Genomic DNA, 288,358 nt, shown 5'->3' on the forward strand with positions numbered 1-288,358 from the left:
TTATGATTCTTAGTTGTTTCCTGAAACAGAAATCAAAGCCCAGAGCCTTCCCATAACACTGTCACCAAAAAAAAATTTGTGTAGCTTTATTTTTTAAAAACTATTCTGGACTTTACCTCAGGAACAGAAACCAGGATGCTGTACCTGTTCTAGAAGGACTGGTATAGATGTGTTTGAGACCACGTATCCATTGCCATTTCAAATTTTCTGCACTTTTGTTGTGATACTGGGGATAGGGACATGAAAAATAAGATGACAAGTATACTTAAGATATGAGGACAGATGTGTCTCCTGTTTGTGTTAAGAAGGCTTTAACAAGAGCAGAGCAAGCATCTATAGTGCCTGCACTAGTGGCAGCAGAGGAACAAATTACTGTCAGCAGCAGTAGCCTGAGCCACTGCAGCCACAGCAGGCTCCACTTTCCACCTGCTGCGTCCTGCAGCCACTGATCCTGGCTGCTTGCTACCTCCTTTTGTACACAAAGCACCTAATGACCTCCTTTGGGCTCTCTGCAAATCCACTGGCATTTTCAAGTGCTTCCTGATGCAGCTATGGTTGTAAACACCTAAGGATAGATGAATTTTCATAGTAACTCATCATCACAAGGCATGAAATGGAAATGAATACTATCCAGCCCTTCAGGTTCACATTAAATAAGATCATACCGCTAGTACCTTTCTATAATAGAAGTGAGATATATGTGGCAAAAACAAGAAAAGGGACATGCTGTGGTAAGATATCTAAGTAGTGTGGGTTTTATGCTTCACAACTAATATAAAATATTGCAAGAAATACTTCAATAAGTCATGTTTTGTGCATGTAAATGAAATAGATGTCAGCTCTCAAGGAAGTGCTGGCAGGGAAGGGTCTGTGGGAAAAGGCTTGTTCTCCTGCCTCTCACCATATAAAAGCTAACCAAGGTCACAGACAGCTGCTTTCTTACCTGGCAGCACCTTCCTGGCTGTCTGGCAGGGACAGAATAATCACACTGCTCATGCCACCCTCTTGCTCAGCACTTGCCAGAAGAAATGAGAGCTGTCATGCGTGCGGGACTTTGAAGGACAGCCCACACACTGTTCAGATATCCAATTGCAGTGCCAGCCAACCTAGCAACATCCAAATGGCAAGGACAGGGGAATAATACCACCTACAACAGCCTTGTACTAGCAAGCTGGGTGATCACAAGTAATGGGACAGGTTCTGCTGATTGGTTTTGGTAGTGTTTTGTTATTTCAGAGATCCTATTGAAGAAGAAGAAGTAAGTAAAATAGAAGTTTTACGAGTAAATTAGTGTATAAGGTCAGATCCAATTCTGTCTCAGTGTCCATTGTATTTCAGAGTGCAAGGGTGGATTTAACTTTTTTTCCTCTTCTTGCAATTGCTGCTATGTCCCGTGTTGGGAATATCTAACAACATTAATTTCTCTGTTTCAGGAACAATTCCCAGGAATTCCTGATCTTAGACAACATCCCGATCACTATAAAATAGTTGTGTAAACCATATGCAAAATACAAGGTGTTTCCTAACAATCAGCCCAGGGACATTAGTCCTTTCTTTAGTGTGCAGTAATGGAACATGGAGATCTGAAGATCCAGCAGTCCATCTCTGCTGTTCAATTACATGAAAGATATTGTAGCTATATAAGATAGAATTTATTCTGCTTTGTCACTTCTTTTAGTCTATTTTCTTAAGGTAATGAGTTTTGTGTAATAACATTCTGTATGTGTGTGTGTTTCAAAGGGCTTGTTGAAAACTTATAATTTATTTCACAGAATCACAAAATCAGTAAGGTTGGAAAAGACCTCAAGGATCATCAAGTCCAACCTGTCACCCAAGACCTCATGACCACTAAACCATGTCACCAAGTGCCACGTCCAATCCCCTCTTGAACACCTCCAGGGATGGTGACTCCACCACCTCCCTGGGCAGCACATTCCAATGTCTAACAACTCTCTCCGTGAGGAACTTTCTCCTCACCTCGGGCCTAAACTTCCCCTGGCGCAGCTTGAGACTGTGTCCTCTTGTTCTGGTGCTGATTGCCTGGGAGAAGAGACCAACCCCCTCCTGGCTACAACCTCCCTTCAGGTAGTTGTAGACAGCAATGAGGTCTCCCCTGAGCCTCCTCTTCTCCAGGCTAAGCAACCCCAGCTCCTTCAGCCTCTCCTCGGAGGGTTTGTGTTTGAGGCCTCTCCCCAGCCTCGTTGCCCTTCTCTGGACGCGTTCAAGTATCTCAGTGTCTTTCTTAAACTGAGGGGCCCAGGTGTGGCCTAACCAGTGCTGTGTACAGGGGCACAATGACCTCCCTGCTCCTGCTGGCCACACTATTTCTGATGCAGGCCAGGATGCCATTGGCCTTCTTGGCCACCTGGGCACACTGCTGGCTCATGTTCAGGCGGCTGTCGACCAGTACCCCCAGGTCCCTTTCCACCTGGCTGCTCTCCAGCCACTCCGACCCCAGCCTGTAGCTCTGCATGGGGTTGTTGTGGCCAAAGTGCAGCACCTGGCACTTGTACTTGTTGAATGCCATCCTGTTGGACTCTGCCCATCTGTCTAGATGGTCAAGGTCCCTCTGCAGAGCCCTTCTACCTTCTAACCAATCAACACCTGCTCCCAACTTGGTGTCATCCAGAAATTTACTGATAACTGACTCAATCTCCTCATCCAGATCATCAATAAAGATATTGAACAGGATGGGGCCCAGCACTGATCCCTGGGGGACACCACTAGTGACAGGCTGCCAGCTGGATGTGGCACCATTCACCACCACTCTCTGGGCTCGGCCCTCCAGCCAGTTCCTAACCCAGCGCAGAGTGCTGCTGTCCAAGCCACAGGCTGCCAGCTTGGCCAGGAGTTTGCTGTGGGGGACAGTGTCAAAGGCCTTGCTGAAGTCCAGGTAGACTACATCCACAGCCTGCCACACATCCACCAGGTGGGTAACCTGATCATAGAAGGAGATCAGGTTGGTGAGGCAGGACCCGCCCTTCATAAATCCATGTTGGCTGCACCGGTTCGCTTGGCCATCCTTCAGGTACGCAGTGATTGCCCCCAAGATTATCTGCTCCATAATTTTCCCTGGCACTGAGATCAGGCTGACAGGCCTGTAGTTTCCAGGTTCATATCTCCGGCCCTTCTTGTGGATGGGCATCACATTGGCCTCCAGCTTCCAGTCATCTGGGACCTCTCCAGTGAGCCAGGACTGGTGGAAAATTATTTCAACTGATTGATACCACATTAAAAAAAAAAAAAAAATCAGAGAGCCCAGAGAGGTGAAGTCCTGTTTATATTTTGCCAAGTGAGCTGGCTGGGACGATAGATTCAGCTAACGTTCCTGCAGAAGGCAAAAAAGTGGGAAAGAATGCAGGCTGGCATGAGTGATTACTAGACATCAGAAAATCCACCTGGGAGAAACTGTCACAGATTGTTTAAACACAAATATATATAATTCATAAAGTATCTGCTTTACTACAGGAGGAATTATGACTGAAAAATAGAGCAGGACTGTAGAATCTGTCACAGGTCACACAGGCCTTATGTATCTTATAGATAAATATCTTATCAACATAGCAATGGCATATACTGATTATAATAGTCATAATCACATTAATAATACCAGCATTTCACAGGAAGCAGACATGTCTTATAACTGTCATGGATATACAGAAAATTTGGATTGTATAAGCTGCTCAAAGTGTATGTCCCTTGCAGGCATATGCATTTTATTACTTGTATTTTGCATGTAGTTATGCCTTTGCTGACAGATCTCCACATGCAAAATACTGTCAAGCTGTGTGTATGACATCTAGATTTTATTTCCCTGTTTTGTTATTGCTAAAATTAAAGTACTATGGCAATGACCCCAAAGCTGACAAAAAAAACTCCACAGTACAGAGTGTGTGTCCTGTAGTTCTTGAAAGGATTGACCAATTTGGAAAGCAGAGGAATCTGTCTTAGAATACAGATATACATAAGTTGTATGGAAAGACCAAACAGGAAGGTGTATGTGAATACACATGTAGTTGATTCTACAGTTCTCAGATATAATTCCTGAGGAGATTAAAGTTTAAGATCAGGTCACCCAAGTCAGTAAGATTTGCATTGCTGATATCAGTGGGTGAAAAACTTTTATAGAGGTTTCAACATAAAACCCAGTCTCTAAAGTGATTAAATTCATAGTTCCTGTTGTTATACAACAGGACTCAGAACATAGGATTAATAGTATGGCTATGTGAAGTTCTGCATGTTCCTAAAAGACAATTTAATCATTATGAGAACTGTATTAACTGCCAAAAAAAAAAAAAAAAAAAAAGGTGGGGTTTAATCTGAAACACTTTTGCTAGTGACAGTGAAAGAACGTATTGAAACTTATAACACCCAGAGTCAGTGTAATACTTTAAAAAAAAAAAGTTTTGCACAAAATCTTATATTTATAGTAGTGTTAGAAGACCAGCTAAATCTGTCTTTAAAATTATCCAGGCTCATTTTCTACATGTAAGATAATCAACCTTAGGTAATTCAGGAAGGTTGTCCCTGAAGTGTTCTGGGGAAAAAAAATTAAATCAAAAGATGACTATTTGTATGCATACACATTTAACCCATATGCTCATATTTAACCCCTATGTTTCAACAAAACTGTATGGCTGTGTAATTAATTGGCTGAACAACTTTAGTGCCAGCATAATTTCTTTTGTGGATTATACTGTCATTTAAGAATTGAGATAGAAGTCAGCAGTTAAAAGGATTAGCCTGTCAGTTTCAAAGTTCTTAGAGGCAGTGTTTGTTCATGCATAAATGGCAGATGTAAATGACTTGTGAAGAGTTAATACATGATTAGTAATTGTTATCAGTATGCTACAGGCATGATCTGAATGCCTCATGAAATTACTGTACTACAGCTCTATCTATAGAAATCAATAAAGCATATAGCTGTACCTGCTGCAATATAGACTCATAAACATTTTCTAAAGGCACTTACTGCATGCAAAGTACCACAGAGGATTAAGTACCTTTCTTTATTTCTTCTTATATTATAAAAAGAGGAGACAGATGCCTTGCTGTGCAAGTCAAGGCAATTCCAGCTAATAAGAGTTTTTAGTGTGATTTGAGATTCTTCCTGGCTGACTATGCTGGAAATTCCTCAGGATAAAAGTGAACAGCTCACCATAGTGCATGCATTCTGCCTCAGTCACACTGCTGATGTGCTTTACTGTAATATCTGCATTTTACTTAAATTCTTCTTGATTTACACTCATTCTGAACAGCTGTCAGCTACCTGCTAGACATACGGTGCCATAGGCCCACAGGGCAAATTTCTTACAATCCACAAGATGCTCAGTTGCAGTATTTGGAACATTTCTAGCACACTGTAATGGTGTTGTAAGGAATTGTGCCTATCCCAGCTTCCGACTCCAAACTGGGCTTGAATCCCCTAATTAATCATTTGCCTGATATCTAAAGAAAAACCTATCCTTTTTGCCTTTCAGGCAGCTATTTCAGCAGATTCTCAAGATTAGCTCTTAGTTTGGTTCTTAGTCTAAAAATCTGATATTCTTTACATTTGTGCTATAGTAAGTCATAACCTCAGGACCTATTTCCTTATCCAGATTTAGCAATTCAGAGAAGGGACACCATCATAATAAATGCATTGTCAAGGAGAATGTGTGGATTTTCACACTTAACACCACCGTGAGAGATCCATGCAGGTTAAAGATCCTGCTTTAGAAGATCCTACAAGGCACTATTAAATTCACCCTGAAATAAAAGTCTTGCTACTTTTCTTTCAGAAAACCCAATGAACTGGTGATGCCTGACTGCTGATTCTTTGGGTAAGGAGTGAAATGAAGACTGTTAAATGTGGAAGAGCTATTATCTGTACAGCAGTGGAAGTCCTGGAGAATGAATGTATTCAGCAAGAATAGGTGCCTGAGGCACAAATGCAGGTATGTGACAAACTGTTTAAGGAGAGATTTTTAAAAGGGAATATTGGAGAAAATTAGGGGTTAGATCCATCACTGCAACATGAACCCTCTTGATGGAACATACTTCTGAGTGGTTTGAATATGATTAGGCATACAAGAAAGGCCATGTCCTCCTAGCTTGAAAAACACACTTCACAGTAATCATAATTATATACTTGGTGCCTAGTTATTACACCACATGGGTTCTCGGAAATTATAATAGCAACTAATAATTTCCAGAATAGAAACTTCCAAAAACATGTTAGCCAGAAATCCCTGTAGAAATCCCATTCATCCTACAGTGACAGCTTGTTATGAAAATTAGTATTTTACACATTATGCCCAAAATGTACAGTGTAAATTAAGTACCTTACATCAACATTAAAGATAAATCCAGCACTGAAAGTTCAAGAAGCTGTGGTTAAAGTTTTGTGCTGATAATTTTTTCTTTTATGTCTAACTGCAAACAGAGATACCAGAGGGTTTAGCATTTGTGGTCATTTGGTATTTAAGAACATACTGACCTTTTACTGCATCCTTAGTATAGTTTTCTCTCCTCTAAGACATAGGATCATAGAATCATAGAATAGTTTGGGTTGGAAGGGACCTTAAACATCATCTGGTTTCAGTCCAGGAAGACAAATCATAGGAGACATTTTGCTGCCATTTGCTGCCATTTTGCTACTCCTTTCGAGTGTTTTGCTGTGGTTCTTCAATGGTGGCATGCTGCAGCAAGGTGTGACACAAACACAGCAGTCTATTGTCCAGAGCTGTTTCCAGCCTCTACATCTCCACATCTCACACATACATCCCTAGCTAGACCCTGGTCTGTCTGACCCCATATTGCCTGGACCTTATCTACTACACAAACTGTCCTTACTTTACTATGTCATTCACTATGGCCTCACTATATTCCTCACTCAATTCCTGTTATGGAGTTTCCCAGTCCAGTCTCTCAGCACCTGCTCTAATCTAACCTTAACAACTGCTGTCAGCTAGCCCAATACCACTCTCTGATTCTTGTACAAGGGCCTGGCCACTAACACACAGCATGTGGGAGATGTCAGGACTCTCTCACTCATTGTCAGCATGTAGGACTCTGTTCCAAACTGCCTGGGTGGGCTCATCACTAAAGCTTCAGTTGGAATTAAGGGCCTCTAGATAAAATAGTTTTAGACAACTGGCATAAAGGAGTTGAGTAACACCGCTTAGGTTAGATGTTTAGGCTGGCAGTCATAAGCTAAAGACCTTCCCAGCTGAATTGTGACTCAAGTGCACCGGACACCAGGAATGCTGCTTAAGGGAGAGGGAATAAATTGTGGTGTTATGTTGAGCTAAAACCTGACGATAAGGAAGTTAAATTAGCACCAATAAGGTTCAAAGTAGACCACATTTCCATGTTTGCTTATGCTGAGATAGATAATAAAGCCTAGCCTTACTAATGACAAATTATTTCACAACTACTTTATTCACTTATAGAGTAGGCTAGCTGCACTGTCAAAGAAGGGTTGGCTTGGTGTGTTTTGACAAGCCCATATTGCATGTTTTCTTAGCACCTCATCTTTAGGTGTATACAATTTGATGAAACAAACATGTTATGCTCTCTCCCTTTCTAAAATTTCACATGCCTCCTTTCTTTTCATGATAGCTTCATAAAATTGAATAGGCATCAGGTTCACAGTTCCAATGTTGTAACTAGCCCACTTCACTCCTGTCTCTAAATTTTTGTTTAAATTTTGCAAATACTAATAATCAGGGAATTCTCTGAATTTTCAGATCAGTAACAAGATTAGTCACTTCAAATATGAAGTCACTTCAAAAATGAAGTAACTTTCTCTTCATGGTCATCTTAAATCCTCTTCAGGTACTGAGTCTTTTGCATAAGATGGATTTAAGAACTGTGTAACTCTGCTCTTTGTTTTATTAAAGACATTAAAAATCAACCAAACAATTCCCTTTAATAAGTACCTTGTCTTGGAGCTTTATAGAGATATAGATCACAGGAAAACACAGAAATATTGAGATGTTCATTGTGATTTACCAAGAATGAAAAAGCCGTGTTTCTTTATGCAACGTTACCATTATCCCCGAAATGCTCCAGTGAACTTTCTTAACAAACCGAACAAAAAAAGAGACCTGTTGACTAGTTCAAAAGCATGGACAGTCCTTGCTCAGCCACAGTTCATGTGGAAAAAATAAAAAATAAAAGTTCATGTGAACCAGAATTTCAAGGTCTAGTTATGGAATATCATTGTCAGTGTAGATTAAAGGATTTTTTTAATTGCTGTTTTTCTTGTCTTTCAAAACAACTTTGTTGCTAGTTAGCTATTTACAACACAAATTCAAAGCAGCAGTGTTGTTTTTAAAGTGGTAAAAAATAAACAAATGTAAACACAGGAGTGTAAAAAAGTGTAGCCAAAAGCTTTTATTAGAATAACCATAAAATAGGCAACATCAAATATGAGCTGCATTTGAATTTCAGTTGACAAAACACCCGAACCTAGGCAATGCCATGGCCTGTGCTGACCACGTAACAATTGTGTGGAAGGAGATCCAATCCAGCCATCCAAAGCAGCTCCAGTTCTTTCCACCCTGGCATCTCCCATTCAGATCTTCTGGGAGACAGTGCTGCTGGCCATTGATTTTTAACAAGAGGTCAGCTCTGAAAGCAGTGCTTCCTTCTTGAGTCCCAGGGAAAACCACACAAAGCTAAGCTGTTTGATTTTGCCTTGGGACAGAATTGCAATGCTCATGCATCCCAGAAGTGAATTCAACTCAGATGTGAGGTCAGGTTTTGTCATCTCCTGAATGAATTGGCCTGTTTGTGCATTCTTTTCCTGAGATGAACTAGCAGTGAAGTTACACTTAGCATTTTCTCTGCTAAAATCTCCCCAAAATTTCCAGGAGACTCACCTTGCTTTCACTTCCTCAGTAAGCATAAATTTTTCAAAAGCCAGTAAACACAGTGTGTCATAAAAGCATTGTATTGCTGGAGAAAAAAAAAATTAAAATCTTACCTTTCCTGTAATACACCTCTTGCTCTCTTTAAGGAGCAGAGGCATTTCCTTAAATCTGAAAAAAAGCATAGATATCCATTCATGGGCATGGACTAGGCTGAGATTTGGGCTTTACTAGTTAGTCTTATGCAAATTGGTGACACTTTTTAGATGCGTTGTACCTTTCTGGTGTCTGAAGAGGTGATCCTATTTTAAGGAGCACTAGGTTTGCATTGACATTGCTATGTGGTGCAATGCAAAACAGAAAGAACAGACATTTGATGTGTTTCAATTCTGTATGGTCCTAGGACTATATATGCACATGGTGTCTGCCAAAAAATTATACATAAGCAAATACTTGACTTGCTCCATACATGCAAGAAGAGGCAATGTTGCAAGTGAGGTAAATCAGGGACACTCCGATGTGTGTCTTCAACCTTAATTCCACCAGGAGAGAAATCATTTCCCACCACAGTACTCACACTGGCACATCCTGCAATATTCCAATTCTAAGTGCAAATCAAATTCAACCCCTCTAGTTCTCTAAATAAAAAATGTGCAGCTATTCTTTCCCCAGAGCTAAACAGTCATTTTGAGTTAACTTCATATTAGCCATTTAGTGTCAGGAAAAGATAATACCAGGTTTTTATCTGTTTCTCCCTAGACTGTGGAAGAGGAATAATCTGTTGGAAGCATACCACAGGTTATAATTTTCTCTTTAAAGTTAGTGCAGTCACGGTGACTGATTGGTTGGGAATACAATCGCAGCCTTTTCACATACTTTTCTTTACCTTTTGGTGGGTAACCAAGAGATACATTATACTCTGCCAGCAGTATTGCTCAGTAAGACAAACATGACAATGCACAGGCACTAGCTTAATTGTGAATTACTTCTCAACAATTCCTTTTGTTGTTCAGAATTCATATTGAAGTTCTGAAAACGTGTTCTTTTGGTCTACAAAGGATTACATCATTTCCAGTCTACATAGAAACTGTCAGTAGTCTGATGATAAACTCATTTTTCTTAATGGGCCCGATCCACTGTCAGTGAAATCAATGAAGTGCACTTTTCATTAGTCTTAATGGTATCTGAATGAGGGCCTGTGTTTCTAAATAAAGACAAATCTGAGCTGACTCTGTAATTAGTTATACCCATGTAAACTGGAAATCAGCCAGTTTGCAACTTCTTCTTCCCTCCATCCCTCCCTTCCTTCCCTCCTTCCTTCCCTCCTCCCTTTGTTCTTTCCTCCCTCTTTCCCTTCCTCCCTCCCTTTCTTCCTGTCACACACATCACACTCGTCACACACACATCACACGTATCACACACATCACCTTTCTTTCTTTCTCTCTCTCTTTCTCTCTTTCTGTCTTTCTCTTGTGTTTTTCAGTGGAGAAAAAAAGAATCTCACTTTACTAGATGAAAGACTACAAGTATGAAACTGCAATTCTGTTTTCAAGTGATGTTAAACTTATGAGTATGCCTCAACTGAAAAAAAAAAGTAAATTATCCTGTTTGTCATCTTGTATAATTTGCAGGAGCCTTGGGATTTATATGACTTAAATTCAGCTGCTCACATATGAAAATATACTTCTCTGTAGCAGACTATTGATTAAGTATAAAAACACTGAAACTATACCTCTTATGTAGTACGTGTGTATGAGGCAGAGTGAACATGAAGTTAAGTTATCACAGAGTGAATGTGAAATAAAGTTATCACACCTGTTCCATTCACCTCTTACCCTCAGGGATTTCCCTTCATTTATTTGCTCTGGCAAAGTAAAGAGATTTTTGCACAATCCCTGGCATCTCCATGTGTCTAAGGATATTATAATGCAATCCCTGAATTTGACATGCAGGTGGATGATGAGAATAGCTTACACAGTGGATAGTTTTAAAAGCAAGAATGACAATCTGCTTAGATCTCAAATAATGCCAGTTTTCTAGACAATACCTCACACATAAAAATGACAGAAAAAAAACTGTGCTTGAAAACATGATGAGCATTTCCAGTGCTTTACAAAATGTCTGCCTACAGGACTGAAGGCAGAGAAAGACATTTTCAGGCAGCTGTGATGATGGTGATATGTCACTGATCATTGAAATGGAAGTTTACCAGTTCAGGTTACCAAATTTTCTGACTTCTGTCTTGAATGGAATTCCAAAGAAACTAGACTCCAATTAGAGGTAAGTCCTACTCAGTCAGAAAGCATTATTGTTGGAGCTGTCATCCTAGCTGATGTGTTTTCTCACTTGCAAGAGCTAGTCTCACTTTCATCAGCTAGTTTAATTCTTGCAGTTATAATTCACTGGAAAGTGTTAAATCTTCTTTTAACTCACTAACTGGTTGTCCTTGATTTCTAACCTATTTCTTTTGCTTAAATTAAAACATTTTTCTTGCTGCTAGGACTGACTTTGGCTGCACATATTTAATAGGCAATACGTATTAAATAGTACAGATTCTATCAGTATATGTCCCACCTCTTTCTTATCTGGGGGATTACAGAACGATAGAATCAATCACAGAATGGTAGAGCTTGGAACTGCCCTCTGGGGATCTAGTCCATCTAGTCCAACCCTAACGCTAAAGCAAGTTCACCTGCACATGAACAAATCCAGGCAGATTTTTAGCGATTCCAGAAGAAGAGACTCCACAACCTCTCCAGGCAGCTTGTTACAGTGCTCCACCAGCCTCAAAATAAAGAAGTTTTTCCTCATGTTCAGATGGAATTTCCTGCATTCTAGTTTGTGCCTTTTGCCCCTTGTCCTGTTGCTGAGCATCACTGAAAAGATTACACTTACCTTTCCTCCTATCCAGACCAGTCAACCCCCCTTACCTCTTCTGGTTTTCCACCAAAAAGAAGTGATGAAAGATGCAAGGCCCCACCAGTGACAGAATTTTCCATATGGAAATGCTACCCCATTCCAGTGCCTTCTAAGCTACAAGATAATATTTTCAAAGCCATGCAGAGAATTTATTCACACATTTTCTGTGTTTTATAACCTAAAAGACTTTTTGAAAGATCACAGTAATAGAAATATCCCTTGTGAAGTCTAATGCTTCATTGAACACAAGTTGATTTTCTTTATTCAAAACCTTACAATGTCTACTGATATGGGAACTTAAAGTATCTTTTTCTCTATATCTTCATGATTATCTTTAGTTGAGATCATATCCATAAATGATAAAATAATGATTCAGTACTTAAAATCTGTTAGAATTAGTTCTTTTTAAACTAACAAACCAAAACCAAAACCAACCAACCAACCAAAACCCCCCAAAAAACCCAAACCCACAACAAATTAAAAAAACCCCACAGGGTCACTTTTATCATGTATGTATTTTTTATATCCTCATTTGCATAAATGTTTGAATTTAAATTTTTTGAAGCTGATAGATGAAAGTATAATCTCAGATTCCTGTTATACTGGAGCCTGGCTGTCTTTGTAAGCTTGAATAATAGCAGTGTGCACTGAGCAGTCCATTCTTGTATCCATTATTGGTCCTGGACTTGATGCCAAGCATAACCTTTAATCCAAATTGAAATTTTCTGAGGGACTTCAGGGAATTTCTTCCTGGAGTTCTTTATGAGCAAGTCCCAAAGGAACATCATGAAAGGAAAAGGATGTGAGAAAAATGAAAACTGTTTGCCAAATTCCTGTTACTACCAACTAAAACTGCATATATTCCTGATATCCATGCAGACAAGTACTCTGCTCTTCCCTACTTTTGGTACTGAACTTCTGCACTGTTGTCCTTACACAAATAATTATTATTTACTTGCTGGTCTGAAAAGACAAAAGGATATACAAAATGAAAATAAATCTCGCAGTCAAGTTTTCTCCCAACACGAGTAACACTGGCTACATGAAGCCTCATGAAAGGTTACCATAAAAGCTAAAAACAAACAAGGATTACTTGAAAATGCAGTTGCTCAATATACCCAGAATTTCCAGCAGCAGTTTCCTCTTTAGGCTGATGACTTCATAATCTTATGCAACCCTTCAGAAATTTCCTGGTCAACAAGACTTTTCAGAAGCTTTGTAAAAAAACCAACAAAACAACAAAAAACCGCACTGGTTTTAACCAGTTTCCTTAAGAATGCATCACTTTACAAGAACTCAGACTAAATAATTGTAAAAGTGAACTAAAAGTAAACCTATTTATCCCTGTTGAGCAATAAAGGCAAATAAGCAGACAGGAAAGTTAGTTGGAAACAACCTCTTTAGACTACCAATTTGAAGGAACATTCAGATATCTACTGAATATCTGGTTTTTGTGTATCGGAAAAAAAGGTATTACAACACTTTTTTTCTTTTTCTTTTTTTTTTTCCCCAAGTAAATATTTCAGAGATACCAATATAAAATAAGTGAAAATTTTCAGGCTGAAAGGATTAATTCTTATTGAAAGTTTGGGTCATGGTTATTCCTTTTCTAATCAAGTACTATATTTACAATTGTGAATATTTAAACTTGTGAAAGTGATTCTCAATGTAAATGCACAAAATGCATTTTTAAAAAGTATATTCAAATCAGGAAGGACAGATATTTTGTGAGAATACATTGACTCTGCATTCACTGCTGTTAGGATATTCCTGTCCTCAGTGATGACCTTGCTGGGATTATTTACATGAATGAGTTCAGACACACAAGTCAATATTAGCACTACCAGACTATATGTCTGTAACAAACTGAACCCCATCTCACTCACTGTTATAGTAGGTGATTAGTATTTCAAAGAGAGACAGAAATTAACAAAGAAGTGTCCAGAGGATTATAAAGAATTAGATGGGAAAGTTGGGCTTCCCTCCAAGTAAGAATGCTGTTATATTTCTGTTTACATAGAAGCTTGGACAGCTGGCCCGGCTGCAACCTACTTTAGGGCTTTGAGGCACATTATACAAATAATATCCATAATTTCAGATCTAGGTCTTAGAAGATTAGCATCATGAGGTGCAATGAACAGGTCTACATGGAACAAGACACAGGAGTTACCTTCTGTTTGAAATACTAAAGTCATTTTTAAAAGCTTTCTCATTCTTTAATGAAAACCAGCACCTCAAATTAAAATAACTCACAGGTTCTTCTTTCTAGGCTTCAAAACTATAAGTTCAACTGAAATTTGACTTTAAAATGAAACAAAACAAAACAAATAAACCCCACAAACAAACAAAAACATTTACCACATAAAACTTTCCATTAGAAATGCTTGTTACCCAAGATATATTCAAGAGCATTATTTTCTTTCAGCAGAGGTTTACAGACCTTCAGTCATGGAAGAAGTCTTCACCATGCTGCATAGAAAATGCACCACCATACCATGCTTCAAGTCTAACAATGATGAAGTTTCTTTCTTTATCTTTTCCTATTTTAGTAGACTTTTGGAGGGATTGCAAAAGAATCAGTAGTTCAGTAGTGTGTTTCATGAAGAGCTGTGAGAGCAGATGATGCAAAACTTCCTTCTCCTCCACAAAATTATCTGTGAGCATCTGGCCAGGCCTTGACTCCCTGCTGAAAGTTGGATATAAATACATTCAGAAACACTGATTTTCAACCAAGTTCTCCCAACTGCTTTTTTTTTTTCTTTATTTTTTTGTTTCTGTACTAGAGTTCACTCTCTCTTATTTTACTTAAGTGAAAGTTTAGGATGTTTCTAAGCAAAGGAAATAGTCATTAAAATAAACATAAGTCAAGACCCTACCAGCAGCTTTCAAATAGAACTTGAAATAAATGTCAAATAGAACATGTTAAATCTGTGCATTTCTCTTACAAGTGCATGTCCTATTCTGACTCAGTTCAGTGAGCTTAGAAAACCTTAAAGTAGATAACTTCAGAGAGTTAAGTCCTGTACTCACTTTTTCGAAGATTTTCATTTAAGAAAATATTTGACATTGTGGTTTGAGAACACAAAGCAATTTTTTCCTGCTATTTCACATGACAGCATAGCTAATCTCTCTTTTCTGACTTCTCATTCCTCTCCCAACAGCAGGGATGGCTGCAGAGCTATCAACACTGAGAGTATTGATTGAGCTACAATAGGTGCTGCTCCTTAAAACACACTTCAAAATAGTTTTGTTTTTCTTGAATCTTTAAGTTCTTTTTCTTGCTGCTTCTGCTTTGATAGACTATTGCAAACTTCCTGTCTACCTGCCACAGGCATTTGATTATAGCTTTTCTACCCATCCAAAGTATAATGGAATTCCTGCCCTGAAATCCGGGGGTTTTAAGATGAAGGAAGAAAACAAGCTATTGTTTTCCTGCCTGGAAGTGGCTGCAGCCAAGAACAGCACAGACTTCTCTGGTGCCACATCTGTCACTAACGGCCACACTCCTTCCTATACCACACTAACCGCCTTGAGCTTTTACTTGTAACAGAGAGGCTCCTCAACAACTAAATGAACAGATGAAATCAGAGAGACAGTACTCACTCCAGGAGGTCAGAGAGGACCCTCCTGGCACATCAGACTGGACATGAATGAATGGGAGTAAGCAAATGTTACATAATCACAATTTTTCTAAAATTATTTTAGCAACACAGGGGAACCTTGGCAGTCCTAAGGCATTTAATCAATCAACATTTCTGTAAACAAATATGCAATTTAATTTTAAATGTAGTTTCATTCCAGGGCTCAGTTTCAAGTTGCTATCACACAGGCCTCTTCCTCAGGGAGATTTGTTCAAGGATGATTTCTAAATACACGAGAAGCAAAAAGGGACAAAAAGCTCACTCAATCCCAAAAAGAGCAGTTCTGCGTTGAATAGCAAACCTTGATAAACCAGAACTTTCTTTCAACAGTGATGAACTGAATGGCAAATGTTGCACTGCAGCTAAGTAAAACATTCCCTACAAAACTTTTAATTAGCCAGGCAATTAATTTTCTGTAGTCTTACAATTCCCCATTGCAGACGCAAGAACCTTTGAGGATTTGAATTACAAAATCTGGCAGAGTATAATAAAACATTGCAACTAGAATTATATCTCTTTGAATATGGAAGAGCAAATGCTAGTACGTAATCTGAGGCATCATAACCTGCTGAGAGAATGTCATCCACTAAGTCCAGTTTTAGAAATGCAAGGCTTCATACTTATACACACCCTTACCCTTTTTTCTTCCACTCTAGGGCAACACAAAGACTGAACGGATTTAATTTATCAGCCAGGAATTCCTACAACATACACTATTATTTGATGAGTCAAGGTTGGTTTTTCTTTACTTGCCTTTTGGAATGGAAACTCCTATTGAGCAACTAGAAACAGGCCACTGAAACTGAGATCTGATACCAAACCCCTTAGGGTCAACAGTCAGCTTGTCTCCCTCAGTGTGTGGCACTTGGCTGCAACTGTCCCCAAAAGCATTCATTCTGTGTAGGTTAAATTATCCTATAATGCAAAGTAAATTTTTACTGTGCAAAGCTAGAAAACAAGAAACAGATTACAAACACAACTAGATTTAAACAGCATGGCAGCCATCATGGAGATTGTTTACAAATTTTCACTCACATTATGTAAATCTATCCTGGAATTGTCACATCTCAGTAAAGTTTCTCTTTCCCAGCACAACTGGTTTTCAGGCACAGTTCAGGCACGTACCAAAGAAAAGTAAATGCATTTTCTAGTAACCTGGGTATCTTGATCCAAGAAGGGGAAAATAAGGAATAAAAACTCTGACTGCCACCTCTGTTAGTGCTTTTGTTTTTAAGATTTGTTACCATTTACATGTTATGTATGACCTCATTCTTTCACTGAGGGTTAGCACATAATTGTAATTATGTTTTACAGCTTCCCTCGATACACAGGGTAACTCAATATTGCTTCACAATCACTTCTTTTGGTGAAATTAGCAGATTCAGACAGGATTTAAGGATGCTATAATCAACTCTATAGCTGCAGGTGGAGAGGAAGGAAGTATGAAGATATTTTTAACATACCATGCCAAATTGAAGTTTTTGTGAGTGCAGAACTCTCACTGTACTACTGTTTGACTTGGATCAGAGCAGATTAAAAGTCTTTTCACTGGATATTGATCCGTGCAATCAATACCCTCAAAGAGAGAATCATGCAGTATTAGTTTCCAGGATATTTTTTTCTAGGCAGCTCTAAGGAAGTTCAAACTTGCATTTAATTTTAAGGAGTGGGTATATTTGAAGCTTACATGAATTAGTCAAAGGTCATGCAAACTGTTGTGGGCTAGGAAAATGTGGGAGCAGTCCTTCATTACCTCCTCAGCATTTATGCCACATTTCTCTGCCACAATTAGAATGTGTCTTTCTTATGGTTTTTCAGGGTAAGAAAATATAATTTAAGGATGGAAATGAAACAAGGTAAAAGAACTCATTTTAAACAAAAAGATTTAAATCCCAAATTATGCCCATCCATAATGCAAAGGGTATTTACAGACATATAAAATTTGCACCATAAAGGTGTATTCCCAGGTGTAATCAGAATTAAAACATACATTTACTTTTCTGTCTGCATGTTAATCTAGTCAGTACAGCACATCAATTTGAGGGAGTAAACTAGATTTCCCTCTGATATTTATTCCACCCATAGAATCAGTTTAACAGTACAACCATACTTACTCACACTTTAAACATGGAGATACTTCTATTTCGTTATGATGTCTGAGCTAAAAATACCACTTACCTTCAGTCTTTGAAGGGCTTTGTGAGAGGTTGAATGGGGAAATTCCTGTATTAGCAAACAGTTTGAACATGAAGCCACTGACATAGCAATTCATTATTGTAATTTGGACTCCATTCAGGTTCTACAGAATCCCCAAAATGTCAGAGCCATTCCCCTTGAGGCAGTTGTCCTATAGTGGACATAGTGGGAACTTCCTCAGCTCAGTTTGAAACAATGTTTTGTTCTCAATATAGGAAGGAACTTAGCAGCAGTGCATCATAAAGAAGCACTTTTATATCTCATATATATATATGTCAGTCCAGTCTACAAAGTCTAAAGTAACTTATTTTGTATACACAGAAAAAATCGCAACGCTTATACGTTAATTAAAAAACTTCTGATAGAAAAAAAAGACAATTTCTTCTATGTGAGATAGCAGTAGGTTTGCTAAAAAACAAGGTACCAGAATGTCAAGACTGAGGGTGCTTTTGTAGTTTAGAAAGAGGTCATATTAAAAACAACAACATCAACACCTTTTTAAAAGCCACTAACACTCATTTTACTTAGTCTTACTTCTCTTTTAAAATTCTGAAAAGGTCTGTCCAAAATTATTGCAGATCAGGATGCAATCAATGGGACTACTTGTCACATCTCTAAAGCATGTCAGATTCCTTTTAAGTACATAAATATGAGAGGGCCCTTTTAACTAGGAAAGCAAAAAGCAGAGCCAGTTAATATTAGTTTTGAACCTATTCTGGCAAGAAGTTAAGCCATTTCACTCTGGATATCTCTTTCTAGCCCAAGTAATAAAGACAAGTCTGGAAATCCAATTACTGTCTTCTGTCTGAAATGTTTTAAGGACTTAGGAAAAGGTCTCAATGAGAAACATACAGAAAATGTATCTTCAAAGTTTCTTATTTAAAGTTGATGCTTGTATCCTTAATATTTAGAGTTTAATTGATATGATCGCCAAAATAAGTGCACTAGATGTTACGATTCTTTAGTCAATTACTGGGTTTGGGGGGGGGGGTTGGCTGTAACACTGAAGAAATCATATATAGTATTTCTGCATTCTATTTGCAGCTCAGGGACAGACTTGCATCTCAGTTCAAACTGCAGTGGAAACAGTTATGTTTACCAAAAACCAAACAAATAAACAAACCCTACCCAAACAAAAATCTCTGTAAATAAAGGGAGAGATAAGCATTTTTTCACAAAATTAGTTTTGGCCATACTTATCTCTCTTTTGTTTTTATTCTTTCTAAAACAAGAATCAGAGTGTGTGGTAAGAACAAGTGTAGAAATGCAGGTTTTTAAAATGGGTATGGAAGGCCAGTTTCAAGTCACAGCAGGGAAAAATATCAGGATTGAGTAGCTTTTTCAGTCATAACAAATAGGTGCACTTTAAACACAGTATTTGCAAGAGCCATTTCATACACCACCTGGAGAAAAGGTCACTAGACTAATAAACTCACAGAAATATGCTATGCACAGAAAATGCAGAAAGAACAAATTAAGGAAAATTCATTGCATAAGAATACATCTCTTACTGATGTTTGTTAAACATCTGAAGGTGCTTTAGTAAAACATTCTGTGCTGGGGAAAATAATTCATGATTTATGGACTTAGACTTTGTGGTGAGGAGATGCAATATAAATCAAATTCAAGTATGCAAGTTAGTAGTTCACATAAGCTACCCATAGCCATGGCTTTAGTGGTTAGACAATTTATGTCTGTGTACAACTAGCTGGCACACATGATCCACTGTTCAGTGCTGTCATAATCTGTGTTTTGATGATTAAAGAAGAACTTATCACTCAGGCATTTTCTTATTACTTTTCTGATCAGTGGCATTGAATTTCAAAATAGAGACTTCCTAAATGACTCGTGCTCATTTTTCAAAATGAAATAGTGGCAGCATCAATGCTTCCTCTCCCAAGTAGTAGCGGTCATCACAGCTCTATCTCAAATCACTGATCACAGGTAGAACCAGTTTAATATAGTTTGTCATCAAACTTTATCAGGAGAGCACAAGTTTCAGCAAGATTTACGGTGAAGGAAATCTCAGAAGAGAATGTGCATGTTTGCACATCCATGGGAAACTCCAAGTCCATGTCACTCAACTGGGAAGGAAAGCACATAAATTCAGCTGCATCAGAAGACCTGTACCTATGTCTCTGAGATCACAAGGAAATGTCCAGTTATGAATTCCTGGAAAATCTGACAATTCAAAAAGCAGTCTCCAGAAACAGCAGGTTTAGTACTTGCAGATTTGCGAAACAGGGACAAATAAAACCAGACAGGGAAAGAAGGACAAGTCAAACAGGTCATCTTCTGCTCATTTGTATGGCTAACATTACTTACATGGATGGTGGAACAATTATAGTGTCTTGGTTTCACTGGAACAGAATCAGGGACCAGATATGGGCCTGCAGGCCCTTAACAGTTCCAAGTCAGCCAGGGCAGCTGACCTGAGTTCGCTCACACATGTATCCCAGACCATAAATGTCATGCTCATTACAAAGAGGGAAGTTTGTGGAGAATGGAAGGGTATATTCTTCTGCTCCTCTCAGCCCTGGAGGGGTTCCCTTACTGCTTATTGTGACTGCTGCACATATAACTTTGTAAGCCTTATATTGGCATTGCTATTAATTTTGCTGTTCCATTAAATCTGTTCTTATTTCAATATGGGCATCATGGGTCTCTTCTTTTCCCAGTCCCCCTTCACAGTGGGGGAAGGGTCATCAGGTGATAGAGCAACTGCTATATTTTAGCCCCAGCACAAGCTAGATGCAGACAAATAGATGCAGACACATGATAGATATTAACTAGGCAAAGGAGCCTGTACTGTGTCAGAAAGAGTACATTTTTAGTATTTGCACAAAACAGCTCTTTCTAGAGAACCCTGCCTTTTAAGCAAAAGCTACTCTGTCAGAAGACTCTTGATGACTTATAGGCATAATAAGGTTATTTGCAGTAGTCCCTAGCACCACTGTTCCCATAACCAGTCTTCCTCACTAGAGAGGTCCATTGCAGGATGCATTTTGTGCAAAGTAGAAAATTCCATAAATTTGAATCTTGAGGATTCTCACAGGATTGAGAAGTATTAGAAAAGCACCAGAAAATGCTATAAAGTTGTTTAACATAAAAATAAAAAAATACAGAAAAAGCTATCCTGGTTTATGTTTGAATCATACTACGCAATAGACAAAATCTTGAGCTCCTGCCTATAATTTTGGCCCATATGAAGGGAAATTAGCCAAAAATAAAATCCTGTATAAATGCATCCAAGAGTTGTCCACTTCTATGGCCCCAGGAGGCTTAGGGATGAATCCTGACATGTGGATAGTAACCCATTCTCCCTGTTTAGAATGGTGTTTGAGCTGGCACTCACATAACATTGCAATATCCTTTAACAGGTTACCTCACACGTGTGACAAACTACTTTTGTATTATTTCTAAATATGAATATTAAATTACACATTCTGTCATGTTAGGAGGGTTTTTTTCCACATTATCTTAACAGTGGGAAAAGTACACTTTTGGTTTAGAGAAATAAGAAACATTGAGGAGTGTCTAGGAAAGAAGGAATTCATCTTATATAAGGTTGACTGAATTTGATGATTGATGTTATTAAATTGAACATCTCAAAAAGAACAAAGGTGTGAGAAAATGTCAGCTGGACTGATATTATATGACTACAGAACTTGAGAATAAGAGAGCCAGGACTGCCTGGCTGTCAAGACACCATATAGATGCTAATGTGAGGCCTTAACTCATTAATCTTTTAGCTCCAGGTTTTGGGTAGCATTTTTATTTGTTGGAATTCTTGGAGGGGAAGTAGTCTTTAATAACAAGCACTGCAAAAGAGATTTCTTTCTCACTGCAAATTACATTGTACGCAGTTACTATCAATGTACTTTTAATATCCGCAATTTTAGCTGAGAATAATATATGGCTTTAAGTAACTTAGAATAATGCTAACTGGATAGGTGAGAAGTATGTTATTCACTAAACAAATTCAAAACTGCTAGTGCAGGCTGAAGTCAGATTTGTTGTATCAGTTAATTATTATGTGAATATTATGGTATTTACAATAGCTGCCCCACGGTGAAACACTGGAAAATTCTAAATGCTTTAAGAAAATCTGTTCCATTTCATTTTGCAAGGTTATTAGCTTAGATTTGTAGTTTTTTAACTAATAGTGAATTTTTTTTTCAGTACAAAGTGCTTTAATAGCTTAGGGCAGTATTATGAGTTATTTTAGGTAAATCTGCTCACAGAACAATGGTTACATTTGCTAAGTAATACCATGTTGATCTTCAAGGTTATTAAATCAGGTTTTAAATTGTAATGACACTATACAAAGAAAATAAGCAGTATAATCAACCATATAATATTTTGAAAATTAATAAGCTTGAGAATCTGTCAAGTATTCAGTACATAAACATTCAAACATTACTTTGCAGATATGAACTCTTTCATTTTAATATATAGCACAATGCAACATCCAGAAAGAAAAAAAAAAAAGAAAAATCAACACAACAATGGCAGCAAAAAACTTTCCAGCAACACGTTCCCTTTTCTGTAGTCACTCATCACTCATTCCTGGTATATCAGGAACAGAAACTGGAGTGAAGTGTAAGAACCACTAAGCGACATCAGACACGTAGTCACTAAGAACTGCTGAAACAGCTGCAAAAATGAACACAGAAAGGAAAATTTCGCTCCACGGAAATCACTGTGGAGATTAACCAAGTAGTAAATGATTGGTGTGCAAAGTTGTGCTAGCATGGCTATGCTACTTTCAGGATATCAGCTTGTATATCTCTGCAGTGCTGCATTCTGCCTTCAGGAGGTATCAGTCTTCTCAAATAGCTAGAGATTTTTCATCTGCCCCAGCTCAACCTATTCATGTGCTTCCCTACAACAGGCTCCTCTGGATCTTTGTTGCAGTGGAGATAGTTCATCAGAGAAGAGCATTGTGTTCTTAGGGCTGTACCTGCTAGTCTGGGTAGTTGACCTGTTTGGCTCTAGTTTAGGCTTTCTCACATGGTCCTTTGTTAACGGGATTTTAGAATCACACGTTTTGTCTATTTTATGTAGTTTTAATTTATGGTCATTTAAATTATCATAGAAACACAGAATCATAGAATGGTTTGGGTTGGAATGGACCTTAAATATATTCCAGCCTACCAAATTCTCCTGATACTCACATCAGCTGAAAAATAAACGTTTCTGTGGTTATGGAAAAGCCTGTGTTAATACAGCATCTCCTGTGAAGAGTATATATTGTCTATTCAAAAGTAATGGAGGTGACTGGTAAGCAGCATGCAGAAAGAATAACCATCTGAGGATGTAGGTCTTATTGCCTCACACTCAACCCAAGAAACTTACCTCAAGGGAATTTCTGCTAATTTTTGGTAAAACTTGGACTAATAGAGGAGTTTTGTAAAACTGGGAAAAGCAAGTAATTATAGCTCCACCTTAATGGGAGTGGGATATAACATAGTTGTTGGCACATCATGTCCTGAAGCAAATTAAATTTGAAGTTCTTATCAGTAAATCCACAGTTACTGAAAAAGGAGGATTAGAACGATCCAAGTCAGAAGAGATGTGTTAGTGTGACTTTGATAAATTAACACAGAACTAAACGTTATTATACTTCTATCCGTTAATTGAAATCATTCATCAGTGTTTATGGCAGATGGAATTTGACTTTTTTAAAAATGAGACTACACAGTTGCTAAAAGTAATAGTGTTGATGTAAAATGCCTCAAAGAAATGGGTGTATGACATGGTACAACATAACATATTGATTAAAAGACTGGAATGTAAAATCAACAAGGAACGGAAGGTAAAGCTGTTTGGAGCCATAAGGACAGAAGAACACTATCTTAGAATTAATACTTTGTGATTCAGCAGACATGTAAGAACTCAGAGGAGTAATACTACATGATGCCATTTAAAATCTGGCCACTGAAGGACTAGGAAAAGAACACTGCTTTCACTGATGCAACTAAAAAGCTACAACCGATTTATTTACAGCTGTGAAATGATGATAGGATATGTCTCAGAGCACATTTACAAATAGAATATAATAGGAACATGCAGTGAGGATGGCTCATATCCAACCAGCTGGCGAACTTTAATTAATTGGAATCACATTAACTCTCTAAATTAGGATAATATTAACGTGCATTGCTTCTCTGCAAATCAGGTGCACAAGACTTCCTACTAAAGGTCTACTCATCAAGACAGTGCCCTAAGAGAAAGCTGCCTCACCAGCAAATAGAAGGTATATTATGATGAAACACCTCTATTATTGTACACCCTTTGTGAAGTCCTTCAGACTTGACTTTGGCTGTATGAATGCTCATAGTGCTGTGAATGTGATGGTTTGGACTCAAAGAGTTCAACAATTAAAAAAATTCATGTCTGATGCCTGCTTTCTCACAATACCTAGAAGCCCTTTAGTTCAGAATACAAATTTGAACCTGCCTTTCAAGAGCACCTTCATAAGAAAAAATACTCCTTTGCAAAAAACCCCGTTGCCTACTATTTAAAGCTCTGTACTAGGAGGCATAGATCAAAACTCAGTAAGGCTGAGAAACATGGTGAGTCTGGGTCTCCATGTAGTGTATAGTGACAGTAACCACTGAGTTACCGAGTAGAAAGTAGAAACAACTGCACTCTGATCTATCGTTTAAACGAATGTGCAGTCAAACAAAGAGATTCGAGGCCCAAAGAAAACTTTCTTTTTATTTTCATATGTAAAGACACCTATCTTACATGCTATATCCAGACAGAGAGGAGATCAAATGTGACTCTATGGATTTACTTTCTAGCTATCTGTTGCAATTCATTTCTCAGAACATACACAGTTAAGAATTCAAATTTTGTGCAGCAATTCATATGCATCATGCAGGGGAGCCTTCAAACCTAACTGAGAGCTGTAAAGACCACTAGATGACAGAACATTTAAATAAGGTTCTGTAATATTCAATTCTATTAGGAATCTTTTCCTAAAAACAATGCTTTCTCTGATTAGGAGGTCATTTTAAGTTATATCACAATGTGACCATGGAGATCAGGCATCACGTGCTTATTAAAGCTGACATCTGAAGGCTTTGATAAAAATAAGCTCACCCTTTGCACAGAGGATTTTTCAATCACCTTAATCTTTTGTGGTATTTGGGGATAAAAAGTCTCTCCAATGCCTGGAAAATTTCCAAAAGGATGTCTACAATACTGCAGAATAGGTCATATATATGATTCGTGAATTGGCCATTCATTCAGGAGATTATCCTATCATAGTTTTTAGCTAAGGGCTGATGGAAACAGCCACTGTTTCATTCAACTTTCAGACTCTTTGTCTCTATATATTAAATCCGCCCCTAGTACATCAGAAGGTGTCATCCTACCATGTGGATTACCCATAAAGCCTGCCTGTCGATATGGAGCCCCCGTCACTGCTGATTTAGTCATTCCAGTACTTCATAAACAAAAAATTAGGGTTTAATTATCTTCTCAAGCTGATGGTGGCCTAATCACATCTCCTCCTGTGAAAGGCTGTGAGGAAGAAACATTCTCTATATGACCTGTGGAAGTGGTATTAGTGTTTAGCAGCAGATCCCAGTTTCACTGGATGAGAGGAGGAAAGCTTTGGCTACCTCAGTCTAGTTAACATTGATTAGGTTGGGCAAGGAAATAAGAAATTAAGCATCTACTTGCATATTTCTTGCTAGAGTTTAGTGGAAAACGTGAACAATAAACTAGGATTTCCCAACTCTTTGTCTCTTGAGTGCCCTAACAAACAGAGAGTAGAAATGTTTTCCTGGTTTTATTCTCTTGTATAATCTCGCATCCTTTGCACACTAACACAAACTCCACAGGAAAGACTTCGGATATTTCAACGTTTTTGTAGTTTTGTATTGGAGAGTACTCACATTGTAGGCATAGACTGGGAATTCCCTGAAGCAATTCTACGTATTGAGTTCCTTCCAGTTTTGTTGGAGAAGTACTTGGTCTCTTGATTGTTCTCCTGGGAGCCCAGCAATCTGCCCAGTCCAGAGTGGTTCTGGACAGAAACAGTGCTCTGGGAATCTGAAACATTTCAAAGGTTCATAAAAGGAGACAACATTAAGTTTAGGTTCTGCCAGTGCCTAGATTAAAGCTAGATGTTTTTGGTTTTTTCCATTGTAATATCAGGCAGAGACATCAGTCATAATATTGGACAGAGGCAGAGCAAAGTGCATTCAATTCATCATTCAGGCTGATGAGTATTGAATTGGCTTAATTACATTTACAAAATTGAGAAACTATGCTGTTTCTCAGCTTGGGAAACTGATGCATAAAGAAAATAATGAGTTACTTTAATATCAATGTTCCCTGATCCCTAGCTCAAGTCAGAGGGTCAAATGCATTTTTCCCTGCTTTTTTTGGGCAGGCTTTCATTGAAGATTAAATGCAATTATACACTGAAGTTTGCCAAGAAGCATAGAAATGCGTACCTGGAGGAGACTTCATGCATCATCAAGACCTTGTTACCTGAAGGTTGTATTTAGAACTACTTTTCTGGAAAATTGCCCATAGAATTCCAGATGATATTTTCATTTGTTTAATACTTCTTTATAACTGCTTGAAAAACTAAATCTAGTTAGAAACCTTATAAATTGCTAGTCCTCAATGTCACTAATGTATTCATATCTCTTCTGTGTTGAAAATTCTAATAGGCCTAATCCTAATAGGGTCATAGTAAAAATTCCTGTTAATATAATTTTCTCTGAGTTTAAGTTTCATACTATTTTCCATTTTACTGTTATTTTTCTAAGCCTCACAATCATTCTTCCTGTATAATAAGTTATACTCTCCTTTCTTGGTAATTTTTCCCAACTCCACCATCAGGAAATTTTGCTAACACATAGACAAAGTCATTACGGAAATAGAAATCACTTAAGAGAAGTACTAATTAAAAATCTGAAATTTAAGACAATGTAGGATAAATAATTATCTTTTTAACCTCTTGCTACTCACCAGCTTGTTCCACTTGTGGCATGGATTTAATCAGGAGCGTTGCAACCATATCTTGGAATCTTGGAATTAGCTAGACAATTAATATTCTATTAGCTCCATACTGTTATTTGGGAAGACATATTTGGACGCTTCTTGTTTGGGAGACTGAAAAAATCAAAACAAATCAAAACAATAAAACCCTAACCAAACACAATAGTATATATCATATGATGATGATGATGATGATGATTACTATGTTAAAAAAAATTAACTATAAAAACAGAAGAAGAAAAAAATGCTGGTTGTAAAGTCCTCACAATTTAATAAGAAGCAAAACTGGGTTAGATTAAAGTCTGGAAAAGTAGTGTCATAAATACCCCATGATACAGTCATTATTAAAAACCCAAGCCAATAATGAACTCATGTGCCTAGCTATTAACTCCCTGCTTATGCTACTGAAAAGGTGTTTTAAGGAAAACTGAAAGATGCCACGGGAATGCTTCTGTGAGAGCAAAGTTCTCTTTTATCCAGTATTTTGAAAAGAAGCACAGATATGATTTAGGTACTTAACTTAATCAGGTGGACTGATATTTTCTCACCAAAACAAAGCAGTTTTCCTAATTCCTTCTTGAAACTATACACACTTTACTGAACTTTAATCAAGTAGGTAGAGCTAATCGAGTTCTTACACGGCATGCCAGGCAGGCAGATTTGCAATAGCAATAAGTATCCCTGATGTTTTCAGAGGTGGCTTGGATTTCCACAGCTCAGGGGTCTGAAGCAGACTTGGCCAGGCTGTGTTTAAGCACTGCAGAGCAGTAAAACCTGACCACAACTGTTAATAGGTTCAAAATGGGAATCAAAAAGCTTTGTCTCACCGATGCAACCAGGTGACATTGAAAACTCATGCTAGCTTCATCTTCGGCTCTAATCTGCAGCAATCAAAAGTAGCTCTGCATTAAGGTTCAACCTCTTTGCTGCTTGTGAAAATGAGAAGAGGAGAAAGAGACTCTGTCACCTTTGCCTGTGAGAAACTGCTCTGAAAGCAGTGCAGTCAGGGAAGAAAAAATAGAGGGAATGCAGCTGGCTCACCTTGCATGGTGTTTTTTAATACCACAAACGCAGTTTCCAATAGAGAACAGTGCGATGAAACTGCACTTACAAAAGACTGGAATTTCCCAGGTTTGTTTTGGGGTTTGTTCGTTTGTTTGTTTGTTTGCTTGTTTGTTTCCAGAAACAGCACAGTGACTGCATGATCTTTTTTCAGTGGCTAGAGTAGTCCTAATTTGACTGAACTGCCCTCACAAACAGCTCTCCCATAAATATGAGGATCTAATAGTGCTGAAAGAACAAATATGATCCATGCCTATAAAACTGGTAGAAGAGACAGAGAATGACCTTAAAGTAATAGTTGCCACTAAAAAAGCAGCATTGATTTCTCCTTCCATAGCAGAATTCTGCTGCACTACAGTATTTACACTGGGATAAAAAAGATTGTTTACTGTCTGTCTTCTGCTGTCTTTACCAAAGCAAAATTCCTACTGCTTTTGTAAGATATGATGCTTGTGAAAAAGCTTCTTCTATAACCACTTGCTAGAATTTACTGCACACAAAACTGTTCTTTTCAAAATATACAAAACATGACAAATAAGTTCATATGGCAAAATATTTTTGTAGGTAGTGAAAAGTATATGAGCATGCAGTTAAGAAGAAGATGAGTGAAAAATAATAGAAATGTATGAGTCCTGAAGACTGAAGAAAGAGATAGAGACTGGACAACAATAAAGGCAATAACTCAGCTTCTGTAACTTTACACAGTTCTTAGAATGAACATACTCCTATAGTAAGACTTAGTTGCTCATGGCCAGGTATGGCACTGAAAATAGAGCTCTCATTATGTCCTTCACCAAAAAAGATCAAAATCCATTCATCAGGCTGTAAAAAGGACAGCTGAATTGAATGCAGACAACCCACTATTGAACTTTCCCATTAATTTCTAATTACATGAGGGACTGAGCACCCTTTCTTAGCTTTGTTTTTGATTTTTTAATGAATATAATGGAATTAACATTACTCAGTTCAGTGGTTCACAGGATTGAGCAGAAATGTGCTGAGCTACAGAGGATCAAGTCATATTTGCTTTATTTAAGCATGAACAGGCTTACTCATTTGATGTGTGTGATAGGAGTCATTGTGCAGAAGAGTTTTTAGGCTCTCATCCAGTAGTGTAGTGGGCAGGATTAGGAATCTGATCCTACAAATCCATTTAGATTAGCACCCTTTGTGTGGATTAAGCACTATCATCTCAAAACTGATTTACACTTTCAAAATGTCCCTGTAATAACATTCATATTTTTTATTGATTAAGGGCTTCTTCAAGTCCACTCTGAGTTAATTCTGGGTATTGCTGATGTGCTTTCTGAATGGCAGCCTAATCCTGTGAGGTCCTGAGTTCCACCCAAAAAGGTGCTGACAACTTTCAGTATCTTCAGCACCTTCAGCTCCTGGTTAAATTGCATGCTATTAAGAGTAACCAGCATGCTGGGGAGCACCAGGAAATTACAATATCACTGTTTATGTCTACAAATCCACTCTAAATATGTAACTAGACAAAGATTTTTGTCTAAAGAGAAAATAGTATTTTTTATAAATTTGAGCATTAATGGAGTGGTATTTTTTCAAAATGGATTGTGACAGGGCACAACATATAACAGTATCAGAAACAATATGAAATAAGTACTTCAAAGACTTACTGTCAACCTGAACATATTTTATGGGATGATCTGTGATCCAGATGGTAGCAAAATTAAAGTTCTTATTTTTTTGCAGTGCTGTGGGAATGAGATACTGTGATTCAATGCCAGTGTTTGATCAATAAAGAAAAATGTTGGCAATACTTTGGAATATTGTGCATTCTCAACTGGATGACGTGAACTCCAGTGATTAATAGTGGAATAGCTTTGAAAAATTACTGGAAAAAACTTTAAAAATACTTTCCTTTGTAGTATATTTCCATTCAGTGGATTGGCAAGAAATCACAATGAGAATTTACTGGTATGAACAATGTATCATTCGTATGTTCTTTATACTTATGTCCAACTGGCAGGCCCTGGTTCCTTTAAGTTTGCTGCAGCATTACCTGAATTTCCAGGTATAATAATATTAAATATTAATACTAAATAATTAAATATTAGATATTAATATTAAACTAGGCTTTTATCTATGTTCTTCTACTGTGTATCTACGTAAAAAATTAAATGCTCCTCAGTATCTCAGATTACTCTGAAATATTTATAGTCTGCAGAAATTCTACCTATATTTATGTAGGGAAGGGATAGAAAGAAATTTGCAGAATTAAGCTCCTAAACCCTTGGCAACAACTTTTTTTTTTTCATGACAAAAACTCTTGTAGAATTTATATCTGCTTTTAAAACATACAAATGAATGAAGGGATTAAATGAGATCTGGTCAAGAATTCTAAAAATATTAGAACTGTTGCCATCTACTAAAGTGACCTGATATTTTACATGATTCTTCCCATTTCTGAGTTCGGAAAAATGCACGGGATGAAAGCCTCCGTATTCCATCCTGAACCTTATTTATTCCAAAATAATTCGTATAGTTCTGAGAATTAGGTAACTGATGAGAAACTCAAGTGTTTACGACCTTCTATGCCCCTTATGTTAAAGCTTTTTTCAAAATTCTAATGAGCCCAGGTTTCAAAAAGTTATATTAACATTTTTGTCGAAAATGTGCCTGTCTGTTTTTTTGTTTTTTACAGAAATTACTCAAATTTAAGAAAATTGGAAAATTACAGTTTACATGTGATCAGTAAAGTCTTAAATTTTATGGATCATTTCCTTGGAAGCTCTTTATCTCTTCTCTGGGAAAGCTCCAGATGGCTTGAATAAAACTTTGGTGTGTTTCAAGCCAAGATTCAGCTGAATTGTCAGATTCAGGTAAGTCCATGCAATGTAGAACAGGGAAGCTGCTTCATTCAGAGGCAAGGAGATTCTGTTAATGAGAGGGTATACATACCATAGATTAAAATAAGAAATCTGGGAAAGACATCATAACTGATGGGGCAGACAAGAGAGTGGTTATGTTTATCTTAGGGCTTTAGTATGGATAAGAAAGACATCTTTTGAAGCACATCTCTTACCATTGATTATCACCTCCTAGTCGTCTTGCAGAATTTGAACTTTAGACATACACTGAACAATCTCCCCTAACACATCTATAGTGTGGATGCTGCATCTGTAGTACCAACTAATTCACTCTTCTGTCCTATGTCAAACAAATCAGTAAAGTGATACTCTGAGTTAAATTGTGGAAAAGACTCATTTTATGAGATGATAATGGGGAACAAGGTTTGCCATGGTAAGCAAACCTGGACTGGTGACTGAGAGGAAATAAGGCAGAACAAAGTACAAAGAGGAGACTGATCTGAGTGCAAGAGAGTATTGGGGACCAGTTATGATGACAAGGAGGTGGATTAGGAAAGCTAGTACTTCATGTGGAGAGAGAAGATTAAGAGGCCAAGACTTTAATTAAATAATTAGCACAGTAGAAGTGGTAAATAATTCACTGAGAAGGGTGAAAGAGAACCTGTGGAAGACAGGAATACTAGGAAAGAGATAGGACAAGGATAAATGAGATTAAACATAAGGTGGTGAGTTAGAGTTAGGGAGGACAGCTACTCCATACAGAGTAGAAGTACATTTGCTCCAGTGCCACCTCATTCCTGGGTGGCTGTATCTGTTCATCTGTTCTAAATTACTTCTGTTAGATATGACGTTCCTCTTACCTATTAACTTTCTTGAAATATCTTCTTAGATGGATTTCATTCACTAGTTAAACTTTAATCTCAGTTTAGCCTTAAGACAATGCTTTTTTGGAGGCTGATGTTGTCAATATGATTTCTGTTCTCTTCTGCTGAATTTGAATTTAAACAAAGGCTTATAGCTATATAATTGACTCAGCATTACTCCTGCTCTGTGTGGACTGGAATACCAGAACACTGAAACTGAAGTGCTATGGATACATTAAAAAATCTGTTTCAATTAGACATCCTCATGAGAGAAAGTTCTTAGTATCAGTAATACTCTTCAGCAAATATAAAATACTTTTGTACTCCAAACTCAAGAAATGTAAATATTCCTCTTGAACGATTATGTGACTGATCTTAGCATCTCTGTTTGATAGACAATATGCATTTAGGATGTTAACTGCTAGGTACCACTGCAAATACAAATAGCAAAATTATGCTGCCATAAGTATCCCACAAGCACCTTCAGCTGTGCTTCATTTCTCTGAAGAGCAGTTTCAAAGCCACAGAATATTAATACACAAATATCCTAGAAATATTTCAGTATGAAAATGGTGAAACCCAAAATAAGTAAGTTTTATATCTATGAAAATCTGACTTAAAAGCTGCCAGAAAGCTCATCTGGGTTCTGACATAAGCAAAGTCACTGCACACAGTCATAAGTACACAAACATTCATGTGTACCTGAACAAACCTGTCATTTGGCTATAATCCCTTAAGAGCATGTGGCATTTGAATGCTGAGGGGCATCTGAAGCGGGGTGTAAATGCTGGAGATCATAGGAGCATTCTCCTCTGAAAGCATATTACTATACATCTTGAGAGAGTACCCTCATACCCAGAATGCTTACGCAACCCGTAAGAAAACGCTGAATTCAAGACTGGCTACTGCCACTCTTTCAAACCTCAGTGTAGTCCACACTTAAGTTCAGCAAACATACAACAAGGCCTGAATGACATAGTTATGTTCCGCACTTGACATGTTGACTTTGGAAGCCCATCAAGACCCAAATGAGCTACTAGGTGCCAAAACTGGGTAGCATTCTTCGAAATAGTTTGGGAGACCTCTAGTGGGCCTCCTTCTTTGTCTCTTACAGTAGCTCCCACAGTCTACCCTAAAGCAAAAAACATGATATAGCTTGGAGTATGTACCTGTATGCAGTTGATAAAATAATTGGAAATATTAAATGTGACTGCTTTAAAACAATGTTCCTAAGTGGAAATCACTGAAATGTACAATGAGAATTTTGGTTCTCTAATGTTTGAGGCAATTTGAAAAATGGTTGTTTAATGCATTGTTTTATGCAACATTGAGCAGAATAAATGGATATGCTTAGAAATGTTCAAATGCTGTATTTGTTCAAAGGTGTATTTATAAGTCTCAAGTCTCATTTTAGGAGTTACAAAATAGAAGTCACACTTAATTTAGAGTTGTGATTGAAGTAACGAAAGTACATTTGGAGCTTCTTCTTGTCTAGTTGTGTCTGAGCAGTCCACACTGTGGGAGCATCAACATAATTGAAGCCTCTTTGGCCTTCACTCTTTTTATTCATTATATTTTTGAATGTAACATAGAAACAGGACTACAACTTGTTTACAAATTAATTAGGAATGGACAATAAAGCAGAAATACTAAAATTTAGTCCTACCTTGTTTACAGGAATACTCTCTAATGCAGGAATGATTTTCTGTTCATTTCCCACCTCTTTACCTCACAGTTGTAAGATTACAAAGGCCACGTTTATTTGTACAAATGCCTCTTTTCCTATTGCTCATTGATCATGATAGCAGAACACTGTATTGTTGTTTTTCTAACAGACAATTAGTGTCTCTGGTGCAATTTGTTTTCATATTTATCATTCAGCCATGAAAGATTTTGTACAAACATAATATTTAATAACTATTTAAGACTTCTTTGCAGAATTAAAAGTTACTCCATAATGTGGGTATAAACATTTAAACCTAAATCCTGGTATACTAGCAATAAATTCGTATGCAACTACACTGAAATCGTGAGCACCTTGGACCAAAGCACACATTTGCCTGATGCTTAGACAAACAGATCTTTATTAGGTTTTAAATTACCTGCTAAGTTTTGCAAAATACCTTTTTTCCCCCATTCAGCGTGGTCTCACAAAGATTATACAGGTATTTTCAGAATATATGGGACTACATAAGTACATATTAAGTATTAAGTCTTCTTTTTTCCCCCACTCATAATTGGAAATGAAGGAAGTTGTGGGGAGAAAAGGGAATCAATATTCTTTTCCTAACAGCAGGTCCTAACCTCACAATGACAGGTAAATGCCTAGCTCTAACTATTGCGAGATGTGAATTTCATAGAAGTAATTGTTTGTGGAGCTACACATCTCCTGGTGCATTTCCCTTTTGTTTCTACATCATGCCTGAAAATGGTTTACATCTCAACCTCTTCCATTTGCTCCAAAATATTGTATTCCTCACCCTATTCCTCCTCAGGACAGAAATGCTTCTTGCATTGCATCCCTTTTGAGAACGGGGAAAAGTCTTTGAAGATGGCATACAGGAAAAGTAAATAGCATGCTTCCTTGCAGAACTTGCTTGGGATATCTAGTGCCTGCTGAAGTCAGTCAGGATCTCCTGGGATCAGTTCAAATCATAAAGGGCAGTCTGTGAAGAGCTATGCATCTTGCCAATTCCAGACCATTTCCACAAGTAACCGTGGGGAATCTTTGTTGTTGTTGTAAAGTGCTGAAGGGGCAAGGGGTGGAGTGTGGGTGAACTGCCCACCTCTGTCGCTGCTGTGGTGTTATTTTGACTTTGCTAAATGGAATTCTTTCTGTTGATAGAGAGAAGCTTGTGAGACAAATGTGTATTTTAATGATAACTCTTAAAGTTAGTAATAATCACAGAGAAGTCTTTTCATTTCAAGGGTATTTACAGTTCAGGAGTGTAAAAGCTGTACACCACCACAGTAAGTCTCTGTAGTCGTAACAGGCCAAATTTCTATTGCCTTCTCTGGTGGCTGGGTCTCGATAAGAATAATTTCATGTGAGATAATCCAGAAATTCATATTTTATTCAAGTGCAAGAAAAACTGCTTCAGAAAGTTTGAAATGAGGATGATGGGGAAAAAAAACAAAACAAAACATGTAAAAAAACAGTATGAAAATATGTCAAATTAGTGTGGTTATTCTACAGAGCAAAGTCTGTATCCCAATGGAGATGCACTTGTTGCGATATTTAAATTCAAAAATACTTGATACACAATTTTGTAAACTATAAAGTCTGATACACTTTCAAAAAGACTACATAGTGTAAACTAAGTAGTTATGAGATGACTGAAACAAAAGACAAACTGAAGTACAAACTTCAGCATGGAAAAAAAGAATATAAAGCTTTGTATGGCTTAAAATATTTATTATGGATATAGACAAGAAAGTGAAAATTGTGGTAGCAAAATACAGATGAGTCTTAACAAGATCAGGCATTTATAAGGATAGGGATTACCACACACACTATTTTGGATGGGATAAGCAACAAAAGCATTTTTAAAAAAGTAAGTAGAGCCTTAATGATAAAAAATATACCCTAATCCTAAATTACAGTCTCCTCCCCGGGCAGTGTTATTCCGTATTCGTCCACTATGTGGGTTCTTGCATTTTCGTTTAAAAAGTCAGAGCCAGGATGACAAATGAAACACTGGTCTCATGCAGCCTGGATTTTCAAAGCTATGGGAGATGTTGGACACGTTACTTTTCACATACATGGTGTGAGATATTAGGTCCACGTTTCTCAGAGGGAACTTGCATTTTAGGGAACTGATTCAAAAAAATCCTCAGGCAATGAAGTTTACATTACAGTGTGATACTTATTTGATTAAAACTCCTCACTACTTTCAAACATCATTGAAGAAGACCTGGAAAACAGCATATGTTAACTTTGTTTCCGTTTAAAAATAACAACATTGAAACAAAAAAATAACAACATTGAAACAAAAAAATAAGAATTAATAATGGTAACAGTAATAAAAGTAACTACATAATCTGCTTTGTGCAGTACATTTCTTTCTTCATGCTCTGTAAGGGAAGGTTTGCTATTTATGGTATGCTCAGAGTCTGCCTTTCAGAAGACAGCCCATCTTGGCTGGAAAGTTTTCAGTTGCTACTGGAAATATGTCACTTATTAAAAACAGAGAAGATATTTATCACTGTCTCAAGGGTTACTTTGGCTGAGGCAAAGAAACAGCTCAGTTATATAATAAAAAGAGCTGGGTCAAAGAATAAGACATTTATATAGTGTGTGCTCAAGTCTCCAGCAGTGCAGAGTTAGTTTCTCTCTTGCCTATCTTGCACAGACAGTGAGTGAGATCATGACTCCACAGGTCTTCCCATCTGTCCCCCAAAACACCTCTGAGTTACATGGGCTGAAGTGATCATTGAAAAACTCTCCCAAAACTTCAGTCAAGAGCCGAAGATTTGGCCCTCCTACATCTACTTGGCACTCAGTTTTGTTACCAGACCAGTCACATAGTCATGGTTCAAACACTCTTCCAAGTGAGCTAAAAATGCCAGCTCTAGATGAGAAGCTTGAACAAAGCATCATATTAATGGGTGCTGAGTATCATCAATGCTTTCAATCCTCATCAGGGTTAGGGTGGAGGGGATACTCAGCACCACAAACTCAGTTCTGATTTCTGGTGAAAAGGCAAAAAGAAACCCAACTCTGCTGTATGGATATCACCTCACTGAGTACTGCATATTATTTCAGCAGGACAAAGACAGTTATAGAAAGTTGAGTCTATGTTTCCATCTATGTAAATGCTTGAGGTCTCATTTCAGGGTAGCCGAATCAGCAAGGGCTGTCACAAGAAAAATAATCTGCATCCAGAGCCCTTTTAAAGTTTCCTTTCCGTGTTTTAGTTCCCAGTACTTAACAGCATGCTTTAAATGAAATGTTTAACTATGCAGCAGATTTTCAAACACGAAGCCAATTACCATAATAACAACTCAGTAAACAAATACCGGTAAGTCAGCACAATGTTGCACCCTCATTACCAAAGCCAGAAATGGGCCTCGGACCACGATGACCTTGGTTCCTCAAAGTGGGGGAGGCAGCGCCCTTCCTGAAGCAACCGGGGTAGTGGTGTCGGTGCGCCGTGCGCAGTGAGCTGCAGGGCACGCTCCCCGTTGGGGCCAAGGGCGCCGCCACCGCCCCCGCACCTGTTGCGCCGCCATTTGGCCGTGAGAGTGGGGCAGCGGCGCAGGCTGCTCCGTTCGCCTCTTTCTCCTCCACCGACAACTTCCCGGGGCGTAAACAGCCGCACCAGGTGCCGCCCTCGCCTTGAGGGGACGGCGGGCGGGAGCGGAGTAGACGCAGCCCGGGCTGGCAGCGTGTCCACTGAGCGCGAGGGAAAGTATTTCTGTAGGAGCGCGGACGGCCTTGCCCGCCTGCCCTCTGCCCAGCCCTCCTTCCCTCCGCCCGCCTCCGCCTTGCCGCTGGTTGTCGGCTGACAGGTGCGCGCTCCTCCGCGGTAGCCCGCTCGCCCCCGCCTCTCCTGGCCCTCTGCATGTCCCGCGCCATCACCAGTCCCAGTTCCTGCAGCCCCCGCTCGGCACGGCCCCGGATTGTTTAGTCCTTGAGAAGCTGGTCTGGGTCCAGATTTTGCTTTGATTTTTTTTTTTTTTTAAGAGAGAAGGGAAAAAAAGCCTAAAGAAAACAAAACCTGGAGACGCAGAAAAGGGCTCTAGAAAAAAGTTTTGGATGGGATTATGTGGAAACTACCCTGCAATTCTCCGCTGCCAGAGCAGACTCAGTGCAGCCTTCTCCCCAGCGGCGCAGCCCGCGCCGGGCGCTGCTGAGAGACGCCCGGGCCTCGGTGCCGCGCCGCCAGTGCCTGCTGTGCCGCAGCCCCTCGCCCCGCCGGCCCAATGCTCCTCCTCGGGCTGCTCCTACTGACATCTGCTCTGGCCGGCCGGAGGCAAGGGGCCGCCGCCGAGTCTGACCTCAGCAGCAAGTTCGTCTTCTCCGGCGCCAAGGAGCAGAACGGTAAGAAGGAGCAGCAGCTCAAGCCGCCGCGCAGCCCGGGGCAGAGGCAGGGCGGGCGCCGGACCGGCGCGGAGTGCGGCGGGGCTGCCCGGCGCCGCGGAGGGAGAGCGGCCCTGCGCGGGGTGGCGGCCGCGGAGGTGTGGGGGGAAGCTCTGTGGTTCGGCCGGGGTGAATGGGGATCGACTGCTGGATGGGTGTTTGCCGGCCGCGTGCAGAGGAACTCTGTGGGTGAAAGGCAGCTACTGGGCTAGCAAGGAATCCAACGCTGGCTCGCAGGCTCTCTCTTCTGCGGTCCGAGGTGCAAACTGTATACCCTCCCTTGCGCCTCACTCCCCCCCCCCCCCCCAAAAAAAAAAAAAAAACAAACCAACAACAACAACAAAAAACACCAAACAAACCCAAACAAACCCCACAAACCCACAGGCAATGACTCACGCACCTTTGTACCCTTAATGCTTGACTCTTAGGGGGTTGGGGGTGAGTTTTTGTGTTTTTGCGTGAATGAGTGGTATTTTGTATGGACTGGAAACGACCTAATCTCGCATAGGAAATGGGAATTACTTTCAACTTTCAAGTGTACCTGAAATGTTTGGAAAACTCTCAAATGCAAGTTCCCTTGGGCTGGGGCTGTGCAGAGCTGGAGAAAGACTCCTTTCATACAGCAAGGGCAGCTTCGGGGTGTGTAATTTGCTTAGCCTCTGAACTACATATGATTTACATTATTCAGATTTTTAAGTGCCTTTCTTTTTGATGTGTTATTATGAAATAATTTTAAAGAATATTTTGCAAAATGAAACATTATAGACTGCATGAAACCAGACTTGGTGTAGAATCTCTAAAGCAGTTAGCATACAGTCATGGAAACCCTGGTGCTTAATCTATCAGGTTTTTGAAGAATTTAGTACTTTGCACGTCAGCTAGAACAAGCTTTCTCCTTGGGCACAAAAAAACACAAAAGGCTAAGTTTTCAAATTTATCTGAACTGTAATGAAGACAGAAATGCAGAGGTGAGGCTAATTGAAGTTTCTCAACTTTGAACTTGGGACTCCCCAGAATAAAGTATTCTATGTCATATCTTCAAATAGAAAGCAAAGTTTAAGAGACCTCTGCAAGTGTTCTGTGAATGGGCAGAATATGCAGTGTACTATTGAATTTAACAAGGGAGATTAATACTACCTGTGGCCTGTGATGAAATGTGGCACCTGTGGACTGCCAGAGCTACTGATAAGCATGAGGATCAGTCTCTAACCAAAGCAACTGTAAAGGGCCAGAGTGAAATGATCAAAAGACTGAGAGACCTGGCTGTTCTGACAGAAAACCAATCAGACTTTGTGCACAGTGCAGGAATTATCTTCCCTGTGTGAGAAATCATTCTCTATCCCATCCCAGTTTACCTGGTGGTTTAGAGGCTTTAGGGCACCAATTTGTGATGATGTAGACTTGTCACTAATATACTAAAGGCATGCAGTTACGCAGCCTTCTGTTACATTTGCATGGCATGCACACGAAGCATATTGACACACAGAAAAATTACCATTGCTTTGCTTCAGCTTTGTCAGGATTGGAAAGAAACCTGCTCACTCTGCTCTAAGAGGCTTGTTACAGGATAATGCATCTGGGCCTTGAAGGACCACCAGAGTTCTCCCATAACGGGAGAACAGTGTAAAAGGTAGATCATACAGTGTAGAAGCAAAATTGATGTAAATAGGTGTAAGTATACGTGACAAAAGAAACTAGGTTCTCTGCACATATACCAGAAATGCAGCTGCCTTAGGTCAGGCTTCAACTGGTTTGCAATACAGTTTGGCATGCTCTAAGATACAGTCACTGCATCTTAGAACAAATTGAAACCCAGGAGATTTAAAGTGCCCTGCAACTGTGTTCTGTGGTAGTTTGTACTTAAAAACAATATGGATATTTCTTGTAGCTTACCTGATTTTTTTTTTTTCTTGTGTTAACTGCAAAAGTAATTTTTAAAATTAATGCAAGTTTAGGTGCAGCTAAATACCAGCTCCTGACTTTTCTTAACTGATTTTAATTATTTGGGGGATCAGTAACACTGGTCAGACCAGTTCTTACTTGATTTAATTAGAGTGATTTTTACACTCTGCTGCAATCTAAAGATTGTATAGCTTTTAGCTAGAGGCAGGTTAAAACTCCTTGGAGTATGAGAATGAGATATTGCTGTTTGCATGCCAAATAATCTTTGGTCAGGAGAGAGGGAGATTTTTCACTCCCAGTCTACAAATAAAAATTCTGTCCTCTACTTGTAAGACTGCTAAATGGCCAAAAAGTTTTGCAGTATAGTGGATTACAGTGATTCAGCTACACACATGGGTGAGGTAGCTATTGCTTAAAGGTGATAATGAAGATGTCTATCAGTTACTAAATCAGTGGGACTGCTTGTATTAGAAAGGGTAAGAATGTGCTTAAGGATTTATTTTTTCATACTTGGCATTTATTTATTAGCTATGTTATTAACTTCAGAATTACGATTTAACTCTATTTACTAAATAGAGACATAGGAAGTTCTCTTGTGTCTGCTGCATAGTGAGTGTCATTTTAGGTGGCAATTTCCTAGTGTAAATATTTCTTTGAAATTGTGAATTAAATGTTTTTCAAACACAGGATTTTGCTGCTACCTCCAAAGAATTCAGTGTGGTAGTTCTTGTGGGGCCATTGTAGCTCCATTTGAAAACACTTAAACTACCTCTTTGTTTTTATTGGCTCTCTGTTATAGTCAGATTTTCTTTAAGAACAGGTTTTATTTCTGATTCTGCTTAGCAGTAAGGGGTTTTATGTGATTTCCTTGAAAAATTCATATTTATCCTTAATGTTTCTATTTTATTAAATTAAGTGAATGCTTATCTGGAAGATCAAAGAAGCTTGTGTGTAGTGTTGATTCCCGTTTATCTGGATGGACTTTATTTCCACAATTGTCATGTTGAAAAACAGATTATTCTTTGAAGGATTTCTCTTACTTAGGTGGCTTTATCAGTTCTCTTATGGTTGTCTGCTGTATTTATTACCATTTTTCCATACTGAAGTAAAGAGTCAAGAAAAATTGATTACTCAGTTTCTTCCGAGGAACAAAACTGAATTTCTTGCGTATTGAATTCGTTGAGTGGGATGTTTTACTTATTTCTTGTTTCTGTTATAGTTCTTGCTACTGTCTACACCCTGTTTCTGTAGCTTCAGCAATGTCTGAGAGAGCTATTGGTGGATTGAGTAATATGAATGACTTACAGTGATGTAACTCAGGTGGTCTGAGCGCACTTGCTTATGTGATATTATTAGTTTAATCTAGATTTAATTGCAACATGACATGGAATGAGAATCTAAGTATTGTTTTCTTGGATGTCTTAGGACAACATGTGATAAATATTTAAAGTAATTTTGCTAAGCTGTCAGCTGTTAAGATTTTTGTGAGAAATACAAGGATGTCTTACTAGAAAATAATGTAAAAGCTATGATTAGGTGCCACAAGCAAGGAAATAGGTAGCTTATATAGCTTGTGCGTTTAAAATATATTAATGAATGACTTAAAAAGGCCAAGAAACTAAGGTCAATTAACTCACCAGGGCCAACTAGTTAGAAATACTGATTTTCCTGCAGTCAGTTTCAAGTGTAAATGAACAGTACTAAGTAGAGTTGTAGAAGTAAATCTTAGAAAAACGAAGTACTTAATTTTATTTTCTTCCATCCTGCAGCACAGGTAATTTACTGGTGGTGATGTATCTTTTGATCAGTCTTAATTTCCTTTAAGACTGGTGGTAGTTGTTGTTTCTCCTGCTCCCCAAATAGAAACTGTAAATAATAACTTTCAAAAATCCTCTATAAAGAATAAGTTTCACAAACTGATCATATCATAATGCATTTCTGAAATCTTCTGAAACAGGCCCTCAAGCTGGAGTTCAAGACTTGGTTATTTCAGACTGTCCTTGGGAAAAGTTAATGGATGCAGCTGGAAGTGTGTGAGTGAATAGACAGAGGGAGCTTCTTTCATCACACACCGTCTCTCAACCACCTATTCCTCTTTTTGTGTCACTCCAAAGGGAGCTTCCAGCTTATTCAGGGACGGGAAGCAGGAATATGAAGTAGAATTTCTAATTAAGTCTGTTTAACTTGGGCTGAACACCTGAAATAAGGTGTGCTCATCCAAGTGCATCAAACTCTTGCAGATGGGACTTCTCAGTGCTTTTGCTTGAATGCTGTCATTTGACTGCAAAATACTCTCTTGTTAGCCAAGAGGCTTTAAAGCAGTGGGAATCTGCACCACTTTCACTGCCTTGTGGAATTGATGAGCGCCAGTATAGTCTGTTGACTAGTACTTGGTAGCAGAAATATTGTTTTGAGAAGATAAGGAAGTATACAACACGAACATGCGTCATCTAAAGGGAAACTTCATAGCAGTGCAATTTTTCTCAGGTTTAAACTACTGTTGTGTAGTCCAAGAATAGTTTTGATATGTTTTAAAGTGTTTTTCCTGGAGAGTGAAGAATTGTACCACATCCTCTTTCAACTTTAAACAAAAGACTGTGGCAAATTAGAGAAGTTCTTCAACACTGCAGTACATTGCAGTGGAAGAAAGTTTTAAAAACTGTTTTTGTCTTTAGGGTTATGTTGTTTTGTCTGCCATTCATCGGAGTGCTGCTTGGGACTTCTTATTCCTGCTATTTCTCTCAATTTCTTCTGTTAGGAAAAAAGTGAGGGTTTTAAAAGCAAAGATTTGCTACCTGTCTCTGATATGGAGGTGTTCTAGTTTTCCAATACTTTGTTAAATATTTTGAATGGAATTTAAGGGAGAAATTTAAGGTAAAGTCTTGTGTTTGCTCTAACTAGTTCTTACCAGGTTTGCAGATTAGACCTTGAAGGGTTTGTCATGTTGTTTGGGGGTAGTTTGTCTTTCAGTCAGAAACAGAGTTTTATAGTGGAGAAGAAACACAGGGCTGTCCTAGTTTGAGTTAGAACAGAATAAATTCTGTTCAGAGATTTTAGTTTTCAGCTCAGTCTCTTCTAAGTAAGGGCAGTTTCTGAAATTAAGAGCATGTTTTTGCAGTGTCTGCTTCCAACAGTGATAACCCTCAAAGTTTATAGTTAGTGCCAAGGATTGGTAAGCAGATCAAGGTCACTGCTAAATCTTATGTACTCTGTTGGGGGTGCAGAGTAAAAGGCTGCACCTGCAGGGAGGAGGAGTGGACAGTTCAGGTTACCCCAAACTGACTAATAAGTTATCCCATTCTATATACGTTGTATTTGGTATAAAGCTTAGAGATCATGAAGGTCAAGTTCTTTTCTTCCTCAGTGGCCAGCATATGAGGAGGACCCTATCTGTTCTGCCTTTGATCCTAATCCATGAGTTCTTGAATCTTTTTCCTGCCTGCTGCTGAGTCCAGGCTGGGACTTCTGCCACAGCATCAGTGGTGATGGTGACTAACTGCCATGCAGGGCAATTTGGTTTGATTCTGGTTTTATATGTATTTGTATATATTTCATTTTATTACTATTTTAGTTGAAGTAGTTTCAGTTTTCCAATTCATAAGACTCTCTTCCTTATTCCCTTTCTTTACCCCTTTGGGAAGGAAGAGGGGTTAAGAGAGAGCATCTGTCCCTTATTTAGTGGCTGGTCCAGCCCCAACCCTTGATGAGGACATATCTTGAGAAACTGACAACCCTATTAGCAAAGGGCTTATGTTGAGCTTTGTCTTCACTTAAACATAATGTCTTTAAGATTCCTGTAACTTTATTCAAACCCTTTGAATCTAATTAGTACATAGTGTACTTGTACTAGAAAAGTACTGGTTTGTGTCCTGCAACAGTTGTGCTCTATATCAGAGTGGGTTTGGGGGTCTTTGTTGCTATTGAGTAGTTGCTGGTTTCCATTTTTGCTGTATCTGGCAGTTCCTGATTACTAGAAAGAGGACACACTGTGCAAGCCTACTTCCCTTAGCTGGAAATGAGCCTCTTCAATGCTTTATAGATAGCTCTTGGCTTTACCCAAGAGCCATGCCTTTTCTTTTTATTCACAAACTGAATGCCACAGAAAAATGTGCTTCCTGGTGTATAAGGGCCTTAGGAATTGGCCTGTACATAAGCAGTCTTTTAGCAGAAACCTGTGGGACTTAGAAAAAAATTACATTACAGTAAATGAATAATCTAACATCTAGAAATGCAGTTATTTACTAACACTTGGCTATATGTATGAGTGTGTACTGGTTTTGGAGTTTGAGTTTCTGAGAAATTAATTGTACATTAAAGCTTACTCAGCCCCGCAATTCCCTTTTGCAGCTTGTATCTGAATGTAAAATGCTTTTATTCAGGTAGGCAAATGAAAATTCATGTGCTATTGTGAAGCAAAAATATGAATTTGGATTTTCTAGAGGCTTCATTAGATTGTAGGATATTATTTTAAGATGGCAATGCCAGAGAAATTTGTTCATGGATGTAGGCATCCAAGCCTTAGGGTTTACCTGTCTTCTGATCTTCTCAATAACCTTCTGCTGAGATTTTAGAAACATATCCCCAGTGTTAAGCTGGGTTATTTGTGCTTAATTTCATGATGCTACAACTGTGCAGTAAAGCAGTTTTCTTTTGTGTGAAGATACCTCGTCTTATAGAGCTTGTACATGTTTTCATAACCTGTTCAGTTTCTATAGAAATTGGTTGGCTGGGTGATACAAGGCAGGACTCTAGACTTTCATGAAGGAAGTCTATTACACAAAGACTATAAGAACTATTAAAAAAATTAATGTAAGGAGAGAGCCCAACTAATTTCTTGGTCTCCTTCAGGCCTTTTGCATTAGGGTTAGCAAGCTCTGTGTTTCTTCTGAGTTTAGTTAGTTCTATTCCAACTACCGTGTCTTTGTTAAGGATGCTCACAGTTTTGGACTTTGACATTCAACTTGCACGGGCATGACTGTACATTTACACTGGGCTTGTAGGCTGCTTAGCTTCTTGTCTCTCTTTCCTATGAAGTCCTCTGAGTGTGTGTACCCCTTGACCTCTGTCAATGTATTTTTAACCTTCACCAGCTAGACCATCAGGTGAGCTAGCTGGAACTCAAGTTAAAAGAATTAATCATCTGCTTAGGTAAGTATCTTTGAGCTGTTGGATTATTACTTTTCTGTGTGGCTGTTGCCATTCAAGATGGGCTAATTTGAGACTCTGCAGGTAAACTCTGCAGTTCACAGTGCTAGTCTCTGCTTCTCCCCTCCCCCCCCCCCCCCCCCCCCATTATTTTGCTGCCTTTTTTGTTTTTAATGCAGGTGTTTGTGTCTGAGAAAAAAGAACATGAAATTAACCTCCCATGTACAGGAACAGCGTTTGCACATGAAATAAGAAAATGTTCAAAAGTTATTTACCATGTCAGGGCATCCTTTTTTTTCAGTGGCAATGTACCTTTTTGTGAACTAATCCTCATAAATTATTCATTAATCTTATGCTTTATGGTAAATTCATTCAAGGTATCATTATAAACACAGAGATTATAAGGTGATTCTTTGAGGGTGAAGACCACTGCAGTTCCTCTACTTCCTGAAAGCCCTAAACACTGAAGTTTCCCCTTAGGTTTGTTAAAACTAATTACTAACCGCATTAAAATAGCGTGCAGTCATGGCTCACATAGATCACTCGTGTACTGATTTCTTTACATGAAGTGCAAGGCATGCGCTTGTTATGAATAAAGCCAGATAAAGGACCCGGTGGCAGTAGGGAGGCCAAGACTCTCCTTTTGTCATGCACCTTGCTAGCTGCAAGGTGACTGGAAATAGAAATTTTTGTTTTGAATGTTTTAGTACTCTGTTTTCCAGATGAGCAGTGGTGCTAGTTGGGTAGCTATCTTCTTACGTTCCTTATAATACTACAGTTCTATTAAAAGAAAATGAGGGTGGTCTCCTGTGCAGCTAGTGATAACTTTGAGTGCTGAAGTTAAACTCCTTTATCACCCTTATGTGGCTTCCCTTGAAATGTTCTCTATCCGTTTCAGAAAAAGCAAAGTACGTCTTGGGAAAAGGAGACTGTGCTGCTTGTGTTTCCTGTACATTTAATTCCTTTTTTGCATTGTTTCTGCTGCAATATTCTTATGAATGGGCAATAAATAATGTAAGAATGTGAGGAGCATGAGGTTAGGAAGGTTAATTAGAGAATGGGTCCTGTAATCTGATAGAATGGGCTTTGAACTAGATTCAGGCAGTAAAAAGTAAGAGTGTGATGCCCTTCTTGCAGTTTCAGTACTCTGCATCATTAAACCATTACTCTGTTTGGCACATTGGCAAAGTTGTAATTTCTGTGAAGGGAGAGTTGTAGTCTAAAATACTTGGGAGTGTCATGTTTGAAGAGTGGCTTTAGAGACACTCTTCAAACACCTTCCATGTCAATCTATAGGTGTTAATGTGTCTGTGCAACTTTTAAATCATCATTTGTGTAAAAGCTCATGAAGTGGGAATATGAGTTTGCTGGAAGAGGTACTGATTTGTGCAATAATGTGCAATACCTTGCTTCAAGTGATAGCTATATTCTTTTCTAAAGAATTCTGTTGTCTGGTATTTTATTAAACTATTGTTCCCAAAGCCTTGTTGGATGGCCCATTGCATGGTAGCAACTAGAATATCTAAGAAGTTTGATTTTTATTATTATTTTTCCCCTCAATGTACTTCACTGTGTAACCACCTGACTGCCTTCACCCTCCTTTGATAAAGAGGCACAAGTCCTAGGGGTACCATACTCCTCTTTGGACTGACAGGAAACCAGCACTTATTTTATACAATAGTTAAACATTAAAAAAAAACATATGGCACGGGAAATTCTTTTGCTGTGTGTGAAGGTATGGCATTTCCAAACTGAAAGTGTTGTTCTGACTGTTTCACCGGTAGTGGTGAGTTATATGAGGCCGCTTCCATCTGCAGAGAATCTGTTTCACTTGCTTGTGGTTCTGGGGCTCATTCAAATGCTCAAAAACAAAATAAAAGGAATGGATGTAATAATTTCTTTATGGAAAGTCATAAAAACCTACAGGACTGTGTAAACAAATTGAGTCATTTACAAGATTTTTAAGTGATGGATATTCGGTCCAAATTCGAAGGTGTGGATTAGGTTTTACAGTCATCTTGACTGAATTTTGCCCTCAACAAGACTTTCTTTTTTTGCCAGGAATGCCTTTGACACCACAGATAACAAATTCTCAGAAACTGTGTTTTCAAACATTTCAGAGCAAAGGTGAGAAACAGAAGAAGAAATCAGTAGTATAATTTGATCTTTTTTTTTCTAGGGGAGTGAGGGGCCTTTCTTGAGTCACCCTGTAAAGCTGTAGTGGAACTTTGTAGTGTTCCCCCGGGAAAATAAACTAAGAGTTTCCCTTCTGAAATCAAACATGCCTGAGCTAATTACAAAGCAACTGTTTTGGCTGTCTGCTCCATTTGTATAAATAGATTTGCACAGAACAGCAGCAACTGATCCAAGTTAAAGGTGCTAGCCATAGAAACTTATGTTGGATCTAGTTAAAGCATTGAACATTAAATCTGGTGTGTCAAACCACAAGACCCTCGTGACTTATATCATCATTTGTCAGAGTACTGAAAAAGAGGATAAAACATACTTTTGCATGTTAAGATACATTCAGCAGGGTTATTTATATGTTCTGATGTAAATGTATGGAACATTTTTCTCAAGTTTGGAGAGGGGGCATTTGTGTTAGCTACTATGGGGTGCTTTCCTTCTCATGAGATGCGGTTGCCCAGATCTGTTCTTATGAAGGCAATTTCAACTACCTTTCAGGATGAAAATAACTTTACTAAGCACAAGTTTGAAGTTATTTGTAATTAATTATACATTAGTGAAGATACTGATTTGTACTTATAGCCCTAAATAATGAGCTATCAACTCATCTTGCAGACATGATACTGTGCTGTGAAAACAGTCGTTGTTAATTGGGAAGTGTATATGTGTGATAGACAATATTTGAAGACCTTCAGAAAGGAATACAAATACATATCTGCATTGTAGTGTTGATTGTAAAAGGTTTGTATTTATATTATTCATAGAATCATTAAGGTTGGAAAAGACCTTTAAGATCATAGAGTCCAACCATAACCCAACTACTATGACCACTAAGCTATATCCTGAAGCACCACATCCACACGCTTCTTGAACACCTCCAGGGATGGTAACTTCACCATCTTCCTGGGAAACCTGTTCCAATGCCTCACCACTCTCTCAGTAAAGCAGTTTTTCCTAATGTCCAATCCAGAGCTTCTCTGGCACACCTTAAACCCATTTCTCTCATCCTATTACTAGTTACTTGAGAGAAGAGACCAACACCAGCCTCACTACTCGTTTCAGGTAGTTGTAGAGAGCAATAAGCTGTGTCTTCTTCACTAGAGGTCCTGGATCTTCCTTTTGTCTCTGTTTGTAGATGGGTGTCATGTTGGCAAGTCTCTGGTCATCTGGCACCTTCCCTGTTAACTAGGACTGCTGATAGATGATGGAGAGCAACTTGGCAAGCTCGTCTGCCAGCTTCCTCAGCACTCTTGGGTGAATCCCATCTGGCCCCACAGACGTGTGAGTGTCAAGTGGCATAACAGGTAAAAACTCTTTCCTCCTGGATTATGAGGAGTTGCTGCTGCTCTCCATCCCTATCAGTAGGCTGAATACCCTGAGGATAGTGGGTCTGACTATGAAAGACTGAGGCAAAGAAGGCAGTAAGTGCCTCAGCCTTTTCCTCATCCTTGATAGCAGTGTTCCCCCCCTGCATCCAATAAAGAGTGGATATTTTCCTTGGTTTTCTTTTTGTTGTTAGTATTGTCTCTGCATGACCTAACTAGGTCCGTGTACTCTTCTTGAGTTGCCTGCCCCCCTTCCCAAATGTGGTGAATTCTCTCTTTTTTTTTTTTTTTTTTTTTTTTCTGATTCTCTGCAAGAGCTCCCTGTTTAGCCAGGCTCATCATCTTCCCCAACAGTTTGTTTTATGGCACATGGGGACAGCTCCTTGCACCTCTAAGACTTTCTTCTTGAGGAATGTCCAGCCTTACTTCAGCAAGAATTGAGAATTCTATCATTTCATGATCACTACGCCCAAGATGGCCTTTGACCACCACATCATCCACCAGTCCTTCCCTGTTTGTAAACAGTAGGTCTAGTGATGCATCTCCTCTGGTAGGCTCATTTACCAGCTGTCAGGAAGCTCTCTTCCATACACTCCAGGAACCTCTTAGATTGTTTCTTCTTTACTGTATTTCAAGTAAAGTCCCTCTGTGAGAACAAGGGCTGGCGATTTGGAGACTTTTGCCAATCGCCTGTAGAATGCCTTATCAGCCTCCTCATACTGGTTGGGTGGTCTGTAACAGACTCCCAACAGGATATCTGCCTTGTTGGCCTTTTCCCTAATCCTTATCCATAAGCAGTCAACCTTACCATCACAGTTGTCCAGTTCTACGTGGTCAAAACACTCCCTAAAACACAGTGCCATTCCACCACCTCTTTTTCTCTGCGTATCACTTCCGAAGAGCTTATAGCCATTCAGTGCAGTATTCCAGTCATAACAGTCATCTCACCATGTTTCTGTGATGGCAACTATGTCATAGCTGTAGTGCTGCACAATAGCATGTAGTTCCTTCTGTTTGTTGCCCATGCTGTGTGCATTGGTATAGGTGCACTTGAATCGGGCTGTCAGTTTAACCCCTGATAATGCTGAATGAAATAGTTGTGATGTGTTTCTGTATTGTTATGGCTTTTAATGTAACCTGCGGCTCTTTAGCCTGGAGAAGACTGAGAGAAGATGTTGTCAATGCTTACAAATATTTAGAGGGTGTGTGTCAAGAGGTTGGGGCTAGACTCCTTTCACTAGAACACAAGAAGTTCAATTTAAAAATAGGGAAAACTTTCTTTGAGGGTGATGGCCTTTAATTAGTCTCATTTGTAGTTACATGCACTTGTGTGTGGTTTATTCTGACATTTTTATGTATGTGGATGCTTAATTTATATTCTGTTTATTGAGGTATGCTTTTGTGTTAGATTGGCTTGTTCCTTGCTCACGTTTTTTTTTGCTTTCAGGAAGTACTTGGTAAACTTTATGTTCAGTATTTGTATTTCAGATAACGGTGTATTCTCTGTGTTTTTTTTAAAATGCAAGAATCGTTTGTTTCAAGTTGACTTGGGCAAGCAGTAATAAATACTGGAACTAGATCTAGTCTGACAGAAATAAAGATGGATTAGGATTATGTTAAACAGGTTCCCCAGTGTTCAATAAATTAACTAGCAATCTTGTATGAAGAACAACTAATGCCAGCTAACATGACAAATAATGCTTACGTTTCTTTTTTCTGGATTTGGGAAGAAAGGAGTTTTACCTGCTCTTCTACATGTCAGCTATTGCATTCATTTAATTCCAGGCAGTAGGGGCTGTTGAACAAGTGGATCACAGCCCAACATGCAGCTTGGATGTGGCTGATAGGTTCCTCATAGGGATAGTGTCTCATCCGTGTGTTTGCAGCTGGTTGATGCCGTCTGATTTTTGGAATGTGCATGCGCACCCAGATGCTGCTACTGAATACAGCGTTGAGTAGCCATTGATTTCCAAGTCCTGTTACCTCAGCCTTTCTTCAGGATCTTAGAAAAAAACCTCTGTAATACCCTTTTTTTTTCCGAGTATTTTTTTATAAATGAGTCACAACACCTTTATTATTATTATGTTTTAAAATTGTTATTATTGCCTCTGCTGCTTTCCCTTGGGTGACTTCAGGGACAGCTACAATATAATGATGTTGGCTTTTAGTCACAAGTAGCAGTTTTACCAGTTATATTTACTCCTTTCAATCATCATTTTTCAGGATGATATAGAATCAGAGAATGTTGTTGCTTGGAAGGGACTTGTAAAGGCCATCTACTGAACCTGCTCTGTAGTGCTCAGAGCTTTTTCCAGCCTGACCTTGAATGCTTCTAAGGATAGAGCATCTTCTGTCTTTCTGGGCAACCGGTTCCAGTGCTTCACTGCCCTCATTATAGGAAGATTCTTCCTTATCTAATCTAAGTCTACTTTCTTATAGTTTAAGACCATTATCCCTTGTGCTATTGCAACAGGCCCTGCAAAAAGAATTGTTCTCATCTTTGTTTTAGGCCCCCTCTGCTGGGGAGAGTCTGACAGAGGGCTACAAAGATAATGAGAGAATTGGAGCATCTCTCTTAGGAGGAAAGGCTGAGAGACTAGAGAAGATTGAGAGGAGATCTTATTAAGGATTATCAGTACTTAAAACACAAATGTCAAGAGGATGGGGCTAGACTTTTTTTCAGTGCTGCCCAGTGATAGGGCAAGGGGCACTGGGCACAAACCAGAATAGAAGTTGTTCCACCTAAACAAAAAAAACGCCAGACAACAATTTCTTTACTTTGAGGGTGACAGAGCACTGGAACGGGCTGCCTAGAGAGGTTGTAGAGTCTCCTTCTGTGGAGGCTTTCAAAACCTGCCAGGACACCTTCCTGTGCAACCTGGTTTAGGTATACTTGTATTAGCAGTGGGATTGGACTAGATGATCTTCAGAGGTCCCTTCCAGCCCCTGCCATTCTGTGATTTTGAGCATAATTTTCTTTCCTAGTTCTTTTTTGTTCAGTGCCTTTCCTAAGCTAAAGAATCCAAGTTGCATGTAGAGCATCAGGACTTCTACCTTATTTACAGTAAAATGTCAATGGACAGATAGGGTAATCTGTGCTGTTGGTAAGAATTGTAAATTAATTTGATAAAAAGTACAGCAAAAAAAGTGCTTCTATTTTTATGCTGAGGGAGAAATGGTCTTTTCCACAGTTGACAGAATAGGTAGCAGAGACATGGTATGAATTGAGAGGTAAAGGCAGAAATGTGAAAAGGGAATCAGTCCTGAAAGCTATCTGTAGGGAAAATGTAGTTAGCACAGAAACTTTGTTTCTGTTTTTTATTCAACCTTCTACTACAGAAAGGAAAAAAAAAAAAGGGCTCCAGCACAGTAACTCTCTTTGATTACTGGATGTGGTGATTTTTTTCTTTCCATGTTGTTGTGCATGAGTTTATAAGTTTGCCAGATAGTTATCAACTGATTTTTATGTCATGTAGAGTTACTGGAAAAGGGGATTTAGAAGATTTGCCACTGCAACTATTGGGACATTGAGCCGTAAACAGCAAAGACAATCTAGTTTTCATTAACTTTGCAATATACTGGCTTGGTTTGACCTTCTACAGCATGACTGAGAGCTCTTTCTGAGGTGCTCCTCAAAATACTGGATGTGTTTGGTGTTGGTAGTAGTTGTTGGAACAGGTGGGTCTTTATTGTCATTCAGCTAAACTTCTGATAGACAAGCTTCTAATTCTTTAACTGCATCTTGAGGCTGTCTTGTTACCAAGCAATATTGGTAAGACATGTTGGCTTTTAATTTTTGTTATTAGCCGATAATGATCAGTGTAAGTGGAGGTTCACTTTTCCAGAGAACCAGAATGAATACTGAGCTATTTTCTCTCTTGCTTTACATTAATCAGAGTTCATACCCAGGGAGTGGAGAAAGAAACCGATACTTTCAGCTGTGATAGTTTTTCATGCTAAGACATTCTTCAGTGGCATGTAAACATTTATATGTCTGACGAAGGACCGATAAAAGTAGCAGATTCTTAGATTTTTTTTATCAATATTGTATTCTCAATTTAAAGCAATCTCTATTTTTCTCTGTTTTTGTCTTGTGCACCGAAATCAAAATCAGACATGGCCTTTTGTGTGGATAGCGAATATGGTTTTAAGAGACTGCTTTGTACCAGTAATGTCTGTTACTTTAAATGAGAGTGAGTAGTAGTACTTCTAAAAATCAAGATCAAAGCATTAAAAAAAAGTAACCTAATGGCAATGGAAAAATCCCATGTCTCTTTGAAAATTCTCAATGTGCTTTCTTTTCTGGCACAGGCTTTTGTTGCCACTGGGAACCTGATCCTTAAAGCAGGAAGAGAAAATGTAACAAACTGCACAGTGGCACCTTGGTGCCAAGAAAGATTCAGTGCAACCATTTTTTGTTGTTGTTATTCCTGGCACTTTTGGAAAGAATCATTTCATAATGCCTTACATGTTTCTGAAGAGAAACAAGTTTGCTGCCCAGACCAGTGGTATGCTTTGTCCCCTCTTTCTTCTTTGTCCCATCTTTAGCACTTTACGCTAGAACTTCTAGATACATAGGCAGCTAGTTGGTCCAATTCTTTATATTGTATCATGAAAGGAATGTGGGGTTTTTTTGGTGTGGGTTTTTTTTTTTTTTGTGGTTCATTTTGAATTTCTTTTCCAAAAGTATCAGGAATATCTAATAGAAGGTTTTAAATTAGGATGTCTTGAAGGAAGGGCAAATTTGAGTCTTTGTGATTGGAAGCTGTCTCTTGGTTGTGATGTAACAAACAACTATAAAAGTCAGTGAGTGGTTTGGTTAAAAAGGGAACAGTGGAAAACAAGTGCATTCCTGTGGTGAGATGATGGGAGGAGGAAAATGAAGTAGAAGTAGTGCAAGGGGAACCATTTTGTGGCTGTTGGGAAAAGAGTAGTTTTAGCCTTAATGAATTCTGCTTTTTTTTTTTTTTTTTTTTTTTTTGGAAAAGGGTGTGATCCAGACAGTGGCTGCAGTGTTAGTCTTTGAGTAGAAAGGTCTACCAACAAGATTTTGGTCAGAAATGGTTACATGTGTATTTACATATGGATAGGGAAAACGGGAGATAGAGGACCTTTGGAAATTTCTCTGTCTGTGAACAGTCCTGGATCCCTGGAATCACCTTTTCCAGAAATAAAAGTTACAATGGTGAACATGAGGCTTTGGGTGCTCAGCTAGCATCCACTTTCTGTTGCAGAAATCTTGTGTGTAGTGGGAGTGGTCTGTGAATTAGCTCTTGAAGACTCAACAACAATTTCCCCCCCACCCCCCCAAAAAACAAAAAAACCAACCAACCAAAAATCCCGTGAACCAATGACCAAAAAAATCCTCTACCCAACCAAAAAAGAAACCCCAACCAAATCCAAAGTAGTCCTTCCCTTGGAGACTACTTCATTACGTTGTTTTAGAGTAGCCACTAATTAGCTACTTTTTGAGTTGTTTACCTCCCATTTGGATATGTAAGAAGGTAATTGCCTTCCTGTTGCCTAGTCTTATGTAACATTGGTTATATTTTAGTACTGTTTGGATCTTTACATGAAAGATGTGACTACATGTCTGTATACTTAATTTTTTACTTGTGGAAGCTGTAACAAGAAAATGTGTAGCAGTTGTGGCACTGGGGCTTGAAAGCCCAGCTGAAACCTTTAAGAAAGAGAATGGAAACAGAACTCTTACGGGCAGAACAACTACAAGACATGACTTTTGTTTACCAAGAAAAAATCCATTAAGAATTAGCAAATTACCGTCTAAATTTGGAAACTTAAAGATATAAAATTTAAGACTAATTAGGTTGATAAATATTAGGTTGACGAGAATTCAAGAAAGATATTTTTGATTGTACTCAAAAAGTGCTTTGTGTTTGAGATGAAACAATTTTTTTGAAGGTAGGCAAGGAGAGGTAATTAAAGATATGGAATAATATGTGCATTTTGAATATAATCAATGGTAATGAGGCCAAAAGGAAGAGATAAGGTGAAGCGTAATGCTGTGATCTACACTACTGTAGATTAAAAGAAAGCAGTAGTAATGTAGCCTGTGTGCCAGGGCACCTCCCTGGGAAATATCTAGAAGGTAATAGCAGCCATTCCAGTCCAAATGAAAGGACTATTTAACTCTGTGTTGTCTGACAGTACTGATTAAGGAACAGAATGATGGTTCCCTGATCTGTTGTTCTGCCTTCTGTCATTCTAGTAGCCATATTTATTTATTTATTTATTTTTAGGCACAGGCAGAACTTTGAGTTTTTTTTTGAAATCTTACAAACTTTTGCTATCTGCAGTTCCTAGAAGTGAGATTTACCCACACAACACCTAAATATCTTCTTTTGGTTCTTCACATGCACTATTAGATCATTGTACACAATATAATCTAAATCTTTGGGTTTGCTTCTGGTATTTGGATTTGACCTGCTGTTGTAGGGCCTCACCTGAGAGCTACTGCAGGCTTTGAATTGCCACATTCTGTATAGTATTATTGTGTATGCCTGTAGTGCATATGCACAAATGTATGTGTGTAGGGACAGAAGATATGAATAAAAATGCATACAAATGTATCTTCTGGTATTCCAGGTATCAAAAAGTATTGACAGCAGTATTCGAGTTGTGAATACACCATGGATTTTCACAGTGGTAGTGTTTTTTCTGGTCCTCAGTGTTCTTGCTGCAGGTTCTTAATATTCAGGTTTTCTTCTTAACAGATTAATCCTGTCCCAGTAGGACAGACAGCAGCTGTCTGGGAAAATGCTGGCAAGATTTTGTGTGTTGTGCTGAGATCTAGGAGTAATTGGAACTCCAGTGAGATGAAGTCGTAAATTTCACAGGAGCAAGTAGTTTCCATGTTCCACTTCAAGTATATCATTGTTAATAAAGGTAAAGATGTTATCTTACAAGTGGTGACTGTAAAAATGACAAGTAAACTTTAAGTGTCCTTTCCTGAGCATTAGGTTGTGGTGTCAAGTGGTGTTTGGTTTGTTTTGGTCTTGATTTTCTTCCCATAGACGCTTTTTTTGGTTTGTAAATCTTCAGGACCAGAATCTACTTAGGCCTCTGTCTAAGATGAGGGAAGACTTTTTTTTCCTTACTGCGCTGCAAAAGGTACAGGTCTAGTTACTACACTTATATGAAGAGCATTTTTCACTGCCATCATCGGCAAACTCCACCTTTCTGAGGGCAGCTTGGAGGCTGTGAAGCAGTGGTCCATTCGCAATTTATGTGAGAGAAGGACATGTACATGTAGGAAAGTTTGTTTTGTGTTAGATCTAAAGATGTTTGTCTGAGCAAATTCTTTCCCAATTATTTTAGCCCTTTAGTTGAAGGGGAACCTGCTGTGGAAGTAAGCAGGTTCTTTGGCATAGCCAGTAATATTTAGATCTTGCAAAGCAGTTGCTGTCTCACATCCTTTTCCTTGCCTGATTTCTGACTTCAACCTTATTTGTAATGAAGTTTACTAGTGAGTTTCACAGGTAGCCTCTTTATCTTTGTCTACCTTGTATATGGTAGTGATTGATTTCCCCTTCTGTCTCCTTTTTAAACTATTTTCCAGGATTTATTAGTTATTTTTAGATAAAGAAAAATATCCTTCAAAATCCCAGATGCTTCAGCTGACTTCCTTTCTACTTTCTCTTGAGTCAGCATTTGGATGCCACTCTGCATGTATTAAGGTGTTTTTGACTACAACCAAAATAAAAAATATTTCTTCTTAGAAAAATATGTGGAAGAGAGAACTTGTGTACCTCCAAATGCTTCTATGCTCTGAAGTTCTACTTATTATGCACATAATAAATAACACCTACTTAGTTGATAATCCTCATTTTACCTCATGAGGTAGAGGTGACAGTGTAAGAACTGAGTAGTATCAGCAACTACTTGTTTTCTGGTAATAGTTTTAAATTCTGCATTTCTAGAGTTGATGACTTGGCACTGTTTTGTTTGAATTGTAGAATCAAAAGTCAGATTTAAATTTACCCTGGAAAATTATTCGGTAAGCATTTTTGTATTTTGAGAGGATTTATAAGAAATTTTCAAGACTGCCTTTGATGTTTATAGCAATGGAACTATTGATTGTCTTGGTAGGGTTTTTTTGTTTGTTTGTTTTTTATTCAATGAAATCCAAGAGGAGGAATGAATTCTGGAGCCCTGAACAGCCTAATGTATGTTCTGCTGAAACTGTTTTTTGTCTTCAGCAGTACTGGATGACCCTGTTTAGTAAATCCTGTAGTGATCCAAGCCTGGTGCTTCTTGAGCAGTGTTAGCAGCAGAGACCAGTGCCCATGAGGATGGTGCCAGTGGCATGCAGCTTGCCAGTGGTTCTTGTCTGCAGAAACCCTTTTAGAGGGAAAACGTACTTGCTGTGAGATGTGTTTCTGGTTGCTGCTGGATCCAGCGCTCATCACCTGGGCCTTTGTCGTGTGTTTCCTCTCTCTGCCGTAGGAAGGGCTGAAGGTACTGGGTGAGGAAAGAGGAGAAATGGATGTTTGGTGCATGAACTAAAAAATGCTTGTAAATACAGTTTGTATTTTTCTGTATTCAGATAATTTTATGTGGCTTTATTCACTAAAATAATTAGACTTTCATGAAAATACAGACTGAAGTGATACCATGCTAGGTGAAACATAGTAGAAATCTCGGATCAAGTTGCTAGTATTTCCTTTTCTGGCTTGCTTTCAACTGTGCCTGTGAGCGCAAAGGAATGGCATGTATTTATACATTTGTAAATAAGATCCCACACATTTTCCGCTTGAGAACATGTACTCGGGCCTTTTATGGTCAGGAAGGGGTGTTTCCCTCTGTGAGTTACCCACAGAAATACACATTTACAAGTATGCAGTTCAGAAACTTACAGCTTTGTAAACTTGAGTTTATTTAAAGAAGTCAGGGGCATTTAATGCAAAAAAGAGTAATTTTGCTCTTTTTCGTAGTAGAAATGTACTTTAGGATAAACAGGTTTTGAAGTTCACGTTCTTGCTAAGCTGAATTGCCTCATTCAGCTTTACTTCTAAAAATAACACTTAGATCAAGCTCTCATGACTGTGTTTCTTCATTTCAAAATGTCTCTTTATTAAGAGAGATTCAGCTGATGATGACTTATTAGGATATAAAGAACTTATGCAGAACTTTCTGCATGTTGTCAGTTGATCATAAAGGATCAACATTCTCTTAAATCAATATTCTTAGAATAATTCATTTTGTATTTGTTTTTTTTTTTTAAGCAAACAAACAAAACCCCACCTAGGTGACATTTGAAAATGCTTCAAAAACAGTAGCTACTTTCAGATCTATTATTTAGCTTATCAGATTTCCAATGCAGTTTAATTGATCTCCAACCCACAAGATGGATGCAGAACACTTGCACGTCACTACTATTAAAAACTACTTGGGTATTGAGTAATGCATAAAGCATAAATGCAATAGTTTACTTATGAAGCCATTTAGCATAATAAATTTCTTCTTTCTTTTATGTGAAGTGGTGAAGTGTTTTAGGAAAACAACAATGAGCAGTACAAAATATATATTCAGGTGGGATTTAGTTTTCTACTGACTGTATCACTTCTTGATCATCAAAGCCTTGAAGACTGCAAATAATCTGAAGTTGGACAGTTTGAAACATTTGAAATACACTGCAAGAGCTATAGTTTTTTTTTTTTTTAGCTATGAAAACGTTTTTTGTACTTATGCCATGATGCACACATTATTCTACCCTGGCTGTTGTATTAGAAGGTTTTAAAAAGCTTTTCTTTAAACCAGTTGTTTACTATCTTCAGATTAATCAGAAGAAACTTTAATACTTGCTGAAAAAGGACTTTTCTTACAGGAAAAAGAATAATTACTTGTTCATTAAGAAGAAGGGTAAGTTTCCCAAATTTCACTTAGTTTCTCAAAGATGCATTACACTGAAAGATCTGAGCTACTGATTTTTTTTTTTCAGTTTTTAGACTGTTTAATTAAGTCAAAATAAAATCCTATCAAGCTGAACGTTATAATAGCAGTATGGATCCTTACAGGTTACAGGACTATATTTTGAATGGTAATGTTTTTATTCATTTTACTATTTGGTTGCAATTTGAGATAAGCTTGAAGTGTTTGGGAAGGTTGTTTTTTGTACTCAGAAAGGATTCATTTTGTGTTAGCTGGTTCCCTTTCATTTAAAGACGGCCTTGGGTCTACAAGGACAGAATTGGTACTTTCTTCGACTTGGATCACAGAAGTCTTAATTTGCAGTCAGTGGAGATGTCCATAAAGGATTTGGATTAAAATTTTATGGGAGGGATGTGTGTAAATCCTCTGAATCAAGCTGTACAAGTAGGAATTCAAAGAAGAATTAAGATACTTTGCAGATGCTTTCTTCATATATGGAGCTTTCTCCCCAGGATCAGATTATTTCATTAACCGGTATTTATGTAATCTTTGAAAATATGTAGTAAAACAGTTTTCAAGATTTAGGTAGTACTTGTATTTATTAATTCTTGCATAGGCAAAAATCTTAAGTTTTGTGGTAGTGTATTTTTTTGTTTTTTGTTTTTTGTTTTTTTTTTTTCCTTACTAAAGGAATAAAGAATTGGCTGCGAAATTACCTTTCTTGGGTAATATACTACTAGGGTTTTATTGAATAAGGAGGGAGAAGTCAGGAGAGGCAGAGAAGTGATGATCTGACAAACAAGAATAACGAATTTGCCAAATCTATACTACTGATACTTTGTTTTCAGGTGAAGTTTAACCTGCCACTTGTCATATCTTGTTGATAAAGGAGCTGGTAATGCATATTCTTATGTTTGGAAGTCAGGGAAGTCTAATGAGCAAGTAAACAGTTAAGTGGTCATCTATTGCCTTAAGGTAAGCCAAGAAAATAATTTCTGTTCCAAATAAAAATCAATGGCATAATAGACTTTTGGCACTTTCTCAGCTTAGCTTTTCAGTATTTTGTGTAGGGCAAGACATATTCCAATGCCACTAGTTAATTAGTGGTGTAATCCTGACCTTTGTTCAGCCAGGGGCAAGCAGAGCTATTACTTAAGTAAAATAAGTGAACAGGATTAAAACAGAGAAGATTTGGCCTCAAGGGGATCAAGTGTATTCTTAGAACTCAATTGTTGTCACTTAATATGTCTAATTGTTTCTTGATTCTTGTGCAATTATCTGGATTTATAAATAACTAATCTACACTTTTTTTTTTTTAGTTAAAGCTGCCCTTTTATTAATTTTAGATTAAAATATGTCTTCTGTGAAATTTCACTCCACAAACTAGGGCACCATTTTGCTATTTTACTTTTTCTTTAGTTTTTTTTCTTACTTCCTCATATTGGATTAATTACCTTTTGTAGTACTCATCTTTTTCTAACCTTTTACAATTGTTATTGGTAGCCCTTTCTGAGTTATTTTATGTGTGATTTTGTAGTTGATGTTGGTTAATGATGTCATTACTGAGGGCAGGAGGATGACCTGAGTGACTTCTGTGAAGTCTTACTGATCTGTCTTTCCTGTGATTGCATATTAAACTTTCTCCTTAGTTAGGCATACACAGTATCATGGAACCAATGTTTTAGGTGACAATCACATCCATGACTTACTAAATAGGAGGTGATTCTTTTATGCTAGATGTAGTGAGCACTTTGATCCTGACCAGGAAGTTCTTCAGTGGGACTCTGTTACAGGAGTTCATCTGATGCTTGGGTGCTTTGCTAGATCAGGGTCAAAGTGTTGAGTAGGTTCAGGTCTTTAAAATCTAAAGGTTTATTAAAATAAGGTGTTTTGAAATAAATGTGTTTATTATACTCACATAGTCAAAGAAATCGCAATTTGAGGCTACAAAAGAGTGATTTGAACCTGACCAGCTGTGCAAAGTATCAGACTACTCATTAACCTGGAGAGCCATGCTGTTTTTGCATCTTATCTCTGCTTATTTATGAGTTTTCTGCATGCAACTTCAGCTGTTGCTCTGAACCACACAAAAGTGTTTGGTAACTTAAAGACCACCTCTTGCTTTGAATGATAATGAGGCAGATGGCATCCTCTATTACCACTGAAGCTGAAAACATGGTGTATAGAGAATAAAAGAACAAAACTCTGCAGTTGTGGAATCATCAATGAAAAGCTCCAAAGACAAAAACTTCTGTGATTCAAAGCCTTGTTAAAAATTCCAGTGGTTCTTTATAGCTTAAGCTGATAGGAAGGCTATATTTGTAAGCTGTATTTGTGGGAGCTGCAGTTGTGGTGGCACCAAAGGGTTAAAGTTCAGTCTTTATTTTCAGATCTCTTTACCTTTAAAGCAGCAGGTCACTAGTTTTTATGTTCCATGGCTGTTTTTTTTTTTTTCTTTTTTTTTTAACCTGAAATTAGGAGAGGGAAAATTCTTACCTGTTAGAGAACCCTGAAATAGTTTGCACCTTCAAAAAATGTCTAATTTAATTTTTTTGTTGGCCAGATGTGCAATTTTATTGTTCTTTCCAACAGCAATGTGATCTGCTTTTTGTTACAGCTTCAGGATAGTCTTACCAGTCTTTGTATTGTCATTGTGGTTAGTTATCAAGTCCTTTCAGATTAGAGTCAACCTCTTGCATTCCCAGCAGATAGTGATTGATTTTGGTTCTTCTGGTGTGGGTTGGCTTTTTTGTGTGTGTGTCTTTGTTTGTTTTTTTTTTTTTTTTTTTAATAGGGTATAGAAAAATGGTATGAAAATAGAAGGTTATGGACAGGAAGATTGAAGTACTGCTTCCAAACTGATGAGGCAGGGAATGTGATACTAAGCATAATAGTACTAGAATTTGTGATAGTGTCCTCAGGTGCTGCATAAATTCAGGACTGAGGTTATTAATTTATTCAAATTGTAATGAAATGAATGTGTTTGAATTGACGTAATTCAAGTTGAAGTAATTTTCTTTTTCTTTTGTTAAAGTGCATGCAGTACACAGAATGGACATGAGGAAAGGTGGGGTTTGGTTTTATTTAAGGCATTTGACATTGGTTTGGGAGTCTAGTTCAGTCTCTAGGTTTCTCAGGGTTTTCTTCCTATACTTATTGTTATTTTTTAATGTTACCTTCAGTCCGTAAAATTACTGTCTTTGTTTCCTGAGATAATCTCACACTAGAAAGAGCTAGCATCTCTTGTTACTCTTCTATTTATAGCTGCTGACTATCTAAAAAGCTCGTCTGTTGTGTATATCCAGAAGTACCTCCCTTCTGGCAAGCTGTGTTGATGCTTTGTCTTCACATGATCTGTCCCCAAACGCAGACTGACGTTCTTCTGTGGAACTTCCCAGCTGGGCTTTATTTGGGAATCAGGCTCTACTTTGTGCGCATTTACATAAATATACACCACACAAAACTCAGCAGCAGTGCCTCTTGCTTGTCATGAAGAAATCTGCTGTTCTTTCCTTGTGTTTAGCTCATGATGGGAAAGATACAGGATTTTTCCTTTTTATGAGGGATTTCAAATGTTGTTTCTAACAATCCTGAAGAACAGTTGTAGTGTGTCATTTAAGGAGGGTCCCTCCAGGAGTATGTCATTAGATGAATTTGAACACGTCTCTGATTGAATGGAATTGAACCAAGGCTTATGTAATTCACAGAATGGTTTGGGTTGGAAGGGACCTTAAAGATTATCAAGTTCCAGCCCCTGCGCTATGGGCAGAGTCACCATTCGCTAGATCAGGTTGCTGAAGGCCTCATTCTGGTCTTGAACACCTCTGGGGGAGAGCATCCATAGTGTTTGTTTAGTGATGAAGTTGTTGCTTAAGAAGCAGAGTAGCAGAGTTGCCTGTTTCTTTTTTGTCTGTTTATTTTTAAAAGCAATGAACTCCTCAGGACCTTCAGAAGCAAACACTTGACTGAATAGATCAGCCTTGAGTGGAGAACTGAGGCCTTTAATGGAAGAGGGACTTCTTAAAAAAATAATTAACCAGTAACAACAAATTAAAAAAAAAAAATCCCTAACCCCCCCCAACATTAAATGTCTGCTTTAAGATTTTCATTTGTACTGATTTGAACTGGTAGGTGTGGGGGTTCTTTTGTTGTTGTTGCTGTTTAAATCCCATTTTTTCTAATACAGGTTTCCAGATTTGCTTGGAAACAATACACCCAACATTTAGGCACGGCAGCACCTGTGGGATATTTTTTTTTTTAATTTTTTTTTAACTTTCCTTTTATATTTTCCTACTGTGAATTTCTCATTTTTGTATGGTTCTTCTGAAAAATTGGCAGTTGTTTCTTTAAAAAAAAAAAAAAACAACAAACCCACAACTCAATCAAACAATAACAAACAACCCCAAAACATGCACACTTGTCTGGCATTATTTCAGCTAAAATGAAAATTTGCACATTTCATTTATATTACTCTGTATTGGAAGAACAGACTGTGCTGAGGAAAGAAAAAGTGCAGATCTTGGTTTTCAAGGAGCTTGTGCAAATACACAGTAGGGCTTATTGTATTTAAAATTTTGGACTTTGATAATTATTATTTCAGTATCAATAGATAGGAAGTAAGCATTGCTGTTGATGTGCTGCATTTTTGATAATTTTGTTCCATCTGATAAATACAAACTTTGGAAAATGTGTGCTCTAGCTGGAGTTAGTTAATACAGCTTCTTGAATGCCTTCTTTAGCCATTATTTCTCTTCCCACCAGCACCCTTTATTTTGTTTTATTTTATTTTTTCTTTTCCCTCTTGTTTGAATAAAGCCTACAGTTAACTGTAACCTGAGGCCCACTGACTGGGAGAGTTCCAGAAATCTGTTTTACAGCTGATCCTTCATGCTTTATTAAAAAAAAAAAAGCTGAAGCACAAAACTTAAGAGCGTTTTGCCTGTGCAACAGGTAATGTAAACATTACTTAAAGATTTCTACTGTCTTCAGAGACTCAGTGTTTGTCTCAAGAGTTTGCAAGAGAATTTAACACAGCTTTGGTTTCTAGAAACACAAAAGCAAAATAAATCTATGAAGTACAGTAAGGGTATTTATAACAGTTCAAATACTACTATCAGAGTATGAATTAATCATGCTTAATATTAGGATGCATATAGCTTTTAAGGAGGTATTATAAATTTGAATGTAGAAGAATTTTAAGTTTGCCTTTGTTTAGACATTTAGTGGAGATAAAGCAGCAAATGTAGTCTTGTTTTTCTGTTGTATGAACATACTGTAATACCATGTGTGAGTCTTGTAAACTCACAAAAATAAATGTGGGTAAACAGCATTGTGCTTATTGACATGCATACCAGCTGGAGGACAGACCTATAAAAAGGATGTTCTGGAAGCTGTGACTTCATAGCTTTTCTTTTTCTGTTTTCATTCTGTAAAAACACATTTTTTTGGCCTTAAGTAAACTGAGGCAGTTCTGATTGGGGCTTTCAAGATTTTGATTTTTGTAGTCAATGAGAAGTCAGAAAATGCGGTCAGTTCAGTTGAACTCAGAATTGAGGTTGACTGTCATAGTATTATCTAATTTTCAAGTTGAAATTAATACTCAGAAGCTTTTAAAGCCCAGTGTATATTCAAATAAGGGAGTTGCAACTTCTGGTAAAGGTGATGTGTAACTCAACTTTCCATTTGTTCCTCTCAAATTGTCCAGTTTGCCTTGATACAAGCATCATAGACTTCTAGGATAATTCTATATATTTTTTTCTTTTTCGTTTTTTCCATTGTACTACTAGTGTTGTCTTGTTTAGTCTTTTAAGTAGAAAAGTTGACTGTTAGTATGATGGTCCTAATGACAACTGAAGTGTGGATAAACTTGTAGATCTTCACTGACCACAAAGCTCTAATTGCATGACAAGTATATAAAAAAATTGGATTTTCATGTAAGCAACTTGAAGGCCATTACAGCCAAGTTCGCACGAAAACCATCTATTACATAAACCCATTGTATCATACCATATAAGGAGAGTTCTCTTGCTTTAAAATGAGATTGTTAAATTGTTCCAGCTCATTACAGTGGAGTTGGACTAGATGACCTTTAATGGTCTCTTCCAGCCCAAAACATTCTATGATTTTAAATCAGAGAGATAAGAGATGTAAAATTGAAAAGTCTTTTAGTTTATCATGAAAGATGTGCTGTCAGTGCTAAAATATTGTGTTGACATCAGAGAAGGGTGAATATTCTCCCCTGCACGAGAAGCACTGTTCCATTCAACCTTTGTTCTCCTTCATAATAAAATGGAAATGAGATCCTGTTGGACATGCATATTTAGGCAGAACCAACCTCTGCTCTTTTGCATACAGCTTTATACAAGTAGTGGGACCGTTCACAGCCTATGGAGTTGATCCCAATGAAATATCTAGCAATGAGTTTATAGGATCAGTCTTAACGTTTAATTGCTGAACTGGTAAATTGTGGTCATGTTCTGTATCTGTGTATCTAGAAGGCACCTCATGTGTCTCATGCTCTGTAAGATCGTTTGTACCTTGCAAGATTAGGCTGTAAGTGAAGAAGTAGTTCACAATTCTTGCAGGTCTTAAAAGATCTGATGTTCGGTGTGAAATGAATTTCTTCTTCTGCAGGAAGGTGAATACCCTGAAGTGCTTCTTGACATTATTATTACTTTTTCTAAGTCAGTAGGCTTTACAGTATGATTGGAGTCTTGAAACCTTATCCTTTGCTTGTGACAAAACATTGAATAATTAGAGCTGATGACAAATTGGACTTTCTTTTTGCATCTACAGAACTAGTTGTAGGACTTTCTTCTTCTGTCCTTTGCCCATCCTGTCCCCCCCATGTTTCCTATCTTTCTTTCCCTGTATTTTTTTTAGTGCTAGTTTTATTACTAAAAGTTAAGCTCACACAGGTGGTCCTGTCAGGCTATAAAAGTGCTTACTTGAGCAACATGAGGAGACTGCCTGAATAATGCTGGTTTTTACATTTAGAGCTGATCTTGCTTAGAAATCCTCAGATAGGATGTATGCAAGAGAGTAATAAATTATATGTAACTTGTAAAAAATTCTGGGATACGCATGGGATACAAGATCAGTTGGCAGCACGGATTTTCCCATGAGGGGTACGTTTCTAAGGTATCTGGCAAATTGCTTCATCCATCTTTGCTGTTTACCCTTCAATAATGGTTGATAGTTTACTTTACATATTATTTCTTTGGGTAAAGCTTGTTGAATGATTCCAGGATCAAGTAACCAGTGGATCATGTAGTTCCATTTCCAGCCTTTCCTGGCCTAAAAGGAAAATTTGAATCTTGTGGAGATAGAAATTTCTGTTCCACAACTTCACTTTAAACTGTTGCTTTAATTAAAGACAGGCTTAAATTATTGCATGTATATTCTGTGGCCCATGAGCTTGTGTTAAAAATCTATTTTCGTGTTCCTAAATTTTTACTGTCAATGAAATTTACATTAAAAAAATTGGCTCAGTGTGGAAGAAACTATTTGGTACATTCTGAAAACTGTTCTTCATAAATGCTGAAAATAATGGGAAATTAAGAAACTGTGCTGTTGGGGTGGTCTTGCAATGCAGAATAGCTCAGACAAGTGAAAAATGGAAGACCAGTGGTCTGCAGATATGGAAAGTCCATGAAACTGGTAACAGAGCTCATTACTTTGCTTTTATGTGCAGCATCTCAACTTGATTGTAGGTACATCAGGAGGCACTGTTGCAGTTACCTGACTGTGGTGGAGATTGAGAGATGAAGATTAGTTCCATAGCTGACACCCAACAGAATATAAAGCAAGAAACGTTCTGCAGCATAACTGACCTCAAAACAAAACAAAACTAAAATCCATTTTTAGTTTGTTTGGAGGAAGCAATTTTTTTGTTTTGGACAAAAAGGTAATAAAACAAGGTCTGGACTTTTCTTCTTGTAGTGAGGAGTAGGTGCATGTATATTGTATATATTAATATTATGTATATTATGCATATTTAAAAAACCCCAAACCAACAACATACACCTATGTATATACAATATCTGCATAGAAAATGCTGCAACAGTTAAACCTTGGGGCTTAGCCGATGTTTTTGAAAGAAAACCTTTGAACATAATTTTCAACCAGGCAAAGTTCTCAGAAATAACAGATGTGGTGAAATCACAGGTGATGTGTGGTGTACTACAAATTTGGAGACACATAAACTTATATTTATTCATTTAGTTGAATCTTTATTCCTGTAAATATGTAAACACACACAAAATTACCAATACTTTTGAAATTGAAACATTGTAAGCCATTCCATTCCAGATTGGTCACAAAATACGGATCTCTATCCCTGTAAAAGTAGGAATTTACCCAAAGTACATGGACAAATCTTTTGCACTAGAAATCTGAGCAGTGTCCGTGTAATATTGTGCATGCTATTTAAATAATCCATCAATTAGTCACACATTTATCAATTTAACATAACTCTGTTCAAAACTTCACACTGGATTGGAAACACTGGATCCCATAAATGCATTTTTCCAAAAGCTAGTATAAGAAGACTGACTGACTTTTTTTTTTTCCTTTTCCTTTTTTTTGTTAAAAGGAAAAACAACAGCAACCCCAAAAAACCCCAAACCCAAAAAACAAAGCACAAAATCCAGCAAATAGTGAAAGATTTGTTAAGAATATTTTTAAGTGGTTTTAGGTTTTTATGTCTTCCTTAATCTCAGCTTTCATTAAAGTGCTGTTGTCGCATTATATACTCCATTACTTGGGATTTAGATACAATACTGATTTCATGTGGAAAATGTAGAGAGAACACTTTCCCAGGGAATGAGAGAGTAGAATTTTTTCCTTATCTGCTGCTTTATTTAAAATAGTTCTGTCTACAAAGCAGGTTCCCTGAATAATACTGATGTCATAATTAGTGTCTGTAAAGTAAAATCTGTGAAGCACACTGACACAATCTGTATTTACCTTTTTAGAGCTGGTACTATTGTGCCCTACTCCAGTTCCTAAGCACCCCTGCTCTGAAGGATTTAAATGGGAAAGGACAGAGGCAGAGCCAAGATCATTTTGCTGTCTCAGTAACTTAGTGAAAATTCAACATTCTGATCACTTCTGAAGAACCAAGCATGGAATTTGTATCTTGCTTTGATGCTTTGGGTTTGTTTTTGTCACTTTAGGGGTTAACTGGTGTTTCAAAATAATTATAGTCCTATTACAAGGATAAAGTTGTAATGTTTTGGATTTTTGGTTGTTTCGTTTTTTTTCTCTTTGGTTAGGTTTGTTTTTTTTTTTTTAACATAATGATTTGACTTCTGGAAGTAACAGGCATGATAATTTCTATGTCCTACATTGTAATGGTGCCTGTACTCTCTCTCCTGTGAATAAAACGCTCCAAACTGACGCTAGTCAAGTATACACAATTCCATCCTTGTAACAGAAGGATAACTCAGCCCCACAAATCCCTAACACTTAAAAGTTTAACTAATTTTAGGTAAGTTGACTAGAATGGGATGAGTACTAGTAGGGCAAAAGGCAGAAGAGGTTATTTGTTTTCCTTGTATTTGGATTCTTGGGGTTTTAATATGCAGTCTCCACATGTATTCTTAGGGCCTCTGCTCTAAATTATAGCTTCTTTGGGCAGGGATTCTCGATGATGCCTTTCATTATGGCATAGAGCAGTAAAAAAACTATTTCTAGTCATACAGCTACTCATTGTTTCTGTGGTTGGACATTTTCTGTCTCAATACTGAATGCTTTACCGTTGTAAATTTTAGTGTTTAAACAGTACTTATTTATATTGAAGCAAGGAAACTGATGCCCTCATTGTGCAATTTAGAGAGAAAAATAAAAAACAAAACAAAACATGTTTCATAAATTGATTGAGCTATGTTCACAGATTCACAAATTGCATTGGGCTGGAAGGGATCCTCAAGGGTCATCCTGTCCAATTCCCCTGCAGTGATCAGGAACACCTCCAACTAGACCAGCCTGTCCAGGGCCACATCAAGTCTGGTATTGAACATCCCCAGGGATGGGGCCTCAACCACATCGCTGGGCAGGCTCTTTAAAGGCATCAGATTGTGTTGGTTTTGTTTTTTTTTTTCCACTTGTTTGGGGGTCTTTGTTTGTAATTCATATTGGAGGACTAGAGGGACATGGAAAGTGTAGGGAAGAGGTGGTTAGGTGCATAAGTAAAGCACAGTAAAAGTTTGCTGCTGAGGTCTCTTTATGCAGTATTCGAATTAGGAGGCAATTCAGATTCAGAAGTCCTGACTTCGCTTGAAGCTGCAAAGGTTAAGGCTGAAAGACACTACTGTGTTATGGTTTCTTCATATTGATCTTTATCAGAAAAATGTGTGCTGCAAATTATGAAGACCACAAAAATTAAAATTTATACTGGAATCAAAACTGCACTTGATTAGCATTGCAAGGCTTGTTTAAGAGAGTTGCAAACACAAAAGCTTACACAGACATCTTTTAAAATGGGGAAAATACATCTTATTCAGAGTTTAAAGAAGTCCTGCATTATTATTTTTTTAAATAATTGTAGAGAACATTAAGCAGGTAGTGAAAATTGTCACTGCATTTTTTTTGGTTGGTTTGGTGGGTTTTTTTGTTTTGTTTTTTTCCCAAGAGTGATTTAAAATGAAGACTGTAACTTGACCTTACAGAGAATTTACTCCTCTTGTAAAGTAGTGGAATATACATCACCTTTCCCTTTTTATCAGCTGTTGCTTTCAGTGAAGCTGCTGATCATGAATTTAAGGATCTCATAGTAGCATTGGGGTATGTCATCTGAGAGGTTACTGGTTTATGTTCTCCCCTTGAGATTCCTGTTAATAATCAGAATAACCTAGCTTTCTACGTTAATATAAATTTTAGAAGCATAGAGTGTGAGAGTCTTCAAGAAAGAAAGCCCATACACAATTATGGTGAGTCCTTTGAATGCTATATTACAGTGTCTGGTCTAACAGGGATATTTTAGCCATGATCCTTCTAGAGTGTGGAAACTATATATCATGTTTATTAAACAGAATACAGAACGGTACCTGCACCTACACTGTAGGCTGTACAGGCAGCTGAGCATCTGCTAACCTATCCCATCTGGAGATTTGGTAGAAGGTGCTGTAGACTGTAAGAAAGCCCAATAATATTAAAAAAAAAACCCAAACCAAAACCCACCAAACAAAAAACCCCCCAAACAAACCAGTAGCAACAAGACACAGTATCTGAAGAGCCAACAGCTTTCCTTGCGGTGAAAGTCGTGTTCATTGAGGCCTTGGTCCCTAGAGCACTATGAAAGAATGACAACTTTCTGCTTACTTTAAGCTTATGTCACTCATAATGTTAAAATACAGTTAATTAGAAAAATGTAAAGTACTGTGCTGTTGCTTTTGGTATTCATCCTTGTTTCATGATAAGTCATCAGATTTTTGCAGGATCACAGGATGTTAGGGATTGGAGGGGTCTTCTGGAGATCGAGTCCAACCCTCCTGCCAGAGCAGGACCATATAACCACATAATCTGGTGCAGGTCACACAGGAACACGTCCAGATGGATCTTGAAAGTCTCCAGAGCTTTTACAGTGAGTGCTGCAATTTCAGTAGTCATCAGCTGATAAGGTTGGGACTACTCACGATCCAAGCAAGCAAGGCATTGTATTTTTGATGGAAAACAGTAGCAGAGAGAACTTAGCAATGTTCAGTCATGTGCACTATAACAAGGTGAATTTGAACCACTTGTTGAATATATTTATGCTCAAATTCACATCACAAGAAATCTTGCCTTAGAGAAACTGGCTACTGACAGTCCCATTTTGTAACCTGTAAGATGATTTCAGGAATCGTCAATTTGAAATTTCAAGTCAAGTACTTTATGAAACCTCAAGAGTAGCTGAATTGATGTGTACAAACGTTTTTCAAAAGTAATAGGTGAAATTGCGGCAGATTTAAAATCTGGTTCAGAAGGACTTAGTCTCTTTTCCTACTGCAAAAATAATTTAAAATTTTAAATATATGCATTATTATATATAAAGCCTACAATACAGCTATTAAAAGCACAGTCCTAAAATAAAGGTGAATTAACAAATGTATTTAGCATAAAGTGTAAGTTAGGTGTGTATTATAATTTAGACTGCATTAATTAAGAGTTTAGACTGTAATATAATGTTATTCCCTTACTGTCTGCTAAGTAAGCTGAAGCTTTCAATAAAGAAATTTGTGTCAGTATCCTAGTGAAGATTCCCTGTGTAGGAAACTTTATTGCAAAGCCTATACCTATAATAGCAACCATCAATATTTAGATTACCTCTTCACTACTTCTTCCCCTCCCCTCCTTTTCTATAGTAGTTGAGTTTATGGTCATTTTGAATAAATAATTCTGATATGGTTGTTTTATTATTCCAGCACTCAAATATGCATAGGAGAATTTTATCTTCCTCTTCTGAGCAATGTTGCCTTTAATTATGTCTTCAATAACATTGCAGGAAGAGTTTTCCTACTTTAATTGTGCTGTCAAGTAATATTATTAAGTAGTAAAATATATGTGTTGGATTATTTCAGTTTTGTGCTTTGAATTCTTATAAGCTGTTAACTAGTGGAGAAAATGCATTTTATTCTGCCTTTAAAGCTATATGTAGTTTAGGTGATTGCTTATGCTACATATGCAAGTGCATATTTAGATTCAAATCTACAAATTATTGGCTCTCTATTTCTGAGACATGAAGTTTTCTGAACTGGGTAGTTTGTGGCTAAAACTAGGAGGGTGACTATTGACATTGTAGTCAGCAAACGTATTCAGAAGGTTTTCAATCAGAAAGCCTTTTTAATGCTTGTTGTAGATGTTTACATTCTACTAATTAATAGATTTAAAGATGTTATTGCAAGAGACTGTTTTGTGAAATAGGTATTTAAATCACAAATCAAATTCACATGTAGAAACCATACTGTTTCATTTTCAAGACTTAAGTTTTTCTGTGTTTTATACTAACTTTAAGTAGATCTATTCACATCATTTTTTTTTTTTCCTGGTTTCAGGTTGGGTCTGGTTACTTTCTTATTCTGAATCTCTCTGAGACTTAAGAAGATTCTCACCATGTTTAATTATTCAGCTGAGTTTAAGAAATTTACCCTGCTTCTTACGTTTTCCATTTAGAAATGTGGGATGAGTGTGTGCAGTTTGGATAAAATCTGGATTGTTGTGTGAGGCTGCTTCTGTTTCAAGAACTAAAGAATTTGACAAAATGCTTGAAAACAGTAATGTAACACTTAAAAATACAAAAATCTTCGTGCCTCTCTCTCTCATATTTCTGATCCTAAGGAAAAAAATGGTAGTTGTGCACATTTTTTTTTTTTTCAATACAAAAATGTTAGAGGGATGAGCTGATATTCTCTGTGAAACATTCTGTCTTCCTGATAGTTAATTCTCTTGGTAATGCTGTAATCCTCGGAACTGATAATTCTGCAGAACAATTGTATTTTTCTTTCTGTGCATGAGACTGGCAGTGATTTTTAGACTATATCTCAAGTTGGTGGCACAAGGAGTGAGTGTTTTCAGCTTCTCAAAAGACTATCCTGCTTATAAAATGTTTCCTGTAAATTTTGAGGCTTCAAAATTTTGATGGGGGTTTACAACTAATTCCTGAATATCTTTATAGATGCTAAGATAAACATATGAGGGTAACAGACTTCAGATACGGCAAGATACTGTGCTTCAGCTAACGCTGGAAGTTACATCATTTTGACCAGTGAGTAGGACTGAAAGATCAGGGCCCTCGGTGAACTTGTTGTCAGGATGAAGGTGTGTGAAACACACCTCTCCCTTGAGAAATTGTATCCTTAAAGGGAAGCATTTCTTCAAATGTAGATGAAATAAAATGAATAAACAATATGGCTGATAACAGAGTGAGTCTGGGCTATAAGCAAATCAGTGAAGAATTCAAATGTGGAAACAAGCAGTTAAAAAGATGTTGTATTGGTATGTGGTTCAAAGTTGATAATCCAGCTCTAAAACTTGTAATAATACTGTATTTCTGTTTTTTGGTCTGTAACAACCATGTTTTGACTACTGTGACATAGTCAGTCCAGTATGTTTTCCAGGGTATTTGTTTTCCTTTTGCACTTAAAAGTTTAGCAGATACACTCTTTATTTATTAGTTTGGTTTTGTTTGTTTTTGTTTTTTTTTTCTTTCTCAAGTAAAGGAGAGGGGAAAACAAGTACTCAACACTTGATGTTTTCTGAATTATGTATATGTATGATATGTATGTTGTGGCAGAACAAGACACATTTCTTGAGAATAGGACTGGCAGGGTATGGTGACTATTTTGACAGAACACTTTTGATTGGAAAGGCTTTTAAAATACTTTTACCAGATGTTCACGTTTTGGTAAGGTACTTGGTGGCTACAACAAGGCACACTTCTTGAGACTTCTTTCTGTGGGGATTCTTTTAAGAATTTACAGATATTTGGGGATGATGAGGAAAATTGCAAATACTTGGTTTAGTGACTTGGCATTCTGTTGTGTGTCTTTCAATGAACTAATGAGATCAGTTTTTATATAGTGTCATGCCTTGCAAACAGAGGAGATAGAGCTTTTTAAACTTAAGTTATTGACTTGGCTGGAGGATGCAAGAGTTGTGGGCTCTGTCTGGAGGTGGTGGACATTGCTGGAATGCCCTTGAGGTCAGAATTACAATCTCCAACTCCAGTCTTCCTAGTTAAATTTAGACAGGAGCCTAGTTTTGTTCTGTAATTAGAAGTATCTGAGATGGATGAGTTTACTGTTTGAAGAGCATATGGTAATATAGTCATTGCTTATGGTGGGAAGGAGGACTTCAGTAGTATAGGCTAAGAATGGATGTTTGTGGTCAGAATGCACAGGTTTTTGATACATTTGGAAATGGCATGCTGATCCTTATGAGCTTCAAGGAGGACATTTATATTGAACAGCATTGGATGTGTTTATTCCAAATCTGAACTTGGTGCTTCATGTAACTTTAAATCAGAAAGTAAAATAATACATTGACATCAAAAATAACACTTTTGCTTTCTTCAAACTGTTTTTTGTGAATTCTTGAGAACATGTATATCATGTTCTTTAAGAAGAAAAATCTCCTTTTAGGGAGACAACAAAAAATGTGAAAGCGGTATTTCCCATGCGTATTGGCAAAGTTTTCAGTGTAGCTGGATGTCAGAATTGGTTTTGGAGTGTTTGGCGCTTTTTGTTTTGTTCCAAAGCAATGTGAATCTATGGAGTGCTTCAGGAGGGTTATAAGGGCTTTATTTCCACCCAGTGCAGTGCTATGAAGGAATCTGGCAACCAGGATTTCCCACATGGACTAATTTGCTCTTCTGAGAAGTTAATACAGGGCTCTGTATGCTCAACTACCAGAGCAGACCTAGTCTGTATAAAAGGAGCCCATGTAATTTGTGAGAATACTTTGAACCCAGGCTCAAATACTAAGTTTGCACAAGAGACCACCACCCCTATTAGTCAAACACTTCTTGAAAGAGAAGAGTTAAGATTGTTTGTTGTCACCCTTCCCCCATTCGGAGGAGGTTTGAAATACCCTTATCTTCAAAGCTTGGAATAGATTTGAGGCAAACTCTCTGAAGGGCTGTATTTCCATCTGCACTGTTCTTCAACACCTGAATTCCTCAGATTGCTACCAATCACTTGGTGCTACAGTAGTAAAATGTCACAGGTTGCAGGCCTGTGGGATTTATTTTTGATAGGTTTTGAATGAAATAATTTATTTTAAGCAACTGTTTTTAAAAATATTGATCTGGAGCCATCTGCCTAAAATTAATAAGCTTTGAATAAAATGTTTTTTTAACAGCTGTTTTCTAGGCTGCAGTCTCTCCAGGTAGCTTTTAGGACCTTTTCATGTACTGGCAGCAAAAGTCCATGAAGGAAGCCAAAGTCCTGTGTATTGCAAATTGTATCTCAGTTTATTGTCAACACTGGATGTATTTTTGTGGTTAAGTAATGTGGATTTTTTTTATCATAGGCAGCAGGAAATATGTAGTTAGTTTTCTGTATCAAACTGAAAAGGAACAGGCACAGTGTCTGCCCTGCCTGGGTAAAAATAGGACCAATCAATTATTTCTTTATGGTTTCTGATCTCCTTTCTTTGCAGATATAAAAACTTAGTGCTTTGATCTTCCAAGAACGATATCCTGTGTAGAACTTAGCAATGCCTGTATGCCTGTTTTGGCATGTGAGACGTTCTCATATGTAAGTTACTGCATTTTGTCCTGAAAGGGAGAAGACTGGAAGAAGTGGTAGTCCTGTATCTGATTTTTTGCCGTGGTGGTCTACTATTCAAAGTGTTCATCTGAGAAGGAGTGAAGTAGTTTTGAGCTCTCCTCAGATGTTTTTGCGTCCAAGAAGATACCAGTCTATGTACAAATAGGAATAGGAGCAGTCTTCATTTCTGTTCCTCAGAATGTGATAAAGGGAATAACAAATGCAACATTGCAGCACCTGAAGAGAGAACAGAGAAGGAGTTCTGCTGTGGGCGTGTATGGAACGTTACCCAGAGGAAGGGGTAAATAAACACACTTTGAAGGGAGTGTTAAGGGAATTTGTATTAAACTTAGTAGGCTAACTTTTACGTTTGAACATCCTGGGTTCATGTCAGAAACCTTAGACTGGAAAATACTTCTCTCAAAATACTCTTTTGGAGGCTTGGAGAGTGTCTCATCATACAGCTTGGGTAGACTAAGCTGTAGGTTCTGTCAGAGTATCAGAATGCAAATTTTTCATTTATTATTGTGAGCAGTGTAGTACTTTGTTTTGTTTAAAATATTTAAATTACTTCACTGCGTTTATTGTGGGAGGGTTATTTGTTTGCTTTAAATTTGTAGTGTGTGCATTGGGCAAATCAGGTATTTTTGATAATTCAAGACTAGATGGATTTGTGTGCTTTGGAGGAACTGCAACATGACTAGATATTAAATCTTTAACTGTGATGCAGTACAGAAGACATTATTTATTAACCTAATGTTTATCGTTATACTGAATTTTCCCATGTTATTGTGCACAAGGTGCTCTTTAATTACAACTGGATCTGAAACCATTACTAATGTAAAAATCCCTACAATTCGTGCTCATTGTGTTAGTCTGTCATTTAGGGTAATGTTTTTGATGATGGAAATGTGGAGTGTTGGAATAAATAAAAAGAAAAACCTTTAAAAACACACCCAACTTTTCTGTAAAATGTGGGCATAGCTGTGTTCCTGGGTCTATAAAAGCATCTTCCTTGTCTGAGCATTGGCCAAAGATAAGTAAATTTATAAATGTGTAAGAGAATAAGCATGTACTATCCATGAATTCTCTCCATCAGGTTGCAGTTGTCTGTTATTCTAAGATTTAATGAATCAGAGGCAGTTTCTGTTCACTGTGGATTTCTATTCTGGTAGCTTGTCCAGCTTCCACTTCAATCTGTATGTATTTTTAGTACTCACAGTCCCGTGTTGTTTAGTGTTTAGAGGTTAGCCAAATACTTTTGTGAATAATGACTTTCTTTTGTTTTGAGCCCACTATCTGTTGGCTGCACTTGTGGTTGGACCTCTCTTCACCCATTTTTCTGAACCCTCTGCTATGACAGAGGTGTGTGAAACTAACGTTTTACCATGCTGTTTCCAGGCTGAATAACTGTAGCTTTTTACTTACTGCTTCTGTAGAAGCTATTCCCTAGCTTTTACATTATTCTTGCCTTTTGTAAACCTCGTTGTGATGTTGAGGCACACTCGTGAGATAGTAGCCGTAATGGACTCTGGCTCCCAGCTGGGGATCTAGAGCCTTGGCACAAGCCACCAAGTATGCTCCTTGTATAGTCTGAAAGTACTCATGTGGTGGGTTGACCCTGGCAGGATGAAAGGTGCCAACCAAGCTGCTCTGTCACTCCCCCTTCTCAGCCAGATGGGTAGAAAAATATGAGAGGCTCCTGTGTCAAGATAAGGACAGGGGGAGATCACTCTCCAGTTACAATGAAAGGCAAAACAGACTTGACTTGGGGCAATTAAGTTTTGCTAATCAAAGTCAGAGTAGGGTAATCAGAAATAAAACCAAATCTTGAAACACTTTCCCCTTCCCCTCCCTAAAACCAAATCTTAAAACATCTTCTCCTTCTCCTCCCTGCTTCCTAGGCTCAAGTTACATTTTCTCTATCCCCTCCTCCTGAGTTGTGCAGGGGGATGAGGAATCGTGGTTGCAGTCAGTTCATCATGCTGTCTTTGCTGCTCCTTCCTTCTCACTCTCTCCACCTGCTCCAAAATGGGGTCCCTCCCACAGGAGATGGTCCTCCATGAACTGTTCCCACGAGTCCTTCCCATGGGCTGTAGTTCTTTGCAAACTTCAAGCATGGGTCCCTTCCACAGGCTGCAGTCTTTCAGGAACAGCATGCTCTAGTGTGGGTCCTCCATGGGGATACAAACCCTGCCAGAAGCTTTCTCCAGTGCGTATTCTCCATGGAGTAATGGTCTCCTTCGGGTGCATCCATGTGTTCCAGTGTAGGGTCCTTCACAGGCTGCAAGTGTATATTTGATCCACTGTTAACCTCCACATGCTGCAAGGGGACAGTGTGTCTCCTAATGGTCTTCACCAAAGGCTGGCTGTAGGGGAATCTCATCTCTGGTGCCTGAAACACCTCCTTCTCCTTCATCAACCTTTGTTGTCTGCAGAGTTGTTTGTCTCTTGGTTGCTGTTGTGCAGCAGTTTTTTCCCTTCTTAAATATGTTATCACAGAGATGCTGATGGATTCAGTCTTGGCCAACAGCACATGACTTGGAGTCAACTGGCATTGGCTCTGTGAAATGCATGAGAAGCTTCTAGCAGCTTCTCAAAGAAGCCGTCTCTGTATTTCCCTGCTACTAAACTTTTGCCATTTAAACCCAACACAGCTGTGGCTGTAGAAATGGGAATACCTGTAGGACACAAATCTTGCCATTTTCTTAGCTGCCAATGTGTTTTTGTATCTGGCCCTTCTCTGCGGTATTTTGGTGGCTTGCAGCTTAGCTTAAAAGTGATTGACCTACTGTGGCCATTGACAGGGATGAAAAAAAAGAGCCTTCCCAGCACCTCCTGGATTTTTTTTTTTTTTATGCAGACTTACTTGTCAGTCTGGTTGGATGTGCAGCTGTGAGTGAATGCTTTTTGTGAAGGCTCCCTGGGAAGAAATGTGAAGATAGTGAAAGTATATGTTAATTTAAGAAGTTGGGTTTGTGAAACAGCAAAAGGAGGCATGATGAAGAGTAAACGTAAGAATGAATATCCTTGAAAGCTTCCGGCTTACCTTGAGTGAGAACGATTGAAGCTCTATAGTGGTAATTTTGCAGAGAGTTGTTCTTGGGTTTGCAGTACACCTGTGTTTAAAGGTGGAGTTCATTAATGGTTTTGTAGGCTGGTCTGTTTCCTCAGCCATTCATATGAAAAAATTTGGTGGAAATGCTTTGGTTGTAGTGCTGGTCCCAGGAGCCATGAAGCCATGATCACAGCATGGGTTTTGGGGAGGCATCAAAGTTAGAGTCACTAATCTCATTTGGCCATCCCCACTGAAGGACAGCCTGAAGAGCTCTATGCTTTGTAGTGCTGTGAAATTGGAGTTTCCATCACTTTTCTCAGCCTTTTCAGTAGTGCAGTGTGAGTGCATTGAATGGCTGTGGGACAACAGATGCCTTCCTGTTATAATCCTTTAATGTTACCTCACTTTTTCTTTTTTATGGCCAATTTGATTTCAAGAAAGAAGAAATTTCACAAAAGTTTATTGAACAGCATTAAACTCTTTATGTGTTTAATGAAGTGTAGTTTACTATAGGTGCTTCCCTAAGCCAGTTTGTTTTGTCTACCTTTTGGAGTGCAACCCTGTAAAGAAATCTAACACTTTGCAATTTCTTGTTACTCATTTCATTTATCTTTGGCTATAAATTACCTTTGGCTCTATTACAAAGCTTTCAGAAGATAATTGGAAGAAAACAAGATTCAGGAAGAAGTAATACTGATTTGTTTTTATTCCATAAATCTGCTTTACTACCAGCTAGCTGGCTAGGGCATAGTGTAGGAAAAGAGATGCAAAGAGCGATGCTATTTCTCTTTGGCAGTACACAGGAGTTAATTTGGCATGGGCAGTCTAGAGGACTTCCCTGGCCACTATCGCCACCGAGTCTTCTGTACTGGCAAAGAGTCTCTGTTACTTGATATTTTTATTGCTATTTTCATTTTTCTTCAACCCTGTTTTCTGTATTTTCCATGCCTTTGATAAGTTGCATGGTTACTATTTTATTGGTTATTTCTAACATTGTCTAGAGAATCATAAAGTTTATGGCACTGTACAATTACTGTACAATTTATCATTGTTATCTAAGGACTTCTTCCTGTAGAAATTAACCTGTGAGAATAGTGTTGCAATAATTGCTGGCAGTAAGTGTTTGTGGTGGTAGGCGTTAAACTAGATATAAGCAATGGGAGGAAATAATGAGATAGAGAAGGTATATTCAAGATGTTTGAGCCACTGAATTTTGTAGATGATTCACTTAGAATCTGCTGGATTTGCATAGATTGCTTTGGTCACTGCTAGAGGCTATATGAAATAGTAAGTTAATATCTGTTATTGGGAAGTGAATGATACTTCCCAAATTCACAGCAAAAATTAGAGCATAGAAACAAGATTGTTATTTAATTCTTTTTTTTAAATAACTACTTATTTTCTCCTCATTTCAGCTCAGGAAGCTGCGTGCCTAATGAGGTAATAGAATAGAAATAGAACTATTTTGTCTCCTTGTATCACAGTATATCAGAGGTTGCAAGGGACCTCCAGACATCATTGGGTCCAACCCCCTGCCAGAGCAGGATCACTTAGGGTAGTCTGCACAGGAATGCATCCAGGTGGGTTTTGAAAGTCTCCAGAGAAGGAGACTCCACAACCCCCCTAGGGAGACTGTTCCAGTGCTCCATCACTCTCACTGTAAAGAAGTTTCTCCTCATGTTAAGGTGAAATCTTCTATGTTCAAGTTTGAACCCATTGTTCCTTGTCTTATCACTGTGAACCACCGAAAAGAGCCTGGCCCCCTCCACTTGACACTCACCCCTCAGATATTTATGCATATTGATGAGATCCCTTCTCAATATTCTCTTCTTCAGACTAAATAGCCCCTTATATGCTTTCGGATGCAACCAAATGGTCTCTTTTTGTGCTCAGGTCTGATTAAACAGAAAAAGTATGTAGAGCAGAAAAACATAACTTAAAGCATAATTAGATCACAAAAATATACATTTCCTTAATATATTTGTTCTTTTGGGTGGAGTTGGAGCGGTGAGAGGAAAGGGCAGGTTAGGCGCATGCATTTCTTCTGCAGTCCTACTGAATATCCATTTATATAATCAGCCTTTAGGGAATGTTTTAGTATTGCTGTGTAGGTAGAAGTTTTTTGTCTTGTGGCATTGATACAATCACCCTTTTGTTTCATTAAAACATTTCTGTAACACATACAGTCATGAATTCCTTATGATGTGCAAGTTACCTTGGTCCTAGCTGCAAACTTGATGAATGTGTCTCTGGCAGTTTAATGCCACATTCTCTGGGATGTTGCTGGTGTAAGGAACACTTATTTCTTGCAACTTACTGAAAGTATCATTTTCAGAGAAAGACTTATGTTCTTAAAGGATGTCTTTCAGAATACTTTCAGAATAACTTTGTAACCGTGATGAGTGTAGGTTGGCAGAATTGGTCAGAACTCTGAATCAAAGTGTGGTGTTTACTTAAATTCTGTGGGTTTTAATCATGAGGCTTCTGTTCACTGTTAAAACCTGTCTATGAAGTTCTAGAAATACATTCTTGAATTTATAAAGGAGAAATGTGGGTGCACATTTTATTATCCCTTTTCTTCTCTTCACATAAATTCTCTTCTCCATTCTAGAATTTGTGAAGCAGATTTCAAAAGTGTTGCACTTCAGTAATTTTTTAGCAGTTTCCTTACTGCATTGGGAAACTTTGTGGAATATTTTGCAGCACATCCATACATATTGTAGTATGAGATGGTATCTTAAATGGGAATGACTTTCCTGTACTTGCCATTTTAAGAGTTGTCTCTCTTTAGCATCTTTTTCTAACTCTCTCAGTATTTGGTCCTATTTTAAGTCCTGTTTGTGCAGAATTAAGGACACCAACACTGATCAGATTGCTGTTAATACAGGAAAATCCCATTCCACTGTCAGTCACATAGCATAAACAACACCTGCTTTTTTTCTCAAGAGGATCAGTTGTATTTGCTAATATACAATATTAAATAATAGTAAAAATATATTTACTGTTTGAGTGACAGCAGCTTGCTTATCCTTAGTTTACTTCCAAAAGCTGAATCAAATTTGTTGTTGTGTAGAGTTAGAAAATAGAGACAGAGTTTGGTTCCAATTTTTAAAAGAAGCTGGTCCTAAATTATGGAAAAAAAAATGTGCCGTTTTGTTTTTAAAAGGGACTTAAGGGGTACACACTCCCGAGTGAACACTTGCTGTTTCAGTGTTCAGTCAGATCTTTTCTTGACTGCACCTTGCAACCACTGGTATTTGTCCTGTTATTTTGCCCCAAGTTAGACTATCTGCTCTGTGACCCAGTTTAGGTGTTGAAAGTGCTATGGCATGCATCCTTAACCATCTCTTCTCCAGGTTTTTCAGTCTTTCCTCCTGCATCATTTGCTGCAGACACCTGAATACTTTGGATGGCCCTCCACTGCTCTGTCTCCAATTTGCCCACATCTCTCATGCTGGGGCTGGGTCTCTTGATGCTGCCTTAGGGGTGACCAGTTCCATCAGTTGGTGGCTTTTATAGATGGAGATGAGTTTAGCCCTCATTGCCGCAAGTTGTGCACCGCCGATTCATCCATTTTGCTTTTCACCAGGACCCCCAAGACTTTACCTGCAGAGCTGCCCCACCTGCCCTGATCCCTGCAGGTCACTGTATTTCCTTGGGCTGACTCTCTGCAGGCTCCTGTGAGGCCACTGAGGTACTCTGTGGAGGTCCCTCTTTGCCCTCCAGCCTGCCTATCATGCCCCCTTTTCCTTCTCACTTTCAAACATACTGTTTGCACTTCTTTCCTTTGCCTAGGTTATAGGTAGAAACAGACAGCATCAGCCCCAGTAGGAACTCTTTTAAACTATTGACCACTACCTTTTGAACCTGATGGGCCATCCAGTTTTTCACCCACCCACCTTGTAAAGTCCACCCATCAAATCCATATCTTCTTAGCTTGGCTATGAGAAGTGATGAGGTATTTGATGTGGAGTGTTGAAAACCTTGCTAAAATTAGATGGGCTACTGTTTGCTTATCCACAGAGCCAGTCATCTCGTTGTAGAAGATTGATTGCTCAAGAGCCAATAAGTGGCAGCTTCTGTATGTCACCTCTTGGCTCTTTTTGTGCAGTAGTGTTTCTGTTAGGACTTCATTAGCTGCGTGAGAATTGAATTAAGACTGACTGCCGTTCCCTGGATCTTCCTCATTACCTATTTTTTTCAGCGTAACAATTTTCAAGTTCTGTTTCTGATCATGGCTGAAGTTTGACCTTGTATTTTCAAAGGGTCTCAGTAGTGAAAGCAATGCTTTGATCCTCAGTGTGTCTTGGTGCTTGCAGCAGGTGTAGTTTTGTCAGTTGTTACTGTGAACTCTTCTGTCAGTTTTTCATGAGTTTTTTGTGTATGTGTTTTGTGTTTTTTTTTTTCTGAGATAACCATGTTATTTTTTTGTTGCTTCACTTTCTACTGCTTTCTAAAATCACTAATATCCCATCAACTGTAGTCCTGTTTATTGAAAGGCTACATTAATTTTCTCTTAATTAAAAAACATGAAAAAAAATCTCCCAAAACTCAAAGAAAACAAAATAGTTCTAAAATACATATGTGTCCTTTATTTTCTTTATTTTACCAGTTACTAAGCTTTGGGGAAACCACTTCTGACTTTAGGCACTCTTATAAATGTAATCTAAAAATAATAAAAAATAAAGGTTTCTGCCTAAATCCAATTAAAACAAAAATTTCATTAAAAACACTTCGCTCATTTATGTGCATTCTTTTTATGTAGATATAAATTTACTTGTATGATTTAATTGACTTTTGTGGTACTCACTGCAGTCTTTAACATTAAACACATGAGTAAGTGTTTTCAGTATTGATGTTGTAAAAAATAGCTGTTTCTCAGGGAGAAATGTCTCATTGATGTGGTTTTTTTTGTTTTGAGGAATTTTGTAAATTTACAGCTCACATAAATAACTTACTAGAGTTGCCATTAACATACCAAGGCATTGCAACAGTGTTTTCTTACTTCAGTGATCAAAATTAATAGTGCAGAATAGTCTTCAAAGAACAAAAATCTGCACTGCCTTTTGCTGGTGCTGACTATAGAGAAATAAGACCTGCCAATGGGAATCCCTTACTAAATACCAGACCTCCCCAGCTGCCACATGCCTCAATTTATTTCATTAACTTTCTAAAATGTTACTGGTTATTTTATATAAATAAGTGAAACATTTCCAGTAATGTGTAACATTTTTTGTTTAACTGTTGTCTGTCTGTGTTTTGGTCTCTTCTTAGTTGTTACCTGGTACTGGAGATGTTGCATTGCTGATTTGCCTCTACAGAGGCCTGCTGGTGGCAGCACAGTTGGTCTTGTGTACCAGTGTCTGTGTGGGGAAGTGGTGGGTGTGCTCACCTTCAGCCTTCTGGAGCCCAGATATTAGAAGATGTTTTCTCATTGTTCATCTGGCTTGCTAATTCTGATCTCAACTGTTGATCTGTGCTCTTCTGTACACGTCCACCAGAAATCTGAGCAAAGTAAAGTGAGAAATGTTGAAATAGGATCAGCAATGAGAGCGTAATTGCTGAAAGGTGAAACAAATCTTTTCACTTAAGTTGAAGGGGAAAGCGGAGGAGAAATGGGAAGTGAAATCCTTCATAACCAGAGCGTTGTCATTTACCTTTCTTTTTGTTGTCCTCTGTTGGTATAAAAGGCTCATTAAAAAATAATTGCTTATTAATGATGTTTGTGAATCAGGTGCACTTGAATTCTTTTGTGTGCTTATGTAGTGATTCTCAAAGATAATATTCAGCGTTATATCAATCCTTAGGATGAGGTAGTAGTAGGCTAGTACTATGGTAAGCCAGTAGCCTTAGTATTTATTATTTATTTATTATTATTATTACTATTATTATTATGCAATTCAACAGACCTCCCAAGAAAACAAGTTAAGATCAAGTTCTGCACCTCTTACTCTTACACCAGCCAGTCCCAATGAAGTGGGGTATGATACTATTTCCTTTGGTATTGAAAAGAAAAAAGAACTTGAAAGTGCTTCCTTTAAATAAGATACTAACATCCATTCAGTTATGCCCTGATGTGTTGAAAAAACTTAGATCTGTGTTGCCTGCAATGCAAACTCCTCATGTGCTTAAATTCTGGCTTTAGAACTTGATGTTCAGGCCCTCTGTAGATGGTATTTCTGATAACCTTTGGAGAATTTTTTTTATTGAAAATGGGATGATTTTCCTTAAAACTATGCTTACAAAAACGTAGATAGAATAAAGCGTTCTTGTGTAAAACTAGAAGCTCTCATGGTATTTAACTTAATCATCCTAGAACTTGAATTTTTCACGGTTGGAAATGTTAAGACAAGGTTGGGATGCAAGACCTAATTTTCAATTGTGTATTTATTTAGAATTTTACTGTAGACATGCTATTGATTTTAATTTACTATGCTGTCTAACTACATGCTAATTTCATTTGAAGGCTGGAGACATAGTAGACAAACACGATCTGCCTTGTGTCACCTCAAAGTAGGTAACCTTTTTGTAGTGGAAATACTACTTTGGTCAGAAGTAGGATTTCATATGAAAAATAACAAATTCTTAATGCCAATGAGCCAGCTGGTATGACCACAACTACAAGAACTTCTGAATATGCCATCTGGTACTCCTGAAGTCTGCCTCAGAAGTATTTGTCAGTTGACTTTATCAGATCATTATGTCATTCTTAGATCAGTAAAGTGGAAGAAAACTGGTGCCTCCCACTACAGTGGAAGCTTGGCAAATATTTAAAAATGGATTTTAATTCTAAAATTCTAAACATGTTCCCTGCCCCCTCCCCCCCCCCCTTGAACATGACCACTTGCACAATGAAGTATGGTCTTTGCAAGTAGAACATCTAAACATACTGTGGAAAAAAAAAAAACTGCAGTGGAAATCTGTAACTGGTTTAGTATATTTAGAAACAAGATTACAGGAGGAGGTGGTAGTTCCCTTCCCTTTGCCTTAACAGACTTGATGGGATTTAGGAAACTGATCAGTCTCTAGCCCAAGGAGATTTTCCCATGATGTTCAAACGTCTCATGCTCCCATGAGGAAGGTGGTAGCCCTTTGATGCTGATAGAAGTTCTTTATTCCTTGGGCTCCTGCTAGGACTAGAGCTTAAGTTTGGCTGCGCAACGGTATCCTCAGTGCCCCTGTTAGTGAGGTTTAGGAGGTGCCCTCCTCTGTGGGGCAGGACCACTCTTCAAAGCAGTCTGCTTTTCTCCATGGTCTTGTGCTTAGCGTCAGGGTACTGGGGCCTTTGGGCATTGCAATGTGTAAACTTGCATGAATCAAGTGGATAATGTGAGATTGCTCATGGCAGGTTTGTCTCATGGTGTTTGCTGTTGTCTTACCCCATGTCTGATATGTCTGGAGTCCTTGTGGGCAATGAGCCCAGCTCGCTATGGAGCCGAGGCACACACAGGAATTGCTGAATGAGTTGACTGAGGCTGGATCCAAAGTAGAACAATAGTACAGGGTTTAGAGCTAGAGCTTGTTTCTCATCTGTCATTGAGGAAAGAAATCTTTTAAATTTATTTTTATTTTGATCTTTCTCCCCCTTCTTCTCTTCTGAACTTGTGCTTTTTTTGTGACTTGGAAGCTCAAACCAGATGAATTACTCCAGCATGCTTACTCTTGGAAGCTTCAGCTGCTGTGGAGCGAATGCCAGCCTGTCTGCTGATGGGCACATCTGTTATATTTTATCTGTTTTGTAATCCAAATCTTTCTGAGACCGTTTCTGTCCATATACAGTCAATCCAGTTGCACCATTAGCGTTTGAGTACAGATGGCAAGTGTGCTCATAATAACATTCCTCACTGTAACTTGGATTCTGTGAGACAAAAGTTGACTCTTACCATTTGCCAGCCGTGCAAATGCAGAATTATTTTGCTTTGTTAGGATTACTCTGGGCTTTTGGCAGACTTTCCTCTTGAAGATGCTGCTAGTTCAGCCTGTCTCATATTCCTGAGGAGTGCATCCCACTAGACTTAATAGTTATCAACAATGTATTATTCTGAGAGGAGTCCCCAGGGAGATGGCAGAAGCTGTCTCCTCATGCATCATTTAGATCTTTGTGAGAATTGTAAGTTGCAAGAGTGATTACAGAAATCAGAGACCTCACAAATAGCAGTGAGAATAAATACTGGGGCAGTATTTAGACCGGAAAAGCTATCAGACATTTTATATTGTATCATTTTAAAAAATGTATTTACATAATACATCTATCAGAAATTATGAATCTTTACATGTAGTCTGACAGAAAAAAGGAGGTACCAGCAGGATGTTAGGATCTTACTAGGTTACCCCTTTTAGAGCATAGGAACAGTATCAATGTAGCGCAAGACATGAGTATCCTATAATTAATCCTGAAAACTTGGGACTTAAGGGTTTTGTTTCTGCTGGGAACAATTTTTCAGAAGAAAAAAGAAATACAAGTGATTGTTTTTATTCTGTAGTAATCCAGCCACAAGAGAAATGACATTTGCTTGTATGAGTTATCTACTGAGAGCAATTTGTCAATAGCAACAGACATAAGTTAACGCTGTAAGTGCTGCTATGGTTTTGGCTAAATAACACTTGTTAACTTTGGTTTAATTACTATGGTAGTAATTATACATCTGTATATTACAACCTTTGGGATAAAAGTGAGTGATGATGTGTTTTTTGTAGAGGAGATGAAAAGTGAAAACGATATAGTTTCTTACGATATAGACTTTTCATGGCTTGCACAGCTGTACTAAGAGCATGAAGACAGCTTCAAGAATAAGCATTACAAATAGGTTTTTTAGCTTGCCTGTTCCCTAACAACACACGTATGATAGCTTACTCTTCTGGAAGGAGGTACCTGGTACCAAAACGTTTCATCTTTCTATCTCCAAAAAGCACTCACAGAACTTTCTTGGTGGCTGCAGAAGCAACCAGATACTATTAAATTAAGAAATATTAAACACTTGTACACAAGTGCATAGTAATCCCCCATTCTGTAATGTAGACTGCAAGACATCCATGCTAATATTTCTTAATTCTTAGAAATTGTTTTGTTTCTCTACATTTATAGACCTGTCAGTAATAGTGGGAGTTACAGGTGCAGGAAAGAAGGTGAACTGTCTAAAACCATCTTTCTGAACTGTAGGCACAGTGAATAGACTTTTGGGTGTTGTTCTTTGAGACATAGTTCAAATTTGTTTATGACAGGGAAAAGCTTTCTGATCTTTTTTCTGCTGTTGACTAGATTTCTATTATTCTAGAGTTGAAAGTAGCTGCAACTAATCTCCTAGAAGAATGGAAAGAATGGAAATCTGCTAGAAGAATGATGGGGTTTTATTTTGTAAAATAGGATTTATCTGAAGAACGTAGATTAGTAGAAATCTCCCTTTGCATAAGTTTCTTTAAAGATAACAGGCCTTTAACCTTTGCTCTTAAGTGAGAATATCTGTGATTTTTTCCATTCTTTCTGCAGAAAACTTTTTATTTGTCTATGCAAGTGGGAAACAACAAATGTAATGGGAGTTATGTCTAAATTTTAAAGCACTCATCTTGAAAATCAGAAATGTTACAACTTGTGAAAATGAGGAATTGCTCCAGTTTACACCTGTTGCCCTTTGTCTTATCATTGGGCATCACTGAGAAGAGCCTGGCTCTGTCCTCCTTACACTTGCTGGCTCATGGTCATCCTTCTCTCCACCAGGACCCACAGGTCTGTCTTCTCTACACTCATTTTCCTTAGTCTCGTTTGCGCGAAACTAAAATAAAACCTATCCATGATTTTTGTTTGTTTCTTTTCTATAACTTGTGCTTAACGTGGTGGTATTCTAGGTACGTATTAGTACTTGGCTATTTTATTTTCTTTTTAAAAACTTTATTTATTTTTGTCTACAATCAATATTTCCACTTAGGTGACTTAAAAAAATGTGGTGTAAATAGGAGTAACGTGATTCTGTGTTAAAGCAACAGAATGGGAGAAATATTAGGACTTTTATTTTCACTAATGGAATAGGACTGCAGATTTAGATAAGACTTAGACAAACATTGGAAGAGAATAGATAAATAGCTATTATATAGTGCTATTATGTATCTGGATCAAAAAACAGAAGTAAGATGCAAAGAATAATGAAGTTATAAGTGAAAAAAGAAAGCTACAAACTGATATACAAAATAGTACATGTTATCTTGAATGAGTAATTGATAACCAACTGGTGCCCAAATTCAAGTCAAGAACTGAATTTGGGTGGGGAGTCTTTTCAAATGCAGTTAATGAGGCATAGCAGTTGACTTATTTTTTTTCCTCCCAGTGAACTGATTGCACAGACAATGATAGTAAAAGCATTTTCTAGGTATGAGTAAAAGCTACGGAGTTTTAGATAAAGCACATATTTGCAGCTGTTTTACATAACATCTGGGTTTCGTCCATGTTAGCAGCTGCAACGTACGTGGAATAAAAGAGGTAAAGAACAGATGAGAAGGATTCCAGTAAATTGTCATCAAGTGACTATGGCTAGTTTAAACATTCAGGTGTTAATAGTACAGAACTCCAGAACTCTAAAAAACCCCAAACAAAAACACAAACAAAAACCCAGCAAACAACACAAAGTCAAAACAAGCCGCAAGACAAATAAAACCAATCAGTTATCTGTTCCCACACACTAGTAATAAAGGAAAATTTAAAGAATTTCTGGTGTTCTAATGTTGAGGTAATAGGAAAATCTAGACTTTAAAGGTGAGCTGTTTAGGGCACTTTTAAAAAAGGCTGTTCAATGTGTTTTCTCTAGCTTTGGAGGTCATAGCATGTTTTGGGTTGATTTTTTTCACTTTGACAAGATAAATTCCATTGTACTAAGGGTATAAGATTTTGTTATGTTAGCGATCTAAAACCAGTCTTCTAGCTCAGACTGGTTGGTAATATGAACCTAGTGAGAAGATAATTACATACTCTGTTGAAATGGGGTGGTTCTCATCATCTTCCACGATTTTATTTCTATGAGTAGATAGGCACAATAATATAAGTTGCCTTTTAAAAAAATTATTTATATTTACACAAAATGCACTTAAACGTATTAACTTATGCCTTTTCACATCAAGACTCAATTATTTTGACTTGCTATCAGCTTTTGCATAAATATTACTAAAATGAAGTTTGTCACACAAGGAACTGGCTTTTTCTCTCCTCACAGTAACGGTAGAAGTTAAAACTTCAGAAGATGAATTAAACAGGCTCCTGGACTATTTAATTGAGAGTTGCTGATAGAATTGATGTTGCTCAATATTTATCATAGAATAGAATCATGGAATCAAGAAGATTGGAAGAGACCTCAAAGATCGAGTCCAACCTGTCACCCTAAACCTCATGACGATCTAAACCATGGCACCAAGTGCCACGTCCAATCCCGCCTTGAACACCTCCAGGGATGGTGACTCCACCACCTCCCTGGGCAGCCCATTCCAATGGCCAACCACTCTCTCTGTGAAGAACTTTCTCCTCACCTCCAGCCTAAACCTCCCCTGGTGCAGCTTGAGACTGTGTCCTCTTGTTCTGGTGCTGGTTACCTGGGAGAAGAGACCAACCCCCTCCTGGCTACAACCTCCCTTCAGGTAGTTGTAGACAGCAATGAGGTCACCCCTGAGCTTCCTCTTCTCCAGGCTAAACAGTCCCAGCTCCCTCAGCCTCTCCTCATAGGGCTTGTGCTCAGGGCCTCTCACCAGCCTCGTTGCCCTTCTCTGGACATGCTCCAGCAATTCAACATCTTTCCTAAACTGAGGGGCCCAGAACTGGACACAGTACTCAAGGTGTGGCCTAACCAGTGCTGTGTACAGGGGTACAATGACCTCCCTGCTCCTGCTGGCCACACTATGCCTGATGCAGGCCAGGATGCCATTGGCTCTCTTGGCCACCTGGGTGCACATATTTATGTAACATTATTTTCTAGTAGCACTAAAAGGAAACAAAGTTGTGCTGTGGAGGGAAGTATTAGAATAGGAAACTGGAATGAGTGACATTAAATGCCTCTGGTGAGTCTGAGAATACTGTCTGACTGAATGACTTAGGGCTGAGCTGTGAGTAGATGTTAAGTTTTGCCAAGTTAACCCTAGTGATCTCGTCCTGCAGTGGACATTAGAGCTTGAGGGTATGTGTTGTGGGAACTGTGAGTATGTCTGTGAGTAAGAGAGTGGTTTTGTTACCGGCCTGAATTTTCACAGCAATTGTAGGGAAATTAAGTGATTTTGCAAATGGATAAAGCAGGTTTACTGTCAGCTGCAGGATGTACCAGTAAATGGAATGAAACCAAATTTTCCTACCGTTGGGGGTTGGAGGGAGTTGTATGTGACAAAATGCCAAATTAAATAAAGAAACTTTGCTTCCATCCCCTTTGTTAATATGTACTATTTTTATTTTACAAAGGTTACTTTGTTTCAATTGGGCTTTTGCCTAACATTTTCCTAGACCAGTCTCTAGAAGTAATAGGGGTAATAAGTAACACTGGACAAAGTGCAAATGCAGTCCCTTGTGGAAACTTCTGGGAAGTCTCCCTAAAGAAATCCTATCAGTACACCAAATGTCTGAAATGCCTTTAATATACTTTCTTCTGTCTGTTATTCTACAGGTAAGCACTGTTGTTTTCATATATTAAATGGTTATGGTGTGGTTGAAAAAAACTGCTCCCATAATAGCTGATTTGCTCTGAGAGAGAATGAATACCTGTGTAAACATCTTGTTCTGTTTATTCCACTTCTACCAGCAAACTTAAACAAATTGCTTTTTTGCTAGCCTGTGAGAAAGAAGATCTTGACTACAATATTAGTAGCTTTCTGATGGTGTGCATATATGGTATTTCAAAGAAAGAGGAACTACTTTAAACCCAGAAGTCCCCTAAAACAACTGAGGCCAGGGTTGGTCCTAATAACAGTGACATCAGAAAGTAGTATCACCAGCACTGTGCTAGGGCAGAATTATGTCCCTCATCCTGGGGACAGGCTCCACCATTGGGATTCTTAGAGCTGCAGTGAATTCTGGTAGAATGATGAAGCGAATGAGAAATTAAACTTGTGATAGGCAAGAACAATATTTTCTGTGCTCCTGATTGATGGAATTGCTTTGGGCTCCTGGCAGTGAGATATTTACCTATTCTTCTTGCCAGTCCGTCTCTAAGTCCGTGCTAAACTGGAGCATATTTTTTGTGTCTTCATGCCAAGACAGTGAAATGATTACACTGGTTAACGATCTGAGGACATCCTTGGATTGTAATGCATCCTTGGACTGAAAAATGCTGAGGAATGTGCCTGTCTGAATCTGGCCATGTTTTTAATTTCTATCCTTAATTGTTTTTTTCTGCTGTTAATGATTCTAATGGTATGGACTCACTTTGACAGTGCTGTTAGCATTGGTGATTTCATGTATGCCTCTGACATTTGATATATTTTACATCCATCTCTTCTGAGGTGGGTACAAAGACTTTATTAGTTTTAGGCCTGCAGCTGATCTTCAAAGATATCAGAAGCAGTTTTTGCTCTCCTCTTCCAAATTGGAAAAACAAGAATCTTCCAAAAGCAAATCTGCATTCCCACGAGCTGAGAGTGTGTGATCACTGTAGCCTTCATCAGATCTGGCCAATTTCAAAATTAGATGATGACTTATTTTGTTGTTCTTTTTAATTATTTTCTCACTTTGACTTGTTCTGTGAACTCCCTGGATCTTACAAGTGGATTTGATGTTACTTGCAGAAGAGCAATTAGACATGCCATAAAAATTGAAAAGATTAGGGTAAGATCCTATTCCAAGAAAACTTTTTTTTTTTTTTGTAAACCACAGAGTAAGATCTGAAAAGGATTTGCAGAATGCAGAGCTACTTCTACTGAACTATGAACTAACAAATATTCTTCATTGGTGGAAGTGCTTAAAATTTTTTTTAAACAAGTTCTTCAATAAATGCCTGTGTATGGATGCATATGCACCGGTGAATGTCTGCATCAGTGAAACTTCTAATGCCTCCTGTTTGTCATCCAATAAAGTTTTAAATAGCCCAGGTAAAAGTTTTGTGCTCAAGGATTATTTTTTTCCACTTTGTAGAGTCTAATAATTAACAAAAACAGTTCTTTGTGGATCAGCATGTATATCCCATTGCAGCATAGTCCATAAAGAGTTCGATTTCTTTTAATAGACAGCAAACTCCAATTCTCTCTAAAATAATGTTTTGATGAAAATGGGATATGAAAATAAAGTTAGTACAATATGAAAGGAAATATTTCCATTGGCAAATCTGTACCAACTTTAAAAAAGAAGTCCTGGTTTAAGGTGAAATAAATAATTTTGTTTCCGTCCCATGTGGTCCAGCCTTTCTTTTTTTAACAGTGACCTCAACTTAAAAGTAGCTTTGAAAACTGTTCTCCCTGCAGAATAACTATTTCACTTGCAATCAAATCAACTGTTTCAGTAATATTTACTTCTATGTAAATAGGTAATACCAATCCTCCTTCTCTTCCTGCTCTTCACACTTTCATGCCCTAAGGCTTGCTGAAGACCTACACCGAAGTGAAGTGAATTTAAGACACATCTGCATCAAAAAATTAATTAAAACCTTGCTTGATTATTTTTATTTGTTTGAGCTTCCTCTGGGAAATTTCATGTAATGCCCATGTTTTAAAATCTTCTGAGACTCAGAAGCTAACTTTATTCTGTCACAATGCAAGCAAATTGTGTTCATGTAAATTGCAACCAGTAAAGGGAAAATCAATTACTTCTCTAAGATCTGGTCAGAGATATGTTTATCAAGGACATTGTTAAACTTGTCTACTTTACGGAAGACCAAGACTCTGCAGTGAGTTCCTGAAGTATTTTTAAAATGTTAATATGCTGTATTAAAGAAAAAACAAAACCAAACAAGCCAAACAACCCCAAAACAGACAACACCCCAAATGAAAAACAAACCACAACCAACACCAAAAAAAACAAACCCCAAACAAACAAAACAAAACCCAAGCAAGACCCCTCCAAAGCAAAACAAAAAACCCCAACCCAACACAACCCCCCCAAACACAACCATAAAAGCCAAACCAATCAAACAACAAAACACCTCAAAACCTGTTCTCAGTTGATTTTCACTCAGGAATCTTTGCTCTTTTACTCAGTTTCAGAGTGGAGGCAGTCACCATTTGGCATCCAGCACTTCATACTTCTTTACAGCAGTGGTGCTTTGATGTGCAGATAATGCTTTACCTGTGGCATATTATAATCTTGACTTTAAGGCTTCAGTTTCAAACAGCTGCAGTAGCACTTTGGACCTTTTTCTGTTCTTTTTTTTTTTGTTTTGTTTTGGTTTTTTTTTGCTTTTTTGTTTTTTTCCAGTTGTGCAAGTTATTCCTTAAATAGACTTCAGCTAAGGTTCCTAGAAATAAGAGGATAAGGTTAATTTGGCTGGAAATTTCAATAAGCACTGAATTAACACATGTCAGATTCATCTTAAACATACTATGTGTATAGAACTCATTTTTATGCAGTGCTATGGTGGGCTAAGTTAACAAAATAATGGACCATCAAAGTTTGTAGACACTGAAATTTTTACTGAAATTCTGTAGAGGGGAACTGATTAGATACGAAAAATATATACTTCTTCAGCCATCATGTGTTTGAGATATACCTATTTAGTTATTGTAGACCATTTGTTACCAAGTGATTCAAAGGCCCCATTAATTGTGGTGCTGGATTAGATTATGCATACAGTAGTTTTGTTGTTCGTTCTGATTTATATGAGACCATACGCTTGAGGGGTGATTTTCCTGTCTTGTTTGCTTTGTAATTGAATTACTGGCTTCACCTAGTAGTGTTGAAACCACTCATAAATCCATTGTGTTAGGAACACATTGGTAGGCCAAAATTCTAAGTGAAATGTGCATCAAGATGTGTTATTTTCTGTATAGCAACCTGCTGTTGTGCCCTGCAAAAATGTAGTGCCTCATATAAGGTACAAATTCATTCACTGAAATTACTACAGTTTTCTTCTATTTTAAAATATGTCATTCTTTTTTTACAGTTACAGCATGAAGATTAACACTCAAGCCATTCTGTAATAAATCCAAGTGTAATTAGGGCAAAATTGTTTTGGTTTTTTTTTTAAACTTGCATTTGATAAAAAGAGTTCTGGGATTCAATTTCTTTGTTACATTGAGACTTATGTGATGTGGTGTGAACTTTGAATTCAACTTATTCAAAGCTAAAGTTAACAAATGAAGTTCTATGCATATGAAATTAATGGTTCTATCTTCTACCACAAGATCTTCAAGTGACTACATAGATTCAGCCATAACAGGCACTCAAAACACCTTCCAGAAAGAGTGAAGAGACTGAAAAGTGATTTTCATCAAATATCCTGTCCTTATTTATAACCATAGCACAAATTACCAGTGAAGCAACTCTTACATATCGGTGGACAGATGGCCTTTCAAGATCTACGTTGGGCTAGAGAGCACTGCTGAAGTGTGTCAATGATTTGTTTTACCATTGAATCATAATTCAAAGCCATATTGTCTAAACTGAAGCCAGTCCTCTCAAGGCAGTTACCAGTGTGTGCTACGAAGACTAAAGGCTTGACTTAGTTTTAGACTATTTGCTTGTTCTCTAGAAGTGTACAATGCATTTTAACCATTGATTTCCCTCAACCTGCCCATATGCTTGTAAGTGTTTTCCAAAGAATTTGAAGAATGCTGAAGAATGTTGTGGATGGAATACATCTCTGTAACAACCTTTGGGAATACCATAGACAGTTTCCCTTTGTAGGGAAAGAAAGTAGACAAATGGTAAGCTTACCTGAAACTAAGGAAACTGGAGTGATTTACTAATGTCACTTTCATTTTAAAAGGCTGGAGTTTTTTTCGGATCATTCAATGTAAGATTTTTTTTATCTTGGGTTAAGTGTAATTTCTAGAAGATTTTGGTATTAAAGGCAGGCAGATAAAAATGTTAGAAGATCTAGTGAGCAAAGCTTGAGCTTCATGTCTGAAATAAGTAATAAATTATATGTGAATTAAGATGAACAACGGCACTAGCGGGGAATAAAGCCTAAATTTGTATACCAAAGGTTTCTGAAGGTTGGAACACTGCATGTAATCTTTTAGGTGGTATAAGCTGTGACTGCAATGGTCCTCAAGACCCTGATAATAGTTCTCAAGGACACTTGATATACTGGATTAGCAAAAGGAATTTTTGGAAGCAGTTATACTTAAAACAGGCTACTGTTTTGTACATGGGTGTAGGTCTCTTGTGGTCATTCTAGTATGTCTGTATGATCTGTCTTTGGAAATACAGAAAAGGTAGAGTAAAGTAAGAATAAATTATACAAGTTGTGAGATTTTTCATCTGTTTTCCATGAAGTCCTTAGTGTGAAGAATGGCTGAAGGATGAGGGATGCTCATGCCATTTGCATTTGACTGAAAACGGCATGGATTTTAGTTATCTGACGTTAGAGAGAACTTCCATTGAAGCTAGAAATTTTGTCATATCCTAAGAGAATTCTCATTAGTTATTGTAAATATTGATCACTTGTCACTGGAATCTGTCTGTAAAAGATATTTTGGTGTTTATGTACGTGTGAGTTCAGTAACACACATCTCTGATCCTGCTTGTTAACAAAGGCAGTTGTAGAAAGTGTTTCTTAATACGATGATTTTACACTGTACAAACCCCTATTTTGTCTTTGCAGAAAGACACACTGTCTATTGCAGGTGGACTTGCGCTTCTTTTCTGAATTGCTTCCAGGCATGCAAATCCTCTTCTGGAAGAGTGCTGTTCTCATGTTGCATGAACTAATCTTTCATGCAAAGATAATAGAAATGAGTGTTTTGAGTTTGATTTTTGTTCTATCTACTTGAAGTTCTTCTAGTTCATTAGCAGTTGCATTGCATTCATCTCTAGAGATCAGTATAAATACAGCATGACCACTTTCTGACAAATCATACTCTAACAATTAAGTTTCAATGAGGTGAAGGCATTATATTCTTCCCATAGCTTTGTTATAGCAGGTAAAACATTTTTGCTTTAATGGATGTTGAAGATCTAATGTTTTCTTTTGTGGTGGTGTGTTTTGGTGGGTTTTTTTTCTGTTGTTGTTTGCTTGTTATTTTTTCTCTGAGTTTGTATAGCATAGTCAAGTTCAGAAAATACATAAGCAGACACCAAATAATTTCCTTGCAGTACATGCTTTGTTTCTCTTGCCTTTTTAACATAAGGATATGCAGGAGGTACATTTTCTGTGTAAGTAATGCAGCCTGAGGCAGCTTCAAAACTAGCTTTTGGAGTCTCCAGTAGCAATGTTATTTCTTTAACAAGAGTTTGGCACAAACTTTGTAGTTTACCTAGGACCTTCTGTGTTTTTAACAGTGAACACAGTGAATGCCATGTTGGATTCATTGTTGTTGTTACCCTGGCTCTATAGTTATAACAAGCCATACATGCGCTGCTGTCGTTCTTTCAATTATGATGTATAAATCCTTAAAAATTTGCTTTTCCTTGTATGTCTCCTCTTACATAACTTCATCACTGTAATTTTCTGACTAAAAACATTTACCAGAGTTGTGTTTTCATATAACTAAGCAGTAACACTTTTGAAATTTGTCTTGAACACATTTTATTTTCAGAACTTGAAACGTGATTGATATCTTCATAAATGTTTGAAGTGCTGTCATTATGTGCTCTACTGTGTGAAGAATGAAAAAAGCCAAACAGAATCCACACAAACAGCAAAAACAATGGGAAAAGCAAACTGAAGTATTTCAAGACTGGCATTTCTAAAGATTATGGTAGTGCATTTAGATTTTTCTCTTTTTAATGTTTACCTCTTGAAACATAATCAGGACAGGATTCTATTTTTCATTGCGAATAACACCTTGAATGAGATCTAACTCTTCAGCACATGCGATATCCATGGAGTCTATTATAGACTGAATTCCACAGGGACCATGGATAGTGTTTTTCTCAAATGTTTACTAGTATCTGCTCTTGGTAAGTGCTGCACAACATAAACTGAAGGAACCATAAAGAAAAGGGGCATAATAAAATTAAACCTTGAAAATATTTGCTTACTTTTTTCCACACAGACTTCCCAGACATGTAATATTCTTAAAAAAAACCCCAAACAACAAAACAAAACAAAAACATTTATCTCTTCATAGGTATAAATATCTATAGCTGGGCAACTCTTTTCCTGGTTTCTTGGTTTTGTGTCCTAGTATGTCTCAACATTAAATCTTATAGCTTGTCTTTTCTATTGACAACATTTTTAATCTACAGTAAGTTGTATTTTTCCAAGGATATTTACAGTTCCTCCTGTCTCTATCCTATCATGTATTTCTTAAACCTGGATAAGTAACTTTCAAAAGCCCATCCCTTTCTGAGCTTCATTACTATCAAGGACTACTCATTTTACCTGTTGACTTCTAAATAAGGTTGAACCTCCTGCTGTTCTGGTCTTTCACAAGATACACCTGGAAAACTGATGCATTGCTGTATACTGTTAGGTTTTTGTTTCAGCTTTGATAGTTTTCAATATCTATTCACATCATTTTGTATAGAAGGACTTGAGTGTAGATGAGAAAACTTCTACCTCCTATAGGGGAGAAGAAAATAGGATACAGGAAACATCAAAAATATTATGTAGCGGACTGATGCTCTGGAATACAGTAGAAGAGAAAAATACTGAGAAATCTTGTAGGAAGATGAGGAAGTTGTGATGATCTCATACAGCTGATGGGTGAAGGTCAGGTATCTAGTGATAATGGAGCTATCTGCTATCTGCCAATCCTTGAAAAGACAGGGGGAGTGATTTACTCAAAATGATGTTATTTTCCTTTTCATCCCTTTTCCCTCTCATCTCTCTTTCCTTTCTGCTGTCTCCCTCCAACTCCCCCCATTAGGAATTAAAAAAATAATTCAATTAGTTGCAGATTACGTTATGATGCCTTTTTTGTCATCACAGTTCTAGAGACTACTTTAGGAATTAGAGCCTATACTGTCAACGATATGTATTATGAATCATTTGAACTGAAGACAAACAGGTGTATGAACAGCTATTCTTTTGCCGTGCATACAACAGGTACTTTTAGTTCTATTGAACTGTATCTATTATAGTAATGACATAGAGATGAGTCAAATGCCTAGCTGTTATTCAAACCATATGTGAATAATGAAAAATAGAGAATAAGAATTCTTTGTCTCTTGAAGAATATTTCTTCAGACAGAAGCATTAAAAATTAAAAGTTTTTTGCATCGGTGATAGCCTGATGTGTTTGGTTTTTTTGCTTACAAAGTACATATGTGGAATCAGATTAGCTTCTCAGTGTTTTTTTTTTTTTCTTTTCTGTCTGTATGTGACAAGGAAATTCTTTCATATGCAGTCTGTGATCTTCTAGATATGTGTTCTCTTACAGAAATGCCGAAGTATTGATAACTATCACAGTCTATCTACAGATAATTCAGTTCTTACTGGAATTAACTGTAACAGTGCATGTAAAACTTCCACAGCCCTTGTTATAGATGTCATTTGCATCTCCAGAAAAACTCATGATTCTGGATTAATTCCTTAAGTATCTGTGTTGTTTTGATTGAGTGAAGAGGCCCGAATTTTCTTGCCTTTTCTGTCTGAGATAACCCAGGTCACTCAAGCTTGCAATTGGATTGGAAGAGGACAAAGAGCAGTCCTTGGCTAGAGCCTGTATGTTATGGAATCATAGAATCAACCAGGTTGGAAGAGACCTCCAAGATCCATCTAGTCCAACCTATCACCCAGCCCTATCCAATCAACTAGACCATGGCACTAAGTGCCTCATCCAGTCTTCTCTTGAACATCTCCAAGGGCGGCGACTCCACCACCTTGCTGGGCAGCCCATTCCAATGGGCAATCACTCTCTCTGTGAAGAGCTTCCTCCTAATATCCAGCCTATAGCTCCCCTGGCACAACTTGAGACAATGCGATGATCACTATTTCATGATTACTTACTGTGTAATACGGTTATTGGGAAAAAACTGTGGCAAGAACAAATGTGAAAAAAAAATTATCAAAAGGCAAAGCTTGATGTTTGTTTTATCCATAAGAAAAAAGAAGGATATTGCTGTAATACATTGAACTGCTAATTATTGTATTGCAGAGCTTTGTGTTAATTGTTTAATTATAATACTGGAATGTATATTTATTTTATGGATATGCAACATTGTAATAATCCTGCTTATTTAATAAACGTAATTATTGGCCCTTGACTGAAAAAAGCAGATGATCATCTTACAAGTCCATTATAAATCACTCATTCCAACAGCTATATGTATTTTAACATAGATAAAATTCCTTTCATATTCAAGTCAGCAGGAGCTTTTAATATTCATTCCAGTGCAACCAAGACATTACCTGTGAATGTTGAAATAAATAAATATTGAAACAATCCAGTATAATTAGATCTTAGAGTATGTGATTACAAAAAAAAAATGACCTCAACTAACATTTAGCAAAAGGAATTCTTTTTCTTGGCTAAAATGTGTTATTTATCTACTTTTAAAAGATATTGAGAAGTTGGGACCAGGACTGCTTTCCGAAAGACTTTGTTCTGAAAACAGGTCTCAATAGAGGTTACTTTTATTACAAAAAGATTTACCATGCACAAAACCCCCTGTTTAATTGCCATCCTCTTCTTTGTGCAGAGGCCAGAGTACTAGGCAAAGTGCTGGCAGAATACTTGAAAGTTATACTTTTGCTTTACGCATTTAATACTTTATAAACTCATTTTTGTTTCTTGTTGCAATTTGGAATCAAAGGCTTGTTAGTGTATGATTAGGTGTGATTATCTTCAGCAAGATGTTAAGTCATGCAGCTGTTTGGAAACTGTATTAAATCTGTTACTACAGTTCCATGCTCTGTACTGCAATGATGTCTTCTTTTTTTTCTTTCTTTCTTAATTTTTTTTTTAAACTCTTTTTGTCCTTCCTTACTGGGCCAGCTGCCAAAACTGAGGGTTCCTGAATCAGCTTTTGCTTTTCTTCTCATTTCATCTGTGTGCAGTTCTTCACACAATGTGCCTTACCCAGCTTCAGCAGGAAGATTTTAGCCATCAGTTAAAGAACGCATAGTATTAAGTGCCTACTGTAACAATACAATTCTGAACTCAAAATAGTAACTGAATAGAAAAGGAACAGTTTAAACTGTGGGATTTGAAGGAAAACCCAACAAACAAATATAAGCCTCCATACATTAATCATGAGTTTTGTGAATTGGAATTTCTTTACATGTCTCCTTTAGTGTGTGACAGAGGGAGGAGTAAACCAAACATGATGCAGTATTTCTCCCAGGTTATTATTTTACTTTACAGCTGTATAAGACTTCATATGTTGTATTTGTTACATTTACTAATTTAAGTAACAAGTGCCTGTATAAATTAGTAGATTCCTTGTCAGAAGCTGAATTTCTCATTCTGTGCTAGTTGACAGGTCATACGTTGATATTGTGTGTGCGTACTATGGGTATGTGCACTTCTCTATTATTTATTACTAATACCTGAAGGATCATGTCAGTATGTCAAGTAGGTAGCTATTTCAGTGCATAGAAGCAACTCCAAGTGAAAAATCCACAGAAGGCAAATGTATCTCAGATGTTTAGCCCCCCCAAGCCAGAAACCATAGCTCTTTGTAAAGCTATCTTAGGAGATACTGCAAGCCTGTATGAAGTTTTCTTTTCTCACTACTTGAAAAGTTAACGATGAAACCAAACCATTGTGCTTTAAAAGCATTTCTTGCGGTGCTTGAGGCACAATGGTTGGAAAGAATAGACTGCTTGTTAGGTAGGTTGAAAATTGGCAGGACTGCCAGGTTTGAAGTCTCAGCAACTAGGTGGCAGGCAGTCAAGGATTGCTTAGTCTGAAGAAGAAAGGTCTGTGGAGCAGTCTAGTAGCAGGCCTGCAATTGTCTGAAGAGCTGTTGCAAGGGTCACCAAGTTAAGTTCATCCTGGTAGGGTCACAGACTATAAAAAAATAAACATTGAAAACCCTGTGGCTTTGAATTGCAGCCTGAGAAGTTTAGGCTGGACGTTAGTCAAAACATCTTATTTAGAGAGATGTTTTGGCGCTGGCACAGGTTATCCTGATGCCGTATCCATGAGTGGGTTTGAGTATTTCTTAGAAAATGCCAACAATCATATGGGTGACTGACTGTGGTGTGTAGTCCAAGCAAGAACTGGGACTGGAGTTCTCCAGAAGTTCCTTCAAAGCATCATTTGTATGATTTGGAGTGACTTTGGGCTGATACCCATTTTCTGTCCTAACAATACTGAACATAGTTACTGGTCTTCAATTTTCTGCCGCTAACAGATGATTTTTCCAGCTCTTCCTTTGTACCCTTTAAAAAGAGGTCATTTTCATTTTGATTATTACATTCAGATGATAGCTAAGAACTGCCGGGAGGCATAAGAAACAGGTTCCCCTGTATGCCTTGAGAGACTACTTTAGAAAGTAGACTTTCAAAAAGTCTGGTGAAAGAGGTAGAAATGCTAAGTTGTGTTACGTCTCAGTTGCTCTACATATGCAGTTTTAAAGCAGAGGACTCTCACATACTGCAACATTACTGTATATTTTAAAGAAGCTTTAATGTTAATTGCTAAATATTAAGAGTTAAAAGTTTTCTTATGTTTGAATTTTGTTTGGTTTGGGTTTTTTTGTTTTTTAAAAGCCACATATGATGTTTTTGAAGTTGATTTTTGTAATTAAGGGCTGTTGAATGAAATTAACCAAATAATAAAGTACCTGATTAGTAATACTCTCATCCTGTTGTGAAAGTAGTGTAGGTTGAGCAAAAAGCTTTAAAGATCTATTTTGACAATACTGGTGACCTCTTGAGCAAATGAAAGTGAATTGGTGCTGAGGCAGTTATTGTACCTCTGGTGCTCCTCTCTTCTTCTGCAGTTCCTTGCCTGTCTCCTGAAATGTATGTGATTTGTTGGAGTTTTACCCATGACCCTCACTAAAATGCAATAATTATGATGTACTAAGAAAGACGTATTTGCTATATTTAAGAAATGTCAGTGCTGATCTTTGTGAAATGTGTTGTGCCTATGGGGAAAGACACCGACTTTGAAGTAGGCCAGAATGATCTTGTCAAGTCAGGGGTTTTAATTTCAGTTTACAGTGGCATCTGCTGAATCTCTTTGGTGATACCCTGGTTTTTCATGTGCGTTACTGCATAGGTGGAGGGGTTAGGCACTGCTGTGCTTCAGAATGCCTGGAATTTTGTAATGTTCAAGGGCAGACTTTCCCTATTGATAGATTTATAAATCTGGTGATGGCATCTTTTGCACATCAAAGACAACTGTGGCAATTCATCCTTCAACTTCAGGGTACATGAAATGTGTGCTGTCTTTACCTAATAAGTGTAACCTTGTCATATCTCGGTTCAGCGTAGAGATTTTTTTTTTCCATTTCCTGTACCCCATTTCCCAGACTTTTCCTGCAGATGATCTCAGTTGCCCATCTTCTGAAGAACATTTTTTGCTGAACATGCCAATGCATTGCTTTGGTCCTTACTTGTCCCCATTCCCCTTCCATTTTATTGTTGCCCTCTGGCTGAGAAATTGCCTTGCCAGCATGAGTCCTTACATAAATGTCATGGTTGTACAATGCTGTCTCCAGTAATAATACTGTTTTTGCTTTTTCTGGGGAGAAGGAGGGTGAGGAGAATGGTTGTGAATAGAAAGGCAGACAGATAACAAGCAGCAATTTGTATACTTTTGGAGTTACACAGCTGACCTTGACTTTTAAGTGTAATTTGGACTTTTATCCTAAAATAAAGTCAGGAATTGCAAAATCATTCCACAAAGAATGGAGATTGTAGACTATTCAAGTTCACGTTCAAGTAGAAGTGTTCCTCCTGCAGATACTTAGAAGAGAATGTCAGAATGTGCATGAGCTCAGTAGGAAAAGGCTACCTTTTGAGGTAGAGTTTATGTAGAACAGATGAAAAGGAATATTGTGGCTTATCTGATGACAGCCATTTCACTCTCCAGTGACAAGCAACTACTTGCCTTTGTAGTCATACAAAACAATTCTTTTGTAAGAGAAAAAGTTCCACTGTGCTAGAGCAAATATTTGAAATGGATCAAGTGATGTGTGTGGGAATTTGATATGTTCATTGAACACTATTGTGTGCTGTAGTAAATAGATGTTTTTCCTTTACAAATGGAGTAGTTGAAGGTACTGGATATGTTGCAGCTTCTGTTCACTGAATTGCCACCTTCTTTTTCTTTGCTTTACCCCATTTTATTGACTTCTCATTTGATGTGCCTGGACAGTTTACAATCCTTACTTGCAGTGCTGTTGTTATTGTCCTGATAATACGAAAGAAACCCCTTTCTTAATGTGTGGTGGAATATACTCTGTAATTCTGTGTATGTTTTTAAAGGCAAAACAAAACACTGAATATAGTGTCATCAGACCACACATTTTGATATGTTTGTCTGAAATGGTAGTCCTTTGCATACTTTGGAAATAGCACTCTGACTTTCCGAGAGATCAGTAATTATTTTTATTATTTTTGGTTCCTGTGCTTAATGAGCAGCTCTTTGCTGATGTACTATGCAATACAGAAAAATGCTTCTGATTCAGCTAACAAAAACCCAGTGAAGTGTCCAAATTAGGAATCCATTTTTGGTGCCTTTTTGTGTGTGCTTTGTTTTCCTTATTATTGCATGCTGTTCTCTCTTGTACACAAGACAGTTAGTCCTCTGCAACTGTGAATGGGTACAGGAAAGAAAGACCATGCTCCCATCAGTTTTATAGGAACAGCAGCTCTACCTAAAAGAAAATTTAGCCATTTTCATACCATGAGTAAAAGGCACAAGTCTATCAGAATAGAAAGTGAAAGTCTGTCAGATTTAAGTTATATTTAAATATAAGTTGATTCTTTTAAAATATCACTCAAGTACATTTGCAGTGTATGTTTTCATTTCAGACTGCAACATAAACGTCTTACATAGCTTCAAATAAATGTTCATCACAATGTTGGTTATAAAACAATCAGAAAAGTGAAATAAAGGATCTGACTGAAGTAGGGAGTGAATTGTTGAAAACCAAAATAATAACTCACCAGTACAAAACTTCAAGCTTATTTTGTTATTAAAGATACCAATAATTAACTCTGGTAATTACTATGATTTACTGACCAATTTTTAGTCAAATGTGACTGCATACAGGTTTTTAGAAAAAGCTAAATATAGTGAAAGCCATATGCTATAGCATATGGGAGGTTTTTTTCATTTGATGTGCTTATGGAATTAGATTTTATAGTTTAGAGGTCTCTTCATTGCATGTGACAATGCTAGAATGTATCCAGATCAGATTAGTGCCTTTTTTTTTTTTTTTTTGGGCATCTGAATACCCATTGTGATCTGATTCTGTCAGCTGAATGTGAATTCCTGTGCACATGGGGCAGTTGAGAATGAGAATTCTTGAGTTACTGTGAGGACAGTTGTTGGGGCTGCTTCTCACCAGTGGAGTCCTTTTATTTTGGTAACTCCTCGTGGTTATGAATTCATAACCTGAAGAGGTCTTCAGTAGTTTCAGTGTTACTGTGTGCTTTAAAAATCAAGTGTATTTGGCTTGTTTCTTTTTGAATTAATTTTCTGCTGCATTGTAAAACAATAATTTAATTTTACATGTGTTTAGTATCAACAATGCTGTGAAGAATTTTGAGGAATGCCCTTGACTAAGGCATTAACTGCCAGTAAATGCCTAACTTCTTATATTTGGTGACTTTCCCAAGCATGTCCTAGTTTCATTCCTGTATTGAGATAACTTTGTTCTGATAAAGCCTTGATGAAGGAGGCAGCCATCAAAATCCTTATCACTGGACTCAATAAATGTAGGGCAATCTCCATTAACAAGAGAAAAATTTAAGCCACTCTTTTTGTATTAGGTGTAAGCAGACCTCTCCCTTTACCCTATGATCTCTCATCAATCTTCAGTAACAAAGAACTGAAGCCATCACAAGACTGTATGATCTAGTCCCTTGGACTGCTGAGCCTCTGTGGAGTCCAGCCTTGCATTCAGGTGTTTGCAGTTGCATTTCTTATCTCCACTTAAACTTCTGTTCTGTTTTCTGTACAGCAGTTGAAGCTTGCTAGCCTAGCTAGTAAAGAGATATTTAACACTTTTGGATTTTTGTTAATGTATAGATTCTCCAAGCAGAAATTTCTTGCAAGAGGAATATAAGCAAATAAAGCAAAAGTGTCTTGATCAGTGCATAATATACAAACACTTTAGGAAAAGGAAAATAAATTAATATTGACACATCTATTTTCTGTCTCTACTATAGGCGTGCAGGACCCTCAGCATGAGAAGATAATTACTGTGACTACTAATGGAAGTATTCACAGCCCCAAGTTTCCACACACATACCCACGCAATATTGTACTAGTGTGGAGATTAGTAGCAGTAGACGAGAATGTATGGATACAGCTTACTTTTGATGAAAGATTTGGGCTTGAGGACCCAGAAGATGACATTTGCAAGTAAGTTACTTTTCCTTTAACTTAGAAAATCAGAAGGGAGATGTGAGGGATGGAACAAAACTTACCTGTGTTTTGCAAAAGTGTGGCACCTGCATGTCAATATTAATAAAAGGCATCTTTAAAAGTATTAGTTTATGATTTTCTTCTGCAGTACTAGAGAAAGATTTCATGCTTGAAAGATTTGAGGTCCTCTGATTTTTCCTTCTGTATTTAGTACCTGGATCACAGGATACATTATGATACAAAATTACGAAATACTTAATTTCTCTCAAATAAAACTTCTGACATCTGGGAAAATATTGGTGACAGAATGTTAGAGGAATGAATGTCTAATATTTACAGAGAAAATTTGGGTAAGAAAGTTACCTGAAGTGGCATTCAGGTCACAACACAACGTGTTTTCCTATTTGTAATTTTATACACTTTCAATTCTTGCTTTCAGTTTTTCTAATTAAGTGACACTTGATTGCTTTTATATCTTGTATCAAATTTCAATATAAATTTGATTTTCTTAGAGGTTACTTTTGCACTTATTCTTGATTTAGGAGCTCAGGCTTACAACAGATGGGCAGATATCTTTCATAGTTCTGAAGGCAGTAATTGTCAAGGCCATGTTAAATATGATCAAAATACTAAGTAATCTAAACATATGTTTGCTCAGATGAGTGCGCTCCCATTGCACAATGATTATTTTCTTTAAATGAAAACTTAGCTTGCTTTTTTGTTTTCTTTGCATATGGCAGAATGAAGTGACAAGTGAAAGACAATCCAGGTAGGGTGACTCATTCATCCAGTTGCAAAGAAAAAAGTAAGATAAGTTAAAATATTTTTTAATAATGTAACTAGAATAATATTTTAATGGGAGTACATTTATTTTAAGCAAACAATGTGCTGAATAAAAAGGTACTGGTCAAATTAAGAAACAGTAATTAGTTGCTCATAATCTTCATTCAGTCGTAATCTTATCGCATTCGTGTTTGCACAGGGATAAGAGGAAGTTTTATGAATGCAACTCCTGATACGTGCACTTCTGAGGACTTTTGAGGCTTGGAAGATATGACCCTCTCTAAAAGAGTTGTTTTATTGTCATTCTTAACCAAAAGAAAAAAGCATAACTAGGGTTCCTATGAAATATAAATTCAGTAACAAACTCTGTAAAGGAAGAGGAAATGTATCTGGTTTGTGAAGAACCTATAAATAATTGACAAATTGAGGAAGTAACTAAAACACAGAGCACTTAACTATGTAAAACAATTCTGTACAGGTCAAGTAAGTTACCAGTTATCACAGTAATGTCTCTTTATAAGTAATGTCTCATGTTTCTTATAATTACTAATAAAATTATTTAATATTTTTCTCCAGTACCTTCAGTAAAAAAAGCTAAGGGGTTTTATTGTTGGCATATCATACTACTTACTGCTTCACTGTTTCCTCCATCTTGAAATGCACAAATCAGTGTTACTGATGTAGAGTACATGATGGTTTCTCCCAAAGCAGGTTTATATGACAAAGGACACAATAAAATGTGGCATGAAATGTAATATATTATAGCTCTATACCTTACAGTGACTTGTTCCTTTAGTTCTGACCTACGACTGAAACTAGGTGAAAACTGCAGCCACGTAACTTCAGACTTGATGCAACAGTTTGTAGCAGTATCTCTTTCTCTCCTTGCTCTAGTGTGTGAGTGGCTGTCATGAGCTACCTACGGTTGTCACTGTCACAATTTTCAGTTCCTCTACCTACTCCTGCATTTTTGGGCAGTGTCAGAGCTTTCTCCATCGTTGCTGTTGGCTGTAACACCCTGTAGTGCCAGCTCACTGGGCTGATAAGAGAATATACTGCAGTACATTAATTTAAGATAATTAACCGATTTTAAATCTCGTAGTAATTCAAATATTGCCCACACATTGGAAAAGAAACAAAACCAAAAGCATATCCAGCTATATAAGACTTTTTTGCTTAACATAGTTCTGTAATAGGAAAACAATGATAGTGGTGAGTGGATACATCTTGAAGCTATGGCAGGTTTTTGTCTGTATCTGACTAAGCTGAGCTCAACACCTGGGTTCCTTCAAAGCCAGTTCTGACATTTCAAGCTATTCTGTGAGGTCTTTTAATCTAGAATGAATATCACATTTTAGAGATAAATTGAGGGTACCAGTCTAGTCTCCAAGTATTTTCCTGAACCTGAATCAGTGATCTTGCATGGCTTTTTTTGTGCTCTGTTTCTACTTTCAATTCAACTTACAGTATTTACTAAGGTAGAGTATTTGTATTGCAGCTAATTATATATTTATGGACAGCCATCCTGATCCAGCATTCATGTGGGTAGTCCTAATTGTGCTGATTCTTACCAGTCTTAAGCGTATGTTCTGTGTATTTTGGATACAAAGTTTAACTTATAGAACTTCTAGAATAAACTTCTGTTATTTTGCCTGTATTTCTTGAGATTATTTTTGTCCTGTTTATGCAATTGTGATGCGATTGAACTTTGTGCAGTTCATCTCAGCGTTGCTTAAAATACGGCTAATGATATTTTAAAATATTTCTGCTTTGTGCTACATGCTTTCTGTGGGTAAGTTGTTAAAATTACCACTGTGTGTCTTTTCCAAGTGAACACAAACTCCATTTTACATGGGAATTAAACCCATGCACGTATCCCGGAAGAGATTTAGGTTATTTGGTTGGAAATAGAGATACATAAATCCCTGCAATATTGCAGTAATTTCCATCTTGTACACTTTGAATTCTGTTGTGACTTGCAAAAACAAAAGGATATAAATAAAAAATTCTGCCAGCAAACCAACAACAACAAAAAAAAAAACGAGGCAGCCTCCTGGATGCTTTTTGCAGTACTGTTCCAGATGATAGATCTGGCATTGAATTTTCCTTATGTAAGGGAATTTCTAACTAACAGGGACATAGTGGATTTACTTTATATATGCCCATTCTTTCTGACAAAGAAAAGAGACAGTTTTATTTCTGCTGATCTGATATTCACAGGTCATTGTTTTCATGATGCTACCTCCTCAATGCTGTTTTAATCATGGGGCTATTAGAGTTTTGTGCCTAACAGTTCCTATCATCAGGGAGATGCTGCAATTCTTCTTGACCAGGAGGGACTGATTTTTGCTCAGTTGTTGCTTGTCCGAATTTGTTGTTCTCCATCTCCTGAGAACACGCAATGGTTAACAGTTTTGTGATCAACTCCTCTGTGCTGGGAGGACACAGATTTATCTTTCTTCCAGGAAGAACATGAATTCTGCAGATTCCTTTAAAAGGCAGCTTGGTGCTCTGAGTAAGTTGGACGCTGGAACATTACAGCACAAAGCTGCAATAGGAAAAAAATGGCTCTAGTTGCTCATCTTCATGGTGATTGTAGCTGTTCTTTCTAATCATCAGGTAATTACAGTTTGGCTTTTATTGTATATAATAAAACACAAAAAAATGTGTCACAAATCCAGAGTGCAATTGCTGATGATAAAATCTGTGAGTAAAAGAATGTGGAACCAACTTATAGTTGAATAATAGATGCCTTTTGACCATCATCTTCATCTTAGGATAGCTATACTCATTTCAGCACTCTTCAGTCCTCTGATAATTTCAATTATGAGCTGTTCATGTAGCTGTATAAGTGGAGTATTTATTTTGAAATAACTCCCAAAGCTTATGTAGTTAATGTGCAATGTGTAGAACTTCTGACTGAAACAAATGAGTTAAGATGAAGGCAGCTGTCAGTACTAACATGGGATAAAATCTGTGAGTAGTACTATGACTTTTTTTTTCCTTCTTCACATTAAGTTAAACACTTTACTCTTAATATCAGGAATATTCTTCCTCTGAGGGTTCTTAGAATGATAGAGAGCTACATACACTGATGTCTGCTGTTGCCAGAGAACAATATAATGGACATTATTTCACAAGTAATTTAAAATCTATTTTCACAGCCCAGATGAGTTTTAAGAGAGTGATGGCTGACGAGTGGGCAGGTGACATAATCCCTTACTCCTGTTTCACACCAGAGAGTACACTCATTGACTTAGAAAACATTTTAGTCGTCTTAAAATTCCTTCCTGGTCCTCTCAAGCAAGCTGTTTGAATAATGTAAACTGTCTACAGTATCAAAATATTTTTGTAAATGGTCTTAATCCTAATTTATTACTTCTAAAATTGTTTTATGTTAGTGTAGTTGGCTGTGTTTCTAATGGTGTAGACTGAAGTTATGTTCTTTGAAAATGAGTGTGGCACTGCTTGGGTCTTGCTTCTGTCTAGGATACTCTGGGAGCTCCCAGTTACCGAGTTAGAAGTAAATGTCTGCTATATGGGGGCATAAAAACATGCTGTGACCCATCACCACCTGAGCTCAGGGATGTAGACAGAGCCTGTAACCATCTGCTGGTTTTGATATAGCTCTCTTAAATCCTGACAGCAAGAGCAAACTAAACTTTAAAGGCCCAGCAACATAATCTAAAGTTACCCTAACTATTCAAGTTTATGCACAGCACATACTTCTTCCCTGGTGTTTTCTGAAAATCCAAGGATAGTTGAGCCCGTAGGCTCACCATCAGCTTTATAAGCAAATTTCTCCTGCTTCATCAGCAGGAACAGCAGACATACCAACTGTTTTATTCTTGGACAGACCACTGTTTCTTCACCAATTACACAGCTTTTTTTTCTTCTTCCCCTTGTCCTCTTCCTTTCCTCTCTACCACTCACAAGTTATGTTGCTCACATGATATTGTAGCTAGACAGCATTACCAGCAAACATTATTGGTCAAACAAATCAGTAGCAGTCCTGTCTTCCACTTGATGGTGCTTCATTAGGATAAAGTAGAAGTGAAATATAATGCAGTTTATATTAATTCATTTGTATCTGATTATCAGGATATCTGAGGAAATGTATGTGCATGAGAAACCACAAAAAGGAAGATTACTTATTATAAAAGAGGTTAGATGGTCATGTGGGAGTGTCCTATGGGTTTTATAAGGTAAAATAAATAGATCTTTTCCTTTTCTGGCAGTAACATGAGAAAGAGAGAGACCAGTAAAACCAGGAGCAATTGTTACAAAGTGTTGCTTCAGACTAGCCTTTGATTCATATGCTGTGGCTGGATTAAAAATAGGTTTCCATAATTTTATGACCATTAGCTTGTAACTAGGTAAACTGAAGTGAGAGGAGGCTCTTTACACTGTTGAAGTGAAAATTGATCTCCTGCTAGGGTTGGGAACATATGTTTTCTGCCTCATGTGATGTTATGCAAGGGCTCAGTTACATTATAGGGATTTTTCACTTGATGTTCAAGAAGCAATTACTATCTGACCTGAAGCAGGATATTGGACTTCATGACAAATGGTCTGTCTTGAGTTGGTAAATTCTGTGTGGTAGTGCAACAGCCAAGAGACTATAAGTTATTTATCACTGGTCTAAAGAAATAAAGGTGTTTTCATTTAAATAATTATAGAGCCCAAGTCTCCACTGAGGTAGGCAGGAATGAGGGAAAAGGAAGTGAGGAAACTCGATCGTGTGCGCAATGCTGCCACATCATCAGAGGGTGCTTGAGGGGAAGAGATGGTGCTTCCACTGCCCTGGGTGGATCTTTGCATGCTGAAAACACCCCTTAGGAGTTTGTTTGCTTCTTTTCCAAAACATGCTTTTGAATATTGTTAGGAAATTGCTCAGCCAGTAGTTTTCATGTAGTTGACTGGAGCCATCACTACATTTCAGTATATAAGGAATGTATGTAAAGAAAAAATCATGATTTGGGATACTAGAACAAATTTTAAAATGCTGCTTGTAGAAATGTGGTTATGGATTAACCAGAAACAGATATATTGACCACTGTGAACAGTGTGAACAGACATAGAAATTCTGTAGTGGATTAGAAAGAGTACTTTACAACCTTGGCTGTTGATGCAAACTCTAAGCTCCACTATTTTTAGTTTTGTACAAAAATATTGATCTGTACAGTAGGAAAATGTATGACTTGTTATGATCGCTGTAATTCCCAAGGTAAAGTATACCAGACTTGACAGAGAAGTACTGGGAAAAATTTGGTAAGGCATTTCATTCTCCAAAATCTGCAGTGAACTGTATGATGCAGGATACTTACTGAGCTGGTGTGCTGTCTGGGAGCAATAGGTTGTCTTTTTATGAAGGGAAGTCTGCTTTGGAAACTAGTGTCTAGTGCAGCAGGACACTGTATTCTGATAGCCATTTCCATGTGGTATTGTACTGAAAATACATAATAATAAATTTTATGGGTTCTCCTTTGGTAGGGAGGGGGGAAGTGAGAGCTGGGGGCAGATAGAATGGGAAAGATAGCTATGAAGAATAGGGCTACCAGTGTGCAGCACAATAAGAATACCCTTTTTTGTTACCATTTTTGTTAACATGCATTATTATTTCAATTCAGAACTTGTGCAGGATAGTAAAGAAATCATGGGCCACACACAGTAACAGAAAGCAGGCAGATTGGAGGTGAAACAGATTAAGAAAATGTTTCATGTAGATGTTACCAGTTTTCTAGTTCTTGATAAATAATGTTTCCACAAATGTTAGTTTGTGGAAAATCCATTTTACTCACTGCATTTTATGTGGCTACAAGAGAGCCTGTAGTCCAGTAGTTAAAAGGTAAGCACAGCATCGTAAACCTGAGTGATGGAAATTCGTGGAGACTTACTCCCCATGAAACTTTGCATTTTAGGATGAAGGCTAAGGTAAGTAAGTTGACTTGCTAATAATTTTCAAGCTGGTTCACATGTTTTAGTATGTTTTTCCAAGCTCTCCAGGTTTTCCAAAATTAATCTGTCTTTGATATACAGTAAAAGTAATATTGGTATGAAATTTTCATGCATTTTTTAGCCTTGTATCCCTGTTCTACTCATAACATGCTGTTTCTATATCAAACTTATCCTTCCTGATTGGCACTGGCAATACCTGCTGTTCTTTGTTACAAAGATAACTCAGACTGCCTTCTAAGAAATTTGGCAGTTGGTCTTTTAAAAGCAGGATTTGGGGAAATCATCTTCTTCCCTTCTTACCTCTGCTTTTGATCTGCAGGAGTATAGTGTTTCTTTCTATAACATTCTTATGCAAGTGCTTGGAATAGTGTATCAATTGAACTTACACCAGTACAAATTAGTTCATAGCAGAGGCTACAAGGTGGGACTGAGTTCTGTGATTGCAGTATTACTGACAACACTTACATGCTTTATCCGTATCAGTAGTTTAATGTATGCTTAAATAATTAGAGTTGTTGTCAGAATATAGAATTGGGGTTTTTTTTAGAGCCTGAAGTACATTTATCAATGCATTTGATTTACAATTCTTCTGGAAAAGTTAGTGCCCCTCCCTCCCTACAAGGCAGAAGTTACTTTTGAAGACTACAGGATGTTCATGTGCTTAAGATGGAGATAATTAGTGTTTACCACTGTGTCTCGACACCAGTCATGATAATTTTTTTCCTAAATGTTTGTGTGTGCTAATTTACTAGTCATCAGGCAAAGGATATCTCAGTTTATCAGCTTGGCACCTAAGTGAGCTTTGATACAAAGGAGAGTTTGGTGGGAAAAGGGTGAAGAAATGCATTTCTTTATCTTTCTTAGTTTTACATGTATTGCTTTGACTCTAGTTCAGCATGTAAGGAAAGCTACTGCACAAAACATCTATGTTTCAGCTGCACGTGATGCAGATCCACAGGAAATGGTAGACTGTAGAGCAGTAATTCAACAGTTAATTTCTACACCATACAACCAGTACATCCTTTTCTTTTCATGAAAAGTGTTTGTTTGAAGAGTAGAATTTGGGGATTCGAACTCGGTCTTCATTTTCCCTTTCACTTGAAGTTGTATATTTATGATCAAAGTTGCTTGCAGTGAATGAAAGGGAAGAAAACTGAAATGAAAAGATATTTTGTGTGTGTGTGCACTCAATAGCAAGGTAGAAATATGGAGAATTGTGTGGTCATGTTAGAAGCCTCATGCTGTTACTAGTCAGTATAAAGAAAGATTAAGTAGAGAGAACCATGGCAACCATCTAACATTTGTGAATGAATCTGTGTTTCCATAAGGCAATTCCTAATACACAGCACTGCATATTCTAAAATACATGTATTTAAAGTAGGTTGGCACAGAAACTACAGTCCATATTTGGTGAATGGCAGTTAGAAATGTGCTGTTTATACCTTGAGTATCTTTATTTCATGGAAAATGTAGACACAGCAGGATACCTGGGGGGTGTGTGCTCATTTTCTGTACAGACTGGCAGTGATGTCTGTTGCTGGAAATGAAGTTTGTGTATAATAAAACATCATTTTTTGAGTACAAAAACTGACCTCATCAGTTATTTATTTGGATTATATCTGGGTATGCTGTTTCTTTCTAGTGACTGTTAAAACATAGTATGTGTAGGATCACAGGTACTGTTACGGAAATTTATTTCATGTCAAATCTTTGCTGTTCCATCATATATTCTCTGTATGCTAAAACATTAAGGATGATGGAAAACTTAGAATATGACTCTTTCTTTATTGTGGATAATCTATAATGATATCCAGAGGATTTCTTTCTTGTAATGGAAGGCAATGCCAAACCCTCCTAAAGGAGAGGAATGCTAGGGTATAATTGCCCATCCTCTGAGTCTCAGGAACTAAAGGCAGATGACTGAGTAACTTTATATGCAAAGGCAAAATCCAGAGGACATATTTTAAATACTGAAAATTTTATGTCGGGTAGTTTTCAAAAAACAGCATTGAGTCACAGTGAAGTCAGGATATTGGAACAAAGTAGCCTGAGTCAAATATTTGTGATAGTGTTGTCTAAATTTCTGCCCTGTGTGGAGAATTTGCTAGAGCTGCCACAGTCACCATTTCAGACAAAGTACCCTCTCCCTTCCCTTCCTCTAGGATATTTGCTTTATGTATCATGTGAGTTTTTTAATTTGCTACCTGGCTGGAAGGTTGCTTTGTTAATAGCTAAATTTTCCTGATGTGCACTGCTAGTGGTTTGTGATGAACCCTGTATCTACTGGGTTGAATGGAGGACTGTATTGAATAGGCCAGTCTTTCCCAGTCTGACCATACCAATACAAAACAGTATGATGTAAACTAATGCATTTTAAAGAGAGAGGAATTAGGTAAACAGCAATTCTGAAACTTGCAAACTCAGGTGATAGGTGTTTCTACTACCTAGACTTAGTGGAGAGGGAAAAAAAAATAATACCAGAAGTGAGATTTCCTCTTAATTGAAAAATAGTGCACAATTACCTGCAGTTTCATTATTACCAATTATTTAATTTTTGTGTAATTTTGATTTCCATCTCACATGATGTGCCTTTGGCCTCTGTGTCTTGATCTTGGAGGAAAACTTGGAGTCTCAATGAGAAGGGCAGTATTCATAATAGAAAAGGAGAAAGTTCTCCCCCATTGAATGAATGATGCAATAGACTCTTTTAGCAAACGTATTGCCCCACCTGTGGGTTTGCTTGAAATCTACTTGCTTCTCTAATCTAGCATGCCACTGTCTCCTCTTCTGCCTTCTTCCTTCTTGACGTTGGTCCATTTTCCCTCTGCCCTGTGTCAGTAGCTTTGCCTTCCCCTTGGTTTGTCATGCAGTTATGTTGGAGACTGTTGACCTGTGGAGAATAACAAGGGTGGTTAAACAGATTGGATCTGCCATTAGTTATCATGGACTCAAGTGCCTTCGTCGTGCTCCAGTGCTCACTTTTCCACTCAGATAAATATGAATCTGCCCTTTAGAGCATTACTGGGCAGAGCTGGGTTGACTGGAAAAGGCCTCCTGAATCTGTTGGAAGGGAGGCTGACAAGCTTTGAAAAAAATTTCTTTTAGTTAAACATTTGGCCTTCCTTTCCTCTATATATAAAGATAGTGTTTATTTCACAAAGAGCAGAATCATTACTTACAGATGTGATTTAAAACTGAGCTAAGAGGTGAAGACTATGTAAGGTGTCACCAGTATCCTTACTGTTTTAGCTATACAAATATGCAATTGAATCAAATTATGGAAACAAAAAATAGTAAGATTTATATATACTTCAGTAGCTAAATAGGAAGTTGTTTCAAATGGAGGTGGAAGAGGGAGAGAATTTTTCTTTGGAATGATGATGGTGCTAAAATTTTGCATAGAAAAGTTTTTTCCATGCTGACAATTTTTAGTAATTTCCAATGTTTCCAAATACAAACTGTCTTAAGTTCTATTCAACAACAATTTGGTGAATTGCCAACAGATCTGGAATGTTTTTGGTCTGTAGCTGAGGTAGGTATTTCGGTGTGCCCTAGTGATACCAGGAAAACTGTGAAATTCCATGTACTTTAAAACATGAAGCTGTCCAAAAAAAAAAAAAAAAAAAAGACAGGGATTGTTACCAAATTCCTATTCTGTTATTTCTAAAAAGTAAAAAAATCAAAATGGGTTCTTATCAAAGGGAGGAGGAAAAATACATTTGAAGTTTTGCAGCCTGTTTTAATGAATGTGCTACATTTTTGTCGACCATGCATCCATGGAAAGGTCCAAAATCACTCATACTACAAAGTGTTTTTCCCTGTGAATTTCTGCTTCTTACATTCATTGATACATTTGTGGAATTCTGAAGGCAGAGGGAAGCCACAAAAGGGTCACAAAACTGTAAGCCAAGGTAAACAATCTGTCAGACTATGTTTAGCAAATGACAGCGTAAACCATAGAGAAAATATGTTTTCTGGTTAGAAAGGCTTTTGTTGCTTCCTTGCTCTTGCCCAATAAATTGTCTTTATTAAGGTTATTAATTCATTCCCGTCTTAGGCACAAAGGCCATGTGGAAGAGGAATTCTGCAACAGGTGTAATAAAAGGCATTGCAGGTATCATAACTAAAGGAAAAGGCATCTTTCAGCCCAAGAAAGGAGATTGCACTACCTTTGTCATACATTTACTTAGTAACATTTTAATAATGTATTTGTGGTGGGTTGAAATTGCCCCCCAACTAATTTGGAGAAGCTATCCCCCAGAATAAAATTGCCAGACTAGCTCAGTTTGGGATGGAAGTGAAGGAAGCTATGTTTACAAGCAAACTACAATCTAGAAATATGAAATGCAATGTACATGTACAGAATATAATATGCCTCAGCTCTGTATCCCATTAGCAATACAATGAATTATATAGACCTTATCATTATTTTCCTCTTCCATTCAATGGTAATTTATTTTCAGTCTTTGCAGTTAGGGACTAAGGGTAAAGTTCTCCCTTCAAATTGTAATGATACTGAACATAGGTAGTAGTAGCACAGCGTTTCTTTAGACATTGGCAGAAGGTTGTGTTTTCACCTTTGTACACAGAATAGGAAAAAAGGATTCTTTGTTTGGTTCAACATGCATTTTAATGCTTTTTACTCCATTGCAGATGGGAAATAACTTCTTCATTCTTGATTATTTATCCTAGTTTTCTTTCTCTTTCATTTTAAGTACAAGCTTCTCTTGATGCGGAAATAATTTTGGATGAGTTTTCTACTGTCCCTGCCACTCTTCAGCCCTGGGATGTGGAGCCACACAATTATGTAGTGCAATCTTGTAAATGTTAAAGCATTTGGTTTTGTTAATTTTCACGACAATTTCTGACTTCAGTTGAGACGTGCAATGTGGTTTTAGTTGCACAGAAGACTTTTTTTGTCAGGAACTTGCAGCACATGCACTGTCGATAACTGACAGGCTACTGGCTAAAAGTGTCATGGCCAGCAAATTATGTCCTATCATTCTGTGATTCTGTAAAAGAGGAGGGACGTTTTTCTGATCATGTAGGCAGAATTTCCAGATTCCCCTTGCTGATTGTGCAGGGAGCTCCCCCTATATCTGTGTTTAGCAGTAAGAAACCAATATTCATATATTTTCTTATGAAAATGGGGATTTTTTTGTCTACAGCACCAGACTTGTTTGTTGAACACAGAAGAACAGAAGTCCTCTATGGGTCCTGAGGGAGATACTGCAGAAAGGGAGTAATCTTTATATCCCATGCCGTGTGTAGTGTACCATGTTGCAATGAGAAAGCTGCTTTCGATTAGCTTATAAAATAGGTTTTAGTAAATCCCTTAAGCAGTGATGTTGGTAACTGTGCACGCAGTACTAGTGAGTGCTATATAATGACCGGAGTGTTTCCAGATTGCTTACTTGGAAGCAAGTGGATTTCTGATGACCAGAATGAAATTAGGGTGGGGCAAGAGTGACTGAGAAACCTCTCAATCAAGGTAACATTGATAACACACAGGAAGACTATTTGATTACAAATGACAGGTTGTTTACAAATACCACATGCGAAGATCTAGGAGAACAGGAATGAATATAGAAGAAGCATCCCATCAAACAGAATTAACTGGATCTGTGTGTCAGAAAGCCGAATTGTATTTATATAGTTATTTCCCTGTATTTTAGCTTTTAACTAATGGATTCATAAATTGATAGATTCATAGAACACCAGTTTGGAAGTGACCTAAGGGATCATCTAGTGCAACCTTTCTGGGTAAGAATGTAGTTTAAATTGGATGGCCCAGCACTGTGTCAAGCTGGGCCTTGAAACTAACTGATACAGGAGAATCCACCACCTCCCTTAGGAGTTTATTCCAATGTCTAATAGTTTTAATGGTGAAATTTTTTTCTGGCATCCTGTCCAAATATCTGCAGTAGCAGCTCGTACCCACAGTGGAAATGATTAGCATTTATTTTAAGAGTCTAGTATTTAAACCATGAAATTTGAGTTTCTCCTTTACTTCAAAGGTATCAGGAGACCAAAGGTGCAATAGAAATCACCCTGCAGGCTTTGTAGAGACACTGAATGCCTCTGTTGTTGACTTCCATGACATCTTAAGCTTGTCAGTAAACGTAATGGTTAACTTGTTCACTCTTTACAAGTCAGAAAAGCTAATAGATAATAATTTCATATTCTTAACTGAGATCATGAGCTGATCTTTAAAAAATGAAACAAATCAGTGCTCAAAATCATTTTCATCAATGTGTTGAGGCCTGATATCTCAGTAAAATCAATGTATACGTTTCCTTTGTAATAAGTTTATATACTTGATCATAAACTAAAAACAGTTAAAGTGTTTGGGGGAAAAAAGTGATGGTAATAAAGTAATTAGTATCATAAGTTCAACAAAGATTTAAAACTGTGGTAGCTGGCAGTAAGGGATTTTGAACACAGTTAATGAGCATATTCATTGCATTCATTTTTAATTAAGTGGGAAAAAAATACTGGTTCTTTAAATGCAGATAATGAATATGCAAGTCAGTCTTGCACAAACAGGCAACACAAGAATTTATTGCCTGCTGTTGAACTAGGGAACTGGGAATCATTATAAAGATTAGCTTTGCTGAAAAAAAAATCCAGAAAAAGCTTTAGTAGAAAATGTTTATGAGGTAATAATTTTCACATGAAATATTGCTAGGCATATTTGGTAGAGTGTGTGTGTGTTTTTAAAATAGGAGTATTTTCTGTCATCAGAGGAAGAACTGTTTCTATCCTTAAAAAGGACTCAATGCCATTTTAGATTTACGTGAGATGTATTTAGTATATGACTGCATATGTAAGAGAATATAAAGACATCAGCAACCTTGAAACTTTCTCAGAAGTCTGTTTTGCTTGTGGTTTAAAAAGTAAAATGATGACTTGGGAAGCTGCAGCTGTGAACTTCCAGTGCTTGCTGTGCTTACACAACACTCTCTCACCTTCCTGAACAGCCAGGCTGTGCTGCTGCTGGGGCTCAGAGGGTTTCAGGCTTCAGCGGGGGAAGTCCAGCTGAAATGCTTAGTGTTTATTCTGTCAGTAGGCAGCTGGGGAACTGACATGAAACAGGTTAAAGCACTGAAACCAGACCTAACTTCTAGAGCCAGTGGCTTTCAATGTTTTTATGACTTGGGAACCCCCTAAACATTTCCAGGGAAAGCGAGGACCTTTGTGCAGCATATTGAATCTTATTGATGACAATTGACTGACGTTTCTTAATTACCTTTCATGGATATATTTGAAGTTCGCAGATCCCCAGAGATCCCCAGACCACTCATTAAAAACCAATGAAACTAAATAAAACTTAATATGTTTCATTCCCTCAAAGCTCCCAGGCTATATCTCTCTTGTCAATAATGCCAAAATATCAGATATTTTTCTGATGGAACAGTATGTTGGTATCTTTGCTCAACAAATCTCTCATTGGGATATGCATACACTCAAAATGTGCTTCCAGGTTTCCCTAAGTCACCTTAACCTTCAGGAGCTTATTCATCACTGGTATTACAAGAGGCCAAGCTTTCCATACCAAAGTGTCCTTGAACTTTTCACTGGTGACATGCAGTGCACTGCTAGCCATACTGCAGCACAAATCACTGTGCCACACTTAGGCAATTTCACTCTTTTGTTTTCTCTGACTTTTTTCTGCCCAATCCTACATGTTGTAATCACTCACCATAAAAGGAGCAAATACATGCAGGTCTTTTCAAAATGCTAACTCTGCTTTTATTTGTACAACCTTACTGCATGATTTTATTATGTATTCAAAGCCGGTAGCAACTTGGAAGCTAAGTTTAAGATAGATGGTTTTGGTACCATACTTTTAGCAGAATCAGTTTATTGATGAAAGCAGGAAGTTTATATAAATTTTATCAATAAATTAACATTTGGTTTTCTTTTCTGTTCAGGTATGACTTTGTAGAAGTTGAAGAGCCTAGTGATGGCACTGTTTTAGGGCGCTGGTGTGGTTCCAGTAGTGTGCCAAGCAGACAAATCTCCAAGGGAAACCAGATCAGAATAAGATTTGTGTCTGATGAGTATTTTCCTTCTGAACCTGGATTCTGCATTCATTATACAATTCTTATGCCAGTAAGTAATATGTTTCAGATTGGAACATTTCAGGAGAACAAAATCTTTGAAGTGGTACCTGAAAAGAATCTTTTAACATCTTAAAATTAATTACTGTTTATTTCCTAATGATAATAACAACGGGTAATTTGTCTTCCAGAATTGTACATTTTGATTCTGTTTTTTAACTAACTCAGTGTTCTTGTGGTTCTTCTTGGATGGCTTTGAATTGGGAAGTTGTAGGCTTGGTTGTTTGCATGGAAACTTAGCAAGATGTTTGCATTCCTAATACAGTAATGCAGAAAAAAAAAAAAAAAGAGCAAGCTTTGAGAAGTAATAAAATCAGCCTAAGAATCAGCTGTGTGATATTGAAAGAGTATTGAGAAGCTACAAAGAAAATTGAAGAAATTAATGTTTTTATTAGTCAGCTACTTTTAGACATACATGGAAAAAATACTATACCTAGTTCAAAACCAGAAAAATTCTTAGGCTTCTGGGTTTTTTTAATTCTAGTGACAAAGGAGAAAATGCATAATATTAATTTTCACTTTATTTTCCCAGGAAACTGTACTTTATACTTTTTTTTGAAAGTTGCTTAATTCTTGTAATCACAAGTATTAAACAATAGTAGTTGTCTTCAATATGACTATTTTCACTGTCAACACATTTCTTTTACCTTTTTCACCAAATCAAAGGTCTGTGATAGCAAACCAATGTTTATAGATTTTTAAGGATGAGACAATCTTCTGAAACATTAAAATAGAACAGAACAGGGGTTGACTTCTTCTAGAATAGGTATTCCATATTTGAAGAGAGTAAGCCGTATTTTTCTTAAATCCCTCATAATTCACTTTGTGAGTCTCCTGAGTAGTCTTGTGGTCTGTGGTATTTTGTTGGTGGAAAATATCTGCAAGCTCAATAAAATAGTGATCAAAAGCATCCGTGCTGTAACTCCACTGACATGTATTTCACACAGTGCCTTTGGCTTGCTTACTGCTTTTGGTGTTGTTGCCAGTTCTCCCCATTTGCAAAACTTCAATTACTGAGAAGCAGCAAAGGATAATTCCATGTGTCTTTTCAACAATGCATGATCATCTATGTAACATGTTCAGCATCATGGTGATGATGATGTCAGTGGTGCAGTAGTGTGTGTGAATAGGTGTGTATACGTGTATATGTATACATCCATTATTTTCAATTGTTTTCTTGGAAGCGTTTTTAAATATTTAGGCTTAACTAAGAAGTACTCTTAAGGTGATTGAATGTTTGATCTGCGTATTTGATTCTACTGTGAGTCAGATCCTTCTTTAGGAGAATAGTCTGACTTGATAATCATGAATTTTGAAATTAAATAAAATGCCAATCAGTCTCCAAACCAGTTTGAAACATGTTAAGGTTTGAACTTCTGTACACCCAAGGGCAAACTGTAATAAGCATGTTTACTTTTAGAAAATGGTATAAGAATCCATAAATAGATACATTTGTGGGCTAGTGCCAAATTTTGTTGTTGCAGCTCTGTTATTGCATCCTCTCTGCTACACAGATATCCAACTTATGTCTGATCCAATTTCTATGGAGTAGATGAAAGCCACCTAAAAATACCAGAGTATGTGTATAATGATCTTTATTCCATGCTATACAGATGAACTGAGTTTATTCTGTGACATTTGATGGGAAAACTGTTTATAACATGTAAGTTATGAACACTTACAGAACAATTATTGAATCTTCAAAATATTTGTGTCACTTAACAGAGAAAACCAGCGGACATCACAGAATGAATTTTTAGTTACCTGTTTTTTCTCCATTAACAAAGCTCTTACAGCATAAGAAGTGTACATACTGTTTTAGCAACTGAGCGTGCTCCCTCTCAGATATATGACAGGCAAGAGCAGCCCCCTTCATGTTATAGGAATTCAGAAATTGCCCCAAAAATGTGCAGTATGAAAAGTATTCATCAGTTTGTGAGGATGAATTGACAAATCTGTCTTTGAAAGAGAGAGTCATGAGCTTTTTCTTCAGAAATTACATCTTAAGCAATACAAAATACAATTACACATTTCAGACTGCAGGTTGTAAGTGAAATCTCCATTACTGAGTTTCAGGATTAGAATTGCTTTTTGTACCTAAAGCAGTTGAAAACTTTAAAATGTCATCTCATTCAGCACTGCAAGCAAAATTAAAATAGACAGCCCTTGCTTTTCTCCCACATTCCTGCATAAAATATGCCAGCTGTAGGAATGAGTGCAAATTTTAAATATTTCTTGTAACTGATTCACTTGAATGAATTGGTCCTCAACAGTTAAATATTTTTTTCTTCCCCTCATTTTTTGACAGGAGGGGGATGGGTAGATGCCTTGTAGACTAGCAATGAGAGATTGTTTGGGGAGAAATGAAGCAAAAGTGAAATAAAACAGTGCAAGCTTGTTTCTGTATTTGAAGGCCACACACAGAGAGGGGCACCGGACACATTTTCAGGTCCTTTAAAGAACAAGAGAAATGACTTTGTTTAAATCTGCTGTAATTTATTGGGATTTTTTGGTGTTGGTTTTGTCTTTTTTTTTTTTTTTTTTTACTTAGTATATTATCTTTCAAACTGACTTTTCACATGATGAATAAGTATGAGAAGAATGGCTATTGATCTGATTGGTTCTAAGATTTAGTCACTAAAAAGGGCTTGCAGCAGTTCCAATGTTAATAGATGCAACATCGTTTTCTAGAAAGGTTTACCATGGGGTTGTAAGGCACTGCAGAAAAGCAGTGTGTGTACTGTGTACAAGCAGTATGCTCTCCAAGAAAAACATGACTTTTTTTTGGTGGTTGTTCAGGTTATAGCTAGTTACAGTTTAATAGTTTGAATTTCTTCCATTTTAAATTGTGTACCCTGGGTACATGTAGAGCTTTCTGTAATTCTGGTCCATCTCCACTTTCCTTTTCTCTCTTATATAGCTGTAAGTTAATTTTTCCTGGAGTACCATAAAGTGGAAGGAAGAACTGAAAAGGTTTATTCTTACTAAGAAGATGTAGTTTGTGTTATTTCAAAATTATTATGCTCCTTTCAGCACAGCTGTTATTTTTAGTCACTCTTTTCATGCTCTGCCTTGTCACTTAGTCTATGCTTACTGGTGAGCTGCTTTATTCAATAAGGGCTTCTTAGTGGTTGTTCTGCATTTTGACTGTTCAGCTACGCATTTATTAAAAGTCATGATTCTGGCACCACTATACCACCATAAACTCTCCTAGAACTTTATATCAAAAAACAATTCATATTTAATTTCTTTTTCTCTTCTCACTTGCCCCCATTTGCAGTTTTAATTCATATACTAGCCACATGCAATTGAGGGAAACCTTATAAATTCATATGTTTGGACTTCAGTCTTTCTAGTGACTTGTGTAGTTTAAATTATATCAGTTATAACTTTGGCAGAGAAAACTTGATGTAATAAAGTTCATTGTTGCTTGGGGGAGTGGATGAATAGGATACTTGATGCCTGAGGTGCCATTAAAGAATGCATGACTGATTGCCAAAGTAGTTATTAATTATTCAGGGCACTCAGAACAAAGCAGCTCCAGTTAAAGTTGAAGCTAGTGGTGACTGTATTCCCCCTTTTTTTTGGCATATGGTAGCATGTCATTTGTCATCAAAGATCATGCCAAAGATTTTTGCAAAGAACAGACTTAACTATGCAAGTGCAGAATAAGAGGAAAATCCAAGAAGCTGCTTCAAGACTGACTTCTTGTAAAAGTGACTCAACAGGTGTTATGTGCTTTTGGTGCAGTACTGTATGGCTACCTGGATTTCAATACATGAGATTTGTTTTTTCCCTCTTTTGATACAGAGATGCAGTCAGTAGTCCTCTGCTATAAACAATAACAAAAATTAAATTTAATATTGCGCAGATAATCTGTTTAGAGCTAATTAGTAGTTGTTTCTTTGTTTCATCCAAATTGGCTCAGCCTTGCTCTGAGTTGACCGTGTTGATTTTGTTTGTGGAACATTTTAACTGAGCTTGCTTAATAAAAAGGCAAATAAAATTTAACTGCTAACACAAAAAGTGCATGCTAACAGAACACAGAAATGAAGCACTTACTTTGCATTCACTTCCTTTCAAAAGTAGAGAGATTTCCCAGATACCAAGTGTGTGTTTCACATGTCAGTACCAAAGCCCAAGAGAAGGCTGACTTTGTCTGCAATAATTGAAAATCTATCCAGAAACATCATAGAGGACATTACTGAACTCTTAAACAAAAGTTTTTCTACACTTTCTTAAGAAGTAGTCAAAAGATTTTGGAAATAACATGATTTCACGGTTGTTTGAGCCAAGGTGGTACAAAGCAGCAGGAGAGTGTTCTTTAGAGCTTTGCAATGCTACATGAAGTGAAAATATGCTGTGGAAATCCTTCATACAATGGGAAGGGCTCTTAAAACGTGTGGTCAGAGTTTCCACTGGTTAGGTGTAGTGAAACCTAAGCCTGTATAAATCAGCAGACTCCTAAAGATACTCCAGCATGCAAATGCAATCATTCAAATTTTTTTGTATGTCAAAAATTCATTGAGAGAGGTGTGTGGAATAATTTTTTCTTTTGAGATTTCATTTTGCATTAAATTTGTGATGAGCGCTAAAGACAAACTTCTTTTAAATTTCTTAAGTGAGACATTAAAGATGACCTGGAAAAAACATATATAAGCTTGAATTTTGTGTACTCTGTTCTCAAAAAGTCTGCAAGAGAAGTTAAAGACAGAAAAAGGATTGGTTTGGTCTTGTCTGGAACAATTTCGAAAGTTTCCTGGAATGTCATGACTCTGGGAGTGGTCTGGCTGGTGTGGGTGAGATCTTAGGTAACTTTATTTCTGTTTGAAAACTATCTGAAAGAACTCTATTTTGTGAATTGATAAGAAAACTGGGGGTGGGGGGGAAGGTGTAAAAATCCAGGAAATACAGTAATGTGGAAATTCTAATCTGCATTAATGATAAGAAGAAGACAATACAGGGTACATGGGAAAGGTGAACTGGGGTGAATTACCAGCCTTGGGCATAACCACAACAACATTTGATGCTGCTTTTGTCATTCAACTTGACTTAATGTTTATACTTGCTAATAATGAGGGAACACATCACTAATGAAAATAACTTCTAACATTTACGTTTTAGTATTGTACTCCTGAGTATATTCTTGGAGTTCTTGTTATGAGAGTGTATCCTTATAGTAAAACACAGTTAAATATCAAGACTAAAGATCTAAAAATAAGCCAATTGCATTTTAACAGCAGAGTTTGGAGGACATTTCAGATTTTGAGTCTTTTTCTTAATGAGATGGATAGCATTTTCTAGTAGCTGGTAAACCTTTCTTCAAGAGTATTTGAGGTTTGCATTGGGGGTTTTGTGTGGTTTTTGATGTTGTTTTTTTTTTTATTTCATTAAGGTCACTCAAGAAGGACTGAATTGGGTCTAGTCAGAGCAATTACAGAAGAAATTAACAAAAGAATAATACTGCCTTTTTGTAGCAACTAAAGATATTAGCCTAAGAAATACTATTCACTACTATTATAAACTTTCCAGATCTTCAGAGATTCTCTCCTCCTTCTCAATCTCATTCCTAAAACAGTTCTTTACAAATGAATGAGGATCAGATCAAGCTGGTAATACATTAAAGCATGTAACATGTATTGTGTACGTTGGCATGCGAATTTGGAAAATTTAGTCTTTATCAGCGTTAGCAGTAATGGCAAATTTCTAAGCCTTCCAGTTGCCTTTCTAGCTTCCCAAGTGTTAGGGCACCTTGAATCAACCTAAAGTTTGTCTAGCCTAGGATTCTGCAACCCATAGTGGTCATAAATGGATGGTAGGGAGCATTGGAGGAGGTCAAGATGATGTGATTCTTCACCCTTCTTGTACTCCCCGACTCAGTAGCTATTTTCTGCAGAAGAGGGAAATTCCTTGAGCCTGTGTGCTTTGTCCATTTAGTAATCTGTAACAGATGTTCCTTGCACCCCTTCAACCCAGGTGAACTTCCTGTCTTCAGAACATACTCTGCTAAAATCAGATTGTATAAGCACCTCATAGAAAAGAAACTTCAAACAACTCCTGTACTTGAGAAGAACCGTATCTATATACAACGGTGTCACTCTTAAACTGTAAACTCACTGATCTCATGTAAGTGGAGCTGATGAATGCTACCTTAACATAAATATTCCACAATGGTGTCTAAATGTTCCTTTATTTAAAAAAAAAAATTCTATAGTCATGGTTCAAAGTTATTTGTTCAATCTTATTGAGCATATTTTTTTCTAAAAAACGCAGTGTCTCAGTTATTTGTGTGGGGTTTTTATTAATACTTTACTAAATGTTATGTAAGTTACTTTTCACTTGATATATTCAGTTAAAAAAGCCAAAAACCACCCACCCAGACCCAAAACCCAAACAAACAAAAACCAGAATAAAAAAAAAAAACCAACACGTTCTTCTTCTCCCAAGCTCCCTTTAGCTCTGCTGGGTTTGTTGGGGTTTTTTTACTATCTTTAATTTTTTATGTTTTAAGTATTGCATAATTGTCTAGTTGACTATCCCTTTTCCAATTTCCAGGATCAACATGTTATTCACAGCTTTTTGAGAAAGCATGCTGATGGCTTCTTTACACATTCCAAAGCAAAGTGACTCTGTCCTATTCTCAAAGTAATCCCCTGTGTAGCTGGCACAGTCCTAGATTTTTTGTGCTTTCAAATACTGAAACGTTGTGTCTGACATGCTTGCTAGTGGAAAAAAAGGTAAGCAAATGTACCTTTGATACTAGGCTTCAGGCAGCACCATATTTTCAGTTGTACTCTTTCATCTGCATTCCTATTGTGTCCCTATGCAGTATCAATATATTAGCCGTGCCACTGTCTATCCATTGCCTCACCCCAACAAAACAGGTGGTAACTACTTGAAGTGGTGTCTACTGTGATAACTTTTCTTACCATAGTTCTGGTAGGAAAAAATGAAAGCAGGAATTAAAGGAAAGAATTTGTGACAGAACAGTAATTCAGTGCAAGTTCTCTCTCTCTCTTTTTTTTTTTTTAAGTATAGTTCAGATATGAAAGATTCTAAGGAATAGCAGAATTGCATGGAAAAATGGAATAATAAGTTCAGCTCTAGACATTTGAGATCAAATCAGATGTAGAGCAACTTCTGTAGATGACTGCACAGTCTAGCTCCACAGACTGGTAGAAACACCTCTTTAAATTCAGGAGAAAAATTTTTGTCAGAGTAATAAAACTGCATAGTAGCCTGAGGGCAAGAGTTTACTTGCAGAAAGATTAATGTGCGGTATTGGTAGTGGTGTTAAGATTAAATCCTCCTATTTCTAAAAAAAGGGGTAGATAATAAGCACTATGGGAATGCTGAAATTTGCACCTGTCTTGTATTTGTGGCCTCTGGTGTTACAGATGGGGATTATGAGCTGTCATTTGTTAGCTTCTCATAAGTACTCAAAACTTTTTTTAATGATGATGAAAGTAATGATTGAAGACACCAGGGTTTTTTGTTGAGAAGATTTTATTGTTTCTGTTGTTGTTTTGGGTTTTGATTTTTGTTTGTTTGTTTTTCTTTCATGGGAAAATCTAGATGGTCAAATCCTTTTGCATCTGTACTTAAATCCTTTTGCATCTGTACTTTTAATTATCTCTGGCTGGGATGGTGGAGAAGGAGTTCAGTAGGGTTGCTGCCATGTTCAGCCCTGATACCTGTTGTATGTTGTTGAAGAATTATAATAATGAAAAAAAAAATAAACAAAACCCTGCATGTGAAAATGGAGAGCAATTTGTTTGGCAAAAGACTTTTTCAGAGAAAGAATGCTCAGGCTGCTTGAGTATTAATTTCACTCTGCTTTTGAGCTAGGCAATAAATCGTAGGAAGGAAAGTAATATAACTCATAAGGAGAAATAAAATGCTAAGCTTTAAATTGAAGGGAGTGATTTAGTGCATGAAAGACTGTGTTCAAAGGCACTTGAAAAGTGGAGGTGTGAAAGCAGGTGGCATAGCCTTTGGAAGAAATTTTGCATGTAATCCTATAGACATTGTGAAGTTGGTGGTTCTTAAGAGCCCTTCCCTTTCAGTGCAAAAGGATTCCTTTGGGGAACTCCATAATAATTCTACCCTGATACCACATACAACAGTTCTCAGGTCTCATCTGAGTAAATCTCTTAGGTGGTTAGGGGAATTTCAGTGTATGGTGTAAATAAATCGGTCTAACGTTTTATTGTCTGGTGTCTTTTGTTAGCACTTAGTTAACTTAAGAGTTTCTCAGTAGACATACCTTACTCTAGATGATCTAGGAGCATGGCAAATACTCCTTAAAGCATGACTGTCTTTAACAAGAAAGACACTGTGCTATGGTAATTTTGATAGAAATCCAAATTGACATGGTTTCATGAATAGTTGGCATAGTAAATACAATTTCTTAAATCTTAAATGTTTTAATTTTAGTAATATTCTTTCAATTGTACCTGCATGTAAATGTAAAAAGATCACTGGTTTTGAAACTTCAAAACATCTAAAATTTATTTGTAGACAAATTTTGAAACTGACCCCAAACTTATCAACTGGCTGATGTGACCAAAATGGATAGTCAGCCAAAGAACAGTAAAATAACTGAGCTGAGCAAAATTATCCCTTGGACATCATCTGTATTTCTTGGGGGAAAGGGCCAAATGCCAAATCAGTTTTAACTTGCTAACTCTCAAGATAGTTAGCCCCCATGTATGTAGGCTTTTAATATGTAAGCTGTTAATAGGGTTGCCTTTGCTTATCTTCTGAAAATCACTCTGATCTTCTTAGCTTTTCTGACTTGTAGATGCTTATTTGTCTTCAGGCTTTTTGATGTGAGGTGTTCTGGCTAATCAAAAGTTAATAATAAAATACTTCCTATTATTGAGTCATCTCTGTAAGGCTTATTTGGCTTGGAATTCTTGTCTTCTACTCAAAATAAATTCTGTCCTTGATCTCTGCTTGTCATTGCACTCTATCAATATGCGTAACTTTAAATACCTTATTAATTTATTTTTAATTATTTTTGCCTAAAAAAGCCATAGACACCTTTCATGTAGAAAAAAATCTTGCAATTAGGTGCCTATAAAAGCAGCATGTCTTTTGATACAATGTGAATTAATTTCATAAGACTGTTTTGAAACTACTGGTGTAAAACACCTCCAAGTACAGCCCAGATTTTCACTAAAAATCAAAGCCAGTTAGTCAAGCCAACAGTACAAAATAAAAATGGAAAATTGTCACAGGATTTCTTTATTAACTTCCCAGTCACCATTAAGAATAAAAAAAAATGAGTTAGCTTTACAGCTAATACGTATTAAAGGCAATATAAAATTTGGAATTGAATTGCTACTTTGCTAACAAAGCTTATCTAAAAGTATTGGAACTTAAAGGACCAAGCTGCATATCATTGATGTCATACTGGTAATTGGATTGAATGCCCATTATCTTGCAAATGTGAGAGAGAGGGTACTTTGTACAAAGCTCCCTGTAAGGATGTGAAAGGCAAGTGCAGGTCTTTGGGCAGCCGTCAACCCCACAGGAGCCTGCTGCTCTGACATAGTAAACCAAACTGTTCTGGTTATGTACTGTAGAGCAGTACTATATTGCTGGTCAATTTAAAGCCTAACACCTTTGAGGTGATGTCATGATGGAAGAAGAGCTAAGTGACATCAACAGTTACTTTTGCAAGCTACTATCACATGTCTCTTCATAGTTAAGGATTCATTTATATGTTTTCTTTAAATTAAGACTAAACAGAAGAGAAATTAACATGTAACATTTGCATGTAAAAGTGCTAGCAAATAGTGAAGAGGATTTGTGGATTATGAATTAAATATTTAGAAAAAGTACTCTTCTAATCAGACAATTAGAGAATCCCCAAAGAGAACCAGGAAGAAACACATCTTGCAAATCTTGCACAGAGCACAGCACGTGTGCTTTTCAGTATGGATATTTTATGCCCTGCTCTGACTGTCACATACAGTCTCTTGTCTCCAGTAACAGTTTGTCACAGAGCATGGCTTCCTTGCAGTAAAGCATTTGTACCTTCCAGTGACATTTTCTGCTGCAAGAAAAGGATGCCTTTTCTGTTTTGGTGGGGTTTCCTTGGTTTTGTTGTTGTTTTCTGTATATTGAGGCTTAGAGGAGAAAAGAAAATAATAGTCAGGTTACCTAAGGGAGGATAACTGGCAATAGTTGTAGTGCCAAACTCATGTTTGGATCACTCTGTTTACAAATTATGTTCCTCTGGGGTTTTTGTCAGGAGAATAACTGTATTTTAAAGTTATTCTAAGAATCAACCTGTATTTATTATTGCATGCAATTTTAATGTTCATTATTTCCATTCATATATTGTCAAACACACTATTGAATTTGCCATAATAGATAACATTATATGTTCCAATGTATAGGCTTTTGAAATCTTTAGATGTTTTGATTCTAGCTCCTCTCTGTCATACAGATAGTGTGAATTATGACAGGCAGATTTTTAAACAAGTCATTTCAACAGGAAATAACCGGTATTGGAGTCTGACAAACGTTGACTAAATTGTCAAAATAATGACCACATTATTGAGTTTAAATAGATAACAGATTTTTTAAAATATAAATTAATTGGCAAATAATTGTTTCTCTATATTTATAGTGCTGAGAATAATGTTCTACCCCATGAGATCTTACTTCACACTTAATACCTATTCCTCTAATTTCCTAATTGAGTGAATTACACACCATGGACCAGTTTCAGCAATGAAGTAAAGACTGCCTTGAAGAATTTAACTTTTATGGTAGTTGGGTTAAAAACAGTATTGATGTTAACATTCTGAGATCATGGTCAGTATTTATCTCAAAAAAACAGTGCTTTGTCAAGCATTGAATTGAGCATTTTCAATCAGATGATTTTGAAGCACTTTCCATGTGGATCAAAAAATGAACTTGTGATTAGCCAGTACCTTTCAGTCTAGTAGGCTAATGCAGCAAATAACTTTGTTTAATGTTGGATTCAACAGAATGAAAACAATATCTGCATTTCACAGAAAATTGTATTTTTTTATGGATTGCTAAAAGTCAGGTGAAATGAATACCTCACACTTTAGCTCTTTTTTTAACCTAGTGAGCCCCACATCTAGCCACATATTGCAATGAATTTCAGCCTCTGAAAAAGCAATTAATTAAAGCTTAGAAAACCACAGTTTTTGTTGTCTGTCCATATATTCTACATGAAATCAACAGAAATACCAAGTACTCCTGAATCAATAAACAGGAAAATAAGAGACTGAGGGAGAAAATACTTAAATAAAGGCAGAAAAGGATGTTTCAGTGTGTAAATGCTCCTTTTCAAATGGTTGCTAAAAAAAGCTTTCATAAAAAGGGTACGTGTGAGAAACAGAAAGAGCAATGCCTTTTGTGGAAGGATTTGCAACTCTTAAAATTATGCTTTTGAGATAAAAAACAAACCATCTCACTTTCTTTAAATGCAATTGTAAGGCAGAACAGTAGATTGTAAATGGTTCAGATCAGTGCAGCATTAGTGTGTGGCACTTCCTTTCTTGTGCAGGTGAATGTTACAGCTTTGTAGCATGTACACAGCATGGTGAGTAAGCAAGAACAGAGAACTAATGTGAGAGACAGCGGCTGCACACAGAGGGAGATCCCTTTAAGTAGAGACAAGGTGTGAGCAGTTCTCATTGCAGGACTGAGGTCATAATCAATGCCTGATTGGACTTGTTTAAAAGATTCAAGGAAGATTAATGTCCTGGTTGAGAACATAAGTCACCATGAATTTGTTGCAGTTAATTATGTTAGCAAACCCATATATATATATATATGTTCAGAGAGAGAAATTGATCTTAAAATACCTGATCTATTTGACCAGATTAGTTAAAGATAATTTGGCCACATCTGTGGACAGTAGTAGTGCTGTAACTGAAACTCTGTCAGGCTTAGTGGAATCCAGTTGATTACTAGCAGTTTTTGGGAGATTTGTTCTGCATCACAGAATTGCAGAATATTAGGGGTTGGAAGGGACCTGCAGAGATCATTGAGTCCAAAGCAGGATCACCTAGTGCAGACTGGACAGCAATATATCCAGGTGGGTTTTGAAAGCCTCCGGAGAAAGAGATTCCACAACCTCTCTGGACAGCCTGTTCCAGTGCTCTGTCACCCTCACTGTAAGGAAGTGTCTCCTCATGTTGAGGTGGAACCTCCTGCGTTCTAGCTTGTACCTGTTATTCCTTGTCCTATCACTGGGTACCACTGAAAAGAGACTGATGCTATCATCTTGACCCCCATCCCTCAGATATTTACAAATGTTGACAAGATCCCCTTTCAGCCTTCTCTTCTCAAGACTAAACAGCCCCATTTCTCTCAGTCTTTCTTCACAGCAGAGATGTTCAAGTCCTGCAATAATCCTCATAGCTCTCCATTAGACTCTGTCTGGCAGATGCCTATCTCTCTTGAATTGGGGAGCCCAAAATTGGACACAGTATTACAGATGTAGTCTCACCAGGGCAGAGTAGAAGGAGAGCAGAACTTCCCTAGACCTGCTGGACACACTTTTCTTGATGCCCCCGAGGATACCATTGGCCTTCTTGGCCTCAAGGGCTCATTGCTGTCCAAGGGATAACTTGCTGTCCACGGTCTTTCTCCATGGAGCTGCTTACCAGCTGGATGAGCCCTAGTCTGTACTGCTGCGTGGTGTTATTCCTCCCCAGATGCAGGACTCTGCACTTGCCCTTACTGAACTTCATGAGGTTTGCCTTCGCCCAGCTCTCCAGCCTGTCCAGATCTCATTGGATGGCAGCACAGCCTTCCAGTGTGTCAGCCACACCCCTGTTTTCGTATCATCAGTGAACTTGCTGAGGGTACACTCAATCCTCTCATCCATGTCATCAATGAAGATATTGAACAAAACCGGACCCAGTACTGATTCCTGGGGAGCACTACTGGCCACAGGCTTCCAACTGGATACTGTGCTGCTGATTACAACTCTCTGAACTCTGTTGTTGAGCCCGTTACCAACCCACCCTATGGTCCAGTCATCTAACCTGTTTATCTTGAGTTTACGAGGATGTTATTTGGGACAGTATCAAAAGCCTTGCTGAAGTCAGCATAGACGATATCCACTGCTCTCCCTTCATCTATCCATTTGGTCATGCCTTCATAGGCAGCTATAGATTAGTCAAGCAAGATTTCCCCTTAGTGAATCCATGCTGAGACTCTTGATAATCCTCTTTTCTTTCATGTGGTTAGAAATGGCCTACTGGATTTGTTAATACTGTGGGTTTATTACTTGGCAGACTTCATCTTTCCTTCTTTTTTTTTATTCATTTTAGCTGTGTCAAGGAAGGGACTGAGAAGAAATTGCTTGTACAAAAACATATTTATTCGTTATAATAAAAGTAAATGGATTTTTTCAAAGATTTTTTTTCCTAGTAACAGCAAGAATCGTGCTGAGGTAATTACTTGTAGCGATGCCTTAAAATTCAGTCTGATTTATTTTAATAGCTTTGTTCATGCTTTAAGTAGTACAGAATTTCATGGGAGTCTACTGGAAATAGAAAGTAGTCTGCTTTCAAACTGTTTTTGAAGAATGCTTTTTAAATAGTGGTCATAGGGACAGAAAACAGAGCATGGCAGAAATACTTCAAAGAAAATGTAGATGATACTATCAAAGAACTAGCTTTTATTAAAAACTTGTGACTCCCTACTTTTCTTCAAAAAGAAGCAGCTAAATTGAAGTCCAGAATTGGAGTAATTTCATGAATTCTCATGTGAGTTAAGGGCTTGTGCATTGGCATGCAACAAAAAGACAAAAAAGCATTTATCTGCAAAATATATTTAAGTATACAGGTATACAGTTACTGATTTTTATTACAGCATTAATAAAATAAATATAAAGGGTTAAAATGTAGAAATTAAGAAGTATTCACTGAGGGAAAAGGTTTATTAGAATCTGATAATGTATATATAAGGATTTGGCATAGCTAATCAATGGCATAGGTTTTAAAATGATTTGGACTTAATAGTTTTCTAGAATTAAGCATTTCAATTTTATTATTTGAAGAAACAAGAAGGTTACCAGATAGAAGCTGTGCATGCAATCAGAGAAATGCAAGCTCATTCTTGCAAGATATTTGTAATGTTCCTGATATTCAGGGATGAAGATTTCAGAGATTTCCCTGATCATCTGTTGCACTGCTTGACATAATATGAAATCTTACTCTGATATATAACATAGATCTCTCCTATGATAGATGGGCTAGGGAAATGCTTATCATCTGATGCTCACTTACATTTTTGTTATTGCATCTCCTGTCGGCCTAGTCTTGTCAAGATTAAAGAAACTAGTATCACTCAATCTTTTATCATAGTTCATGTTTTCTTTTTCTTATTACTCTTTCCCCTGAGTGTTCCTTTTCTCTCTGCCTATACCTTACATTTGCTGGAGATAAATCTGTATTTCAGCTGAGACTTCTCTTGACAGCTCAGTAGTCTGGCTTTATCGTTGAGTTCTGAATATAACTGAATGAGATTTGCCTTGTCTCCTATTCTGGTTTCAGTCTCCTGTAACACTGTTTATGCTTCCGAATATAGTTCTGAGTATACTTGTTCTGAATACACTTCTATACTTACGATTTTGCTTGTATACTTTTAATGTTTTGCTCCTCGTCAACTGACAAGGTTTTATTTGTTTTTCTGAAGTTTCTCTTGCTAAGCATACTTTCCCAATTAATTTTGTCTTTTAGTTGTTGCTTTATCACATAGACTCTACTTGTGTGCATACTATAGATGAAACAAATAATGAGGCAAGATAAGAACTGAGATGCAGATAGCAGAAAATACATAGGTGGAAGTGGTACAACTGAATGTTAAGAGTGTCAGGACACCATCATTGTTAGCAGTATATGGCTGTAAAAACTCGCTCAAATTATAAATCTGACTAGCTCAAATGGTGTGAGGATCTTTATGTGGGCAATGTAGCCATAGTCTTTACCACGCTTTTTGGGTTGTGACGTGTATGCTACAAATAAAGCAAATTTAAACATTGCAAGTAAATAACAGGTTTTTTTCTAGAAAGTCTAAAATGTGATAAATCTCTGATAACTTTGGTGACATTAGAACAGATACATAAGGATAAAGCTGAGGTTTCTTCCCTGTAAATTGATGTTTTGTTCAAGGACTTTATACCTTCAAGGCAGGACAAGCTCTGATTTGCAGTGTCTGCTGTACAGGAACGTTGGGTGTGTTCCTTTTATTGTGATAGGAAATGAACAGAAACCTGTTGTGGAATGCAATTTAACATGTATACTGAATGATCAAATTAAAATAGCATGTACTGAAGAAGTAATTTTCATCATCCTTGCCAAATACACTTTTTTAGTTTAATAAACAGTCATTCCCAGTGTTTATTGTTTGGTGAACCTCCTAGGATAAATATTTTGCTAACAGCTACCCATTTCTGATACCTAAAGGGAACCTAGAGCAGTCCATTCCCTGATTCCAAACACGTGCTGCTGTTTAATTTGGTTGAGCTTTTTATAAATATTTGTGGATTTTGAGTAAAATGAGTAATTAAACAAACAAAAAGTCTGCAAACATGATGTTCTTTAATTATGGCTGACTGCATCCCTTGTCCTAGAAGAATGTACAAAAACTACTTGCTGTTTAGAACAGCTGCACTTAGGTTGATTGTTTATTCCTTTTAAACTACTGTCACTCTAGTAAGAACTGGAGCTGTGTGTACAGAACAAAATAAAAATCCTTCTGTAAGTCATAACTGTAACAGATGCAAGTGCAGTGACTAACAACCACAATCACCTCATGCGCAATTAGATCTGAGCAACCATTCCTTGGACGATATCTGTGTACTCACTGCAGTTTGGCTGTGGCAATCTCTTTTGCATTGACTCGTCACTGAGCACTGAGGCTCTGACGTTATTGCTTGGTGAATTACAATCATAATTCTCCTTTTAGAGCTGTTCTGTATTTTAGCCTACAACAGAGTTGTCTTTACAGGACTTGCATGGTGTCAAAGTTTCAGTGAATGATGTTAATCTATGGTTGTGGGTTTCTTTTTTTCCTCTCCTTCTGCTAATTTTCAGTTAAATCTTGGAGCCAGGGGTCTGTATGCTAAATACAACTTTGATCTGAACTGTAAAAAACATGTATTAGGATCTCATTAAAAATGCTGAGAAGAGATTCTCTTTCCTGCTCTCAGAGTTCGATATGTAATTCATTATAAAATTTATCTTCTGGAAAGTAATTGCAAATGTAACACACATTGATCAAAATAAGAGGTTCTAGAATCATAGAATCAGCGAGGTTGGAAGAGACCTCCAAGATCACTCAGTCCAACCTATCAACCAGCCCTATCCAATCAACTAGACCATGGCACTAAGTGCCTCATCCAGTCTTCTCTTGAATATCTCCAACCACCTCCCTGGGCAGTCCATTCCAATGGGCAATCACTCTCTCTGTGAAGAACTTCCTCCTAATATCCAGCCTATACCTCCTGTGTCGGTGAGAGCTGAAATTCCCCCCCCACCAACAATAACCAGGCTAGCCCAGTCTGGAAGCAAATGAAATGCTGTATTTACAAGCAAAGTCTAAAATCTACAATGAAATGCAATGAATATGTACAAATACACAAAATTCACGACATTCACAAATATATACAATCAACAGAAAAGCACAACCGATCTCCCTTTGCTTCCCCCCAAGGGGACCCTCCCAAAGGGGCCTCCCTCTCCCAGGAGCTTCCCCCCCAAACCCCCCTGGACAGAGAAGCAGAGTTTAGTTAGAGCAGAAAGTTGTTAACTTAGCTGCCAAGGTCAGTGTGTTATCTTCAGCCAGAAGAGAAGAAGAAACAGCAGCCAGACAGCCCAGCAACTGCCCCCACTGCCGAACGCAGAATGTGCAGAGTGCCTACTTTGTTTTGGGTAATAGTTCTTAAACATTTCTATCTATCCAATGGAAGTGTTTAGAACAATCGTTATTTTGCTTTCTTACACCCAATAGTGACTTATTTACATTCTTTCACTTTCTCTGTTCTGAACTTTGCAAGGAAAAATTAAAAAGACAGTTTCAAACCACCACACCTCCCCTGGCACAACTTGAGACTGTGTCCCCTCATTCTGCTGCTGGTTGCCTAGGAGAAGAGACCAACCCCCACCTGGCTACAACCTCCCTTCAACCTCCCTGTCATTTAGGGGACAAAAATATATTAATTGCAATACTACTGTACTATATATAAAGAACAAGTAATCAGATTCATTCAATGGAGTTATGTGTTGGATAGGGTATGTAATAAATATATATCTATTATTGAGCCTACACATCTTTGCACAGTATATAAATGTATTGCATATGTTTGGTTTGAGAATGTTATAAGGCAAGTTACTCTGCAGTTCAGAAATCAAAGTATTTTGTAGTTGTTACTAGGATACAAAAGGTAGACATACTTTTTTTAATGAGATATATATGTATACACTTGTATGGAGTGGGGAGAGCTCACTGTAAATTTTGTTTAAAGTCTCATTATGAAGAGAGGTGTATAAACAAGAAGACAGTGCTCACTAAAAATTAGGCATTTGGAATTAGTTATGGTTTAGCTATTACTCTGCCACGAGTAAACTTTATGGTGGAAACCAAAACTCAGGGGTTATGTACCTAAAATTAGTTTGCATATCTACAGTGATCTTTAAATAACAAAAAAGACAAATTATTTGAGGAAGGGGGCCCTAAATGACACTGGCATACTGATTTCACTTTTAAACTTCTTGTCAGGGAGACAGTCTGTACCATAGCTTGTTCTGCTTGCTTTTAAATGCTCCCTGTTCAACACAGCACATCAGGTCATGCTTTCAGATTGAGGCTGTTTGACTACTTAGTTGAGACATGTCCAAGTCATGAGAGGTCTTGCATTTCTTGAAGTATTTTGTGTAGAATCTTAGCATCCAGTACTACTGCCGCAAATTCCTAATGTAAGCAAATATTGTAAAAACCCATGGCAAAGAAAGGCAGGCATCACAACTTGACTTCTCCTGCAACTGTCAGGCTGAATCTACAAGCTTTTATGGATAATAGGCATTGCAAAGACAGTATGCTTCATGGTTTCTGCTGCCAGAGATGCTGGCAACACAGCTTTCAAGCAGAATTGCTTGTACTTCTTCTCTCATTAATTAACTGAAAGAAAAATCAGTGAATGAAAATCTCTTGCCCAAAGTATTACAAGCATCACTGTTTTCACAAATACTTTCAGTAGAATAGGGACAAGAAAGGGAATGCAACTACATCCAAGAAAGATAATTCTCTGTGTGTATGTATTTCCTAGAAACAGAAAACACTACAGCTATCATGATGAAGTGTATTGTCAGTATGGTTTTCCATACCACATAGTACTGCGAGCGTTTTCTTCTCTTTTCCACAAGTGAATTCTTGTGGATCATTACTGATAAGATCATAGGAAAAAAAAAAAAGGTATTTTTAGACATAGACAAACACGCACGTACAAATGTACACATACATGATTGTAGGTATAAAAATTATGCAATCACAGAACTATTTTTATGGCTTCCAGAGATTTTTGCTGTTGACGCCATCCTCTGAGATTTTATGAACTTGCTCTAGATATGTGTCATCTTTGTCTTCACAAGCGTGGCTCTCACACTTATGCTGCTTCTTTCAAAGCATGGTGCTCAGGCTTTAGGCAAAAAGCTGCAGTTTGTCAGAAGAATGGTGATGATTAGTAGCATCCTGTGCAATTTACATGTTGCTGATTTTTAGAGCATCTCCCAGTTGTTTTTAGCACAATTGTAATTCCAGGCCTTCTCTATGAACTGTGCAGAAACTCTGAGGGAATAGTTACAACTTTAAATCTCAGAACTTTAACTGAAGAAATGTTAGACTCCTCCTAACACTACTTTTACACATCTTTATTCAGGCAGGCAAAGACAGAAAGGCACTGTTCTCTTACAACCTTTCTCCTCTTGGCAGTTATGGAAAGGCAAATAGGAATGATGCACAATTTGGAAAGCAATCCTCAAAGTGTCATAGCAAAAAATACAGACATAGAGTTTAGAAAACCAACTTTGGCTTAAAAATGCAATTTAGTTCAAGTGCCTTGATACTCAGAAAATAAGGCCCTCATGAAATAAAAGGAAAGTCATGCATGCATATGAGGAGAGGCTGGACAAGCCTTTGGTAAAGGGCTGGAGCACAATATAAGAACAAAAAATATAGGGAGCCTTTGAAAGGTAGAGAACTGAAGGCCCAACAGGGGAAGGGGGGGGGGTGCTTCCCCCATTGTGGACCTCATGCTGATTAAATTGAGGAGGGTTGGTACCCCTATCAGTATGTCATTTGTTCTGCAGAAGTTACGTCCCTGAAGCGAGGATAGCTGAATGAGAGATGCATGTTTACTTCAGCACCACTAGAGCTTAATTTGTCAGACCTTCCTACTTAGCAGCCCTGGAGCTGCTCTGTCTCACGCAACCATCCTTGCTGCTGTGACCAGTCACTTCAGCTAAATAAGTTGCACAGTGGATGGGAATGGCACCGGCCTTTCTGACTGGCATCTCTGTCACATGTGAGTAAGCATCCCTGTGTTATTCCCCAGCTTTGGCAATCTAAATTCATTACCTGCTTTTGCTCCTTTTTCCCATGCCTTCACTAGAGGCACAAGAAGAGAATCCTGCAACTTGGTTTCTCTTCTTAGGTGATTGCATACAGGCCCAGCTACAGATCATCTCCACATGCTTTTACACTGCTGCTTGAACAGGACTAGCATTTTCCATAGTTGTGGTGCAGGTTAATGTCGCACAAAGATGTCTTTACAAGTGACAGACTTTCACAAATGGATTAACTTTTTTTTATGATGCATACACATGAGCAAGTCAAAGTTTGTGCTTTTTCAAGGTAGGTCAGGATTTCTAGAGGCTTTTCACAGTTACTACTGCATATACTTATGGGAGTAAAGAAAGTGCTATTACTATGCCAAGAACTATCTATGTCCTTAAGACAAACTTGGAAAGAGTTGGATATCTGCCGTCCCTCATAGCTTCTAATGATGCTAATAAGAGGGTTATTTGTGATTATAAGGGAAGAAAACAGGCTTGCTTTATTGTGTTACAAGAATGTGCAGGTAATGTGAATTTCAAGAGTGTTATCTCTAAACTGAAGATAATATTTTCTTGAAGACAGTAAATGAAAAAACAGGGATTTCTTTTGTGGGGATGGAATCTTAGACATGTTACTCACTACTTCTGAGTGTCCTGTTGTGCCAAGCAATTGATTCATTTTTTTTATTATTCCAGTCTTAACTCAGTGATTGCATTAAACATGAAGTTCCTCACTTGTGGCTGCAGCAAGCTGACAAAATTACTTCTAGCCTCTCCTTTAATTTGAAGAAAGTAATGTCAGTACCTTGACAATCCTATTCAGTGAGACAGGAACAAAAAGAAGGCTTTACTTAGTGACAGTGCTTAAGATCTGGTCTTGTGTAGGTTGTAGATCAGTGCTGCTTTATTCTGAATGGTTCAACGTTGGAGCAGGTTCATTGCAAGGAACAGATAGATAGTGGCAGAATGGGAAAGATTATAACATCCAGTCTCAGGAATTTTACCTTCATCTGTCTAAAATGCTTCTCGATTCTTCAGGTAAACCAATAATGAACATTTAATAAGTGTTTAATGTATTCATTCTCTCACAGAACTTATAAGATCAGGGATTTGCCTTTATGTTCATTTTACAGATTTCATAAGGCTGTGTTAGAAACCTGCATGCTAGGAATCTACTGGCACCAGAGTAAATCTAAAAATATTTTGTTAGCAGCCTCTCTGCTTTCTGTTGTGATGGCTTAGCTGTTGGAGCTCTGCACTGTGAGTAAGACTGCAGTTTAAGAAAAAAGAAAGGAAAAGATATATACTCTTTTTCAGAAAGATTTCTTCTTGTTTATGATACAGCCACAAATATAGTCATACTGGTGTAGCAAGGAGATGCTACTGCCAGATATTTTATGCCATGAGGCTGTGGCCAAAATACAATGCCCAGGATCACACAGGAAATGTGTCAGAAAAACAAATTAATCATAGCTCTTTAAATTAGGCTACATACTAAGCCATGCTTTATCTTTGAGCTTCATCTAGCTAATTTCAAAATCACTTATTGCAGTTTTTGTTGAGGTTTACTGCTTCACTGATGGTCACTTAGGTGTAAGGTGTGTCTTCCTTTTTTTTCTTTAAGAAAGAGGCTAGATGGAATAGCTTTGATTCCTTGTACAAATAACATTGTGAACAGTCTAAAATGCATATTACTTACTAAATTTCTTCTGTGGTAGTGTTGCTATGTATAATTTCCAGGGCTGGATAGTTTTGTGAAGTTAGTCTTTTTATTGTTTCCTTTTTTCCAAGCCCATAACTTGATCTGTTGACTAAATTTGGTCTATTTGCCTTTTATGCTTGTAAAAACACCTTAGGGGATTTCTAGAAGGCATTTGTTTTGTAAAGAGTGAAGTACACATAAAGAAATACAATATAAACAGACCTAGTGAGAATTCTATTTGATCCAACACTAATTGTCATTCTTGGCTGTTCTACAGGGCAGCAGAAGCCCTATGTTTTCTGCTCTGGTCTTTGTCCTAAATCATTTTTACTATCAGTAAAGATTCAACTGTTTAGGTCTATCTTGGTTTTAATCATGTTTATGCTTTTAAAAAGTCAATTGAAATTGTTTCCTGGGCACAAACCCAAAAACTATAGTGTTTTATTTACTAGAGGAATCACATTAACATACAGAACTTGTTGATATGTTTTTCAGATCTGTCTTGACAGCAATTGTGCATGCTCAGGAAAAAAAAACAGTCTCTAGTCTAAAAGTGGTCTTAATCGTGAATGTGCCACTATGACAGAAGCATTTACTGGCAGTTAATATCTATTGTAGAAAAGCTTGGAGAACATCACTTCCCCATATGTGTTCTCCATCAGGAAAGTTATTGTGGATAGCTGCTATACCTAAACAACTCTCTGCTGTCTTGGGTTGTCTCTCTTATCATAAAGATATATCTGTTATATTAAAGTGATTGATAGCTGACCTGATAGGGGATGCATTGTATTGTATCATGTATCATTCTGTGGAGTCAGTTAGGTGATGACAGACAGCTACTTCATTGTAAGATTGTTTTAATTGTCTCCATCAATATTATTGTGCAGTAAACCAGGTAGAGCTTACTCCTTTTGAGTCTTTTACACCACACTGTTCTGCATTGAATTGAGACTTACTGAGAAGGTAGCACTACATAGAGAGTAGCTTGCATGCAAGGATCGGAATAACAAGAGATATGTAGATTAAATTCTGGACACATGAATTTTTATCTGAGATTATTTAATTGGGAAGAATTGTAATAGAAGTCATGAACTTGCTCTAAAGTGATGAAAAGCCCATTTAAGTAATTTCTTCTGTTACTGTAGGTGTAAACATTGTCTACAGAACACCAAAAAGAATCAAGACAGCTGTGTGAAACTGTAAATTATATAAAATTCCAAGATACAATTTTAGTTAAAGGACTACCATTTATGCTGTCCTAGACATTCTGTCTAAAAAGTTTAAATTAGAAAATTAGTAGTTTTTAGCAAGTAAAAGCAAAGTATAGTTTAAATTAACATTTATATTAAGCAATTTATTGAATCGAGATTTCATAAATGTTAACGTTTTATAAATAAGTTATAGCATTTATAGGGTTTTTATATCAATTATATTTAATCTTTGGTACACTTAAATTTACTAAATTAAGCAATTATAGGGAAAAACTTTCTTAATCTTGAGATTTTAACAACTCTATTCTGAAACATTCGTCTTCAAAGTTGTGCAATTTTCTGTTTCAATTACTTTGTTTTGGTTTGCTGTAAGAATGATTAGAAAGTGATGACAACTTTAATTGTATCACTGTTAAGCTCAGTGATTCACCGTATTCTCATAGCATTTTAATTCAGGCAAATGCTTACTGAATCCAAAAGTACATAAATCAGTGGGTTAGTTCCGATGTGTGTACTGGTAAGCGTGCACGTTCTAAGTTGTAAATGTGGAAATAGATTCTAGACCAATGGATTTTCATCTGGAATCCATCTATTTGTTGGCACCAAAAATTCCCAGTAGAAGTGAGACACCAAAACAAATTCTTCATCTGGAGGCAGGATAGATATTTTTTTTCCTTCAAGTACTAGTTCTACCATTTGATCCTTATTTTGTTTTTTACCTTAGCAAAACCCTATATCTTCAAACCAGAAAACATGGCTGTTACAAATACATCATTATGGAGAAAATCCAGAAGAAAAATTCCATCACTTTTTTTTTTTTTTACCATCTGAATTGCAGTGTCACAGCACTATTTTGAAACTTGCTGAGCAGTATGTTTTGTTAAGAGGAAATATTTAAATTATAGACCAGAATCTGTTGATTTATTATCATAACTGAATAGGTGGGTCAACATGTTCTTATTTTTAGTGTGGGCAATGGAGAGAAGGAAAGAAATATTTCAACATTTTGAAATTCAGAGTTATCCAAAATGGAAAACAACTACTTCACTCCCTCTATTGGAAACTGTGCTAGATTAGCAAGATTGAAAATCTGGTGAAGTTAATAGCACACTAGATGTTTTGTATTATCTTTGCGAGATTCACAGTTAAAATCAGCACAACCATTCTAGTGACTGCATTTCTTGGTGGTGGAGAGAGAAAAACCTTCGAAGCAAAAAAAAAAGGGAGGGTTTGGTGGTTACTTTCATTTGCTACCCCTTCAACCACACATTTAGCTGAAACCAAAAATGGTTATTTAATAGAATTGAGAGCACAGAAAGGAAAATGTAATTACTGGTATGAAATGCAGCTGTTAGAGGCATATGTATTTTGGAAAAATTATGTCTAGCACATAGCGTTGTATGGATTATTTTATTATGTTTTTTTTGCTTGCGTAGTTGTTACATTTCTCAACAATTTGATTCTTTTTAAAAGGGAAATGAATACAATTCATCTGACATTTTAGATGAAAATATTACAATGTACAGCGTGCTGAGTATAGAGTACCGAGAGTGCAATTTTGACATGAGGCATAAGGATTTTTAAATATAAATATGCATGTTAATGAATATTTTTATATATATATATAAAAATATAAAAATATGAACAGACACTTAACAGGGAAGGAACAAGAAGCATGTTAGTTTACTTATTGGAGGAACATTCGGTTCTTCATTCTTAATATTGAATTGTAGGTTTGTTACAGGAAAATTGAGCAAAGGACCTCAGGCCTGGTCTAGTTTAACCTTCTGCTCAGGTAAGGTCAGTTCTGAGGTCAGACCATTGCTCAGGCTTTATCCAGTCAGGTACTGAATTCCTCCAGTGACGGATACTGTGCAGCCTCTCTGGGCAACCATTCACAAAACCCAACTGTACTTACAGTGAATAAATTTTCCGTAAGTCTTACAGAGACTACACTTGAGAGCAATGATGCATGTACCACTACTCATGTAAGGTCAAGATTTCTTGTCCTTTCTATTACACTAAGGTGTCATTATTTTCAAATCTTTCTTCATCTTCCTTAAAAGGTCCATGCTCTAGTGTAGTACTGTGGACATAACTTCTTTAGAATTGTCATTCTATATAAAAGCCTAAAATCACTTATGGTGATGCAGCATCAGCTTCCTGCTAGATTGCCCTTCCTGCGTTTTTTGTTATTTTGAAAATACAAATCAATGCATCATTTAAAATCAAATTTTAGAGCGAGCAAAAGCAGAAGTCCCTCTTTGTTTGAATTTCCTGTGACTGAAAATCTGTGACTCAGTGAGTTAGTCGGTGAGATGCGTGCTGCAGGAAAGTACACAGACTTTTGCAGTACGCAATTGCATCGTTGAAGTACTACTGATACCTTCAGAAAACTGGTGTGTGGGTTTTTTTCTTCTTAATAGGGAAATACTTACAGTAATGCTAAATGTTATTGTTACTCCGTTCACTATTGTTTAATCAGAAAGAGAATTCTTAGTGCTGTATGAAACACAACTGGTGCTTTTTTCTGTCTGTAGATAAGAGCTATCTCTGTATGAGGGTATGTTCATATTTTACATTGAAAAACAATAAGACAAAGATTGCGGCTAAGTTTCAGAGGAAAGGCAGGATATGAAATGTGTGTTTCTGCAGGTTTCTAGAGTGTTGCAGAAATTACCTGTAATGGGACCATATTTTCAAATCACTCCTTGTTCTATTTATAGAAGATTGTCACCCAGTGAGCTGCTTTGAAGGACAGGTATAATGGCATGCTGTTTCCAAGACTAGGAATGTAAGAGAGAAAGCTGTATAGTAGAAGTTCATTTACAATTGTTGCTGAAGAATAATTAGGTATTTTTTGACTCTTGTCATTAGTGTTATTAGTTAAACTTGTATGTTGGAAGCAAGCTGGCCACTTACAAACTTTTCCAGCTATGTAACTTCATAAAAGTGCTTCATCAAAGCAGATCCATTAACCCTCTGACCAGTACTCTTCTCTTGGCTTTGATTGCAGCACCACACAGAAGCACCTAGCCCATCATTGCTACCCCCATCATCTTTGCCATTAGATGTATTAAACAATGCTGTTGCTGGGTTCAGCACTGTGGAAGAACTTATCCGGTACCTTGAACCAGATCGGTGGCAACTGGATTTGGAAGATTTGTACAGGCCGACATGGCAGCTTCTTGGAAAAGCGTACATTCATGGGAGGAAATCAAGAGGTAAATTACTCTTCTGTCTGGCCTTGCAGCTTTCTATGGGTATGTTTTCTTATCAAAGAAACAGTAACTAAGAGCATTCTTCACTTTGAATTTTTGTTTGAAGAAAGGAATGTTAGAAATACAGCAGAGATCATTGTTGTTAGCCATACTCACAGGATCATAGAATGTTAGGGGTTGGAAGGGACCTCTGGAGATCTTCGAGTCCAACCCCCCCTGCCAGAGCAGGACCATGTAACCTAGTGTAGGTTGCACAGGAATGCATCTAGGTCTTAAAGGTCTCCAGTGAAGGAGACTCCACAACCTCTGGGGAGCCTGTTCCAGTGCTCTGTGACCCTCACAATGAAGTTCTTCCTCATGGTGAGGCAGAGCTTCCTGTGCTGTAGTTTATATCCCTTGCCCTTTGTCCTATCACAGAGAGCAAGTGAGAAGAGGCTATCCCTTCCTTCCTGACACCTAGCCTTCATATATTCATATGATTTATTAGATCCCCTCTCAGTCTTCTCTTCTCCAGACTAAAATGCTCCAGGTCTCTCACCTTTTCCTCATAAAGCATGTGCTCCAGTCCCTTAATCATCCTTGTAGCTCTCCATTGTACTCTCTCAAGTAGATGCCTGTCCTTCTTGAACTGGGGAGCCCAGAACTTGATGCAGTATTCTAGATGGGTCCTCACTAGGATATTATCTGTGAAGGACAATAACTAAACTTAAAAGTTAAAGGAATTTAGAAGGATAAAATAACAAAGGGAAAAAAACCCAAAGAACATAAAAACAAACCAGAAGCAGACAGGGTGGTTTTCTGAACCTGGGAGATCTTTATTCCCAAAAAGTAGAAGGGCATCTTGGCTGAATGAAATAATCTAACTTTCTGTGTTTCTTATATTAAGGAAGGCAAAACCATTTTTTGTTTGGGTTGGCTAATTTCTTAGACTTATTTTATCATGCAAGTTCTCTAGAACTCTTCCAGTCTCTGCACCATATGAACTGAGAGCAATTGGCTAAATGTTTTTCTTCCATGTTACTTCACAAAAATCCATGTGTCCATGTCCAGTTTTATCATACAGTTGTCAACTTAATCAGATGTAAAGCAGATTATGTATTTCAAGACTTGTGGGGCTATTTCTTGTTCAGCAAGTCATTTTCTAAATACATTTGACATTTATGAGTTTTCTACCACATATCATCCAAATGCTGCTCGCTCTTTCATGCTTATGGATTCCTTGTGGATGGATGGTATGCAGGCAATGCCTCCTTTATTATGCAGCATGAAAATGAAAATATATGAGCATAAATGAATAAACCCCTCTGACAAACACCAAATAGTTTATCATCTGATCAGCAAGAAAAGGGAGGAAGTAAAAGCTTTCATAGTTCAAAGCTTTTTGACAGCTAGTTTTTGGATCAGAGCCTAAAAATCAACCCTTTTACCCTACCTGTATTGTTACAGCTATGCACACAGCAATTAAATCAGGAGTTAGAGAGGAGGAAATCTCTTTAAAAGCTTTCAGGGATGTACTGTGCCTTTCATATACTCATTTAACACATTGATAATTAAAGAGATCCATTATTTGCCAAACGTATTCCATAAGCATGGAGTAAGTGGGAGAAAATAAAATTTAATTTGTGAAACCCTACTTAAACTAAAATGCAGGTGTTGGGTAACATCTGTATAGACAAAAACAACGCCCTGAAAGATGTATTTTAGAAAGAAACAAAGTAAATCTTTTAGAGACTTCTAATTAGAGTCTGAAAGAGATTATTTTTTTTCCCCACTGAATAAATATATTACAGTATTGCCACATTTATCTTTAAGAGACCACCCTCAGACTGCATTACTGAGTGTGTAATGTAATAGCCTGAGGTGGAAAATATATCTGTTTGAGATGACATAGTATTAACTGGTAGGTCTATTCAATAGATAGGGAAAGCAAAATGTTTTGGTTGGGGGGTTGGGGTTTTTTGTTTGTTTGTTTTTTACTTTTTTTTTTTTAATTCCTTCTAGTAGCATGTTTGCTGTATTTAACAACTTTTTAAAGAAATGTTTGGGAGAAGTGCATGCCCTAAAACATTTGGGTTTTTCAGACTCTTTGATTCTATAATTAGATCAGTCTTCTTTTTGTAGTATTTCAGTGTAAAAGCTAAATTACTGTCCTGCTTTCATAGGCAAACATCAGTTTACATCTAGATTAACTGCAAATGTAATTAAAAGTGTACATTACTTTATATAGAGAAGACTATTGTCCTTTACTCCTACTTAATAATTCATATGAAAAAGATTATATTTAGACAATGTAAATTCCAGAGAACTTCAGTGTCTGATGGTTTCTCTGGATAAAATGCTTTCAAAAACTTCTAGCCAGGAAAGGAGAAACACTACGTTCAGCGGCTTTGATGTCTAAATATAGTCCTAAATTCTTTTATAATATTAAGCATACTTAAATATAAAATATATTTTCCTGTCCAAAAAAAATTACTCCATCACTTCTCACATAATCATTACATGATATTCTGAAGTCTGCTTAAGAAGAGAGTCACAATCCAATCATAGGCCTTAGTAGACCCTTTTCCGTATAGTTATGTGGCTTTTTTTGTTTTATTATATATATTTCAATTCCTTTGTGCTTTTTTTAACAGCCCTGTCCTGTTACAGGAGCCATTAAGAAATTTGTATTCCCATAAACATCTCTAATGTGCTTAGGAATGAAAATGAGTGCTGCTATCTGTGCTGACACACAAGTGCCACAACCAGAATTTGTTTCGTTGACTTTGAAAGCAGCATCCAGCTGGAAAAATGTTTTGGAAAGAGGATTCCCCATGGTATTCCATACATATCCCAGAAGTTTCCAGGCAGTTGGATTGCCTGTTGCAGAACACTTACTTCCAGGCTGGTGTGAACATGTATTACTTCAGTTGAATGTGCCAGTGAAGGAACACTACTGAAATAGACTTTACTATAGACCTACTTGGATCTACATTTCTTTCTCCTTTTGTATCCTTCTCCTCTTATTTTTATTTTAGTGTTTCACATTCATGGGTTATTGCAGAGCCTTTAATTCCTCATGAGCTAGTGCTAGACAAAAGAACTTTGACTGTTGTGTCAAACATGATACATGAGTGGAAGTCAAGTTGAAGGAGTGTTTAAATGTTCACATTATAACAGGTACTGCAACTCAGTGCACTTGGGAAATCCACATAACCTTTTATTGTGGTTAAGTAAACAATTTTAAGGGAATATATACATTCTCTCATCTAGCTTCATGCCCACAGTGTGTTAAAATAAATTTTGGACAGACAGATACTCTTTGAAAAAATAACAGCTTCATTCACACACTTCAAAGAAGTGATTAAATAAGCACTAGATAAATTTACCATGGACTTTTTAATGAAATTGAATTACATAAGGTAGGGCAAGAGTTCATTGTGAGGTATAGCAGCCATATACCTTAGTACAGGGTAAAGCATAGAAACCAAAAAGGACATTTTTCATCTCAAAGACTGTTGTAACAGCAAGGCATACTAAAAGCTATCTGCTACAAACAAACTGCATGTTCTTCCACAGCACTTTTTAAAATTTAAGCCTGTAGGTCTAAGGGTTTCAGTTCAATTTTTTTCCAGTCTTCTGATAAGATACACTTGCAGCTCGTTGCCCTTTCCTCTATGATATAACTACAGCTAGGCTGGGAAATAGATGCATTCATCTATTGCTGCCAGTAGGCAGGAAGTAGCAGAGAAGCACAATGCTACATAGGCATCTCTCTCCCACTAGTTGATGGGCTTGCTGGAAGCATCATCAGTGCCTAGCCTCTGTTTTCCGTTTCTCATGGTGAAGGACTGAGCAGCAATTGTGTTCTGAATTGTGCACGGATTTAGCTTCTCAAACTGTTGTTGTACCAAACATGTCAGCCTCTGTAGAAACCTACCAGTAGAAAGTATTAGTAGAACTAGCAATTCTCTCATGCTTTAGGCATTTTATCCTCTTTCAGGCAGTTATCTTATGTTTAAAAACATAACAGAAGAAAGAAATACTCCATTCCTATCCACAGTCCTTGATTAATGGAGGTAGATATGTCCACCTTCTAAATGACTCAGCCTACAGCTATTAGCTGATCAGAAGAGCCTAAATCATTTCTAATTTCTCACAGTGAATCTCTCCCCTGGAAGTTGTGTCTTTCTTTTCTTCTGCTACCTTCTCAGCTTTCTCCAAGGAATGCTCTTGGAGTGTGGGAGGCAGGCAGGCATCCTATCAGTAACTTTATTGGAGTTGTTACACACTCCATGCTTTTAAAGATCAGATTGTTTATTTAGGAGCCTATGTTAACCTGATAGTGATGGAATGAAGTGCCCCAGCTTGGCACTCACTGTAAGTGCAAGCAGAGCAAAGGCTTCAGTGTGTTTAGCTGACCTTTCACAATAAACCCTTAATTATGAACGCCAGTATATGGATATGATCTGCAAAAGAAGTGTTTGAAAGCACATGAAATGAAATGAAATTGCTGCCCAAAGATCTGCTCCTGGTACAGTACTAGAGAAATGCAGGTTCTAAATTCTCTTTATTTTATTATTATATTATCTATATTATTTATAGAATATTATAATATAATATTTAAATTCTCTTTATTATCCTATTGTTTTATTTATCTTGTAATCATAGAATCAACCTGGTTGGAAGAGACCTCCAAGATCATCCAGTCCAACCTATCACCCAGCCCTATCCAATCAACTAGACCATGGCACTAAGTGCCTCATCCAGTCTTCTCTTGAATGTCTCCAGCTTATTTCATTTTATCTTTATTTCTCACATATTTAATAGAATTGAGAGGTATTATTTTGCCTTGATAGGCTGAAGTTCTTGGTGACCTTTAGAGACTCTTTACATAGTTAGAAGAGGGGGGGAAAAGAGTGTGGTTCAGATCAGGAACATATTTTAACTTTATTTTATATCTTTTTATTTACAAACTGCCAGAAAAGTTATACAGTATTTTCCAAATAATATGAATAGGGTTATTTTTCCCATTTTCTTCTTGAGAAACCCATTGGTTTAAAGCTCTTTGCTGCTTTGTTCAGTCATCTCAGTAGTCATATTATCATAGGGTTTGCTTTTTTAGTTGTTTTTGTGGTGGTGGTTTTGTGTTGTGGTTTGTTTTTTACCAGATGGGCTGCCTCTAGTTAGACATTCCTTAATGGTAGTAGGTTTGGAGAGAAATAATTCAGACAAAAGATCCCAGATCATGATCAACATGGTTTTACCAAGGGGAAGTGACGTTTGACCAACCTGATAGCTTTTTATGAGGACATAACCAGGTGGATAGATAATGGTAGAGCAGTGGATGTGTGTGGGTTTTTTTTATTTCAGTAAAGCATTTGACACTGTCTCCCACAGCATCTTTTCAGCTAAACTGAGAAAGTGTGCTCTGCATGATTAGGTAGTGAGGTGGATTGTGAACTGGTTGAAGCAAAGAAGTCAGAGAGTTGTGGTCAGTGTGATGGAGTCTAGTTGGAGGCCTCAGTGGCTGGTACTGGCACCAGTACTATTCAATATATTCCTTAACAACCTGAATGAGGGCAAGGAGTGCAATGTCAGCAAGTTTGCTGATGACACCAAACTGGGTAGAGTGACTGACACACTGCAGGATTGTGCTACCATTCAATGGGACTTAGGCTGGAGAGTTGGGCAGGGAGAAATTTGATAAAATTCAACAAGGGCAAGTATAGAGTCTTGCACCTGGAAAGGAATAACGCTATGTATCAGTATAGGTTGGGGACTGACCTGTTGGAGAGCAGTGAAGGGGAAAAGGACCTAGTGGATGGAAGAGTGACAATGTGCCACAATATGATCTTGTGGCCAAGAAGGCAAACGGTATTCTGGGGTATGTTAGAGGGGGTGTGGTTAGTAGGTCGAGAGAGGTTCTCCTGCCCCTCTGCTCTGCCCTGATGAGGCCACATCTGGAATATTGTGTCTAGTTCTGGGCCCTTCATTTCAAGAAGGACAGAGAACTGTTTGAAAGAGTCCAGCACAGAGTCACAAAAATGATTAAGGGAGTGGAACATCTTCCTTACAAGAAGGGAGCTAGGTCTCTTTAGTTTGGAGAAGAGGAAACTCATTAATGTTTATAAATACGTAGCGCCAAGAGGATGGAGTCAGGCTCTTCTTGGTGATGCCCAATGACAGGACAAGAGGCAGTGGTTGGAAGTTGAGGCATAGGAAGTTCCATGGAAAGATGAGGAAAAGCTTTCACTGTGAGGATGACAAAACACTGAAACAGGCTGCCCAGAGGGGTTATGGAGTCTCTCTCTATGTCTGTTACTTCTTGTCCAGGCAGCTAAGGTGAACCTAAAGAAGGTTGCCCTCTTTTAGCTCTTTGCATGAGCTTGTTGAACCAATGGTATAGTGAAACTTCAGTATGACACAATGGAACCAGTTTATAGGGAAACCGATGTCAAATATTAATATCTTTAAATATCTTAATATCTTTAAATTGCACTACAAGTTAGGTGCAGGAAGAATATATGAAATAGACTATCAAGTGAAAATGAAACTTGAAGAGCCACAGAACATGATACATATGCTGCTGTAATGTAGAAAGTGAAAAATGGAGTACGCTAATAGTTATATAGCGACGTGTACCTGTTTGTCTGTGCAGTATTCACAGATGATAACATAACTTCTTGAAGTTCTTAACACATGGAAGTCAGTTCCTCATAGATGTAAATAGTTTGATTTTTTTCTTATACTTGCATCACCCTTACAGAGAAGAAATAATTGAAATTCTAGCAGGGAAGAAGTTTGAATGCTTTATCCAAATGAATTAAAAATATGTTTGGATGTTTTCAGGATTCTTAGTTGCTGTCTGTATTTATCCAATCAAAATTTAGCATATAGAATGCTATATTAATGCTCTAGCAGTGCTCAAGAGTATGAGGGGGAACAAAGGGAACCCCAGTAGGATGTGATAAAACATTGATACATATCAGCCAAAACTTGCTCTGTTGATTTGAACCAGCTGTGCCAGACACAAAATAATTGCTGACTATTTCTATACAACGATCATTCCTTTTAGGTTTCATGGTATTCGTATAACTGCTCTGTTATACTTGTGTGCTGAACCTCTACCACCTACAAAAAAGTGATCTTTCCTCATGGCTTCTGCACTGCTGAAGTTGGTTTACCACCAATGAAGTGGGATTATGAATGAGAAAGTCACCAGTTTGTCTCTTTGCAGTGGTGGATCTCAACCTCCTAAAGGAAGAAGTGCGGCTGTATAGTTGTACTCCTCGCAACTTCTCAGTGTCACTAAGGGAGGAGCTGAAGCGAACCGACACCATCTTCTGGCCATTGTGTCTTCTGGTTAAGCGTTGTGGTGGAAACTGTGCCTGTTGTCATCAGAGCTGCAATGAGTGCCAATGTGTACCAACAAAAGTCACCAAAAAATACCACGAGGTATATGGGGTTTTTCAGATTTGCATGTTTGGAAATACTCAAAGCAAATTAGGGAATTTATTGTTGCTATAGAAATGCACCAGTATTCATATTTTTAAAACTTATGTATTGCTCTTGTAGTAATTTTTTTTTGCACAATTTTAATGAGGTGTTACATGAAAACATACTATCTTCCTTGGTGAAAGATGTTTTTGTGGAACTATTAAGTCATTCCTGAGGCATTTGTTTATTGGTGCAGTTCAGACACATCACTACTTGTTCATCTTTCTCTCTTGGTAGATGTGAACATTATGAAGGAACAGATATGTGTCCATTTCCATTGTTATAAATCTATGGCTAAATTTATTATAGAATTATCAAATAATTCCTTTGGGTTAGCTGTACTGGTATTAAATAAAATCAAATAGATATATGAAACTTCAAGACTTTTTTGGATAGAAGTAAGTATCTGTTCAACATATTTCAATTATTTTTTTAAAGGGCTTGAGGTAAAAACAGGTAATAATTAGGGCTGTAATACATGAAGAAATTTAGCTGGGAAAAGCTTTTTTTTTTCTTTTAATATGCTTCCATCACCCACTGTGTTTCCAGTGCAGTCTAGCTCATAGTCTGGATGTGTGATGAAACACTTGCTGTTTTCTTGATACTTGGCTTCTTCTCCTTCAGGTTCTTCAGCTGAAGCCAAGGATTGGTGTCCGGGGATTGCATAAATCTTTGACAGATGTACCCTTGGAACACCATGAGGAGTGTGACTGTGTGTGCAAAGGCAATACTGAAGGATAAACATGATTTAATTGTGCTGTTTTCTTTCAAAGCACATTCAATCAATGGCTGATTCTATTATGGGGCTTGTGCATTATCTCCTTCTGTAATCTCAGTTGTTTGCTTTGGGAATCTTCTGTCTTCAAGATTTAGAGAGAGCTCTAAAAAGAGAAGAAGCCAAACTGGGATTATATGTTGTGTGACAGCTCTGTTTGGAGGCCCAATGAAAGGACAGGAGAAAGTCATCAATGAGGGATTTAAAATATATGTATTGTTTTCTCCCCCACGATTTCCTTGGCAATACATGGATTTATAATTTAGGAGTAAGAACAAAGTTAGACGGCTCACATCATGGAGACTTGATCCTGCTGGCTGTCTCATTCCTACAGCTCCAGTACATCTGGCCTTGGGTCGAAAACATCTGAAATCTTTCTGTGTTTCACTACTTCTCTGTACTCTAAATTGAAGCATTCAGTGATGTATAAAGTTGGGTTAAAACAGACTGCCTTATTCTGAATTAAACTTAATTTGTCTGATGCTGATAGGAAGGACTGGATTTTTCCATATGCTCTGGTAAAGTTCCTGCCTTTTAGAAAGAAGACTGGACAATAATGTGAGCTAAGGAAACATACTGAAAAGAACAGTGCCTTTTTTCTTACTACTATGGCTGATGATCTTTGGTTGGTTGGTTGTTATTTTTGTATCGTGTACATTTTTATACTCTTCTTTTGACAATATAACTATTTGCTTTTCTAAACTTGTTAAATATATCTATTTTTACCAAAGGTATTTAATATTCTTTTTTTATTACAGTCTAGATCAATTATTTTTTAGTTTATGAGACTTTAAAGCCAGATCTACACAGATGCAGGGACTGAGATGTGGTTACAATGTGGAAGGAGCATGATCTCTGCAGTTTGTTGCTACACAGTGAAAAAATACATTTTGTTACCTGAATGTGCAGTAATGATAAGCAGAGGTGTGTGGATGAAGATCTAAGCTTGTCAGCTCCATAAAACTGAAAATATGAGACACAGCAGTTTCAGAAACTGACTTTAAAATTTCCTCTTTATTCAGGTAGAAAAGAAATGAGCATGGATAGATTCATTCTGGCTTGTTTAACTCTAATTTCTTTGAAGTAGGATGATCTACAACACAAGAAGCCCAGTGGCTTGCAGCCTTTGTGATGCATCATGGCCATGTGAAGGCAGCCTTGCTAATGTTGAAGTGTATGGTTTACCTTTGACATAGCTGTTTATATACTGTTCACTCACAGGACCGTAACACTCTTCAGTACAGTTTGATGAACTATGGCTTTGTTCTTCTGTACGTTATATTCTTTAACCAGTACACTTATCCCACTCTATGCAAATTGGAAAGGAAATAGTAAAGTATTTTGCTTGTAAAATGCTTTAACATTTTGCCTAGTTTATTTTTTTGACTATTGGATTTGAGATTGTAATGAATCACCAAATAAAGTAATAATGCTAATTTTGGAAGAATAAATGTTTCTGTGTGGTTGCATATTTGTATCTGTTCAATAGACAATAACAGGAAAAGTTAAGAGTATTATTTTCTACTTATCACTTTGAAAGTTAGTTATGAAAACAAGTCTTCTGTTACCAAGACTTGCAGTTGCTTTGTTAATTCTGCTCTACTATAAATCCACAAGAACAGAAAGAGGAAAGAATAATTGTGATGCTGTTTGTATAAATATTCACAATTAAGTAGACATGAAGCCGTTAAATTAAGATAACATCTTCTGTTATTGTTTCCAGGTGAAAATGAGTTCTGATGAAAATACACAGGTTTTTACAAGTTGCTATGACGTCCTGATATCAGTTCTGGTAAATTCTGAGATGGCTTCTCATTCTGTCTTAGCTGGTTTGTTTTGCCCTTCTCTCAACCTCCTACTGAACACGATAATTGTCTGGTGTAAACATTGCACACAATTATCCAGTTAGAGTATTAACCTTGTATCAGAATGCAGAAGTTATGGTCATGCAAGAGACTTGGTTTGCTGGAATAAAGAGTGTTTTGTGGAGCTGTTTGGGATCTTTGAAAAAATTAATATTGTGCCTTTTGTGATTAAACAGCTTTTGAAAAGGATGTCAAGATGCCTCTAGCATCATAATTCAGCAGAAGAATTGAAAAATGTAGTTCTATTACAGAAGGTGCTGCTGAAAGTGCAGGGGATTTCCTCCCCTTGGTAAGCGTGCCAGTGGAAGAAGGTATGACATTCATTTTGGGGTAGGTATTCAGAGGCAGCAGAGGAATGCAGAGTTTCTGGAACCATACAGAGTGTGGGGGGTAATGTCTACCAGAAGTCAAAAGTGTTTCTTCTATTAACCTCCTCTGACCGTGACTCACTTTCTTCCTTGCCAGTTTCTTGCACAAGTTTCTTTCCCAGGTGCTTGCTGTTGACCTTTATCTGAACTCCTTGTCTCTTTGCACATCTCCCTTCACAGCACTGTCTCTCTCATCCAAAATCACCATGCCTCCTGTTTGCCATCCTTATGCCAAGCATCATTAAACTCTTTCTGTCCTTGGCTCCATGCTGAAGCTGTGTCTTCGCACTACCACTGCCCAGGCTTTTCTTTTCCACCTCCCCTCAGATATTTGGGGGCTTTAGCACCCCATCTCTTCCCTAGCTTAAAGATTATGGACAGCCTCAATTGTTTTAAAGGACAAGATTTGGGAAGGAAACCAACCAAGCAAAGCAATGACTGGCGAGTGCAGTTCTGCTGACGGCTCTGTGCTGTGGCTGCTGCAAGTGGTGGGTAGCTTCTGCTGCTACTTGGTGGGCTGCATCCATGCCATATCCTGCCTGAGCACTGTAGGCTTGGTCTAGAGATCCTACTGAGTTTTCTGTGGTCTTTGCATCCAGAAGAGTCTTAAAAAATGTTTTAAAGATGTCCTTCTGACAGTGTAGGGCTGCTGCTGTCACAACAATAAATCATGTTGGTGACCTCCAGTTGGCAGGAAAGAATGAGGTGAGGTAAAACAACTGGGATGAGACAGAGAACAGTTGGGGTTTGCTCTTAGGCTGAGCTAGGCCACACATGAGAGAAACTGTGCCAGCGACCAGTACAGGCCTGAGTAAAGTATAATGGGGCTTGTAGTTTGGATTGCAATGTGAAAGGCTTCCTCTTCTGTTTGGTTCCAGTTTCCAGGTGTGGGGTGTTGGTCTTTTCTGCTGGGCTGGCAGTGGGCTTTGGTGGTGTGTGGTGGGGATGTTTTTTTATCACTGGCTTCTGCTGCTGCTTCTGCTTTTGCGGTACTTTCTGCAAAAAATAGGCTAAGGTAATTGTACACTCTGTTACATCAGCCCAGGGCTTTTTGTGTTACTCTTCCTCCTGTCCGTGTGTGTGGGGCTTGCTTGTGAGTACAGACTGTCTTACACCAGGACACCTTCCTCCCATGGGAGGCTTTGTCCTGAGGAGGTGGTGCAGGGATGGCTTCAGTCAGTGGAAGGGATGAAAAAGGGAGATGTCTGCATGGGTCTGGGTTTAAATGGGATGCCTTGAACATTGACAGTATTTGGTCTTCAGGTTCGAAAAATGCACCTGGCATAAAACTTCAGAATTACATTTAATAAATGCAGTAATTGTGGTAGGTAAGTTTTAGTGAAAACTGATTATTTCACACACTATACATGCAGAAATAATTGCCTAACTCTGCCTCTCCTAATTTTTTTAAATCCCCCCAATGAGAGTTTTTAATTTCTCCCTCTGAAGATTTTCTTACCCACAGATGAAATTTTTCAATCAGGCCTTGAGGTGAACCAAGGCTTGTTAAACCTACGTTACAGGCAGCATTCAGGAAATGCTTCTCTGAGAATTTTGTTTAATTATTATTATATTCTGTTGTTCTAACCAAAAGAGAGTAGTACAAAGTAACTGAAGATACTAATCATGACTTCTAACCATCAAAAAATGGTGCCTTTCAAAGTTAGAAGTCATGACAGCTGTATGCCAAGGATGCCATACATGTAGAAAAACATTGACAGAAGTCAGTAGAAAACCTATGATTTTCAACATGGAAAAGAAGCTGCGAGCTTTGATCTTACATCCCTGTTTTTTATTGTTGCTGGCTACTTTAAGCTGTGAGTTGCTGAACTGTATTAATGAAGCATCAGTGTTTGGGAATAAAGAGGCAAATGACCTTTTTCAGTGGGCCCAAGCAGCGGAAACAGCTGAGTGGAATAAAGTCTGCAAACAGACAAAATGAAAATAGCATAGGCCACATTTTATAGGTTTTATCATATCCCAGTAAATGGCTTTGGATAAAAGTAATTAGTCCCCTGAGGGGAATATGGATAAAAGCAATTATTCCCTTGAGAGGAATAGGTGGAGGACCACTGACAGTGAGCCTTGTTTTTATGTATCTGTAGATTTTCACATTCCTGGAACTCTCCTGTCATCTATGTCCAGCATGGGAGTGATGTGGAGCAACACCAAAACTTTAGTCATGAAGGGCGTTTACCGTGGATCTATTAGCTCTTAAAATCTCTTAAATTTCCTTACTCTTTGGCTCGTTGCATAGGCTCACATCTCATCTCCTTTTCAGTAGAAAAGGAGGAAAAAAAACATTGTGGATGATAACAACAGGATGTATGTAGGGGAAAACCAGAGAAAAGCATAAAGCTATGTTACTTAGTAGTTGCTGCGTCAGCTAGTGTAAGCTATTACCCAGTTTCCTTTCTAATGGAGAGCTGTGTTGAAACTTAAAAATTTTCAATTCAGACACTAGCTGCTTAAGTACTCTCATTCTGATTTCACCCGACTCTGGAAATCAAAATTAGAAACCTTCACTTTCTCTTTGACTTCTGAAGATACAGTGCTTGTACTGCTGTCAAAACCCAAAAGAATAATGACTGCAAGATTGTCATTCAAATTAAGCTCTGAAGCTAAGTAGACCAATTACTTTTCTGATGCTGTCTTTGATATGATGTAATACTGAAATTAGTTTGATTAAATTTGCTCTTCATATTGTTTCTTGCATGGAGTGCTTTATGAGAAAACTTGCCTTTCAAAGTCCTTTCATGCACCTTTTAAACACAGGGACAGTGGTTTAGTTTGTCTGCCAAACCAACAGATGGAAAATATGGCTACTTTTCAGCATAAATTGGACAAAGCTTCCAGAGAAGACAGTTTGCCTGCTGCCTCACTTGAATTCTCCTAGATTGTTGAAAGAAAAATAAATTTGTGGTTCAGTCATGGGAGAAAGATGACAATTTTATTGAAAGTATGTGTGGCAATTTAGGCTGGGTACCTCCTCTTACTGCCACATAAGTTACACCTCTGGTGTCCCGAGTGTCCAACCCAATAAGGTGGACACAGGAAATTGCGTATTTCTACCCATAAATCCTGCGCCCTGTAAATCCATCTGCAAAGTCATTCTCTTCCTCTTTCTTCCCTCTCTGCTCCTGTGGGAGATGCTCTCTTATCGGGTAAGGGTGGGGGAGTATCTCAAGGCCTCTTAGTCCTGTCTAGGCCCAATGCCAGGAGGAGAAAGGGGAGGAGGGGCAGTCTCAGACCTGGCCAGCCTGAGACTAGCCTAGCAGTAGGGGGGGAGAAAGAGCCCTGGGGGTTTTGGTGGGGAGAAGGGAAGAGTTGGGAGGTCTTTGGGTGTAGCATAAGGGACTCTCTATGCTTTGGGATATCTTTGCCGCTATGCTTGTAGCTTTGTAGTTTCACCAATTGCTTTTCCATTTAAACTTTCCATCACTCTTCAATCCCTTTGTGTGAGTGCCATTTTTTTGTCCCTCTCAGGGCAAGAGAGGATCTGTCTGGCCTCAAAACCAGCACAGTATGATTCAGAGCACATAAGCTAGATTCCTGCTTTGAATCGTGCTCGTTGTCAGTCTTCATTGATCTTGCTTCATCAGTATAGAGTCAAAGTATAGACTTCCCAATCAAGGCAGTTCTGTAAGACACAAGAGGTTAATCAATGGGAATTCCCCATTCACAGGCCTGTTTTCTGAACAAAATGTCTTTCTTAGAAGAAAAGTCTCATCAAATCCTGCAGCCTGGAATGGTTTTCCATAGAGATGATTTGGCAAGCTTTTGTTTTCTTTAGTGAAATAAAGACAAAAGTGCCAATTCAACTCAAGCTTGTGCTGCCTTCCTCAGGTTCTACAGTGCTCAAACCAGATCCAAACCAGGTTGGTTCTGATATCTCTCCTGTTCCAACCATGTCTCTTAGTAAACTTGCTTCTCATTCACTGTACAGAATCCTGAAAATTTAACAAGGGTGAGACTGGAGAAAGAGCAGCAAAAGTCCACTGAATTGATCAAAGACAGGAGAATCTTTCATATGAGAACAGGCCGAGAGCTAGGGTGGATCAACTTGGAGAATCAGGAGAGATATCAATGTGTATAAATATTTGAAGGGAAAGTGCAAAGAGGATGGAGCCAGACTCTTTCCAGTGTGGCCCAGTGATGGTGGGCACAAACTGAAAAGAAGGAGATTCCATCTGAACATCAGGAAACCGTTCTTATGTAAGACAGTAGCCTTATGTAAGACAGTAGTGAAGGTGACTGACTACTGGTAGAGTTTTGCCCAGATAGTTTGTGAAGTCTCCATCCTTGTAGGTATTCAAAACCTGTCTGGACATGGCCCTGAGCAGCTGGCTCAATGGGTCCCTTTCAACCTCAGCTGTTCTTTTTTTAGGACACATACAGTTTCCACCAATGCTAAATAACACTGAGATATTAAAATCATAATAGAACTAAGTATAAGCACAGAGTCAAATATTTCCTCATGACATAAAGGATATACCTAGGTGTCAAATTGCCTTGTAATGTTTTTGGTCTGATAGCTGACAAATTCTTTTACTTCAGTTTCTCCCAGAATAAGCTGCTAAGGATTCGTATCTCCGTTGTTAATCATTACTTTCAAGTTAAAAACTAAAGATAAGGATGTGAAGTAATCATATGTTATGTGATAGGAAAAGGCCTATATCTAGGCCAATATCCTGTGTGAAATCACACCTTTATTTTTCAAGTAAGATCAAGTTTCTTGTGCAAGTGATAGCCTTTGAACTCTTACCAAATTGCTTACCTAACAGTATTTCTGTGTCTTAGTTTTATTTTACATAGCACATAAGAACATAGCTATTTTCTTCTCAAAGTGGTAATTTACCCTGATAAAGTAAATCTCGTAAGTGCAAACAAAGATCAGGAGTAATGAGTCTTTTAGGGAACAACATCAGAGCAATTTTATGCCATTGTCCAGGGATAGCAATGCCAGGAATGGTGCCACACAGGACAACGATAATCACCAGCTCACAGATATGCCACTGTGTAAATACCCACAGGATGCAGGGTTGGGGACCAGTACCCTTGGGAATCAACTGTGGAAAGGATCCACTTCTTCAAAGACTGACTTGTCCTTGTTGTTCTGTTTGAGAGAATATGTAAAGGCAAATGACATCATCCTGGTATCTTCCTGGAAAATTTGACTGAAGAGCTAGTTAAACTACCCTGATGCTTAAGAATTCTTTTTGCCTCATGGGAATGTGAAACAACAAATAGAGCATTTCCTTAAGCAGTGCTGCAGTTCTCCTTACCCATACTGCAGGGTGGTATTTAAGTTAGTAAGAGCAGCATTCTTTCCATTCTGAAAGCACTGAACAAGGTCCTTTATATATATAATTTATTCTATAAAGTACCTGTATTAACATATCAGTGCTACACTAATCACACTTGATTGTGTCAGTCACTTCATGTCACGAGGTAAAATTATTTTAAGCAGTGTTAATGTATTTTAGAATTTCAGCTGCCCTTGTAGTCTTCTTGAAGGTCATTCTCAGTTGAAAAATTTCTTCTCTGTGACCTGTTGGGCAGTTTTAAGCAGTGAGGACATGAAAGTCCTTCTATTCAAGTGTAAGAGAGGGGGCCAGCCACACATTTAAGTTTCAGGAAAACAGCTAGAGAAATCATTCCCAACTGGCAGAAAGCAGACTCACATTCTTCAGCTAGGGTTATTTAAAACTTAAATTTTCTGCGCTCTCATAGGAAAATGTAAGATTAAAATAAGGATTCTATTATCTAATATTTAGCTTTATTCACTTTCATATATTCTTTTTGTACATGTCCTTCTGCAATACAAGCAGTGAATCCAGGCTGCCTGAGACTATACATTTTCTTCCTGCCTTCAAGCTGTGTTAATGGGCCTCAGAAAGCAGAAACACTCAAGTCTTTTTGGATGTTTCAGATCAGTGTCAGTGTAGTTAAGCAACAGAATTAGCAAGCAGAGAAGAGCAGTTAGTCAGTGCAAATAAAAAAATCTCTACAGATGAAAAATGAAAGAGTCTGAGGAACTCTTTTTATGGGCACAAATTTAAGGTAAGCAACTAGCAGCTCTTGGGAGACAGTGGGCTGGAGGGTCTCATTTTATTACTGCTTTTGAAAGTGTCCCCTCTGAGCAAAAGGAAAATGAGGGCTAGAACATACATTTGAGAAGCGGCGTGGGTGTGGGAAGACTGAGGAAACTAAGAGCAAGGCTAAGGGTGGTGTTTGCAAAGGAAGATAGCTGTGTTTGGGAACAGATGGCATTCATTGTTTGAGGAGCTCAGAAGGGCTAGGGTGTGTCTCTCAACTGCAGGCAGATGAGTTGACTTTACAGTGCTTTGAGTCTGCCTCGTAGTGTAACATGCTAAAAACAAGACCTGCCTTGACTCTGGCAGACTGAAGAAGGCTTACCTGTGCCAATGTAAAAGTCTTCATAAAGGCCACTAACACGAGCACTTGTGACTGGATTTGCAAGTGTACGCTCTCAGGAGTCCTAGCAGAGGATATGCTGTATGTATCTTAAACCATGCAATATGCAAAAAAACTTAGGATCAAGCCTGTGATACAAGTTTACTGTGACTTGAGCAACTGGCTAATATGTATCTTTAAACAAAAACATATTTCAGTATATTGGCTATTTGCTAATTCTTGTACCTGTCTTCGTCAGCTCCAGTCTCTTACTATTTATTCAGCAAATCCTGTAATTCTGCAGCTGGAGTGAGCTGCTGCAACTGCCATTTACGTGACATGAGTACTCAAGTACTTAAGACTCTAGCAAGCAGGAAATTAATTTTTAAAAAACAGCTTTGGTAGATGTCTTAGCAATCTTCTCCCACTGTACAATCGAGATTACCTTTACTTGGATAGTGTAGTCATCCATTTGCTGTGTTAAATTCCTTGGTGTTCCCTCAGCGTGTTGTGATTGATTTCATTTTTAGAGTGGGTGTACTGTTTTCAGTAATTTAAGGCATTATCTTTCATTTTCAACTGTTTTAGACTCTTTACTGGAGCTCCAGCAAAGTTGTTTACCAGAGGTACATACTGTGAAGTACATTTTCCTGAACATTCCATGGGTGAAATAAATTGCTTCATGTAAGAAGAACAGGAAAATAATGTGATGTATTCACTTTAGAACAGATCTTTACAGTTACTTTTTAATTAAGTGTGGAATATTCAGGTTTATTTCTGGTTTTTAAGGCCTATTTCTGAAGGAACTGGGAGAATTTTATCTTTCTTAGTTTTTGTAGACATGACAATGCTTCTTTCTCAACTAAACCATCTTATAGTGTTCAAATGCTTTTCTGAATATATTTTTTCTTTTTTTTCCTCACTCCTCATATTGCAATAAATCCAAATTTATACTCCATTTGGCAGCTAGATATATAAAAACTTACTTGTAAGAATAGGAAATGTTATGCTGATTATGTAAATTGGCATAATTTTAAAAAGGATGAAAAATACAAATATAACATGAAATTAGTAATGTGGCTCCAGATTGGCAATGAGATATTGAAAATCTCTGGAGTCTTCCTTATTTGTTCATTCACAGGCTAAACTTTGTTCGCTTCCCTGGCTGCATGTGTGTCTGTTTCAAGTGTTACCTTTTATATGAAATCAGCTTTGTCTTCGTACCATACATCCTATTGTGTCATATACTTATTTCTACTCATTTTCTATACTGTCACTCATGTCATATTGGCAGTTTCATAAAACCAAAAAACATATAAATATTAACAAAAGAATGAGTGGTAAAGAGTGCAAAGTAATGTCTTGAACGTGGAAGCCTTCAGTGCCGTATATTTTACACCTACACTCAGCAACAACTGGAAAGGTGCTCCCTTCCCCCAGTTTAATTACCATGGGCTTTATAGCTCGTACAACACCTGGTTTCTTCTCTCCTTTCAAAGTTAGGATTTCTGAAGTAAATCCATAAATCCAGCAACTATTAACTCAAAAGCTTTGAACATTGCTTTGTTCCTGTGCAACATCAGATTTTCTCGTCACAATGAATAGAAGGCACATAAGGATGGTACATCCGCTCTTGTAGCATTTAGGTCATTTAATCTGCTTCTGCAGATGTATGAGGCTGGTTTTCTCATTCTTCCCCCACACAAATTGTAGAGTCTTATTTTTCAAATTAGGACCAAAACATATTCATTTGGGGAAAATAAAACTCCAAACAATAGAAAAAACCCAACCTAATCTTCACAGAGAGAATCTCAGTGACGATGCATTAAATGATAAGATTAAAGAAAGCAACCACAAAACCCCCTCCAAACCAGTGATTTAGAATTCAGATGCACTGTTTCAAAAATGAACAGTTCAGTGATAAAGCAGTAAGGTCATTTTCCCCTCTTTCGTATTTGTTAATAAAGATCTTTGTTCATTTAAATCAGTAGTATCCCTGCAACAACGCTACACTGGGGGACAATATTTTGACTTATTCAGAAATTAAGTGGGGCATGTAGTATTTATGGAGACAAGTTATGGACTCCTAAACCCATGTTTTTATAATGAAAGTGTTGACAGAAGTTTAATTCTACTGGCATAAAAAATCCGTTATATTATTCGTTATAGGAATTTCCAGTCCTTTTATAGACTAGGCAGTCTCTGGAAAGCAAATGAAGTAAAAGTTCTCTAGGTGATTTCATGAGAAAATTTTCAAGAACAATCAGATGAGTCTGCTAAGTTAAAATCATACCAGTCTTTTTTTTTCCCCAGTCACTTATTTGACTGATGAGGTTCACATTTGTGCTAAGAAACTGATGAAAGGTGAATTCCAAAGACTGAAGCAAGCAAAACCATTTTCAGAAGTCAGATAAAGCTACATCCAGGAACAGATTCAGCATCAGGTCCTCAGCTTGACATTATCCATCCATTTTGTGATGACTTGTGGTGGGAAAAGACTCCTTAGGTCTGATTTAGTACCTAACTGGCTATATAATGTGGGTGCAGTCACTGCTATGGGTCTCAAAATGGTGTAACTGCATTAATGGTCAGAGGTCATGCGGATATGGCTATATTATTTTTGACTAAAGGCAGGTCATTCGACCAAATCATAAGAGCCTAGATCACACAGTTTCCCAAACATGGATAGTTTCAGCATTCTTGCCTATCTGCTTCTCTGAAGCTGCCTTAAATCCCCAGGCTAATGGCAGAAGCAGAGTGAAGTTAGATTCTGCTATTTCAGCTGAGTCCCTGTTCTCATTCAGTTAAAGAAAAATCTCATGGGCTCTAGGGTAAAATTAAAGAGAAGAGCAATGCTGGTGACATTTAACTAGGAAGTCCTGGTTTTGGACGTTTGACTTTTGTGAAATCACTCTCACCTCAAAGCACGCTGTGCACCTCACAGCCTTGCTAGGCTGAGCCTCCTGAGAAGCAGAGGAGCCAGAGCCCTTGTTTGTTAATCTGGTGAGGTCTGTGTGAGAGGGGCACCTGAAACTACTACTGTACCTGACCCACAGACTGCCATGTAGGCTCTCCACTGCCCCAGTAAGAGTCAAGTTTCTTTCATGTGAATTGCATTCTTTTATAATTAGGTCCTGAAATTTTGCCTAGTCCATGCACTTAGGAACCCAAATGCTTTTGCACACCTGAGTCTTCAGCATTTTGAAGTCTAAGGATGTGCCTGAGTCACCAGGGGCAGAAAGTTTTAAGTTGATCCCATCAAGCCATTTTAAACCTGGAACTGAACGTGCTAAGGAAGACACCGTAATTGATGGGAAATGTATTTTGAACCCATAAACATAGTGCTGTGTGAGAGGTAGTGAGTGCCTTCTCTCAACTGGTTAGTTCAGAAACAAGATGTTGTGACCTTGGTTATATTGCATCCAAACCTCAGCTAGTAAATCTTTGTGGTTCTGCAGATATTTGTCTTGTAAGTCTCTGGAAGCTTTGACACCTTAGGCAAAATCCATTGACTTCAAATTAAGGGTGGGATTTGTTTGAAGATATCTTTGCTTTAAAATAAAAGGAAAAAAAATGTTAAGTTATAGAATCCTATAGTACTTTTGGGGAGAACCCCAAAAAAAAAATACAAAAGCCTTATCTGAATAATAATTTTGATCTATTTCACAAATGTGAGACCTGAACTACATTTTTAATTTTTTTTAATCATTATTATTCTAATGGGTGCAATCTGTGAGCCCTCTTTCTTGTATAGATCATGGTGTACCACTTTCTTGAAGGGATTATACACATTTTCACCTCAAAGGAGTTTCACTGTATTTAAAAGCAACTCCAATATACTAGCCCTGTGCTCAGCTTTAACTGCTTGTGATTTGAATTAGTCACTTGCTAGAAGGAAGTGTTTCTTATCTTGTCTGAAAGCAGTTGCAGAAAATAAAAAATGACATTAATTAACATGTATTTTACTTGGCATTACAGGAGCATAATTTATGTTGCAGTTGTAACCATGAAATAAAGGGTATTTGTATTTGATTTATTTGCATTTAACATTTATTTACCTATTGATATACATTATATATTTTTCCCTTTTCAAAATAGAAAAGTTACTGAGAAATAAGAAATGGTACAGGCCAAGAGAAATGGAGGATTTTTTTTCAAATGGGTCAATATTCAATTATGTTATGATGAGATTGGACTTATTATAGAATTTTATCTGAGAACTCAGGAATTTGATAAGAATTTATGATGGATTTTTTTCTTTCTTCTCACATTTATTTTTATCACTCCTTCAAGAAATTACATTCAGAGAAAAGCCTGGATATAAGAGCTAAAAATCCTTCCATCTTTATCTATTCTGAGTTATGATTAGATTCTGCTGTGCCTACATGATGCATAAGTGCCATACCAGTGCCTTTTTCCTATCAAAGTGATTATACCAGACACAATTAATTTCTTCTGACTGCAGTATTTCAATATGCAATCCAGGCATTGAATATACCACCTACACCAAGGGCTTAATAGAATATCTGACTCATGCATAACCACGAACAGCAGGAATTAGATGCGAATACTTCCCCCACAGTTCTATTTATAGATTTACATGGGTTTGAGGAAATTGGATGGAAAGCACAGGGTCTGTACTGCAGTTTCTTTAATTTCTGTTCTACAAAATGTCAATATGTGATATAAGAAATTAGTGCCACATAACAATTATCATGTTCACATTTGTATTCCCTGCCCAATAACAGCATCAAATTAAGACTGAGTGTTTGCTGAGGTAACAATTATTCATGTTAAGATGTGATGTGTCACTGGGTGAGTCATAAAATCCTGGTGTTTTTATATCTATTTTCTACATTGAAGTTACTTAGAATTATTTGTAGCAGGGGGTGGTGGTACTGTTATTTGGTAAGTGACTGGAATATTTTGGTGAGGTTTATTTCTTGTAGCTGATCCCTGTAACACCTGAGCACCTTGCACAGTAAATTAATAAGGAAGTCTTGTGTGGACATTAAAATAATTTTGGTAGTCTTGGTAATTCCTAATATATTTATTGGTTTTCTTTAAAAGGCCTGTAACTGCTTGTCCTGAGGTGGAGGATGTTCAAAGTAGCCACCAATACCAGACTTCCCAGACCAGTTTTAAGTTCTTTCTAAGGATTATGTATGGGCTTCAGTGAACCTCTTTATACTGCAGTATTCTTGCAGCTCTATTAGCTTTATGAAGCTATTATTAGTGGAAGAATATGTTTACAAGATTGTCTACTCTGTTTCTTTTTGATATTTCTATCTGCATGCCAAGAGAAGGATGTTACAGCAGTAGCTGCCAAATACCTGCTTTTTGTACCAGGTGTCACCTTTGTCCGTGTTTGCTAGTTACTAGCAAATTGTGAAGGAATGAAAAAAAAACTTTTCACGTGAGGTCTTTGCTGTTTGTGCAAAACTTCATGACAACATCCTTTACTACTTTGCTTCTGTATTTTTGCTACCTGTGTCCCCTTTTTTGCCCCTGCTTCTTACTGTGGCATTTTAAAAGCTGCTTGGTGTGCCAGGACTGCTACTCCTCTGTAGCAGCTGGGAAGGATAGCATTGATCACCATTCCTTTCCCCAGAGAATTTCTTCTAATGCTTAGTTCTGATTTTTTTAAAGAACTTCACTCTTGACAGTTCGTTGTCACTGGCACATTTGCTACATTTCTTGTAGCAAAAGCTTACAGACGTGCTTGGTTGAACAGACATGAGTAGACTTACTATAGTCAATGAGACCTCGTGTGTGTGTGGTGCTCGTATAAGCTTTCAAAGATGGTTACTTTTAAAATTATCTGAATATACACATTTCTGTACAAATTATTTGTCTTTTAGGGACCAGTGTGAGGGAGTTTATGTGGCTCATGTTGCTTACTGAGACACCCAGATTTCTGTGTAATATATCTGCTCTTGTTCACACATATAGGTAATTGAGGTGTGTCTCCTTGCTGTTCAAATATTTCAGTGAGCTCTTCAAGGTGGATGAGCATTGTCAGGAGCTATTCTCAGGTCGCATATACTATGGACCTCCATGCCCACACATCTGTACACTTCATGTTAAAAGCCAGCATTCTGCTACCACACGTAATGTGTCCTACCTCAAGCCTGGTGTCCCTAGACTGTTGGCAAAAGGAGAAATATGAGCCACTGTCCCACTATTTCTTGGGAACCAGTGGCGGTTGTTCAGATTTTAATCTTTTCCAAATACTTTCCTCTACAAAAGTTCTGTAAGTCTTATATTCAAACATAGTTTGACCCTTTTTTTCCATTCAAATCTTCAGTTATTGCTTTTACTTTGGGAAAAAATGGTAACGTCACCTCAACATGGCCAAATATTGTCCAATTATTGTCTGCTCAAACACTAAGCAGAATGGATTAGATAAATTTGTCAAATTTACCATTTCTGGAGTAGAATATTCTTTCCAGACCAGACATAACAGCAAGCAAATCACTTTGTAATGAATACGTGTCCAAGCATTGATGATTAATTCCTCTTTGGGTCAGTAAGGTTTTCAAGGAAGCCCCTATAGTTCACTTGATATTATCAATGTAGATTGTGTTGATAATGTTTCTATAAAAAGTACCTATTAATAGTAATGACAAATAGTGAGAGCATAACTGTCCTCCAGAGCCTTGAAATATTTATTTCTTACACATCTGCTGAAATGCATTCCCAGAAGCCTGTAGTTGTAACACATTACTGGCAGAAGCCCATTTGTCCCTCCTTTTGCTGCCCCTAGTGTCACTCCTTTAGCTCTTTTATGTACCTGGTTTTTATGTATAGCTAATAAATGTCCACAAATATTTTCAGGCCTAACCTAAAATAGCTCACTGCTAAGAAAAATAGAAGCTACAGGCAACAAATTAGGATAAGTAAGGAGGACATAAAGAAGAACCAAAACTAAGGCAGTGTTCCATGCAGTGTAACCGAGTCTCACTTGAGGCTATTGCCATTCGTGTTTGCGCCTGCTGACAAACCAGCAACCCTCTTTTCACATTAGGTCTAAGGTCTGTCCAGCCTTGCTGTGGGCTTTTTCAGTGCCTTAAAACTATAGAAAAAGCTGGAAGGGTACGACAAGACCTTTTCATATAGCTTTTCAGACTGAAAAGGGGAAGTCAGGGTCAGAGCTGAGACATGGAGGATGGCAGGATTGAGGCAGCCAGCAGGCAGATCAGCTTTAGGAGCTACCACCTCAGGCAGAAAGGAGATTAGATAATGTGCTCTTTATCAGGTCTGCAACAGAGCCAAGAATGAATCAGAATCTGAGTCCAAGCTCACTGCCTAACGCATAGAAATAACTCACATCTTGATCTTTCCTTTTAGTGCTCTTTTTTGCTAACTGGTTTGACATTTTTCACTAACTGATTTGACATTTTTCACTAACTGATTTGAAATATGAATATATAACTGTGCCCAAGAAAAGCACCTTAGTTCTTTCTTTCTTACATTTGTATGCTTTCATTTTTATTTTTCTATATTTGCAAATTTATATTACAAAATAAGACATAAACATAAGTGTTCAGATGAAAAATGTAGTGTGTCATTCTTCAAGCACACAATAGACAGATTTGCTTTACAGTTTTTTTATAATGTTAGAAAAAATATGATAAAAATATGTTATTAAAATGGTAAAAAAAAAAGGATGAGATTCAGATTAAAAGGACTACTTTTGTTTAGAGAGAGGTTATGTCCAAATATATCGGAGGTGTAGAGGCAGCACATAAATGGCTATGTATGAAAGGAAACATGCTACATAATACACTTGTGAAAAAGAAAATACTGTCACTAGAAAGCTGATAATAAATGGCTGTCTGGAGTGTTTAAAAAGTGGAAGAGGTCTAGACTTCAAAAATATGTTAATTGAAACAGGATTTTTAAATTTTTTTTCAATATAGAAAAAAGTATAAGAAATAGAGTTCATAGCTGCTTGCAAAACAATGGTAAAAAGTATTCCAAGTGAAGTGATTTAGAAGAAGTGGCTCTGAGTTAGGTGGTTATCAGAGTAATAAAAGGAGAATATTAATTAGCATGCCAAACCTTTAATACCTTACCAATCCAATTATCTCCTTTGGTAATTCTTTATTGTAGCCATAGTAACAAAAGAAGGAAACAAATCACACAGACATTTCCATTTCCTTTTATTTTTCTTAAAGAAGTCTTAATTTCTCTATCTAAGAAGCTCTGTTTTCTACATGTAGCACTTGTAATTATACTTTCCTACGTTTAAACATGACAGAATATCCTTAGGCATTAATTCATTCCTTCATAGCTCATACAGATTTTGTTTTAAAAGGCTTGCTTTTACTTTCATTATTATGAAGAGGCCTTTAAAATAAGCTGCAATATTCAGAATGTAACTACAGATATAGATATAGATATAGATATAGATGATATAGATATAGATATAGATATAGATAGATACACACACACACATTGAAAGTACTTACCTGGAATAGAACAGATATTTTGAGGGATTTACTTTTAGAAATAATTTAAAAGATTTTCATGCTAAAGTTAAAGAAAATTAAAGACAGCAGTGATTAGAAAACTCCGCTAAAGTTTTTAAAACATGTAATGATCAACGATTACTTCATATTGGACATAGCCTCAGGAAGTCTCTAGAAACCTCCTGCTCAAAGCAGTCACTCCAGGCTGCTCAGGGCTTGATCCAGTTTAGTCTTGGAGGCCTCTGGCTTAAGACTTCACAACCTCTTTGGGCAGCCGGTTCCACTGCTTGACTGCCATCACAGTAAAAGAGTTGTTTCCTATTTCCAGTGGGATCTCCTCTGTTTCAGTTTGCGTCTGCCATCTCACACTTCTACCATGGTGTGTTGTGGTTACGTCTTCTTTCTAAACTCACCCTTGGCACTAAGAAACTGCCATTTACTCCCCCTGAAGCTATCCCTTCTTCCAGCTGAAAAAGACTCAGCCTCTTATCACAGGATACCTGCACACCTGCTCCAGATTCTAACCATGCTCATAACCCTCCACTGAACTTGCTTCAGTTTATCAGTGTTTTCTCTTGCTGTTCAAGAGGCCCCAAAATAAGACAGAGTATCGTATCTATGGTCTAATAAATGCCTAAGTAAATGGAGTAGACAACTCTCTCACCACCATGTGATGACACAGCCTCAAACACTTCTACTCTTATTTCCAGAACATGTTCATCTCTAGCTTATGGTCCACTAGGGTCTTCTCTACAGAGCTGCTCCACAGTCAGTCAGCCCCCAGGCTGTACTAGTCCAAGGGTTTCATCCATTCAAGGTGAACAACTTTGCGTTTGTCCTTGCTTTGTTTCTTATGGTTCCTGTCAGCCCATTCCTCCAACCTGCCTAGATGCTTCTGGATGGTGCCCATGCCTTCAAGCAGATTGGCTATGTCAGCATTGTGTCATCTGAAAGTTCAGTGAAGAGGAACTCTAACTTCTCCTCCTGGTCACTGGAAAAGATATTAGACAAGGGAGGTCCTAGGGTAAACCTCTGAAAAAAAAAAAAAACAGAACTGGTCTCCAGGTAGAGCATATACCATTAACCACCCACCATTTGGGCCTCAGGGCCCAGACAGGTTTTCACCCATCTAGTAGACCACCCATCCAGACCCACCACTAATAACGTTCCAACTTGGATACCAGGATGCTGTGGGAAAGGAAAGAGCACTTCTAGATATTTTTTTTTTAAACAGAATCTGTATTTTTGAACTACTGAAAACACTCTTTACTGAAATGATACTGCAGTATTTTAAAGTTATGGATCTATTTACTTATCTATTTACTCTGTCAAAAGTAATTCCCTTTTTTTGGTGAGTTGTATATAATAGAGTTTGTTGATTTCTATAGAGTAAATAACATAGTGCGTCTTCTCTTTCTACCTAGGATAGCAACAAAAGTGAAGAAGAACTGTATTCAAAACCCATGTATTTATCATAGTTTAGGACTACCATAATAAATGCATCATCCTGTCATTGATCATGATTGCTTTGAAAAATATTTCTATTAAAATCTATAAGTATGTGTAAGTGTGCAAAACAGAAGGGGTTAGGGAACAGGAGTTATGGACTGGGAGATAACCTGAGCAGTTTTTGAGGTGGGAGCCCTATAGCATGTAATATGAGAGGCAGAATGGGTTTTCCATGCTATAAAGAGGTGTCTCTCCTCCTTGTCTTCTTGATGGGTGGCATCCCTAACAGATCTGGTGTAAAGGATGCACAGAAATGTGTTCCTGTCAGATTTCAAGAAACATCTCCATCCTTATATAATTTATTGTACAATACAGTTGTGACCCAGACCCAGGCTGCAATGAGTTGCCCAAGAGTCAGCTTTCTCAGTGCAGACAAATAGATCTGGGACTCTGGACTATATCATATGTCCATACTAAGACCCTCATTCAATGTGCTTGTTTTAGAACAAGCAACTGGAAACATGGAAAATATCCTCTCTTCCCCACCCTCCCCCTAAAAGAAGAGCTGGTACTTGCATAGGTGAGTCATGTAGGTTTAACAGCATCCTTCAAACGAGAGGCACAAGAAGTGCTGCTACCCATCCATCGATGGTCAAAAATCACCAGTCTCAGATTTCAATTAGCTCAAACGTTTGGCTGCAACCAGCCACCATGCAATCCTCAGGAGAGGGATTTCTTAACATGGACCATGTTTTCTTTAATGTATCTCTTATTCTCCTTTTTCCAGAAGCATTTTCTATATTTGTCACTTGAAGCTTTTGTTTCTTTTCACATGAAATATGTTGCTACCTGAAATGGCTTTTCTTTTCTTAGTTCAGTTGGAGGAGCATAGCATATAAAACGTCACACAAATCATGTCAAAATGAAAGAATACAAAAGTACATGAGAAATCTAATGGGTATCTATTTAAAAATTGCCCAGTTTGAGGTTAAAAATTCTTTATATGAAAAAGCCTAAACAAAACCTTTCACTGGCAGATTAGGAATTGTATCAAAAGAAAAATCTTAATTTCCCATTCATGTATTTGTGTGTTTTGGGATTTTTAAAATATAGAGAAGCACTTCATTATTCTTCCTTATCACCGTTACCAATCTTATATTTGATTTTTTTAAAAAGCTTTCTAAATGTTGATACTCTCAGTTTTCACAGTGAACTCCATATAAATACTTTCACTGAGCCTTTTTACTGTTTCAGGCCTTCTCCTGTAAATTACTAGACAGAGTTTCTTTAGCTTTCAGCAGGTCTCTTCATTGCAGAAGCATGTATTTCTCTTTCTTTTACATTCTTTACTCACTTCTGATAGATTGTTCTATTCCACACCACCATCTTTTGTAGTGCTTCTGTGTAATTGTTCTCAGTCATTTGAAGCTGTGAAGTTTTCCTCCCTAAAATATTTAATTTCATCTAAGAGGATTTTTCTGCATATAAATAATCTGAAGAAAGTGAAGCGAAGACAAATTTGAAAGAACAAAGGTGCCTAATACTTGCTTTTAAGTCTCTGTGTCCCAGACTGCAACCTTTAAGCTACCACATAACTTTGGAGCCTCCTGAATTCAGTTATATTTGTTTTTCTGAGCCTTCAGTGTGTTGCCACACTGGCATGGCTGTCCATCTTCTCAAGTGGAACAGGTTTAGGTGGAGCTGGATTGGAGAGTAGCCTGGACCTGCAGCTGTCGTCAGCCACCCATCCGTGTTTAACCCCCCTCCCCCCTCCCAGTGTTTCCTGAGGGCTTTAAAGTCTTTTTTCCTGCACATCCCAGAATTAACTTAGTGTGGAGTGGCCCAACCATAATTTATACTCAAGCTTAATTTGGAGTCATAAGTAAGGCATTCCTCAGTCTGTTTCACCTGAGGGGCACTATCCAGCTGGCAAGCTTTTACCATGACTAATGGTGCAGGCTATGCGTGAAGCACGGCAGCAGGAGGTGATGAGAGTCCTCATTCATTCTTCCAACAGAAGTATGAGTAGGTGGTGTGGGCAGGCTGGGTTCAATGTTTCTCTAATCTTCCACTTATTAGAATAGCTTTTATGACTTTTCTCTGTGAAGCAGTAATTCATTTTAAAGCAATACATACTTATTCCCATAAACAAATTAGAGGAGGTAGGAAGGAACATATACAGAATATGTGCCAGAACAGTGCTGTGATTTTGCTGTCCTGGGGCAGTTAGTGCTTTTGCCTGGGAAATTGAAAGAGCTGACTTGTAGTCCTTGCTAGTGGTTACTTAAAAGCTTTACCTGATGACTGATTAACAAAAAAATCCATGAACATTAGCCTCCTGGCTGTTGTAAATCTCAACTGGGTGCATGATGCTACTCACAAGTTGAAGAGGAAAGGGATGTACCTGCTCTGGTAGTAAGTGTACTTACCTGTTAGCTCTTCTTTCATGTCCTCCAACAGGTCTTTCATGTCTTTTCCTGAATTTAGACCCTGAATTCAGGATTCAGTCCTTGCATTCCCAAAATATATTGATGATAAAAAGCCTAAGATGAGACTTGGCCTGAGGCACAAAACTAAGAAAATGCATTTGAAAAGCTTTGGGTGCATACAACTGGCTATTATAGTGGTATTTGAAAATGGATGTCATTATGCACATTTGACAGCAATGTGTACAGAGCTTGTAAAGAATAGGTCCTGTGGCTTGTATGTCTCTTTCAGAATGTAAAGCTTTGAATAGGAGAGGCTAAATCAAGATAATCTGGACGCTTCAGTGTGTTTGCATGCCATTTGTAGAATCACTTTTCTAGAGACTTTAACATGAGCGTTCTTCAGAAGCACTTAATGATATATGTATGAATGTAAATTTTTGCTTAGAACCTGTGTGCTCTTTGTTCCTTTTAAAAATGTTGTTTAATAAGTATGCTTACTCAAAGCATACACTCAGTATGTGGAAGATAAAAGAAGTGTCTAATCCTTACAAATTTCCCAATCCTTGAACAAGTAAGATATTGCTAAGCAACTACATCACAATAAAATTGTAATAGTTGGAGTAGCATTAATCTAGCTCCCTAAATGTGAGGGTTAGCTCAAGTTATTCTTTACATTGCTCAGAGAATTATCTAATCTTTATACCACTGACTTCAGGTGTAGCTGGGATGGGGGTGTGGTGATTGATAGGCTACCTAGCTTGGTGGCAAGATAAAGGCAAATTTTTGTGCTGCTTCTGCAAGGCAAATGAGTACATGATCTAGAGTTGTAGTGTTATGCTGAGAAAACCATTAGGGACAGAAATAGCATTTTAAAAAGAGACTTTTCCATTAAAGTAGGACTACACATGAAAAACTCAAACATACAAGGTATCTGCAGGTTATAATAGAATGATATAGCCAACAAATTGCTTCTGATCAGGTTAAAGCAGAAAACCTGTGAATTGTGAGGCAACTGAGGGGAGGATCGAGATGTTCAGAGATTAAGATTTATCACCAGTATATGTTTCCAGATTTGAAAGAAAGAGTGGTGGGTTTTTTTCACTTGTAACACCACTGTAAAAATACCTAAGACAGCCCATTTACTAGATTATCTTGAAACTTCAGAAACTTGAAAGCTTTGTATATATGGGAAGCATAGTACTGCATAAGACCTCAGATTTCAGCCAGCAAAATAAAAGGGAAATTTAATACCCAAATAGTATTAACATTGTATTTACAGCTGCTGCTGCTGCTGCCCACATGAAAAACTGTTTCCCAGGGGCTGAGATCAAAGGTATTGCCACAGTGTGACATACTATGGGACTACACTATAATAATTTTACAGATTTAACAAATTGTTTCCAATGAAAATGTGTGTGATATAAACTGCAGGTGTTCGTGAACAGAGGATGAAGGATTTTTTTTTTTTTATGCAGGTTCAATTTTAAATTACCTACTTGCTTCAGCTGTGCAACAGCCTCATGTTTAGTCCTAGAAAAGTATCTCCTTTATCTATAATTTTCAAGAACCACATGTAATCCAAATACTCTAGAATTTTGTTGGGACTGTGAACCCTGTGTAACTGCTAGCCTAGTCTTTCGTATTAAACCAATAGTTTGCTAGCTCTTTGTTATCTGTGCTTGCTTTTCTTTTAAATTAATTTTTGTAATGTTGTTAGATACCTTGCACATAAAGAATTTTAGATGCAAGTGGAAGGTTCTTTGTTAAAATTGAGGCAACCCCCCCACAGTTATTGCATCTTGCAGAATGCCTTAGCTGAAGGAAACTAGGCTGTCCCTCTTTGGTTGGTTGGTTGGTTTGTTTGTTTTTTCCTTTTGCCACTTTGATACAGATGAGGGAAGCATGATATCCTAAAAGACTTATAAATTGCAGCAAGCTGCTTGCCAGGCACTGTGGAATGCATCCTCAGATCAGTGTAGAAGCGTTTAGCCTCTGACTCTGCTGATGTTAATGAGAGCCAGGCAGTCCAGCCTCCATCTACCATGCTCCAAACATATCCATTGAAGTCTGGCAAACAAGCCCTGAGGCTTCCTTGTAAAAATCTTTGAAACTGCTGCTCTTCTCCTGTAAGATTTGTGATGAAAAACAAGCCAGAAAACTGCTCATGATAAAGGAATTTCCATGCCAAAGCTATACCTGAGTATAGATAGGTGTGATGTTTTGGGATACTACTTAAGCACTGTGAGGAGAGGAATGGTGGTATGAGAGGTGCCTGCTTCCCATGGGCAACAAACTGACTGGCTTTGTAGGTGCATCTTCAGGCAGAAATTTTCTTTACATGTTATATCAATAGTTGCTGAGAAACACCTGAACCAGGCACCACAGCTCACATTCCCAGACCTGACAAAGCATTGTTGATTTATTGTGTTGTTCTGGTCTGGTGCAAAGTAGTTGTGCAGCCAGTTTATCCCTCTTCTGGGAGCGTGGAAGGATATTCACGTATTGCAGAAGGCTAACTGTTAAAATTTATTTTTCTGCTCTTCTCTCACTGGGGAGAATGGCTGGATCCCTGCTGACCCCACTTATGTGGAAGTAGAAACTGGGGGAGCTGCCCTTACAGCAGCTATCAGATGGTTACTAATGAGAGGAGGAGACTCAGGCGAATCTGGGAATAGGGCAACGGGGAGTTTGTTCTTCATGCCTTCTGCCATGTGTGGTCTTATCTGTGATAACGTCTGAAGGCAATATTTATTCCCACATAAGTATTTGCATCAGGATCACAGATGGTGCAGAAGCAGTTTCTGGAATGCAAATAACAAGGGGCAGGAAGCCAGCTTCCATTGCTTTCTTACTTGCACTACTGTAAGTTTGAAATAATATTAGTGTCATCATCAGAACTACTTATTATGAAGCTCCTGGGAGTAGAGAGTAAAGAAAGGCATTTTAAATTCCTTGACTTTTCAAATGGATAAGTGAAGATAGATGGTTCCAGGTTAAGCCAGTTTGCAGTTACTCCCATGCATGCTCAGAATCCCCAAGTTTTAACAGTGGCCTATTTTTTCACTTCCTGTACAGCTGTGTGGTCCCCTGCAGACTGGGCTGCCTTCCACAAGCCATAAAACAACTTGAGGACTGCCCTAATTCAGGCTTTATTTAAAGTTTGCTGTGACTGCAGTCATTGGCCAGAAGTGTAGCAATGCAGGGTGGCAAAAAGCAGCCATTTCACAGCTAAGAATCTGCCCTCAAATTGTTTGACTTTTAATCACATGATGTACAATATATGTCAGGTAACACATTTCCTGTCAGGAGAGCTTGTTCAGATTTTTCATGGAAGCACAGAGCATTATTTCACTGTTTAATTCTTTGTCTCATTAATACAAAGCATCTTGCAGAAAAAAATATCTGGCTGGGTAAACTGAACTTCATGTTTTATGCTGTAATGTGATCCCTGCAGAGGTCTCTCCTCACTCCTTACCTCTGCCATTGCAAAACCAGCCATGTTGTGCACAAGCACTGTTGTGTGTGTGCTGAAACAGGAGCCAGTAAGAGTCTACAGGTCCTTTCACAACCTTCACTGACAGCATCAGGGAGCTGGAAAAAAGATGAGAGTAAACGTGCAAATATCCATGTGGCACACTGCGTCCCTTGCCACCATGGCAGGTTACATTTCTACCTCTGCTACCCTAACCTGCAGGATTTATTTCTCTGCCTATCAGTCAAAAAAATCTTTATTTGCTTCACCAGCAGTTTTACCCGGTGGAAAAGTACCATCTGCTGTCACTCACGGTCCCCAGGAATAAGATACTGCCACTCTCTTACATGTGAATGGTTTTTATTTTTAACTTTTTCATTTTTTCTTGAACCAACACATAAATTATAGTTTATATTTTTCTACTGATTCATGCTATCCCCCGCTCCCCCCCCCCCCAGCTTCTGCAAGAAATGTGGTGAACTACTATTTCAATAAATAACATTTTTAGTTCTTCAGAAAACCATTTAAGCACTTTCAGAGGCCTTGCATATGACTTCCAAGGATGACGCATAGCTTTCTGTGTATGGTTTGGAAATGTAAGTTTTCTCTTGCAGAACAAATAAAATGCAATTAAAAAAACCCTCACAGAAACATTGTATCAGCAAAGCAACTGCATTGAAACATTTCACTTGACTTCCTAATGTTTGAATGATTGAAATGAAAAAGGAGCATCACACAAACTTAAAAATGAAAAATTGCAGAGCTAACAATAGACCTCATTTGTTTATACTGTTTTTCAGCAAATGATTATTCATCTAAGAGGCAGGTAGTATAATTTTAAGACCTCTTTTAGAATAAATCTGTGTTCTTTTTACTAAGGATAATGGTTGTTGAGGCATACAGACTCAAAATAGTACTAATATCTTGTTCTTGTAGCAGACAATGCAATAAAAAGCTACCTGTGATCTTATGTTACTTGTTTATCTGCTTCCTATTCAAAGATGACACGTATTTCAGACTCACTCCAACTAGTAAGATTCATTTTTAGTTCAATGGTTGACAGAAAAGCATGATGACAAACCCCCATTTTCCCCCTCGTTGTCTTTGAAAAGAAGTATTTTGCTAGATAGGTTTATTCCACTTGATTATAGGAGAAGGATTTCAGAAATACATAAATGTACACTGTGCATGGTTCTCTGTTACATCCAGTTCGGTTTACTGATGAAGCATCAAGGTCAGGATGCTGTCATCAAAATTAAATCCTGTTGCTTATTTGTGTTAAGCAGAACTTCACTGCTAGAGTAAGATTTTAAAAATAACTGAAAACTCCAAGTAAAAGATTCCTGTGTTCTTAAAATCATAGCAATTGTTGTAAAAGAAAAAAAAAAAAACAAAAAACAAACAACCCAACCAAACAAATAAACCCCACAAAACCAAGTGATCTCCTTGTCCTTTCTAGTAACATACAGTAGCAACGTAAAACACAGTTGCAGTATGCAATATGAGCTTTGGTTTTAGATTTGGTTTCTTGCATCAATTTTTTAAAAAGTTTTTACAACTAGTGTTTATACAAAATAATTATTTTCTTGTGGTGAAAATTAGATTCATTTTTTTTGTTATACTGTTTTATCCTGATGAAGCAGAAATTTCACTGCATCGTGTGTTTGAGTTTGCAAGATCATATGACCTTAAAGCTTTCCTATGAATAACAAGGCAGGTTAAGTTGTCAAAGTTGGAAGGTGCAGAACAATGTCATTTTAACTGTATTTCAGCAACTATGTTTTTCAAACAGAAAATGGACCCATCAATCACTGACAAAAATTTGTCATAAAAATATTAATCCTCTGCACTTCTTAGCACCAGTAAAACTAATAGCTATTCATTCCACCTTTTCAAAGCCAAAACCCCACCTGTTTGCATTACAATTACTGGTTAATATATGGTATAAGGGTTAAAGGATCTGAAACTCCCTATTTTAAGTACTGGAATATTAAGCTGATTTTATGAAATGTTGGCAGGTTGGCATTGGGATTTCCTAATATGTAAATGGCTCAAGACTGCATTATACTCTTAAACCAGGTGTGCTTTGCAGCCATGAACAAAGATGTGAGGGGCTTGTAAGTGAACTGATATTGAGAAGGATATAGTAATATTGTATGGTAAAACATTTTACAAAATATAAGATAACAGCATTCTATGGAATATTTATCTATCAATAATTTATTTGTGAAAAAGAAATCTCCCTTCCCCATTTTTATTTTAGGATCTGCTTGTTACATATTTTCAGGATGTGCAAGATATTTAAAAGTGTGCATATTATGTAAATACTTTCATTGTGTAACAAAAAGAAAAAAATCACAGATAAATCTTACCACACTTCTGATAAGTAAGAATGTTTATCTAATTTCTGCAGTTCATAATTCCCCTTATCCATATTAATTAGAAAATAAACCAAGTCAGAATAAGTTTTCTAACTGTAGCCCTCTCCAAAAGAGACCTTAGAAGATTTCAAAAGTATTTATCAAAGAGTAAAAATTCCTCTTTTTAGAATTGAATCATAGAATTGTTAGGGTTGGAAAAGACCTCAAGAATCATCTAGTTCCAGCTCCCCTGGCCTTAAAAGCCTCCAGGGATGGGGCTTCTACCACTGCCCTGGGCAACCTGTTTCAGTGTCTCACCACCTAAACTTGAATTTGCAACACCTGGCTGCAGCCCTCCCTCCCCACCCTCTGTGTTTCTTAGGGCCCTGATTCCATGCTGGGCTGTCCTCTGAGGGATGTGAGTGGCCAGTTTCTTCAGCCTCTCTGGAATCTGGGCATTGGCTCTGCAGCTCCTGGTGTCCTGCTGACCCATTGCACCCAAACAAGCAGTGCCTGCAGGGCTGACAAAATCTCACACGGCTTGTTTCTTATGAAATCATTTGCATCGCAATGCAGGGGGAAATGTGTGTCATTTGTTGTTGGTTTAGGATCTTTTTAAAACAAAGGTGGTGGCAGAACTGGTGCCCACCCCATGTAATAACAATTAATATTAATCCAAAAAGAAAAGGTATTGGTACTTGCTCCCTGTGGTGTCCCTGCACCGACTTCCTCACAGGAGTGTATTTTTTCGGGGCCTGCTCTTTGTGCGGCAGGCAGTCAGAGGCAGGTGGAGTCCTGGAGCAGTTATTCAGCTGGTGGGTGCCATTACATTGTGCTGCTGCTCTTCAGCTGATAACAATTACAGGCACCGGCTGTGCTCTCTGTTCTGGCAATTGCTGCCAGCTGAGCCCTTGGCCTGCCTTTAAGGGTGCTTGTTCTAGAACACAGCTTTCGTGGCATGTGCAGAGCTGAGAAATTCTTATCTTCCTCCTCCTTGGTGTTCCTGTGGCAGTAAAGGTGTTGTAAGAGCCCAAGGACTCTACTGTCTCAAAACTCTGTGTCACATACCTGGTCTGAACAGCTCTGGAGCAGAGCTGGTGGCTTGGCAGATGAAAAGAGGTAATTTCTTCAAAGGTGGGAATTTCCTCTTGAAAACCACGTGTAACAGTGCTGTGTGACAGACGTTGTGCTACATGGGCCTGCTCAGCATCTCTCTGTGTTATGAAAGACTGCGCCTCAGCCCTGCCAAAAGGGTATAAATGGATCACAGCTCCTGGGGTTCATATGTTGCATCTACCACAGAAGACTCTGCACTGAAGGATTTGGACTATGCCTGTGAAAACATCGCTGGATCCAAGGAACTGGTAATAGCTTTCTTTTCCTTTTACTTCTTAAATGTCTCTCTCTCTTCCCATCTCCTTTTTCATCCTGTTTTAATTCTGCTCTGGTCCATTACCAAGAGTTTTCATTTGCTCTAATCAGCCCAACTCATCAGCTGTTTGCTTTTGGTTCACTTTAATTTACTCCAAGGGAATTTTTGAATCTTAGCATGACCAGCTGCCCAGGGCTGGTTCAGGCTGTAGGCTTGTGACAGGTATTCTTGCTTTAAAGAAGCAAAATGCTGAACTGTGATCTTCATTTTCACAAAATGTAAGGGTATACTTTAAAGTAGAAAAATCTGCAGTGTGTAGAAGACTCAGGAAAAAGAAAACATAACACAGTAGACTACAAATGGTTTTAAGTGTTTGTAAAGCCTGTGAGAAAATGAAGTGATTATTTCATGTTTTTGTAGTTTTGATGTCTAGTGAGTACTGGGGGACAAAGGATATTATTGCTGAACTTTGGATAGTCTACTTCTGACCTATATGGGAAGTCAGTAACTGCTTGTGTACAGCTACATAGCATTCTGTGGTATTGGGTTGTGGGTTTTTTGATGTTTTTTTTTTTTTTTTCCTGTCTCTATATGTCCCATATCTGAGTGATCTGTGTCTATGGCAATTTTGCAAAGAATGTTCTATGGCCAAGATCCAGGAAGTTTTGAAATGGCAGTTTTGAAACTGCAGCAGCCTCCAGTTGTGCTTAAGGAGGAAAAACTCTAAGACACAGACAGGTACTGTTTTGTGGCACTCCTTTTCCACCCATCATCATTTGGTTTCATCAAATTTAATAAATCCAATGTCTGTGAATGTGATAATCTGACAAATACAGCTAATTAAATACTTAATGAGAAACTGAGCCCTGTTTAAATTCAGTTCTTTTCCCACAGATGCTTGCTTTAAAAGAATAAACTAATTGTACAAAATGTGGCTGTGGTATATCCATCTCCTCAGTGGATTGTACCCCTCATAAGCCTCTCAGAAAGCAAGTGTTGTTGAAACAATAACTTCTTTAAAAGAAAATAAAAATTTAGTTAAAAGAGTATGTGCTCGAGTCCTGGAAAATTAATGCTGAGATACTTTCCTAACAGCAAGGTTTGAAAGCTTCAAGCCATGGAGCTGAAAATTATTCTGTGATGGAGTTGTTCAATGAGCCACTTAAATGATGGCATGTTTAATGCAAAAAAGTGTGGGTGGCTGGTTGTCCCTATCCTGAATAACTGCTCTTAGGTTATGTACTCTCTGGACACAATTGTCTAGCACTGACCATAACACGGTTTATGATCTCTTTTTCCCTCACTCTCTCTGATCTGTGAAGTGGTTTGTGTTTTTTTTTTTTTTTCTGCATAAGTGGAGCACTTCTCTGAAGAAAGATGCTACAGAGCCTTGTAAACCTGTATTTCTCATGTCTTACCACCTTTAGCAGAGATGAAGATTCAAAGTTTTATTTTGGTTCCTTGTCCAGGTGCTCCAGGAATGGTGCTGGTTCTTTCCCAGATAAGTGGGATTTAGAGGGTATTTTTGATTTCATGGGGTATTTTTGAAGATTGTTGTGATGGTTTGAAATAAGAATAAAAGGAAAAAAAGAGAAAGACTGGCAAGGAAGGGGATCATCTCCTTCACAGATTCTGGCAGTGCTTGGATTTATTCTCTTTGTTTAACTCTGCCAAGGTTTGGGCAGTTAGAGGCAAGCCCGGAAGCAAATCTTTCCCTTCCTGCAGAAAGAGTCTCAGCCACCTGCTTAACCCCTTCAAGTAAGATAGGTACCTCCGAGGACAGATGGGAGCCAAATGAGATTTCTGACAACAAAGCTTTCAGACCAATGTGTTCAAGTTGCATGAATACCTTTGGTGTAACTAACTGTTGTTTTCTAAAATGAGGCAAATACCTAAGAGCAGATAAGTAAAACACTTTCAGCAAATGTTTACTCCTTTACTATTGCCAAGAACCTTTCATAGCTGAGTAGGAATTTCTAATGTTAGTTACTTGTTAAGCACATGAACAAGCATAGTGGTTAGACGCCCACAAATGTGTGGCTATTTCTAAGCTGCTCCTGTCCTACAAAGAATCACGGAATTGCAGGATACATCCGGTTAGAAGAGACCTTCTATCACCACAGATCTGCTGTGCCATGTTGTGTACAGCATCAGGTACTTGGAATGATTTGTCTGAGCGTTTCAGAAGAAAGTAATCCATCATCAGCTGAAACTGCACATGGCTGCTTGTTCAAGTTCAGTCATTGTGATCCCTGTCTTCAGATTTATCTACAGATCCTTGGGTTATATTAGGTATAATATAACCCCATCTCTGAAGTGTGCAAAATGTCAGCACATTTTGGACACCATAGCAATATTACAAGGATGCCAAGAAAACCTATGTCCAAGTTTTACTTTAATGTATTTGAATGAAACAAACTTAGCAAAATTATTTTTTCTAATGAATAAAATGATTCTCTAATATCAAAATCTGGAAAAAATAGTTAATTTTTAACATTTTAAGACAGCACTTCATATCTAAAAATCAAATTGCTAAAGTATTTTTTTTCAATGGTGGGTAATTAAGATAATACCTATTTCAAAGTAAGTAGAAAGAGGAATTACTTTTGCTGAATTAATACTTCACACAATTGTTTCAAACCACCTGTACATTAGCATGATTGTAATTGCCTGGGATGATGTTCTCTTTTAATAAGGTCAAATTAGGTACAAAACCATAGGGTTTTTTTTAATTCCCCCTAGTTTTTAACATCAGCTGCAAAATAGGTGCATCGTACATCTGTTTTACTAAAAAAAAAAATATAAAGACTATGTTTGTTCGATCTTATTCATAAGATATTTGTAAGATTCTTATTCTCCTCCGGTATATCAATCACAGATGCTTTTATTTTCTTTTATAGATGCTTTTATTTTTGCCTTCTATCACCTTTCCAACCAAGGGGGTTTGGAAAAAAAAAAATTAAAATCTGTTTAACCCCTTGTAACAGCAGGGTGACAAAGTGTCTTGCCTTTCATGCCCATGCTCTATTAAGCCATAATGATTTGGCTGTGCATTGTTTGTAGCCAACATCAATACTGCAACAATATGTATGAAAAGTTGTCAGCAGTCTCATGTGACACAGCTTTTATTAGGGTGGAGAAGAGAAATGTATTGCCTTGTTTGACAAAATGTTGCATGAGTACAGTGTATCCATTCAGTGAAGTATGTTACTTTACAGTCAAGCTTTGGATGCTTTCTGCAGCTGTAGAATAATATTTAGTTTGACAGCCACCAGAAGTAGTTCATCACCTTTGTACTTAATTTGCTTTAATTAGAAAGTGTCAAAACACATGGGTCATTTTCGGGTCAGCTGATATGTCTAATTCAAGCTTTTGACAGTGTCAACAGCCTGCACAAATCAAAAGAACAGATAAACAGTGGATGAACTTGTATGACAATACAAGTGAGGTGGGTTTTTTTTGTTTGGTTGGGGTTTTGTGTGTGTGTGCAGTCAAGTCACCACAAGACCTAAGGTAACCCATAAAGCTCTAGGGACATTAGGTGGGGAAAAAAAAAAAAAACAAACCACAACTGTGCCCTGGCAGGACAGAAGCTAAAAGTCCTCAAACAATCATCAAGAGAAGATGCTTACAGACCTGGGGAAACCTCAACATTTCTGTTGTCTTGGTCTTCTCCCAAATCAGGAAGTGATGAACCTGTTGTACTGGCAGTGGAGACTGTAATGTCTTCACCTGACTGCTTATAAACAATTTAGACCTTTCTTTCCATTCTTCCTCCTCCTCTTGCTTCTTTTTACTGCTGCCGTATTTGTTATATCCACATTCTGTCAGAACCAAGGTGGACCTATTTTGAATGAAACTCCCCGAAGAATCTATCCATGCATGGTGACATAAATATGCAAAAAGAGTGTTGAAATGTATTTGCAGCAAAATTATTAGATTTGAGTGAGTTAACTTATCTGTGCCTGGCTTATTTCACTTTCTAATTGTAGGCAGGAAAGAAATACTAAGCACTATTTTCTTTGGTAATTGGATGATTATTTTTTAATAATAAAGTGCATGATAGTGTCCTTGACAGTTGCCTAGTTACCATGACCATGCTTTCCTTGTTCTTATAAGTATGGAATTCCTGCTCTTTACCTATGTGAACGAGGGAAAGAAAAAAACTCCATGCATTTCAATACAAAACTATTGATGTGGGAAAGTGGCTAGGGAGTACAGTGCTGGCAAACCAGGCTGCTGTTGTTGTGGTTGTCTATTCCAGTATTGTGTGCCATGTATAGTGTCATCTTCAGTATGTGACCTCAAGCAGCAAAAACTCCATGCAACTACACTGATCAAAACCAGATGTGAGGGGAAACGGACAGCTCTGGCTTTTGCAGCAAGTGTAATTTTGTGGTCTATTGTGAACTTCAGCTTTGTCTGTATTTGATAACTGTGGTATTTATAATGAAGGGCTAGGATGATGGTTTCTGTGTTCTGGACTGTGAGGCTGTGGTACATGGCCTTCATAACTATGTTAAACAAAATAACAGTTATGGATTCACAAGGACTGAGCTTAGTGTGACCATGTGGTTTCCCTGACTAGCTCATTTGTCTGCTGTCTATAGCTGATGCCAAACAATTAGGCTAAACAATGAAAACGTGGTTAGTCTGTTGGTAACTTCCAGAATAGGTGGCACAGTAATAACGATCTTGGTGAATTTCAGTCCTATTGAAGTGAAAAGGGAACTTGTTGCACTTTGTTGTTACAGAGCCTAAATGTTACTTATTCTCCTTGACTGTTCATTCTTCCTGCTGAGATAAGTAGGCCCTATATTAGGAGCCAGGAAGGGGAATATGGCCGATGACTTCCACAAAAACACAATGAGATGTCTTTAGTTTGGCACAAAATACGCTTCCCTTTTTCCCCAGGCTGCTGCAAAGCTAAACATGTATGAAGACTTATCTTCACTTGTGTAAATATTCGTTTTGGGAATTTCATTAACATAAGCATGTGTTTTAACCTCTTCATTCCAGAGAAATTTGTGTGTCAAAACAGAATCTCTATTTTGCAGCACATACAGTCCTCCAAACTATCCAACCAAGATACCTTTTGTGAAAGAACCAGAGTTTACTTCTTGTATTTTAAGAGGAAAGAAAAAAAAGCAGAGAAGTCTTGATTTTCTGTGAAGTTTCTATTCTCTAGCATTGTGCTCTGAACACACTTCTCTCTACTTGCCTAATTTTTTTTGTCTATGTACTCTACTTGTCAGGCATTTTTTTTTTTTTTTCTACTTTTAGGAACAAAAGCAGGATGTGAAGTGGTTTTAGTGGGACTGCAATGGTTTTATGCCTATTCTTAAAAATACGTCCTGAACTAAAAGTAGTTTAATTCTTGTACCTAAATGCTAATATAACAAAATCTTAGAGGCTTTACAGGAACTGGGTATGTGACTTTCCTAATGCAGGTGCCTGTCCCTTAGCAGATTATTAAGTTTCTTATGAAATCTTTGGAGAAAGAAAACTTTAGGGTGTCATACTTCTGACCTATTTCAGATGCCTTCATCATAGCAAAATAAATTATTATCAATAAAGATTTGTTCCTATTGTCTATATAGGGAGATAAGCTCAAATCTAGACATAACTGTAGTTACCCAGGATTCTTCACTGCCACTTTAATGTTTAATTTAAAAGACCAAAAAAAAAATTATTAAACCTCTCTTGCAGACTAACTCCATGATAATGGCCTCTTAACCGCAAGTTGAGACCTAAAATGTACAAAGACTAAGATCAAAACCTTTTCTGACTTTGAACTGTTTCGCTGTCTGAAGATGTCATCAAATACAGCTACAAATACTGAAGTACTATGGAAAAAAGAGAGCTTTCTCTTTTCAAGTAATTTCTAAACATGGTACTCTTGACATTGGTATTGGGGAACACTGGGAATGTGACTATAGCAAATTCTTTACACAGCCAATCGTGTTTAAAATAAAGTTTGTCTTGGTATGTTAGCTGCCAGCACTGGAAGTAAGGTGCTTATATAAATAGCTTAATTAAAAGTTTCCCTCTTCTAACCAATAGGAGTACTTTTGTTGTTCCCACACCCCACTCTCCATAAAATATTAGAAATAGAATTATCTAAGCAATGAAGTAGTTTGTCAAATCATTCTTGGTGCTGGCTTTTGTTTGGTTGGTTTTGTTTTGTTGGGGTTTTTTTGTTTGGTTTGTTTCTTCATTCTTTATCTTGTACATATGCAACAGCCAGCTTTGAATTTCTTTCTCTCTTTTATTTGATTGGTTGGTTTGTTTATTTTTTTTCCAATGGCAATAACAAGATTTAACTTAGTATTCCTAATCTATAGAGCTCTGAAGAAATCATTAGTCAACAATACTTTCTTGAAACCTTTAAAAGCTAATACAATGTCACTTAAACATGTTTTATTTGTCTTCTCTTTTTGGAATTTTATTGAAGGGCTTGTTTTGAAAAAGTAACTTTTCAACAGAGAACATCTTTGTTGCAAGATCTTTGTGAATGTTATGACTTGAATTTTATCTTTGCTTTAGCTAGTTTTCATGGAATATCTTTATTTTAGCTGAGCTGTGAACCTCCAGCCAGCTTTCTAAACCTGCTGCCAGTATTTGGGCCTCCAGTTAAAAAATTCTTTGTGCCATTACAGCCACTCCATACCAAAACAGAAGTCAGTCAATGTCTGTCTTCCTAAGAAGAGCTCATCTCATTTCTAATTCACAAACCTGGTGATAAAGATTACAGTTTCAATGTAGTTTCTAGTTTTCTGATTACCTCAGGGAAGTTTCAGTAGGAGCTATTCCATAGAGACTTCTAAGTTTTGTGCCAGGTATACTACCTCTTTACAGAGGAATCAAGCTATATTTGAGGCTTTGCGACAACTTTGATCTTAGTCTTTGTATATTTTAGGTCTCAACTTGCAGTTAAGAGGCTGTTACAGTTACTTACAGTTGGTATTGTAGAACATATTAAGAAAGGGGATGTGCTGCAAATATGAACTGTATCATTCTCTTTTAATGGCGAAACCTTTTGTAGCTTTTTTTTTTTTGCTTCTCTCTTCTCTTGTACGCAGGAATATTTGTCATTTCGCTTGATGCTTCTGAGAGTAGTGGTGTTAATGCTCTGTTGTAATATTGGCCCAAATGTCTATGCTGAGGACTGATTTAAACTTCTGACTGTGCTTGATGCATATTCCCAAAAGCCTGAACTGGTCTAGAGGAGTAGGGTTTTTTCACAGTTGATCACCTTGGTGGAGGATTTCTGGGCCTGTGTTGAGATAACTTTCTTCTCCTCATGTGCTTGGCTCCTCTATATTCATAAGCACTCCTGGAGTGTAATTTGGAGGTTCATGAGCTCAGAAATAGTGGTTTGGATGCAAGTAGTACACAGGGTTTAAAAGGAAAAAAAGAATGTAAATAAAAATTTTGGGTAGTTACTATTTGCCTTGCACTCAAAAGCTCAGTTTATATACCCATTAAAAAGAAAAACAGAATCATGCTCATGTAGAACTGAAAATAATTGCCAAAAAGTTATTGTAACTTTATTGATAAATGACAAAAAGCAGAATTTAATGTGACTTGGTAGGAAACCTAGCTTTCCATTCTAATACTTTAATATTTACTTATTATTGTGCTTGCTATTATGCTTACATACTCTTTGGATTATAATGTTCTGATTTGTTTGTGACTTCATGTTTAGTACCAAAATACGGAAAAATGTTAAACACCTCCTCCACCCTGGAAAGTACTTTAAGAAAGCTTCTGTATTTCTGAGTTCTTTACCTCTGGATTAAATCAATTATTTCAGCACTATAAAGAAAAAGCCTGTGTCTCGGACAATAATTACCAAGTAGACACTCTTTAATACCCAGAGCAAACATCTGGATCATGTTGACTTTTTTTTTTTTTCCCCCACCAAGGCAAAAAGGGATGAATGAAATATAATTCCTGTTTTCTGATGTTGTGAGGGTTCTTTCATCTCACGGCATCTGGAGCTCCCAATCCCTAAGCATTTATATATAAACATACATATAACATCTGCATAACTTATATATAAGTATTTAGAAAAGAATGTGTTTATAAAAGAATTGACACAGCTTACTATGAAGTGACTTTTGTGTCAAATGTACTAGATAAGTTAATTAGTCTCTATATGTAGTCTTTGTTAGTCATTAATTCGAGCAACACATAAAACATTTATGTCTTGGTAAGATGTATTAGTAGTATCAGACTGAAGTAATAATTGCTAATTTCTCATGAAGAGATTAATCTGTTCCATTTTCATCTTCTGCCTGTGTTTGTAGGGGTTGGGTTTTTTTGGCTTTTGTTTTATTCGTAACATTCTTTTGGATCTGTTATGTATGTTTGATTTTCTTAAGCATTTCTAATGCTCTATTATTTCAAGAATAATATTCTTAGTACAATATAATCTTCCATGATGAAGTGTGGCAAACTGGCTCTGGGACAGAAAAAAAGCTATGCTAAACTTCAGTGTGAATTTTAGGCCCCTTGTTAGGTTTTTAAAAGAAAGAACCTGCATTAAAAATAGTTTGACTCTTTTATGTGGTGGATTAGCCTGGGTTTAGCTGCTTTGAAATCTGGTAATCAGATAAAGTTCTGCACAAAGCAACTGCAGCTCTTTGCCCTAGTGCTTATGGTACGGACCAGCTTGAGGTCAGTGATCAAGATGAAGGTACATTTCAAAGAATTTCCCTTGGGAATGTGCACCGAGCACTGCTGATGGATCAAAAGCGCTGGTGTGTGGCAATGAAAAGGAGCAGAGAAGCACTTACTGTCATGGAAGTACAAACTGTGTTTGCAATAGCACTTGGCATCTTTCATAAAGTGCATGGCTATCAGGTCAATGGAAAGCATGACAGCCTGTGCTACGTACTTAATCTTTTGAGCAGAATTATTTAACCAGCTGTGGTACTTCTCTTTCATGTCTGGACAAGGAGGCCTAGGCACTGGTGTAGGTTTTCTGGGAGAGAAACTGTTCCATTTTCCCTGACAGTGGAACTGATTCAGTATCGTTGGAATAAATGTCTTCATCAACAGGGTTGTTTCTGGCCAATGGACTGTCCCTGTTTACTTTGCAGTTACAATTGTGATGCACAAGGACAGTGGGAGAGAAAGGAGTCCACTGAAATAGCAAACCCAGAATTTCTGCTGCCACTCTGGAGCAAGAGGGGAAATTTTCCTACTTGCTTCCTATGTTTTTCCCAAACTGCAGGCATTCCTGTTGGCTGGACTCTGTATCCTGGTAGAGGTGAATATGAATAATACCATCACACTTTCTTTGTGATAACATCATACACATTCCATCCTAGGATCCATTGAGACTTGCAGACAGGCACATACCAGCAAAAGGCAACAAAGATGTTTGAGTTTTTCTTTCTTTGCATCAATTTAAGACAGAAAAATTCACCTACCATACCTTGCAGTTCAAAACAAGCTTATGAACTTGCTGGTGTTTAGATATGCTAACAGAATGCAGGAAGTCTTGTTCAGTGGGACAGTGCAGACCCATAAAATGAAAGTCTTGCCTAGCTTTTGTTATTGCAGCTGCTTGTTGGACAAGGGTAGAGTCTGAATGCTCTCTCCCTGCTGCACCCATGAAATCTTGAGTTAGCTTGTCATGCCAGCAAAACACTTACCCATTTTCCTGGAACTGTTAGGAAGTACGTGAGGAAGTAACTGCTGGATTTTGGAAATTGCATAGGAGGGTTAGGAATTGTACAGTAAAAGATTTTATGCTGTCTTCTAACTTATTCCAAGAACAGTTCCTGGGTGCTGTATAACTCTTTCATGTTGGTGATCAACGTCTCACCTTCCCCAAGATTATTATTTATTTTTTTTCATACATACTCTGGTGTGTTCATTACTGGTATTATACCTTGAACTTCCTCTGCCAACATGGCTGTGAATAGCAACTGAAAACCTATGTAATCCAGAAATAGTCTGGTAATTGACTTGTGGTTATAACGTTTCAGGAATTTTACCAATACAGGATGAGCATAGCTGCACTTAATGCTAAGGGTAACAAAATAGAGAACACTCTAAAGCCACTGGAGTGATTTTTGGGATAAAATTGCTTTAAAAGATCTTGTACCTGCAGTAGGCTCAGGAAGACAGTTAAAAATTAGGTACTGCTTGGAAAGCCTTATATCACTGAGCAGGAAGATGACTGCAAGTAGCAATTTATGTTTTGGGACTGTGAAATCTTGTGTGGTTATCTTACAGTTTTTGTGACTGGATTGGAAAGGAGAATTCCTGCTCTGTGGGATATTTGTGTTCCCTATACTCTTGTAATTGCTTTGACAGTGGTTCTTAAGACTAATGCTGTGTGCTAGGATTTACCTTGGTGAACGTGCAGCCTGACCTCTCAGAAACTGTTTGGAAGGTTACACCAAGATTGGTGTGAATTCATCTGTAAAATTGCAAAAATCTTTTTTGTGTCTGAAGCACTGATGAGAGCCCTACAAAGTAACAATGAGAACATTAGTTTAGTTATGATGTCTCAGACCAGTTACAGCTGAAATATTTAAAGCTAGCGTACGCAGCTGCTGCTGTTATTGTTGCGTTGATCTCCAGAACCAATGGAGAAAATTGAGATAGGAACAGCATTAAGGGCAAGAAGATGTTACGGGAATTAATTTTTTAAGTTTTGCCATCTTTCTATATGGCAAAAAAAAAAGCAGGAGAGATGGAATGTCAAAACAGACGTGTTATCTGGTGGCTGCTGCTTCCCAGACAGATGTATCACTAGTGCAACATATTACTTGAGCTGCTTGTAAGCATCTCTTGAGGTTTCTCTCCAGACTTTTTGTTAAAGACTGAAAACTTATTAATCTGGAAGGTAGCCAGTGGCTTTGCTTTAGCTTGTACTCAGATATGAAAATGCCAGGGGTACTTGGCAAAGGGGCACAGAAATAATTTAAGTCCTGAAATATTAATAGGGCCAAGGTAAAGTCATCTGTGAACGTGATATTCTGAAATACCCAGTTTGTGCATTCCTCAGAAACGTGCAGTTCTAAGCATTGCTAGATAAAAATATGCTGTCTACTAGCCTGATTATAATGTCTGTTGTCTGAAGTTGTGCTGCCAGATGATTTCAGAATATGGTTAAGCAGGTATGGAGACTGAAATACTACTCAGTACTGGTTTAAAGTACAGGAAAAAAAATCCTATCTGATTTGCTTTAAAACATTATCCATAATGCAAAATATAATAGATGAACTAAAAAGTTCACCTTCTGTTTTTGCTTATCTTTGTCCTATGCGACATTGGGACAAATGAGTGAGTGACTGCCAGTGTCCTACTCACACTCTTTTGCTGCTAGTGGTAAGACTGTTCCTAAGAGGGCAATGTTGGTATGCCTTCTTTTGTTTGTTGAGATTTTTCATGTATACCAGGGTATGCCTGCTCCTAGTTCTGCTTCATAGCTGTTTGTGCATAACATGTAAGAACGAGGCAACAGAACAGCAATGACTAGTTCCTTGGGTTCAATGTTATTTAGAAACTACAGCTTCATGCCCTCTGATCCATTTCCTTATTTTCTTATAGTCCTGGTTTGTAATGGCCCTGATGCTGATGGGGCCTATTGGTCTGCCTTTGCATTATCATTTTAGTTCAAGTCAGGGATGTGCTTTTGAAACAAATCTCTGGTTTGTCCCCATTTGCTTTTAACTGTATGATGGAGGGGTCTGCAAGCACACAAAATAGGTTCCTATTCAAGTAATTAAAAGTGAGAAATGTCATCCTGAAGCACATGTTAATTTATGTCCAAATGTTGGTGAAAAATTATTTTCTGGGACCAGACCTGCATTAATGTAGATGTGAAGTAAAATGGCACACGTTATGTGGCTGTCAGATTCTCAACAGTAGCTGTTCTGAACTAGACTGTTTCTATGTTGTTTATGTAACTTGGGTGGATTGAATCTGCTCATAAAATGAAACATATTATAATCTGGGATATAGTGACTGGAAATGGCATTTTTCCCCCACAAGGTTAGTGAGTTAAACCAACTTGTAGAGTTGAACTCAGTGAGTATTACTGAAAACACAGGTGTGTTGTGGAAGGCTGTATTTGATAGTAGGAAAAGAAAGGGGAATGCTACAATGACTTCCCATGGTGAGTTGAAATCTCCTTCCAACATTAACCATACCAGACTAGCTTAGTTCAGAAACAAATGAGGCTGTATTTACAAGCAAAACCCACAATCTACAATGGCATGCAATTAATATATACAAATGTACACTATTTACAGTATTTATAGATATGTACATTTAACAAAAATATCACAGAAACCTTCCTGGCCAAAGCCAGGAAAGCTGACTCACTGACTCTCTCCCCTGCCCCCACTGCCACCCAAAGGAAAGAGAGAGAGAGAAGCAGAGATTATTGTTAGAACTTGCCAAGGTCAGCTTGCAGGTTTGCTATCTCCCCAGCAAAGGAAGCAAGAAGAGAACACCCAGCTAGACTGCTGCAGCAGAACAGACCAGACTGAAGTTTGTTTTAAGAACTAAATCTTAAAGGGTGCTATTCCTCCAATGGAATTGTTCAGGATAATCATTATTTTCCCTTTTTACACCCAATAGTGATTTATTTACATTCTTACTACTTTCTGCTCAAGATCTGTGAAAAATTTTAAAGGCACAGCCCTATAAAACCATCACACTTCCCTTGTATCCTGACTTTTAGGAAAACTACAAGAGGCACAATATGTGATGTGTAATAAGGTGTCTTACATTTTCCTTACCTGCGTGTCATGGAGATGTCTTAAATGTTGACCAGTGGCTACATTTTAATTTTTTTTTATATTGACCTCTTTCCACCTGCTCCAGATAGTGACTAATATACTGAACAAAAACCCCCCAAAAAAGCCAGAAGAACATTACTAATTTTTTCTCTTATTTAACATGATCTTAATATAAAACCAGCCATTTTTTTTAACCTGGAAAACCACACAGAGGCTCAGGATCTGGAACTGAAATAAGTCCCAGCAAAGGATTGTGCTTATTCGGGTATAGTGGTGAACACAGGTGATTTGCAGGAAAATGTTACTATTTTCGGATAGCTGATTACATGGAACTATGTTCCAGATCAGTTTTTAAGTGGAAGACAATATTGTCTGTGCTGTAGATGCTTTTATGCTTCAGTAGATTCCATCAGTCCATGGAAAAGCTTCAGGGCATCTCCAGTGAATTAAGGTTTCCTGGAATGCAATTTGCTAAGATGTATATAAGCCTAAATTTCACAACTGTTTTAGTAATTTGGATGATGCAGGAAAGATAAATATTGCTGGTGGGTTGGTTTTTTTTTTTTTTTGTTTTGTTTTTTTTTGAAAGGTAAGGGTGGTCATTGCCCATCCTGCAATTGCCAGTAGTGCCAGCCATGTTTTTTGGCAGTTATGATCAAATGGTAAGAGAAACTAAAGAAAAGGGAAACTTAAGGAACATTCATTATTTCTATCATCTTAAAACCCATTTATTACTGAAGATCTTTGCTTCAGTCTGTAGCTTACAGCTTGTTAATTTTCAAATTTGGAGATCTGTAGAAGGGCAGCATTTCCAGAGTGAATCAAAGATATGTTAAGCTTGTTATTCTCTCTCTAATAACGTCACTGTGGCAAAGATTCAGAACACAGTGGTGGTGATATTTCGCTAAATGTTCTCCTATAGTTGGAAAACACATGGCTCAGGAACTACCTCATTTTCTTACACAGATTTGTCCAACAGAGTGCATTAAAACAAAAAAATGAACCCAACAAAACAAAGGCCACCACCCACCAAAAAAACCCCAAACACCAACAAAAGGGCAAACCCGAAACAAACAACACAACCCCAAACAAACAAGGCCCTATAAAAACCCCAAACAACAAGCAGACGTAAGTATGTGAGTAGTTGAAATGTTTGTTGGCATCAAGCTTAACTACATTTTGTTAATACAAAGAGCTTACACTTGGTTTGTTCTGCCTATTCTAGAAGGGGTTGTGAATGGTAATTCCACTCACCTTTTCATATGAACCTCTGTCACATTACCCTTCATAATTTTCATCCTGGAAAGGATAAGATTGTAGTTCTGATAATCCTTGTTGCATTCACTTTATCACTTACTATTTCTACTATTCCCTTTAGACTGTTGTACTTCCCTTGTACTCCCACTTCAAAATGAAAACACGTGCTTCTTTTATGCTGAGCTGATGTCTTCCTAGGATTATTTACTGTACCCTTAAGATGCTGACTCACTTGTCTTCTACATTATACAGAATTATACCATGAGTTATTTTCACTGTCACTAAATAAGTAGTACTACTCTTACTACTTGTCTGTGTCAGAACTAGGGCACAAGACCCTTCCTGTGAGCTGGTTTTACTTGCTGGTATGATAGGAAATTTAGGAAACTAAGCCAAAGGAATAGACAAATCATTTTGTGCAGTATCTGACTTAGTGATTCATGGAGGAAACTGATGGCAACCCAAACTGTCCAAAGGAAAAGAACAAGACCACCTGATTGTAAACTGGGCCAGTCTAACAGCCCATGCACATAAAACTGCAGCATACCTTTTGCATGTCTCTTACTCCTAAGTCAGGGACAATCAGTGGTATGTAGATAGCAGGTTTAAACTGTATCAATGGAGGCAGTTACACAGATGAAAAATTATGCTTATTTTTCTTCTGGTCTTGAGATTATTCTGACCTCAATTGCTGTGTTTCAAAGTACATGAGAGGAAAAGTTATTTTATACACATGGCATGGGATAACTTTAAAAACTTTCCCCAACTAAGGCATCATAAACCTGTGGCATTCTTCCAAATCATGATTTTGAACAAAGCTGTTTGGTCAGTGACAGGCAATTCAGTCAGGTAGCTGTCTGCTAGTTAGGATGGATTTGCCATGACCACATTTTAAAAGAGCAATAATAATAAATGGAATGAAGGGGAGGGGAGGGACTTTTTAGGATATCAGATAGAGACAGGGCTAGAGGGAATGGAATAAAGCTGGAAATGGGGAGATTCAGGCTGAACGTGAGGAAGAAGTTCTTCACCATGAGAGTGGTGAGAGCCTGGAATGGGTTGTCCAGGGAGGTGGTTGAGGCTCCATCCCTGGAGGTGTTTAAGGCCAGGCTGGATGAGGCTCTGGCCAGCCTGATGTAGTGTGAGGTGTCCCTGCCCTCAGGCAGGGGGGTTGGAACTAGATGATCCTTATGGTTCTTTCCAGCCCTGAATGATTCTATAAGAACCAAACCAAGTTCAATGTTAGAATTATTTGTTTTCTCAAAATAATGAATGGATTTCATGTAAGAAATATCCTGAGGGTAGTTCAAAGTTTTCTTACTATAATCTCCTTTTCTTATGTGGAACCAGAGCAAAATGGCCAAGCTTGCAAGAATTTTATGTTGCAGAAGATGATTACTTGAGTTAACATAGCAATTTTTCCTTTTAGAGCTCAAGAACTTTTTGTCAAGCTGAAGAGGAGTGTTCAAATAGCCAAATCTGATGCTACTTCCATATTCAGTAGGTTTTGAATGCCAGAGGTATATAGTGACTGAAGAAGACAGTGGTGATATCATAGAACTATGCAAATATTTGTTTAGTCTGCATGCAGTCACATTATATGATGTCTGTCTTCTTCCTGCTGAAGGATCCATATAAATAATAATTACATAGATGTCCTCAGTATGAATTTTTTTCCCTGAATGGAAAAATATAAAGCAGGATTCTTGTGGGGAAGGGTCTTAACTCAAGGCACTTTGAACCACCTTTGAAAAAAAGATATAAACTTCCCCCCTCCACAGATGGTTTATAGACTGACAATAACTAACATGACCTAGGACATTGTACTCTGCATGGGTATGGAAATGTCTTGCAATTTCTGTAAGTAATTGCTTGAATTTAATGAACATGAACTTTCTGGTATTAAGAACAGAGCTCTGAGAGGCTGACAAGAAGGAGCAGGTGCTGAAAGGGTGAAATATGTTGGCCAGAGAATAGGATAAGATGGCTTAATTCTTTAAAGAGAAGCATAGACTGGGATGGCACATGGCTGGTAGTTTCTGAGAGAACTCAAGTGTTTTACATTTCAAATGTTTGTGCTGGAAAAGTCCTAACTATTCCAAATGGGAATAGATAATTCTGAGATTAGTAGGTTATGTATTATGTATTAAAGAGCTTGCTAGTTCCTGGTAATTCATTAGTATTGGCCTAAAAGTTTATGTGGATTTATTCAATATTTCTCTGCTTCAGTGTAAACAATGTTTATTTCCCAAAAGCTGTCACTGCTGTTAACCAACCCTACATGAAGCCTTTTAGCACTGTCATCTTACAGTGTCTTCCATGTATTTGTAAGGTCGGTAGAGCTCTGTTAGCATTTGTGTTCATTGAACTACTTTGCTAGAGGAACATAAAACAATCGCTTATAAAGAGTTTAATAGTCTAATGGAAGTTCATTGTTCTAAAATAAATTTCAGTCTGCAGATCTCTCTGTTATAGGGCTGGGTGTGAGGAGTTAACATATGCCTTTGATCAATATTTTTTGCATCGTTTTGTAAACAAATTGAAGAAAGGAGGAGTAGTAGATGATAAAACTTAAGATGAAAAGGTTTGGATTTTGGGTGGCCATCTGGATAGGTTCACCCCTTAGTTCAGTTTTAAGAACAAAATGTGATATTCTACTGAATCCAAATGCTAAAGAGGCAAGTCTTTGTGTTACATTTACTTAGAGGTTAGTGGAAAACCTCTCTTTAACACTCAGGGCACTTGATTTCTTTTCTTTTTTTAAAGAAAAAAAATCAAAAGAAAACACCAAAAAACAGCAAAAAACAACTGGGGATATCCTGGGAACCAGTAAGTGCCAAATGCTTTCATCACACCCATAAACAAAATGGGATTCTATAGTAAATCCATTTACTCCCAGGAGTTTTTAACAAAACACATTTTCACTTATTCAGAGTGGAGGAATAAATCTGCAGCTCTTTTTAAAGAGACATACTTCACGGCCCTAGGAGACAGACACAGTACTGGATCTAAAACAAAAGCTGTAACAAATGCATCCTCACCAGGCTCAGTAAATTGTGGTAACATTTTATGGGTTTGTAATACATCTGCATGCAAGAACTGTCCAGCTACTGCCTGACATAGCCTATGAAGAGAAAAATGTGTTACAAAGATGCTGAATTTTTGATTAAATAATGTTGAGTGAATCAGCTTCTTGGCTAAAAGTAAAAGCTGTGCTCTGATAGCTGTGCTAGTGAGATAGAAAATTACTTCTACAGTAATGGAAAGCTTAAACAACCAGCCTGGTATTTTACCTGTCTTTAATCACACTGTACTTTCCTGAGTTCCCTTTCTCATCTCAGAGCCTCTTTTTACACAAGTACACAGTAATTAACCTTGCCTGATTTACTTAGCAATGACAGAGTTTCCACAGTAAAGGCTCCCAGCTCACACAGAGGGCTGCTATTACTGAACAAATGCAGTAAAGAGAAGCTTCCTAGCTCTGGAGGCTGGTTTCTGCACCAAAGAATGACCCTGAATGGCAGTAAACATAGAACATATCTATAGGCTTCCATCTGTTGTATTATTTCTTAGATACATTGACTTGTATATGGCTTTTGATGGCAGAGGACATTCTGCATGTATTTCTGCCAAACATCAGGGTGTCAGAACCTAATCAACTGCTAGTTTATTTAGCACAGAACATAGAAATAACTGCTTGTGTGTATTTCCTGAAAACACCAGGCTGCAGCACCTATCAGAACTCAGGTTTAGGGTCTTTAGGTCTTTAGTCACCCAGGTATCTTAATGGATGAGCATGGCACTTGTTAGGCCAATCACAAGTATACCTTTTGCTGTGTTGAGAGGGAGCAATCAAAGTAGTCCACAGAAATATGCTTGATCAAATCCCCACTGCTGCAGTCATTCAACCAGGGATGTGCTGATCTGTGATGTAGAGTACTACAACACTACATGTAAGTCTTTCATGTGACTATTGGTGTTCCTCCACCTCAAGTGATAGCATTCACTGGTAGAAATTAAAATGTTCTTGCCATTCTGATCTTACAGTCTAGGAAATGGTACCAAAAGAGAATCTTAGAACTGTCTGGATTTCTTTTCTCTCTGTCATTTATTAGTTAGATGAAAATAAAGATCTTCCAGTATTTTAAATTTCATCTATTTATATGAAAAATTACTTCATAAAGAATCACTAGAACCCAAAATTATCATTAAAAATCTGTTACTTGCAGAAAATACAGACTTTCTGATGGAAAACTGAATTTTTTTTCAGATTGCTTTAAAAAAAGAGAGCCTGAGTCAGCAATGTGCATAGTAGATAAAAAAATCAGAATGAACTGCAAAGTTAGAACTCTAATTCTTCTATTAAAATTACTTTTAAACATGCATTACATATAACCAGTTAAAATTTGCCACTGAGTTTTTTTTTTATTTTGTTTTAATTTTGTTGTTGTTTGCTTGTTTGGGGTTGGTTGTTTGGTCTCCTAAAGCTATGGTTTCCAGATGTGTGGGATCAACAACAGTCTTGCAAGGTTTGATGATGTGTTATGGCTGAAGGCTTGAAGCTTTTAAGATTCACTGCTGTGTGCAGCAAACAGAACAGCAAGGAAAATGAATGAAAACATTAATGCTTAGAGCTGGAAATGAAACTTACAAAGGTTTCTGAGAATGGCATAGCAATAATATTTATTGTAAGGAATACTTGAAGCTGACAACATAGCAAGAGAAGATAGTATATAAAATTTCCATTGCTTCAAATTGTGTTGTACTCTGAGTTCATTCATGGTATGTAGGTTCATCCTAGAGGATGGGGGCAGGATCCTTTTTAATGGATATTGCTTCATTGTAATGCATTTTTTTCTATTATTTGCTGACATTCTGCACTTTACACATAAATGACTTCAGTTTCACCTGCAAATAAAAATCATAGAGTTGCAAAACAAAAAAGAAACAAACACCCCAATCAACAAAATAAAACAAAGGTCACAAACATTATAGTTTATAGAAGATTTAGCAAGTTGAGCAGATGTGTCATACCAGGATTGTAATTTGGTTAACTCTACAGAAGATGTAGATGTTTTTTGGTATAATTATATTACTCACTTCATTGTTAAACAGATTCTGATAATCCAGCTCAGCGCTGCACTTAAGAATGGGAATAGACACGTATTTAGGGATGGTTCTTGCTCAGAAACTATTAATGTTGCTACCTCACAGAATCTGAGTGCACAGCACAAGGAACAGTCTTTAAATAAGAAATTACTGAGTCCACAGCTAGGAGCCAGGGAGGTGTGATGAGCACGGAAACAAGTTTGTGTCAGCACTAGACTGAAGAAAAAGAAAAAAGCTTCCCCGCCTGACTTCAGATGTAAATTCAATTTCTTCAAAATAGTAATGCATTATTGAGTAAATGGTTTAGTTCTTTAAGCAATAAAAACATTTTGGTGTTGACAGTATCTTTGAGGCCTGAAAGGAAAAAGCATGATATAATTGCAGTAGTGACAAATAACAAGCCAGGACATAAGTTTTGTAATCATGTATGTATGTGAAAATATGCTCAGTGTTTGGTTAAGAACTGTTTCTAAGGGAAGCAGAGTTTCCCCGTTCTGTGTAACAGTGCTGTTTCTTCTCATACAGAAACAGTCGACAAGCAGTGCTCAGAATTGCTTTGTTTATTGTGGTTAAGCTTCTAAATGTGCTTTGGGTTTTGTGCTTACCCACTTTACAAAACAGAACTAATGCTTTTCTCCTTGAAAGAATAGGTACAGGACTAATACCAGCTAATTCCCAATCCTTAAGACTTTACCTACTCCTCCTAAGGAAATTCTGCATTCATCCCTACAGAAAATTGGTCCAAGTTGTCTATCTAACTTCATCATGCTGTCCTGAAAAATGCATAGACTGAAGTGAATTGAATCTTCTGCCTTTTCGTCACAGTAACTGCAGTTACTTCTGGCTTTTGGGCTATTTAGTGGATGTCATTGAAGCCTTGGAGTCATGAACCTTGGTTTAGTCCTCTATGAAGAGCAGCTGGGGCTTGACCTGGGAAACTTTAGATATGTACACGTGTCAAGGAAAGGAGGCTGTCATTACTGTTTGGGGATTGGATAGCTGGAGTCTCTGTAGACAACAATAAAAAAAACCTTGCTACCTTATCACATTAAGCCTATATAATAAGATATGCAGAGAGCCACGTCTATGTTGGGCAGTCTTACATAAAGCCTAGCATAAAAATTACTTCTCAGTTAAGAAATCATGTTTTTTTAAAAAGGGTTTATTTTAGGAAAGACTTCCCCCTCCCACCCCCAAATTCCTTCAGTGCTATGTTCACCTCAGAAGAGAGAGGATCAGCTTCTGCTATGCATAACTATGAGATCTGTTAAATGCAGCTTTGCAACCTTTGGGAATGAAACTGAAAATTATGGGTCTTTGGGATTGCTATTGTGGCCATTCCTTGCACAGCAGGGAAAGAGATTGGCTCAATCTGCACACATTCATTATAAATGGTCTGAAGGGATGATCAAGAGTAGTCTATGCTTTGGTTCAAGAATAACGAAGTTTAAAAATACGAGGAGGAAGATAAAGAATTTTCTGCTACATCTTTGATAGCTTCCTTTCTGCTGTCAAGAAGGCAATGAGCAATCCTTTCATGAAATAAGTGCACAATTAAACTCCATCTTGAATAGCTTGTATGGACAGCATGAATTCTAGTATAGACTTTTCTGAACAATTTCAAATCAGAATGAAACCCACTAATTTTTTTTCTCCCCCTCCCCCCCCCCCCCCTTCCGAGTAACTTTTTACCTGTGTGAAAATAAAAAAAAGTGGGCAGGCATTGGAATAAGCTACCCAGGTGTCTTTCAAACCATCATACCAGGGAGGTGGTGGAGTCACTGTCCCTGAAGGTGTTAAAAAGTATTTAGATATAGCAGTGTGGGACATGGTTTAATGGCCATGGTAGTGTTAGGTCAACAGTATATGACCAGGGGAAGCAATGTGATTCCAGTGGGTGGCACGGCAGGCTGGACAGCAGGTTCTGGGTACATCACTTGTTTTACATATTATTCCATTAGAATTATTGCTGATACTGGGTTTTTTTTTTTGTATTTTTTTCTTCTCTCTTTGTTCTATTAAACTCTTATTATCTCAACCTATAGGTTTTTATCTTTTTCTCCCAGTTCTCTTCCTTGTCCCATCAAGTCTTGCTTGAGAAGCTTGATTAGTTTTTTCCAAATAATCTTGTGTATTTGTTTTTAAAGCCTGCTCTTTAGACAAAGGTGCCCTCTAGCTTAGTCAGTCAGATGCCCTCTAGCTTAGTCAGTCAGATGCCCTCTAGCTTAGTCAGTCATGATTATAAAGATGAGATCTAAACAGAGAAAGTTCTTGACACCGCAGTCAGCGTGGGACTGCATCTCAGGAGACCTGGAGGTTTGGTTGTGACCAAGACTTCTTGTATGGATCTTGTATCTTGGTTCCTTCTGTAAAATAGATGTGAGTATATCGTCCTGCCATAAGATGTAGGGGGGAGATCTTTTTGACGGTAAGGAAATTAGAGATTTTAATGGTAAGTAAAAAAAGTCTCTGTGGTACCTAACTAAACATCGAGGTGAGCACAAATAAAATTTGAAATCAGTAGTATAATAAAGCATTAGTCCAACTCTGTCACATTCTTTCACTTAGGCTGCTGTGGTGGCATGAAAAAATAAAGGCAACGACCTTAGCTTTGGTTTTGTATTAACTGTGTATCTTAAAAGGAGTAAGAAAATCATTAACTGGAGATATAAACCCATTTTCTATTAATGAGCATGCAACAGATCTGCAACCCTTTGTATTTTAATCATAGCTAGGGTACTGGCTCATGAAAATATGCTACCTACAACTCTGTTCGTGGATGATTTTCCTGAATCAGGGATAAAAAGAAATCTACTTTTTTTTTTTTTTTTCTTCCATCTTCCCTTCTGTTCTAACAGGCATATTTTTACTTTCAAGGTTCAGCATCTTGAACTAGCCCTCATAGCATTTTATCTTCATACCTGTAGAAATACAAATGGTCTTAAGCCATCTGAAATCACTGCTACAGCATCTAGAACATGACAGCCATTTGGAGAGGAGAATTTCAGAGCATCAGGGAAATAGACCCAAACACCTCACAGACAAGGAATAAGTCTGTTCTGATTCAGATCTGTTTTGGGGGCACTTCTTTCAAGTGGGAGAATGTGATAACATAATAACAGTAATAAGATGAGTATAATTCTTGGTAGCTTGGCTCGTTTTCTTTGTGGAAGTCAGAAGCTGAACTGAATGGTAATTTTATGTGATGGTCCAGAGTTGTTTTAAAAGTAGAAGAGGAAAAACAATGGACTGTTATACCAGTGTAAATCTAGAGATTCCAGAGGTGAATTGACATAATAAGGTAAGTTTGACAGAGAGTCAATGAAAGTATAATGAAGCTGAAGTCTAGACAGGAAGAGCAAACCTTCTGAGGTAGTTCGGGTCCTTGTTGAGAGTCTAATGGTGCAGACATAATGCAGTCAGGAAACTAACCTTACTTCAGACAGGATGCATGAATCAAGGACATTGAAAGGAGCTGAAAACCATGATTATTTTTTTTTTGGGCATCTGCTCCTTGCCAGTTGCTGGGCATTAGTTGTGGTTTATGCTGCTGATCAAAACCCACTGGATAAGAAACAAAAATAGTTTAAACTGGGTTAACAGCTAACATCTGTCATTTGACTTTACTGAAAGAGAGAACTGTTTAGCTGCAAGGACATGACCAGAAGGGACAGTAAGAGAAGTGCATAGTAGTGTGTTTCCCTTTTCCACCACCCCCAGTTCCCCTCAATCTGTTTATCTCAGCTGATAAGTTTTGCCAGCCTGAAATAATGAGTATAAACTGACAAGCAAAGCACGTGCAGTTCAAAAGCTGCTGCCTACATTCTCTTGTTTACTTTTATAATGGATTGTCTTCTGAATTAACATCCAGAATCTCTAGGTGTTCAAAACAGACAATGTAACATGTCCCACTTGTGTGGCTTCATTTAGACTAAATTAAAACTCAAGAGTCTAGTGATCTTTCTCAGATTTAGTAAGCAATTCCTCTTTAAGACTATGCTTGGCTTTAGATAACAAATCTTATGGGTATTTGTGTGGAGGATTGTAGTCAAATAGTTCAGTGGTGTACGGCAGAAACCTTTTGATTTAACATCTGCTGGCTACTGCACATTTAGTATGAGCTTTAGGCTGAAGTATTAGCAGCTGAAGAAAACGATTTAGACATGAATCTGTTCTGATAAATACCTGGTACATCTTGTTCTTGTTACTTTCTTAATGCAGAAATCTGTCTGAAAGCCAGTACTAATGTTGATGTATGTTCATCAAATTATTTTTTTTTTAAAAAATCAATTAGATCTGCATTCAACTACCTTTGTTTTCCTATATTTCTGGGATCTATTTGAAAAGAAATCTGACTCCTCCTTTGTTACAGTGTTCTTGTATCAAGAATAAATTCACTGAATTTTTGCTTCTGAGCTGTGCAAGTTGTTTTGGCATCTCTGGCATTTTCCAGGAGCAAGGAGTTCTCAAACTTTGGGTGATTATTTATTTCCATGACATTTTAAACCCACTTATATTCTCTTGGATACCTTGGATTGTTCTAGATGATAAGCTGATAGTGTGGATGTGCTGTGGCTTGTGTCTTGCTGTTTGCAAAGACCTTTGTAGTGGTGGCATAAACTTTGGTAGTTATTTTGATTGTGGTGGTGGTGTTTGGTTTAGTTGTGTTTTTTGTTGTTTTTTTTTTTTTCTTGTCACTGAAATTTATTCTCTACAGAGAGACAGATTTTAAATGTTTCCAGAATATCTGGAAAGCCGGTTATGTAAATGCACAAAGTAAAACACAAGTTATTTTGAGACCTACTGCATGCACTTGTCTAAAAACAGTGCTTGTGTTTGCTATCCAGAAATGCAGAGTTCCTTGGTTTATGTTTTCTAAAACCTAAATCTGTTTATAGTTTGGAGTCTGAATTGTAGCATTTGCTCCCAATTTATCTTTTTCTGCCTTACAAAAGAGTAAATAAAAGCACTGTTTGCTTGAGTCTGCAGGTTAGGATTGATCGCCTGGATGTACATTGAGGCAATTTGAATCCATTTATATATATATTGCCTTAAATTTATAGGACCTCAGTTTCTTGGAGCACTTTTGCCTATACATAAAAAAGGCTTATCTGAGGTTTTTTGTTTACGGAGTAGAATAGATTTGCATTTCAAATGCTGATCAGGAGGTTATCTTTGATGTCTGTAACTGTATTGTTGTTTTTGTCTTGTGGATGAATTCACAAGTTTTATTGATAATTCCCTGACTCAAAATACACAGTTCAGGAGCTGTTTTGACTGTTCACATCATTAAGGCAAGAAAAACTTCACAAATATGATTAAAAAGCAAAACACGAGCAAACCAAACAGTGGAACTCTTAGCAGAAACATGTTTATTATGTTTATATTATCTCAAAAGCAAAACATTATAGCATGTGTTTGTTCCTTATTGCAATCTCCAACTGAAGTATTTTCTTTGCCTTATAAGGCAGATTTTATGCAATAACTCTCTGACACTTTATTTAACTAAGTCAGGGTAGCCAAAGACTGTTGCTAAATTGCAATTAGGACATTTACTATCTAGAATATTTATTGTATTGAAATTCAGTTATGTTGAAAATTATGTGACTGTGACTGTTTTATAGTGCTGTTTTACATTTGGTAGTAGCAGTGTTTCTTTGAAGACTTCTAAGGTTTCCTTTCCACTTCTTCTGAAGCAGTTTTCTTAAAGAACCTGACCATCTAACCCTGCAAATTAATAAACAGAGAAAATGTGTAAAATGTTATTCTCTGCGGTTCTCTCAAAAATGTATTAATTGGGAGATAGTTCAAGACATTTCTAGGCGTAGATATTTGTTGCTATATGCTGTAGTTAATTTTGTAATTGAAATATGTTTCAGAATTGTTCAGTCTTTGGCTGTGTCAGGGTGATGTCTGGTACAGGTGAGGCTTGAGGGTAAAAGCAGTGTATTCATCTTAGGTGCTTATCCTTCTGGTCACTGAGTTTATCATGCTGTCTCCAACAGGTCTCTGTGCACCAGCTGACAATCAATAGGCAGCAGAGCTGGCTCTATGTGCTTTATTCAATCTGAACATCTTTCCACCACCTATTTTAAAAAATCGTATCTAGCAACTGAATGGAAATCTTGTATTCTGTTAAATCATATTGACTTTTGTGTCAGAAGGTGAAACCACCCAAAAGTAGGAGAGGAAATTCAGAAGTCCCTGATCTTGTTGAAGAATAAACTGATGTAATGCAATCGAGTAAGTGCAGTTCAGTAAGGTTAGACAACCTTGTCTTCAGTTAGTTCACAGCTAAAAATAGGAACTAAGGCTGCTTTACAGTATTGTTGTGTAGATGATGGCTGTCTTGGCTGACAAGCCTATGCATCTGCAGGATCTGACCCTAGTTTGATATCAGTGGACTCCTATGGTTTTCTGAATGACTACTGAAAAGATCTCTTTCTGGAAGTAGCCCAGTATGACATTGATGAGCACAGGTTAAATCTTGGAGGCAAATGTCAATAATATCATCAGCAAAAAACTGTGTGCTGATGATAACAGTTTGTCCTTGATTTGTCCTGAGATCGCTCTTTCTCTACAGACTGAGTAGCTATTTGTGAAATATATGTTCTTTTGTGTTATTAGGTTCTTTTTGCTCACTAGTTGTGTAGTTCATTTGTCAAAAATTTTTTTTTTTGTTACGTCTGTGAGTGGCTGTACTTCAAAATGTACTTTGAACTGCTCTAGAAGTTCTTAGGATAAGGAGTGGATTGGCTCTGCTTGGTTTGGTTTTGTCCAAAGCTAAGAAAAGAGCAGTAGCAGCAATAATTTATTTATTAACATTTTTTATTACCACTACTGCTCTTACTACCACTCTTACATTGGTTAACTCAAAAGGTTTAAGGCTTATATATTTAATAAGCATCATGTAAAAAGAAAAATACATTTGGGACATGCTTCAGTGGATCTTTTCAGGTGTTTGGAGAGATCACTTTGTCATCTATTTCAGCCAATTATTGATACTTGTTACATTTACATGGAGCTTGAATTCTCCCCCAGCCTCTGATTTAGAAATGCAACATTTGTGTTTGCATTTTTGCTGTGAAAAATCTTGAAGCCTAATGGTTCTGACAGACTAGGTAAAAACATGAGAGTGAGTGCTCACAAAGTTGTTGTGTTTTTTTTTTTTTTTTTTTTTTTTAAAAAAAAAGGATATTTGGATTCTGAAGTGCTACTGCATTTGATCTGAAATGTGAATACAAGTTCATTTTGAGTTTATAAAGCTGAGAACACTGGCATCCTTGAAACCTCTTTGGAAAAGCAGCCAATTCAAACTTCCTGAGAGTGAAATTTGTGGGAAGTGGCTTAACATACTAGGAAAGTGTTTTGACCTCCAAACAGAATAAGGAATTATGCTCAAAAATAATCCTTATGCGTAGTGAAGGAAAGTAGAAACTGTGAAACATTTGGTGTACGGTTTGACTTACACCACTATTACAGCAACCTGTGAAACTCTTTATAGTATTCTCAATGCTGGGAATGTCTCATTAAAAAGAAGCTTCTTTGCTTTTCTTCTTCCTTTTTTTTTTTTCTTTTTGTGCAAATAAGGAAATATGTAAGAGCTTTCCAACATTCATCCTTACAAACTGTGGAACTAAATTTAGAGAGAAAAGAAGAAAAAAACAACTGTGTACTTGGAACCTTATGCAAAACTATATAAAGACCCACTGTATAAAATGTGCTCTACGGGGACATGTAAGGTATGCAAAGCCAAAGAGTAGGGTAGGCCTGAAAAGTGATTTTACCTCAGACAAGCATCAAGTTAGCAGTCAGGCTGCCATTAGTCAGGTGAATTTCTGTGTCAGAAGTGGAGTTTTGGTGTCTGTTTCTGGTAAGCTGTATCCCCAAATGGTGGTCAGGCTCAGAAAACTCAAAGGGTCTTTGCCATCATACTGTGCCATTATTGTGTCAGTCATGAATATTGTGAACAGGTCAAGTTAACCCAAACAGCAAGAAAAGCTGGAATAAGCTTACTTCCCTTTTTTTCAATTTTGCATTTTCAAATTAATTTTTTCAAATATGTGTTTTAAAGGCTTATTTTAGGTTTCCAGTGGTGTAAATTAGGTGAGTAGTAGGTTGTAAACAGAAATTCTGATCACAGAGGTGTTGCTTTTAAGATGTGTAGGTGTGATATATATATATTTCTGTATAAAGGCAGACTTCCTGCAGGTGATAAATACTGACCCCAATTTATGCTGAGTATGGTTTCATCTCAGAATAGTTTGTTTTCTTCTGAAAACAGATTTACTAATTTATAAAATGTTTTACAAAATAAATTATGGGAACATCATTTGGTGTTTATTCCAAAACTAAACAATTGCTAAAAGCGCTAAACTTTTTGTTGTGCATCTGTGTATGAGCACAAATGCATGGAGATGATGTCTGTTAGATATTTATTTCTGAATATAAATGAGCCTTGATTGATAGGGTTCATTAGCAAAAGCTGATGAGTCTTGCCATGCTTTAATTTCTTCTTGAATGAAAAGTTTAATTCTGCTTCAAGCACAGGGGTGGTATTCCAGCAAGCCCCCCACGTCTGGGAGAAAAAAAGCAGAGAAAGATGCAGGGAAAATAATAATCTCATTTTATGAATTCTTGAAGATTCTTCTGCTATCAGTTCTGTGTTATATCTGTTTCTTTTGCTTTCTAGTTTAAAAAGGGAATCTATTTATCTAGTAATGTTTGATATTTAAAGCTGCTAAGTTATTTACTGAACTGCTTTTGTGCACATCATGCATCCAGCTATAAAAGCCTTTAAAAGTGATGGCTAGAAACAAGTGTCTAATAAATGATAACAATATTCATATTCAGATCCTGTTATAAGTACCATTGCAGTAGCTTTGTGCATTGGCTGTCTCAAAAGATATACCAGTAAAATTAAGTAAATAAATGCTTCTAGGTTTGTGAAGTGTTTTGGCTGGTTGATTTTCACATATTTGAAAACATGGGGGTTTTGGCTGGTTTTTCAAATGTTGTTTCCAGTAGTTGGGGAATCATCTCTACAGGGTTTTCTTAGACCCCCTCAGGATGTAGCAGGTTTCCAGAAAATACGAGATGGTGGAAAACAAAACTGTAATACACCACTTCTTATCCACAGGTAACAATAGACTTTCAGGTAGCAGCAGGTAGGTGGTAATTTCCCAGATAAATAGATAATAAAAGTGCTCTAGTACAGTGTACAACAACTGGGAACATGGAACAAGATTTGAGAAGCATGTTAAATACAACCATACCTTCCTTGTTTTGGTCAGAATCAAATCCATGCAACAGTGTTTATTTCTCATTTCGCAAATCTAGGAGATGAAAACTTTGTACGTGCTTATGAATTCAGAGCTGTTCACCAGGGTGATTATTTTATTTTTTATTTTATATATTAAAAAAAAATCCCTACCACTTTGTTGCAATGCCATTGCACAGACAGAAATGAAATTTATAGTATTTTGTATTGTGATGTTTAATGGATGTGAAGAGAAGATTTACCATTGTTTTTATGACTGCCTCTAAACTTTTTTGAAACAGGAAAGCCCTTTCCAGCACCTCCTATACTGAAAGCAATGTATGTTGTGTTGCTAAAGAATCTGAGGCTTTGAATGTGGTGAGGTTTTATTGGAATGATATCAGAGGGCTCTGCAACTTTGTTTTCCATTCATAATGTAAAGGCCCTTCATGGCTGTGGAACAAGGGACTGTAGCACTCCCACACCGTATCAGTATATCAGTAATGCAATTTATTGGATCAGGATTACTTAACTGTGATCTGAAATGACAGTTTAACAAGGCTCAGAGCTACATGCAGTAGACTGGCTTAGTTGTCTGTTGTTTGACTGATTTCTTAATAGGGAAGAAGTTGTACCAGAATTGAGACTTCTGCAAAAAAAAAAAAAAAGTTAATTTTGGCTCAAGTCACAAGGGAGTGGAGAAGCTCAGCTTAAAGCTGAAAAAGAATCAGAAGAAAACCTAGACAGATTTTTGAACTTCCTGGTTTAGATTTTAGAAAACACATATATAAGTAGGTCTTGTCTGTATTGAATGGGATACTTGTTCTTCCTCCTCTGCTTACAGCAAGAGGCACAATGTTTAAGGTCTTGTGTAAGATGTGGTAGATGCAGCTTCACATACTTTCCCCCTAAGATCTTTCAGGGAAGTAGCTTAACATTTATGCTTTTCAATATCTTTTTCTTTGTAGATTTTTTTTTAACTATATTTTTTTCTCAGTATTTTTTTGTCCTGATGAGGGAAATGGATCTTCGGATTAGTATATGCACGTGGTAAGTATTAAACCAGTGCATTATTACTGCCTCAAGAGCCATGAATTCATCTGTTCTAGCCTATACATATCTATCTCCCAGAAAAGTGTGGTTTCTCATGGAACTAGGATCAACATTTCAGAAATTAACTGTGAACTAAGACCAAGAAGGAATCTAGTAATTCAAAATGATAATGATCTGAGCAAAAGCTGATTGTAAGGGTGAGGTATGAAGCTTAACTTTGAGTTTCCATCTTCCCTGCTTGAATGTGTCTGGCACAGAATGCACTTTTTTGTGCCTCCTTTCACTCCCTTTTTCCAGCCCCGAAAGTCACTGTCACTTGTCTGCTCATGCCTGCTTGGCCAGTGGTTGCTTATGAGAGGAAGTCCCTAAGGTTGCTTATAGCAAATCTTACTTTCTTTTCTACCACTGTGATGATTTTAAGACTGTATATTTGTATCTATTCATTGCATTTAATCATAGATTGTAGTTTTGTTTGTAAATACAGGCTTTCATTTGCTTCCAGACTGAGCTAGCCTGGTAATTGTTGGTGTTGTAGCTTTAGCCAGCTCTGAAAAGGAGACTTAACTGTTGCATACTAGTTACCAAATGCAGTTTGTAATTTCAGTTTGGGCATTCAGGCTTCTGTCACCGAAATCTGTTGACAGCTGTTAGATGATGTGAAAGTTCACAGTTTGTGTTTGTAGGCAAACCCAACTATTGATATAAGATGTGATCAAGGAAAGAACAACAGGAAAAAAGTATATTCTTTTTGTTAAAAGCTAATTTATTTGAATGCTAACGTATTTGAGAATAACAATGACACTTTTACAATCATATCTGTTACATTCACATGTTGGGAAGCTGAGAGGCAAGACAAAAATATGTAATGCTTATAAAAAGTACATCAGTAAGTAGGTGTGTGGTTTGTTGGTTTCTTTTTTTTATCTGTCTGCTAGCTTTTGAAAGAGTTCCATGTATGTACATCCTAATGACAGAAGTATTTACCATATTAACTCAATATTAGAAAACTAATCCCTATGGTGAAATTCTGTTCTCGTACATCAAATTCTAATATTATTTTGTGGCAGATTGTTAAAAAGTAAACTAAAAACAACTGTAAATGTAGCATATGCCTAATTAATTTTGTTATTTATTTCTGAGACATAGAGATTTTTAGTATATTTGCATGCTCCTTCAGGGAGGTTGTTCTTTTCCCATAGTCTAATTATTTTCCTAGGTGCCTTATGTATTCGTCTTCTCTTGTCATTAGCACACTAATGCAATGTAGGAGGATGTTAGCTTGACAAAGAGCAGCCCTTTCTCATTGCGTGGCTATATTATTGACTTTCTTCAGCCATTTGTAATAAATTTCGGGTTGGAGAGAAGTTACAGATGATGAGAGTGTCTTACAAGTTAGCAGTCCTAAGATGTCTATCTTATGTGACATGCTCTGGCAGATGATCATAAGATGTTCTGTTTTTTTCTTCCCCATAAATGCAGTTTATAACAATATAATAATTTAAAAATGAAATCATCACCACAGTCTGCAGCATTAGAACTAAGCCATGAGTCACCAGAGCAGAGTTACTTAAATGGCTAGAGGCTTTAGAACAAGGTCTGAGGGAAACATTCTCCATCAGTTTCCAGAAGAAAACTTCGTACTTTACATGTAGGTTAAAGCTTTGCTACAAACTTTAATTTTCAGTGTGCCAGTTGCAATACCAATGATGACATTTAATTTTTTATATAGTCCAGCAGAAGATAGCTCAGCAGGTGTAGTAGTACACCCATAACAGATGGTCTTCCTGTGAATTTGTTCTCTGCAAAGGACATAATGAAAATCTGTTGAGGATGACAGAGTAGTTCTCCCTCAAATTGACAATGTTTGAGGAAGAAACCATCCCCTAGAAATATTTTTCCTTTTTTTTTTTTTTTAATTCTAGATGAAAAGAGAAAAAGATTTGACTGGGGGAAATCATGCTGAGAACAGTAACTAGAATATATTTCCCTTTGAAGGAAACATTTTATTTAGTGGTTTCCAATGGGTTATTTTTGTTTAGTCCAATGCTCTCCTGCCCATGTAATGGGTATAATCAAAATAATCTTTTCTAACTCTTCAATCATTTGTTTTAGTACTTCATTTTAAAGGCTATCACTAAAAGGTCAGTTTCCTCTAACTTTAGCCTCATTTGAATAATCTGGACTTTGTATTTCAGTATCAGTGTGAACATTTAAAGCTATAAAATCAACTACTCTTAGTTATAATTACCCATTTGCAACTGCTCCTCTTTGATCTTTTCAATGAATCAAGTAAGGCTGGAGCTTCTTTATTTCTCCAATTTCAGAGTGGCTAAACAAAGATTATTTTAGTGAACTCAAGGTCAACGGATGTAGGGTCTTCATGTAAAGCCAAAGCATTCAAGGCAAATTTTTCTTTTTAAAAGTAATTTTTCTATTTAGTTTTGCAGTTTCACTGCTTTGTTTTGTATATTAAAAATGCTTTACACTTCTCAGCTGCATAGAACAGCTTTCCATTAACAAAATATGTTATAATAACCAATGTAGATGTCTTTATTCTAATTTCTCTCTCTCTCTTTTTTTTTTCCTACTGCTCATGATTCTAAGGCATAGTCCTAAGATACTAATAAAATGAACTAGAGCATGTGAATGAATGCAGTTTCCTAAAATATTGCTTAAGCAAGAAATGTATTTAACAGTTTTCTCTGACTAGGAAAAAGATGAGAGGATTTGTAATGTTTAAACTTGAAAATTAGATTTGGTTTTCATATTATACTGGTGCAATTCTGATGTTTTAGTCATACTAAAGCAAACAAATCTGAGAAATTATTTGAAGTGGATGTTGATGTACAATAATTTTTCTGCAGGCTGCAGAATGAAGCTTTGTACACAAAGGGATTTAGATGTACAAATACACAGATTCAGGGGTCGAAATTACACTATCCTAGTGTCACAGGGCCCAAATTCCTGTCTCTGTCCATCACCAACCTGTTCAACTGTCCTCCACCACTCACCAGCAGAGACCTGTGTCTTTCTAAGGCCAAATCATCTGGCAGCAATAGCCTGAGTCTATCCAGGTCATGTTCTGTTTCTAGTGGATATCTTTGTTCTGTGAGACAGAATTCTCCAGTAGTTACTTGTATGCAGGTGTTACATGTAAGACTGTGACCAAAACTGACAAGAGGGAGGTAGCTCAGGCATCTGTGGAGGAAGAAGTAGAGGAGACCAAAGTTAGAGACCTGATAGTCAATTCATATGATTTTTGGAACTGAATTTCTAGAAGGATTAAAGGTTATACTTTCTACACACTGAAATATTCAGACTCTACAAGCATTATAGCTATTAATCTTTTCAGTTCAAAATCCTGCACCTTCTGGACTTCTGAAAGAAAGCAGTAAGCTGTGGTAAACTGAATTCTTGTTGTGGGTAAGGCTTTAACAGCATCTCTAGTCTGTCTTTACTGTTCAAATCTGTTCAAATCCTGTGTAAAATAGCTCCAGCTGTTGAAGCATTCTCCTGTAGAAGGAAGATCTGCAGGAGGCCTACCTTCATCTTGCCTTTTATTACAGAAATTTACCATGTTGTTCAGAGAATGGAGTTGTTTGTTAGTATGAAATTTATATATTCATAGTATGTCTCTATCATTAACACTAAGAACTAATTCACTACCTTTTTTTTTTTTTCCAGAGCACTTCAGAATAGAATGTTAGAGTTCTGTTCCTTTGTATGCTGTTCTGGACAGCAAATCACAACATTGAGTACCTACATGGCTACACCTACCATGCCACCGGGGACTGCTGGTAAGCTTGCAAAGCAACAGTTTCTACTACTAAGTTCAGTACCCAGGATTTTTTAGGTGTGTGTTGTCTTGCAAATCCATTTTTGCCAGACCTAAATGTGCAAGCTAGCTGGCATTTGGAATATTAATGTTTAATTACCACTTGTTTTTACCAAATATTTTATATAAGGTTAATACATAGAAAAGCTGTACCTGTGATTAAGAAAATTATTCTTTGCTCACTTAGATTTTTTTTTTTTAACATAAAAATTGCGTTTCTGAGACATATACTTTTCCTAAGCAAAATGGAAATAAATTTTAAAATTTATAGCTTAGCTGCATATTTTGGAAAAGCATGTTGACTTTAGTATTCAAAAGTAACTGACTTGTCAAGAACACTTACCTGGGGAATGTGTAGTATTATATGAGGTGTTCTGGTCACCAGAAGAGTGCCTTTACAGACTGAGTCTCTTCCTAGGTTGGTGGAGAAACAAGCAGAAGAAATCTGCGCCTGAGCTATGTTTTGCTGACTATTCTAAACATGGAGAAGGACTAATTTACATCATCTCTGAAAACACCAGTTCCTGCCAACAGCTCAAAGCAATGGTAAGCTGACCTACTACAAAAGTCCTTATTTCTGACAGCTAAGTAATTATTTTTTCCCCATATTAAACATGGTCCTAATTATTTTTTCCTAGCTACATTAAATGGAAACAGAACTTCACAACTGAGATAAACTTACTTACCATTTTAAGTACAATATTCTTACCCGATATGGCTACATATCTTCTAAGATTGACAGAAGCCATATGAAACCTAAAATAGACTTTCCTGATATTTTTGCATTACGTGAGGTCTTCCAGGAAATTGGGTGGATAGTAATTAATAGCAGCGTGATTAAATTTTATATTCCTGTTTTCTTTTTCATTGCATCCTATTGAAACAGAAAAGAGGAAGAGCAATAATTGTTTGAAAGATAAACACCTACAGGCTCTGTCTCTCATTTTCATTTAAAACATTGGTCAGTTGAGGGCCATTTCCATTGTGACTAGAAAGAGGATCATTGTTAAGAAAGCAGATGGTAGGAGAAGGACCAGAAATGGCATAAGCTTGTTTAGTAAACTTACAATGATAACATATTACAACAATGTTTCCCTGGAAGGAATATTTAGGTTCTTACCTGGGCAAGTTCTGCTCCGTTCCCAATTGTTGTCTATAAATGTGCCGCATCTGCATGACCACTTAACATTAGTCACTTAACAAGTGTTTGCAACAGCCTGTATGCTAATTAGTAATACTAAGGTTACTAAAATTTAGACAGCTGAAGTCCAAATACTGCACCTAGACCCTTCCTTCTCTCCTGCTCTGCTCTGAGATGAGCCCCAGTAAAAGGTAGAAATATCTGCTGTTCACTAATATTTGAATGATAAACAGGTTTGTCTGCTATATGCCACTGCTCACATCCAGCTAATTTCTGCAGACAACAGATTATTTTATTCCTCTTGTCAGAAACAAAGAAAAGCTGAAATAGTATATAACTGCTTTAACATATTACTGCTCAATCACAAGCAAGTCTGAGTAATGATTGCCTCAAAAGAATGTTTCATTATTGTGAATGGCTCAGCCTAGTTTCCACTGCACAACAAACAGAGATTACCATTGGTATGTGACCTACTTGCTGAGTCTGGGTTTGATAAGGAAGCTTATAATAAATCCTCTCCTATACTTGGACAATTTATTTAGGGTTTTCTTCATCAATATCTTTCAGCACTAGAATATGCTGAACTCTAAACTACAGTGCACTAGAGTCCTGGCACATAATGCATAGAGAATAGGACCCCTCTCTTTAAAATGGGTTCTTTTGGAATGGAAAAAAGAAGAAATCCAGTAATGTTTCTGTACAGAAACCACTCACAGGTGAGAATGCTAGCCAAATAGGAAAAAGATTCTTCTCCAGCTCCTGTTGTTGATTCCAGCTCGCTATCATTACTTTGCTTTGCCTGAGCAAGGGTAATTTATTTTTGCCTTTTTAATAAAAAGATATTCCTCATTTTGCTTTTCCAAATACAAAAAGGAACAAATGCATCCTTTAACCTGCTACCCTTACAAAACAGCATTTGAACCTAGCAGTCTGGAGTTCAGAGTTGCAATTTGTAGAGAACATGAGGAAGGAAAATAGAGTAGCACATGCTACCAACAAAGGTTTGCAGGGCTGCACAATCTAGGCTGAAACCATATTCATGCACCAAGGTAGGTATCTCATGAGAAAGCCACTAGTGCTTTTGTACAAGGCACTACCCTTGTCAAGTTTTAAACAACCCATTAGCACTTTGCTACTACTGGTTTTTCTAATCAGCCTTCAGTATTCTGTTCTTCTCCATATAAATATGCATTACTCTTCCTAATCAAACCCCATCCTTATTTTCATTCCTCTTCCATGAGCCAGTTTTCACTAGATTGACTAATTTACATTTTATAGTTAGCTTTAAAATGCCTCCTCCCCCCCCCTTTTGTTTTCTAAATTGTTTGCAGCTTCCAAATTCAACAAGCTGAGAAGAAAACATTTTTTATGAAGATCCACACTATCTATATTTAGATTCCTTGGGGAATCCCAGCAAAAAAACCTCCAGAAAATAAACAAAACAGCCTCCAAAATGATCCTCTGAAGATCTGCTGCAAGGAATGCTCTTCTCATTTGTTTATGCATTGAAATAAATTTGTTTACTGAAAATCTGTGATTTGTTTCACTTGAATGAACAAACAAAAATATAGAATTAGCAGCCTTCCATGCTGTCCATTAAATTGTTATTTGCTCTTGTGAAAGAGAGATTGATCTTTAGTGCCCTATTTCACCTGGCCAGACTGATTCATGTTTTTGAAGACCAGTTTTCCTATTTCTTTTTCAAATTCATATTCCTAAGCATCATTTCTAGGTGATTCAGACACAGAATATCCATTGTATTTATTTTTCAATGTAAAACATGTAAATAGTTCTGTGCCTTTTTAATGCACTCCTTTTAGTCTTACCTTACATTCACTGCTTTCTAATCTTTTCTCTCCCAAGCTCCTGCTCTCACCACTAAATATATTACTTAAATAATATCAAACATGAAATGCTGACAGAGTTGGGGTATGATTCTATTCTCCATCCCAGACAGATGGTAACCAATAGGCGAAAAAATTGTTACATACCTTTCTGATGCTCTCCCTTGGGTTTGCTGAATAGTTTGTTTGGCTGGTTTTATACCTCACAGGTAGAATGAAGAAAAGGAGGCACCTAAACCTAAGAAGAAAGAAGGATTATTAAAAAAAAAAAGTTAAAAAAATGACATGTTATCAATTGGTCATATATAGGTGCCTGTTTAAAAATCTAATTTAGTCATCAAATCCCTCTCTATTTAAATCAGTAAAAATCTTCTCACAGGTTAATAGTTACAACTTATTTTAACATCAGTCCTAGATGTTTTTGGAGAATCCTAATACTTTTTCCATATTTATTACTATTTTAGTTCCCTTTTTAGTGCTGGCTGTAGGCAATCTTTAAGCCTCTTTAAAAGAAAAATAATCCAGAACTCAGAACCTTGGCATTTTGAGTGCAAAACAATACATTACAATTACTCCAAACAAAATACTGTGGAAAAGAGGGGGAGAAATGCAGAAATGTTTAATACAATGTTAAATTAGCATAATCTTTTCGCTAGCTTTGCATTACAACAGCATTTTACAGTCTAAAATTTTGGTTTACAGGCACAGCCCTATGTTATTTTTTCAAGAAAAGAAAATTTTTTTTAATGATGAGAACATGCCTAAAATATTTAATTTTAAAATAAATGATCTTACCAGTTATAAAAGAAGAAGAGGGCACATTTAAACACCATTGCTGCTGAAAATCCTGGCACAGAGAGAGTGCATAAGCAAGTACATCCTGGTAAAAGTACGAATAAAATATTTGCTAGCTCACAACTTTTTGTTTGTTTACTGTCAACATAGGTCTAGTGAGCACAAATGAGATGCCAGAATTGCATCTACTTGTCTGCCAATACGAAGCCCTTCGATGTTGCAAGTTCTTCCATGGGAACATACTACTGTTGTCTCACTCTCAAAATACAATACAGTGCAAAAGGGAAAACAAGGAATAAAGTCATACACAGTTAAAAGCAGAGTCCATGTTTGAAATATAAAAGAGAAGTACTGAAATATCATCACTCTGGCTCAAATAGTGGACAGGTCTTCACCTTTAGAAGCAATTAATATGCAGATTTAGATGTAATTTTAATTAGAGAGGATGTATCCTTTCTCATTCTCTCAAGAACAGATGCAACAGGAGACAGTTTAATTAATCACAATTCAAAGTCTCTTTATAGCTAATACTCTTTAAAACTCTTTCTCCTAGATTTTTCCTAATGAGGAACTAAAGGCTTCTCTGACTTCTTCCTGCCTTTTCCGTGTGCTCAGCTGCAGGATCCCAGCCTCTCTTTTTCCGCCATCAGCATGCAATTGCTGCCTCATTTTGGAAAGCAACCGTCAAGTGAATGCATCACCTTGCTAATAGATTATCATTAACCTGTATAAAACTTAACAGACATGAGAGAACTACTGAAAACATCAGACATTTACCTAATGACAAGTGGTTATAAGCACCTAGTTTATAAACCATAATTTACAACAGAGTATATGATAATTATCTGCTAGTACCATAACTTAGTGTTTTCCAAACCACATTCCCATTCTGTTATGTTCAGCCAGGGCACATACTGTACAAGGTTCACTTGGTAATCAAAAAACACTTGCATCTGCATCCCATCAGATGAGATCAAGACTTACTTGCAGGAATGGAGCTTCATTATTTCCACTGATAATTTATAATCCGAACTGGTTGACTGGAAACATTGGTCCCAGCTGAAAGGCAGTAAGTGGCAGCAACCGAAACCTTAGTAGGAGATGAGGGCCACAGAACTGGTTTCACATAAGGAACAAAAGAAAAACTTAGACAATCTTTACCACTTCCTGTGTATCACTCACTTTAGAGTGGTGAGCAGAGATTAAGGTGCAAGGCTAGAAGTTGAAGCAAGTGCTTTCAAGACCCAAAGGTTAGACTTTGGATGAAGGAGCTGGCAAGCCACTCTGTGTACCTCAGCAGGATGGGGATCAGAATTAATTTTCTGGAGTTTCTTGAAAGTGGAGCAATGAAACACGGACCTGTAAGTGAAAGAAGTATTGAGCTTAGCATGTTGGAAAGCATACTATTTTCAGTTAGGTTTTCTTTTTTCCTTTCCTATATACATTAGTCCAACCTTTTACCCCCTCTGCCTAAAGCACCATGTCAGTTGTTTGAGTTCCAAAATCCTTATTTCAGGGGAAAACAGAAGTTGTTTCCATTTGCCTAAGTATATTTATCATAAAAAGTTTTGTTGCAGTTTGTCATGGGCTTAAATAATGGGACTTGGGATCCTTGCCAAGACAGAAAAGGATGAAGCATAGTTAAGTGGCACAAGCAGGCACAAGCAAGCATCCCCTCAGTTCTACAATGTGCATCTGATTTTGCCATATGTGTCTCTGTTGTTCTAACACAGAGATTATCTCCAGTGACTAAAATGTACAATTGTTTGCGCAGCAATGATATATACAGAGTATTTTTAGTTCAAACATGTGGCACCGTTCATTGTGCAGCTGCTTTCATGCATTAATGCATTGTGATACAAAATCCTAACTGCAAGAACATGAATAAATTGCAAGCAATGAGACATTTTGGACTGAAAAACCCTTTTGGCTACACTGGAATTGAGTTGTTGACTTTTCAAGCTAAAAGAGATATGAATCATGGAAAGTATTTCATTCTTAACCCCTCAAAGTACCCAATACTTCTGAACTAATGCAAGATGTAGTTATGTGTTGGCTTAGAAATTACAGCTTCTCTGCCAAAGGTTAATTTAGATTATTCATCCAAGATTAGTTACAAGTTTTTAAAACTGTAAATAAATTCTTGTTCCTAAACAGCACAGGTTTTCAAAGCAGGGAGTATAGCCCACAGCCTATAAAAGGAAAAGATTTAAAGCAGAAATGGGACATTTGACTTCTGCATATTTGGAACATTTAATCACCCTCTTGGTTATATGGAATAAGTTAGACTAGCAGCTTTTTCTTCAGATCCTTAGTAAAAGTACATTTCTTTAATAGAGTCTTAATGCTTTGTGGGATGATTTAGAAGTTAGTTCTGCATCCTTTACAGACAAATGTAGAACTCTGTTCAGGAGGGAAGAGAAAGGTTGTACAGGTACAGACCGCAACTTATGTGCATCTTTACACATTCATATTACAAGATATTAACATACACACAAAACCATTAATAATAGAATTAGTGGAAAGATTTCAAACTCATTCTATTAGAATGAGCTATGCAAAACTTAAGTTGTTTTTAGCTGTAGGCACAGGAAAAAACTTCTGAGGTATAAAAGGACTTTCTCAGGACTTCTACTGCTATAAAGAAATACAGCTGGGAAGGCTAAGTAATTTTATGAGACCTAGGTCTCAGACAGACAAGCTTCGGCAGATTAGGCTGTGATAACTTCAAGACACCGATGTTACTGAATTACCTCACACTGCCCCTTTGCTGCAGACAGCTGCCCATGTAAAATGAACATCCTGAGTCCTGAAGGATACTTCAGGTCAATAAACTCTCAAAACAGACACATTTTCATTTACCAGAGAATTTGGTGAATTCACCTCTGACTCGAGTCAGCCTGTTTGTTATAGCAAGATGTAAGTTCCAGGCAATATAATATTTAACAATTCTTGAGGTTGCGAGAACAAATTCCTCAAAGCTAAGGATGGCAGAATTATGAGGCATGTGTGAGTATGTAGGTTGGGCATAGATGCCCACAGGTAGTTAATCTACACCACCATTCAGTAACTGTGCCAAAGCACTATTGCTGCCAGCTGCATCCCTTGACTGGAATGCTTTTCCAGCCAAGAGTTTGGATAGACATGTGTCTTCCCACAAAAGAGTGGCCTACTTCTGGTGTTACACATGGATGAGATGGTGAAGATTCAAATGTTGCAAGTGGTCATAGTGTGATCACAGCCTCAGAAACCCCTCAGTCAGTAAACTCTGCTTCCTCTACATTCCACCTTACCACACAGGAACCGGGCAGTTGTATTTAGATCAAATGGATAGTGTCTCTGGTGAACCTACCGTCAGAACACAGTGCTCTCCAGAGGAGGGAAAACTGGTGTCTCCATAGCAGAATTCCTCCAGTCCACAGCTCCTGATACTGTCCATCTCCCAGAGACTTACTCTGCATAACAAAAGAAGCGCAAAACATTAATACACTTGGTAGAGAGCCTGATGTCAGACGATTGTTTTCTTGAAAGTACCTGTCAGTGATGGCTTTGTTGTTCGGTTGTGGGGTTTTGTTTTTTTTTTTTTTTTTCAGTCTGCTTCTCAGTAGACATTCATTATCACTCAAAAACATCCCCAAAAAAGAAATGCTCAAACAAGAAGTTCAGTTCAGAGGGACGCTCTTATTTGTTGTGCCCTCAAACAGCCCTAATTTTTCATCTGACACCCTAATCAAAAACTATCTGTAGAAGAATAAACATCATTGCAGCTAGTGCTGGCCCTTTGTGGGGTCATCTACTACTTTCACTGCAAGTCATTTATAGTCAGGCTTTACAGAAAGGGTTGATTTGGTTTTGTTTTGGGGTTTTTTTTGTTCTTTTTTCTTTTACAGATTTTAGTCATTTTTACTGGCTGCAATGGTTTTGCTTGTAAGCTGAGAGAGTACAGGAATACCAGGCAGAATATTCACAGAAGTATGAACTTGATAAGAGACCTTAAGGTCTACTATAGTCTTAGCTGACTGTGAAATCATTGAGTTTTCGGTTTTTGGGGTTTGTTTGTTTGTTTTGTTTTCCTGGGCTAGTTTGCTGTAACTTCATGTGACTATCCTGACCAATTTGGCAAAGTCCTCAAGTCAAAAACAGGGTGGGGCAGGAAGGAAGCAGGAGGAAAATGCTTTTATTCAGCACTGAATCTTTACAAACCTTCTTATGCTAGGAAAATGTTCTTTATTTCTAGCATTGTTTCTGCTACTATATTCTGTAAGCACTTATTAAAACTAGTAAAAATTAACTCAAGCATACTTACATGTGAAAGCACACACTGAAATTACTTTCTGATAGTTATTTTTAGCTGTCTTTTGTATCAAACTGATGCAGTCAGCACAAGAGATCTGGTAGTCTCATCTGTAATACTGCTTTAAAATAGGAAAGCATAAAAATTCCCCTTTCTCTCTGTTTTACAGATCTGATGGGTTTCTTTCACTTGGATGGTATCCTTTCTCCTTTTACCTGGAAGGATAAATAAACAAACAAATAGGGCAACTTCTCCCCCCACCACCTGCTGAACATTTTCAAGTTTCTTTACTTTAAATTCTTCAATGCATTTAACAACAATCAAGCAGCTGTCCTCACAGTCACTGTGTGATGTTTCCATTAACCCACATCCATCTTATCATCTTATCATCTTCTGCTACTTATATAGAAACAATTAGCAGTAGTGGTTGTGTTCTTCCTTTTCTGCTTTATTCCATGCTTATTTTCCTTATCTCTGGGCTACAGAATCTAAGACACAAGGATCACAATGAGAACTTAACAACTGAATAATTTGATTTGTCAGTGTTGGTTTGGTACACACAGGATGTCCTAAATCATGAGGGACATTAAAATACAGACACAGATACGTCAAGTGATGCAAAACTCATCATCAAACTAACCGATTATTGTGTTGTGTTGCCCAAATGTGCACTAAATCAATTCCACAGTTATATTTGTGTTTTATTAGAGTGGCTCAGGATAAGCCTCACACGCAGCAAGCTTAGTGACGTCTTTTGCAGTAATTATTTTTGCCACATTTTAACTTACTTGTGTGATGTTGCATAGCAACAGATCACTCTGTTATTGGATTTAATATTTTAAATAGGTAAAAGTAGTAGGATCTCTAATATTTCTGATTAAAAAGTCTTTTATCTGATGATCACCAATACATTGAGAAGGGAATAAACACTTTTCTAGACCTATGTTATCTCTCTTTTTGCTAGACAGCTGCTCCTCTACATATCTGCAATGTGCTTCATGACTTCAAAATACTATTAAGTCACCATGTCAAAACTATATTAAGCAGACTTCAAGTGTGACTGAACTGCTAAGTGTTAAGTGCAGAAGTCTACTGCAGATTTTGTACTCTACACAAATTAATTTTCATTTCTGTGACTGGCTAAATGTGTAAAGCTCCTCAGATGAACTCTGTTTGCAAGGCTTTTCCTTCAGTACCTAATGTTTATATTATATCACTTGTTAGTTCCTGAACATTTAGAAGCTTCAACAATCACTTATTTTCCTGCATTCTTCATTATCCATCTATTCTATTCAATTAACAGATTTCAGGCACTATTACTAGCAAATTACTTTTCTTTTGGCTACACATCCAGCAACCAATTAATACAGGTTTTTCTGATCCACTCCAGACACAAAACGCAGTCTATGGAACTCAAAGCACCAGGATTCAGTCTCAGTGGAAGTGGTTAAATTTGCAGCTCCAACAGAAAAACCTGTCCTGAGCAAGTAGCTAGGCTCCAGAGAGGGAAGAAGATACTTCAGCAATTGCAAAGTTTACATTTATCAAGTTGAGCAAATCTTTGATATCTATACCTTATGCAATTGTAAATTTAAACACAAATTTAGACACTTTCTTCTACCATCTCATTTCCAGAAAAATCTATTTGTGCATATTGTAAGAAATTGGTCTGGTATATCCAATAATATGCAGGGAAAAAAGCTTACCTCATCGGCTTCTAACCTTGCAGATCCTCATCTTCACCTACATATATTGATGCCAGTAGAGTATACTATTGAACTGAGAAAAACAGACACTGGGACAGCATATGATGTAACCATGCCTTACTCAGAACATGAATGAGGCAGACTTTCCAAACAAAGACATGGAGTCAGACTTGGAAAAACTGAATTTGCCAGTTCCTGTTATGATGCAAGGCCGAAAGGTATCAGATTAAAAACTCTGGGTTTGTATACTGGCCTGAAAAAGTTTCAGGTTATTCTCAGGCCTAACTGCAGTAGTACTGCAACCTACCAATTTTCTTACCTTAAATCTTTTATGCTTAGGGATGCCAAAGAAATGCTCTGTTTGGGTTTTTAAAGGACCCTGAGAACTTGTGTTGCAGCATCTTGCTGCCATATGTAGCAGCACCAGAATTTTCTCCTGTTTTCAACACGTTTAGTAAATTATTTTTCCTTGCTAAGAATCATGAGCACTACTAGGGTGATCTCTGCTGATTAAAGATCAGAATCTTACAGTACATTATGAACATATGTAAAAAATATTAGTTCTTTATAGCAACTATATTTCCTTTAGAGCTTGGCATACCACATATCTAAAGACAGGATATAGCACAATCAAACATCAAAAACATCCTCACTCAAAGGTAACCTAATGCAGAAACAGCTACACAGACATGTAGTTAGACCACAGTCCTATATGACTGCAACAATTAGCAGCTGCTGCATGCATGGAACATGCATGTCTCACCCATTCATAACCTTAATTACTCTTTCATTTTTAGTACTGCAGCTGTTACTTAACATGGATCTTGGCAGGGTGGGGTGATGATGTATGCAGCCCTATGCAAGTACATTTAGTAACGCAGAATGTGGTCTGTGATCCAAAGCAAAGATTTTGCCAGCTTTTGTTTTCACTATCATTTTGTACCTTACATTATAATGTTATATGAGACCTAAAATACTACTTAAGCCCGTTCCACTTCTTTATCCCACAGGGAAGTTTCCCCTGCACAAGGTAAGTGTTGGGATGTTTTTGCAAAGCAAGTATGAGGCTGTTATAATGAGAGAAGTTATTCTCAAAAATAATCTTCTTTGTTTACTAAAAATTGCCTTAAGAGAATATACTAGCCAGCAACTAAGCACTCACCACAGTCTCTCATTCAGTCCTCCTCCCTCTCAGCATATGAGGAGGAGAATCAAAAGAATTAAAACATGTGGGTTGAGATAAGAATGATTTAGTAACTGAAATACAATATAAGAACAAAATATACTAGTAGTAGCAATTAAAAGGAATTTTATCTTTAAATAAATAAATACATAAATACATAAATAAATAAATTCTTAAAAACGGGAAAAAAAAAAAAGGGAAAGATAGAGACAAAACAAGTGAGGCACAATGCCATTGCTCACCACTTGCAGACTGAGAAGCAATCACCCCCTGCTAGCCAACTCCCCCTGAGTTTACATCCCAAGCACAATGTTTTATGGTATGGAACAGCCTTTTGGCTAGTTCAGGTAGACTCTCCTGGCAGCACTCCCTCCCAGCTTCTTGTGCATCTGCTCGCTGGCAAAGCATAGGAAACTGAAAATTCCTTAACTTAGGATAAGTGCTAATAAGCAACTACTAAAACATCAGTGTCTTATCAACTTAAGTCTCACACTAAATCCAAAACACATCATTGTAGCAGCCACTAGGAAGAAAATTAACTACTCAGCCAAAACCAGGACAGTTGGACACTGTTCTAAAGTCACCTTTCTAACCTGATGAATAGTTTAGGGTCATCTCAAAGAGATGCACATGCAGTATTTTTAACACTCATCTGTACCTCAGCACAAGTGTTTGGGTTTTGTTGTGTTGGGTTGGTTTTGGTTTGTTGTTGTTTTGGTTTGGGTTTTTTGTATGTGTGTGTGGTGGGGTTTTTTCCCCTTTCTTTTCAATAGGTTCCCTGCAGAGTGTAATTATAATAGCAATTCTTACAAGAAAAGATTATTCTTATCCTGAAATGCAACTGATGCCTAGAGCATGCCTTGAAGAACAAAATTGCAAGATCACCATGAATACAAGTTAAAATCTAGCATAAATGCTAATGTGCTTAAGTACTAAAAATTTAGAATGAGATGAAATAAAAGACGTGGCTTAGTTTCTAGGCCACAAGTCTGCATAGTTGCATGCTGGTTTTACACAAGATGTTCTTTGAGAAGAAAAAACGGTTTTACTCTATGTATTCCATTTCTCTTAATTTGTGCAATTCACTCACAAATTAGGCAAGAGTGGTACAGGCATAATTTTCAAAGCCTAAGATTTGCCAGAATGTTAGTTGTGTATAATTTAACTGTGAAAAAAACAGAATCAGAACGTGTAACGTGCATACTCTTGGCAGCTTATCCATCTAAAAGTTAAGAAAGGAAAAAAGTGAGAGAGAAAGGAACCAATTAGGTCTATTTTTCCAAGGCAAGAATTTCTAAATCAGCTCCATTTTTAAAACTAGTCTTATGAATATGCAATATCTAGTCTGGAACAACGCAAAATTTCTCTCAAAAAAAGAACAACCAAAAGACAACTGTTCAGGAACAGTCAGGAAATCTATTTTAACTGATCCAAAGCAAACTTTATAGTCTGCTTTCTCCATTAAACCCCATCAGACTGCCATTTTCTCTCTTTTTTCTTTTATTTAAATTACCTTTATTTTACTTTCCTTCAGTTCAAATACAAGATTGCCAAAGAAAACTTATGATTTTATCTAAGCTTTATAGGCTGTGGAGAAATTCTAAGGTATATTTTTGAGAAGGAATTTTTCACAACTCAGTAGAAGACAGTATTCAGTACTTATCAGGTCTGTATTTTGCTAATTATTCATAAACCCATATAAAATTAATAACAAAGAAACGAATGATCAAGTTACAATTAAAAAAAAAAATCTATAAAATTGTGTCATACACAATTGGGTGTAGTGGGAACTTTTGCAGTGTGCTTCAATCCAGACAGTTTAAGAGCTCTGCATTCATATCTGTCAGGGCAGAGTGAGCTGTTGGCTGCAGCAGCCACTAGCCTGGATAATTTCTTAAATGCAAACACTAAACAATCCACTATCAATCTGAAAAAAATATTAAAATCACGAATATCTCCTGTGCTGCAAGGGCCACAACAGATTCACTAGGGAGTACTGTTCAAGTATTTTTCAAAGTACGTACCCAGCTCGGGGTTTTGGCATTTATCTTCAAAGCAGAGAATGTACAGTAAGACATGGCAAATCTACAGGTTGGCTTCAGAGGCCCAAATACTGACTTCTCCTACTTGGATGTGCCTGAAAGAACGAACCAACAGTAGCTGCTATCTTAGAGCATGTGTGCTGCTTGAACTTCCTCACTACACAGGAAAACCAAACTTTGCTGCTGGCAGAAATTCCTGTGTCAGGTGCATGTATTCTCCATCCAGAGCCAGGGCTCATTTTTTTATTGGCTTGCCTCTTGCAGCTCACACAGAACTTGCATCTTTTAACTGTTAGCGCAGCTCCCACTGCTCTGCCCTCTCACAAAAACATACCTTCTTCTGTATTATATTGATAAAAATCTTGGAGCTCCCACTCCTAGTGGATGCACAGACTCATATCTTCCCCTTTTAAATGTAGCAGTGTTATAAATGACCTAAAGGGGAAAAAAAAAAAAAAATCAATGCATTGCTAGTAGGGACAACAGGGAGAATTTGCAATCAGAAAATTGAAATGTAATGCACAGATGGAGATAGCAGAGGGTGGATGGCACATTCTCAGCTTGCAATTGCAGAATTATATTCTGATATTTTCCTGAGAAAATATACAAAGTGCACACACCATGTGCAACGGGGAGTATATACAATGATAGTTACATGGGAAGAGCAAACTAAGAGGAGATATAGATGAGTAAAATTCCAAGTGCAGGTCCACTGTGTTCTTTTATATTACATTTTTTGAACACTCAACCTAGCAGTTTATCATGACGGAAGGACTGCAAATATGGCTGGTAGAAGCTGGGATTTTTTCAAATTGCTCTCTCAGATGGAACAGAACAAGCTACTGATAAGTAGGACAACCAGAAATGCTATAACACTAAAACTAGGATATTTAGCATCTCACTTTGAAAGATAAAGCATCCAATTATAATAGTGGGATACAAAGACAGAGTTGAAATTCAGATTGTCAAAGTGGTCTAAAGGGGGTACATGTTGCAGAAGTAACTTGCAGTTGTGTGCCTTAAGTCCCTTCGAACCTTAATAAAGGCAGCCTAGAATTGGTATAAACCTTAAGGAAGTTATCAGTCTCTAGGATGCTTGCATGACAGTCCAGTGCCTGTTCCAAGAAGAAATAAATCATAATTGTCACTTCTGGAACTCTCTCTTATACATTAGCTGTAAAGGAATAGCCTAGAAAAATAATAGCCTGGCTAAAGCAATATTTCTCATCTCTGGTATCAAACAGAAACTGAATACTAATAAACAAAAAACCAAAAAAATTCTCCCATTGCTCAGCTGCATACTCCCCCCCCCCCAAAAAAAAAAAAAAATCATTATTTTGTTTTATGTTAAGAGTATTCCTGGTCACTGCAAAAGTCTTATACGTGGGTATACTTATGAACAATCATATCTGTACGTTCAGCTTCACAAAGGAAATTCTTTTGGATAACAAGAGGCATTTTCTCAGATCTCTATAAAGTTATCCAACTACACTTTTTTTTTTTTTTTTTGCTTGTCTAATACAGTAGGACAGAACTGCATGTGCTACACTTACTCTGAAGAGACCTTGTATAAAAGGCTTGGGCAAAGAATAAAGTATTCATTAGCAATCCCAAACATACACAATGTATTATAAATGCAGGTATACCAAGGGTATTAAAAAAATAATTATTAAAAATCATGCTAAGATTTTTGGATCATATCTCAAGGACTTCTCTGACATTGTGGTACTGAGCTATAAAGCTGCTATGTTTTACAATCTCAAACTAATGCCCTGTATTTTAAAATCTTTGTCTTCAAGTTATCAATAAGCAGAATCAATCTGGGCACAAATACCTCTCCCACATTTATTGTCTTCTCCTACTTATAGTCCATGGGGCTACCAAAAAATGGTACCAGTTATTTAACCACAAAACTATTTGATTCTTCTTTGGAATAAAAACTGCCTTCACCTCCTCAGAAATGCTAATATCCTATGGCGGCATGAACTGTGGTCATCTACTCTCCTCAAACAGATGTTTCACTAAGCTCTAAATAAATCATTAGCTGACAGTGAGATAAAATGCTCTTTGCTCCATCACACAGCAGTGTTCAAATTTCAGGGTGAAGTCTCTCCACACAATTAATCATGCATTTCATGGGAGCATATATACTGAATCATATTTTATCAAACTTATAAACAGGATTAATGCACACAGCTTACTACAGGATCTTGACTGACTTTTGTTTGGTTTCAGTCACTGAGGGGAGGGTTGGTCTCTGAAGAAAGATTTACCAGTGATTTTTTGGAATAATGGCCTAAATATAAAATCCTCCATTAAGAGCATATTTCACTTGTTTCACTTTCCTGCCCAGTGAACCAATCAGCAAATAGCTGAGCAAGATGAAGCTTATGCATATTTCCAAGTGAGAGGGAAACTGAGAAATTAGCAGAAATATTAGGAGTTAATCGTACAGTAGAAACTTGATAACTACAGTGTACTGCTGCTTACCACACTGCAAGACTTACGCTCACAGAAATTTACCTTCACTGAGAAAGCAGTAAAGTATGAAATAGGTGTGGTTCTTTCTAAATATGCATAACCTGAGGGCACTGCACAGTACAGGCAGAATCCTGTGCTGCTCTTCCTTTCAGGTATATGAGTACTGCAGGATACAAAGAGAGCATGGAGAGTTTATTTTAATTCCTCTGTGGCATTAAATTTTGGGTTTGTGACAACATAAAGAGTTGTAAGTGACTAAAAAAAAAAAAAAATCTGCTTAAACAGGTAGAGTTTACAGGGTTTGGCCCTATTTGACAGTGCTGAATAAGACAACTTCTTGCCCTCTTCTGGAATAATGCCATGATAGGTCTGTGGTAACTATACAATGTTTCAAACATCATCAATAATTGTTCAGGTCCATTCACTGCTTTTTGTCCTACTCTGCCAGGCAACAACTAACTTATGCCATTTTCTTACCCGATTAGATGCAGGTAGAATGAAATAAATCTGGGTTTTCTTATTATACTCTCACAGAGTTCAATATTTTCATTTTAGTTACAAATGAAAAAGATGCCAATAATTTGTTTCATCTTGGTGAACATTTCAGTCTCTGGTTTTAGCTATACTCTACCATAGAAGTCTTTCCTATCATCAGAAAAGAGATAATAGATTCTGATTCAAATCAACTGAGAAAATATTATTAAAAAAAATAAAGCCATGTATAAGATTATACTGAGATATGATTTTAAGGCAAGTCAGAAAAAGAACAAAAATTTCAACATGTTTCTGCAAATATTTTGGCCCATGTAAGTAATAAATCTATTCTAATTGGAAGGTATATTGCTTAATATGCCTCTTCCTGAACAGCATTTTTGTGTCAAACTACATCAGGATTTTCCTTTGAAGGATCTTTCATAAATGGAGACATATCAGGTTGAGCAAATCCCTGCCTACCATGCCCTGTTTACTGCGCTCTTGAATAAAAAAAAAAAAAAAAATCAAAATATCTGAATTCACACTGATATGAGATAACCTCCTGTTAATCTTGTCCTTGTAAAAGGATTCATTCCATCAATTCATGCAAATAAAGAAGAGAAAAACTTGAATTAGCATTCCATTACATTGCATCAGTTTAACCTTCATATTCCTCTCATGTCAAAAAGCCTTAAAGTATTGGTTAGGAAAGCAATTGGAAGACTAACATCCTTTACAGCTGTATGTTTATTGCATTTCCAAACCTAGTTCTGTGCCCCATTCTCATTTAGTTCTTTGTTCCTTATCGGACCAGTTGGTGAAAGAGAATAGGGAGAAAACTAAGAAAGTTAGCAAGAAAGAAATTATTTTGGCAGGTATATCAGATGAATAATTAATTACACTCTTAACAGTCAAAGAGAAGTTAATTCCTGAAAGTTTTTGCTAGGAGGCATTGTATAGTATCTCCAGAGTATGTGGGGTAAGGGTGGGGGCTGGGGACAGGAGTGATCCAAAGAGAGTTAGGGATTAGATTCCAAAGAGATTGCAAGAGTCATCTAGGGTTAATAAAATGAACAAAGTAAGGGAAAACACTGCCTGTAATGAAGTCTATTGATTATGAAACTGCCTCCAAAGGGAGCAGTGTTTGCCTTTTAAGAATACAACCAACCAAAGCACTAAAGCCTGGCTTGTAAAAGGACACAGCTGTACTAACAGAGTGGGACTTGACCCAAGGGGAGTTTTAGCTTTTTGAATTTTATGGTCAGTGTCATATTTGTGTATGAGTGAAAATATAACAAATGTTTTTACCTGTCCCTAAACAAGTGTCCATGACATTCTCTGCAGGCATCAGCTGGTATTGTGGTTTATATGAACAGGTTACCCGTTCTAACAACTGAATGTTTGCAATAGCTATGGACAAAGTCAGTGGTCCACATGTTTTACTGCATCAAAATGAGGCTCATAAGTAATTGTTTGCCATAGGTTTCTTTAACCAGCCTTAGAAATGACATTACTTCTAAAAAAAAAATTAAAAAAATCAAGCACACAATGACTAGGGGATATACATGTTTCTACACCCACCTAAACTAAACCAGGTTGCATCCAAATATAATCAGGGAAGTTCCATCAACAAAATTATCTATTTAATTCCTTCCAAAGAAATAAAAATAAGTTCTAGAACCCATATGTAGGAAGTTAAAGCATGCACATGCTGTTTGAAAAATTGATCACTCTGTGGAAAGGTTAATAATTCTCTTCCCTTCCTTCATCTATCCTGTCCTCCAACAAAATACTTTAACTCTGCTTACTCATTGACCCTTATTCTCTCAGAACATTGATTCAGGGGTTTCCTTATCAGTGACTTAGAAGTTCAGCAGCCATATAGCCTGCTTCTGGATCACAAGAGCATATTATACAAAGATACAAATTAGACAGAATCACAGAATATATCTGTTTGGAAGAGACCTCAAAGATCATCCAGTCCAACCTTTGACCCAGCACTAGAGACTCACTACTAAACCATGTAGGCCAGTAGAAAACGATTCAAAGCTAGACCCTCCAGTGCTCCTGAGAAGGAAACCTGTCTAAATATGGCAACTCAGATGTAATGGAGCTTGCCTAGGTGTCCTTCCCTATTCTGTAGTGTTTGTGGTAGCTAAGCATCCAAGAAGAGGCTGATAGCACTGTGGAAGGAGGAGATGCTTCTCTCTGTCTCTACATATGCAGACATTTGTGGAGAATATAATTTTCTGGCAAAAACTATTATTTCTTTTTCATTTTACCCTCTTCTAAACACATTCCATATTGAAAGGGTGGAAAGGAGGGGTGGTGAAACTCAACTTGGTAGTACCCAGCTCAGGAAAGTATATCCAACATTATTCATTTATAAAAAGAACCCAAGATAGAAACTAAAAACCAAACAAAAATGTAAACACCAACCAAAACAAAAAACAAAACAGCAACAACAACAAAAAGTATTGGTATTTATGTCCCCTGTTTTGATTGCTCAACATCATAAACAAGACAACTACTAGTTAAGTCAGACTTGGTAACTAGACGCACTGTGTACAAACATATACCCAACCTAACATTAAAAGCAAATTGCAACAGCTGCAGCATTTTAAGCAGTTACCACTAGATCTTTTCCAAATAGATCTTCTGACTCTCCCAGTAATTACTAACTGTATGCAACATACCATTTTTCTGTCTCATTCTGTATAATTAGATCTCATGCAAATCCCAAAACTTTTTAATCTAACTTGGTATAAAAGATATAAAAAAATAAAACCAAAACCTTTATTTCTGATACAGGATGAAGACTACCTATTGAAATCAGTGTAAAGCACCCAGTATTTCTACCTCTAACTGTCATTTTTCCTCATTGCAGTTAGTCTCTTTCCTAATATTTACCTTGCTAAATAGATCCTTTTGTTTCATTGTGAAGCCTGTGTAGAGCTAAGGTGGGAAGGAGGAGGAAGATGAGGGGATTGCATTGGAGCAAAACTGAGGTTTTTAACAGTATCCAGGGGCTAAGGAGTGTTTCCTGTCATGGAACAACCTGCAAAGGGCCCAGGTGGGTCTCGTACCACTAGTGACAGCTTCTGGGAAGAAGCTCCCTCAGGCAGGTATAAATCAATAAATACTCTGCTGCAAAGGAAAGGTAGTTGAGAGACATTCCAACAGTTGTGTGTGAACTGCATATTATTATAACCTCAGGCAAAACAAAGCTGACAAATGTTATCACTTTCACTCCAAATGGGTGGCAAGCATCCAGGAGAACGCACTGAAATGTTAAGGATGCTAAAAAGAATGGGAGCAACACCACTTAGTTTAGTCTGAAATCCACCTCCAATGTCTATGCCTAGCCACAGAAGGGACATGGCTTGTATTTTCCTCATGATATTATTCCAGTAAGTTTATTGGCAATAGAGAAGTGACAATCTTTAAAGCAGTGATTAGAAATGACACAAAGTGATTTTTAATAGGGTACTAAAACTTGAAATATAGTAACAGTAAGATCATTCCTAATCTTTGATCATACTATTTTTGCCAAAGCAATACTTGAATGACTTTGACTCTTAATTAAAATCAGTTAGTTGAAGCAGAGGAACATGCTATCATGCACAGGAAACTGCTTGGATGAGTTGGTAGCACCGTGCTGTACCACTGAGTTTTCATTTGCACAGCTACGCCTGGCCAGTTCAGCCTACAGTCTCCCACATATCATTAAGCTCCTGCTTAATTTGTTCTTTCAATAGTTTTCCTATTTTCAATCATTAGGAATCCAGCTGGATTCAAGTTCCCTGAATTTTCTTTCAAGTCATCAAAATCCTGACACAGATGGCAGCCAAAGCTCTCAGAAAGCAAACTCTAGCCTGAGAAATATCCCCAGCATTTCCTGGTGTTGGCAATTACTGCAAGGAACATCTCTTCTGAGGTGAACTTGCACAATGCTTTGGCTGTGCCATCTCTAACACCTGCACAGTAGCATTTGTGTGTAAGCCCTTTCAGCCATACAAGTAGAATATAATATTCACAGTTTTCTTCTTGGAGAGAAATTTGTGGGAAAGAGGGAAGAGAAAGGAAAGCATCACGTTAGAGAGGAGCCACCTTGGTTAACCCAATACTAGCAGGTGCTCAGATAACATGAGAGAGACAATGCAGGTACAAAACACACCAAAAAAACCCAGGGCTCCAACTGTGTCTGAAATGTGGGTTTAAAACTAGACTAGTTTTTCTAATATAAAACTAGCTCAGATAAAAACAGTTTCTTTCCATTCTTTCTATATTCTTCATGGAAGTACCTTCACAATAAAACTTACTGCCAGTAGACATGATAGCCTTTAAAACAGCTATTTGTTTGAAACGAGGCAAGTTTTCAAATTCTGAAAATACTAGAAATAGAACCATAGTGAAATAACAAAAAATTAAGTGTTCCTGTGACTGAGCCAATCAAAACAAAGTTTGTATTTCACTTAACTGATAAGCACAAGTTGTCCAACTGCTTCAGAAAAATCTTTAAATCAATCCAGTCATGAGCATGACATTCATAACAGAATTCCCACACAGTCAAGGAAAATAAAAGAAAGATTCCCAAGTTATGAGCAAGTCAGGCTGAGACTGATCAGAAGTGCAGAAAACAAGAACTATAAAGGATTTCTTCGGTATTTGTGCTGACAGCTTTTGCAACCTGTCCTATTAAAGAACATTCTTTGTTTGAAATTCTAAACACGAAAAGTATTTCAGCTCTAAAATGGCAGGAGGGAGCATCAGCCTTCACAGAGAGAACCAGTGTGTCCACCCCCTCCACCCAACACCAAAAAACCCTCATCATAAAAACACATTATAAAACTTGCTCTGAATTTATCAGGAAGTCCAAATATATCTGCTCCCTGGTAGGATCTGGGTGTTCTGTACATCCAGCTAGACCTGACTCGTCTCTGGTGCCATCTAATAAAATCATTTAATGATACAAATTTTTAAAAGAAAAAAAAAATTAAACACCAAATATGTTTGCTGAGGGTTGGATAGCAATTGGAATAAATGAGAACTAATGCTAAACAATATGTATGCAATTATTATTATTTTTTAAACATGACATGCATGACATTTTTTAAACATGACATGGTAAAAGAATTCCAGAATTATCTTAGATTAATTTGTGAAGCTTCACAATCAGCCCATTCCCACTCTTTGTGAATAATTTCTCAGCCACTTAGTACCATTCTACATAAATCTCTGGATTAATTTCTCTGCGTTGACATGGATGCTTTCAGCTTAGTGCTATTATATGATTTAAAGAAGCAAATATGCTAAACTGAAAATAAATATATTGGACAAACCCCCTTTCTCTCTCACTTCAGCATGATGAAAGTGCTCTTTAATATCCCATTACTCCTGCTTGCATCTCAGTTTTCTTCCAACACCCTTCCACTCTAAGTTCAGGCTTCACATCTTCACTTTTAAGGCTCCATAAATCTCTGCCCTTCCAAAATATGTCCTTATTGCCTTATATACCATGGACTTTGGTTCGCTTCATTATATCTTTCATCTCCATTTCTTCACCTGCTTTTTTTTTTCTTTAATGCTACTATTCCTGTTCTTGAGGGTATCCAGTTCAGAAAATAGCTTATTCTCCCACATAAACCCCTCCCAAAAATTATTTAAAACAAGACCAGCAAATAGTGTTTAACACCTAATTCAGCAGGCTTTCTTCAATGTGACACCAATCTAAGCCTATGTTGGTTCTTTATATGGTACTGTTGACCTTTACTAGGTCTTCCTCTTTGTTGAACATGAGTTGGGTTAAAAAAACCCAACCAACTAGAAATCTATTACTTTATTTTCTGACTAGAAGTCATTTTGTCTTCCTGTACTTTTAAATAAAACGTCAGTTATGCATAAATTCAAAACAATTGCTAATAAAGTAATTATTAAAAATAGCTATTGACATCTTCAGTAAAGCTGCATTTAAGCTTATGCAAATTTCATGTGTAGATGCAGAAATTTCCCTAGATGCATATGTAGTGCTTACAGAACACTTCCACACAAGTGCCTCATGCTGTATCCCAGTGTTTCATATTCTGAATGCAGAAATGGAAAGCAAAAACATGGTTTATCCTGTAGAACAACTATTTTTAAAAGTAATTTAAAAAGTAGATACACAAGGTAAAGAGTCGTTGCTTTAGAGGTGGATTTGGTGCAAAGCAACTTACTGCAACTTATGGTACTGCTGCTGCCATAGTAGTGCTCACCGGCTGGCCAAAGTCTGCTCCTTGAATGACACCCGGTGGCCACAAAAACGAACAGCAAGGCTGCCTCCTGGCCCTCTAGCCCCTCTCCCTGTGTTATAGCCAGGGATCATCTGGAAGTTCTTCATAGGAATCTGCAAAAGATGGGAAAGCCTGCATGAATTTCAAATTAATATACATACGGTGTAAATAGTACATAGTGGTTTGCACGATTATATACCATTTTATTTTATTTAAGTACAATTGTTTAAAAGCAACAGCTAATGGCTTCAGAGTACTCAAAATCACATTTCTTGGTTTATTTCAGTGCTTCATTCTGGAAACAGCTAGCAGCAGCTGAGCAGTGTTGCCAAAGTATGACTGTGCAGGTTCTGGATTAAGCCATAAACTTCTATTCCAAGGCGTGGAAGATTAGTTCATCTATTCTTAAATTACAGAGCTGAAATGCATTTATTCAGCTTTTACCTTATAGGATGAAGAACTCCAAATTCGAGACGTACGTTGTCATGCTTAAAATAGCTTTGAACAAAGTAAAATAGTTACAGAGTTTCAATAAATCATCAAGTATCAAAGCAAAGCATCATGCTTTGGAATATTAATGGCTAACTGATCATCAATCAGAGTTAGGAGCTTCTTGCCACATATTTTCTTCTGCTTAAGTACCATACGAGCCAGAGAAGAGATTTTCTTAAGTAACAGCCTAGCCAAAAATAATTTGATATTTTCTGAAGAGTAATAAGAAATGCACTGTTTTGAGGGGAAAAAGCAAGAACACGTCAGCACAGATTTTTGGTGTTACATTCTTAGGACTTTTGGCAAGTGAAATGGAAAGGGGATATTTATTGCTTTTCAGTTTTGATTTGTCTCATTTATTTCTCAAATCAGAGTCAAAATTCCTGGTGATGTCATAAGCCTCTTTCTACTAGCTATGGATATCACAGAAGACAATTACCTTTTATTTCTCTTAAGAAATAACTGTTTTTTTTGTTTTGTTTTTTCCTACAGTAGGTACTAAGCCAAGTAAAAAACATTTTCCAGACATCCTTACGCAATGGAATTTCTTAAGGCAATGGAAACACTCTGCTTCACTTGGCAAGTCTTGCACCATTATCCTCACTGGGCACCAGTGTAATGGAGGTGGCAGGTATGTATCTAGTGGATATGACTCTGAGCCCTGAAAACTGGTTTACTGCTTTCTCATCTCAGCTGTGCCTTGTCACCTCTGCTTAGGAAAATAAGGGTTAAAACAAGATAGATGCTTGTTTATACATGAATAATGAAATTATTCAGGTACTTTGTCTGAAGTAATAGTCTAATAAAATACCTTAACATAAAACACCTGAAAGAGATTACCACTGAACACAAAAGAGCACACACAAGGCAAGTGTAACAAACTATACCAGCCTGGAAACAATGACAAAAACGTGTCATTTATCAGTAAATTACACACCAGCCAACCAAGTATGCAAGAATTTAAAGCTTGTAGCAGACCCAGTGACCAAATGAAATCTAAACAAATAAGAAGCCTAGCAATGAGAAGAATGATCTCCCATTGTATTTAGTTTAAAGCTAAATATTGCCAGGAGACATATAAAGCTCTTGGAGTATGCTCACAGCTAATCCTTGAGATACCATGAAGGCAGACCAAAGACAGCACTGAGAAGGTAGATGGAGGGTTAAAATGCGGTCATATAAACTGCTGCCAACTGCCAAAGCTGAGCTGGGATTCAAAGCTGTGTGTTCCAACAAGCAAAGTTGGGACTGAGTAGTCCTCAGAGAGAGGCTAGTTCAAGCACCTCCTTTGATCTTGTTCCTCAGTGGATGCAGTCATGTTGCGAGAGCTGAAAAGTTTTAAATGCTTTCCATTTGTTTGTAACTTCACTTGCTTTTTGTTCAATGAAGAACAAAATCTTATTATCTGGGAAGTATAAATACTAACTGCCAATCTACCACTATATTTTTGTGTTCCCTTTCCCACCTGCTCTCTTATGCTAGATTTCTGTGTTAAGCCAAATAATCATTTAAGTGTACTAGGCTCAGGTGTGGCAAAACAAGTTTACAGTATCAGTATAAAATATAGAGAAGGTCCAAAATCACGCAGTATGGTATTTCAGACTGTCATATTTACACCCACATATACTACCACTACACATGTGCTACCGTCTTTATACAGCTCCATATACATGTATGTGTTCTGTATTAATACAAATGAAGTATGGCTGTGGAATAAACCTGACTTGAGGAGGCTAAGCAATCAATATCAGGAATTAATGATAATCTCAGTAATAGCATTTCTGAGCATTCCTGTTTTAACGCTGAGTCTGATGTGGATTAAAATTTATTGCATGTAACAGACATGGTATCTGCATGTTACTGTTCTACCATTCCATCTTCCACACCTTCTTCCCTAAACCCTAAGACAAACTTCCAGGTTCTAGAAATAAGGGTATGAGAATGATGATAGCACCATCCCTAAACTCATGGGAGTCAGGCAAACACAAATCTCAAACCAGTTACATCCCTGCTGCATTCTGAACTCATTCTAACTTCCAGGTAAATGAGAAAATAAGCATAAAAAGTCTTTCTGTAGTGAACATCTCAAAAAAGCCCTCTCTACTGATGTTTAGTTGCTTGGTCATTGGATTGTTTTTAATGCCCTTTAAAATACTTTAACTAACAGGTCCATAAACTCATTTGCAATTCCAAGAGGCATATAGTTGCCCATCACTGAGAGAAGGCAGTAGAGATCTCTATTTTGCTCAGCAGGACATACTTGGCTTTTTATTCCATGCTGAGCTGGTGACATTGCACTTATACTACTTGATTAAAACAAATAAACATCACAACCTCATTTTAATGGGGAAACAGACAAATTAATCAAGTAGAGAAAACAAAGGAGAAATTCAGAAGTCTGAGACAGTTGTAGCAAAATTGCAGCAGAAAACCCTCTCTTATTGCACATGAACTCAGTTGCCATACAAAGTTACTGTAAACACTGCAGGCAGCTATTTATACACATTTCTGTGAAGAGTCCAAGGACAAGAGACATCTATGTTAAGCAAGGCTGACACTCCACTGAATAGATATCAAGAATCAAAAATCCCTCTACCATGGTATATTATACAACTCGAGAATTAATTTGTGGGGATGACAAGAATATGAAGTCTTCATTTTACATTCTTGTTCTGGATCATTTTCCAGTATCACTCATTCCTGTAAGCAGACTAGAATTGAATACTTTACTCTTTCTTTGCGGAACAGAACTCAACACATTCCTTTCCCATAGTAAACTCTATCAAAATTTTACTACTGAGTAAGCACATGGGTTTTACTGCGCTGTAAGCAAGTCCTTTAAAGTTATAGTCATTTACAAATCCAATTATAGAAGAAAAGGTGAAATGGATCATGTCTTCTGTTGCAGAAATAGAACAGAAGCTTCGTACAGCCATTTGAATTGCTAGCAGAAACAAAGATGTAAAAGAAGTTGAAGAAATTAGCTTTTAAAAACTTAGCAGAATAAGTCAAATGGAAAATTACAAGAGTGTAGAAATGTTAGTTATATAGGAAATAGCATTCTATCGAGCATGTGGATTGTGCAAATAGGGTTTTATTTAGTGAATTTACTTGTTTCAACTAACAGCTCAAATGACTGCATAAAATAGCAAATACTGGCAAATGCAACTATCTTTTTAAAATACCAGTGTAACCATGGCAACTCTATAGGGAAAAATCATGTGAAGTTCTAGTTAAGAACAGGAAAGCCAGTCTTACCTTATGCTTGGTTTTCCACAGTAGAAGAAAGGGAGTTGCAGTGCCATTTGCACATAGGCTACACACACAAGTAAGGAGAGGGAAACTGTAATAATGGGAAGCTCATTTTGCAAATAAATGTGTAATTCTAGCAAGCTAGCAGAAGCAAAACCTTTGGGCTACTGTTGCTAGCAAAAATCCTGAGGACCAATGAGAAAAGCAAAATTTAGTACAAGTTAAGCATGGGATACTAAGATAGGAGCTGTTCAAACAGCCAACAGCAATCTGGTTTGGACTGAGTAAATTTCGCTTTAAGACTTCAGCTATGCAAATGTGTAACATCTCCTAAATTCCTTTATGAGGAATCTACCTTTTCTCTGTAGAAAATTACTGATCCAGAAATCATATATTTATTTTCTTCAAGATGTGCCAAGTCTATGTCATGGGTTGACCTAATTTAAAAAATTTGCTTGATTCTGTCTTGTTACAAATTCTCACTAGAAGAATCCAAGTACATTTAGAACATCTCATTTTTCCATAAAGATCAGTGTTGCCCCTTGAAAGTTAGAAATGGCCTACAAATTATAAATTCCCATTTAAGCTTTCTGTATTTTCGTCATTAAAATATTAGCATTTTGAAAAATCCACAACACAACCACAGAATGTCATAACATTTCAAAATAATAGAAAATTTCAGATTCCTTAGGATGTTATTTGCTTTAGCATATGACCTTATATACAACCAAGATAAGTACCATAAAAGGGAAAGAAAAGAAAAATAGAAAAAAAAAATCTCTGGGTTGAGATGAAGAGTTTAATGAGATCATATGCTATGGAATTACCTTAGCAAAATGCAGAAACAGCAGCAGAAGCCAGCAATAAAAACAGTTTTGTCCACCCAAGCATGCTGCAGCCAGCACAAAGGAAAAGACCAACACCCCAAACCCAGAAACCGGAAGCAGAAACTGGAACTGGAAGCCTCTCACGTTACAATCTGACCTTCCAGCCCCACTTGGCTCTAGCCAACACTTTCACTTTGAAGCTGGCATGAGAGCATCATGCTGTTAAATACCTATCAGCAGATTCAACTCAACCTATGACATCATGGAATACATGAAATATCAACTTGGGGTACTGCCGAAGTGCCTGAGGATAACTAATGAGGGTGACTAATGTGTGAGGGAAGATTCAGTGCAACCAAAAAGGCTGAAGTATCCTGAACTGAAAATCCTATGCACAAATGTAATATCACTGATATCCCTAAAATATCCATTTGGGAAACTATTGAATGTGACATTCTAAGCACACACAGAAACCACTAATATATGGCTTAGTATTGCTTTAGCTAAGTTTGAATAACATCAGTCATCACATCGGTTATGATGACTCCTCCTCTAGATGCATCAGTACAGCCAAAGCATCTCAATAAAAAAAGCAAAATAAATGCTTTCCCAAAAATCCAAACCGAAACCACAACAACCCACAAACACTCTTCCAGAATAAGTAAGTTACACAATTTTGTATTACAATTATCAGGCAAAAGTCTCTCCTTCAGCAAGGGCAACCCTGGTCACGGATGTGACACTGGTCATCATTTCAGTCTTCATTTATCCTAATACATTAAGGGAGAAGAATGAAGCATAATATCCAGAAGATAACACTTTGGGAAAAATAGAACTCAGAGAGGAATGAAAAACACACTGATTTTATTTTTCTTCAGGTACTTTTGGTGACAGTGATCTAAGTGAAGTGTGACTAATCTACAAGCAATGCTACAGTAATGTTATGTGTCATGGCATTCCAACGCTTGACATTTATTGAAGCTGTTTTCCTGGAAATGGAGTAAAAGATTGGAGCAAAAGGTTGCAATGGCTTATCCTTTAAAGGAAAAGAGAACTAGTTTCATTTTTACCTTTAAAATAGGTCTTATGGCCATTCAGATAAATAAATAAATACAGTGCAGTAAATAGTAATGAAAATAAGTCACTAATTAGAAGATACTATGGTCTTCAAAGGTGTGTAGTTTTGGTGAACTTTTAATGTAAACTACTGGAAAAAAATCAAGTATGATTTAAGAATGTGTTATATTAAGCAGGAATGTAGGTATATGCAAGAAGAATGACTTTCATACATTCTCAGCACATGACTGAATTGAAAGGTTAACAGTATGTTTCTTTAAATAAATTACCACCTCGTCACAGTTTCACTTGTACGAAATGAGTCATGAAGCAATGACTTCATGGTTATGGCTGACTATCACTCAGGTTATTTAAGATGCAAAAGGCTACAAAAAATATGGAAGCATTATGTTTAAGTACTTTGTGATAAAATTTGGGAACATTCCAGATGAGAGTCTTTCATATCCTCCAATCCCTTTACTGAAATACAGACCAGGCCTATAAAACTGCAGATTGAAAATATGCTGATGATTAGTAAAATTTACTTATGAAGAAGGAAACATGTAAGAAAAAAAAAAACCCCAATCATCTCAGACACTAAGAATACTGCATCCCCTCACTAAAATCAGTTTGACAGATATGTTCTATTTTCCAAATTATAAATAATCAAATAAATGTGTTGTTACTGATGAAAAATTTGACATTCAATCCAAACCCTTAGAGGAGGAAAAAAGAAAATCCAATGTGAATTAATCTTTGAATTTGCCAGTTCTGGTCAGGGTTAAACATTCTGTACATAAAAGTACAATAAATTATAGAAAGCTACTTTCATATATAGGCAATATATATATTTAGCATTAAAAGTACCTCACTATAAACTCATGACCAATGCAAAAATTACCATTTCTTTGTCTGTGCCACACAAAATTCTTTAAGGAACGTTTTAGCCAAATTCTCTTTCAGCAGAATTTGTTCAGCCTCACATTTTTCAAAGCATCGATTCAGGTTTCCTGGACTTTATTAGTCTTCCATATCTATTTTTACAATAGCTCCACTGCCTTCAGCTCAATTATTCTCTGTTCATTGTTATACATCAAGTTTCATGTAACCGTAAATCAGATTGATGACTCAACCATGTAAATCAATCTAATTTACACTGCTGATCATGTAAGAGGTCAGTCTTTTATGATTCACTTGAGCTATGAAAATTATTTGAATGAGAGAAGGACAGTTACATTAGAACACTTAAGGTCTTCCACTGAAATCAATGCATAATACTGACTGCACTGCAACATCACATATGCCAGCTGTGGTCTTCTGGTTCTTAGCTAGGGTAAGTTCACACAACTGTACTGGCTGCCACCTGTGTACACACAGACTTATTACATTTACAGTCTCCTCAGTAAGTTACCAACCAGTGTTAGTTTCTGTGCAATGAAACATCAAAAGAGAAAATTAGATTAGAAACAGTTTCCAATACTCAATGATGTACATATATAAAGCACATACCTGTCTCCCCCTTCCCATCCTCCTAGTCAGCACGCATCTTAGGGAACACTCCTATGCGAATCCAGTCAAGAAAGACATAAAAAAAGTTATGTTCTTGCTTGCTTTTATCTATTCTCCTGGAAAACAAATTTTAAAACTCAGTCTTCTTACCTCCTGAGCTCTTGATCTCTTTCTGCAAGTCTGAAACATGAGGAAGCACAGTCCTGAGTCTGAAGATTCTTTATCTGTCTTGGTCAACTTCTGTTATGCAAATAACTGCACATAGACACAGCCTTGACAGCAATCACTTGGGGATCTATACACAGCTAAAATTTTTGAATGGTGTTTTAGAATGTCATAGAATCACCAAGTCCAACCATAACACAACCACCATGACCACTGAACCATATCCTGAAGGACCACATTTACATGCTTCTTGAACTCCTCCAGGGATTACAACTCCACCAGCTCCCTGGGCATGCTGTTCCAAAGCTTCACCACTCTCTCAGTAAAGAAGTTTTTTCCTAGTGTCCAATCTAAACCTCCCCTGGCACAAATTAAATCCATTTCCTCTCATCCTATCTCTAGTGGCTTAGATGAAGAGACCAACACCAGCCTCACTAACCTCCTTTCAGGTAGCTGGAGAGAGAAATAAGATCTCTCCTTAGCCTAATCCTCTCCAGACTAAACAAGCCCAGCTCCCTCAGCTGCTCATTGTATCACATGCGCTTCAAAGCCCTCACCAGCCTCTCTGCTCTTCTCTGGACATGGTCCAGGACCTCAATGTTTTTCCTATACTGTGGCACCCAGAGCTGAACACAGTATATTCCAGCCATGGCTTCACCAGGGACACAATCCTCTCCTGACACGGCATGTGCTCCAGTCCCCTAATCACCTTGGTAGCTCTCCATTGGACTCTCTCAAGTAGATCCCTGTCCCTCTTGAACTGGGGAGCCCAAAACTGGATGCAATATTCCAGGTGAAGTCTCACCAGGGCAGAGGGGGAGGAGACCCTCCCTCTATCTGATGGACACACTCCTCTTAATGCACCCCAGGATACCACTGGCCCTCTTGTATCAAAAGGAAAACACTGGAAAAAGGCAAAAAGGTTTCTTGCACCGAGTGCTGGGCATGAAAATTAAGTTACTCAGGTAACTAGCTAGTATGAAATGCTATGGAATAAAGGTAATTTTGTTCTAAAAATCTATTAGATACTCAGTTTTAATCCACTGACAAATTCTGTTTCATAAAGTAATAAAACCATTTAAACTATGCACACTCCATCAAAATGATATTAAGCTAGGTAGTTTACATCTAATTTTTAGTAGCGGTGTTTGGGGGGTGTGACCAAAGTGCAGGACCTGGAACTTGATCTTGTTAAACCCCATTCTGTTGGCCTCAGGCCAAAGACTTAACCTGTCCAGATCTCTCTGCAGTGCCTTCCCACCCTCAAACAGATCAACACTCCCAACTCAACTTAGTGTCATCTGCAAGCTTGTTGATGGTGCACTAGATCCCCTCATCCAAATCATTGATAAAGATATTAAATAGAACTGGCCTCAGTACTAGGTTCTGGGGAACACTGCTTGTGGCTGGCCACCAGCTGGATTTAACTCTATCACAACAATTTGAGCCCAGCTGTCTGGCCAGTTTTTAATCCAGCAAAGAGTCCATCTGTCTGTGTCATGGGCCACAGGTTTCTCGAGGAGAACGCTGTGGGAAATGGTGTCAATGGCTTAAGTAAAGTCCAGGTAGACAATATCCACAGCATTTCCCTCATCTGCTAGAAGGGTCACCTGGTCACGCAGGAAAGATTATGATCAAAAGTTATGATTACATAAAAGCATGGATCATGGAATATAAAATATTCTCAGACAGCAGAAGCCACCTACATTTCAAGTGGAGAAAACTGTTCACATTATGTTCACAATTTTTATTGCATATCTGACAACAAAAAGTTTCAATGAATGTATATCGTGGGTTGCATTACCAACGCTAAGAACCACATATGAAGCATAGTAATTGATGTATATGATATGATAAAAGCAAGAGAAAGACACTAATATCAATCCAACAACTATTATCATGCTATGCAACCAAGTAATTTTCACTCAGTAAATTCAGAGTTTAGGAGTAAATCCTAAGTACATTGTTACAAAAAAGAATTTTACTTTAGGAGAGAAATATTAACAACTTGGACACTTTCCCTACCACCTCCACTTCCCACAGTTATTACAGATCGTGTCCATGCTACAGAGCATTTCAATTAGCAGAGTTCTGCTAAGAGCTAGAAGTGACATAAGCATTATCTGTATGGCCCTGCTTGGAAGGTTATGATTAATCTTGCAATATCAACTTAGTGGATACTTTGTACAACACTTAAGAAAGCAAACTTTACACAAGTACATCTACAGATGAGATGCATGACAGCCTCAAGACACAAGAGAGATCAAATTAATGATTTGATTAGATCTTGACCAGCACACCACAAAAGGACAGTTTCAGAAGAATTTGCAGATTAAAAATAAAATGCCACTGGAAGAAAGAATTTGGGCTGGTTTAGCAAGGTAAGACCCAAATATCTTTTCACTTGTGGGCAATGGCAGGAGGCTAACTCTTTGAAGAAGAAAAACAAGACAAACCCTTTCATCTTTGTCTGGGAGAAAACTTGTGCTGAGCCTAACACCAATGAAAGAGCTTCCAAGTGCAACTCAGTTCTTCAGTGACACTTGCAGCATGAGCAGCAATAACTTCTAGAAAAGCATTAGCAGGTTCTGTGTGTGCTTTGTTTTACCATATTACAGTCACCGTTTGCCAGCTGCTCCAAGCAAAACAAGTAATACTGTTGGCACAGGAATTAATTTTTAAAAAGTAACTAGTGCTACATAAAACCTATCAGAAAGAAAAATGAGTATTCTTCTCCTAGTTACAGAATAACAACAATAAAAATAAAGAAAAAATCTACAATACTGCATCCTGCATTCCTTCTGCCTTGCAGGCTTTCTTCTTTTAATTGGGTTTTACTTTTCAAACTATTCTTTGAATCTTAAGTCTTGTGCCACAGAGGCAAAAAGAAAAACAACCTGAAACAATCACAAAACTAAATCCAACCAACCAACAAACCTAAACACTCAAACAAGGCTATCAAAACTTTCCCACTGTAATACATACAAAATGATGCCTCCTGGGCCTGGTGTCCCCACCTTTTCAAACAGCCCAAACTGCTTTGCAACTATACCAAAAGCTAGTTTGCAACTGGTTTTTCTGACCTTAAAATACTAGTGCAAAAGTGCATCAGCATTTTTACCTTCTACATCAAAGAAAGTGCAATAAATTTTTGATTGTGCACTTGAGTTAATTTGACTGTTATTGCTCTATCAGTTCTAGCCTTCCCTAACTAAGGCTCAAAGGGTCTAATATTCTTTAACCAATATACTCCAAATCTCCTATTTTTACAGTAGCTACTGTTTCTTATCAAGAGAAAGGTATCTTGATTTGCAGGTCCAATAGAACACATTTTTTTCCCATGGGTTTTTCTTTTTTTTTTTTTAATAACAAGAATGATGATTTCTAAATCTCTGTATGTCAAAGCCATTAAGAATTCAGCTTCACAAGTTTGCCCTACCAAATGACAGAATGTATTTTATTCTATTAAACCACCACCCCAGTCAGAATCTTTTTTCTTCCAAGAAGACTGTTCCCATTGATGTACGAATGCCTCTGATTTAGAGCTACTAAAGATTAAATATGCAGCCAGATCCCTCTCACCTTTCCACATATTTTTCTTCTATTTAGGCACAAATAGGATTTTAGGTAAGTATCTCAGAAGGATTAATTCATCTCCACTGTAAATCTAGCTCCCACACTGCAATCTAAGTTGATCCAGTGGTCCATAGTCAAAATATAATTATGAATTGCAACTGATTAATTCAAGGTGCAGAATTGGAGAATGGACTGCAAAATCCTTCCACAGCTTTCAAAATTATAGCCTTTCAGATCTACCCTGCTATACAGTTGGTCACATTGCAGAGCTCAGATTTTGATTTATTATGTGCTTAGGCACACTCAAAAGACATACTAATGAGATTTTCCCAATAAAAGCCTTACAAATCTCATCTTCGTTTAGATGGAGGGAGGACAGATTTTTCACAAAGACATTTTGCTTTTTCTGATCCATCCATCCAAGGTTCTGTCTATCCAGAAAAGTCTTCTTATTCCAAAACACACTTACCACATTACACAGTTTCGTCATCTCTCATATCTATATGTCAGATGGCAGAAGTCAAACTAGAATAAAAATGGGAAGATTTTATGCTCATCTGATTCAAAAATTCTTTATTCCATTTCCAGGATTATTCCCTCCTCCTCCCCCCAAATTACAGAACAATTTATTAGAAAATTATATGAAAGTGTGCAACAAAATATCACCCTCATACACAAAATGAACTTTGCTGGTGTATTTATTAATCTATTTAAATATAAAGAATATTGATTTTTAAATAATTTCCATTGGATCAAGACCAGAATTCTTGGCTACTTAGGTGCCTCTTTACAGAAGAGATCAGTGGCAGGATTTAGCCCAAAGTCCAGGGGCCTAAAGCTTGTCATTCTTCTGAGTCTACCACTGAACTTCATAGGAAACTGTAGGACAGAAGTGGTAGTCCTGATGCACAGTCACCTGTCTGATCCATTAGGGCTTGGGTATAAAGTATGTGCTGTCAGATATATTGGCAATGAGCCTTATCGGAGGGAGAACACATCAGACACCCAGCAGCTCATCTGTCTGGTCTGCAGCTCTCCACTGCAGCAATAGATACTGCAAATGTTTCTCCCTCCCTTCCTGAAGGTATTACCAAACCATTTGACTGTGCCTCTTCTGGAAAACCACTGAACACAGCTCTGCTGCCCCAGTGATGTGCCTTTTGTGTGCAGCAGAACCCTCCATGCCCCATGAAGGGAAACCAGAATAGCTGTTACAAGACCATCTACAGCAAAAGATTGGGAGATGATCTGAATATTAAATAGTGTCCTATGGTAACTGAAACTGGAATATTTTGCACTGAATTTAAAAGAGTTGAAAAAGAATTGTGCAGTTTGTTGAGGAAAGAGAAAAATTAGTCAACACTTTTTTGTCTTTTATGAACTTCATTTTAACACGCAAGTGATCAGATTCTAGATGAAAGCTTATAACCGTTACCAATGCGGCAATTTGTAAAACAAAGCAAAATAAAACCTGCAACACCTGGCCCCCATCCCACCCCCCCATCTTTAAAATCCTGGAAGTTTACTATTGCCACATGTGACATAAACAGTAAGTTTAATAAAATGGCTTACTGAAGTGCTGGCTTGGCATAGTCACTCTTTACCTTCCTTTCTACGAGCTGAAGACCATGACATTCTACACTGATACAACACACATTAATTTTCTTTTAATTCTCCATCTTGGTTCCTGGAAGTTAAAAACATTTTAATATCCCTCTGCCTGTTTGCAGTGTGCTTAGTTCTCCTTTCCCCACCATTGTTCACAAAATACAAGGTTGCATTGTCCTGTATAGCCTTTCAGATTTTTCCACTGCTTAGATGTTTCATAGGCTTGTTTTTATATCATACTGTATGCACTGAAGCCCTTTCATCATTACATGGTTTTCTTGTGAATGCTGCAGTGTGAACATTATAAATGTGACCACATGCAGACACTGTAGCATAAATAGCACGTGGCAGCTTTAGCTACTGTATACAAGATATTTCAGAAAGTCTTTCTAGCAGAGTGCATGCACTTTGTCTCCAGCTTCCAGACAACCTATCATATAGCACTCCAGTCAGCCAGGGCTTTTATGGGAAACACATGGTGAGTGAAAGTCATGAACTACTTACTAACTAGAATGAAGGGAAACTTTGAAAACAGCGGGTCAGGCTCCTTTTTCAGTTCCCTTGAGAAGAAGTCACACCATTGAAGTCAGTGAAGCTACAGCAGAAAAATCCTAACATTACCCCAAAATAAGACTGTTGCATAGCCTTGATTGGGATAGCTGAATAAGGAAAATGTGTATTTTGAGTCAGTGAGCATTCATGTGAACAGACCCATCACAACTGCCCTACCTGCAAGCCAGACAATATTTGTTCTCTCCCTTAACAGATCCAAGCCACAGATTTTGAGCAATCCAAAGAGATAAGACTACACTAAGGCTTTTCCCTTTGGCATTCAAGAGTATCACATCTTCTGCAATGCTTCGCTTTCCCACTTTATGTGAGTGCTCTATCCCAGGATTCTGGGTATACAACAAGTGGTGGGCAGTGGCAGCAGCAATAGGGAGAACTAAAGGCAGATTTACTACTGGGAATTTACTGAACAGCCAGTCCCAGGTTAGGGAAACACAGAAATAACATTTGAAGCAGAATCCCTTTTCAACCGTGGCAATCTTGATCTAGCCATTAAAAGTTTTCCCTAAAACATATAAATTGTAAACCTTTCAGCCAGAAGTTGGCTTTCAAACTACCAAGCAGGCAATATTTTCTTGCAAGAAACAAGAGTCAGCTATTAGTTTCAAGTTTTAGTATATTAAACACACACTGAATATAATTTGGTTCCCAAATTCTAGACTGTTGTACCTCCTTGCAGGAATGGTGCTCAAGGCTTTACAGCCTTTTACACAGAAATAACTATTTCAGAAATGTTGGATGAATGCACTTTGTATTTAGTAGTTTATCACAGATGACAAGCTGCAGAAGATATTTCTGCAAAATAAGAAAAATAAGTTAATCAGAACTTAATTCTCTGTAACCAAGTATTAGGTGTTGATAAAATCATAAGGTGGGGGCTCTCACAAGCAGAGAAAGAGAAAGGAACATAGACAAGTGTAGATCCCTCAGTCTAATCAGAAATGAGTCTGTGTTGGCACTGGCAGAATTCCACCCCCTGTACCACATACTGTGCTCCTAGTTGCTTGTGAAAACAATCAAAAAACCCACAATGTGCATTATTGGAAAAGGTCAGAAAACTGCACATGATCATTCTAGGGGAGCAGGAAGCTTTTTTACTTCCCCTTCTTTGGGGAGAAAAGAATGTGGACTCCCACCAAAACCACCAACTTCCCGCACATAGAAAAAGAAAAATCACTTCCAAACGTTGGACCAATTTTAGCATAGCAAGACTTACTCAAGGTAATGCTTTGCAGTAGTGAAAAAAGAAAGGTTAAAAAAGGGCACCGGTAGCATAATCAATCTGAAAATGCCTGAAGCTTAAAACAGATTTATTTGCCTTCCTGTCTTTACTCCCTCTGTGTAGGCTACACATTGAAGATTTGCATTTGAAAAGGACTTGCTCATCCTCCCTCGGGGATCAAAGCAGAAGGAAATCTTAACTGCTGACTTCAGAACTTCATTAGTTCCCACAGCAACAGACCCATCACACGCACACCCCAGTCAGCTCCGGGAACAGCTTCTCAATCAACTCAGACTTTGTTTGTAGCAACTGCACATTTCAGAGAAAAGTGCACTTCACAGAGAGCTGCAGCATGAGAGCGATTCCTCTGAAAAGTCTGGTACTTAAATGTGATGCTCACTAACTACACCAGTCTACATTACTTCACTCTTAAGTATTGGTGTTGGAAACTCATCAGCATGGCTTTGCAAGCTAGAGAGTTCCACATCTTACAGAATGAGATTCCCTAAACAAAAGGAAAGCCGTTAGGTCTACTCCCTCTAAAAACTGCTTCTCAATAAACATCATGATCCCATTACTTCTAGTCTCTAAAACTGCTGGCTCTTATGCTTCTTCCCCACCATCTGTCTCTAAGAATTCAAATGGTTTGGCTGACATGCATGAACCAGGTGAAACTGATGATGACACATCCAAATGTGAATTTATAGAAGCATTTGCCCAAAGATCAATGTATATTTCTGTATACAAAATCATAATATACAACCTTGCCTTTTACCACTGTTACTGAAAAGACCATAGCTGCTGGTATCTGGTGCCATTCTCTTTTTCTTTTTTTAAATAAAAAAATATTTTTCTATGAAGAAAATATAAAATATTTGCACAAATAAGGCTTAGTGATAAATAACTTAAATGGCCTCAAGGAGAAAACAGTTTTGTCTCAGATGATTCACATATTTGATATAAGACATGAACAGAGGAAAAGCAAACTTTCTTTGGTCATAGATTCTACTGATTAATAATATCCTTTGGTGATGAATGTCCTAGGCAGCAATCACTTTTCCTGAGTAGCAGTATAAATATTCTGGAAGCAGTAATAAAAAAATTATAAATACACTACCCAAGGAGGCAGCCTGAGAGCAGAGAAGGAAGGAAGAAGGCACATCTACTCCAGTACAACTTTTCTAAAAAGAAATATTGCCTTTTTTTCTCTGTGGGAAGTCACTGAATACTTGCTCCTCTGAGCAAAATGGTCTCCAGGGATGCAGCATATGAAAGACTTCAGGAAAATGGTGAAAAAAAACAGTCAGAAACAGAATTCAAAATTTTGTGTTTAGGGGTCATGTAGATTTTTCTGTAGTCACATCAAGAGATGCTTTCACAACCTGCTTAACCTAATTTGTTCTTTTAAAAACATTTCAGTTGCTTGGATAGTGGTGTGATTTGGGACACTAGATCAGATCTACTCTGAGACAAAGCAATCCATGGAAAATAAAAAACCAAAACAGAGAGCATATTTGATACATTATGATTAAAACAAACAAACAAACAAAAGCACTGTCATACTTTGTTGAGATGACTACCACAGACAACAAACACGTCAGACATTCTTTTACTGAAGGAGCTCAGCCTGTGATGTGAGTCCTGCCCAAAAACGTCTTGTCTGGAATGCTATTGTAATACAGATCCTCTGAATTCAAGCAAATTCAGAAAACAAATAGGAGGAAGAGAAAGTGAAGAGGAAGATCTGCTGGGATATGGAAACATGCTCCAACCTTTATTCTAAAGTCAACATACCTATCGAAGTGTTTTCATATGCATTCATATTTCCCTCAAACTGTTCTTTGGTTTTGCACCCTGACAGGTGCAGAAACATGGTCTTTAAAAAAAAAAAAAAAAAATCAAAAAAGTCAGCATGCAGGTTCTGCTCTCGGAGTAAAACCATGATACACAGTGCTGAGCTTACTACCAGGCTACCATATTATCCACATCAGGCACCTCTGTATCACAGTCTAAAGTGCCAACATGCAGAGAATGTAGAGATGTACAGATTCTTCAGAAAGAGAGCTGGGATAATTTTTATTAGCAATGGAAAGAATGAAGTAATTCATGATGTAAAGCAAATCTCTCTCTCTCCAGCTTCTCCAGGGCCCTGGATGTGATACAATTTACCAAAACAGAGCATCTGTAAAAAATGAGATTTCTGTCTGCATCAGAAGTAGAAGGGCCACTGATTTTAAGTATATGCATTTTCCAATTGATACTCAGTCCAGATGTCACAAGCCTGAATATGCTATACTTGAGATGGCTTATTCAAAACACACTGTCCTACCTGGAATATTCAAGACTTTAAAAAAACTCTCAAAAAAAAAAAAAAAAAAAAGGCAGTTTTCAGATTGCTATGCCTGCAAAAGTATCACATTGTTTTAAAGCCTGTAGTTGCTTTTTTTGTTATTCTACACAGGGTTTGAGGTCTCTGCATTAGCTATGTGTTTGGAGTCACTTGAATTGAATCATAGATTTGTCCCTGCCATCCCACAGCTCACTGAAAGAGTTTCTTTCCAGTACTGAGTCATGGCTTTGCAGAGAGTGAGGAGAAGAGCAGCAAGAGCAACTTGGCCTAAGAGAGTCAAAGCAAATACAGCTACTGGATTCAGTACTGGTAGCTCTACAAAAGGATCTGCCAGTGACTTCTGTTTCCCTTTCAGAGTATATTTTGGCACTGTTTACTTCATAAAAAGCGATTTAAATGTACTGGGTGATGGAGCTCACTTTATTTACTAAAGAGCTAAGAACAACCGAAAAGGGGATGCTTCTTCAGTACAACGAGCAGGCAGAATAGTTCCCATAGCAAGGATTTTTATCTTAAAGCATTTTAGGTCTGCTAACCTAAACACCTAGAAAGCATCTTGATGGCTAATTACACAACTTTGCACTTCACTCTAACTTCTAACAGTAATGTAACAACAGCTCCAGTCTTTTATTTTATGACATCACTTGAGAAAACCTACACACACAGTAGCAACTTTACTTTCCAAAATTTAGAATAAACTACTAAGCCCACACAGAGCACAGCTGAAGTAATTTTAACATTTTTCACAAAAAGAATTTATAGGCCCCCGGATTAGGTTATAAGAAACACACCACTAGACTCTGTAAGGACAGCAAGGTGACAGCAGGCAAAGAGCTCTGGAAGGAACATGCAGGATAGCATCTTGCCATCCCTTCCCAGGCAAACAGATTCAGATGTAATGAGAATCCTACTTCCACTACTGTCATTTAATATCCACCAGGAATTCATTTGCATTCCAAATGTTTTCTACTGCTGCCGTTTTTTCTTTTTTTTTTTTTTTTTTTTCCCCAGTCTCATACCCTTGGAAGTTTCATTGTCTGTCACTTTTGCTGGAGAATGGTAGGTATAACTACAAAAGGACCTTCATCCCTTAATACCAGTAATGAAAGTGTCTAAGGTTCTGCCAAAGCACTCAGTCAGCTCTTCTTTCTCAAGGAATCATTTTCATTATTTTCTTCTGTCACAGGCCCAAACTTCTGACTGCAGTCTGATTTGCTGCTCATACGTTTATAGGGCTACATAATTTTATTGAACCTTCAAAAAGAATTTATAGGGTCTGTGGAAACTAAAGCAGTTCAAATAAGACAAACCAATGACTAAAGCAGTACAACACATTTCTGGTCTCCCTGAAGCAATTTTTGCTTAGCCTCCTATTATATCCTCCCCAGACGGTAGGCATGCCTCACCTATCAGTGAAAGATCCCTGTCTTTTAATACATAGCAAATGGAATTTTGCCAGCCCTTTAATGGGCTTTTCATCTCATATAGCCTGTAGAGAGTCCACTGGAAAACACAGGCTTTTACGATTGCCCTACCAGCTTTGCTTGTATTTATCCTTTAAAACTATCTATGACAGTTTTCATTGTGCTACTTTAATCAAAAGCTTTGCTATCTTTTTCTATCATATTATCACTTCAGAGAAATTTTATGGCTACCACAATCTTATTTGGTGACTGGTTTGCAAGTCTAAAATACAAAGTCACTTCCTTTAAAAGAGCCTTGCCTGGAAAAGATATCCATTTGCAAGTGACTTGCAAGATATATTTTAACAATACAGATTTAAACTTGACAGAGAATAACAGGACTGTCAAGAGCCTTACTGGCCAAGATTCTGAATCTTCTATAAATATTCAGTTGAAAGATATTATTTTTCCTTATAGTTTCCCTATAGTTCTTCTACCCTGTTTACTTTTGTATTTTGATAAAAACCTAGAGGTCTCTCACATTATCTCCAGGGGCAATAGGAAATTTTTTTGTTGTTGTTAAAGTGGGACACCAACATACCTATTTGGAAGTCCAGCCTGGTCCTAAAAATTAATCTTGGAAGGCCTGTAGAATTATATCAGTTCTCAGTTTTGCACAGAAGTTACTAGGATTCAGGGGAATGAATTTTGTACCCAGCAGCAAGCTTAATTTTTTCTAATGGTTTAATTTTATTTTTTTTTTAAACTGGTCAGGCTATGCAATGCTTTATGAAACACAGGGATGCAGTGTACATCAGTCAAGCTCAGCTCAGTTTCCAAGGTCTCTGCATTGTTTTCAATAAAATTGCAGCCATAACTAATATAACAACTAGTAATTCTGAAAATAAGTGCATCTCTATAAACTGTCATCTCTTTCTGTTAAGGGTTACTTGTCTCATAGCTTGGGGTTTTGGGCATGAACCATGACAGAATTTCATCCAGCAATCATGAAACTGTTGCCATTTTTGGTGTTATACAGCAGATTTATATGCTTCTACATTGTAAGAGTTTATACTGTTTCTGTGTCTTGATTTGACAGCTCTGCAATTTACTTTTCATGATGTTCCATTTTCACTAAGATTTGCAATGCTCAGTGTTGTAGTGCAAGGGGAAAATTATTGCAAAATGCAATCCTATAAGAACATGTACCATTGTTCTAACAGTTCAATTCATGGTGTTGAAATTCTTTTAAAAGCTTAAGAAAAAAATGTGTGACTGGTTGCTTCTTACATGCCATTGTAACAATTTAGATAGCATGAAAGTTTGTAAGACTGCTCCGTACCAAAGCCTACATATGCATAAACTGTTTAAAAGCTGTACTTTCAATAAGTTCTTATAAGCTACTAAATAAGCTCAGTGATGTGTTGAGATTTGGTAGCAACACATAACCTTGCTCTTTTATTGGTCCTTGTGATAAAGGGCAGAAGTAGCACTGACTCTTGCCAATCTGACAAAACCTCATTATTACCACGTGTACGTATACAGGTAAACATATAAATCTCAGAGGAGACTGAGGGGTCACCTTGTCCAGGTTTATAAATGTGTGAAGGGTGAATGTCAGGAGGACAGAGCCAGGCTATTCGCAGCGATGACCAAATGATAGGACAAGGGGCAACAGGTGCAAGCTGGAGCATAGGAGGTTTCACATCAACATAAGGAAACATTTTTTCGCTGGAGGGTAACAACACTGAAACACGCTGCTCAGAGAAGCTGTGGAGTCTCCTCTGGAGACAATCAAAACCCACCTGGAAGTGTTCCTGTGTGACCTGCGCTAGGTGATCCTGCTCTGGCAGGAGGGTTGGACTAGATAATCTTTTAAGATCTTTCCAACCCCTATCATATGTGATTCTGTGATCTAGATATGTAGATATATACATACACAGACTATGTTTTTTCCAACTGTTATATACACTTCAACTAGACAAAACCCCCAAATAATTAGCATTTTCTCTTTTTTTACTTTGTCAGACTACTTTCCCTCTGAATTTTTTCTCTAATTAAAACAACTCAAAAAGTCTTGATGAGCTATTTTAAGTACAATGTGCTTCCCATATGATTATTGTAAATAACATACAGTAATTAAGTCTTAGTTCCAGTAATTAAGTCTTAGTCCCACACAACCTCTAAAAACATTCCCTTGCTGTCTAAAATTTTGTTACTGTTCTTAGCAATGAGATACAGGTTATTGTGTTCCTGTAGCCTCAATAGTCAATATATAACACCTCATAAAGTGGTAACAAGCCCTACTTCTCCAAACTTTCATCATGTGCCCAGATCAGCTAGGCAGTCTAGAAAGTTTGGTCAGTCCAAGACATCTTTTGAAGAATCACAACAAAAACCAGCTACCCAACCAAACAAACAATGTCCCCCAGCACTTTAAAACAACAGCAATTAAAAAAAAATAATTAAAAAAAATATCAAGAGACCAATCTCACTCCCAAAGCAGCATGGCAAATATCAAGAACAGTATATACTCACCACAGAACCCTCAGATTACTTTGCACACCCAAATAAAGACTTAAACTACTTTAAAACTTCATCTCAGATTCCTGGGCTGCAACATGCTCTCCCCTCTGACAGTATTAATGACTGGGGTCTCATTCTTTGTTTTCAGTGAGCAGGCTGTAAGCCACACCACCTCAATACGGGAAATGCACAAAATAGTTGTGTCTGATTTCAACTGAACAAAATGGACTGAATAAGAAAGCTCCCTCAGAAAACCAAAGAATAGCTTTGGGGATAAAAAAAACCCCAAAAAAAAAAAAAACCCCAAAAAAAAAAAACCTCCCCCAAAACCCAAAAAAACCCAAACAAACCAACAAACCACCACGAAAACAAAAAATCCCTGATAAAGCCACAAAACAACCACAACAAATTCCAGTGCAGCATAAAAACACTTAACCAGCCAACAAAAATAAAAACAAACCAGCCAAACAAAAAAACCTTAACAGTCCAACCCAAAACATTAGGAGGCAGGGAGGAAAGTTGTAGCAAGTGCTTTCACTTACCAGCTACTGAAATCCTCTCCAATCACCTTGGCACTGTCACAGGAAGAGCCAGGAGTGGTCACTGGGTCTTGATCTATGACCTTGGAAAATGGCCAAGGACAGACAGTGGATGAAATGAGTAGCAGGCTCAAGCAACATGAGGGAAGTCTCTCTTCCTCTGCATAGGCATGTATTTCAGCTGCAAAGGAACTGTCCAGGGAGGTCCCTAAACTCAAAAAATAACATATTCTATTCCCTACCTGTGTGATTATGACCCTTTATTTTCTGTAATCAGCTTATTAAGCAAGATCTCTCCTTACCACACTATTAGACCTGTATGATTCTATAGAGGCTGTATCTACTGTATCTGTTAATTTTAGAGCTGAGCCCTTCAAAAGCTTTATTGAGCATTTTTATCACTACAGTCTTGTAAGGTATGCAAATGCTGCTGAGCCAAGCTGAAGTGCAATAGAACGTAAGCAATATCCTCAAGAATGTATTTGAAGTATTTGACAGAACTGGAAATCTAGTTTGTGTCTTGAATTCTAGACAAAGTCCTACTCATGGATTTTTCTCTTTCTTCTCTGATTTTTCTGGATGGTGAAATGCTAAATAACCCTTTAAATGATCTCTCTCTTTTTTCTAATAGATTTTTTCCCCCCAAAGTCTGCCTCTGCGCTTGCAGTATTTGTAGAATTGCATGTATGAAGAGCAATTTTCAGTCAAAGTGTTTCTAAAATAAAGTACCTTAGTAATTTATTATAAGAAATATACAAAAATAAGCCTGGAAAAAGTGATCTTTGACAAAAATCTTCCTCCCAGCTTTCACAGCTTTTAATTTCCTATAAAATTGTCTTCTGTTTAAAAAACATTGTTATATACTGACTCTTGTCAGTTAAGATGAATATCATTCTTTATACCCTACCATAACACAGTGCACAAAATCAGAATTAAAAAAAATATATACAATGATTTCCATATTAAGTGTTTAGGAAGCTGTGTCTTTCCAGTTTTCTTTAATGTAGTGTCATAGAATGGATCAGCCATAAGCCTGTGTTATTCAAGGCACAGAACAGCAATCCAGTGAGTCAGTTTGCTCCATGTTATCAGCAAGATCAGCACTGGTTTTGTGGCACAGTAAACATACCTGTAGTAACACAATGTTTGAAGTATGGATTGTGTCATGTAAAGAGTGAACATGAAGAGAAACATAGCTCTCTATGAGAGAGCTATGCAAGGAGAGAAAAATTAACTTTTCCTTTCGCATCAGGCTTTGCTGGTTTTTCTAACCCAGAGTAACTCTGCTGAGGGAAGTCTCTTCTAGTCATTGCCTACAGCTCCTACTGAGTGATCACTGGGAGAGAGCACCTCAGTATGCCAGACTGAAGGAATTAGCATTACTGCATTATTATTCAATTGGGAAAGTCAGATTTAAAAAAAAAAAAAAAAAAAACAGGCTCAGAACTATGAAAATGTCACTGAAGCTATTGCTTGGCAGCTGCACCCATTTACTTGATCTCATTGCTTTTTTGGAAATAGGCTCATTGTGCTACAGCTTTGCTTTTTCCTTTTGGGACTTTCGTGGCAGGACAGTATTTTCCCCTGGCAGGACAGTTTACTACCAATCCATTATCCATTACCTTCCTGGCATGTGCAAAATTCAGAAAAACCTTGTCTAGGATTTGGAACTCTACCCAGTGCCTGATAAATGTTATAAATTTTATTACTTCTGTCTTGGTGCAAAGTGGAAAAATATGGCATGCAGTTATGCCAGCGTTACACTGTCCTCAGCCAGGGCTGTTTCTCACTATAAAGTCCTCCAAAGCGAAACAGAATAATTTAGTGTCTCTAAAATGACCACAACAGAAAAGGAGGAAAAGAAAAATCGAAGTTCTCTTGAAGATTTTTGCTTCTCTGAAGACACAAAAAGATCTTATATTTAGAAAAACTTTGAAAAAAAACTTTGAAACTTTGCCTTTAAATCAGTAATGCATCATCTATTTCTGAGTGGACTGAACATCAAAAATCAAAGAGGCTTCTTTGAAGAAACACACTTTGTTGCATCTGTGCCATAAGTACAGAAAAGTAATAGAAACAAAGATTAAAAGATAAAATCAAAGACAATCTGGATTACATAGAGAGGTATCACTGTCACCATCTGACTATATGTACCTATGCTCATTATAGGATACTTTTTATTCTGATTAGTTTGCATATTAGGTTGTTCTGGATACTGGATACTGAATAATGATAATTTTATCTCCATGAATAGCAATAGAACAGAACTGAAATTAATTGCAATAGTAAAAGCTCTACTTAAAAAAAAAAAAATATCTTGGTGAATTTCCATAATCTGATACCACCCTTAAAAATCTCCTTGATGGTAAGAAAAGAGTGTAAAGAAATTACTTTTTTTCATATTTTGAAAACTTCACCTTAACTCCTATAAGTATAGTGCCTAAACCTTATGCATAGTGAAGTGAAATACCACAGGGCTGTTGTGTTGCCAGTTTTCATCCAGTTCCCAAAAATCGTGAAGAGTCAGTCTCCAGTCCTTTATCTGCTCTAATTGTTTCCAACGTACAATAATTTGCTAAGTTAAGTACTTACTATCACAGCTAGGCTCTCCAAAGTGAATTTATTGCTCTTCCTAGAAACCTGAACCATTTTATTAATAACTATTGTGTAATGTCACACATTAATCCTCCAGATCCCATCTTCAGCAATCAGCTTAAAGGTGATGATTCTTCACTTTGTCTTGATTCTTTTCCCAGTAAAATCCATATTACTTTGTCACTGATTTTCAGAAGACTAAAATTTCAAGTACTCCTTCCAGCAATATATGTACCACATTTTCCCTTAAAAATTTCACTGATTTATAGTATCAATTTATGCAGTTGTATTTGGAAAAAATAACACAAAATAGTTGATTTCAACATAAGATAGCCCAAGATTAGCCAGCTACTGTGATTATAACAGCTATCAGTAATCTAATAGTAATGCATCTGTGAAGATGGCAATGAAAAAGCTATTCCCTCTTACTTAGTGAAAATTGCATTCATGTTAATGGAAGATTTGGAGAACAGGTGCTCTGAAGAGTAAACACTTTGGTTCCCTGTGATTGAAAATGGGTGTACTTGTCTAACATAGTATTTACTCCATATGCCATCACACACTTGCTATTTTTTCCCAAATTCTGATGCTTTTGAGGTGAATCACCCCAACAGATTTCTGTCCTGTTGTGTTCTGAAGACGCTCTGAAAGCATACTCACTAATGGTTCCTCCATGAGAAATGCTTGGGACAAAAACAGATTTAGGAGAGACAGTTTATTATTTCATGCAACATTTCAGTGTTCTAGTGCTCACCCATCCTTCACTGTCCCTCCTCTGCCCAGGCTAAAAGGTCATTGAATGGTGAGGGCAGGAGACATGTGACACACCCATGTCACAAATGTGAGACACTGATTATTTATTTTCATGACCATGACACAGTATGGCCATGAAAAAGACACGTTTGAAGCACTCCTGAAATTAGCATTTATTTCTATGAAACTACACAGTTGCAGTCTGAGAGACTGAGAAATAATCCTTCCACGCTGCCCCATTTCCTTGCCATTTCTTAAAATACTAAAGAGGTAACTCTAAGCCCTGATTCTAAACTTCATAGAAAGTGAACTGAAGCTGGATCTCTTTCATTCTAGTAAATATTCCCACTGCTAAAATTTTGTGAAAACCATTCACCTAAGTGTATATCTCCAAAGCACTGTAATAGATTATAATTCCTTTAAAAGTCCAGAGTTACACATGAAAATAACAGAGGTGCAGAAGACTGACCATTTGCTGACATCTCATATTAGTTCCAGTTTTAGCTACCAGGCTACATCCATTCAATTTACTGGTTTCTGCAAATCACATTCTTAATTTTACTTACTCTAGAATGCTATTTTCTATGAGATGCTTCTCAAATAAACATATCTATTTTGTCCCCTACAATAGATGCTACAAAGTGTGTTAAAACACTGACCAGATCATTCTCCATTCTGAAGTTTTCTCTTTCAGCCCTTGAGCAACTAGATAGTCACTTTCTCTGACATTCTACATGAAGAATCATTCATCTGCCTAGACCTGGATGTGCATGAATCTCCTGATCATCAACAGAGCTCTGGCTGCTAAATACTGTGGCATGATCATGCTCTGTGATTTGGAGCATCAAAAATGGGCAAGATAAAGTACACCTTGAAAGTGTCTCTGCTACAACTACAGATGAATGAAATTCAAGTGTACATTTCTACACAGATAACTCTGAACATCATAAGAGCTGTGTCCCAATATGCTTAGGCCCATCTGAAGAACTATTAACATTCTGCTGTGCTGATGTGATACATTTTGAAAACTACTATCTATAAATATTGCAACATACAACAAAATTGCATCTCACAACAGTAGTTTTTGTTTGCTTCATGATGCAATAAGATAAGTGAATTTTCCTTCGGCCAACCTAACGCGAGTTCTTTGGTCAGTCTATTTAAGTATATCTCATATGCTATGATTCAAGAACGGTGACAGAGTTTGACTGGATTCATGTATTTTTAGAGCAAAAACATTTTATGGCAAAGGCAAAAGTAAAAAATAAAATGGAAAAAAAAAAAAATCAACCTCAGCAGACTTAAGCAAACAATTTTTACCACAACATCTAAACCATTACTCCAATCCTAATTCTGTGACTTACTGGAAAAACATCTGGGAAGTGAGTCATTTGACTGGAATTAGAAGAAAGGTAACAAATTGACAACTAAGTAAATATACAACCACTCTACCAGTAAATAGCACCAGAGTAGCTGCTGAGCATCCTGGCACAAAAAATAGGAATTTCTAAGTAAATATAAAAAAGACATTGCATAAAAAAAAAGGAAAAAGAAATCAGGAAAGGGATATCTTAATTAATCAGACTGTCTGGCACCACAGGTTCAAATATATTCATTGATTCAGCCTTTCCAAATACTCTTCAGTTAAAGAGTACAAACAGATTCTTGTGAATGCCATTGTGAGTGAGAGCATCATAAAGGATTTCTTTTAAAAAAGCAACAATAAAGAAATTCTGCTTTATAATTTTTACATGAATATTAATGACTCAGTGGCACCTTTATTGACAATAATGGTTTGTTCTTTGCCCCTGTGTAGCATTTTTATCATACTGGCTCCTATCCTGGTTCCCAGAAGTGTCTGCTTTTCAAAATTGTTTTATTTCTGTAAAGTATTCTGGACAAAACTGCAATAGAAAGTAAAATATTGTCATTGTTTTACAAAATCTACCAGTCAGAACAAGTTTTTCACATGAAATTATTATAGAAAGGATTTATAAAACCTAGAAAATCATAAATAACAGAAAATGAAAAAAGAAAGGACTTCCATGTATGTGGGAAGAACTAGGAAAAAAAAAAACCCACAAGTAATATTACACACAAAAGTGAATAGATTAGCTTTTTTTGCAACAGGATGCTCTCATAAGCCAAGATAAAGTCACAGTTGTATTCACAGCATTCAATTTATTCCCTTTCATCACAGGACTAATTGCATGGCCCTGACAAAATAATATGGTAAGACAATAAATGTAACTTTCAGTCTTCCACACATTAGCAGCTACACTGTTTGGGACAAAACCATGGAAGTCTCCTAATGAATCTGAGTAATTTTACATGAGATTATTCAGAAACACTACACTCATAATTCCAAATAGGATATCACAACGTAGCAGGAAAGTTAAGTATACAGCAATAGAGGGAATCACTTAAAAAAAAAAAAAGAATATAAGCATACTAAAACTACTGTCCTGATATTCTTTTTCAAAAGCACCATCTCAAATAGGTCACCATCACACTCAGGATATCAGCAGAAGAGCTGTGTATGGAATTTAGAAAGACTGTAGAAGGGAAAAAGTATGTTAAAGCATTCTTCCCCTCTGTAAATGTATAAGGATGTAAATTTAACAATTGGTTGTTTTGAATATAAAGCAGCCATACTGTAAGACACAACTTCACATATTAGATGTGTCTACTATGTCTTGGTAAATTGCACAGACTAGAATAAACTGTTTGATTAAAATTGTTGTTCTGTGACTTGAGGCTTTGTTAAAGCTTTCAGCTGACACATCAGCACACCACTAGTTTACAGAAATGTGTATCCTAATCTCATTTTTTCTATGCTCAAAACCCCTGCCTGTCATATATTGGACTCAAATAGCTGCAAATCAAATTTTCATTTTGATATCACAGAAACAAAACCAAGTGTCGCTTTTCCTGCAGTATGCCACTATGATTCAGAAACATGCCAACCCTTTGCAGAACATGGAAATTAATAGCTATGATGAGCCAGAGTTGCATTGCAGAGGCAAGTCATTCTTCGCCACTGCTCAGTAGGTGCCCCACTGATGACTCTCTGGACTTACTGGTGCAGTGTAGCTTGAAGACTTTCTTGGTGTGCATTTAGGATGACCATGAGACTCAGTTGTGGTTTTGCTAATTGTGGGTAATGTGAGGCTATCCTAAATGAGTGCTAATAAAATCTTTATACCACCTCACATTTGCATGAATTCTCTAACACGTATCATTTTTGAGAAGTAATTTCTCAATTCTTAATGTGACTTCTAGAAGAAATTGCCCAGATCCTCTGGACAAGTTGAGATTTATTTTATGAAAGCCAGATCTAGGAGAGGTGGTATAATGGTGCTATTATACATGTTCGTGCCTCTCTAGTCTTGGGACTGGTGGGTGCAACCCCGGCTTGTGCCAGCTGCTAATATTTCTTCCAAGACAGGCCAGGTTCAGCTTCTATGCCAGCAGATAGAAAAATCGCTGTCAAATGAGTTTTTATAGTATTCTTTTTGAATAGTGGGACCCCACAAACATCAAGGACTATCTTAAGAACCTGGATAAACACGGTGAAGTCCTGTCTCCATTGGGATTTTTGCCACAGATATCAGTGGAGGCAGAATTTTCAGCTCCTGTGTTTAAGACTGCTTTGCTTCAGAGGATGTACCATCCCTCCAGAAGTTGTGAAGGTCTAGGAGGAATGCCAGGAGGGAAAACCCCACTCCTTTTAGTGTGCTGAGGGATGTTTCTGCTTCAAAGAGCAGTGCTGCTCTTGGAGCTTTTATTCACTGCCAGCAGCTAGCTGGCATTTACTGCTTAGGTAAATGGCACACTGGCTGCAGTTCTCTAAAGTAGAGTACTTTTGTTTAATTTATTTTTTAAGTTAAATGGAAGACTGAAACACAAGCTTCTAGCTTTAAGGAGGAGAGTAAAAGTAGTATTGTGGGACATTCTGAATTTTGTATTTTTTTTCTCTTGCATTTAGGACAGCAGTTTGAAAGAGTCTACCAGCACGTGAATTATTTTTGAATAATTTTTATTCTACCCTGGAGAACTGTAAAATATTAAGGAAAACATAGAATTAAAAAAAAAAAAAAAAGAAAAAGAAGAAGAATGTTTAAGAGCCAAGACACAAGCCCTAAAACTTTGGGAAATAGATTTAGTTCTGCAGAATGAATACTACTGTAAGAAAATATAAAAATATGTGCCAAATTTTGCTGTAAATCAGTATAAATCAGGAATCTCTAAGAATTATTAGTGGACTTTTTCATAGTGGATTTTATTAGTGGACCCTTTCAACCATGAAGGAAAAACAGCCACTGTACTTTAAAGGGAATATGAAATATTAAAACTCCCTTTTCACAGATGATCACTTTGACTTAAACAGGAATATGATCTACAGTGTAAGCATAGACATAGTATTTTAAGTCTTTAAAAAAGAAATTCCACTCATCAGCTATCATAGATATGTAGGACATCATTGGCAGTAGAGACATGCCACAAGAGTCCTTAATAAAGAATGAAATTTAGATGCTCTGATGTGCCATATAAGACAGTATGTCACTTCTAAAAACAGGCAGCAAGAAATGACTGAAATTAAAAAAAAAAAAAAAAAACCTACTGCAGCCTGTTTCACTTTATTTTCCAGCCTGGTGAGAAAAAAATCTTACATCTATTTCTTGAGCAGGATTAATTTTAAAAGCAGAACAGTTAGTAAAACAATAGAGTATATTCTAGACAAGTGGTGAAGATGAAAAAGTGAATTTGCAATTAATTTCTATTTTGCCATGATAAGCATTAAAGTAATTTTTTTTACTGATCCATAAAATAACTAATCTCATGCTAATAATATTGATTTATTTAAATAATGCATTCATATATCAAATATTTCAAGGGTTCATGTCATCAGAAACCTTGATTTTGTTGATGAATTTGCCAATTTACCAGAGGGAAAAGTAGACACACACATATTGGTGTCATGCAACAATGTAAGAACAGAACAGCTTTTCTGAGTCACAGCAGATGTCCATCTAGTTTTGTATCTCAAACCATTAGCTAAAGCATAAGAGAGGTGTGAGTACATAGAAACACTTCACTGGCATATCCCTCCAAGTTGTCAGGCATTTCCCTAAGTTGGAATATGACATTCTGTAGCATTACAGAATAACATCACAGAAACATTTTTAGACATAAGTCCAGATTCTTAATCATATTGCTGAAGCACATATTCCAGTCAACTTTCAGCTACTTGTAATATTTCTTTTCAAATTAATTACACAAAAGACCTCACCAGCTTCACTGAAGATGTGATTAAACAGAGGACACCAGCACCTCATGATCTAATTGAAGGGTTTGGGCTTTAAAATATAATGGCATTAAAACATGAAAACTGATGAAAATATGAAAATACATGTTAAAGTCCCTCAGCTTAAAGTTTTCACTGGTGTAACAGAATACAATTAGTGACAGAAAAAAAGGCAGAAAATACTAATAAAAACAAGACTCACGCCAAAGTTCCTTCAAGACCATTCTGTGTCTCAGTGATCAAACGTGGAGGTACAGGAAGAGCAAGCACACATGACGCTTCCCCTGAGCATCCTTCCAGTCTCCAGATCTTAATCCTCCAGCCTCAAAATCAAGGACTTCATAGCTTTTGTATTTCTGCATACTCTGATTACAATGAGAACAAAAATAAATTCAAAGTCCTAAAATTCTCAAATGTCCAAGCTAAAATTTAGTCATATATATTGATTGACAAAAGAATGTTCACATACTTTGGAAAATACTGATTGAAAGTAACAACTCGGTACTTTACAAACAGAAGCACATTGCAGAGTCATTGCTGATACAGGAATGCTGCATCCCATGTTCTCATGTAGATGAAATTTCAGGTATTAATTCAGTACATTAGTCAGGCTAAATGACTATTAAATAAAGTGCATCTTCATATGCTAATTTTGAGACTTTGCGAGGCTGCCCAATAATGCGCAATAGAAACCAGAAACATTATTTTTTGCCAAATTAAATTATGTTTTACATGAAGCTAAATGTGGCTTTATTGCATTAGAGTTACAGGCTCATCTATCCCCTTATTTTAACTTTGTTTATACTTTTTTTTCCCCTCACATATATCTTTAGAAAATCGAATGCATTTAGATAATATTTAAAAAAAAAATGTATTTAAATGGCTTAACCATCTATGTCTTTGAGGTGCTTTTGAAAATGTTATTCAGAATAAACAACAATTTGCACATTGAGTGATTATTGAGCCTAGATAAAAGTAGCAAGACCTTGCAGAGGAAATTTATTATACTTTTGACAACTCTACATGATTATGGCAAATGGTTGCAATCTTCAGACATTTTACAGGTCTTGTAGTTTTTAACTGGACGTGTACTTTGATATAGACTGAAAAATCATAGTGTCTTTGATTATCCAAGTCTAGCAACATTCATTTCAGGTATTCTAGTAAAATCTCATATCTATATGAGGAAAAAAAAAGTTACTGATAGTTTGGGGGTGCATCACAGACTGCACATGTTTGTACAGCTTATTGTAAGTACCCTATGACACAGCAAATTCATTTGCACATGCATGTTTCCTCCATGTAATTTTCTGTTTATAGCAGGCACAAAAAATATTGTTTGTAACTATAATTTAGAACAGATGCATCATGCTAATCTGATTAGATTGCAAACCTTGAAACACAGCTAAGCATTGAGATAAAATGAAAAGAGATAGGTTTCTGAAATTAAAGTAGACCTAGGACGTACTGAAAAACCCACAAAAACAACAAAGAAACCCAAACCACAAAAATACCCCACCAAAACTTCTAGCCAACCAAGATACATGCAACAACAAAAGACAACAGCAAAAAAACTCCCACCAAATATACACAAATAATGCTTCTTTCTGCACTTAATACCCATACTCTACTTCCTACACACACCTCCACTGCTCTTCTCTATAGCTGAGAAATAAGGTAAAGTTATTGAAAGTATCTCGGTACTAAATTCAGCTATCAAAACAACAGTTTCAAAGCTTCTGTTCCTGTCTGTATGCAAATGCAGGCACATGTGCAACCGCTCTCAGTTCAATGGAGGAGCACACACTGAACTGGCAAATGTGAAATGGGTTCCTAATTGGGGTAACTTCACTGTAAAATAAATACATCACTGAAGTCTGGCTCAGCAGGTCTCTCCAGTAATCTGAAGAAATCAGATGAGTAGTGTCACGAGCAGGGAGTTAGAGTTGTTGAGGTGTTGTCGCATTTTAAAGACAAGGACAAAGCAAGCTGTGTTACACGCCAGCTTCTGTAAATGGAGAGCAAGCTGCAGGTAACAAGTGCACTGCCATGAGCTCATTCTTCCATATTTTTGAATGGGTGTTTGCTAGTCTGATTTCCAGCCTTCCATGGTTGAATGCATGAATTTCTTAGGAGAACTTGCATAAACTATGGGTCAAATTTCAATGAAAATTATGTCTGCCAAGAATAATATTTTAGTGTAGCTAAAGCCTCTGATAAACTGTGTATTACAACTATATCTTATATTCATCACAGAAGTATATTATCTCAGAGAAAAACTAGGTTTTCTGCTTTGATTGGTAATAAATCAGTGTAAAAGAATACAATCGGAATTATTGATTACTTCTCAGTAAAAAAAAAAAGTTGCTTCTTTGATCTCTTAAAAGCTAGCCAAGGTAACTGGATTACTTTGTAAGGTATAAAGTCACAGAAATTATAAAATATTAAGAGATAAGCATCACATGTTTTTGGAAGAGGCACTTCTTAGCTCTAGGAAAACTGCAAAGCCTTTCTCAGGTAAATGGGTAATAGGTCAGTGTCAAAGTGCAGCTTCGGAGCAACTTCAAAACTAATCTAAATTTTACAAGTATATAGTCTTGTAAACTCCTGCCTTATTGTCCATCATCCTGTTTCTGTGAATTGGAAGTTCCAAGACAGCAAGTTCATTTGGTATTATTTCCTAAGGCACAAATCAAGATTTAGTCTGAATTTGTCAAAGCAGAAATTTTAAGACAATGGTTTCCCCCTGCAAACATCCAGACTTATGAAATATATATTCTAACTTTTTTTTACTAATGGCAGTTATGAAAAATCCTATGTTGTTTCTACCAGTTTGCTCTTCTGTCAAAAGTTGTCCATTTACACTCAATACGTAAGCATGTGTGTTTCCTAAATAGCTTTGGAATCTGCAAATATGCTTTAAATTGAAATGAAACATACCTCAAAGCTAATTATGTTTCCATACAGTCTGCAGCCATAGATGGTTAAACTGAGAATAGATATCATGTACATTTCTGGCTGAGGGAAAGCCTGCAGAAGCAGTTTGCAATTTTTATGGTACTTGAGAATCTGCAGGCCAGTACTTACAAACATGGAGTTGTAGGAAAAGCCTCAAGATTTTTGTACCTCAACCATCAATGCAAACCAACTGCAATGCACCAGTTCACAGAAAATGGGGTTTCATTTATGCTGCAGCTCTACATACCACTTGCTTGTTATATTTTTTTTTCATGAGTCAGATATGGATTTATAGCCAAGTGGGGGATGGAGGGTAGTGTGCAAGAAATGCTAGAGTCCCTTATTAACACAATAAAGTGCTGTGTTTGTCTGGGATTTTTGGTATCTGAGCTTAAGCCAAAATGCCTGATGTCTGGCCAGTATCTGCACAATTCAGTCTCAGGTTCCATCCACACAACCTGTCATGCTGTGGGTTTACTGTAGGAGTTTTGTGCCATTAAGTCGTACAGCAGTGTGCCTGTCTTGATCTACCAGTTAAGATTGGGGAGTGTAATTAGTTTAAGCAAAAATTCAAGTAATGAAAACAAGCATCTACAGATTAAGGAAGAAGAGAGAACATCATTCTCCTCCAGCTTAGTGATTATGTGGAATAAATGCATAAAGGGGCCACTTGAATGCATGTTTATTGCAAAAAAAAAAAAAAAAAAAAAAAAAAGCTTTCAGAAACAGTGGATGGAGGAGAACTCCTGTACTATTACTGTGTTCTACAGAATGTTGTGATTTAGGCAGCAGAAATTATCTGAGCAAAGTAATGTTCTCTAGTCATAAAACATTCCCATTCTGTGTCATTTTTACAACTGATTCTGAGGCACTGAAACAAGTGTGCTGTCAGCTGGTCATATTAGGCTGTGGGAAGGGTGGCAGTAAGGTAGCTGGAAGTTCACTGAACCAGCATGAGCCTCTGCCTATTATTTCCCTGCCCTTCTCCGGCTAGCATAATAAAAGTGAGCTCAGGCCTGCCTGTACATGACACTGCAGGCATGCCATCCTTCTCATATTTGCAATGTGATTTTAGGCAAGTTATAATCAGTAGAAAATGGGAGGGGCTGGAAAAAGGTTAGAACTTGTCTGGAATTTTTGGTGAAACATTAAGAAATTCCGATTCCTCAAAACACAGCCTTTTTGCAGAAGCATACTGATTTTAAAATTGAAAATTCCCAAATAGATAGTTCAGATTGAGAGCCATGTGTATCGTGGAAAACAAAGACATAAAAACATAATCATAGAGCCAATTAACAACAATTTTAATTGGGGATTCAGGCAGCCAACATCAGAAATGTTTGGGTTTTAATCAGATATGGCTGAGAGAGATCTGGACTGCCATATTCCCAGTGGCAGTTTGATCTCCAGCTGACCTGAAGAAAGCAGCAAGTGTAGCAGTTATGGACTTTTGCAACACTCTAGTAGGACACCAAATTACTGTGTTTAAAAAGCCCCTTATCAGTCCTGATGTTTTTGTTAATATGCCTTTGCATTTGTATATTCATCCTGAAGTATTTTTAAATTGCCTTTTGCTAGCTGCATGATTTTCTTACTTTTAAAGAAAAATCTACAATAATTAATTTCATATTAACAGTGTAGAGATAAAAGGTGATGTCCAAGAGAGCAAAAGTTCTGATAATAACATGTCATGTTGTTGTCAGTGAAAATCTTGCCCAAAGCCAATCACCAATCATGAACATCCATGAGCAAGCTTCACATTTCTGAGCCCTACTTGTACCATATCTTATAATTTTAAGGAAATTTGGAAAGGGGAATAATTTAGATTCAAATTCAGGATACAAATAGGAAGCACAAAGCATCTGAGGATAGCCTGGACAATGTCAATGAGTATTAGCTTTCTGTCAGAAAAGTTGTTGGCTTGGGTGTAGGTTTTTTGGGGGGGAGGAGGGGGGGTGGTTGGTTTTGGTTTTTTGTTTGGTTTGGTTTTGGTTTTGCATAGATTTCAGTACAAGATTAACGACTACTGTAAAGACTGTATACAGAATCGAACTCTTTCAGTTATTCAGCAAAGCAGACAGAGTTAATGCATGATTTGTCAGGAAAAGTAGAAAAGCAGTGTTTTACAGATCTAGCCTAGTCTACATACTTTTCTGGATTCTGTTCTTAAAAGAAAAAAAAAAAATCAATGAATCAACCTTTGTTATTTATTTTCAAATACAGATTTATGGGCAAGATGAATTTTCTACCAGAACAACCTAGAACAATGCACTACAGTATGCTTGTGGAAAAAAACCACATCAGAGTATATACACACCTCTGTGTGTGTACTGAAGTCTGAGTACCTCCTCCATTTTAAAACTGATCCTGGGTATGGATTACATTTAAATAGTTTCCTTGAGTTTCTCAGAAAAAATAATTCTTTTAAAACATAAGTGTATTCTCCAATAATTCCTTGATTTGGATACCAAAATATTAACAAAGATAAGCAATGTAAGAGTGCATAATCCTACCAAAATATGAAAGCAAAGTTGTATGAAATACAAATTTCTGGGAAAAAAAAAGAAAAACAAACACATATTTGGTCACCTTTCTCTAGAGAGAGATTCTTTTATTTGAGAATTGAACACTTTTTTCTCATTTATTTATGTGATACTATCATATATTGCACTCTCAGTTTCTGCTGTAGTTTGCTGTTGCACCAAAGCCCAGTGCAACTGAGACTCAGCCTTACAATTCTTTTAAAAAGTACACTGGAAATTCTGTAGATGGCCAGTAAAACTGAATGCAGTTTTACAAAATACCCTTATAGAAATTATTGTTGTAATGGTATTTTTGATGTCTTTTCCAAAATACAGAAGATTTTGCTTTCTAAATGCTTATTTCTTCACAAAAAAATCTCATATGTTTTACCCACAGAAATTTCACAGTAGCCATTTTCTTAACATTTAGAAACTTCAAAGGATTATTATTTTTATTCCTACTTTCAAATGCCTTTTTTCTTTTTTTCCTATTACTTATTAATATGTGGAACATAAGCACTAAAAAAAGAGAGCTGTTTATTCTTCCAGAGCAGCACAAGCTGCTTTTCTCATACTTACCGTAAACTGCTTTGAACATCATTTCCATTGAGTATGCCAACTTTTTGTATTTTGTGAGCTAAGGCCTCCTAATTTCATAGCCAGCTTGCATCACCATGCAAGTTCAATTCCTATTTTATACCTTAAGGATTACAGTGATGAAATCTGACTCTGTTACCTTAGGGCTAAAAAGACTGAAGTTTTGATCAATGATGACTGTCAGCTTTAGCACACATTTTCTTTAATCCTGCTGAGTGCGCTGGAGCCATTAGGATTGTTTTTACTATACTTACTTTGGGGTTTTAAACTGGACATAATCCTTAATTAATCATAAAATTTTGTTCATGTCCGCCAGATTTTTGGATGTGTTAAAGTTTCATTAAATATGTTGTGTGTTCAGCCATGCTTTGAAACTCAGGTGACACTGACTAGTATTCATAGAGCAATTACATATGACTGCCAATTTTCTCTCAATGTCCTTGGGCAATAACTTCTGAATATATGAAATAGAAGGCATTGCTTTTAAGTAAAAATTAGCTAAATGACAGTACTGCAGGGAATAAGTGTGGAAATTTGACAAAACATCTCTAATTACAATCTCTTCAGTAATGGCCAGTGACAGCACAGGGGGTAAGGGACACAAACTGGAACACAGGATGCTCCATCTGAACATGAGGAAAATCTTTGAGTGTGACAGAGCACTGGAACAGGCTACCCAGAGAGGTTGTGGAATACCCTTCTCTGGAGATATTCAAAGCAATCCTGAATGAGATCCTGGGTAACCTGTTGCAGGTGAACTTGCTTTAGCACAGAGGTTGGACTGAATGATCTCCACGGACCTCTTCCCACTCCTACCATTCTGTGATTCTGCATTCCCAATTTATTAATCTTCTCTACTACATTCCCCCCATGCTCTCAGACACATGAGAATATATGCAAGGAGAAATCTGAAATGTGATCAAATCCATGTTTACAATGAAGCAGAAGTAAACAGACCATTATTGGAGCTTACTCTCTGTAAGCAACTTTTCAACAGAGATGTTTCACCCTCATTCTGACCTGTAGATCATCCTAGTATATAGAAAACCACCCCTTTTACCAATATCTAACAATCCAAAAGTAGTTTAGCAATGCAAAACAAAACTTTCTGAGGACCTGAATGAGATTACTAAACTAATTCTTGCAACAGGGATTTTATCTGACTTAAAATAGGAAACCAATTCACACCACCAAGATCCAATTTCATCAATCTTAACATCATTCAGGAGGTTGTGAGATTTAGTTACTAATCGATCAAGAATCTTGACATGGTTCTGATTCCATTTTAGTATTTCTTAATTGTTTGAGGTTTTAGCTGTGCTTACAAGGGCTATGCTCTTAGTCACTTCGAAATAACTTTATTCCTTTAAAGCCATAATTTTTTTCTACTTAGAATTTACCTTTATTAAAGGAGTCCATGCAAAATCTCCATACTGGAAGACTTCACAAGGTTGGCAGTTGTCTGAGCTGGCAAGCACTCAAGCCAAGTGTGTGTATCAGCCTCAGTTCTGATATAGTAGAAGGGGGTGTTGTAGAAAGACTGGGGGGGGGGGGGGGGGGGGGGGGGAAGAAGAAAAAAAAGGTTAAAATAAGGCAGGTATAAAACAGATAGGTTGTTGTTTCTATGACCCATGCAACCGGCGTGAAAGAGTCACATGTTCTAAAAGGGACATGATGCCTGGTTCAGGGAAAGATATCTTCCCTCCCATAATTTCTACCACCTCATATCACCTAAAAAAAAGTTCCTGTTCTTGTATTTTTGTTATTTAAGCTTCATCACACACACCAATTTCTTACACATATTATAACTGAAGCATGACCTTACTAAAACAATGCCATCCCATACACTACAGTGCAAATGTGCATGCAATTCACTAGTTTTGAAAATGACTGAGAATGTTATGTTGAGAGGACATCAATTTGCAGACCATTGTAATATGTCAATGCCTAAAGCCCTAGTGGTATTTATAAATTTCTTAGCAAATAAAACATGGGAAGAACCCAGTATGTATTTCCTTGCATCTTTGAAAATACTCCTTGTGTCTTTTTAGTAGCATGCTGTCTTTTTAAGTACAATTATATTTTGAAGTATTTAGACTACAATGTTACAGAACTGGCATAACTAAAAAATTTGGAGCCAAACATTCACATTATTGTCTGACACAGGACCTGAAAACTCTTTCCCACATCTACCTTTGTAAGCCTTTACAGAGCACCTTAATATCAACCCAGTAATTCGTATTATTTTTACTCCATATTTTCTGTCTGGTTGCTAAATCTGGAAACAGTAGAGGTCATTTACAACCTTACTTGATTAAAGATTAGTAAAAGCTTCATTGCCCAAAAAACTTGTAACCTACATTATTTGGTTGCCTACTTTCTGGGAACTCAATCTTTTTATCTTATTTCATCATAAGAACAGGTGTGAGGGATATGAGAGCAGCACACACTTTATTATTAAAATGAAGTTGTATATCACATGGAGTTTTTTTCTTTTTTAAGTATGACATGTTTAAGAATGGTTTTACAACATTATGCAGTTTGAGATAGTTTTCACAGAGGAAAATTTTGAAACGTTATCACTGCCAGGAAGAACCTTTCACATTATGTATAACTTTCTTCTGCTATTTTACTTACGACCACATCACTTAAACATCCTCCCACACATGTTTTTTTCTCATACTTAACCGGTAGCTGTGGTGACACTATTGCACTCCCATTACAAAACAAACAAACACATTCAATCTCAATGAAACCAAAGCTTCTAGAAGAATATTAAACAGGACATAAAATCACTGGTCCAGAAGTTGCTTCCAAATTAAAGATAGAGAGAAGAAACAATGCATACTGACAAAAATTCATCTTTTACTCCATAATTTGATGAAACTGAAATATTAAAAATATTATTTGACATTAATGGGAGTCTTCCAAACTCTATTTAATTACATGTTCAGGCAAAAGCATTCAAATAGTCTTTTTAGCTGTTAGTTGCAATAAAAGTAATCTTGTAACAGCAAAATGAGTTCATTGCCTGTAGGCTGATTTATAAGCGTATGTACAGATTAAAGAGTGTGCATTTATTGACTCAAATCCTTCAAACTGCAGTGCAGAAATAAGGATGTTCATTTTCAATTTCTGCAGTTTTATTTACTCTACACCTATAAGATTCTTGATAATTTCCTGACTCACTCATGTTCTTCCCCCCCAACAGCCCCTACTTTATAAACCACAATCTCTCCAAGGTTCCTCCTTACCAACATTTGGCTATATGCACAGGTAGTTTACCTGCAACTGTTACAGAGAGTAAATTCTACCACATCTGATTGTCTTTTCTTTACCTGCTGACACTTATTTATTCCATTTTTGGTATCTAAATTTTCCAAGCAAAGTTTCACTGGAGGAAACATATATATAACATATATGTTTCATATATATATATATATATATATATATATATAACTATGTGGCTCCGGGAAGAGTGAAAAGTAAGATAGAAAAGAAGTGAAAAATAGGCAAAGTCTGGTGGAATAGAAGGAAGGATGACTGTGTGAAAAGTGGAAGAGACAGAGAAAAAATGGTTGTCAAAAAAGCAAAAGTACTAGTATGATGAGATGAATTTTTGTGGAAAAAGATAAAAAGAGAGAAAAGAAGATGGAAGAATAAAAGCCCAGGACAAAATAAAACGTGTCAAAAGAAGAGCATGTGTTTAAAAGATCTTCTTCTAGTTATTCTTTTCCCAAAAAGTATTTTGAAATCACAACTGCATAGTTTATCCCTGAGATGTTCATTCCATGAACATAACATTAAAATTCATTAAAAATACACTCTATTAAGGCATTGATTGCCTACTACCATAGGTTAATGAGTATCTTTCTAACTGGTGAGTCCTGCATGTAAATGAGGAATGTCCACCTCAAAAGGTTACAGTTCTGGTCCAGCTGAATACTGAGTGTGTTACCAGTATATTTCAAGATACTAGAACAGGAAAAAACCCCAAAACAAATAAAAAACAAACAACACCCCCCCCCCCGCCCACCCTTCTAAGAGCACAATTCTAAACAAGAAATATCATTTTGCTTACAGTGTAGCAAGAAAACAATATTAACCAGCTGAATTGCTGTGAGTGGAAGCTCCATCTTTAACATAGGCATACAATTTTCATTATCCAGCAGCAGTTGCTAGGATCCACTTCTGTTTCCTAGCAACGTAATTTTAACCTACTTTCCTAGTGCATCTCTTACAATGAACAAAAAGTCATCTTAGAAGCAAATCTTTAGGACTTATATCAATATAACATGTAATTGCAAATCGAATATCTTTCTGGAGGAGTTACTGAAAATAGATTATTTTTTACTGAAATTAAGTGCAATGCATGTAAAATTAATAATGAAGTACTCCTGAAGAAAAGCAGATTTTCAATGTCTCATGTCCCTATAATTCTAGACTTAGGTTAATTTACAATATGAAAAAAATATATTGTTGTATGGGGAAGTTTACTGGAAAATTTGAGAAAAGGGAATAATGAAAACATGACTTCTTAAAATAGACAGTACTCCTCTTATGATTGTATTGGGATCCTTGGAATGCCATATACTTGATATTAAAGAATGTAGCATTTAGGCATATTTTGAATTCTTATGAAGAAACAACTGAATAAAGATGCCTCTTTAGAAATTTGTAAGAAAAGATAGATGTCTAGGGAAAAACTGTACTCCTCATTTTCAGTTCCTTTCTCATAACCATTGTTTAGATATCATCGAGGTTAAATTAAAATCCTTTTTTTTTTTTCCCCAGAAGCAGGGTGATAATTAGGCAAGAACTACAAAAACACTCAAAATACAATGTTATTTGCATGTCAATGATTTTCCATTTTCAGTTCTCATCAAACACACTAAATGATCCAATATTGTAACCAAATTATACCCCACACCACAGTAGGAGCATCACAAAGTTCTTTTGGTATCAGTCTGCAATGGCAGAACCATTGTATCTTCCTTCTGAGAATTTGTAAACAAACCTTGCACATCCTATGAAATTTAGAGAAATCAATCTATGCAATGTCATTATGGTTCCTTTCCAGCAGACATTCCCATAACCTGTCAGCAAGACATACACTTTAAATTCAAAATAATTCAGCAGCCTTAATCAATAAGATTCAGGAGGAATCTTAATCAGGAAGATTCAGTTTAAACATATAACAATGCGTATCTTGTCAAGCTAATACTCACATTCTAGAGAAGGCATAGAGAAAACTAGCAACATGAATGAGGTGGGTAGCATAAGAAAAGAATGATGACATGTCCAAATTCTGAAGCATTTTTCCTATTTCTAAGCATACAAATTAATCACTGTAGATTAATAAATACAAGACTGTTGTCCTTATTTCTCAGTTCTTAGTATAACGATGACCACTAATTTATTATTAAAAAGTTCCATTAATGTTGTAAAACATTACTCAAAATTAATGTGTTATTTGCTAAATTTGTTTGTTTCTTCCATTCTATTTAAATAATAGAAAGTGAACTAACACCATGTGACGTGATATACAACAAGGAAAGCTTACAGCACATCAGCAATATAGAAACATCTTTTTTCACAAACTGTTGATTGAAATCCTTGTGAAGCTTTAAACACTGCTCTGATGTATTGGCAATTTAATTGCAATTAACGAGAAATAATCACCTCCAGAAACTCTCCTGATTTATGCAAAATTTGTTTCAAATTGGCAAATTGCCTTAGTCTAATTGCACAGATAAGACTCCTGTAGTAAGTCTTCTAAAGATATCAATAAGTTTACCACCATGATGGTGCACCTGTATTGAATAAGAAGCTACTACATGCTTGCAAGTGATGTGTTATTACTGATAAGTGGAATAACTTATGGTTATAACATAGATATCCGACAACTGACTTGTTTGATAGGCACTGTGTGGTATTTAATACATGAAGTTATCTTTCCTAGATATAAACCCTCCTTCCTGAGATACTACTGACATGAGAGGTAGCATCATGGTGTACAATTCTAGATGTATAATTCCCACTGAAGTATTATCTCAAATGCCAGCGCTGCTATTTCAACAGAGTTACTTTCAGATATACCACTGATTATGCAATGGTACTTCAGCAGAAGTTTAAAGCACATGCAATTGTGACAGTGGAAGGAATTCCAGTGTATGCAATTCAGCAAAGTTCTTTTAGAAAAAGATCTGCCAAAATTATGGTTATTTTATAAAGATTAATATGGTAAATCATTCTGAGAAATTCTACAAACACCTATCCCACAAGGTGTATTAAAGGTCAGGGTAACTGCGCACATTTTATGGAAAAAAAAAAAAAGTTGAGAAGTGCTTAGAGTAGCTCTCAGACTTCACTAGATTAAGCAGTTGTACTTTGTAAAACATCACAAACCCACAGGGGAGAATGTGAGAAACCACTGCCTTTTCAGTATTATTTTTACATTATGAAACACAGCGGGGGGGGGGGGGGGGGGGGTGTGGGGGGGTGGAAGCACACCCCAAAAACCAGCAAGGGGTCATACAGGAATATCAAAATACGAGAAACTTAAACAAACAAACAAACCACCCACCCAAATGCAGATACCTAATTGCCTTCCAAATAAAACACCTGAAGATTAAATGAAATGGTCTTGTCATAGAATCCAACACCTTTTATCCTTAATGTTACAGACTAAAATATCTAAGAAGCATTAAGAAGGAAACTACATTGCTTACACAGATGTGTTACTGAGCACCTGAGGAAACATGAAAAGAGGTTGATTAAAAAAAAACACACCACCACCCAACACTCAGAGACAGAAAAGCCAGGGGAAAAGTCCTGCTCAGAAGAGATCTGAGGGAGTTGATTTTTCCTTAACGTGATATTGAACACAAGAACATTTACAGTTCTTTTATCACAGAAAAGGGGATGTGGCTTGTAAGAGAAGAGAAACAAGTAACACTCAGAAACGTCTGTATTCAGAGATTTGTTCAGGAGTTAAAAATCTACTATGGAAACCCAAATAACTGTCAGTATATAGCAGTTGAAATCAAATATTTGAAACCAGAAAGCAAATCAACAACACAAAGATTTCGCCTCCATGGCTATGACATCTTTTACATTATAGCATAACATTCCTCTTCTGTCCAGTGTTTTTCCATAAGATACAACAAACTTGAAATCAAATTTGAAGGTATGCAGGTTGACCTGGATCACTAAGAGTCCAGATCTTCTGATACAAGATTCAGTCTACAAGTTTCAAATGTGAAGATCACCATCTGGGAATAAGTTGTTCAAACCAGAGGGTGATTTATAAAAGGAAGTCGCATCGTACCATTTTGCACATAGAATCTGAGCACACTGAATTATTGTTATAACAATTATTAATGCTAAGGAGGTCAAACATATACATGTACAGTATCTCTGCAGTGTTACAAAATCCTTGTCCTTTAATAACTGAATATTTGAATGATATTGCCAAAAGCTTTATATTTGAGTGTGTTAATTATTGGTAGTTTTGAACTAATACAAGAATTCCATACGCTTACAGCTGCCATGAAGGGATTATAAGACTTCACTAATATGCTTTTTTTCTCTTGTACTCATTTAACACCTACATAATGAATTTGGTCTTAGCATATTTACTCTTAGGTTACTGCAGTATGAATTAGAAAACTGTCACATACTATATCTTTCCTGAAACTCAGAAGAAGAACCAGAAAATTTCACTGTGCAAAAGATAGTGAATCTGGAACTACAGGAATAACAACCTTATAATAGGATTTAACAAGATAAATTATACTCTGAGATCATTACTGCTGTAGTAATATTGCAATATTTTATTGCTGCAGAATCATTCACTGAAGAAATGAGATTTCACAAGTACAATTTTAAGGAAAATATATCCATGCACACCCACACAATTGAAAAATAAACGCAGCCTGAACAAAAACTATTTGGGCTTCAATTAAAGGGAGCACTTTGAGACATATCCTCACAATTTTAAACAGGCTAGGAAGAATTTCACTGTTGTTCAACATTGCTTATTCTTAAACCACACAAAGAAAAAGTATATAAAAACATTTAAAAGTGTAAATCCTATTGACAAAAGTTACATAACTATTTTTCCTGTTACTGGGTTCAGGGCTTGCAACAACATGACTTAATTTAGTCAATGAAGAGACTGCTGTGATTCATAGATGGCAGAGGAGCCACTGTGGGCTGTTCATCCATCATCAGATTTAGAACTAGTGCTGCCACACTGCTGTCAAGGCACCACTGAACCGCAGTCAGGGATTGGAATATCAGCCTCACTGTAGGAAAATCAACAGAAGGACAAAAAAGCATTCTTGTTTCTAGCCCACACCAAAATCTGTGCTGACACTACTATTACCTATCCCTGCTGGTTTGATTAAAGATGTAATTAAAGTTCCCCACTGCAGCATAAACGCACCTTGACTTCAGAAGCAAGATTAGTTTCCACTTCACCTAGACATTAGGGAAATGATCAGAAGGTGATATACTCTCTGAAATACTAGAAATACAATGCCTATTACGTGGCAAATTTTTCAATTTTTTTTTCAGAGACTACTAAATTTAATAAAAATATTAACAGAATTTTAAGAGACTTTTTTTCCTTTTCTTTTGTATATGCACTTCTTTGTGTTTCCTGAAATATTTTTTTTGTTATCTATAGTACCTATTTACCCTTAATTCCCATAACTGCCATATCATGTGCGTATATAGTTCTAAGTCTTACAAATACTTATGCTTTGCACTCAAGCAATCATGAAGTTACAGACTACTTCTGCACAGCTTTTGCCAGATTGGAACTAAAGGCCATAAATTCACAGCTGCACCTAACTCCTTACACAGTAAAATTCCTAGCACAGCGAAGCTCCATCATTCTAGGGACTTCTGGTTAATAATAAAATAATAAAAGTAATATCAATGTGAAAGGAAAATGCTGAAATATTTGGATATAAAAGGCCCAAACCTACATTTCATCTTTAAAAATTGCTCAAGTATAATTCCAGTTCCTTACCAAAGTTTACGAATAGACTTTAGCGGTTCCTCATTTCTCATACTACCCCTCCCACCCCCCCAAAGCTGTACACTTATTTTATATACCAATTTTCAAAAATGTGGTTTGTGTTTCATTAAAGGCAGATTAACTTGTTATGCAATGGAATTTTTTCTTAGTAGGAGACATTTGCGCTTCCCAGAAGACAAAATATTCTATTACCTGGTCAATGATGAAATGCTACTAATGTACTGAATATTTCCATATTGACTTTTTTTTTTCAGTTACAGATAACTTTATAGACTTTAAATAAATAACATAGATGTTCTCTGAACTGAAACATCTCTTCAGTTTCTTCCAGTTAGTGATCTGGAAATAGCAGAATGTAGCTTTTTCAAATTTATCTTGTTATGTGTCCTAAAAAGGAACTATTAGCCTGTCAATCTACCTCATTTAGTCAGTACATATGTTTTGTCCTTAAAAGACCTTATACATATAAATAACAGTCTCCTTGTTAAAGTATAAATATATGTGATGTACTGCACAAACATCTCTCAGTAGAATATAGCTTTCATGAGTTTGCTGTTGAGACAAATTATTTTGTCTCAGTTTTGGCAACAGTCACTGCATGCTATTTTTCTGGTTTTCATGGTTGTGTTTTTTTCAGCTTCGTACTTTCAGGCAAGAGTTTTGTGTATGATTATTAGCTGGATACAGCAAATTTTGGTCCAAATGATGGCTCTTCTTTAAGGAGGCATCCGAAGAAACTGGTCTTGGTTCCTTGTATGTTGTGATTTATTGGAGCATACAAAACACACAAGACGACATATTCAGAGAACTCGAGAGTAAAAAACAAAACAAAACAAAACAAACAAACAAACAAACAAAAAAACCCACAAACACAAAAAACACCAAAACCAAAACCATAAAAACCACTCATGGGCTTTATAGGAGCCTAGATAACGCTTCTGATACAAGAACTTTGGGGAAACTATTTTAGTGTCAGTGTCCAGAACAATCTCAAACCTGCACAAAATATAGCATATAAATTTAGTTCATGTAAATCACATATGAAGCTATCTCAGATTAACTGAGACTGAGACATAACTTTCAGTCTGTAATACTTTTGTGGGAAACACACAGTCTAAATGTTTGCCTTCCCAGCACCACATGGATTATATCACGTCAGTGCAGCTCTGGCCTGCTAAGTATGCTTTTTCAGAAGAGTCTTTGCCCTTAAACAATAAGCCCTTCTACTGATAATAATGACCAACTCCTCAACATGGCTTTCTGCTGGGCTCCTCCTTGCACCATAAGTAGCCAGGAAGGGCTGCAACAGCAAAGTCAAATTCTGATCTGGCTGCAATGCCACTTGTACTCCAACCTTGTATTGGAAGAGAAACAGCTAAAGGAAAAGATGTCCTCTATCTGACCAAGTTCTTACAGTTAGCTATAATATTAACTATTCTGAAGGTGTTAAGATTAACTGAATTTTCATATTGATAAAATTTGGTTATACATTGTGTAAATAGTTATGAAAAATCTACTTTGGAATTTTAAGTATGGTAAAAAAAAAAAATCTTATAGAAATACTCCCAGAATAGGGTTAGGGCTTATCCATCTTACAGTCCTAAACAGCCTGAAAAGAACTCAGAAAACCCAGAGTGTTTATAACATTCCTGCCCTCCACTCAGTAGAAAATTATTAGTTCTTAGTATCTGTTTTTCATGGGTTTTCATTTTGTGTTCAAGCTGAAAATTCAGAATGAATCCTAGCAGCTTAAATTGAAGCCAATTATGTTCCTTTATGATTTTTTTATTTCTATCATTTATAGCACTATTACTTTGAAATTGCCATTCCCCATCTTGCTGTTTAATCACAGTCCTCCATTGTTAATGACCTCCACAATTATTTGTTTTGTTGTGATTCGTGATGGAACACGCCTTTGGCTCTCTTGCACAGTTTGCTGCTGGAGGACTTGCTTTGAAAATGTACCTTCTGTCTTACACTTGGACCAAAAATCTGTTTTCCAAAAAGGCTTTCAGGGCTGCTGGCAGCACTGAATCCAGCAGCCAGGACAGACATACTGACAGCAGCAGTATTTCTCTGTTTCTCTGAAACACAGTTCAAAAAGGAAATGTGTTGGTAAGGTATTTCAGTATCTTTGACAAACCTTAATCTAATTCATAAGAGAAAAATCCTCTCTTCAATCTATAAATTCTACCTGTTACACAATGTTAATCAGGAGTACACTCATCATAAAAACTCAGAAAAGTAGAAACTCTGTTATGATATTCTCAATTTTCTTGACAGAAAACTAGGTCTCAGTGACAGACAGCATTCAGGATTTGATGTATAAATGATGCGAGAAGCACCACCACTTACAGCTTGCTCCACGCTTACCACCATAAGACTTTGCATTGCTTCGACTGACAAATCTTAAGCACACAAGTTGAACTTGTTCTTGATAGAAAATTGTCTCTTGTTGTTTTGCTTTCTCTGTTGATTTTTCCCCAAATCAAATCCAGCTTAAACATAACCATTTTTTAGAGTGAGGATACAAAGAAAAGGTTTCTCCATATTAAAAAAAAAAAAAAAAAAGAAAAGAAAAATGTAGAGGGAGTGTAGGTTTTTTTTCTTAAAATTTTGGAAGTACAGGTACAGGAACTTGACGTAACCAGCAGCTGCCTTTTGTGTCTAGATTGCGACTTTTCCACTTCATGGAAATCCACTCAAATAGTCAGTCCATAGTTCAGAGATTTGCTTGCACCTTCTTACCCAGAAGTCCAGAGATATCATCCCATTGGATTCTGTGAAACTGGAAGTGCAAAGTTCTCTGTAACTGCAGACCAATGCTGGCAGTGAGGGCCCAGAGCAGAACCTAAAATCAAGACTTAACAGAGGTCTGATTTTTTTTATTCTGACAATGTTATCCGAGAATAAAATTTAGCAGCCTGAAGGAAAACTGGATATGACTGACATGAGGCATGTAAATTTCCTGGGTTTTAATTGCTGTGTACACCACACCAAAGGGGGGGAAAAAAAAAAAAAAAACTTGTAAAGGAAAAAAAAAGCTTAAAGAGCAGCTGTAAGGTAATGTATGGAATCATTCTAATACTTTAAGCACCCACACTATTCACTAAAAAGAAACAGTTTTCAGTGAACATGCTTTGAAGTTGAGTTAAAAGTCCTTCCTTTCAGTTTTTCTATTATTCAAGGTAACAATGTCTTCTCTGTTTCTAGCTGCCTCTTGTCAGCTTTGATTCACTCCTTAAACCATCCCTTTCTCCTGCTTCCTTTTATACCATTATATTAAATACACCTAATTTATTTTAAGAGATAAGTGGTACAATAATGTGAACACTTTCCCAGTCTAGACAACTGGCTATTCCTTTCTTTCCTCCTATCCCTCAAAGAACTATAATAAAATTCTGTCATAAGAGAGGCCAACCTTTCAGATGTGACCACTAACAGTACACTTTCCTTTCTTCTCAAACTGAAAATGTAATAACCTCATCTACACAAGTTACCCTGAGAACAGGGAAGCGAAGGTCTTCTGGAAAAGGAAAGTCTTCATTCTGTGTCATAAGGCTGGATCATTGCCAGAACTAAATTAAAAAATGTGCCATTTGTTAGCCATTGGCATTTCATCTTGTTATTAAGTAAAAACAAAAGTCAAAACAATAAATACTCTTTTAAAGATAAAAATTTAAAAAATGGAATTTAACAGATAAAATATTTCATGTAAATACCTACAAAGAGTTTCAACTCAGGTTATTTTTCCATTTTGATTAAGTTTTTGTTATATCTTAAAATTACTACAAATCTCAAAATGGAATAATTTTCTTTTGAAAATAAAACTGGAATTACTTGTGTGTTCCTTTTTCTCTTGCAAAGATATTGAAGAATACAAATACACTGAAATTGATCATTATTTGAAATGCTTTGTTTCAAACATAAAAATACACTCCAGGGTTTGTAACCATAATACATACATATTTTCTAACTTTTGAGTACTTGACCTTACAACTAGAAACCCTTCTTTATAATAGAAAAATAAGAAAGCATAGGTGCACTTATATGCTGAAAACAATTTCACTTGATCAATAACTTTTCAAATGTTGTTGTTTTCTTCAATTCAGGGTCACTGAAGTTATATCCATACTTAAAATTAAATGTTCAGAGGATGACAAATGGCATAGGAAATTCTCCTACCTATCTAGTTACATATGCAGTTACACCTTGCATATTTATTGAATAGTGCCAGGGTGTTACTCAGAAGACTGCTTTTTGACTTAGTCCTGCCGTGATAAGGACAACACAAGGGATTTAACAGTATGGATAATAATAAAACAGTGTTTGTGTAAACAAACTTAGCTATTATGTTTGTAAAACAGTATCATAGAACTGTTGAGCTTGGAAGAGACCTCTGAGATCATCAAGTACAACTGCTTGCCTACAGCTCGCAATCATACCACTACTGCTAAGCCACAGCATATACTTCCTTGTATTATTACTCCATCTGAAGCCACATTAAAGCTACTGGGAATTAAATGCACTGATTCTAAATTAGGTGAACAAACATTTGAGAAAAAGAGAATAGCACATTACCGAGTCGTTTTTTCATTGCCATTCAGCTATTCCCCACATGGGTAGGATTTTGCTGTAACCCTGTTTGTAAAAATAGCTTGCTCGTTATTGGTTCCACGTTTTTTTAAGGCAAGGGAAAATTACTTTTATATCAAGAAAGCTCCCAAGAGAGATGCGCTATCTGTGCATATAGTTATGATAGAGTACTTATAGATACTGAAAATGTACCCTTTTGTTCTAATTATTTATTAGAAAGGAAAGAAGTAGTTTTTGACAGAAGGAAGAAAATTACACATTCGCATGTAAAACTTCATAGTAGAGGTATTTGATTACAAATGGAGGCAAAAATCTGATGTCTAGAGAATACCTATTACTTGGACCATATCTAATGCACTCATTGTCTTTAAACCAATAAAGAAGCACTGTTTCAGAGATCACTAGCTTTCTATAACCTCTGACTGATGAAGTTTTATGCATTGCATCTGGTTTTCCTTTTTGAAGCATTTATAGGGCATGAAGAGAACTAGGAGTCTTTGAATGTGAACCGAAGCAGTCCAGTACACAGGTCAAAGAGCTTCTGTGTGCTAGCAGATCTGACCACTGATACACATCTGAAATCTCAGTCCTGCTTAACAATGCAACCATACTCCTGTGTGCACTTGGAAGGAAAAAAAAAATCACCAAAGAATAAAACACAAAAAACCTGAAAGTCTATTCAGATAATTCATTTTGACAAATGTTCAATAAAAAAATTATTTAGAGACAATTAGCTTCTTAGGTTCTCAGGCCATTGAAAGAGAATGAGGTAGCAATGGTGTTCCTTTCAGTCTTTCAAGTTTGAATTCTTGCACAAGGACTGTGAGAACTGAGTTCAGACTATTTTTTTCATTGTCAGGTAATTTAATTTTTTCTTTCATGGATATCCCAGCAGTAACCCCATGGGGAATATTCCCCATTCACTCTGTTCTATAGAACAAGCCAAATACCGATGAGAGACACAAAACACACAAACACACAAACATACCTTCCATCTAGCTTCCCATCTAGGTAGCAGAGATAACAGCAATGAAGAAAGTGGCAACAGCGCTTGAGGGAACTTATATTTTCTCATTTTCATAAGCAATCTTAAGCTATCTTCACTGCTTTCTACTCAATCAAGTAACATTAAAGCCATGGAAGGAAATGCTTGTACCTGGTGACAGACTAATCCTCAGTGCCCATTCTTCCCCTTTCTTAAATGTATATGTGAAAATGTACAAGATTAAAAGGCTGCTATGACTAAAGACATATTTGTTGCAGCACAACATTTGATTCATCAGGGATCCAGTGGATCCAGCTCAAGCACCTCATGCTCCAGCGCGATCTTCATGTATAGATTTTCTGTAAATGGAAACCAAACTATAATGATGATGGCTTCCATACAGCAAAAGCAGCATAAAAGAAACCGACTCAGGGAATGCAGAAATTGAAGCAAATCTGGCAAAAACTAAACAGAAATTTCTTGTAGAAATAATTTTTTTTCCTGGGGAATTTTGGTTTCAGCTAAACA

General features: G+C 37.2%; 1 protein-coding gene across 1 annotated transcript; it reads left to right on the forward strand.

Annotated features, from left to right (window-relative positions):
- Positions 1-37,322: 37,322 nt before the first annotated feature.
- On the forward strand, positions 37,323-153,617 carry PDGFC (platelet derived growth factor C). Its single transcript, XM_054383209.1, has 6 exons — positions 37,323-37,440; positions 104,585-104,780; positions 119,459-119,639; positions 145,193-145,400; positions 152,617-152,834; positions 153,501-153,617. The coding sequence occupies exons 1-6, from the start codon at positions 37,323-37,325 to the stop codon at positions 153,615-153,617; spliced, it is 1,038 nt and encodes a 345-aa protein (XP_054239184.1).
- Positions 153,618-288,358: the final 134,741 nt, after the last annotated feature.

This window comes from Indicator indicator, chromosome 8 (assembly GCF_027791375.1).
Source record: "Indicator indicator isolate 239-I01 chromosome 8, UM_Iind_1.1, whole genome shotgun sequence".
In the NCBI taxonomy this organism is placed as follows: Eukaryota; Metazoa; Chordata; class Aves; order Piciformes; family Indicatoridae; genus Indicator; species Indicator indicator.

What these genes read in the sequence shown, in the direction of transcription:
- PDGFC (XM_054383209.1), top strand. Translation starts at nt 37,323, where the DNA reads ATGCTCCTCCTCGGGCTGCTCCTACTGACATCTGCTCTGGCCGGCCGG. An exon ending in CCAGAAGATGACATTTGCAA is followed by an intron (nt 104,781 to 119,458) that starts GTAAGTTACTTT and finishes TTTTCTGTTCAG; the next exon opens with GTATGACTTTGTAGAAGTTG. An exon ending in TCACCAAAAAATACCACGAG is followed by an intron (nt 152,835 to 153,500) that starts GTATATGGGGTT and finishes CTTCTCCTTCAG; the next exon opens with GTTCTTCAGCTGAAGCCAAG.